Genomic DNA, 284601 nt, shown 5'->3' with positions numbered 1-284601 from the left:
TTCAAGAAGGTAAGAAAATGCCCAGCAAGATAACACACAAAGAAATCCACGCTGAAGGATAATAACCTCCAGGGAACGCAAGACAAACCCTGAAAACATCAAGAGAGGAGACAAAGCCATGCAAGTAGCAGCAACAACACGTTCAAATACCGGTGGATTTCTCATGAGGAAGCTGGGAGGCCAAAAGGAAGTGGAACATTTTTCAAGCACTGAAGAAAACAACTGTCAACTCAGAATTCTCTATTAAAATTCACATAGGATTTTTCTATGAAAATATACATAGGAATCAAAGCATTTTCAGATAATAGAAAACAAAGATAATTTATCATGGGCAGATCTACTCTAAAAGAATGGCCAAAAAATTGGGGTTACAAGTAAAAAATTTCAGTCATAGGAATCTGAGAAAATTCATTACCAGCTGTGAGAGGCAAAATAATATCCTCCCAAAGATGTTCACGTCCTAATCCATGGAATTCAGAAAAGGAGCTTGGCAGATGTAATTCAATTAAGATTCGATTAAGAAGGGGAGAGTGCACCAGCTTATCCAGGTGCACACAATACAGCTATCATATGGCCCTTTAAGGTGGAGACCCTCCCTTCGCTGTGGTCAGAGGGGGGTGCAACTTCAGGAGAATGGCACAGGGGCTGGTGTTGTGGCCAAGCAAGTCAAGTCGATGCTTATGATGTTGACATCCCAGGCTGGAGTGCTGGTTCCATTCCTGACTGTTTTCCTACCCAGCTTCCCATGAATGAGCCTGAAAAGGCAGCAGACGATGGCCCAAGTACCCTGCCACCAATGTGGGAGATCAGGATGGAGTTCCAGGCTTGGGCTGGCCTAGACTTGCCTGTTGTAGTCTTTTGGGGGAGTGAACCAATGGATGGAAGAGCTCTTTCTTTCTCTATCACTTTGCCTTTCAAATAGATATATCTTTAAAAAAGAGGAAAGCACAGAGCAGCACAATGATTTTTAAAATCAATTTATTTGAGAGGCAGAGAGAGACATAGAGAGGGGTCCCATCTGCTGGCTCATTCCACAAATACAATCACTCTGCCTCCCAGGGTCTGCTTTAGCAGGACACTGGAATCAGGAGCCATAGCTGAGAACTGAACTGACAGAGTTTACAGAAAGAGGAGGGAGGGAGAGAGAGAGAGAATCTTCTATCCACTGGTTCTCTCTCCAAATGGCTGCAATGCCTGAGTTTGGGCTGCTTTAAAGCCAGGAACCAAGTGCTTCATGTGGGTGGCAGGGGCCTCAGGATTTGGGCCATCTTCCACTGCTTTCCCAGGCACATTAGTGGAGAGCTGGATTGGAAGTGGAACAGCCAGAACATGAACCGGTGCCTGTATGGGAGCCAGCATCGCAGGTGGCAGCTTTACCCACTATGCCACAACACCAGCCCCCTTAACCAGAATATTAACTGCTAGGCTGAATACCTTCCCCAAGAATGGTGGTTTGCTCCCCAAATAGCCAGGATGGCTGGGCCATCCCAGAGCCAGGAGCCTGAAACTCCATCTGTGTCTCCCACGTGCATGGTAGGCCCAAATACTTGGGGCATCTTCTGTTGCTTTCCCAGCCTCATTAGGAGGGAGCTGGGTGGGAAGCAGAGCAGCTGGGACTCAAACCAGCCCTTTGATGTGGGATACTGGTGTTACAGGTGTCCGCTTAACCCACTGTGCCACAATGCCGACCCCAGAGGAGGATTTTAAATGAGTTTTGTTCCTTGTTGGAATAGCACACACATTATAAAAACTTAATCCACAGTATCTGAGTTTTCACAGATCTTCAACTGCAGCTCCGTATTTTGTACACTTTCTGGCAGGTTCTGAGTTTTTGTTTTAGATGGAATAGCACAGGAAATCTTTCAACTTAGTGCTTTGGCTACTCATTTTCCTCAGAATGGTCATTACTTTGACTTATTTATCCTTCCCAAAAGCTGTCTGATGTGTGTGCTGCTGTTCTGAACAAGTGATTCTTGTTTCTTTTGTTTCTGGTGTAAGATGATATAATTTAATATAATCAATGCATAAACGATCAAATGTGGCTTCTTTGGATGTTTTTCAACGGCACCCTCCGGTATCAATTAACATGTTGGGAAAACCAGACATAGCTCCTGGTGCAGCCATAGTGCCTGCTGCCAATTGGTTTCACTCAAGTCCATTGACAATGTGTATTTCCTTGTGCTTTACAGGAAATTATTTTGGGGGATGGAGTTTATGGAGTGAGAGAGAGAGAGCAAGCACTAAGTCAGAAGATGACCCCAGCTTCAGGTGGAAAGCTCCCTTTGTGGGAGGAAATGCTTTCTGAGAAATTGACAAGTACCTCTGCATGTTGCCATTATGAAATCTGTACTCTTATGCAGATGGAAGATCTCTCTTTCTCTCTGCTTTTCAAATAAAATGAGAACAAAAATCAAGTTTAAAAAAGTTTGGAGACCTTCCCCTTTCGAAGGAGAATTGCTTTTTATTATATATGTAGTAGTGTATGTGTTTTGATATGCCACTGTTTGAACCTCCTTCTTGAAAGATTCTCAGATATGCTGATATTAGATGTTCAGTGTGTTAGAGACAAAGCAATCAGAAAAAATATAATTTTTTTCCTGGGGTAAGATCAAAATGCTAATTTTTGGTTTATTGTGTAAGGCTAAGAATATTTTTGTCTGAGTTTTTTTCTGTTCTTTACTGAAAACAGTTTAATATTCATTTGGCCAAGAAAAGGGGGAAAATGTGAGAACTCTCCTTGATAAGTATATTACTTCACATTGTGGCCTTTTAAGAGTTCTGAGAGGGGCTGGTGCTGTGGCGTAGTGGGTTAAGCCACCGTCTGCAATGCTGGCATCCCATATAGGCTCCAGTTTGAGTCTCAGAGCTTCACTTCTAATCCAGCTTCCTACTAATGTGCCTGGGAAAGCAGTGGAAGATGGCCCAAGAGCTTGGACCCCTGCACTCATGTGGGAGACCTAGATGAAGCTCCTGGCTTTGGCCTGGCCAGCTCTAGCTGTTATGGTCATCTAGGGAGTGAATGGAAGATCTCTCTTTCTGTCTCTCCCTCTGCCTCTCTGTAATGCTGCCTTTGAAATAATTAAAATCTTGGGCCAGCGCCACGGTTCACTAGGCTAATCCTCTGCCTGCGGCGCCGGCACCCTGGGTTCTAGTCCCGGTTGCTCCTCTTCCAGTCCAGCTCTCTGCTGTGGCCCTGGAAGGCAGTGGAGGATGGCCCAAGTGCTTGGGCCCTGCACCCGCATGGGAGACCAGGAGGAGGCAGATAAGTTGGCACCTTAGAAAGCCAAGAAGATGCCATCACAGCTGCATCCCAGGAAGAAGGAATTGTGCGTGAAGAAGTGATATGGAAGGGCACAATGTTCTAGAGAGAGAAGGTGTGAGCTGAAGGATTGTGATTTTCAGGAACTACATATTATGTGTTTCTATTTGCGTAGAGCATGGAGAACCAGAGTAGCAGGGAGAAAGGTCTTCCATCCGCTGGTTCACTCCATATTTGGCTGCAACGGGCCGGAGCTGCGGTGATCCAAAGCCAGGAGCCAGGAGCTTCTGGGTCTCCCACACGGGTGCAGGGACCCAAGGACCTGGGCCATCTTCTACTGCTTTCCCAGGCCATAGCAGAGAACTGGATGGGAAGTGGAGCTGCTGGAACTTGAATAGGCGCCCATATGGGATGCTGGCGCTTCAGATATGGAAGCAAGGAACCAGAGGATTTCAACTGTCATTTTTAGCAAGTGAGCTAACACAGACCAAGTTTAGTTTTTGCAGTGTGGACAACAGAAGGAAGAAGAGCAAAACTGATGGCTGGGAGCAAGTGTGGAGGTTGTACATCAGCAAGTAGGGAAGAGACAGTGGCATCTGAGATAAAGCTTCCTCCTCTCATCCTCTGTAAAGGGCTCTCTGTCTTCTCCCATTGCTCATCTTGGTTTACAGCTATAACTAAGATCTCTTAAGCACACAATTATACACACATATACTGGGTAGACATTGTTTTTGGTTTCATTAAGCCACATTCTTAAAACAAAAGCAGTTTCCATTATCCAAAACAGAAAATGAGGCAATAAGTGTTGCTGTTTTCTTGGGAGACAAGATGTAAAAGTATAATTTTAAGTTGATAAAGATTTGGACTCAATGAGGGAATTATCAGACTAGTAGGCCACTTGAAAGAAAACACCAGAGATGTATTTGTGTGTGTGTAGTGAAGTAATAAAAGCTCATATAAGATTGCTAATTAGAAAATTGGTCCTGCAGGGCTACTGCCATTACGTTTGGAACCATCTTGTCTACCAAACAAATCATTTGCAACTCACTGGTTGGTATGACTTTATCTTTTTTACAAGTCAGTGGTGACTACATATAGACTCTCTATGAATCAAGAGTAGATAGTAGGGGCTGGCACTGTGACATAGAAAGCTAAGCCTCTGCCTATGGCACCAGCATCCCATATGGGTGCCGGTTCAAGTCCCCGGCTGCTCCACGTCCAAAGCAGCTCTCTGTTATGGTCTGGGAAAGCAGTAGAGGATGGCCCAAGTCCTTGAGCCCCTGCACTTGTGTGGGAGACCGGGAAGAAGCTCCTGGCTCCTGGCTTTGGATCAGGGGAGCTCCAGTCATGGCTGTCATTTGGGGAGTGAATTAGTGGATGGAAGACCTCTCTGTCTCTGCCTCTCCTTTCTTTCTCAGTGTAACTCTTTCAAGTAAATAAATAAATCTTAAAAAAGAAGAAGAAGAAGAAGAAGAAGAAGAAGAAGAAGAAGAAGAAGAAGAAGAAGAAGAAGAAGAAGAAAGACAAAAATGTAATGAATATGGGAAAGCCCTCTGTTGTTCCCCCAACTTAATCTGTCAGAGAATTCATATGGAATGAGTGCACTGTCTGTGGAAAAGCCTTCCGTAAACACACACATCTTACCCAACATCCAGAAATTGATACTGAAGAGAAACCTTACATATGTCATGAATGTGGAAAAGCATCTGACTAGACATCAAATTTGCCAGATATGAATGAGTTCACACTGGAGAGAGGCCCACTAAATACAGCAATTGTGAGAAAGCATTTAGCAGTGACCCACATCTCACTGGGGACCTGAGGACCCATTCTGGAGGACATCCATACAAATGCAATGAATGTGGGAGAGCTTTCAGAAGTAATCTTCCATCTGCTGGTTTACTCCTCAATGGCCACAATGGCCAGAGCTGTGCTGATCTGAAGCCAGGAGTCAGGAGCTGCTTCCATGTCTCCCACACGGGTGCAGGGGTCCAAGCACTTGAGCCATCTTCTACTGCTTTCCCAGGCCACAGCAGAGAGCTGGATCAGAAGTGGAGCAGCCAGGATTCAAATTGGAGCCCATATGGGATGCCAGTACTGCAGGCCGTGGCTTTACCTGCTACACCACAGTGTTTTTTTTTTTTTTTTTAAAGATTTTAATTTTTTTTTCTTGACAGGCAGAGTTAGACAGTGAGAGAGAGAGCCGGAGAGAAAGGTCTTCCTTCCATTGGTTCACCCCCAAAATGGCCGCCACGGCCAGCGCGCTGCTGGGTGTTCCTCCTGTGTTTCTGGTCTCTGATGCACCCTGTGAACTAGCACTTCTCATACCAGATTGCAGCAATCCATTTGCATAGCTATCTCTCTTAGCTAAGGGCACTGTGCCTTTGCCATTATTTTACCACCAGCACTTAGCACCTGGCACATAGAACTTGCCCACAAGGACCTGCTGAACAATACTGGGTGTGGACAAGGAATATACATGGGAACCAGTCACCAGAATAAAAAAAAAAAAATTCAGCATTAAGCCGAGGAGTTCAAATAATTATAAGGTCAAGATGTCAGGCATAGCATACATATGATTTCTCATAGTACTCAGAATGATAGAGAGCAACACACAAATTTGCGATAGAAGAGTAAGAAGTGAGTGGGGAGTCAGCAGATGTTAGCAAGGGAGAGAAGTGTTGTAGGCAGAGGCATAGCCTCAGAGAAGCGCTTTGTATATGAGAATTGATGAGGATGGCTTATTATTTTTTTAAAGATTATTTATTTATTTATTTGAGATTACAGTTACAGACAGAAAAAGGTCTTCCGTTTGCTGGTTCACTCCCCCAAATGACCGCAATGGCCAGAGCTGAGCCAATCCGATCTGAAGCCAGGAGTCAGGAGCTTCTTCCCTGTTTCCCACGTGGGCGCAGGGGCCCAAGGACTTAGGCTATCTTCTACTGCTTTCCCAGGCCATGGCAGAGAGCTGGATTGGAAGAGGAGCAGCCAGGACTAGAACCAGTGCCCATATGCTGGCGCCCATATGGGATGCCGGCACTGCAGGTGGAGAATTAACCTAGTGCGCCACAGCACCAGCCTTTATTATTTTTTTGGATGTTGTTGAATGTATTTGAGAGGCAGAAGAGCACAGAGCTCTCATCCACTGGTTCACTCCTAAAATGCCCACAGGAGCCAGGAACACAATCCAGGTAACCCTAAGTTTTGGCAGGGACCCAACTCTTGGAGCCATCACTATTGCCTCTTAGGGTGCTGGTGATAAAATCATGGTAAGATACATTTTTGAGAAGCATCAGGAGGAGATGGAGCTAGCAATGGAACTCAGGCCCTCCAATGTGGACAGTGGGTGTCTCAGTCCCTAGGCTAAATACCCACTCCCCACAATGCTTTTAAAAAGTCAAGGATGGCTATCTTCCACTAATATGATGTGTGGTGAGTGGGAGACAACCTCTTCTGCAGAAAGCTGCAAAGGAGACTGTATTTTCTGGACTTCATTAGAAAAGTTTGGATGGACCGCCGGCGCTGTGACTCACTAGGTTAATCCTCCGCCTTGCGGCGCCAGAACACCGGGTTCTAGTCCCAGTCAGGGCACCGGATTCTGTCCCGGTTGCCCCTCTTCCAGGCCAGCTCTCTGCTGTGGCCAGGGAGTGCAGTGGAGGATGGCCCAAGTACTTGGGCCCTGCACCCCTTGGGAGACCAGGATAAGTACCTGGCTCCTGCCATTGGATTAGTGCAGTGCACCGGCTGCAGTGCGCCAGCCGCGGCGGCCATTGGAGGGTGAACCAACGGCAAAGGAAGACCTTTCTCTCTGTCTCTCTCTCTCACTGTCCACTCTGCCTGTCAAAAAAAAAAAAAAAATGTTTGGATGGGAGCAAGTGGTCTGTTTTGGAGAATACATTCTAAGTAGAAGTGAAGGGTGTCAGTGCAAGGTCCCTTAGTTCTTGCCTTTCTATCCAGCATGGTGAAAGCTATACAAGTTGAGTATCCCTTAGCTGATGTCCTTGGGACCAGGAATGTTCTTGATTTTTAATTTCTTGGGATTTTGGCATATTTTCAAATATATAATCAGATATCTCGGGGTTAGGATCCAAGTCTAAAAAATTCATTCGTATTTCACCTACACCTTATACACATAACTAAAAGGTAATTTTGTACAATGCTTTTAGTGTGTCTGTGTTGGACAAGTCACATGAGCTCAGATATGGAGTTTTCCTGTTGGTGCTTAACATTGTTTTGATTTCCAGATTAGAGTTCTAATCTGTATCTGAGACAGTGGCTATTTCAACAGAGTGTTGTGGGGCAGTAGGTTAAGCTGTGGCCTGCAACGTTGGCATCCAATATGAGTGCCAGTTCAGTTTCTGGCTACTCCATTTGCCATCAGTTCTCTGCTAACATGCCTGAGAGAGCAGCACAGCATGACCAAGTGTTTGGACCCTTGAGCACATATGGGAGACCTTGAAGAAACTGCTGTCTCTAGGCTATGGCCTGGCTCCACTATTGTGGTCATTTGGGAAATGAAACAGCAGATGGAAGACCTCTCTCTCTCTGCAACTTGCCCTTCAAATAAATATGTGTAAAAAGAATAGGATTGATCTAGCAATGCCTGAATCTGGTTTTACAAGGTGAAGTATGCACATTTGATTTAGAGTAACTCAATCTAAGGGCTGATTATCTGGTTTATGGATGAACAGGTTAAAAAAAAAAAGAGGTTACATAGTGAAAAATGTAAATGATTCAGTGAAAACATCTGATTTTTTAGGGCATTAACTGAAACAATACAGTAACCCATAGATGCCACATTGGATGTATTATCAACTACAGGGGAATACTCTTCTCTCTGACCAGTAAAATTTATGGTGAGGGAGAGCTCAGATGGCTCTGGGCCCCAACATTGCCCATTTTAGGCCAAGAATAAGTATAAGAAGGGAAGAGAGAACATGGGAACATATAGCTTCTAACTTGAATCCTGTTCTAGTATTTTATTTTTTAAAGATTATTTATTTGCAAGTCAGAATTATAGAGAGAGAGGAGAGGGAGAGGGAGAGGGAGAGGGAGAGGGAGAGGAAGAGGGAGAGGAGGAGGAAGAGGAGGAGAGAGAGAGAGAGAGAGAGAGAGAGAGAGAGAGAGTCTTCCATCCGATGGTTCACTCCCCAATTGGCCGCAACGGCCAGAGCTGCGCCGATCCAAAGCCAGGAGCCAGGAGCCTCCTCTGGGTCTCCCACATGGGTGCAGGGCCCCAAGGACTTGGGCCATCTTCTACTGCTTTCCCAGGCCATAGCAGAGAGTTGGATCAGAAGTAGAGCAGCCAGGTTTGGAACTGGCATCCATATGGGATGCTACTGCGCTGGCCCCCTGTTCTAGTATTTTAAAAAGTTAGGATTTATCTAAGAAATAAAAACTATGAGTATCTTTTAAGATGACTGAACAATTACCAGCAGATTTGAATGTTTGATTATTCTTAATCATTTTATACCTGTGTGCTGTTAAATTGCTTTCCTCCAAACCACATATATTTCAAACTTCAGTGTTTTTTTTTTTTTTTTTTTTTTTTTTTTTTACAGGCAGAGTGGACAGTGAAAGAGCGAGAGACAGAGAGAAAGGTCTTCCTTTGCTGTTGGTTCACCCTCCAATGGCTGCCACGGTGGCCGGCGCGCTGCGCTGATCTGATGGCAGGAGCCAGGTACTTATCCTGGTCTCCCATGGGGTACAGGGCCCAAGCACTTTGGTCATCCTCCACTGCACTCCCTGACCACAGCAGAGAGCTGGCCTGGAAGAGGGGCAACCGGGACAGAATCCGGATCCGGCGCCCCGACTGGGACTACAACCCGGTGTTCTGGCGCCGCAAGGCAGAGGATTAGCCTAGTGAGCTGTGGCGCCGGCCCACTCAGTGTTTTAAAACCTATTTTGCCTGGTTTTACTGCCTTACTTTTACTGTTGCCCATTGCCCCTGCAAAGGGAATAGTGGCTGTGCTTGGCCTGAGATTCAGTACTACATGATAGAAACCACCCTCCTCTCCTCCTCAACTTACAGGTATGTAGGCTCCCAAGGGCATCTCCACCCCATCTTCCAGATGAACAATTAGGACTGTGATTGGCTTCCTGGATACGGAGATAATTTATGTTGGTCCTTCTTTACATCATAACAGATTCTATATTAGGTGAACTTAAAAGCAATTTACAAAAGTTCCTGATAATATATGTATATATACAAACAACATCTTTATTGACAATGGGACAGTAAAAACAAATTGCTTATAGGTAACCAAAAACATTTGAAACGCACAACATTAAAACTTTCAACATTTACGCTGGAGTACAAACACGCAGTCAAGTTTAACATCAGGTGTAACGAGGACAAATACTGAAAACAAAGGGCCAGATTTCCCAGTAAAATTACCAGTGGAGTTAAGCCCCTTCACGTGAAATTACAAACTTGTTTCTGGAGCCAGCAAATAGCTCCTGTTTAAGTCAGACCCACAAGGAAAAAAGCATGCTCCAGGAGATCTCAAGGAGGCTGTGCAGGGAACAGCACCAGAAAAGAAGCAAGAGCAGGAAGAAGTAAAGCTTCAACTCTGTGACAGGCCAGGGAGCAGGACGGTCATGGTCCTTAATAGGTTAAAAAAAAAAAAAAAAGGTGTGGAGAACACAATGATTCTCAACTTCCATGGGCTGATTCTTAGCCACATCATTTTACACACACACACACACACACACACAGGCTTCAAAAAGCTTTGGGGAAATCTGAATTATGAAAATATATTATGCATGGGTTTTGAAAAAATTTTTGCACCAAAATAAACGTACTTTTAATTCCACTGACTTTCTGAGGCACTCTTGTATACAAGTGTACACAAGCACACACACACACTCTGATGCTTAACTGCTTCATTCAGGAATAAATGTAGACAGTGAAGGGGGAATTGGGAGTACCTGCTCACATAAGTGGAAGGGGGCTCCTCATGCTGCTGTGCCAGATCCTTTAGATGCACCATCTTATTTAATCCTCATGACAACCTCATGAGAAAGGGATGATTTATTTCCATTTTACAAATAAAGAAACTGAGACTCAGAATAAGTAGCCTCCCAAGGGCACACAATTGCTAACTGGGGGTGGTAGATTTTAAGCTCAACTTTCAAACACCCACGTTGGGCGTTCTTATTTTGTTAATTTAAATGTGGTCCCCAAATGAATTTCTTTTCACTGAACCATATGGCATATTTAAAACATTTTCACAGCTTCCATTCTCTCCACAATATATAGTAACATCCTGAGTTAGGAATATTTTGATGCATTTCCCATCACTTTTATTTTCCTTTCACACAAACTCACATGGTTCTTCTTATTATTAGTTATTGTTATTAGTTTATTGCTAAGATTTGAGAAGCCACGGGAAGCTCTACTTGGGAGATGCTTTCTGTCACCAAGAGCAGCTGCAGGCGGGCCCCTAAGTCATTGGTTTGTTCCTGAGGTCCAGCCATGTGTCGGCCGGGCTGTCTGTGCCCCTCTCTCCGTACCCCAGCTGCTCCTGGCCGCTACAACCACTTCCTGAAGCCCCATACAGTGCACAAAAAGCAGCATTTGTGCAAAATAATAACAATAATAAATCTTAACAATAAACTAGAGGGACAGGGCTACTGTTATGGAGTAGTAACAACTCAGTGTTCATCTGCATTGCTCTGCTTACCAGTCTGGTACATGGAGGTAACTTCAATGGCTTTAGTCCCTAATGAAGGATTACTTCACCATCACTACAACTTCTCCAATTTCTCTGACTGGTTTATCTGTCTCTACCTCACTTCTTGTAGCTTAGGAGTAGCATTTTCTGTAGAGCCAGATACTAAATATTTTAGGGACATACAATCTGCTGTTGACTGAATGTCCAAAATCCATACCCTGAAACCCAGTCATTACCTATGTGATGGTCTTTGTAGGTGGGGTCCTTGTGAATGAGATTAGTGTCCTTATAAGATGGGCCCCATTCTACCTAGTGAGGACACAGTGCAAGGGTGCCTTCTATCAACCAGGAAGTAGGCCTTCATCAGACCCCAAATCTGCCAATGCTTTGATCTTGGGACCTCTCAACTTCCAGAACTATGAGAACTAAGTCTTGGCTGCTTATAAGCTACCCAGTTTATATTTTGTTAAAGCAGTCAGAAGATACGATTTCTGTTGCAGCTACTCGATTTTGCCACTGCAAGGAAAGGCAACCAAAGACAACATGTAAATGAATGTGTAGCTGAGTTTCAATAAAATTTTTTTAGAGAAATGGACTGTAGGCCCAAGTTGATCTATGGGTCTGGGCTACAGTTATCTGCTCAAAACTATTAATATTGAAACTTAAGGTGGTGAAAGAGTTCCTTTTCCTATATTGTGATGAGTCAGCCATTATCCTACCCAAACCCTTCAGACCCAAGTCTTCTCCCCCAACTCAATCTCCTTCAATGTTTTTTGTTGTTGTTCATTCTACAATCTCTTTGTGAAAAGCCCTTTTATTCTCATTTCCTATGATTTCCATCATCGCTGGATTTATGTTCCATGCATCCGTAATGATAGTGCTCTTCACTATCCTTACTTCTTTAAACTATCTCCCTACTTTTCTTCAATCATAAAATTAAGTTCTACTAAGAGGGAACTGTAGGTAACTGGGATAATGTGGAAGGGACAAGAGTACAGACTAACTGATAACTGATCATGAAGGATAGGAGTCAGGAGAGAAGAAAGTAGAAATCTGTATTTTTCTATCATTTTACATAATTTTCTTTATACAGAACATATATATAATAAAAATGGCATTTACATAGTGTTTTACTATTTATTTGAACTTTTGCTTTTGTGTTTCCAACCCCACCAATGGTCTTGGTCACCCTTGTAACTTATGCTAACATATCACTGTGATTTCATGCCTTGTCCATCTTTAGAACTCTGGGATAAAGACCAACCAAAACATGGAGAACAACAATAACAACAACAGGGTAAACATTAAGGACAGAGAAAATGCTTTTTCAGCGCTTATGTCAAGTGAGTTGCTGCAGGACTGTCCTGTGACTATTTTCCATACCTGACAGGAATGTATGAGCTGCTGTCTCACAGCTGCTTCAGTCCTTCTTGACTGGAACCTTAAATATAACAACACATTGATCCAATCCACCAGCTTTCCAAACCCTCAATAGCCATGGGGTCTTTTCTCAAAGTGACACAGCACAACTTACAGAACACTAACTAACATGGAGAAACGATGTTTCCTGGATACTTGTGGACATTAGAAGACCCAGGATTTATTCAATGCCAAGGATAAACAAAGATCAACACTTAAGGTTCTGACCAACTCTATTTCAGGCTAACTCCAGGAAAAAGTGGAAAACGAAGGTAGATTTCTATAGACAGGGACAACAGTATCTCAATCTATAATCAATATAACTCATATGTCCATTAACTCAGAACCTGCTGTAAATACTTTGTTTATGTTCATAAAAGTAGATAGCAGCTTTTGGGAGATAGGAAGGAAATCCAAAACAACTTTCAACTCTTAGCTTATTTAGCTTTTTTTGATAATAGAAATTACATTCTCTGGAGAAATGATACCACCTGTATATCTGGATCTCTATTTTGGATTCAAAGATTAATAACTTTGTGAACTCTTCATAATAAGGATCTAATATAAGCTATCAACCTAACCTATCGAATAAGAATTTCCTTTCCAAAGTGAGAAACTACAATAGGGCTCTGATATGACCAGGAGAGGGGAAAACAATTTCACAATTTATAATGCTACCTTTTCTGGGATTGCATGAATTTCCTTGGATGGGTATTTGAGAGGTTGAAGATTAAAATTTTGAGATCTCTGGACAGAAGTTTTAATAAGCAAATCAATGGACATAAGGACCATCCTGTCTGTGGCTCAAAACTACGTATTATGCGAGTGAAATTAGAAGCTTATATAAAATTAGTCCTCAAGTGCATACAATGGCTTTACATCTAAACACTCAGGTACTTAACACAGTTATAAACCCAACTTACATTATTTCACATTCAGGGATGTTTCAGGGTTGTTCTTCAGTGTGAATTCTTTGATGTCTGATGAGGGATGAACTACACTTAAAGCTTTTCCCACATTCATTACATCTAAAGGGCTTCTCTCCAGTATGAGTTCTCTGGTGTTGAATAAGAGCTGATGAATGAATGAAGGCTTTTCCACACTCACTACATTTGTAGGGTTTCTTTCCAATATGAATTCTTTGATGTTTAGCAAAATTTGAGCTCCGACTAAAGGTTTTCCCACATTCACTACACTCATAGGGTTTCTCTCCAGTATGAATTCTCTGATGCTGAACAAGATGTGTGCTTTGACTAAAAGTTTTTCCACATTCACTACATTCATATGGCTTTTCCCCGGTATGAACCCTCTGGTGCTTAGTAAGGGATGAACAGTGGCTAAAGGCTTTCCCACATTCTTGACATTTATAGGGTTTCTCTCCAGTATGAGTTCTTTGATGTTTAATGAGTGCTGATGAATGAATGAACGCTTTATCACATTCATTACACTCGTAGGGCTTAACTCCAGTATGAATCAACTGATGTTGCACAAGATGTGTACTTCGGTTAAAACCCTTCCCACATTCACTGCATTCATAAGGTCTTTCTCCAATGTGAATTCTCTGATGAATTGCAAGGGACGAGCTTTCTGTGAAGGTTTTCTTGCATTCGTTGCACTCAAAGAGAATTCTAGTATGAGTTCTCTGATGCTTCGTTAAATTAGCTCTGTGGCTAAAAGACTTCCCACATTCACTGCAGGTATAAGGTTTCTCTCCAGTGTGGACTCTCTGGTGTCGAATAAGTACTGAATGGTAAGTGAAGAGTTCACCACAATCATTGCACTTATGAGGCTTTTTCTCTTTAAAAGTTCTCTGCTTTTTCATTAAGTTTGACTTCTGTTTCAATCTTTTATCAAGTGTATGAAAGGAATAGGACCCTTTGGGAACTCTGTCTTGAGTGGTTAGAACAGACTTCTGACTGTAGTTCTCCCAGTAAACGTCATGTTCATGATCTCTTTCTTCGGGTAATGAATTCATGTGGGTGAACATTTCTCTCAAGTGTCTCTCCTGACTTCCTTGCTGATTCTCTAACCAACTATCACATTCAAGAGCTGTTTCCAAGCCATTATTCTTTGTCAGTCTCTCTATTATTGCAACCTGGCAGGAATCTTCTTTGGAAAAATCTTGCACTGAAGTTGAATCCTTGCTCTTGGGTCTTGTCTCCACGTCTGAAAGACATTGGAAATGCAAATTCCCTTCGTTTTCTGTGCTCAAAGAAAGGCAATTCTGTAATAGGTAAAAGTTAATGAAGGTGAAAGGCATGCCTTCACGGAGTAAGTGGATCTGACTCATTAGATGATTTGTAAAGAGAAGCAAATGGAGGGAAACAAATATTCAGTATATGCAGAGAAAATTAGTATACTCCATCCAGGAGAATCCCAAGAGGGAAAAGACATCCAAAAATATAGGAAAATGCGAGTTATATATGAAGCAATATATCTGTTTATGAGAAGACTGAGTACATCAGGTCAGAATGGAAGAAATAACTTTTTATACAACACACATTGCTGCAATAAATATCCAAGCAATTATCTCAGTATATAGTTATGACTTCTAAGTTCTCAGTCTTCTAATCTTGCCACATCCAAATATACAACCCACTGCCAGTTTAATCTTCCTAACAATGCTTTTCTACGATGCCCCTCATCAGAAACCTTCTAGAGTCTCCCAAAGTAATCTCTAAGTAAAAAAGAGTATAAATGAGCATGCACGGTTTGCTTTTGGTGTAGGAAAAAAGGGAAGGGTAGCAAGAGTCTTCAAAAAGTTCATAGAAAATGGCCGGCGCCGCGGCTCACTAGGCTAATCCTCCGCCTTGCGGTGCCGGCACACCAGGTTCTAGTTCCAGTCGGGGTGCTGGATTCTGTCCTGGTTGCTCCTCTTCCAGGCCAGCTCTCTGCTGTGGCCCAGGAAGGCAGTGGAGGATGGCCCAAGTGCTTGGGCCCTGCACCCCATGGGAGACCAGGAAAAGCACCTGGCTCCTGCCATCGGATCAGCACGGTGCGCTGGCCGCAGTGCGCCCTCCATGGCGGCCATTGGAGGGTGAACCAATGGCAAAGGAAGACCTTTCTCTCTGTCTCACTGTCCACTCTGCCTGTCAAAAAAAAAAAAAAAAAAAAAGTTCATAGAAAATGCATGTCATGAAAAAACCACACAGGGTTTTCAAATCCTGCCACACCAAAAATAAACATCTTTTAATTCCATTTTCCACAATATTTGATGTACCCTGTGTATACAGTATTTGGTTATATTTTCAAAAGCCAAAGGTGGCATGAAAAACTAATGAAAATGATTGCTTATGGAGAAAATATCAGAACATAAGCAAGAGGGCAGGAATGAGCTAAACTTTTCTAAATACCTTTAATATAAATATACTGCAGTTTTGGAATCTAATAAGCTTTTATAAAGACAAAATAAACTGTGGTTCAAAGGAACAAATATATTAGTGAAATAGAAGAGCAAATTCAGAAGCAAATTCAAGTATATGTAACAATTAAGGATAATATGAAGGTGGTATTTCAGTTAGTGAACAAAAGGTTTGTCTTTTATTTATTTATTTATTTATTTTTGACAGGCAGAGTGGACAGTGAGAGAGAGAGAGACATAGAGAAAGGTCTTCCTTTGTTGTTGGTTCACCCTCCAATGGCTGCCGTGGCTGGCAAGCTGCGGCTGGCGCACCATGCTGATCCAAAGGCAGGAGCCAGGTGCTTCTCCTGGTCTCCCAAGGGGTGCAGGGCCCAAGCACTTGGGCCATCCTCCACTGCACTCCCGGGCCACAGCAGAGAGCTGGCCTGGAAGAGGGGCAACCGGGACAGAATCCGGCGCCCCAACCGGGACTAGAACCCGGTGTGCCGGCGCCGCAAGGCGGAGGATTAGCCTATTGAGCCGTGGCGCCAGCCAAAAGGTTTGTCTTTCTAACAAATGGTGCCATGACAACTCAACACTAGAAGAAAATTAAGTTAGATTTAGTTATATCTCTCCCTTTATTACACCCAAATAAATTCTATTCACCCATTTATCTACTATTTATTGATTTTATTCGATAGTACTCATATCTAATGAATATACACCATGTGCTACATACACTGTTAGTCCCTGGGAAAACCACATATAGTTCCTATGCACATGAGGGGGAGAGAATTTAATCTAACATTCACAAATACAAAACTGTACTTGTTAAAAGCACTGAGGTACTGAGGAGTCAAAGGGACATGATGCTATGAAGATAGAATAAGAGGAATACGAGGGAGACACTTCTCTGAAGGAAGTACATCACTGAGCTGAACCAAAGGAGCTGGAGCTGGGGTTTGGGATGAGTGTTTGAATTAATAGGTACACAAGTGGGCTGGTGCTGTGGTGTAGCAGGTAAAGCTGCTCCCTGCAGTGCCGGCATCCCACATGGATGCTAGTTTGAGTCCTGGCTGCTCCACTTCCAATCCAGGTCTTGCTATGGCCTGGGAAAGCAGTAGAAGATGGCCCAAGTCTTTGGGCCCCTGAACCCGTGTGGGAGACTCATAAGAAGCTCCTGTCTCCTGGCTTCAGATTGGTACAGCTCTGGCCATTGTGGCCATCTGGGGAGTGAAGCAGCGGATGGAAGCCCTCTCTCTGCCTCTCTATAACTCTGCCTTTCAAACAAATAAAATAAATCTTTTAAAAAAAAATAGGTACACAAGCACTGATGTGAGTGTTGCAGGTGGAGGGAAGGAAATGTAGGAAAGCCCTGTGGGGAGGGGGCAGTCAGGAAAGCACAGTGCAAAGATGGGCTTTGCAACCAGAACATATGACTCTGAATCCCAGCTCTGCCTTGTATGGGGGCAGCAGGGACATAAGCATTTGAGCCATCACCTGCTGCCTCCCAGGATCCCCTCTAGCAGGAAGCTGGGATTAGGAGCACAGCCAGGATCTGAATCCAGACTCTCTGATATGGGAGGCAGGTGTCTTAACTACTAGGCCAATGGCTGTCCTTGTACCTAATCTTTAATCAACTAACTCCTACTCAGTTTGGGAGTCTTATAGCAGAACAGTCATAATTATATCTGAGAAGGATTATAAATATAAAACACTTCTCTCTTTTCCAACTATCTAGGTAATACTGGATTTTCTTCATACACTTGAACTAGAAGAGCATATAACAGATGCTGGCACTGTGGCACAATGGGTTAGGATGCAGCCTGGGATGCCAGCATATCCTATCTGAGTGCTGGTTAGGATCCCAGTTGCTCGGCTTCCAATCCAGCTCCCGGCTAATGTGCCTGGGAAAGCAGTGGAGGATGGTTCAAGTACTTGGGCCCCTGACACCCAAGTGGGAAACTCCCAGCTTCTGGTTTCAGCCTGGACTAGCTACAGCCATTGTGACCATCTGTGCAGTTAAAGCAGCAGATGGAAGATCTCCCTCTCCCTCTCCTCCTTCAAATAAATAAATCTTTAAAAAAACAAACAAAAAACAACCCCAACAAATCATAAAAAAACTGTATTCAGAAGCAACTATGAGAATAATTATCTTTGATGAAGCCATATCTTGGAGAGATTTGCAGAAATGTGAAGAAAAAAAAAAAATCCTGTATGGGTATTGGTTTGAGTCCCGGCCACTCCACTTCTGATCCAGCTCCCTGCTAATGAGCCTGTGAAAGCAGCAGAGGATGGCCCAAGTCCTTGGGCCTCTGTACTCACATGGGAGACCTAGAAGAAGCTCCAGGCTCCTGGCTTTGGCCTGGTCCAGCCCCAGTCATTATGGACATTTGGGAAGTAAACTAGCGGATGTAAGACCTCTCTCTTTCTCTGTAACTCTGCCTTCCAATAAAATAAATCTTTTAAAAAAAGTCAAGAATACTACAAAAACCCACCACTCTTTTAGGTAACATATTTTTGTTCATGAAATCTTCATAAAAATTATATTGCAGTAGAGGGCAATGGGTTTATAATTATTTTAAAATTAATAGCTTACTTTTGCTCAGTCTTAGTTTTTTTTTTTTAATATTTCCTCCTTTTTTTGATTTATTTATTTACTTGAGAGGCATAACTACAGACAGAGAGAGGGAGAAACAGAGAGAGCGAGTTACCTTCCATTCACTGGTTCACTCCCCAAATGTCTGCAATGGCTGGAGCTGGGCCAGGCTGAAGCCAGGAGCCAGAAGTTACATCCTCGTCACCCATGTGGGTGCAGGGGCCCAAGCAGTTGGGCCATAGCACAGAGCTGGATCAGAAGTAGAGCAGCTGGGACTAGACCAGTGGCCATATGAGATGCAGGCACCGCAGGTGAATGCTTAATCTACTGTGCCACAAAGCTGGCCCCTCAGTTATAATTTCTAATGTGGTAAATATTGGTAGATATCACCTGTATATACAAAAGTTCTTTACAGTCTTCAATAATTTTTAGTTACATGAGTCTTTGGATGCGAAAACATTCAAGAACTGCTATGACATAGCCCAGAGAAGGAGGGAAAACAGGTGAGATAAAAATGTCGAAGTGAAGCCGGTGCTGTGGCTCACTAGGCTAATCCTGCACCTGCAGCGCTGGCACCCCAGGTTCCAGTCCTGGTTGGGGCGCCGGGTACTAGTCCCGGTTGTTTCTCTTCCAGTCCAGCTCTCTGTTGTGGCCTGGGAGGGCAGTGGAGGATGGCCCAAGTGCTTGGGTTCCTGCACCCGCATGGGAGACCAGGAGGAAGCACCTGGCTCCTGGCTTTAGATTGGCACAGCGCCAGCCGTGGAGGCCATTAGGGGAGTGAACCAACAGAAGGAAGACCTTTCTTTCTGTCTCTCTCACTAACTCTGCCTGTCAAAAATAAATAAATAAATAAATAAATAAAAAATTTAAAAAAAAGTTGAAGTGAGTAAAAGCCAGAGTTTTACAAGATTTTGTCAGCCTCAAGGATTTTGGTCATTAAGCCAACGGGTGTGAGAATCATTGAAGTGTTTGAAGCAAAGGGATAACTTGATTTGAGTTGATTTTGAAAACATCACTCTCAGTATGATGTAGAGAATGGAGTGCATGGGGCAAAGGCAGAATTGGGGAGATTTATCATAACCATTCAGGCAAACAACAGGCATGTGGGTGTTAACAGTGCATGAGTATTTGCTAATTACAGTAAAATGTAATTAAGTAAATGTGTTCATGCATAAAGGAGAGGAGGAAATGTAAAAACTGTCCACAGAGTTCTGGCATGTACAATTTGATAAGGCAGGGAGTTATCAGTGAGACAACTACTGGAAAAGGATCCTGTTTGCATGGGGAATTTGGGCATATTTCAGGCATTCAGTTTTAAGTACATTTTGCTGAGATGTCTTTGACATAGCAAATAAAGACATCAAATAGTTATACTGTGCAGGTGTTCAGAACAGGCTCTGAGGAGAGGCCTAGGATGGAAATAGCAATTTGGAACTCATCTGGATAGATGACAGTGGGTTGTGGGAATGATGAGACGACTAAGGGGAAGGCAGAAGCTACAGGTAGACGACCTGTTGGCCAAGTCTGACTGCTATGTTGTGTTTGGCCCATACTGTTTATGCAAATTAAAAACAATTAGTTGCCAACATTTAAAAATAGGGAGATTTTACAAAGTAATCTAAATTTTGATCGTCTCTTGAAAATTACCATAGAAGGATACTCCATGTCAACAACCAGTGAGGGCAGGAGTTGGCAACAATCACCTGCTACCTACTTTTCTAAATAAAGCTTTATTGGAACATAGTCATACCCATTTTTTTTTTTTTTTTTTTTTTTGACAGGCAGAGTGGACAGTGAGAGAGAGAGACAGAGAGAAAGGTCTTCCTTTGCCGTTGGTTCACCCTCCAATGGCCGCCGCGGCCGGCGCGCTGCGGCCGGCGCACCGCACCGATCCGATGGCAGGAGCCAGGAGCCAGGTGCTTTTCCTGGTCTCCCATGGGGTGCAGGGCCCAAGCACTTGGGCCATCCTCCACTGCACTCCTGGGCCACAGCAGAGGGCTGGCCTGGAAGAGGGGCAACCGGGACAGAATCCGGCGCCCCGACCGGGACTAGAACCCGGTGTGCCGGCGCCGCTAGGCAGAGGATTAGCCTAGTGAGCCGCGGCGCCGGCCATATCCATTTATTTTTATACATTGTTGAAGCTGCTTTCACACGATCATGGTGGGTTGAATGGTTGTGAAGACCACATGTCCCATGAAATTCACTGTTTGCCATCCAGCCCTTTATATCAAAGTCTGCCTGCCCTTGAGTGACAGTGAGTTGAGTGAAGGCTTTTACTTTCAGTTGAGGCATGTATTCTAGCTTCCAGCACCCACCCAGCTCGCTTCACTTAGTAATATTACGTGACAGCCATCTAAGCACTCAAGTTTACAGCTATTTATACAGAGGAGAGGAAATTAAAATCAAAGTTTGAACAATTCAAACATTTAACTGCTCTAAACAGAAGGCTAAGAGGATGTTCCCAGAGGAGTAAGAGGTGACTCCAAATGGATGAAGGATTTCAAGGAAAAATCAGAGGCCAAATAAACCAGAAAACAGAGGCAAATATTTATGTAATTTGGGGTTGAGAAAGGACTTCTTAATTGGTACTCAAAAGGCAGGTACCAAAATGCACAGTGGAACTGAAAGGCAAAATTTAGAAAAGAACATTTGTAACATAAGAAAAGGAAGATACCTCCTGTGGTTCTTACAGATCATTAAGAAATTCTACAAAAAAGGGTGTTGAGTAGGCAATACAAAACTGACAGGACCACAGGAGAAACCGGCATAGCTACACTCACAGGGAAAGACCTTAAAACTTTCTCAGTATTCAAAAGAACAAGAAGATAATAATAATAATAATAATAATAATAATAATAATATTCAAGATCGACTTTCAGTAAGAGAAACAGACACTATTTAGCATAGTAATTAAAACATTGATAGTACTGGGTACAGACAGATAAGTATGCCAGACAGCCTAGACAGAACTCCAAGCATATAGAGAAACTGGGTTTCCCAAAGAATTATCATTACAAATCAGTAACAAAAGATTATTAAATAAGTGATGCTGATTGTTGGCATAAGCATGTAAAAAGATAAAATCAGTTCCCTATTTCATACCATATACAAAAATACACACCTCAAAAACAAAATTTGAAAAATTTAAATACAGATTATCATTCTGAAATTGAGATAAGAAAAAATTCATAGAAAGCAAATGAGTAGTTTGCTTTAAATAAATAAATGTGGTATTAAAATATAGAATTCTATATGCTAACATCATAAAATAAAATCAGCTAAAGATCAGAGGGGTCAATATTTTATGACTTATTTGTAATGCTAGCTCTGTCATGTACTAACAGAAAGAATGTCAATAAATCTCATATGGTAACCTAAAGAACTAAGAACTCCAACAGATCAAGAGAAAGATGTGAATAGCTCAATTTTTAAAAAGGTGCAAAGTATCAGGTAATTCACAAGAGATACCTGAATAAGCAATAAATATGAAAATCTCAAACTCACTATATTTATCACAGAAATGCAATTTAAAAAACATGAAATCGGGGCCAGTGCTGTGGTATAGAGGGTAAAACTGCCGCCTGCAGTACTGGCATCCCATATGGGCACTGGTTCGAGTCCCGGCTGCTCCACTTCCGATCCAGCTCTCCCCTATGGCCTGGGAAAGCAGTGGAGGATGGCCTAAGTGCTTGGGCCCCAGCACCCATGCGGGAGACCTGGAAGAAGCTCCTGGCTTCAGATCACTGCAGCTCTGCCCCATTACAGCCAAATACGGAGTCAACCAGAGGATTGAAGACCTTTCTCTCTCTCTCTCACTGTCTTTAATTCTACCTCTCAAGTAAACATATATATATATATATATACACACACACGTGTGTATATATATATATAAAAATATGAATATGGAATAGCATTTTACACCACTCAGACTGATGAAAATAAGAAGTCTGAAAACATTAATTATTGGCCAGGATGGCAGCAGGTGCTTTGCATCCCTAATAAAGCTAAACCTGTGACACATTAAGTCTCAGTAATTCCCCTTCCAGTTACCCATCCTAAACCAACTCTCAACATGAATATATAAGGAGCCAATAAATGGATGATCATTGCAACTCTGTTACTAATAGCAAAGAAATAAAAATAAACTGCTGAGTTTATTTATATAGTAGGCTTACTCCATATCAGTTAAAATAAACAAATATGATTCTTATGTATTAAACCATAGCTTAATACAAAAAGACAATATGAAGTTAAAAAAGATAACAGAAGGAAAAAATAACAAAGTATATATCTATTGTTTTATGTACACACATATCTGTATATGTGTGTATACATACATACGCATGCAAACAGGGAAGTGATTCATATCAATTTCAAGATATAGTGTTATTTCTAGTAGAGGAAGAGAATGAAAGGTTTTAACTGAGTCTGTAATATTTTTTATTTCTTAAGTAAAAGATATCACACACTCATAAGAATGGCTCAAATGAAGACAGACAGTTAGGTGTTGATAAACATGTGGAACAAATAGAACTGACAAACTGTGCTGGTGGGTATCTAGAATGATGATGCTACAAACCTCTTTGGTGTTACCTACTAAAAATGAACACACACCTACCCCATCGCTTAATAATTCTAATTGTATATATCCAATAGGACCGCATGTATGTGTTCACCACGACATGTAAAGAATATACATAGCAGCAATGTTAGCCCCAAACTGGAAACTATTCAAATTCCTGCCTTCAGGAGAATGGATAAATGGTATACTGACATAATGGAAGCATGTACAACAATGAGAATGAGGGAAACACAATGATATGCACAAGCTAATGTTCTGCAAAGGAAGCAGACACAAGAATATATACAATGTGGTTTCATTTATGTGAGGCTCAAGAGCAGTCAAAATTAGTCTATGGTGTGACTGGTTAGCATCAGGTGACCCTTGGGAAAAGAGAGGTAATGCAAGGAGGGGCCCGGAGGGGTGCTGCCGAGTTGTTTTCCTGATCTGGCACTGAGTACGTGGATATCTTTAGTTTGTGAAAATTAAGACTGGACAGTTAAGATGCAGTCATCATGCTTTTATGCATTTTATATTGCAAAGAAAGAGGCAAATGAGGCAAAATATTACCACATATTTAATCTTGGTGATGGATACACGCCTATTACTTTCTTTTCTGGACTTCTGTATGTATTTGAAATGATTTAGAATTTAAAAGATTTTAAAAAATAAAGGCACGGTACACTCCTAATACTTTTCCTTGGGCAGTGAAAATGCCACTTCTTCACTGTCCTGCTGGGCTGTCATGTCTGAAGACGCCCAGCGCCAACTCACCTGGATAGCTGCTACTGGGCACTTTTCTCTCAAGCGTCAACGGCTCTTTTCCATTCTCCACATCGTAGCTCTCAGGTTTGGAAATGGGGAGCCCTATTCATAAAAAAAAAAAAAAAAAGGAAAGAAAGAAGAAATGGGTCTTAGCTACTTGTGGTATGCATAGTTTCCACCCCCTGATCTACAAAGAAGACAAGTTATTACACAAAGATCTGCAGTAAATGGACTGGTGAGAAGTAGCTAAATGGATTTGTACAGACGAATCGTTCACCAGTCAAAAGATGAGAATGTCTTTTAATTGTGTCAGGAAATTCCAGAGAGATATTACATATTAGTCCTAATCTTAGGGAAGAAAACGGAAAAAGTGGGACCTCATGGCAGCAGGACCAAACTGTGACTGCAGTAATTAGAGGTTTTGTCTGGTTTTTCCTTCCCTCTTTCTTCAGGTAGTAGTAGAAGTTTCTGATGGGATTTGTTAATGTGAGGTTTGGGAGGGGCTTATCTGGATACAAACATGCATACACGTTTGCATACACACACACACACACACACACACACACAGAGGCAAAGGATCCAGAAGAGGCCAGAGTGTCCTTGGCTTTTCTAGCTCCAGTGCTGGGCCTGTGACCCTATTTGCAGGCATTTTTCTGTTTTCGCTGAGCTCTCTAACGGGAAGAATACCCTAGCCCTGGGGCTGCCTATGGCCATCTCTGCCATGTGGGGAGATGTACAAATAAAGCTGAGTGAAGCCCAGCCGACTGCCTGAAAATAAACAGAAGAAATCCTTATGATACATTTGATTCCTTGAACCAAGGTGTGGATTCTGTTTCTGTCACTTGAATCCCGACTCAGAGCAAGCACACACATTTTCCAAGAACCTAAAGCAGAAACAGAATTTTCTGAACGTTCCAAAGAATGGACACTTTGTTAAGCTGTTTTTACTTTTAATAAAGTGACGACATCCCCCTGAGCGGGTTTCAAGTCAGAGAGCGAGTCTGTGCTTACACAGCGAGACCAGGTTCCTGTAGTTCTCCAGCATCACCGCCCTTTGTGTAGGGTCCAGCTTCCCCCACTCTTCCGGCGTGAAGTCCATGGCCACGTCCTTGAATGTCACTGTTGTCTGGGACACAAAGCACACTTTTGGTCACTTTCATGTGACAGCCTCTTAGTCATCCCCCACTTTCTGCTGGCCATGGAACAAAGACACTCAATAAGGAAAGAAGCTGTGACAAATGACAGGCCTCTTAATAGTATTAAGATTACAAATCTATGGGCCGGCGCTGTGGCAGTGGGTTAAAGCCCCAGCCTACAGCCCCAGCATCCCATATGGGCGCTGGTTCAAGTACCGACTGCTCCACTTCCGATTGAGCTCTCTGCTGGGAAAGCAGTAGAAGATGGCCCAAGTCCTTGGGCTCCTACACCCACATGGGAGACCTGGAAGAAGCTCCTGGCTCCTGATCGGTGCAGCTCCAGCTGTTGCAGCCATTTGGGAAGTGAACAGTGAACCAGGAGATGGAAGACCTCTCTCTGTGTCTCTCCTTCTCTCTGTAACTCCGTCTTTCAAATAAGTAAAAATAAATCTTTATTAAAAAAAAAAATTACAAGTCTAAAGTCACTGTGCTAGATTCAATTGGAGCCAAAAGCAATAAGACCATGGTTTTTCCACTGAAAGACTACATTGTTTTTTCCTGGAGAATAAAGTTGTTTTTTTTTTTTTTTTTGACAGGCAGAGTGGACAGTGAGGAGAGAAAGGTCTTCCTTTTGCCGTTGGTTCACCCTCCAATGGCCGCCACGGCCGGAGCCAGGTGCTTCTCCTGGTCTCCCATGGGGTGCAGGGCCCAAGCACCTGGGCCATCCTCCACTGCACTCCCGGGCCACAGCAGAGAGCTGGCCTGGAAGAGGGGCAACCGGGACAGAATCCGGCGCCCCGACAGGGACTAGAACCCGGTGTGCCGGCACCGCTAGGTGGAGGATTAGCCTAGTGAGCCCTGGCGCCGGCCGAGAATAAAGTATTAAAACAGGAATCAGGAGTGCACGTTCCAGGTAACAGTTGAGCTGCTGGCTGGGATGCTTGCACTCCCTGTCACAGTGCCTCCGTGCAAGTCCTGGCTCTGTCCCCAGCTCTAGCTCCCTGTTAATGCACACCCTGGGGGGCAGCAGATGACAGCTCAGGTGGTTGGATCCCTGCCACCCATGCCGGAGACCTGGACTGAGCTCTTGGCTTAGGCCTGGTTCAGGGTAAACCACTGGATGGGAGCTCTCAGTCTCCAAAACAAAAGTGAGGAAAAACAAAACAAAAACCAAACAACCAAAAAAACCCCACCACGATGTAGTTTGGTAAAGTAAACAAGATAAGCAGAGGGGGGAATAAGGCATGTTTGCATGATTCCTGTGAATCCTCAATGAAAGACTGAAGATGAATTCTAAGGCAACCAGAAGGTGAACTTGTGCATGGAGACGTCATGGAAGGCAGAGACTGGCAACAAGCACCAAATTCCGCGAAGCAGAGAATTCAAGGGGAAAAGCAGTAAACTGGAAAACGACTGCAATAAAATCGGGGCAAAACTAGAAGTCAGACATGTTTATGTATCAAATACTGTGAGACTGCATTTCTCTAAGACAAAAATTATAAAACTATATAGAGTTAAGAGGCGTATCAGTATCAAACAGGCCCCTTTAAGTAAAGCCATAAAGCATGGAAGTATTATTCCAAGGTTGGTGGAATAAACATATACCAAATGTTAAAACTGGAGAGAAAACACCTTCTAGTTAAATGTTCATGAAGCGTTTGCAAAAAGTAATAATGTAAACTTCAATAAACTCCAAAACAGAACTAGAACAATGATTGATAACTAAAAAAACAAAAATGAAATATAAATAATGAAACAAAAACGCAGAAACTATACTGAGTGAATTTCAGAGCTTTAAACACTGCCATTTATTAAAGAATTGCATGAACAAATAAGCTAAGCATACAAATTGAATTAGAAAAAGAACAACAAACTAAGGAAACAGAGAAAGCAGAAATTTCAAAAACAGAAAAATAAGACAGCTGGGAATTCTGAATAAGGTCCACAGGTTATAGTATCATACCAATGTTAATGTCTTGATCTTGGACAAAGAGAATAATATAAAATAAAATGTTATTTTTTGAAAATCTGGATGAGTATAAAAGAAATCTTTGTACTATTTGCAGCATTTCTTTTGCCTAAAATTATTTCAGAGTAAAATTTACAAAAATGGGAATAATCTGTGATTTAATTTTTAAAAATTCATCCTTTGAAAATAAAACAATACATAAAATCACTAAAAAGAAAAGATAAGGAAAAGTTGATCTGGATCTTGGAATCTATACATACATGATTAAACCAACACTCAGTAGAATTAACTGTTGGACAAATAGAAAAAAATCAGAACAACAAAAACGTAAACTACTGCTTAAAAGCAGGAAAAATACCAAAGGAAAAACAAAGAAAGCATAGGAAACAGAAATATAAAAACCACTTGGCAGGGCCAGTGCTGTGGTGTAGTAGGGAAAGCTGCCGCCTGCGGTGCTGGCATCCCGTATGAGCGCTGGTTTGAATCCCAGCCGTTCCACTTCCAATCCTGCTCTCTGCTGTGGCCTGGAAAGCAGTAGAAGATGGCCCAAGTGCTTGAACCCCTGCACCCACGTGGGAGATCTAGAAGAAGCTCCTGGCTCCTGGCTTCAGATTGGCTCAGCTCTGGCCCCTGGGGCCATCTGGGGAGTGAACCAGCAGATGGAAGATTGATCTCTCTCTCTCTCTCTCTGTAACTCTGCCTTTCAAATAAATAAATCTTAAAAGTCATTTGGCAAGAAGAATTTGAAACATATATATTAAATGTGAATGAGTAAATTTCCTTATTAAAAGGCTTTTTTGTTGTTGTTTTCTAAAAAGCTGTATCCTGTTTACATAATAGGCCACTCAAACAAAATATTATTGCTAAGGCTGGAGACTAGAAAGGAAATGGAAGGAAAATACAATACAATAGATGTCTACAGTAGTGCAAGCTCAAGCAAAAGTATGGGAAAATATACATCAGTAGGGAGAGGTGAGAAAGTAATATTACCTTTACATTTCTAGTCTGTGCTGTTCTTTTTGTTAAATAGGCTAGAAAATCTTGTAAGATAAAAAATAGCCTAGTCAAATTCCAACAAGAAAAAGACTTGCAAAAACAGAGGTATTTTTAATTTCTCTAACAGTTTTCAACCATCCTGATGCTACAACAATCTTGAATCCAGTATCGCAGGGTTGGAATGGATGAAGTAATCACCCTCCCTCTACTACCTGAACCCCGACATTCCCTCTAGCCCCTATCCCTGGCCACTTTCACTGAGTAGGTATAGTCTGGGTAGCACTGACTCTTGGGTGAGATGTGTTTGTAGGGTATGTGTAAGTCTATTCCACACAGAGTTCCACTTAGAGTTGACCAGTAACTGGTTCAGATACGGGCAAATTAACTTGATAGAATTAATCTCAGCACTTCTGCCAGAATTTCTAGGAAAGAAGCTGCCTCCTTTCTCTGGCCCTCAACATGGGAAGATGTAAGTCAGCCTAAACCTGTTTGTAGCCAGTGCTGGAGGAAAAGTGTGCTTGAGAGCAAAACCCACGGAGGAAAAGAAAGCTTTGTGAAATGAAGAGAACAGGTTTTAATGTTATTTCCTGGGCCCCACATCTGGCCAGACCTCAATTTTTCAATAACATTTTAGTCAATAAATACCCCTCTTTGCTTAAGCCAGTTTTTTTTTCATCAGCTCCAACTGACTAATGAAGTCTTCAAGACTAATGTAAGGTGGCTAAGAAGCCAATGGAAGACAGCAAGTATATAAAGAACCTGCAAAGTCACCTGTATACACACTGCCAGTGTCTAATAATTACTGTGTATGCCTTGGATCACAGTAGCCAAGAGAAAGGCGGAGGAATCTTTGGGTTGTGGTACTCCACACACAACGTGGACAGCTTTCTTTCTCCTCCCCGGCTCCTTCAAATAAAACTTTTCAAGACGTATAAACTTGAAAGACAAACACAATGATCAGCCATATGGTGACTACCACCTAAATTCAGCAATTTAAAAAAATATATATTTATTTGAAAGGCAGAACAGAGAGAAAGAGAGGGAGGATGAGGGAGTGGAGGGGAGAGAGAGTGAGAGAGATCGATCTTCCATTCACTGGTTAACTCCTGAAATGGCCACAACAGTCAATGCTGGGTGGCAGTGGCCCAAGCACCACCAGCAGGAAGCTGGAATGGAGTGGAGCAGCTAGGACTCAAACCAGCACTCTGATATGTGATGCTCAAGTCAGAAGCGGAAGCTTAACCCACTGTGTCATAATGTTAGCCCCAACAATTCTTAATATTGGCTATTCTGGCCCTTTTGGGGGGGAAGGGCAACAACTTAAAAGTTGCAGACACACTGCCTCAGCATTCTTTATCTTGGAGGTCTGAATTCTGATTGTGACCATTGGATTCTCCATAGGCCTTTCTTTTAACTATCTGGACACTTCTTTTAAAATCACATCAACATTTAAGGTGCTTTCCTAAATCCCTTCAAAGACATATATGTGTTGTTTCCCTATAGAGAAACAAGTTTTAAGTGACATGTACCACATTATCTGCAAAATAGTTTCCCACATGACCAAACAGAAATCAGCACAGCAGGTAGAAAGAGGAAAATACCACTTATTTGTCTGCCAAACAATAAATATGGATGGAGAAGAAAGATACTATGGGGGGGCCGGCGCTGTGGCGTAGTGGGTAAAGCTGCCGCCTACAGTGCCAGTATCCCATATGGGCGCCGGTTCAAGACCCAGCTGCTCCAATTCTGATCCAGCTCTCTACTATGGCCTGGGAAAGCAGTGGAAGATGGACCAAGTCCTTGGGCCCCTTGTGGGAGACCCAGAAGAAGCTCCTGGCTCCAGATCGGCACAACTCTGGCCATTACAGCCAACTGGGGAGTGAACCAGCAGATGGAAGACCTCCCTCTTCCTCTCTCTCTCTCTCTCTGCCTCCCCTTCTCTCTCTGTGTAACTCTGGCATTCAAGTAAATAAATAAATCTTAAAAAAAAAAAAGGTACTCTGGGTAAGTAGGAAACATTTTCTACTGAGCCCTTTGTAATCTCTTAGAACTCAGCTCTCTAAAACAGCTCCAGTGGACAAAGAAACTCCGTCTCACAAAGGAATGCACCTGTACTTTGGGAAGGTGGGATTTCCACAATCATTAGCGCTCACACTCACCTGGGATCTGGCCGTGAGGCGCAGAGCTGCCACTTCGCCGCCTTCTGCACTCTTTTCTTGGGAAAGGGGAGACTCCTGGAACGACAGAGCTAAGGGCAAGAAAGGAGTAATGATGGGGCCTCAGCTGCTCTTGTCCTGAGAACTGCAAGTCTAAACATGCTGCTTCCACACAAACTGTGCTCCCTACAAACACTGAGACTGAGGGGAGCCCAAGTCAACCCACTGCCTCGCAAGACCATGGCACGTGTCCATGAATATTGCTACTTGGGGTTTATATCTGAACACATTCTAGAAGGTGGCACTCTAATCCAGAAATTAGAACACATCAGTCCCTTTTGTTGGAGAAGTGGGCTCCATGGCCCTCCAAACTTATTCCACATGCCTATTTAAAACGGAGACTGCTGGAGCCCGCGCTGTGGCACAGCAGGTAAAGCCGCCACCTGCAGTGCCGGCATCCCAGTTGGACACCAGTTTGAGTCCTGGCTACTCCACTTCCGATCCAGCTCTCTGCTATGGCCTGGGAAAGCAGCAGAAGATGGCCTAAGCCCAAGGGCTCCTGCACCCGCATGGGAGACCTGGAAGAAGCTCCTGGCTCCTGGCTCCAGATCGGTGCAGCTCTGGCCATTGCAGCTACCTGGGGGGGTGAACCAGCAGATGGAAGACCTCTCTCTCTCTCTCTGCCTTTCAAAGAAATTAATCTTAAAAAACTAAATAAAATGTAGGCTGCTGAACCCCACCTCAAGTTAACTTTCACTGGTTGAGCCCGGGGTGCAATCTAGAAGTTTCTCAAGTATGAGAGAAGGAAGAGAAATCCCACATAGAGATCACAAACCAAATTTCAAGTGACCATTGGTCTAGCAGAATTGGAAGTCACTGACCAACTTCCACGTCTGTTTTCTTGTACGTTCAATGACAAAATTCACTTCTCTTGTATGTTCAATGACAAAATTCTCTGTACTGAAATCATAGGGTAATTGTACGGATAAAGCGGGTAGCAGGTGTGGGGCTCTGTTTTTTGCCAAGCGCAAACCTGAATTCTCAGACCACTGGCTGGAGATCATTGGGACAATAATTTGGGAGGAAAAACGTGAGAAAAAGTAATTGAGGACACTGTGCTCACGCCTCTGAGCCTAGCATTTTGCTGTTTTTGGTGGTTCTGAAGGGTCTACCAGCACCCTGTGGCTCCATCCCAAGCCCTGCATACTCCAAAGAGCCCATGCATCCCCAAGGCGATGGCGACCGCCAAGCAGGGATCTCCCCGAGGCAACCGTTTTCCCTTCCAGAGTAGAATCCCGCCCTTCCACACGCTCACCTCGGCAGCAATCCTACCTCTTCTCTCGGGCATTTCGGCCAACTCTGTCTCCATGACCACCGCCTCCTCCATGCCCCGAAGATGCTGCGCTTCTCCCCAGCTCAGGACTGGGCAGGCAGAGCAGTCAGAAGCCCTCGGGGGTCTCGCGGTCGTCCTTGCTGCCTTCCCGCGGGGGGATCTGCAGAAAGGTCACGGTCAGGTCTGGACGGCGTCTGGCTCACGGTGGAGCTTGCCTCGCTCCCACCGAGCGGGAGCCTGGAAACCCGGGGGCGGCACCCTGAGGCTGGGTCCCTACCCTGTGCAGCTGTCCTGGGGGTGCGAGTGGGGGCCCGAGATGATGCTGGGGCCGTCCCCGGGGCACAAGGAGCGTGCACAAGCCCGGCTCCGCTCCGGGCGCTGGCCCCAGACCCGCGCCTGCCCCGTGTCCGCGGCTCTGCCCGCCCCGCCCGTCGCGCACCGGTGTCCCAGAGGGGAGGGCTTCCAGCTCGTGGTCAGTCCCTCCAGCCCCCTTGCACAAACGCAGACTCTAGCTCGGACTCCTCACGGGACGATCCCCGGGCCCACCACCCAGCCCGCACACCCAACTCACCTCCCATCCCGGGCCTGACAAAGGCTACGAACTTCTTGGGCCAGCTCGGAGTCGCGCATGCGTAAGAGACAGAGGAGCGAGGCTGGCGGGCCTTTTCCCGCTCAGAACTACAGTTCCCAGCAGCCCCCGCGCCCCGCCAGCCTGCTTCTCCGCAGGTGGGAGCGCGCGTGGCGCGGTTGGGAGACTCCGAGGTGCCAGCAGGGTCCTTCCCTCTCGCGAGAGTTCTGGCGGCGTGTCTTGTGTGTGATAACTGAGTCGCGGAGGGAGCGAACACGCAGAGACGTGGGCTTGTGCTTGGGCTTTGTCTACCCGTGTGCTCATAGCGCGGCACTTAGAACTGCTGAGTTCAAACCAGGTTAATGTGCTGTTAGGCATGTTGGAGTATTTGGCTTTTATCCGTGCCTTTGCCCTCCTCAAGCTCATCCTTTGCCTTCAAACAACGTGAACGATTGTATGTTCCTAGGAACAGGGTGTTGGTTGCGGACTCCGTCCGATGTTCTTGCATCCGTAGGCTGCCTGTAATACTTAAAATTCACCTGTGTGAGATGAGTTGGAAATATTGAACCATTAAAAAATAAATGTTCAAGCAATAGCCTCTTTGGAGGCATACCAATTAGCTTCAATCGATCAGAAACGTTTGTTCTTGCTAGGGAGTGTACTCTGATTCAACCCCCTCAAACTCAGCACGTCTACACTTGTCCCTTCTCGGGGAATGATACTGCTGCCCACACCAGCTGCACAACCCAGAACTGGAATATTCTCGTCTTCTCCCTCACTGGCTATTTTTTTTTAAACACCGAGTCCTATTTATTATATGACTTAAATAACCCTCCAATTTGTCCACCTCTGTTTCCACTAGCGTTCCCTTGGTTGGGGGCCCCACCATTTCTTTAGGAATACAAACATAAGCTTCCTAAATGGATTCCTTAAGTCAAGTGTTCTCTCCCACCAATCTGTTCTCCATTCCTTTTGGGTAGTGACCATTCTAAAGTCAGAATGTGATGGCGCTTTACTGCTTAAAACCCTTCAGTGACTTTCAAAAATTTCGAAGAAAGGTGGTTTCCAGATCCCACAGAGGGGACTGTGACTTGCGTTTCACAAGCCTCCTGGGAAGCCAGGTCCTTGTGTGGTCCCTTCCCCTTCAGTGTGGTTGGGATGTGATGCGCTTCCAACCAGTGGAATACAACAAAAGCTGACACAGAGTCCAATGCTTGTCTTGCTAGGAGACTCTTCTCTTCCTGGCTTTGATGGAGTTGTGTGGTGATGTTGTAGAGGTCCACATGACAAGCAACTGGGGATGGCCTCCAGCTAAGGTGAGCAAGAACCCAAAACCCTCGGTTCCAGAGACTGCAAGGACCTGAAGAACCCTTTCTCCAGCCCACGCGGTTGAGGTAGAGCATTCTTTTCCTCTTCCCATGAGAACCCAGTCCTGCCTGACGCCTTGATACAGCAGGCTGCAGAGGACCCAGGTGGGCCATGCCCTGACCCTCACCCACAGAAACTCTGAGATACTAAGTGTGTACTCTTATTGTTATGTGTAGTATTATTATGCAGAAAAACAGAAATAACACAGCATTCGAACACAAACCGCTGTCTTCTTTCCCAAAAAAAACGGTAGCCACAATGGAAGATTCCTAGATGCCACAGGGGTTTTGTGGGGAGGTGCTACAGGCAGAGGGGGTGCATTTTAGGGTTTTATTGTGCTGCTTCCTGTCTACTTCTCACATTACTTTGGGTAAATCTTTGCCCACTTTTCCCTATTGCAAGGGATAGTTTGGAGCTGGGCTGGGAGAGGGGTAGTTATCAACAGATATAAGCAGACTCACCTCAAAGGGTTTTATTTACATTCCTCTGACCACACACACACAAATACACTGTGAGACAGATGATTACTGTACAAAGAGGTGGAAATAGGTTTTCTGAGGGCCAGGGTCCCCTGGTTGAAAGAAAATGGTAGACAGAGTGTGGTCTCACCCAATTGGAAAACCACAGACTCTCTGCTTTAGGATACACATAGCACAGCTTCCTGGCAATACTGACCCTGGGAGGCAGCAGGGTGATGGCTCAAGTAATTGGGTTCCTGCCTCCCACATGGGAAACGTGGATTGTGTTCCCTGCTGCTGGCTTCCCTCCCACCCCCCTCCCTTGGGTGTTGCAAGCATTTGAGGAGTGATCCAGCATTTAAAATCTCTCTCTAAAATCAGCAAATGAGTCATTTCAAAAATAAAGAAAAGTAACAGAGCTGGCACTGTGGCATAGTGGGTAAAGCACCGCCTGAAGTGCTGACATCCCATATGGGTGCTGGTTCAAGTCCCAGCTGCTCTACTTTTGATCCAGCTCTCTGCTATGGCCTAGGAAAGCAGTAGAAGATGGCCCAAGTCTTTGGGCTTCTGCACCCACATGGGAGAACCAGAAGAAGCTCCTGGCTCCTGACTTAGGATCGGCACAGCTCCAGCCATTGCAGCCAACTGGGGAGTGAACCAGCAGATGGAAGACCTCTCTCTCTCTGTATACCTCTCTTTCTTTCTCTGTGAAACTGGCTTTCAAATAAATAAATAAATTTTTTTAAATAAGTTAAGGACCTTACATTGATAATGTGCATAAAGTCAAATAAGAAAAGTATGAAGATACCACACATGATAGTGAAATCTAACTATGAAAAAAAAAAAAAAGAAAAATTCCAAGACAGAACACAGATCATGTACAAAACAGAAACTTGCAATTTTTTGAAAAAGAAATTGAATCTCTAGTGTCAAAAATGGTGTTTGACACTTTGTGGGCCCTCTACAAGGAATAATTGGAAAACATATCTGATTTGTCAATATCAGCGCCAACTACAAGGAAAAAAGGTAATGATACTTTAAAATTGTCAAAGAAAATATTTTGAATGCAGAGTTTTATATAGTTTTTACTTAAGGATCATGCAAATGAGGCAAAATAAAGATAATCTTATGTTAAAATACCTTGGAAACACTACTGAAAGAAGTATGAGGGGATTTCAGATAATTCATGGAAAAAATGGAATTAAAAGATAATGCAAAGGGCAATTAGGGGAATTAAAGGCATCCGAATTGGAAAGACAGTCAGAATATCTATGTTTGCAGGTGACATGATTTTACATATGAAAAAATAACTAAATACTCTATCCAAAAGCTGTGAGAACTGAGAGACCACTAAAGTTGCAGGGTACAAAATCAACATACAAACAGCACTAGCACTTTAAAAAACATATTTATTTATTTATTTAAAAGGCAAAGGGGTGTAGGACCCCAAAAGCGGTGTCCTCTTGTGACGACCCCAGAAACACAGACTCCAGACCAGACGATGCAATAGAGCAGGAGGTAATTTTATTTCATTTGCGCAAATGGGCCCCCTACTGCTGCAAGCAGCAAGCAAGTGAGAGGAGCCCCGAGCAGCTATCTCACACAGCTTTTAAGGGGCAAAACCACAAAATTAACATACCATAGGGTGGCGTAAGTTTATTGGGTAACTACAATGGGAGGAGGTCGTCGAGGAGGAGGAGAGAACAGAAACCGGGGCTACGTGCCCTACGTGTCTAAGCTTGGACAAGGGGAGGTTGTCCTTGAAGAGCAGAAAGGGATGGCTACGTGCCCTACGTGCCTCACAGTTTCTTTGTTAAGCTTGAACAAGCACAGGGGAGGGGGCTTAGGTGCATACCAGGATGCTCTGTCGCCCTTATCTCTGGGTAGTAGCCCTTATCTCTGGGTAGTAGCTATCTGCTTTCTCTGTGAACTTAGTTTACTCCCCATTTCCCAGGACTGTTTTATTAAGGCCATTTTTTTATGGTGGCTCTTGGCTCCTTTCATTCCCCCATTTTCTCTTTGAACTAATTTTAATCCTAAAATTGTGTGCCGTTAATGAGGGGTTTCAATACGGTCACTGGTGGCCAGGTCTTGATACTGTTGCGTGAGGACTAATGCCAATGATCAGCAAGCCAGGCCTTAGCATGTGGGCCCATGGCCAGCCATGGGTCCCCACAGGGGCAGACAGAGAGGGAGAGAGAGAGATCTTTCCTCTGCTGGTTCACTCTCCAAATTCCACACCAGCTCCAGCTGGGCCAGGCTGAAGCCAGGAGCCAGGAACTCCATCCAGGTGTCCCACATGGGTGGCAGGAACAACACTGGGGCCATCATCTGCTGCCTCCATGGTGCATTCGCAGGAAGGTGGATTGGAAGTAGAGTCAGGACTTGATCCCAAGCTCTTTAATGTAGGAGATAGGTGTTCCAAGTGACAGCTTAACCTCCTGTGCCACAATGCCTACCCTACAGTAGCATTTTTATACACCAATAATGATATTTATTGAAAGGATGTCCAAGAAGCAATTTCATTCACAATAGCTACAAAACTCCAGAATATTTAGGAACACATTTAACCAAAGTGAAAGAGCTCTACAATGAAAATTGTAAAACACCGATGAAAGAAAGAATCAAGGACACAAGAAATGGAAACATTTTCTGTGTTCATGGATTGAAAGGATTAACATTTAAAAAAAAAGATTTATTTATTTATTTATTTATTTATTTGAAAGGCAGAGTTACAGAGAGGCAGAGGCAGAGGAGAGAGAGAGAGAGAGGTCTTTCATCCACTGGTTCACTCCCCAGATGGCCACAATGGACGGAGCTGCGTTGATCCAAAGCCAGGAGCCAGGCGCTTCTTCCAGGTCACCCACGCGGGTACAGGGGCCCAAGGACTTGGACCATCTTCTACTGCTTTCCCAGGCCATAGCAGAGAGCTGGATTGGAAGTGGAGTAGGTGGGACTCGAACCAGTGCCCATATGGGATGTCAGGACTACAGGTGGCAGCTTTACCTGCTACACCAAAGCGCTGGTCCCAAAGTCTAACAAAAAATATTTATGCTGCCTAAAGTGATTTACAGATTCAATGCAATCCCCATAAATATACCAATGATATTATTTACAGAACTGGGAAAACAATCCTAAAATGCATGTGGAACCACAGAAGCAATCCTAAGCGAAAAGCAAGCAAGTCAGAGGCATCATAATACCTGAATTCAAAGCAAACTACAGAGCTATAGTAATTAAAGCAGCATGGTACTGGCATAAAGACTGATGCCCAGGGGCCAGTTAAGCTGTCACCTCCTATATTGGAGGGTCAGTTTGAGTGCCACTGCCCCACTCCTGATCTAGTTCCCTGCTAATGGGCCTGGGGAAGCTGCAGAAGATGGGCCAAGTACTTGGATCTCTGCACCCATGTGGGAGACAAGAATGCATTCCTGGTTCCTGGCTTCGACCTGGCCCAGCTTTGGCCATTGCAACCATTTGGGGAGTGAACAGCAGATGGAAGAACTCTCTCTCTGTCTGTCTCTCCTTCTCTTTCTCTCTGTGTCTCCCTCTCTGTAATTCTGCTTTTCAAATCAATAAATAAATCTTAAAAACAAAAGCTAACCCAGAGATTAATGGAACAGAATAGAAAACTCAGAAATTAATCTTTGCATGTACAGCCAACTGATTTTTTTGGTAAAAGCACCAAGAACATATAATAGGGAAAAGATAGTCTTTTGAATAAATGATGCTGGCAAAACTAGATATACATAAGTATAGAAAAATTAAATTAGAACCCTACCTCTCACCATATATACATCAGTTCAAGCTGGACCAAAGATCTAAATGTAAGGCCTAATGAAAGTGCTAGGAGAAGGCCGGCGCCGCAGCTCACTAGGCTAATCCTCCACCTGCGGTGCTGGCGCACTGGGTTCTAGTCCCGGTCGGGGCGCTGGATTCTGTCCCGGTTGCCCCTCTTCCAGGCCAGCTCTCTGCTGTGGCCAGGGAGTGCAGTGGAGGATGGCCCAAGTGCTTGGGCCCTGCACCCCATAGGAGACCAGGAGAAGCACCTGGCTCCTGCCCTCGGATCAGCACAGTGCGCCGGCTGCAGCGTGCAGGCCTCGGCGGCCATTGGAGGGTGAACCAACGGCAAAGGAAGACCTTTCTCTCTGTCTCTCTCTCTCACTGTCCACTCTGCCTGTCAAAAAAAAAAAAAAAAAAAAAAAAAAAAAAAAGAAAGAAATATAAATGGGGGCCAGTGCTCTGGCATAGCAGGTAAAGCCGCCACCTGCAGTGCCAGCATCCCCTATGGGCGCTGGTTCGAGTCCCAGCTGCTCCACTTCTGATCCAGCCCTCTGCTATGCCTGGGAAAGCAGTAGAAGATGGCCCAAGTCCTTGGGCCCCTGCACCCATGTGGGAGACCCAGAAGAAAATCCTGGCTTCTGCCTTCGGATTGGCCCAGCTTTAGCCGTTGCGCCATTTGGGGAGTGAGCCAGCGGATGGAAGACCTCTCTCTCTCTCTCTGCCTCTCTGTAACTCTGCCCTTCAAAAAAAAAAAAAAAATCTTAAAACAAAACAAAACAAAAACACAATGGGATATCATTTTACATCTGTCAGAATTTATGGAGAATGGAGAAAGGGAACTGTTATACACTGTTGGTGGACATGAAAATTAGTGCAGTCACTGTGGAAAATAGTGTGGCAATCCCTTAAAAAACTAGAAACTGTTGCTTAGTAGGTAAAGCTGCCGCCTGCTGTGCTGGCATCCCATATGGGTGCTGGTTAGAGTCCTGGCTGATCCTCTTCCGATCCAGCTCTCTGCTATGGCCTGGGAAAGCAGTAGAAGATGGTCCAACTCCTTGGGCCCCTCTACCCATATGGGAGACCTGGAAGAAACTCCTGGCTCCAGGCTTTGGATCTGCCTAGCTCCGGCTGTTGTGGCCATTTGGGGAGTAAACCAGTGAATGGAAAACCTCTCTCTCTCTTTGCCTCTCTGTAACTCTGTTTTTCAAATAAATAAATAAATCTTTTATAAGAGAAAAAAAAAACTAGAAACAGAACTGCCTTATGATCCGGGTATCTCACTTCTGTGAATATATCTGAAATACATGAAATGATTGTATCAAAGAGATACCTGCTCCACCATGTCCACTGCAGCACTATTCATCAGAGGTCTATCATCAGATGAAAGGCCTGAGAAAATCTGTGAGAGAGATATATATACATATACATATTATATATATATACACACACATATGTGATATATACATACACAGTCTGTGATTATACACACACATACCATGGAATATTATTTAGCCATAAAAGAATGACATTCTGTAATTTAAAAGCAAAAGGAATGGAACTAGAGCATAGGATGTTAAACAAGTACTATGTATTCTGCCTCATATGTGAAAGCTAAAAGGAACTTAATCTGAACACAGAATAGCGTTTGCTAGAGGCTGGGATTGGTGGAGGGGGCGGGTGTAGAGGGAATTTGTTATTTCTATTTCCAGTGTACTGTGCAGGAAGGAACAGAGAGAAACAATTGTGTGTGTTCTTGTTGGGGACCCCTTGCAAGACATACTTATACAAGGGATGATCGATCAAAAAGATTTAATGACAGAGATAAGTCAGTAATTGTGGTAGGGAAGTTTTACATACTCCTCAGAGAAACTGATATATCAAGTAGATCAAAGGCAGGAAAGCTTTAATAACAGGATTTAAATTTTAATAACAGGATAAATGTTTTAATAACAAGATTAAGATTATCCAGGTAATAGATCTACATGCAACCTTACAGGCAACATAGAATAAATATTATTTTTAGTGTATGTGCAATAGGCACAAAAATTGACTATGTGCTAAAACATAGAAGATACCTAATAAATTTAAAATATTGATATCAAATATCTGTCTCTATATATTATAGGCTATTGAAACACAAGGCAAGCCAGATACATAACTTAAAAAGTTTAAGGATTAAAAATGTTTGATAGAGAGAGAGAGAAAGAAAGAGAACTCTCATATTCTGGTTTACTCCTCAAATGCCTGCAGTGGCTGGGACTGGGCTGGGCTGAAGTCGAAAATTGGGAACTCAATACAGGTCTCCCACACGTGCAGCAGGAACACAATTATTTGAGCCATCATCATTGCCTCCCTGGGTCTGCATTAATTTATTTAATTTTGCTTTGAGAGAGAAAGGAAAAGAGAGAAAAAAAGAAGAAAGGAAAAAGGAAGGAAGGAAGGAAGGAAGGAAGGAAGGAAGGAAGGAAGGAAGGAAGGAAGGAAGGAAGGAAAAGAATCTTCTATCTGCTGGCTCACTTCCCAGACTGGACCAAACCAAAGCCAGGATCCCTGAACTCCATCCTCATGAGCAAACATCTGCTGCCTCCCAGAATGAACTGAAATTGGAAGTTGATTGGAAGTGGAGGCAGAACTCAGAACCAGGCACCCCAGTATGGGATGCAGACATCTCAAGTGGTGTGGTGTCTTAACTGCTATGCCAAACACCCGCCTCCGTTTTTAAATATTTTAGCAGCTATATTTAAAAAATTTTAAAGTTGTGAAAAAATTACATATATTTATTTAAGCCAATTTTTTAAACTTGTAATTAATACAACCTTAACGAGATACTTCATAATTTTTGCATATCTTCAAAATCATTTTATGCTTTTTTTAAAATTAAGAATAAATTATTCGAGAGGCTCAGAGAGAAATGGCTCTCCCATCTGTTGGTTCATTCCCCAAATGCCCACGACAGTCAGGGCTGGGCTGGGTGGGAGCCAGGAGCTGGGAATGCGATTCAGGTCTCCCATGTGTGTCCCTGCCCAGAGACCCAGATCAGTCGGACTACATTTCCCAGGAGCCTCTCCGCGCACTTCCGCTTCCGGAATCTTTGAATGGGCGCGCTCTGAGCGCCTCCAATCGGTAACCTCAGGAGGTGTGTGTCCAGTAGGGGATTAGCAGATTTGAAGGCCTGGTATCGCCCGCCCTGGGTCTCTGCCTAGTCTCTCAGATCTGACCGTGATCCCCTCTGCTGAAGCTGAGTTGGCCACCATCTGGCGTGGCCACCTTGACCCCCGACCCTGACCCTAGGAGTGTGCCTCTGGGTTGTGTGTGTGCGCCTCACAGCGCCGTGTGTGCTTTCAAGCCTGAGAACCTCTGGGTGTTTTTGCTCTGGTAAAGAGCTGAGGGCCCGCAGTGCCTGAAGCACTTGGGTGGAGGGTGCAGCAGGTGCCCAAGGCGCCCAGTGCTTGGGTCAGGTCAGAGAGAACGCGGGCTGGCCCGTGTGTCCGCACAGCCTGCGGTGGAACTGTGCCCCAGGCTGACATGGGTAACGTGGGAGGGGGTGGATGTGAGCGATGCCTTCCTTAATCACTGTTTAGACAAAGTCCTATCGCTCCGAGATGTGACCGTAAGGCAAGTTAATGAACACCGTGCCTTATCTATAAAACGAAGTTTGTGGTGCCTTGCCTTATCTGTAAAAATCTATGTTCCTTATCTGTAAAGTGAAGTTTATTGGACCTGCTTTTTCATTGTGGTCACAAGAATCATGTGGGATTTTGATATGAAAGAGATGACACGGGGCCACTCACGAAGTAAGGGCTCAGTCACTGGTACCCAATCATTAATGGTAGGCATCCATATCCCCCGTTGTACATGAAGAATAACTGGAACCCAGGAAGGAAAACGAACCTGTTCTGGGTCATCCAGCCCACTGGCACTTAGTAGAGGCTAGAATTCAGGTGCCCTTCCTCCCAACGCTACAGTTGTGTGTATGTAAGACATGTAAGAAGAGTATCTTTACCATTGTTTGTTCATGGATCTTGACCTGTGCAGGCTCCTGGGGTAGAGGTATTGAGGCTTGCCTGTGTGTAGGGCTTCTGAAGACTTGACTTTAGCCTCCACGAAGCCTCCTTCATGACCTTATGAGTAGAGTTCCAGAGAATAAAAAAAAAAAAAAAAAGAAAGAAAGAAAGAAAGAAAGAAAGAAAATACAATGACAAAAGAAATTCAAAGCAGAACCTCTTGCCAGAGTTCCAGTTGCTGGGAAGAGACAGGAAGGACTTGGGAGAGGTTGCTATACACAAATGGTGACGCAAAAGCTGTGCTAATGGAGGACTGAGTCCGCAGATTTCATAACAGGGGTAAGAAGCACGAGAGAGAGAGCGAGAGCGAGAGCAAGAGAGAGAGGATTCTGCCATTAAGCCCGGGGCCTACATTCTGCACACTTAGCCTCATTCATGTTTTTCTTCACAGCCGTTTTAAGATGTGTGTGGGCATCTCTGAGACCTTGGGCAAGCTGTCAGTTCCCTCATCTGTAAAAAGTGATTTGTGGAAAACTCCTGGCCCCGTGGTAAGTGCTCGATAAGTAGTAGTAGTGCTTTTGCTCTGAAAGTTTTACTTGAAGCTCTGAGAACATAAGATGTTTCCCTCTCCACTCTCTTCCCCTTGTGCTAGCTGTCTCTCTGAATGAGCAGGGAGGGGGCAAGTCAGCCCCCTTGGAAGGAGAGAAGGAAATGGGCACGGAGAAGCTGATGGTTTGATTTGGTGTGAGGGCACACGGGAGACTGGTCCGTTGAGCTTTCTCTGAACTCAAATGTAAAGCTGCGGCTGGCATTTGCAGCATCATGGCCCTGTTGTCCTGTTCTGGTTAAAAATATTTCTCCCTGGCCTTCTTTCAGGACCCTCTTTAAAGTTTCCTCTTTATTAACGGATGACCTGGGTTAGAAGGGACTTCCATAGTCTATATTTAATTTCTCTGGATTTTCCATAATCCTACTCTCAACCCCTCTGATTTCCCAAGGCCCTGGAATTTATCTGTTTTTATCTCTACCTTATCCCCAACAGATTACCAGTGGTGAGTGAAGAGAGGAGGTGAGAATTTTATGGTGAAGTGTAGATTTGGGAATATGACCACAATATTTATTTATTTATTTATTTTATTATTATTATTATTTTGACAGGCAGAGTGGACAGTGAGAGAGAGAGACAGAGAGAAAGGTCTTCCTTTTTGCCGTTGGTTCACCCTCCAATGGCCGCTGCAGCCGGCGCACCGCGCTGATCCGAAGGCAGGAGCCAGGTGCTTCTCCTGGTCTCCCAAGGGGTGCAGGGCCCAAGCATTTGGGCCATCCTCCACTGCACTCCCGGGCCACAGCAGAGAGCTGGACTGGAAGAGGGGCAACCGGGACAGAATCCGGCGCCCCTACCGGGACTAGAACCCGGTGTGCCAGCACTGCAGGCGGAGGATTAGCCTACCGCGGCCACAATATTGATTTAAAACAAAGTGTAGAAAGAAAGCACTATAAAATCTTGGTTAGTGTTGGTGTGAAGAGCATATTGAGAATAACAAACTGAAAATGAAATGATCTTTATTGAGTGTTCTGTACCAGGTACTAGTTTGGGCCCTTCCTTTACATTAATACACAATGCTTCAAGTTAGGTACCATTTTTTTTTTTTTTAAATAAAGAAACTGAAGCACAAGAAAAAAAAAACTTGCCTGTGGTCATTCAGAGCCAGGATTAAAATGTAGACAGAGAGACTGCAGAGCCGGTGTTCCAGTGGGAAGGAATTATACGGGGCATGGATTTTTTTTTTTTTTAAACTATGTGGTCCAGAATTGTATATAATGTCTGAGAGTTAGAAATATCTATCTTTCCCCCCAAATACACAAGGGACCATTAAGTTTTGGTTTTTGGAGATTGGGGAGAGAGAGGACTAAAGAAATGCTAAACTGTAGAGTATTGGGAAAATGCAGAATTATGCATGGAATAAAACAGCATGTAACCCTAGTACCCAGAGAGAAGCTCAAAGAAATGCTCAAAATTTATGTGATCAGTGGTTTTCTCCTCGTGGGCAAAACGTCAGAGTGAGGAAGTAGTCATGAGCAGAGGTTGCTTCTGATGCGCATGGAGTCAGACAAAGGACACTGGGTAGTCACAATACTTTGGGTCTGCTGTTTGCTGGGTACCCTGTAGGTGCTTAGGATGTAGGGGTAAATGGATGACACACTGCAACTTAGTGGTTTGTGTGTGTGTGTGAGAGAGAGATGGAATAGACTTAATATTGTATCTTAGTGTGTTTTCTGTTGCCCTAACAGAACACCATAGACTCTCTAATTTATAATGAACAGAAATTTATTTGGATCTTGAGGTTGGGAAGTTCAAGGGCATGGCATCTACTCAGCATCTGGTGAGGGTCTTCTCGTGGTGGAAGGCCTAAAGGCAAGAGAGTACGCAAGACAGACAGAAGATGGGGGCCAAATTTATCCTTTTGTCAGGAGCCTACTCTCTAAATAACTCACTCCTATGATAACAGCATTAATCCATTTCCTGAGGGCAGAGTCTCAAAGGACCTTCAGGCCACAGCAGGTAGCCAGAGACTTCTGTGAGCCCAGAATGGTTACCATGGTGGCTAAAGGTCTCTGACTTGGATGAGCACTGCTGCCTGTTCGCCTCTGTGACTCTTTTTCTTATTCTGTAAAGTGGGCAATTTCTCCATTTATGAATAAGGGAGTTGAGGCTAGAGGTCTTTCAGCTTTTCTCCATCCCTAACACTGAGTATTTCTTTCTTTTTTTTTTTTCTTTTTTCTTAAATCATAGGGAAGCTCATTCTCAGAGCAGTGGCTTATGTGGATCTTGAACCCAGTTAATGGTCTGAGGTTATCTTTCAGCCTACGCCAGCCATGATCAAAGGCAGATTTTGTCATAAATATCTGGTTTTAATATGTTAGGTCTGAGATAAATAAACAAGATTCTTTTATAATGCATTCCTCCCAACTTTGCTGCCTAGGGACCACGCCTGTTCCCAAGAAAGTATGGCTGTTTGTTGCCAGGCGACAAAGTCCCAGGGGAGCTGGGGGTTCCCCTCTTTGAGATCTCATTTTAATTCCTGAAGTAAATAGATTTCTGTCTTGTAGCATGAAGCTTTTCAGCCCCCTTAACAGCAGCAGTTTGAGAAGATAGAATCAAGTGTGTGGGATGGACTGCCAACAAGAGGGTGTTTTGGTGTTTCGCAGTTGTGTGAAAGTAGCAGGAGGGTCAGAAGACTTGGCAGCCTCTTTAGCACATCGCTGGGGAGGATGCCTCACAGAACACGGTTGGATAAGACTCCAGCTTCTGTTTGTTCACTGGGGACATTTGGTGCAGAGATGAAAAGGCACACGGGACATTTCTTGCTTCCATCTGTTTAGAATCCTTTGGGGGAGGAAAAACATGCATAAATCTATGTGTAACACATCAGCAAAATTGCTGAAGTCCTGTTCAACAATGGAGTGCTATAGGGGAAATGCTGTATGTATGAATTCAGAGGAGAGTGAACAGGTGTTTCTGGCAGAGAGATTTGGGAAGGCTTGATTTATTCAATTAGTATTGTTGAGTCCCTTCAAACAGCTCCCAGTGAAAAGTTAGTGAAAGCAGTGAGACTTGGAGTGGGACTTGCAGGATGATTTGATTTTTAAGAAGAAAAATTTATAGAAAGTCAGTGACACAAATGACTTAGACTCGAGGAGAGAGACTGCATCCTTTGATACAAGGAAAAAAAAAAGTACATGGAAATCAGGGGTACTATTCCACAGAAACGTAAAAGGCTTCTGATCATTTGCCTTCAGTCTGTTATGTGCTAAGAATCATGTTCAAGTACCTTCCTATACAGAATTCCTTAACTTTCTACAATGCTTAGATCCTTACTTGCCACATCTTCTTCGTAACTTAATTGAGATAACCTAATGCCAGTTGAGCAAAAGGCTTGGGTGGGAAGGCCACATCCTTAATCTATACCACTCCTGCCCCCCCTTTTTTTCAGGGCCATGTTTCTTTATTTAGCTTAATTTTTTTTTTTTTTTGACAGGCAGAGTGGACAGTGAGAGAGAGAGACAGAGAGAAAGGTTTTCCTTTGCCGTTGGTTCACCCTCCAATGGCCGCCGCGGCTGGTGCGCTGTGGCCGGCACACCGCGCTGATCCGATGGCAGGAGCCAGGTGCTTCTCCTGGTCTCCCATGGGGTGCAGGGCCCAAGCACCTGGGCCATCCTCCACTGCACTCCCTGGCCACAGTGGAGAGCTGGCCTGGAAGAGGGGCAACCGGGACAGAATCCGGCGCCCTGACCGGGACTAGAACCCGGTGTGCCGGCGCCGCAAGGCGGAGGATTAGTCTAGTGAGCCGCGGCGCCGGCCTAGCTTAAATATTTTAATGTGCCTTTTTTTTCTGCAAAACCTTGTTTCCTACTCTTTGAGATGTAGAAAATTAGTTTTCCCAACCATGTGAATTGCAAAATTCTTGAATCCTGTATCCTATCTTATTTTGGCTTGAAAACTGCCAAGTTCTTTCCTGAGCTCAACTTTTTTTTTTATTTAAAGATTTATTTACTTATTTGAAAGGCAGAGTTACAGAGGTAGAGACAAAGAGAGAGAGAGAGAGAGAGAGAGAGAGAGAGAGAGAGAGAGAGAGAAAGGTCTTCCATCCGCTGGTTCACTCCCCAATTGGCTGCAACTGCTGGAGCTCTGCGGATCCAAAGCCAGGAGCCAGGAGCTTCTTCTGGGTCTCCCATGTGTGTATAGGGGCCTAAGGAGTTGGGCCATCTTCCATTGCTTTCCCAGGCCATAGCAGAGAGCTGGATAGGAAGAAGAGCAGCTGGGACTCGAACCGTCATCCATATGGGATGCTGGCATTACAGGCAGTGGCTTTGCCCACTATGCCATAGCCCCTCAACTTCTTCTTTACCAAGCGTATCCAGGAGCATACTATACAAACTGACATTCTAGACTTTTTCAACCTATTTACCTAAAGCCATTAGATTCAGTGAACCCTCATGTCTACTGTTATGGTTACTAATTATTTTTGCCTGTGTGTAGCAAGAATCAATATCTATCCAGCCTTAAATATCCATTTCCTTGAAACCTGTCAAAGTCAATGCCATCCATATATTTTACATGACACTTATGATACCTCCTACTTTAAGATGCTAATTTCTGAATTGGTTAGAATTGCTGTAACCAATGTGTAGAAATGTATAGTGGCCCTCGCTCAACAAAAGTATATTTCTTGGTCTTGTAACAATATGGATAGTAGGATAGCAGGGGGGGGGCTATTCAAGGACTTGAGCTGTCTGAAGCTTTAGCATTTTTATCACATGACTTCCAAAGGGGTCATGTCTATGCCAGCCAGCCAGATGGAGAAACTGACATGGAGGAATAGATGTGAGTCAAGCCTGAAGTAGGGCACATCAGTCTGCTTTTATTCCATTGGCTATAAAGCAGTCACATGGCCACATCTACTATCAAGGAACTAGGGGAATGTTCATATACCTAGAAACGAGAGGAGGAAGTGTATTTTGGTGAATAGTTGGCAGTCTTCAACAGTCTCTTTGAATACTTATATTTTTAGAACTATTTTGTTGTCATATATGGTTATTTCTTTAACTCTTTGCCCATATTTCTAATACTTTCCTTTATAAATGAGTTCAAGATATACAACTACTACCAAGTTAAATTGCTATCAGATACAATTATGTCAAAAGGGTTATATACATTTTACGATTCTTTGATATACAAGTCAATGAAATCTTGCCTTTGATACTGTGGTTAGACCCATTTCCTCTTCATCTTATCAATCTCCTCTAATTCCTCCTCATTCAATCTTTTCTTCAAAACCTCCTGCAGGCATTTCAGGGCTTTGTGTCATTTGAGGATGTGGCTGAGTTACAGAGAAAGGGAGAGAGATTTCCCATCTGCTCGTTCACTCCCCAAATGGCTGCAATGGCTAGGGCTGGACCAGGCCAAATCCAGGAACCTAGAACTCCATCTGGGTCTCCCATGTGGGTGGCAGTGGCCCAGGCACTCGGGTAATCTGCTGCTTTCCCAGGTGCCTTAGCAGGGAGCTGGACTGGAAGTGAAACAGCTGGGACTCAAACAGCTGCTCATATGGGATGCCAGCATCACAGGTGGCTGTTTAAACCACTGTCCCATAGTGGTGTCACCAAATCTATTTCTCATGCTACTTGAGTAGAAAATATTCAATTGTTTTTGACAATTAGCTATGCTCTCTAAAATGCAACAGAGTAGACTCATATTGGGGTGCTTCTTTGTCTTTTGAACTTAAAAAAATCACATCCTACATTTTTTTATTTTTGGACAGGCAGAGTTAGACAGCAAGAGAGAGAGACAGGGAGAAAGGTCTTCCTTTTTCCATTGGTTTACCCCCCAAATGGCCGCTACGGCCAGTGCACTACGCTGATCAGAAGCCAAGAGCCAGGGGTTTCCTCCTGGTCTCCCATGCGGGTGCAGGGCCCAAGGACCTGGGCCATCCTCCACTGCACTCCCGGGCCACAGCAGAGAGCTGGCCTGGAAGAGGAGCAACCGGGACAGAATCCGGCGCCCCAACCGGGACTAGAACCCGGTGTGCCGGTGCCGCAGGCGGAGGATTAGCCTAGTGAGCCGCGGCGCTGGCCTCATCCTACTTTTCTTACTTGAGTAGGATTTCTATTTTCTAAACCTGATATTGTCTCCCATTTGGAACAAGCACTAAACCCACAAATGCAAATACAGGAGAGAGAGGTGCTAAGAAGCAGCTATACATGTAAGTGAGAAAAAAGTAGATCCCATCCTTTGAAATATGAGTTAGAGGTTCTCTAACTCTCTAAGCCTGCGAAGAATGTTGGAATTCCCTGTCGACCTTGACCGTATCAGAGTCCTCTTACCTTAGCTCTGTATTTCTTCACAGATTCAATCCAGATATCAATTTGAGCTTGGTACCCAGGAATTTCATTCTGTTTAGTAGCCAGAGTTTCTCCTTCATTTACTTTATCCTCTTCATAGCTTGTTTTTGCTACCCCCAAATTATGAAGAGAATGAAAGAATTTGAAGAATTTTAAGGATGTGAAATTGTTCATAATTTGCTGATTAGATGTGAGGTGAGGGGGTAACACATAAAATTATTTCTTGGGTTTCCGGTGAGGATGTGTAGGTGGATAGAAGTTCTTTTCCCTGAGATGGAAAACACGGGAGAAGTAACAGGTTTGGGAGAAGGAAGATGAACCAGTGTGTCCTAAGCTGGAAGTGACCATAGCAGATCTAAACCAATGGTTCTCAACCAAGGGTGTTTGTGCTCCCAGGGGGACATTTGATAATCTCTGAAGGCTAGGAGGTGTTATGGGAATCTAGTGGATAGACACCATGTATGCAAATACACATCACACAGTGCCCAAGGCTGCCCCCCACAGCCGCATTGTCAGTAGTGCTGCACTTGAGAAACTGGTGTAAGTGGAGACGTCTGGAGGGTAGATAGGAATAAGAAGGATATGTTAAGTGGATCTTAGTGAAAGAAAGAGAGCGTCACTGACGGTAGGATTTGTGAATCATCTGAGAACAGACGGTAATGGAAGCCGTAAGAGGAGCCCAGATCTTCAAAGAGCATGGAAAGACTTTCAAGAGAGCCTAGGACCCCCGTGAGCATAAACATTCAAATATCTTCTAAAAAAGTTAAATGCATGTACACTCGTGTAGTATTTCAAGTGTAAATACACAGGATAAAAACTGGTGGCAAAAATAACAAAATAGCAATAATTTTAATAATAGGCTGTGGCAATTAGGGTGTGTTATATAACTTTTTTTTAAAGATTATTTATTTGAAAGTCAAAGTTACACAGAGAGAGGAGAGGCAGAGAGAGAGAAAGAGAGGTCGGTTGGTCTTCCATCCGATGTTGACTCCTCAATTGGCCGCAATGGCCGGAGCTGTGCCGATCCGAAGCCAGGAGTCAGGAGCTTCTTCCAGGTCTCCCACACGGGTGCAGGGGCCCAAGGACTTGGACCATCTTCTGTTGCTGTCCCAGGCCATAGCAGAGAGCTGGATCAGAAGTGAAGCAGCCGGGTCTTGAACCGGTGCCCATATGGGATGCCAGCACATCAGGCCAGGGCATTAACCCACTGTGCCACAGCACTGGCCCCAATGTGTTATATAACTTTTTAAAATTTTTCTCAATAGAAGTAAAGGAAAAGGAATCCAAAAGGCATACTCAAAGTGGACAGAGTAAGGAAGAGAATCAGATTGGATTAATTTCTGGAACCAATAGTAGAGAGCATGTTAAGGAGCGAAAGGGCTTGTAGTTGTTATATACTAGAGAGGAAAAGTACAAGACTGGAAAATATCCATTAGACCTAATGTTAATGGCCTGTTCCCTCTTTTTGGTCAGCTTAATAGTGAATTATCACCCTGGTACCACTTCTGTTTACTTGTCATTACCTTTTAACTTTTACTTTCCTACATTATATACATAAGGTTATCAAATCCCCATACTAAGATTACTTGCAAAATAATTCTGAAAATAGTTCTCAACTTACAGTGACATATGGCTTATTTGTTTTATCCATAAGATTGAAAGAGTACTTACAAGATCCCCAATGTACAAAGCCCTACTTCACATCAATAAAAAGTCACGTGTGATTTGTCTATATTAAAGCTGACCTAGTATTCATAGGCGTCCTGATTCCCAATCCACTGAAAATTCCTATCACTTCCTGAACTTTGGCCCTCTTTAAGTCTTTGGGGTGTGGGTATTTGTGTGTGGGTTGGTATGTGTGTTTTTGTGAAACTCAAAAAAATGTGGAGCCTGAACAAACTCTTCATCAAATGGATAGCACACACAGTAGCAAAGGAAATTACAAAAAAAGGTTTTCTTTTTTTAAAGATTTATTTATTTATTTGAAAGTCAGAGTTACACAGAGAGAGGAGAGGCAGAGAGAGAGGTCTTCTATCCGATGGCTCACTCCCCAATTGGCCGCAATGGCCGGAGCTGTGCCGATCCGAAGCCAGGAGCCAGGAGCTTCTTCCAGGTCTCCCACGCGGGTTCAGGGGCCCAAGGACTTGGGCCATCTTCTACTGCTTTCCCAGGCCATAGCAGAGAGCTGGATCAGAAGAGGAGCAGCTGGGACTAGAACTGGCACGCCCATATGGGATGCCGGCACTTCAGGCCAGGGTGTTAACCTGCTGCGACACAGTGCCAGCTCCCAAAAAAGGTTTTCTTGGGTTAAATAGAAATCTTGGCAGTAATTACAGAATTTCTGGAGGATTGTACCAGTGGGAGTGGAAGATGCAGGCCTTAAAGGATGACCTTAGTTTGGATGAACTATAGACAAAGGGGATGAAGAAGTAGTTTCAAAAACAAGAAAAGATTCTAGAGATTCAGAAGCTAGGGTTACTTGCATCACTATGTATGGTAATGACCATTCCCCAACTGAGATCTCCCTAATACCTTGCTTTATAACATTCATCATGCTTGAAATGATTTGATTAACACCTGTCTTCTCAATAGACTGCAAATTTCAAAAGAGCAGGCGCCGTATCTGTTTTGTTCACCACTGAATCTTAGTGAATAGCACGATGCTTAGTCCATGATAGGAACTCAATAAATTACTTCTTGACTGATTGGCTTACATTTTTGACTAATGATATTTATAGAATGATTACTGCATTGTCACTGTAGCCTTGTCCTCCTTCTAGCAGGAAAAGTTTATACTTTTTTTTCCCAAGACTTGGAAAACCAGAAAGTCAAAACCAAACAAAGTATTTTTTGAAGAAGAATCACATTGTGAGATAGATGTGGAGAGAAACACAATGGCTGTTACAAGGACCTCTAGTTTGAAAGAAGCCAGGGGATATGATAGTTACTCAGAGATCACACAGAAAACTCAAGAGAAAGAGACTTGGGAGACAAAAAAACTAATAGTTGTTAGAAAATAATTTCTTTTTTTTAAATATTTATTTTATTTATTTGAAAGACAGAGTTACAGAGAGGTAGCGATAGAGAGGTCTTCCATCCGCTGGTTCACTCCCCAATTGGCTGCAATGGCCGGAGCTGTGCCGATGCAAAGCCAGGAGCCAAGAGCTTCTTCCGGGTCTCCCATGTGGGTGCAGGGGCCCAAGGACTTGGACCATCTTATACTGCTTTCCTGGGCTACAGCAGAGAACTGGATCAGAAGAGGAGCAGCTGGGACTAGAACCAGCGTCCATATGGGATGCCAGCACTTCAGGCCAGGGCTTTAACCCGTTGCACCACAGCGCCGGCCCCAGAAAAGCATTTCTGTAGTAGATAGTAACTCAAAACCTGCTGAATTTGGCAGATATGTTAATCTGAAGTCAGGTTTAGTTATACAAGCAAGGTGTCCTAAAGAAGAGAGCCCTTATATGTGCAATGCTTAGAGGAGGAGCTTCCAAATGAATGCAAAATTAACAAGAAATCAGAAAGACAGCACACATGAGAAAGTTCTTCCACACAATGTGTGTGGTCAAATGTCCAACGATTACTCAATTAATGTTCAACATTGTATAATTCATACAGGAAAGAAAAATCTGGAATGTAATCAATATAAGTTGGCAATTGGTCATAGTGTTCACAACACTAGACATCAGAAAATCAATATTGGAGAGAAGTCTTTTGAAGGCAGAAAAGCCTCACACCATAGTAAATATCACCAAAGTGTTCTCAGCAAGGAAGAATATAATGTGCATAAAGGATCCACCATTTATTCAACATCAAATAATCTGTCATGGAGAGAAGCTACATGCATGTGGTGAATATCGAAAAGCTTTCAGTAATCATTTAGCCCTTTTGGTACATCAGAGAATTCATACCTACAAATTCATACCTACGAAAAACCCTACGAATGCCGTGACTGTGGCATTCATAGCTCATCTCTTATCCAACACCAGAGAATCCACACTGGAGAGAAACCCTATGAATGTAATGACTGTGGGAGAGCCTTCACTCACAACTCAGCCCGTATTGAGCATACGTTTACTCATACTGGAGAGAAACCCTGTGAAGACAGTAAATGCGGGAAAGCCTTCCTTCACTACTCTTCTCTTATTGTCCATCAGTTTATTCATGCCAGAGAGAAGCCCTATGAATGTGATGACTGTGGCAAGGTCCTCAGAGCTCACAGCTCTGTCAGCGTCAGAGAACTCGCACTGGAGAGAAGCCTTACGTCTGTACTGTCTGTGGGAAAGCCTTTACTGACGATCAGCTCTTACTTGACATCACAGAACTCAGGAGAAAAGCCCTACAAATGTAAAGAATGTGGTAAAGCCTTCAGTCAGAAGACATGTAAAAATCCACACTGGAGAGGAACCCTACAGCTGTAAAGATTGTGGGAAAGCCTTCAGACAGAGCTCCGCTCCTCCCTTTCCCAATGTCAAAGGCTTCCTACTAGAGAGAAACGTTTCCAATGTCCCCCCACGTGTGGGAAAGCCTTCCGTAGAAGTGCCATCTTAGTCAACACCGGAGGATCTACACTGGAGAGAAACGTAGGGGTCTAATGAATGGGGCAGTTTTTGGGTGTAGTTCAGCACTTTGGGGTCTAATGAATGTGGCAGAGTTTTTGGGTGTAGTTCAGCCCTCCTCAGGCATCAGAGATTTCACAGTGGAGAAGCACCCTGAGTATGTGGACAGATCCAATCAAGAATCTTCATTTTGTTAAATACCCAAGAATCCCACATTCATACGTTGTTATACTTGTGATGCTTTGAGATATGAAAATCTGCCTGTCTCCCATTTTCTCCTACAAAGTATTAGCTGCCAGAATATCATACATTCAAGTGAAGAAACAGATCTGAAATCTGGAATAGCCTAATAGGCTCTAAACATCATTCTATATGTATATATTTATTTTTATCTGCACCTAAAAATGCCCTGTGTCACCATATAGCAATCCCCCCCCCCCCACGAATCCCTCCCTAGTTTTCAGGAATAGGCCAATTTGTTCAGAATTGAGTTAATTGCCCCTCCTTGCATGGATGCAAATAGTGCCATTCCCAAACAAAATGGAGGAACTCATGGTTAATTATATATCTTATATCACCTTCGTGTAAATATTTGCTCTCACGTACAGTCATTCCTATCCCCAACACATACCATTCCTTTGGGCAGCTGCTTGCTTTACCTTGTTCTGGTTTGTGATCACCCCTCAGAGGAGGATGGCCCCCCCACTTCCCAATTAATACACTAGATTTCAAGACTTGATAATTCACACGAGAAAATTTGAAAGCAATTTTATTACTCATCCAAAGGAGTTCTAGGGATAACAGGATCCAGAATGACCAAGAGCAAAGAGTAGACTGGGCCTGCTTAGTGGCTGGGGCAGAGAGGGGATTACATCACCACGTGCAGGCTAAGGTGGCAAGAGCTCAGAGGATATACTTTCTCAGAAAATCTTTGTTCTCTTATCTCAAAACTGCTGTGTTCTCTGTTGGTGAAGAATCTATTTTGCTTTTTCTACCTCCCATTTCTTAGAATTTTTTTTTCTTTCTCTTCAAGGCTGAAATAAACACCCAGGAAAGTGACAGCCTTTCACAGTAACAACTGTCTCATGCATGCATGATGGAAGAGTTTGGAGGACTGAGCCATCAGTTCTAGAAAACATTTTAAAGGCAAAATAATTAGCTATGTGGATTTGTATCAAACTGTCATCAGATTAAATCACTTGCAGTTGGTCTGACAAAAATTTCTGTACATGGCTCTAAGAATTTCTTTTTTTTCTTTTTTTTTAAGATTTTTTATTTTATTTATTTGAAAGGCAGAGTTACAGAGAGAGGTAGAGATGGAGAGAGAGAATCCGCTGGTTCACTCTCCAGATGGTCGCAACGGCCGGAGCTGCACCAATCTGAAGCCAGGAACCAGGAGCCAGGAGTTTTTCTGGGTCTCCCACATGGGTGCAGGGGCCCAAGGACTTGGGCCATCTTCTACAGCTTTCTCAGGCCACCAGCAGGGAGCCGGATAGGAAGTGGAGCAGCTGGGACTTGAACTGGTGCCCATGTGGGATGCTGATGCTACAGGTGGAGGCTTAGTGCCAGCCACAGGGCCAGCCCTGGAGATAATTTTTGAAATAACTCTAAATTCTTAACTTTCATAAATTGAGATGGGTTAGGGGGAAGAGTCATCCATGAGTGTCTTCTCATTAGAAAGAGACCTCTTAAAATAATGTTTGTTAACAATTTTGGTAGCGGAGTCAGTCTGCTTAGAACATTTCTCTCCTGGAACTAGTTAGCTTCGGTGGAGAGAAATCTGCCCTTTCTTCAGTGGCCTCATCTGTGGTAACCATTTTTAGATCTAAAAACTCATGAAAAATGTCCTTGAACAAAAGCCCTGTCCTGGAATTGGCGGACTACATTGAGTTCGTAGATTTTACCTTAGTGAATTGGTTCAGTTCTGTTGTAGTCTAAGTATAAATTGGATCCTGAAATATTAGATTTCTAGGACATTTGGGAATGAAATATTTGAAATCAGGACGGTTCTAGAAGTTTTATGATTTTTGGACTTGTAGAGCCTATTTTGTCTTGTCTTGTTTACTCTGTAGCCTTAGTAGTGTGGTTATATGCATCAGCTTCTTGGATATTTCTAGTGGAATCTACTCTCCCTTGTTATACTGTAGACCACACTTGCCCTTCTTGACTATTGAGGTAAACTTGCATTAGAGCTTGACTACAAGATCCAGAGGCTCAGCTTGTCTATTTGTATCTTGGATTATTCTTCCTCAGTATTTTGGCTTGGCAAAACTGACTATATCAGAAGATATGCCAATTCATCATAGTAGGAAGTTTGCTAGGATATAGCCACATGGAGAAATTAAGAAGCACTTCGGTTAATCCAATACCTCTACTCTACTTCTACCCAAAATGAATTTCCCCAAATAAACCTGGGCTTGGGTATCGAGATAATTGCCTCAGTTTATAAGATATACCTAGGTTAATTCTCTTCTTTACTAAACATAACAAAGAAAAACTGCCAGGATTTCATCCTTATCCAAGAATTACAACTTGGGATGTAGGCATTCATATTACATGTCTTTCATTTTTGTGTATGAGGCAAGGCAGAATTCAGTGTATAGATGGCCTTTAAAAGAAAAACAAGGGGGCTGGCGCTATGGCGCAGCGGATTAATGCAGTGGCCTGAAGCGCCAGCATCCCATATGGGTGTCAGTTCTAGTCCCAGCTGCTCTTCTCCCGATCCAGCTCTCTGCTGTGGCCTGGGAAAGCAGTAGAAGATGGCCCAAATCCTTGGGCCCCTGTACCCACGTGAGAGACCTGGAAGAAGCTCCTGGCTCCTGGCTTCGGATCGGCGCAGCTCCAGCCTTTGCGGCCATCTTGGGGGTGAACCAGCAGATGGAAGACCTCTCTCTCTGTCTCTACCTCTCTTGTAACTCTGTATTTCAAATAAATAAAATTAATCTTAAAAAAAAAAAATAAAGCTTTCCCCAACCCCTTGCCAGGAGCTTTTCCTGACATAATAATAGCTAACATTTATAAAGCATTTATTATGTCTCAGATACTATTGCAGTCCTTTATATGCACCAGCTCATTAATTCTTTTTTTTTTTTTAAAGATTTTTATTTATTTATTTGATAGGTAGAGTTACAGACAGTGAGAGAGAGAGACAGAGAGAAAGGTCTTCCTTCCGTTGATTCACTCCCCAAATGGCTGTCACGGCTGGAGCTGTTCCGATCCGAAGCCAGGAGCCAGGTGCTTCTTCCTGGTCTTCCACATAGGTGCAGGGGCCCAAGGACTTGGGCCATCCTCCACTGCCTTCCCAGGCCACAGCAGAGAGCTGGACTGGAAGAGGCGCAACTGGGACTAGAACCCAGTGCCCATATGGGATGCCGGCGCCGCAGGCAGAGGATTAACTTAGTGTGCCATGGCGTCAGCCCCCAGCTCATTAATTCTTTACAATCCTCTTAAGTAGGTACTGTTACATTTTCTAGACAAGGAAACCAAGGCCCAGAGAGATTGTCACTGGCCTCCCTGTAAGCAACGTGCAGCTGAGATTTAAACCCAAACAGTCCATCTCAAGTCCTTGTTCTCAACCTTCTTGCTGCACTGCCGTTTTGCACATGGTGCATCTGTGTGCATGTGTGACCCCGTGACATGTGTTGAGTATTGTGTAGGCTCAAGTCTTTAGCGTCTGTTTATTCCAGAGGCATAAGGTCTTCAGTAGAGGCAGAAAGTATTTGAAAGTCACAGGTAACTTGGGGGATTGGTGGCCTTACCTCCAAAGCTTGTCTGAATACAGCTGTCGCAGGCACTGCCCTGTAACGCCTTGGTTCACTCTCGTCCTGGGCACACTTGCCTTTCCCTTCACAGCAGGCTCTTTGCATTTTAATTTGGCTACGAGGTACAAAGTTGTCCACCTTTTAGATGCTTGTGGAGGGTTTTTTTTTTATTCTTAGCTCAATTTCTTCCTGGACTCCGAAAAAGAGTCCCCATTGGTTATTTTTGCTTTAAAAAGGTGTTCTCGGGGCCAGCACTGTGATACAGTGGTAGTTAAAGCCCTGGCCTGTGATGACAGCATCCTATATGCATGCTGGTTCGAGTCCTGGCTGCTCCACTTCCGATCCAGCTCTCTGCTATGGCCTGGGAAAGCAGCAGAAGATGGCCCAAGTCCTTGGGCCCCTGCACCCATGTGGGAGACCTGGAAGAAACTCCTGGCTCCTGGCTTCGGATGGGAGCTCAACTCCGGCCCTTGAACGGCCATTTGGGGAGGGAACCAGCGGATGGAAAAATCTCTCTCTGTCTCTACCTCTCTATGTAACTCTGTCTTTCAAGTAAATAAAATGTCTTTTTTTTTTTTTTTAAAGTGTTCTCTGATTTTACTCCTAGGGAATATCCACGCATCCTTAGTTCCTGCACGTGTATTTCCGGCTTCCGTGTTGCTTCTCATCCCACAGTAACTTCTTGTCCTCTAATCCAGCGCCGACTTGAAAACCTTTACCTCTTAGCTGATGGAGGCATCGGAATGATAAGCTTTCTCCTGCCTCTTCTAGCCTCTTGGCCCAGCCCCTCTTTGAGATTGACTGTGATGGCAGGAGGAGCGACGCTCTGGAGTTGTCATGGAGACCATTTGGGGGCGGGATGAAGAAACGCTATCGCTGCTGATTGGCTAGACAGCCGCCCACCTGGCTATGCGCAGGCGCACTGCTTCCCGAGTGGAGCCCTTTGCAGCTCAGCTTGCCGCAGTGTGTGGTTCTATAATCCCGGGTTAGGCCCCCGGTGGTCGTCGACCCCGCGTTCAGACCCTGCCTCCCTCTCCGGAACCCCCGGGCGAGGAAGAGCGGAGGCGCCGCGGCTTCACAGCCTTGCGGCCTCTGGGTCCTGGGTGGGCTGAGCGGCCCAGGGCTGGGGGTAGGCGGGCGGGCTGGGCTGAGCTGCGGGGAAATGCGTTCCGAGGGCGAGACGAGAGGGACCGCCTGACCCAGTGACCCGATCGGCCACGGGACGCTGTGCTCTGTGAGGGAGCAGGGTGGCGGGAGCGAGCTGGCGTTTTGGCGCTCATGGCTTGCTGCTTGCTCAGGACGCCACGCGGGAGCCAGTCTTGAACCGATGTGTGGAAAATTCAGAGTGGTTCGGGCGCCTCCGGCCCAGGACCCCGGTCTCAGTACACAGGTGTGCTGTGCTCCAGAATGAGACACTTCTTGTCTCTCCGTCAAGACATTTCACCTCAAAAGATAAAAATGGGAATCTTTTCTTTTGTCCCTCTCCCCACCTTTTTTTTTTTTTTTTTAAAATTTTGGACAAATATATAGGCTGATTTTTTTTAAAATAGGCTAATTCTTTAAATGACATTAGGAATATTATGTAGCAGGAGAAAAATGTTTTCGGACAAGTATTTTTGGCATGAAAAATACTGCTACATATTTTAATCCTTAGGATGATGGTCTCTAAATTTTTTTTAAAGATTTATTTATTTTATTTGAAAGTCAAGAGTTAGAGAGACGAGAGGCAGGGTCTTCCATCTGCTGGTTCACTCCTCAATTGGCCATAACGGCCAGAGCTGTGCTGATTGGAAGCCAGGAGCCAGGAGCTTCTTCTGGGTCTCCCACAGGGGTACAGGGGCCCAAGGACTTGGGCCATCTTCTACTGATATCCCAGGCCATAGCAGAGAGCTGGATTGGAAGAGGAGCTGCCAGGACTCCAACCAGCACCTATATGGGATGCCGGCGCTTCAGGCCGGGGCGTTAACCCACTGTGCCATAGCGCCGGCCCCAAAGGTTTCTAAATTATATTTTAAGCCTTCCGTCTCACGATCATCTTTGTTGAATGAACTGAGCTGGTTTATCAAACCGTTAGGGGTCTTGTTACTGAAGCAGGATGTGTCAGTCCTTCCCTTGCCAAACCCAGAAGCCAAGGTCTTTTTGCACAGAGAAGCTTGATTGTCAGGCAGGAGCAGTGCTCAGATCTTAATGTTTGGGGATCCGGGAAGATTGTTTTTTATGAAATCGGGAAAGAGAAGTCGAGATGTGGAAGTCAGGATGTGGGCACACTAGGACAGTGCAATTTCTGGCTATTGGGGACCCCCAGGACCAGTTAAGGGTTAGTAGGAGGCGGCCTTGGGTCAGCTGATGTTATCTTTGGACCCCCCCCCCCCCTGCTTCCTAAAGCTGTCTGGCTCTTGTGTTTCTGCTCATTCTCCAGTTCTGGGTTTCCTGTGGGGACACAACTGTAGGTCTGACAGGTATCTGTAGGTCTTTGGGACTCAGCTGGTCAATTTCCATCTCATTGAAACCAATAGGGCTGGTGCTGTGGCAGAGGGGGTAAAGCTGCCGCCTGTGGTGCCAGCATCCCATATTGGCGTCGGTTCGGGTCTCTCTCTCTCTCTCTGCATCTCCTCTCTCTGTGTAACTCTTTCAAGTAAATAAATAAATCTTTAAAAAAAAAAAAACTGATTTAGACCAGCTGGGTGTTGAAATCTGTAAAACCAACTTAAAAAAATAGTGGTTTACTAACCAGCCCTTTATGGCTGGGACCTATTGTTAAAGAATAGGGTAGGGCCAGTTTTAGGGGAAAGAAGAAAACATCATGGGAGTGTTGTGAATTTCTGGGGTCTCAAGAGGAGACCTGGCTAAGGAGCCAACAACCTGGTTTCCCTTCTTTTTTTTTTTTTTTTTTTTGACAGGCAGAGTGGACAGTGAGAGAGAGAGACAGAGAGAAAGGTCTTCCTTTTGCCGTTGGTTCACCCTCCAATGGCCGCCGCTGCAGCCGGCGCACCGCGCTGATCCTGGCAGGAGCCAGGAGCCAGGTGCTTTTCCTGGTCTCCCATGGGGTGCAGGGCCCAAGGACCTGGGCCATCCTCCACTGCACTCCCTGGCCATAGCAGAGAGCTGGCCTGGAAGAGGGGCAACCGGGACAGAATCCGGCGCCCCAACCGGGACTAGAACCCGGTGTGCCGGCGCCGCAAGGTGGAGGATTAGCCTATTGAGCCACGGCGCCGGCTTGGTTTCCCTTCTAATAGAAACATGGAACTTGGTTTAAGGAATCCATTTCAAGAAGAGTGCTCACCATGACCTCCAAGACTAATGAAAGTCTGACATCACAGAACTTTGGGGAAAGTCACACTTACTGTCTTAGAAAATGGCCCTCATTGTTTCCTTCTTTCTTCTCCTGGGAGAGGAGATTGTGGAGGGAGAGGGAAATCCATGTGAGGATCATTGATAATGTATAAATTTGGGCTTAAATAGCCCTCTCACCATACACACACACACACAGTATTAGCATGGGCTTCCCCAAAGACATGGCGTGTTCGGTTGCCTGTTCAGGCAGAGGCAAGAGTTAAGTGCAAGTTAATTTGGAGGTAATCCGAGGAAGCTTGGTGAAGGAGTGGTGGAAGGGAGTTAATGAGCTGATGACCACCGCAGCTCAGTGTTTCCAGGACCCCCCGAGAGAGACTGCTCAGTATATCTCAGAATTGACCCTTTCCAATTATATTGGATTGCTTTCTTTTTATAAGTTTGGCTCTTTATACATTTTTCTAAAGATTTATTTTTATTTATTTGAAAGAGTTACAGAGAGATGGAAACAGAAAGAGATCATCCATCCACTGGTTCACTTCCCAAATGGCTGCAATCACCAGGTCTGGGGCAGGCCGAAGTCCGGAGCCAGGAGCTTCTTACGGGTCTCCCAAGAGGGTGCAGGGGCCCAAGGACTTGCATGATCCTCTACTGCTTTTCTAGGCACATTAGCAGGGAGCTGGATCAGAAATGGAGCAGCCAGGACTCAACCTAGCGCCCATATGGGTTGCCAATGCTGCAGGCCAAGGCTTTAACCTGCTGTGCCATAGCACCCGCCCCTCTTTATACATTTTGTTTACTAATCTTTGAAGTTTCTCCTTGGATATGAGGTGAATTTGGGATCACAATATTTTCTGAAATAGGTAGCCAATGGATCTAATAGCCTTTATTAGGTATTTCCTCCCTTTCTCACTGAATTGAATTGCATGAGTACATGGATTTTTGTTGTTGTTGTATATAATCTTACGTCAGTTCCACAGTGTTTTCTTTATTGTGAGAGCTGTGAAGATGGGCTGAATGTTAGGCTGTGGACTTTTTTTTTTCCAGACAGTGGAGTGAGGTGCCATCTGATGCCCTCTCTTTGTGCGTGGAGGAGGAGCCACAAACCCTGGCCACCACACTTAGGTCACAGCTAACCCGGAAAGGGGGCAGGATAGGCTGTGGACTTTTATGTGCAGAAGCCTAGTGATGGAGGAAGCATGGCCAGAGGCTGAGGAAGGAATTAGGCAAGAGGTGAATGGGCAATCGTGATGTAGTGTAGGTGAGGCTCAGATCATAACCAAGACCCTGCAGGCCAGTTGAAAATCTGTGTTTTTAATCTTAAAGCCTTGGAAGGATTTTAGCCAGATAAGTACCATGAGCAGATCTATGTTTTCAAAGCTTTCTTGAACCCCTGCTTCCAGCCGTGATGGAATAGTAGATACCAGGCTAACCCTCCACCAGAAGCTGCTGTGAAACACAATAAAACAAAGGAGACGACAGTTTCCAGGCAGTGCAGGACAGGCCACAAGGGCTAGATCTAGGGTCTGCTATTTTGCATCTTTCCTGGCACTTGGGGAGAGTGGGTCATGTAACGTGCTTCTGGCTGGTAGAACAAGGGTAATTATGCTATTTTGTATGACCTGAAGCCGAAAAGTAAGTAGCTTTAGAGTGAAACAGCTCCACAGTGTCGCTGAGGCGCTCTCCATCTTCTCTTCCACTACGCTCAGCCTAACGATTCGGTCCTTGCAAAAGAATGTCGCTGCATGGGGCCAGAACTGTGGCATAGCGGATGGGGCCACCGCCTGCAGTGCCCGCATCCCATGTGATCGTTGGTTCGAGTCCTGGCTGCTCCACTTTCGATCCAGCTCTCTGCTATCGCCTGAGAAAGCAGTGGAAGATGACCCAAGTCCTTGGGCCCCTGCGCCCTCGTGGGAGACCCGGAAGAAGCTCCTGGCTTCGGATAGGCACAGCTCCAGCTGTTGTGGCCAGTTGGGGATGGAAGATCTCTCTCTTTCCGCCCCTCCTCCTCTCTCTGTATAACTCTGACTTTCAAATAAATAAATAAATAAATCCTTAAAAAAAATGTTGCTGCAACACAGAGATACCCACCCAGCTAGGAAGATGGGAATCCAGAGACATCGTAAATATCTGTGGTCCTGGCAACTGTCTTTGTGGGCCAGCAGTGTCACATCTTGTACTCTGTGTCCTTCATGGTATCTAGCATTCAACATCTACTGAAAGTAGAATAAATACTTAACAAATGAATAGAAGGATCCTGTGTGGAAATGTTTTCCAAGTTATCTCATCAAACCAGACCCGGCTCTGGGACAAATGGATGCATTCCAGGGGGGCACTTGGGTGGCTACGAAACAGTTAAACCGAGGACAGATGTTTGAGGAACTAGAGGAAGTCCCAGTTATTGGGGAGTATTGTGTCCATTTCCTCCTCTCTCCTGGGGCAGAGCAGGGGTGGGAGTAGGGGGTGGGGCAGAGGGGGGAGCTCCTGAGAACACAGTAGAAGGGCGGACAAGGACAGCCCTGCTGTTTTACTGCGGCCAAGTCAAAAGAAGCTTTTACAAAACTTCAGTGAGGGGCCACTTCACTCTACACTGTGAGACAGAGATATCCAGGAGTGGCAAGAACAGTGCCCATACCATCCACCTGGGATGAGTCATTTCCTGGCTTTGCAGCAACAAGTATGCATTGAAATTCTGACTCCATCATATATAAAATGTATGTCTTTTGGTCCCTTACTTGATCTTATTTTTTTTTTAAGATTTATTTATTTGAAAGAGTTACACACACACACACACACACACACACACACACACAGAGGTCTTCCACCCACTGGTTTACTCCCCAATTGGTTGCAATGGCCAGAGCTAGGCCAATCCAAAGCCAGGAGCCAGGAGCTTCCTCCTGGTTGCCCGTGCGGATGCAGAGGCCCAAGGACTTGGGCCATCTTCTACTGCTTTCCCAGGAGCATTAACGGAGCTGGATTGGAAGTGGAGCAGCCGGGACCTGAACCAGTGCCCATGTGGGATGCCAGTACCAGGCAGAGACGTAACCTACCAAACCGTGGCGCCGGCTGCAACAGCTGACTCTTGCAGGAGTTATCAGAGTGCCACAGGAACAAACCCTAATCCCTACTGAGGGATGTCGCCAGTGACCCACCATCTCCCACCATCTCCCACCACCCCCACCTCTTAAATCTTCCGTTGTGGGAGTTGAGGGTGGGAAGGTGAGGACCAGGTACAGGTTGTTTTGAATTCAGAGAATAAATTGAACAAAGCTCACACTGGCAAGAAGTATAACAGCGAAGGCTTATTATAGGAAAAGAAAGTGCACCTCTCAGGAGAGTAGAAGCAGACCAACAATCAAAGTTCAGATTAAGGCTGAGACTCAAGGCCCCAAAGATAATTGGGGCTGTGATTTTATAGGATTTTGTCTTGGGTGAGGGGCCTTAGTACGTTTTGGAAGTCACCAGGCATGTAGGCCTCTTGGCCATTGTCATATCTATATTCAGCTTCTGATTGGAGGTTTTTCAAGTTTGCCATTTTTTTTCTCAGCTTCTTCAGGTAGTCTCTCTCTTTCCCTCCCTCCCCCCCTCCCCCCCCTCTTTTAAAAGATTTATTTTTATTTATTTGAAAGGCAGAGTTACAGAGAGGCAGAGGCAGAGAGAAAGAGAGAGAGAGAGGTCTTCCATCTGCTGGTTCACTACCCAGATGGCCATATAACTGCCGGAGCTGCAGTGATCCAAAGCCAGGAGCCAGGAGCTTCCTCTGGGTCTCCCATGTGGGTGCAGAGGCCCCAAGGACTTGAGCCATCTTCCACTGCTTTCCCAGGCTATAGCAGAAAGCTGGATCAGATGAAGCAGCCGGGCCTCGAACCGGCATCCATATGGGATGCCGGCACTGCAGGTGGCAACTTTATCTGCTATGCCACAGTGCCGGCCCCTCTTCTCTGTTTCTTGCCTCAGTGTGGAGGATAAGGACAGGGAGGCAGAGGTAGAGGAAAGGAGAAGCAGACTGAGACTATAGAGGGAGTTTTGGAATTTGCTTTTCTCAGCTTCCCTGGTTAACACTTCGCTGTCTTCTGCCTTGGTTCTATCATCTCTTAATACTGCACATGGCAAACCAAGCTTCCACACATGCAGCTTTGGGCAACACACATAAACTGTTTCAGCCACTATTTGCATTGTGCTAAGTACTCCAGCAATAGTTATACCAACAGCTTGCTTATCAAAAGGAAGGGCTGTGAATGAACATGGATGATATAAATCCACCTGCTCCACAACCCTGTGTGGTCCAGCGTCTTACATGGGCGCTGGTTCGAGTCCCAGCTGCTCCACTTCGGATCCAGCTCTCTGCTATGGCCTGGGAAAGCAATGGAGGATGGCCCAGGTCCTTGGGCCCCTTCACCTGCGTGGGAGACCCAGAAGAAGCTCCTGGCTTCGGATCAGCACAACTCCTGTCGTTGCAGCCAATTGGGGAGTGAACCAGCAGATGGAAGACCTCTCTCTCTCTATCTCTGCCTCTGCCTCTCTGTAACTCTCTCTTCCAAATAAATAAATTAATCTTTCAAAAAAAAAAAAAAAAACAGAGCAGAAAGGAAAATCATCCTCTGTACTTGACCATAAACAGTTCCTGGAGGGAGGGGCACTTTGTTGGCCTTAGAATAAAAAATATTTTTTCCTTCCTTTATTTGATGATCTGGGTCTGTTGCTACTCATTAAAAAAAAGGATTCCATAGGGTCCTTCTTTATAAATAAATATTGGGAAGGAGGAGTTTGGAGGGGCTGATTCCTTAAGGCTCTGAAGTCCCCTACTTTGCTACGGAATACAGAAGCCTGATCTGCCTGGCTGTGTGCCTTGCTGAGCTGCTCAACTGCCTCTTTTAACACCCCAGTGTGACAGTCCCACCCTGGCTGGGCTAGGCTGGCCCGAGAGAATTCTTTCGTTCTTGAAGGTGAAGTCAGGCTCCCTAGAACGTGTGATATCCCAGCAAACAGCAAGATCAGAGGTGCTCATTTAGCTGCTCCAGCTCCAGGAAACCAGACAAGCAATGATTGACTTAGGGCTTCTGGAGCCAGCTCCCCTTGGAAACCATCTTCTGTTCCTGGGCAAGAGAGAACATTTGTTACATGATTTAAAAGATTTATTTCCTTTGTTATATTTTAGGCATAAACTATTGGATAAACAGTTTATTATGTGTGATTCCTTTAGCATTTATTATAGCATAGTTCTTAGAGTTGTTACAGAGGTTGATATGGAGATTCAATAGCATTCAGAGCAAATGTTCTAACCATGTGCCATAAGCATCATGCCCTTCCATCTGGAATGTTTTTAGAAGATTTATCTATTGGCCGGCGCTGCGGCTCAATAGGCTAATCCTCCGCCTAGCGGCGCCAGCACACCAGGTTCTAGTCCTGGTTGGGGCGCCGGATTCTGTCCCGGTTGCCCCTCTTCCAGGCCAGCTCTCTGCTGTGGCCCGGGAGTGCAGTGGAGGATGGCCCAAGTGCTTGGGCCCTGCACCCCATGGGAGACCAGGAGAAGCACCTGGCTCCTGCCTACGGATCAGCGCAGTGCGCCAGCCACAGCACGCCAGCCACAGTGGCCATTGGAAGGTGAACCAACGGCAAAGGAAGACCTTTCTCTGTCTCTCTCTCTCACTGTCCACTCTGCCTGTCAAAAAAAAAAAAGATTTATTTATTTTCATTTGATGGAGCAGGGGAGGAGGGGAAGAGAGAGAAAGAGAGGGAGGGAGAGAGAGAGATCTTCTATCCACTGGTACCCTCCCCAAATGGCTGCTATGGTGGGAGTGGGTCCAGGCTGAAGTCAGGAGCCTAAAAATCTGTCTGGTTCTCCCATGTGGGTGTGGGAGCCCAGACTTTTGGGCCATCTTCTGCTGCTTCCCCAGGTGCATTATCAGAGAGCTGGATCGGAAGTGGAGCAGCTGGGACTTGATTGGGCACTCTGACATGGGACGCCAGCGTCACAGGCAGCAGCTTGGCAATCTATGCCACAATGTTAGCCCCTGCATCTGGAATTGATTAAGAATGATGGAAACATGTGGTCAAATTCCTGAGCTCTCCATTTCCAGGGCACTGCAGACTCCTCCGGTAGGTTCCTGGGTGGTCTTCCTGCTAATTCTGGTCCAGTGGGCTTGGGTGGAAAGAAGCAGTCAAGGTTATGCCTGGGCCCTATGGCCCTACCTCGCTGTCAAACAAAAGGGAACCTGGGAACAACGCTGGGCTAGACCCTGTGGCATCAGGAGGAAGTGATCCCTGTGCACCCCCTTACACAGCAGGTGCCTATAGCTGAAGTCACAATTGAACCTGGTTCTGGCCACGTTTTTCTTCATCCAGCATCAGACACCTGTTAGGCTCTGAGTTCAGTGGTGAGACAGGTCTTTCCATCTTTCTGTGGAGCTGGCAGTCTGTCTTGTCTTCTGCAGCAAGGTGTGTGTCCTCCTGTCTTTGTGAAGGATTGGCAAGGTCTGCCCCTACCCCCATACAGAGATGTTGGAGGCCTTGGGGACAGGGTGCAGTGTTTTTTTTTTTTTTTTTTTTTCAGGCAGAGTTAGACAATGATAGAGAGAGACGGAGAGAAAGGTCTTCCTTCTGCTGGTTCACTCCTCTAATGGCTGCCATGGCCAGTGCTATGCTGATCCGAAGCCAGGACCCGGGTGCTTCCTCCCAGTCTCCCATGTGGGTGCAGGGACCCAAGCACTTGGGCCATCCTCCACTGCTCTCCCGGGCCACAGCAGAGAGCTGGATTAGAAGAGGAACAACCAGGACAGAACCGGCACCCCAACCGGGACTAGAACCTGGGGTGCCGGTGCCGCAGGCGGAAGATTAGCCAAGTGAGCCATGGCGCTGGCCTCGGGGTGCAGTCTTGATGGTGTTCTGAGTTTAGCAACGATCCCCCTGAGTCTGTAGTGTCCCATTCTCCTCGCCTTCCTTTTCTATCAGTCATTAATTACGAAAGCAATCCAAGAGTCCATCATCAGATTTTCGAAGAAAAACCAGGGCTGGGGATCTGTTTGCTGTCAGTGAACCCGGGTCAGGAAGTCTAAGGGGCCCGTGCCACAAGGCAAACCTGGAAAATTTTGGGCTGCTTTCCAGAAGAGTGAGGCAGTTCCAGTCCAGTGGTTATCAAAGCTTGGGATTTCACCAGAAACATCACAAAGTGAGTTTGGAGGGCTGACTCAGATGTGACTCTTCCAGACAGCCCGCTCCTGCAGTATCACTATTACGTCATAAAAGGCGAGGCTTTCATTCCAGAAAAGGAGAAAGGTTATGATCTCTATAAAATGCAATCCTCTTAATCAAATCAGTGTCAAGACTAGTTTATTATGTAATTTTATTTTCCCCAGTCTGGGTGGACTGATTTTTTTTTTTCCTTCATTTCTGCAGTCTTATGAGGAAATGGTAACCTGTATTTGTGAGTCACAGCTCTGTGTGACTCGGCAGAGAGGAAAATAAAAAAAAAATCCAGAGAGGTTTTGAGAAGGCAACCTGAAGGCTCTTGGTGTAGGAGAAAAGCTTTGGGGAGCCTCTTCAGCCAGGAAATGCTAGGTCAAGTCTTTGGATTCAGAAAGTTCTTTTCCTGAGTTAATCTAGATTCTTTTTTTAAGATTTATTTATTTATTTATTTATTTATTTTTTTTTGAAACAGTTACAGAGAGAGAGGGGGGCATGCACACACAATCGCGTGTGCACACACACACACACACACACACAATCTCTTCTGTCTGCTAGTTCACTCCCCGGATTACCACAACGGCCAGCATTGGGCCAGGTTGAAGCCAGGGGCCAGGAGCTGCATCTGAGTTTCTCATGTAGGTGACAGGGGCCCAAACACTTGGGTCATGTTCTGTTGCTTTTCCCAGGCCATTAGCCAGGGAGCAACCGGGAGAGGAACTGGCTCTGATGCTGGCATCGCAGGCAGTGGCATTATCTACTATGCCTCAAAGTTGGCCTCTAATCTAGATTCTTTGGTGTGATGGCCTTAAACTTCTAAACCAGGAGGGGATCTGGTAGCATGCTTTTCTTTTAAAGGTCAACTAGAAAACAAAACAAACAAAAAAACAAATCAAGAGTCAGAGAGAGAGAGAGAGAGAGAGAGAGAGAAACACCCCCATCTTCTGGTTTACTCCCCAAATGCTTGCAATGGGACTGGGCCAGGCCAGGAACTCAATCCAGATCTCTCACATGGGTGGCAGAAATTTAATTACTTGAGCCAACACTGCTTGCTCTCGGGTCCACATGAGCAGCAAACAATAGTCAGGAGCCAGAGCTGGGTAAGGAACCCAGGCTCTCCACATAAGATGCTCAATGCCCACTCTGGCTTGTATGGGTTATATATGACTGTATTAGCCTTTTGTTACTGTAGCCAAATACCCAAAATGAGCTATCTGTGAAGGAAAGAGGTTTACTTAGGCTCACTGTTTTGGAGGTTCACAGTCGAACCTTTCATTGTGCATCTCTCTGGTGAGACCACAGGAGGGCAGTGGCAGAATGGGTGGAGAAGGAAGCTCACGTGGTGAACCAGGAGGCTGTGAGAGAGAACGATGGGCTAACTCATGCTTATGTGACAACCCTCTCTTGAGACCCCTCTTCCAATGGCACATCCCCAGTGACCTTCTGAACACCATAATTGGATCAAACCCCCATTTTCCTAGCACCACCAGCCCACAGCTTTGGAATTTAAACTTCTGCATGATAAGGCAGCAAAACCCCCTTCAAGCCATAGCCATCACGTTTATCAGCTGTGAGATTATTTGTCACAAATTCAACTGGGTGGAAGACTAATAGTTATTTGTGGCCGGCGCTGCAACTCAATAGGCTAATCCTCTGCCTGTGGCGTTGGCACACCGGGTTCTAGTCCCGGTCGGGGTGCCATTTTTTGTCCCGGTTGCCCCTCTTCCAGGCCAGCTCTCTGCTGTGGCCAGGGAGTGCAGTGAAGGATGGCCCAAGTGCTTGGGCCCTGCACCCGCATGGGAGGGAGACCAGGAGAAGCACCTGGCTCCTGGCTTCGGATCAGCACAGTGCACTGGCCGCAGTGCAGCACGGCCATTGGAGGGTGAACCAACGGCAAAAGGAAGACCTTTCTCTCTCTCTCTCTCTCTCTTTTTTTGACAGGCAGAGTGGACAGTGAGAGAGAGAGACAGAGAGAAAGGTCTTCCTTTGCCATTGGTTCACCCTCCAATGGCCGCCGCGGCCAGCGCGCTGTGGCCTGTGCACCGCGCTGATCCGATGGCAGGAGCCGGGTACTTCTCCTGGTCTCCCATGGGGTGCAGGACCCAAGCACTTGGGCCATCCTTCACTGCACTCCCCGGCCACAGCAGAGAGCTGGCCTGGAAGAGGGGCAACCGGGACAGAATCCAGTGCCCCGACCGGGACTAGAACCTGGTGTGCCGGCGCCGCAAGGCATAGGATTAGCCTAGTGAACCGCGATGCCGGCCTACCTTTCTCTCTGTCTCTGTCTCTCTCTCTCACTGTCCACTCTGCCTGTCAATAAATAAACAAATAAATAAATAAATATAAAAATAGTTATTTGTCTATCTATGTATCAATTACTTACCCCAAGTCTTTATTTTTTTTAACTTCAGGGCTTATTTATTGAATATTTTCCCCCAGAAACCTTCTATTTAAGGAATATAAGCTTCATATATTTATTTTTTTTAAAAAAGATTTATTTTATTTATTTGAAAGACAGAGTTACATTGAGAGGCAGAGACAGAGAGAAAGGTCTTCCATCTGGTTCACTTCTCAGATGGCTGCAACAGCTAGAGTTGTGCCGATCCGAAGCCAGGAGCCAGGAGCTTCCTCCAGGTCTCCCACGCGGGTGCAGGGGCCCAGGGACTTGTGCCATTTTCTACTTCTATCCCAGGCCATAGCAGAGAGCTGGATCAGAAGAGGAGCAGCCAGGACTCGAACTGGCACCCATATGGGATGCCGGCATTTCAGGCCAGGGCTTTAACCCGCTACGCCACATCGCCAGCCCCTCATATATTTCATAATTACAACTTTAGGAACATGGTGATTCTTCCCACTGTACCCGCCCTCCCACTCTCCTACCCCCTTCCTCCTCCCTCTCCTATTTCTACTCTTATTTTTTTTACTATGATCTATTTTGTTTTTATTTATTTATTTATTTGAAAGAGTTACAAAGAGAAGGAGAGACAGAGAGAGAGAGAGAGAGAGAGGTCTTCCATCCACTGGTTCACTCCCCAGTTGGCCACAATGCCCAGAGCTGCGCCGATATCGAAGCCAGGAGCCAGGAGCTAGGGCCGCCTTCTACTGCTTTTCCAGGCCATAGCAGAGAGCTGCATCGGAATTGGAACAACCAGGTCTCAAACTGGCACCCATATGGGATTCAGGCACTGCAGGCGCACAGCGCTAGCCCTTAAGATCTATTTTCAATTAACTTTATTTTTTTTTTTCATTTTTTTTTTATCTTTTATTTAATGAATATAAATTTCCAAAGTACGACTCATGGGTTACAATGGCTTCCCCCCCCATACCGTCCCTCCCACCAACAACCCTCCCCTTTCCCACTCCCTCTCCCCTTCCATTCACATCAAGATTCATTTTCGATTATCTTAATATACAGAAGATCAGCTTAGTATACCTTAAGTAAGTATTTCAACAGTTTGCTCCCACACAGAAACATAAAGTGAAAAATAATAGATGATTTTTTTAAAATGATGATGAAATCAGATCAGACCTATTGTCATGTTTAATCCCAGTGAGAGTCAAGTTGGGAATTGATAATTTCTTTCTTTTTTTTTTTTTTTTTTTTTTTTTTTACAGAAGATCAGTTTAGTGTACATTAAGTAAAGATTTCAGTCGTTTGCACCCCCATAGAAACACAAAGTGAAATATACTGTTTGAGTACTCGTTATAGCATTAAGCCTCAGTGTACAGCACGTTAAGGACCGAGATCCTACATGAGGAGTAAGTGCACAGTGACTCCTGTTGTTGACTTTACCAATTGACACTCCTGTTTATGGCATCAGTAATCTCCCTATGCACCAGTTATGAGTTTCCAAGGCTATGGAAGCCCCTTGAGTTCTCCGACTCTTATCTTGTTTAGACACGGTCATAGTCAAAGTGGAGGTTCTCTCCTCCCTTCAGAGAAAGGCACCTCCCTCTTTATTTTCAATTAACTTTATACACATATGATTAACTCTATGTTAAGTAAAGAGTTTAACAAATAGTATAAAAAAACTTTTTCTTGAAAGTTGAGACAAGGGCTGTTCAAAGTCATTGCTTCTCAAAATGTCAATTTCACTTCTACAGATTACCTTTATATGCTCTATTAGTTATCACAGGTCAAGGAGAACATATGATATTTGGACCTTTGGAATTGGCTTATTTCGCTAAGTATGATGCTTTCAGGTTTTTTTTTTTTTTTAATGTGTGTAGTATTCCATGGTGTACATATCCCATAATTTCTTTATCTAGTCTTCAGTTGACTGGCATTTGAGTTGATTCCATACCTTAGCTATCCTGAATTGAACTGCAATAAACATGGGGGTACAGATAACTCTTTCATATACAGTTTTCATTTCTCTTGGGTAAATTCCCAGTAGTGGGATGGCTGTGTCATATGGTAGGTCTATTTTCAGATTTCTGAGGTATCTCCATACTGTCTTCCATAGTGGCTGTACCAGTTTACATTCACACCAACAATGGATTAGGGTACCCTTTTTCTCACATCCTTGCCAGCATTTGTTGTTTGTTGATTTCTGTATGAAAGCTATTCTAACTGGGGCGAGGTGAAACCTCATTGTGGTTTTGATTTGCATTGCCCTGACAGCTGGTAATCCTGAGCATTTTTTCATGTGTCCGTTGGCCATTTGGACTTCCTTTTTTGAAAAATGTCTGTTTAAGTCTTTTGCCCATTTCTTTCTTTTTTTTTTTTTTTTTTTTTTTTTTGACAGGCTGAGTGGACAGTGAGAGAGAGACAGAGAGAAAGGTCTTTCTTTTGCTGTTGGTTCACCCTCCAATGGCCGCCGCGGCCGGCGCGCTGCGGCTAGCGCGCTGTGGCCAGTGCACCGCGCTGATCCGAAGCCAGGAGCCAGGTGCTTCTCCTGGTCTCCCATGGGGTGCAGGGCCCAAGCACATGGGCCATCCTCCACTGCACTCCCAGGCCACAGCAGAGAGCTGGCCTGGAAGAGGGGCAACCGGGACAGAATCCGGCGCCCCAACTGGGACTAGAACCCAGTGTGCCAGCGCTGCAAGGCAGAGGATTAGCCTAGTGAGCCGCGGCGCCGGCCTTTTGCCCATTTCTTAACTGGGTTGTTTGTTTTGTTGTTGTGGAGTTTCTTGATTTACCCAAGTCTTTCCATCAGTTCTGGAAAGGAATAGCAAATCACAGTTTGGCCTACAGTTCCTGGTGACAGGTTTGACTTAGGAAAAAAAAAAATCTAGGTGAAAATGTTTTGGTTTGGGGTTTGGAGAAGATGAGAGAGGCACTGTATTTCATGCAAGGCTGAATCCTTGGGGATAGATTAAGCTAGTGGTGTCCAGTTAACATCTGAGGAAATTGAAGCATTTGTCCCATGGGACATTTAAACAAATGGGTAATGAGTAGGGTGATAGAGGTTTCTGGTGAATAAAGAACCGAGGTGTGAGGACATGAATGAAACAGAAGGGCATTATTGGGGCCAGCGCTGTGGCATAGTGGGTTAAAGCCCTGGCCTGAAGCGCCGGCATCCCATATAAGTGCTGGTTCGAGACCCAGATGCTCCATTTCCTGTCCAGCTCTCTGCTATGACCTGGGAAACAGTAGAAGATGGCCCAAGTCCTTGGGCCCCTGCATCCATGTGGGAGACCAGGAAGAGGCTCCTGGTTTCGGATTGGCACAGCTCCAGCTGTTGCGGCCATCTGTGGAGTGAACCATTGGATGGAAGACCCTCCTCCCCCACCTCTCTGCCTCTCCTCTCTCTGAGTAACTGTGACTTTCAAATAAATAAATAAAGCTTAAAAAAAATAAGGGCATTATGGCTAGTAAAACAAGCCCATCACAGTGCTGGTTTGATCCAGTTCTCTGCTAGTGTGCATGGGAGGCAGTAGATGATAGCCCAAGTGCTTGGATCCCTGCCACCCATGTGAGACACCAGGATGGAGCTCCTGGCTTTGGCCTGGCCCAGTCCTGGCTATGCGGCCATTTAGGGGGATGAGCTAGCAGATGGAAGATCTCTCTCTTTCTCCCTTTCTCTCTCTTGCTCTTTCTTTCAAGTAAATAAATACATCTAAAGAAAAAAAATAGTTACAATGGTATGTTTTGTTATATGTGTATATGTGCATTTTACAATTAAAAGTCAAATGAAATCTAGGCATATCATAGGGTGGGTGGCAGGAGCGTTCGGAAAGAGAAATTCTGAGAATGAAAACAGAGTTGGGGATTGGAGGGGGTGGGGCTGTGTTACAGGAGCTTGGCTCTTCCATCACTAAAGTGAGTGACCCAGAGGCTGGTAGAAGATAGCCAGGTTGGAGGAGAGGGCAGTGTGAGCTGGGGTTGGGGGCTCTGGGTGTTTCCACAGGGTGTTGGGAGGACTCCCTTACCCCTAGTCTGGGCTCTGAGATATGGAGGAGGTGAGAAAAGGAACAGCCCCCGTTGGGAGTGGCAGGAGAACCAGTGTCTGTAGGGGACAGTCAAGTTTCAGATTAGGTGCAAGGCACAACAAAGCACCCAGGTAGAGACTAAGACCACCACGAGATGCTCCAGAGCCCTGGTTGCTGGTGGGTGGTGGTTGTGGAGTGCTTGTATCAGCAGGGAATTGGGTTGAAACTTGCCAAAGTACCCTCCTGTATCCTCCATCCAGGAGGCACGCCTTGGCGCTCCTTTCAAAGAGTCAGAAGCTACCCATCTCACCCTGGCCATGCCCAGCTCACCCCTGGCCACGCCCATCTCAGATCCCCTTAGGCATACCCACCTCACCCTGGCCCTGCCTGATGAGCTGAATTGTGTCCCTTCCACCTCTCAGCCTCCTGTGTTAAGGTCCTCACCTCCAACACCTCAGCATGTGACTGTACTTGGAGAGTCTTCTTTATTTTATTTTTTAAAGATGTATTTATTTATTTGGGAGGCAGAGTCACATATGGGGGGGGGGAGAGAGAGAGAGATCTTCCAACTGCTGGTTCACTCCCCAAAAGGCCACAACGGCCGGAGCTGGGCTGATCTGAAGCCAGGAGCCATGAGCTTTTTCCAGATCTCCCATGTGGGTGCAGGGGCCCAAGCACTGCTTTCCCAGGCCAGTAGCAGAGAGCTGGACCAGGAGAGGAGAAGCTGGGCATGAAACAGTGCCCAATAGGGGATGCTGGTGCTGCAGGCAGAGGCTTAGCCTACTATACCACAGCACTGGCCAGGAGACAGGGTCTCTAAACAGGCTAGTAAGGTGAAATGAGGTCTTTGGGGGGGTGCGCCTTAACCCAGTCTCGGGGGTGTTCATGTAAGAAGAGATTAGGATACTGACAGGTGCAGAGGGGAGCAAGTGTGAAGACTGCAGGAACAGCCACCTGCAGGCCAAGAAGGGGGAGCTCTCAGGAGAAAGCAGATTTTCAGCCTGCGGGAACAGTGAGAAAGTAAGTTTCTGCTGTCGAAACCAACCAGTCTGTGTTACTGAGTTCCGGCCGCTGGAACAAAGGAACCCCACTGAGTAGCCAGGGAAGGGCTGCCTCCTGGAATGCTCACGGGAAGCTCCATGCAGGGGAAGGTCAAGGCCAGAGGCAGGCATCCTGTGCACACCCACCTCTAGGAGACAGCACGGGACAAATAAATGGTTGCCCGGAGGCTGGAGCCCTGGCATCTTGGATCCCTTTGAAAGAGGGAAAATGAAACCTTTCACCTCGTGTCAGCCCACAGGGAGCCTCGCAGGCTCACAGCAGAGCTCAGGAATCTCCAGTTCTTTCTGGAGCAGCCACAGACGCACATGGGTGTCGGCGGCGCTGAGGGGCGGGGACCGGAGATCCCCAGAAGAGAAGTTTCAGGGGGTGGGTGGACCGGAGGAGGGGCCTGAGCCTGGGAGCCGGACTTCCTGAGCCGCCGTCGGTCCGGAGCGGGAGCGGTGCAGCCGCCTTGTCACTGCAGCTGGCTGCCGTCCCAGCCCTGTGCACGCTCGAAAGTCACTGGGCTTCCTTACGGAGGGAGGAAACAGTTAAGCTCCCGGGGCGGCTGCAGTCATCTGGGCGTGGTTCTCTTGGCAGACCTGAGCCGCACAGATCCCTGGTGCCAGAGGGGCAGAGGAAGGCGCTCGGGCAGCAGAGCCTCCCAGATGGCAGAGCTGGATCTGATGACTCCGGGGCCCCTGCCGGGGGCCACTGCTCACCCTCTGGTCCCCCTCAGCCCAGACTCTGGATCAGCCAGCCCCGTAGAAGAGGAGGATGCGGGCTGCCCGGAGGAGGTGGACAGCAGCCCTGGGGAGCAAGGGGCTCCTGGCAGCGAGAGCGGGGAGGGGATCCTGTGTGACTTCTGCCTTGGGGACCGTAGGGTGAGGGCGGTGAAGTCCTGCCTGACCTGCATGGTGAATTATTGTGAGGAGCACCTGCGGCCGCACCAGGAGAACAGCAAACTGCACAGCCACCAGCTGACCGAGCCGGCCAAGGACCGTGACCTGCACACTTGCCCTGCCCACCGCAGCCCGATAGTCGCCTTCTGCTGCCCGGATCAGCAGTGCATCTGCCAGGAGTGCAGCCAGGACCAGCACAGGGACCATGCCACCGTCTCCCTGGACGCAGCCCGCAGGGACAAGGAGGCGAGTGCTTTGGGGTCCGTCCACTGGGGAGAGGGTGGACGGAGATGGGGTCCCCAGCGGGAGGCCAGCCATGCTGCCGCTCCTGCGTCTGCTAATGTCACTTCTGCGTCCTGGCCTGTGGAACTATCTGTGACCCTAGGCTGTGGAAGCTGGTTAAAAGTGGGTCACTCTGGCCTCACCTCTGTCCCACTGTCCCTGTTGCGTCTGTCTCTCCTCCTGGTTGCCAGCTTCCTGCTGTTTTCCCGTGAAGTGCACACCGGAGCAGACATTCAGGAGAAAAGACAAAAGTTCTCCCTTCATCTCTCTTGATGCTAGAGATAAGTGATTCCAGAGCTTTTGAACAAGGCTAAGATGACACAGAACTTGAGACTCACCTCCAGGCGTAATGCCACGGACTGTTTAACTTAGGGAAAATAGAACTCCCCAGGTGTCAGGAGAGCCTGTGGTTTTCTTCCTAGCAGATAAGGAAATGGAGTCTAGAACAGCCAGCTTGTCTCTGCCCTTAAGCTGAGAGCCTCAAGGAGTCCTTGGGAATTCATGTGGCCACTCCCTGGCTTGGCACTTTGTGTTTTCCAGAGGGACCGGCTGCTGACATTTGTCCCACATTCCTTGTATTCTCTCTCTCTCTCTCTCTCTCTCTCTCTCTCTCTCTCTCTCTCTCACACACACACACACACACACACACACGGTAGCTTCCTGTGCACTCAGTCCTGCACTCCCCCGGCTCACTCACAGCAGCTGCTTGACAAATGGTCTGGGAAGAGGGGCTTCCTCTCCCGGGGCTGCCCGTGTATGCCTATCCCTGGATGCAGGTTCCAGCCGGTGCTGGTGGGAGTTGTTCTAGAAAGCTCTGTATTCCAGATGCCAGGGAGCCACGAGGTCTGGCCCAAGAAGCCACTTGGCTAACTGCTTCCCGCATTTCTGGTATGAGGGAGCGTCCCCGTCAGGAGAGCAGACAGGTCAGCAATAGGTCGGGGACAAAGCTCCACGTTGCCGAGGAAAGCAGCCGTCCTCGACCATGGCCGTGAGCAAGCTGCTTTCTGTGCATTTGCTCATCCAACCCTGGAATAACTTATAATCTCCACTATGCTTATCCAAGCTCACGCTGTCCACTGAATCACGGAGTGAGCCGTGGAAGTCTCTAGAAGAAAGATCTCCAAACTCCCAGTATCTAACTTCTTTGTTTTTTAACACCAGAGATATTAAGACAAATGCATTGCTATTCCCTTTTATCCACTTTGGGTGTCGTATCTGAATTTCGCATTTTTTAACTGCAAAAGGGATACACAAAGATGTTGAAAAACAGCCACAGAACAACACAATAATTTTTCCTAGGATAAGAGCATCTGCTGCCCACCCTGGCTCCCTGCATTTCCCTCCTCTCGTCAGGGGTGGGCGCTGTGGACACTTTCCTGGCTCCTTTCAGAAATGACCTGTGCTTGTGCCAATATAGACAAGGCGCGACTTTTAAACGGAGCGATTATCGTTCTGAGCAGGGGGAGCTGTGTGTGGAGCAGGCGCAGCACCCCAAACGCAGATGTCCTCGCAGACAGCTGTGCACCGTAAAGTAAGGACACCCGGGAGAGGGACTTGAGGGCAGCAGCAGGGTTGAGACGCAGCCACCAGCAGATACAGCGCCACAGCCCCGAAGCCCGCAGTCCCCAACCTCAGCTCAGGGATCAACCTAGTTCCGGAAGTGCAGCCACATCCCAGGGAGCGCCACCACATCTTAGGCGTCAAAACACTCCTTGCTAGGGGCCTGAGGGCCGAGCTGAGAAGGCACAGCACTGTTTTCAAAGTGTCATCAACAGAGCCAAGGCCCCGGAAGCCCTCGTTCCCTTCAACTAGCCCCTGCCTGCTGTGGTTTCTTGCTGAAGGTCACGTTGGAGCGTGTTAAGGGCTGATTATTCAGGTAGGCACGTTGTGTAGTGGGAACTGGACATGGCAAGGTCAGCCACAGGAGCACAAGGCAGCTGAGGCTCAGCTGAGTGCCACAGAGTGACTTACAAGTTATTTCTCAGCTCCCACGGTCTCCAGCCAGGCTGGGGACAAGACTCTGGGCTTCGAGAGGAGGCGGGTGTTCTTGATGATTTGTTCTACGCAGCTGACATCCCAGAATTCCTTACTGGGACCTGTTCAGCCCTTCCCCTGAGCCCAGCTCCTGAAGCCCCCTTTGGTCATTTTAAGTTTAATTTAATTTTAAAAAAGATTTATTTGCTTATTTGAAAGGCAGAGTTATGGTGGGGGGAGGTGGGAGCAGATTGAGAGAGAGAGAGAGAAAGAAAGCTTCCAATTACTGGTTCATTCCCCAAATGGCAGCAATGGTCATTGCAGGGCCAGGCCAAAGCTAGTAGCCAGGGGAATCATCTGGGTCTCCCGTGTGGGTGGCAGGGATCTAAGTACTCAGGCCGTCTTTTGCTGCTTTCCCATGCACGCTAGCAGGGAACTGGACCAGAAGTGGAGCAATAGACCACCCACCTTGGTCTCTTTTTTTTTTTTTTTTGACAGGCAGAGTGGACAGTGAGAGAGAAAGAAAGGTCTTCCTTTTCTGTTGGTTCACCCCCCAGTGGCTGCTGCGGCCGGCACACCGTGCTGAACCGGTGCCCCGATGCCAGTGCCGCAGGTGGAGGATTAGCCTATTGAGCCGTGGCGCCAGCCACCGCCTTGGTCTTAACAGCAGCTGGTCTGACCTGCAGCTGCTCACTCCTCCCACCTTCTCTGAATCCCAAAAAATGAGGTCTTGGGGGCCTGCACTGTGGTATACTAGGTAAAGTCACTGCTTGCAGCACTGGCATCCAATATGGGCAGTGGTTCGAGTCCCGGCTGCTCCACTTCTGATCCAGATCCCTGCTAATGTGCCTGGGAAAAAGCAGTAGAAGATGGCCCAAATCCTTGGGCCCCTGTACCCACATGGTAGACCCAGAAGACGCTCCTGGCTCCTGGCTTCAGATCGGCCCAGCTCCAACCATTGTGTCCATTTGTGGAGTGAACCAACAGATGGACGATTCTCTCACTCTCTCTGTTTCAAATAAATCTTTTAAACAAAAAATGAGATCTTGTACTCGTGGGGTGTGTATATTATGTGGTAAAATTTAGGCTCCCTCTGTGACCCCCTTTCCCGTTTGTTCTGACCCACGAAGTTCTTCATTATTGAGGGCTCAGTGCCTGCCCTCTGGGAGCCTCCCTGTAGTGAGGACACCAAGGCACGTACCCTGCTCCTTGGCAGTGTCCGAGAGCCGGGGTAGCACAATGGTCACGTGGTCAGAGGAGGGAGCTGTCCGTGGGAGTGGGGTCAGGACAAGGTTCTCAGAGAAGGGAAGACCTGAGCTGGCCTTGTTGAGGGTCTTTGGGAGGAGCACTTGTGCCAGCCTACCACCTTCAACCTCAGCGCTGGTTCCAGAACCAGACTTGGCACTGGCATCTGGAGTGGGCTGATCCAAACTGGATGCTGGCTGTGTGGACACTTTTTTTAAAATTTAGATCCAAGGGTATCTTTTCTTTTTTTTTTTTTTTTTTTTTTTTTTTGACAGGCAGAGTGGACAGTGAGAGAGAGAGACAGAGAGAGAAAGGTCTTCCTTTGCCGTTGGTTCACCCTCCAATGGCCGCCACGGCCGGCACACTGCGGCCAGTGCACCGCACTGATCCGAAGCCAGGAGCCAGGTGCTTCTCCTGGTCTCCCATGGGGTGCAGGGCCCAAGCACCTGGGCCATCCTCCACTGCACTCCCTGGCCACAGCAGAGAGCTGGCCTGGAAGAGGGGCAACCGGGACAGAATCCGGCGCCCCGACCGGGACTAGAACCTGGTGTGCCGGCGCCGCTAGGTGGAGGATTAGCTTAGTGAGCCGCGGCGCCGGCCCCAAGGGTATCCATTCTTGTCTGGGATACAGTTAGCCAGCATCACTCCCAGTCCCTTTGCTGGCGACCAAAAGGCACATCAGTGTGGCCACTCCGGGAAGGAAGTTCTTCCAGAAATTCAGAGGAATGCATATAGCTTTTTTTTTCTTTTTCTTAAATGCTTGATCAGACTTTAAGCATCTCAAGAGCAGGGAGTATGTGTCTTATTTGACCGGTCTGGCCAATTCATCAGGAACAGTGTCAGGGTGTGGGTGGAGCTGGATGCCACCAGCTCTCCAGGAGGGTTAACCTCTCGTGGTTGGAAATATATGACAACTGCGGGTGGATGGTTAGCCTAGCTGTTAAGGCTTCCGTGCCTCCCATCAGAGTACCTGGGACATACAATGAATATATATAATATATATATTATATATTAATATAGAATATATATTATGTCAATCGTATATAATATATAATATATATAATATAATATTATAATATATAATATATCTATAAAATATATTATATATATGATTGACATAATCTGGGATTTTCTTCTCTCTTCTCTTTCCCTCTGACCCCATGGCCACCAGATCTTAAGTGCCCCCTAAGTTCCGTAGTCAGGCAAAAGATCAGTTCTTTCAATGTATCCCTCAGCCTTACACCAGACAGTTAAATTGTAAGGAGAAGGGGCACAGAACAGAGAGGAGACAGGATAAGAACTCCAAGCCAAAACGAATTTATTCAGGGAAAGTAAATTCGCAGAGGTGGGTGACCGATGACCAACGTGCACACAGACCAACCATGTGGCAGAAGTGGGCTGGGGGTCTAGAGGGGTGAGGGATGGAGGTGAGTTTCTCCGTATAGGTTTTGCAAGTTTGGCGTCGGCTTATGTCCTTGTTCCATCATAAACGATCAGACAAGAGCATACAGGAGCTAGTGACAGATCTTTAGATCTGGACATTGTGCCTTGTACCCATTACTCATCGCCTTGTGGCCATGGATGGAACTCCCTGAGCCCCTCCCTGCAGGGCTGGCCACACTCATGGGCACCACAGTCCGTGCTCCAGGCGGGGCTCGCCCTGGCCTGAGATGTGTGTTGGACCAACATCGTGGGAAACCCGAAGCCAGAGGCGGAGGCAACCCCCTCATTTTCTAGGGACTGGAATAACCGGAGAGTCGGGTCTCCCAGGGCGGCTCCACTTTGTGTGGTCACTGGGAGTGCCTGCCTGGGGGTGACTCACTCCGAGAGGTCCCCATTCAGTGCTCAGGAGGCCTTCTCTCCTTTTATGGTCATTTGCAGACAGAAGAGAGGCTCCTCGCTGGGTACCCTGGGTGCCTCCTGACCATTTGTCCTGGGGCCAACCACTTTCTTTAACCTGTTATTGAGTCTACTTTCTTGGGGCCACATGAGTCCATTGGCAGGGCGTGTTCTGTGCCCTAGGCCACCTTGAAACAGACAGTTCATGTTTCTTCCTTCTCCCCAAGAGGCAGGGAAGCTGCATAAGATTCCAGCATGGCCAGCCCGTCCTTGTTGCTACTCCCTACCCCCAGGCATCTGATCTCAAGTCTCAGCAGTGAGAGGTCCCTGGGGTTCCCTCAGCTCCAAGGAAGCGACCTAGAGCCTGAGCAAGGGCTGTCTGCCTTCTGCAGGGTGTCCTGGTGAAGCGAGTCCCTTACCCACAGCTCCGTCCCTCCCTGGGGGCCTGGAATCCCGCCAGGCTTCAGCAGGACAGTGGCCAGAGAGTCTATGCCTTCTGAGGTCTCTTGGGGCGGAGTGACTCACATCTTTCAATGGAGACAGAAGCTATGCAGAGCAGGGAAAGCTGCTTCGTGTTATTTGGCTATCTCCTGCCCTTGGGTAAGAGGGCCGTGGACTTTGGAGCTGCCAAAGGTGAGGCTTCGTGCCTGGGCGCACTGCTCGGCAGAAGTGGTTTAGTGAGTCCTAGGAGGCAGGACTGAAGCAAGGTCAGGGCAGGGGGACCCAGGGTCCTCAGGCAGGCACTTGCCTTGGCGGGGAAGGTTGGCTGTACCAGACTCCAGGAGCTAACACAGAGTGCGAATGGGCAGAAGGCATGCAGCAAGAATAAAATAAGAACCAGGAGGGTGATGGCAGGTGCTGTCATTTATGGAGCACTTATGATGTGGTTAGTACTAACCACGGTCCCTTTTAACCTGCATCACCTCATCCAGTCCGCTACCTTACAGCCCCAGGAAGGAGGCACAGTATTCATTCCCATCTCTAATGTCTAAAGACATGCACTTGTGACATGCTAAGACATCCTTGTTTGTTCTCTGGCTCCATTTGTTGGCACACAGCTCTCAAAACCCTGGGAATCGAGCCGGCGCCGTGGCTCAATAGGCTAATCCTCCACCTTGCGGCGCCGGCACACTGGGTTCTAGTCCCGGTTGGGGCGCCGGATTCTGTCCCGGTTGCCCCTCTTCCAGGCCAGCTCTCTGCTATGGCCAGGGAGTGCAGTGGAGGATGGCCCAGGTGTTTGGGCCCTGCACCCCATGGGAGACCAGGAAAAGCACCTGGATCCTGGCTCCTGCCTTCAGATCAGCGCGGTGCGCCGGCTGCAGCGGCGGCCGTTGGAGGGTGAACCAACGGCAAAGGAAGACCTTTCTCTCTCTGTCTCTCTCTCTCACTGTCCACTCTGCCTGTCAAAAAAAAAAAAAAAAAAAAAAAAAAAAAAGGCAAAAACCCTGGGAATCTCTGAAGTGGTGCTCTCTTCTTCTGGACGCCAGTGACCTTGGGTTCCTGAATGGTGTCAGGATGGGGCTGGTGCCAGGGGGACCTCACCCTGGGGTGAGAGGCTTGGGATGTTCAGCCCCACCGCCAACCTCCAGGGAGGAGGACCTTCAGCTGCTCACCAGTGGACAATGGTGTGTAACCAACATAATGGGGCCTCCTTGGAGTCCCGAAGGATAGAGTGGAGGTTCCTGCAAGGAACCAGAGAGGGTACAGGAGCTCTGCAGCCCCTTCCCCAGGCATGCTCTGTGCATCTCTCCACTGCCCCATCCCCCCCGCTGCTACAGAGTCCTGTCCTCTCATAATAAACAGGTCAGTGAAGTCTTGAAAATATTTCCCTGTGCATAGTCACACCCAAGGAGGCGGTGGTGGGAACCTCCACTTTATACCTGGTTGGGGTCAGAGGCACAGGGTGACCCTTGGACTTGGGACTGGCCTCCGGAGTGGGGGAGGGCACAGTGTTATTGGATTTAGTCCAAAACGTTGAGATCACTTTTGACACCATCAACCTGGTGTCAGAAGTGAGTTGCATTGTAAGACACCTAGTTGGTATCAGAGAACTGCTTGGTGTGGAGAAAAAAAAGAAAACCTACACATTTTATCACAAAAGTATTCTATGTTGAGGTCTCAGTTACTGAGTATAGGGCCTGGGCTCCTGACCTATCTATCCACTCATGCACCCACTCATTCATCCATCAACCCACCCATGCACCCACCTGTCTATCTATCCATCCATCATCCATCCAGGTCTAACCCCATACTCATTGTTAGCCAGGTGCCCCAGGATCAACTCCATGGATGAGCTTTGTGACCTTGGACAAGTGGCTCTATTTTGCCATCTCACATAGGGTGATAATAAACTTTTTTATAGTAAGGATAGTATAATATTATTATAATTATAATATTTAAAATCTTTGTAAATACTATACTAAAATAATGACCAGCACTGGGTATATGATCACTACATTTTAGCTGACTCATGCTGAGTGTAGCCCCAGGAGGGAGCTGGCACACAGCCCACCCTTTGCACGTCTAGACTGGCCTCTGAGATCAGCTTCAGAGGTCAGACTCTCCTTTTCAGGAAAGAAGGGTGGGGACCTCCGGGTTGGGAAGTACCCTTGTCCTTGGGGACCTTCTGGGTGCAGTGGGCTCCTACTTCCTTAACTCTCTCTCCTTTCTGTTCTTAGGCTGAACTTCGGTGCACCCAGTTAGATCTGGAGCAGAAACTCAAGTTGAATGACAACGCCATTGCCAGACTTCAAGCCAACCACAAATCTGTTTTGGTAAGGCTGGTCCGGGGCACCTGTCAGGTGTTGGCACACCTGGCTATTTATCTGGGGTCATAGGACACAGCACTTCAGGCCTGGCTTCCATGTCCCTTGGGACTTCTCAGCAAGTGAGAACTGCAGGTGCAGTTGGCTACACCATGGGTAGCCTCACCTTGATGCCAGAATTTGCTATGAAATTAGTTTAAATTTCACAACTGGCAAGTGAGTTTTTTAAAAATTAATATAGAGTAGAACCCAGACTGGTTGTGTAATAATAATCTTTTATTTTTACATTTACATATGTATTCTTAGCCAGGATATGTATGTGTTTTGGAGGATATTTAGTATGTATTGGGGATGTTTTGTATGTTTGTGTGTGTGTGTGTTGGGTGTTATAATAATGTCTGGGAGTATTTAGTTAGAGCGTCAGGAAATATGCATAACCTTGGTTTCTTCTTGGGAAGGTGTTTTGCATGTTGAGTTTCAGCAGTCTGAAGTCATGAAAAAAAAAAAAAAAGAGTTGACAACTGCTGGATTAGTGGATGATATTTGATAAGGTTAATGTTGTGCCAGGCTGCTTAACTTTAGTCTTTCTGGTTTATGGCCACTTTCCAAATAAGCTCTAAAAAGGCTCAAGCAATTCCACACATGCTTCTCATTAGTGGCCAGAAAATAGCCACCATCTAGAGGAGTATGTAAAACACCTAGCCCATGGCAGTGAGTCTGCAGCATCATCTTTGTATACTGAGAAAGAATGACTCCATTCATCCACTCTCCTAGGAACCCATGTGCTCGCCTGCTCATCCATCTACTCACCCATGCACCTACCTTTCTATCCATGCATCCACCCATCCATCCCTCTATCCACTCACCTGTCCTTCCATCCATCCATGCAGATGGGATACCCATCCATCTGTATCTAATACTTATATCCATTTCATTCTATTTTCTATCTCCTTGGTGTTTACAACAAACTGGCTACTGAAAGCTGAAATTTCTTCCTTACCCACAATATCGGTTAAAGGATGAAAAAGAATTATCCCTGTAAAGCCTTCTAAACCTTCAGAGAGTGTTGGTCTCCCCCATCCAGATGACCTAAAGAACTGCATGGAATGTCATCCTTTCTCCAGCTCTTTAATATTCAGGCCCTTAGATCACTACTCAGCTCTCATAACGACATGGCGCCCGGGAGGGGTAGTTGTTATGGTGACTGCCATCCATGTACAAGGGATGTGAAGCTACAGAGAGATTATGAGACTTGTCTAGGGCCCTCTGGGTTGATGGAACAAGAGAGCCTAAGAATGCCGGTGCCTTGACCTAAGAATGACTCAGTACATCGACAGGCATGTGCACCATCCTCATATCTTTAGCTGCTTTGATGTGTTTACTGCCCCTCCTCTCTGTACTATTTGCGTGTCATAGCGTGCGCCTGAATGAAATCCTCTGCACATTCCATTTGTGTGCAAGAAAGAAGTAGCTCTCAGTGGGCAGGTTTAGGAATGACAGGTCACAGCAGAAGTCAGTCAATCGACCAGCTTCACTTGAGGCCTCCCTTCCTCCATCCTTCTTCAGGATGTCCTCAGTGTAGGGGGGAGGGATTTGATCCTACATTTTGTCTTTACGCTTGTGGTCTCATATCGCTACAGGAACCTACATGTAACTATAGAGAGCAGATGGGTCCTGATCCTTTCCCGTGACATCCTCATGTTCCCATGCTTGTTCTGTCCCTGTTCGCTGGGAGTGATCGGGAGTGGGCAGGGCAGGAAGCACCTGCTGGCCCGTGTGACTCATGGAGCTAGAAGGGAAGGAAGGGTGAGCCAGCCCGGGTGCCAGAATGCATCACTGAATCCGGAGCCCTGGTAAGACATGAGCAACAGTACTTGCCCCTGGGGTGACTATAACCCAAACTGGTCTGCCTTCTGAGACTGCTTTCTCCATCTTCTTCTTTCTTTTTTTCTTTCTTTCTTTTTTTTTTTTTTGGACAAGCAGAGTTAGACAGTGAGAGAGAGAGACAGAGAGAAAGGTCTTCCTTCCATTGGTTCACCCCCAAAATGGCCGCTACAGCCGATCCGAAGCCAGGAGCCAGGTGCTTCTTCCTGGTCTCCCATGAGGGTGCAGGGCCCGAGCACCTGGGCCATCCTCCACTGCACTCCCGGGCCACAGCAGAGAGCTGGCCTGGAAGAGGAGCAACCGAGACAGAATCCGGCACCCCAACTGGGTCTAGAACCCGGGACGCCGGCACCGCAGGCGGAGGATTAGCCTAGTTAGCTGAGGCGCCGGCCTCTCCATCTTTACTTCTTTGCCACATGGAAATACAACGACTTAAGCCCACTGAAGATGCATTGTCTCAGAATTGGCAGTATGTACAATGACAATTACTTCTTTGCAATTGGGAGATATAATTTTACATGTAGATTTCAATCCACTTGGTTGTTCTCTCAGCGTCTCTACAATGACAAGGAGGTGACACATGTAAACACCTGGTGCAGGAATTGCTGGCGAAGCTTGGTGTCTGTTTCATCTGGTTACCTGCTCAGCTGCAGGCTGAATATTTGGTCCAGGATGGGCGTAGGTGGTGTCCCTTACCTGGTACCCCCAGTGACCACGAGGCTGAGTTCTGTCAACCCCCTGGTTCTGGGAGGGCTTCATGTTAATGGCCTGAGTCCCAAGGTCCTTCTTGGAACTTTACCTGTGGGCTGAAAGCTCAGCTGAGCTACCCAGTTGCCCCTGGGGCTTGTCCCAAGTTGCCAGTGTCCCTTTGGGGAGGGTTGGGCCCTGCCTGCTGAGCTGCTGGACGGCAGCGTGTGGGATCCCCAGTCGCCAGCTTTTCCTTGAGGCAATGGAGAATGGTCCCCATTTCCATAGCTAAGAACTAGGGATCATTATGTTACTTAGCTTTTAGGGTTGCTAGGAGGTAACTGAGTAATGTTTAGAATAGTGCCAACTCTTATGTTGGTTGTTACAATGATTATTATATGATATCATTAAAAAGTGACTGTTCCTGGGATTGGCGTGGGGGTGCAGTGGGTTAAGCTGCTCCATATGGGTGCTGGTTCGAGTCCTGGCTGCTCCACTCCTGATCCAGCTCCTTGCTAATGCAACTGAGAAAGCAGTGGAAGGTGGCCCAAGTGTTTGAGCCCCTGCACACACATGGGAGACCTGGATGAAGCTCCTGACTCCTGGCTTTGGACTGGCCCAGCTCCAGCCACTGGGAGTGGCCATTTGGGGAGTGAACCAGTGGATGGAAGATGTCTCTCTGTCTCTCCCTCTCTCTCCATAACATCTGCCTTTCACATACATAGAATAATTTTTTTGCTTCCATCACGTTGGCCAGCGGCTAACGGGCTCTCGGCTTCCTCCCAGGTGTCAGTGTCAGAGGTAAAGGTCGTGGCGGAAGAGCAGTTCGGGGAGCTCCTCGCTGCTGTGAGGAAGGCCCAGGCCGACGTGATGCTGTTCTTGGAGGAGAAGGAGCAAGCAGCCCTGAACCAGGCCAACGGCATCAAGACCCACCTGGAGTTCAGGAGCGCGGAGATGGAGAAGAGCAGGCAGGAGCTGGAGAGGCTGGCGGCCATCGGCAACACAGTCCTGTTCCTGGAGGTAAGGGGGCCGGGCTGGGGCCGGGCTGGGGCTGGGTGGGGCGTCCACCCAGCTGACCGAGGAGCAGCTTGGCTCCACTGGGCCAGAGGCAGACCTGTGAATGGGACTGCTCTTCAATGAATGGGGCTCCCAGGAACAGTGAGAAACAGGTCTTGGTTCAACAGGGTTCAGGAACACGGGAGGGGGAGGGCAGCAGGGCCGCTCAGGTCAGGGAAGCTTGGAGCCAGACCCTGGAAGAGAAGTCAAGTTCAAGGTGCAGGATGTTCTAGGTAGAGGCAACAGCATGTGCAGAGACAGAGGCCTGAGGAAGCAAGGCACAGGGATGAAGCACAGGGTACTGGGTGTGTGGTGGTGGGAGATCAGGGTCTCTGGCTGTGGGGGATTTCAGCTGGGACAGATGAGGTATCTGAGGAGCCGTGCTGGCAGTGGTGTGAGGGCCACTGGAGCCAGGTCCACAGGGTGCCTCACCAGGCAGGGAGGGAACGGGAGGCTGGGGGGAAATGCCATCACCCTGGATCTTCCACTAAATAGCTGTGTCGTTTTTCGCAAGTCATGTAAGCTCTCTGCGTCTCAAATCCCTCCTTTATCAGGTTGACAGATTAGAGAGGATCACTGTCGAGGCTCCTTCCAGCTCTTGTATTCTGAAGAAGAGATCATCTTTCTTATTTGCAACATTGACACATTTCCTTTTAGTTTCCACAAACAAAAATGTTTACTGTGAAAAATCTTGGAAAAGACAGAATATGAAGACAAAAATCCATAATGCCAGCATCCAAAGACAACCATAGATAAGTTTTTAAAAAATATGTATTTTATTTATTTGAGAGAGAGAGTGACAGAGGAGAGGCAGAATTTTTGCACCAGAATAAACTTATGGTTTAAATTCCATTTTCCGTGAAATTGTTTAAGTACCCTCATATATATATATATATATATATATATATATATATATACATTCAATGGATAAAGTTGTGCTGCCTTTTGGGTAACTACAGGTTTTTCTTCTGGAGTTGTTGTGGGTTTTTTTCTCTACAAATTTTCTTTTTTAAAAAAGATTTCTTTAGTTACTTGAAAGGCAGAGTTACAGAGAGAAAGGGAGAGAGAGAGAGAGAGAGATTGTTCACCCGCTGTTTACGCCCCCATTCCCCCAGGTGACTGCAGCTGCAGGAGCCCAGGACTCCATCTAGGTCTCCCATGTGGGTGGAAGGGACTTCATTACTTAAGCCGTCTTCCACTGCCTTCCCAGGTTCATTCCCAGGCAGCTGGATTGGAAGCGGAGCAGTTGAGACTCCGATATGAGATGCTGGTGTCGTAGGGCCAGGGTTAGTCCACTGTGCCACAATGTCAGTCCTTCTTTTAAAAAAATTTTTTTAAGACTCATTTATTTACTGATTTATTTGGAAGGCAGAGTGACAGAGAGAGGGAGAGACAGAGACAGAAAAAGAGAGCAAGTGAGTGGGCGAGAGGGATCTTCCATCCACTGGTTCACTCCCCAAATGGCAGCAATGGCCAAGGCTGGGTCAAGCTGAAACCTAAGCCTGGAACTCCATCAGGTCTTCCACATGGGTGCAGGGAACCAGGCACTTGGGCCATCTTCTGTTTCCTCTTGAGGTGCATTAGCTGGGAGCTGGATCGGAAATGGAGCAGCTGGGACACGAACTGGCGCCCATATGGGATGCTGGCATGGCCAGCTGCTTAACCAGCTGCGCCCCAGTGCTGGCCCCTTTAGCTGTATTTTGATACCCATTATCTGCTGTGTCTCTAACCCTACTCTGAGAGGAGAGTTTAGGTCACTGGAATCTACAAAAATGCCTTCTCTGCTCTAAGACCCCGAGCCGGGCACTTTTCGGACATTTTCTGTGAATTACAAGTCACTCTCAGCTCTTTTCACACATGCTGCAAGTGTCCTGACGAGCAGAGCAGCCCACTGGAAGAAACACAGAAACCCAAGGCAGTTCTGCTGCTTCCTCTTCTGCAGGAGTACGGCAAGTTCAAGAGCACCGAAGACAACGCCTTCCCCAGCGTGTACATAGGGCTGAAGGATAAGCTCTCGGGCATCCGCAAGGTCATCACCGACTCCACTGTGCACTTGGTCCAGCTGCTGCAGAGCTACAAGGAGAAGCTCCAGGCGTTCGCCACGGAAGGTGAGGAGGCTGTGGGCTTTGGTAGGGGTGGTTGATGGCGAATGCGGGAGAGGATTGAGGAGGGAGGGAAACCCCGGGGGAAGCTCCGATTTTCAAAGCCTTGCTTCTGGTTAGGCCATACTAGCAACGAGCCCTTATCCTCATGGTTTGGTTTGACATCTGTGACTCAGAGAGAGTAGGACCGTCATGTTGTGCTATTGACTGGTCTTTCTGTGAGCAGCTTCTCAGGGTTGCTGATAGTTGTACATTTCAAGTGAACTCCAAATCAGCCTGGGATCTCTGCCAGCCCCTTCTGCCTCCGGATTGGACGTGCTTCTCTGAGATGTCCCCGGGCCCTGGCCCCTTCTTGCCCCAGGAAGCCCAAGGAAGGGTGGCGGAGTGGCGGTGGCAGGGTTGAGGGGTGGTGTTCCTACCCCCCAGGTTCCCCAGACCACCAGGGCGGGTGTGCATTCCCAACTCTCTGATTTTCCAGAGGAGTATGACATCAGAACTCAAGTGTCCGCCATCGTCCAGCGCCAGCATCGGACCTCCAAACCTGAGCCCAGCACCAGGGAACAGTTCCTCCTGTGTGAGTACTGAAGGGCTTCCCTGCTTGCTGATATCAGAGAAATGTTTTTGCTCAAGCAAGAGCCATCATGTCCTGTATGGTATCCAGGTTCTTGTAGCTACTTTTCTAGCCCCAGACGATCTACTTTTTAACAATTTAATTTAAAAAGCTTTCAGGTTCACATTCTGAAATGATGGAAAGCTTACAACCAATATAGACAAATATAGACAAAAATTGGCAAATATAGACAAAGGATTCCCATACACCTTTCATCCAGCCTTTCTAAATGTTAACGCTTCCCACAGTCACAACACATGGATCAAAACCTGGAAATTAACTTTGCGACAATGCTATCGCCCAATCTGTGGACTTGATTCTGGTTCCAGCAACTGTTCCTCCAATGCCATTCATTTTAGTCAACTAATCCTTGAGCTTCAGCTCCTAGGAGAGGAAAGATCACATCTGGGTAGTCAGGACTCATTTTCGTGACATACTTTTGGGACATGTCATTGAACACTACATATCCCTGTTTTCTGGGGAGACCACTGACTTGTTTTTAAAGACTTTATTTTTATTTATTTGAGAGGTAGATTTATAGACAGTGAGAGGGAGAGACAGAGAGAGAGGTCTTCCATCTGCTGGTTTACTCCCCAAATGGCCACAATGGCCAGAGCTGCGCCGATCTGAAGCCAGGAGCCAGGAGCTTCTTCCAGGTCTCCCACGTGGGTGCAGGGGCTCAAGCACTCAGACCATCTTCTACTGCTTTCCCAGGCCATAGCAGAGAGCTGGATCAGAAGAGGAGCAGCTGGGACTAGAACTGGTGCCCATAAGGGATGCTGGTATTGCAAGCAGAGAATTAACCTACTGTGCCACAGCACCGGCTCCAAGACCACTGACTGTTGAACTCTTGGGCCCGCTTGGTCTCTGGTTTTCACAGGGAGCAGATTCTTATCACTATCTGCTGGTCTTCCATGTTCCCATGTGGCCTCAGCACCTCCACTCTGGGTCAGTTCCCCAGTCTGTCTTTGTTTTTCTTGACCTTGATACTCTGAAGAGTCCTGGCCTGGGTACCAAATGGCTCATCCCGAAGTCTGGCTTGGCCAGAATCACATCACTCATTGTCCTATCATTAGGTGGTACTGATGTGGTCTGGTAGCATCTTTACAAGCATTTTATTTTCAATCAATTCTCCATTATAGAATCAACTCAGGGGGTCTTGTGTATGACACAGTGACTATAGTTAGTAACAATGTGTGGCATACTTGAAAACTGCTACAAGAGTAGTTTCTAAGTGTAGTCATAAAGAATGATATGTATGTGAAGCAATGCATGTCTTTCTTTTTTAAAGATTTATTTATTTATTTGAAAGGCAGAGTTCAGAGGCAGAGAGAGAGAGAGAGAGAGAGAGAAAGAGTCTTCCATCCACTGGCTCACTCCTCGGATGGCTGCAATGGCTGGAGCTGCACTGATCCAAAGCCAGGAGCCAGGAGCTTCTTCTGGGTCTCCCACGTGGATGCAGGGGCCCAAGGACTTGGGCCATCTTTAATGCTTTCCCAGGACATAGCAGAGAATCAGATCGGAAGTGGAGCAGCCAGGTCTCGAACCAGCGCCCATACGGGATGCCAGCACTGCAGATGATGGCTTTACCTGCTACACCACAGTGCCGGCCCCAAGCAATGCGTGTCTTAATTAGCTTGATTTAACCATTCCTCAATGTGTCTGAGGGCACTTCAAAAGGCTAGTGGACAAAATGGAATGAAAAGATAAGTTTATTTTGGTGTAAATATTTTTTGAGATCCACGGATAGTTTTTTTATAAGACCCATTTTCTGTGAACTTTTTGAAGACCTTTGTTACATCAAAGCATCATGTTGTACACTGCAAATAGATAATGGTTTTTATTTATCAATTAAAAATTACATTTAAAAAATTCTTTATTATAGTCAGCAACTCCATGAGGATTTAACACCTCATAGAGGAAGGATCGCATCTGGAGGTCGATGCTCATTTTTTTTAAAAGATTTTATTTATCTATTTATTTGAGAGGTAGAGTTACAGACAGTGAGAAGGAGAGACAGAGAGTTCTTTCATCCGCTGGTTTGCTCCCTGCTGGTTTATGGCTACAACAGCCGTAGCTGAGCAAATCTGAAGCCAGGATCCTGGAGCTTCCAGGTCTTCCAAGCAGGTGCAGGAGCCCAAGCAACTGGGCCATCTTCTACTGCTTTCCCAGGCAATAGCAGAGAGCTGGATAGGAAGAGGAGCAGCTGGGACTCGAACCAGTGCCCATATGGGATGCCAGTGCTGCAGGTGGAGGATTAACTTACTGCGCCACGGCGCCAGCCTCAATACCTTTTATTTTTAACATTCAAATAAAAATTAAACATATTATAGTTGATCTGCTTTTGCCTTATAAGTGTCCTTTTTTTTTTTTTTAAGATTTTACTTATTTATTTGAGAGGTAGAGTTACGGAGAGGCAGAGGCAGAAAGAGTGAGAGAGAGAGGTCTTTCATCTGCTGGTTCACTCCTAGAGGGCCTCAATGGCTGGAACTGAGCAATCCGAAGTCAGGAGACAGGAGCTTCATCCGGGTCTCCCACATGGGTGCAGGGCCCCAAACACTTGGGCCATCTTCCACTGCATTCCCAGGCCACAGAACAGAGCTGGATTGGAAGAAGAGTAGCCAGGACAGAACTAGCATCCATTTGGGATTCCAGCGCTGCAGGCAGAGGCTTAGCCCACTACACCACAGCACTGTCCCCCTCCTTAAGATTTATTATTTAAAGGAGAGAGAGAGCTCTTCCATCTGCTGGTTCACTCCCTAAATGGCCACAATAGCCAAGGCTGGGCCAGGCTGAAGCCAGGAGCTTGGAATTCCATCTGGGTCTCCCACATGTATGCAGGGGCCCTAGGACTTGGATCAACCTCCGCTGCTTTCCCAGGCACATTAGCAGGGAACTGGATCGGAAGTGGAGCAGCCAGGACTCAACCTGGTGCCCATATGGGTTGCTGGCGCTGCAGGTGGTGGCTTTACCTGGTGTACCAGGATGCCAGCCCTCAAGTATCTTTCTTACGTGTGATATTAACTTCTCTCTTTTGAGTATTATTATGGAGGATAACGTACATAACAGTATCTGTTGAATCATTGCTATTGTTACGGACAGTCAGTAAGGAGTTAATTGCACTGGTCCAGGTGGGATGTGGTGGTGGCTGAGATGGGGGTTGAGGAGGTGGCTAGAGAGAGGTGCATGCAGTCTACCACACTTGCTGCTGCCTGTTTGTGTTGGGGGAGGGATGGGCCTGAAGATGAAGGCAAAAGAAATATCAAAAATGACAGATTTGAGCAATTGGGTGCATGAAGGTAATATTATTCTTGGGCCTGGAGGAGAAAATGTTCAAGTATTTGAGAGCATACCTACTATTAGTTACAAATTTTTAGAGGAATGGATAAATAAAATATGAGTTTATGATATATGACCCTTGACAGCACTGGGAAGAATAGTAATTGGCTTTGTAGCTTTGGATCCATATTGGGGAGGGGAGGGGCTTTGAGATATTTTTTGTAATGGGACATGCATTTGGCCTAGTGGTTAAAATGCCTGTTAAGGTGTCTCATATTGGAGTACCTGGTGTTTGTCCTGGCTCCACTCCTCACTCCAGCTTCCTGCTACTGCACACCTTGGGAGGAAGCAGGTGATGACCCAAGTACGTGGTTTCCTGGCACCCACATGGGAGACCCAGAGTGAGTCCCAGTTCCTGGCTTTTGCCTGGCTCAGCCCCAGACATTGTGAACATCTGGGGAGTGAACCAGCGGATGGGAGCTCTGTCTATTTGTCTGCCTCTCCATTTTTAAAACAGTTCTTGGAAAATGGGATTTTTTTTTTTTTTTTTGACAGGCAGAGTGGACAGTGAGAGAGAGAGACAGAGAGAAAGGTCTTCCTTTGCCGTTGGTTCACCCTCCAATGGCCGCCGCTGCAGCCAGTGCACCGCGCTGATCCGATGGCAGGAGCCAGGAGCCAGGTGCTTTTCCTGGTCTCCCATGGGGTGCAGGGCCCAAGCACCTGGGCCATCCTCCACTGCACTCCCTGGCCATAGCAGAGAGCTGGCCTGGAAGAGGGGCAACCGGGACAGAATCCGGCGCCCTGACCGGGACTAGAACCCGGTGTGCCGGCGCCGCAAGGCAGAGGATTAGCCTATTGAGCCACGGCGCCGGCCGGAAAATGGGATTTTTTAAAGTTCTATTAAAACATAAGTTTATTTTGGTGCAGACATTTTTTTTTTGAAATCCATGCATTGCGTTTGCATGGTACAGATTTTCCATGAACTTGTTGAAGACCTTCTTCCTGCATGTTGAATGAATGAATGAGTAAGCGAATGTATTTCTTGATTCCATTCAGCAACGGAGGAAGGAAGTGGGGTGACTTGTGTGTTCACCCACCCTGGTTTAGGGGGAACCAGGCCCTATGGGAGACAGAACAGGGAGATGTCTGATTGCTCATGCATGCTGGGGAAGGGGCTGGGTTCAGAACTTCCTGTGTGAACCACTCTCCCTGCCTTCCGTGTCTGCCCAGATGCCTGTGACATCACCTTTGACCCGGACACCGCACACAGGTATCTCCGGCTGCAGGAAGACAACCGCAAGGTCGCCAACACGGCGCCCTGGGAACACCCCTACCCGGACCTCCCCAGCAGGTTCCTGCACTGGCGGCAGGTGCTGTCCCAGCAGAGCCTCTACCTGCGCAGGTACTATTTCGAGGTGGAGATCTCCGGGGCAGGCATCTACGTGGGGCTCACCTGCAAAGGCATTGACCGGCAAGGAGAGGCGCGCAACAGCTGCATTTCCGGAAACAACTTCTCCTGGAGCCTCCATTGGAACGGGAAGGGGTTCACAGCCTGGCACAGTGACACGGAGACCCCACTCAAAGCCGGCCCCTTCCGCAGGCTCGGGGTCTACGTGGACTTCCCAGGGGGGACCCTTTCCTTCTATGGTGTAGAACATGACGCCATGACTCGGATTCACAAATTTGACTGCAAGTTTTCCGAGCCGGTCTACGCTGCCTTCTGGCTTTCCAAGAAGGAAAACAGCATCCGGATTGTGGACCTGGGAGAGGAACCTGAGAAGCTGGCACCGTCCCCAGCAGGAACTGCTCCCTAGATGTCTGTTCCAGACCTTTCATGAACCACAACCATGGGGCAGCAGTTTGCATTTTAAGGGTGCCTGGAGCAGTGTAGCTGGCTTCAGAGAGTGTGTGGTTCTGTGAACAGGAGGTTCTTGGGCTGCTCACCTTGGCACCTTGGCAGCTCTGTTCTCTGTTTCTTTGCTGTAATCCTTAAATACTAGTCCCCCCTGTCATCCTCTAGCGATTTTCTGCCGTCTGCTCAGGTGAACATCATGCTGTGCCCAGAACTTGTGACCAGGAATCTAAAGAGGCCTAAAAAGTTTGCAGAGTAATCATAATCAGTTGCTAACTTGACTGTGCATTTTCTATGCTCCAGACACGGCCCTGAGCGCTTTGCGATGACCTCAGTCTTTGCAGCAGATCCATGGGGTGGATATCATTATATCCACTATATCATTCCCATCTAGCATTTGACAAAACTGTGGTCCCTGCAGGTCCAGGAGAGCTAGGAAGTTACTCAAGGTCACTCAAGGTCACTCTGGTCACTCAGCAGAACTGGGCTTCAAGTCCCAGTGGGTAGGCAATGAACTTTGATCAACCACATACCTGGTTAGATCGTGATCGTTGTGTACAAGGGAATTAACCACATGATGAACCACAAAGCAGAGATGTTGAATACCTTACACCCACCTCTTGCGGACTGCCTCGCACGCCTGGAGTCTGACCTGGCCATCCAGCCATGCACCGGCTGCGAGCTCACCACCTCCCACAGCAGCTCTTTCTGTTCTGGGCCAGCAAGGATTAGGAAAAACAACTTCATGGAGCCCAAGTGTTAGACTCTGTGACCTCTGGGAAGGGGGTCACGCTTTTCTCTTCCAAAGTCATCTGGCCCACGTGGACTTGTCTGATCTCATTCAGGGGACAGTCAATCAAGTGTCTGAGGCCAGCTCCCACGGCCCTGTCCCCTTCTCGGGAGGCATCGCTGTTTCCACACTGAACTTCACAAATCTCACTCCTTCCCCTTGCTCCTGAGCTCTTCTTCTTCTTCTTCTTTTTTTTTTTTTGGACAGGCAGAGTGGACAGTGAGAGAGAGAGACAGAGAGAAAGGTCTTCCTTTGCTGTTGGTTCACCCTCCAATGGCCGCCACCGCTGGCACACCACGCTGATCTGAAGCCAGGAGCCAGGTGCTTCTCCTGGTCTCCCATGGGGTACAGGGCCCAAGCACTTGGGCCATCCTCCACTGCACTCCCGAGCCACAGCAGAGAGCTGGCCTGGAAGAGGGGCAACCGGGACAGAATCCGGCACCCCGACCGGGACTAGAACCCGGTGTGCCGGTGCTGCAAGGCGGAGGATTAGCCTAATGAGCTGCGGCGCCGGCTGCTCCTGAGCTCTTTGACAAAGACGCTCACTAAGATTAATGGAGAACAGCCGTCAAACCCGGAAGCAGATAACAAACTGTCTTTAAGTGGGTTTCCAAGGACATAACCTGAAGTCCCTGGCAGGAGTCCCCAGAAATATCTGTCTAACTTCCAGGTCATTCTCCATGACCTGTGGGAAGGCAGATCTCTTCCTCTTTGGTCATCTGATAGGCTTATCTCAAGAGTGCATTACTTGAGCATTGTTTGTCTTGTTTCTGGTTCTCCCACGTGGGTGCAGGGGCCCAAGGACTTGGGCATCTTCTGCTACTTTCCCAGGCCAAAGCAGAGAGCTGGATCGGAAGTGGAGCAGCTGGGTCTTGAACCAGTGCCCATATGGGATGCCGGTGCTTCAGGCAAGAGCATGTGTCTCTCCAAGGTTTATACAGGAGGATTTAATGTCATTTTGATTGCTGCATGCCAGGGTAGTTTAGCTTCAGGATTCTGCATCCAGTCGATCGGCTCTCCTTCCCAGCCTGGTGATCACCCACAGAATCAAAAACCTTTTCTTCTTAAATCTTTTCTTTTTTTAAAGATTTATTTATTTATTTGAAAGGCAGAGTTAGAGAGAAAGAGAGAGAGGGAGAGAGAGACATAGAGAGATCTTCCATCTGCTGGTTTACTCCCCAGATGGCCACAATGGTCAAAGCTGGGCTGATCTGAGGCCAGGAGCCAGGAGTTTCTTCCAGGTCTCCCACATGGGTGGCAGGGGCTCAAACACTTGGACCATCTTCCGCTGCTTTCACAGGCACATTAGCAGGGAGCTGGATCAGAAGTGGAGCAGCTGGGACATGAACCAGCGCCCATGTGGGATGCCGGCACTGCCGGTGGCAGCTTTATCTGCTGTGCCACAGCTCTGGCCCCTTCTTAAATCTTAACTTTGTTGATATGGACTAGCCTAGGACCCAGCCCAGAGTCATGCAGCTCTCAGTCAATAGCTACTGAGTTCAGTTATCCACAAGCTATGCTTTATGGAACCATACAATATGGCAGCCTGCCCTTTGCAGGAAGGACTTTTTCAAAGGCAAAAATAAACATATTCTATATCTGAATTTGACCTTCTAGCCTAACAATGCTCTCAAGTGAGAAAACTGAGATCAACTCATCTTGCCTTATTTTTACTGAATGCGGGTTGTTTGTGATTTTCACTTTTATTTCTAAATGCTTACGAAATAATAATTTTAGGATTATCTTGTGGGTTAGTATCAAGTTGATTAGCTTGTTATTTCCAGAATCTACCTTCTTTTTCTTCTTCAAAAAACTATTTTCAAAGATTCCTGCCCAATTTGCAGTCACCTTGTTGAGATGTGACTTGGTTAGACAAGCATTGAGATTGAGTGCATGTAAAGGGACTGTTTAGGTGTGTCCTTAGGAGCCTTGAACTCCACTTCCCTGTTAGCCACTTTTGTCTATTACTTTTCAGGTTAAATACCTTTCTTCTTAATATAAAAGATAAATACCAGATGCAAATGGGCTGCTTTTGCTTTATTTCATGTGATAAACCTATAATTTTTCTTCTTCTTGGCCTGTATGCTAAAAATTGCCTAAAACAAACAACTAACAAATAAGGAAAGAAAAAAAAGAGAGCAAAGACCTATTATATATTTTTCTGGTATTTTCCCCAGGCTTTTGCGTGCGTCTCTTTTGTATTTACCCATCCTTAAAAAACAGCAAAACAATAAAAACCCAAACCCAAACTCATCAAGAGCTCATTTCCCTGCCAGATCACTTTGTTCCATTAGAACATTTGTGTCTGCAGAGGCAGAATGTAATTTTAGCCACTATGTAATTTATTTTTGTCTCAGTGTTTTGAAATTCAAGTGCACGCGGCATTCTCTTCCAGGAATCCGGCAATGAAATTCCCTCATTCTCCCAAGGTTCACGATGAAACGATGCGAGAGCAATATTGGCTCTCATCTCTTTGTCTCAGTCCACTTTATATTGCTATAACAGAATCCTACAGACTGGGTAAATTACCAAGGAGATACATCTATTTTTACAGTTCCAGGGGCTGGGGAATCCAAGGCTGAGGAGCCCCCGTCTGCCTTCTTCCTGCAACATCCTACGGAGGGAGGGCCAGAGAGCACATGACGGGTGGGGGGTGGGGAAACTCTGCAGCTGGAAGCCCTAAACCTCTTCTGATCAGCATTCATTTATCCATGAAGGAAGAATCCTCATGCCCTAAACACTTTCCATTAGTCCCCACCTCCCAAACTGTTCGGGATTAGGTTTTCCACACAGAGGGGTCAGGTTCAGACCATAGCACTCTTGGAGGGGGCCGGTGCTGTGGCGCAGCAGGTTAATGCCCTGGCCTGAAGCGCCGGCATCCCATATGGGCGCCGTTTGGAGACCTGGCTGCTTTACTTCCTATCCAGCTCTCTGCTGTAGCCTGGGAAAGCAGTAGAAGATGGCCTAAGTCCTTGGGCCCCTGCACCTGCATGGGAGACCTGGAAGAAGCTTCTGGCTCCTGGCTTCAGATCGGCGCAACTGCCCCCTTCCTGCCTCTCCTCTCTCTGTGTAACTCTAATGTTCAAATAAATAAATCTTAAAAAACAAAAACAAAAACAAAAAACCACTCGGACTTTTTGGAGTGATTGTCCTTCAATCTACATGGGACTTTTTTTTTTTTTTTAAGATTTATTTATTTACTTGAGAGGCAGGGTTACAGACAGAGAGGAAGATTCAGAGAGGTCTTCTATCTGCTGGCCAAATGGCCTTAGTAGCTGGAGCTAAGCTGATCTGAAGCCAGGAGCCAGGAGCTTCTTCTGGTCTCCCACATGGATGCAGGGGCCCAAGGACTTGGGCCATCTTCTACTGCTTTCCCAGGCCATAGCAGAGAGCTGGATTGGAAGTGGAGCAGCTGGGGCTTGAACTGGTGCCCATGTGAGATGGCAATGCTGCAGGAGGATGCTTAACCTACTACGCCACAGCGCTGGCCCCTCTACATGGCATTTCTAACACGTGAGGAGCTGTGCTAGGCCCACAATAGAATAAGCCAGAAGATAGCTAGTTGTGTCTTTTGATCATGAAAGGGTGATTTATTTATTTATAGGATAATATTATTTATTTGAAAGGCAGAGGGGGAGAGAGAGAGAGAGAGAGAGAAAGAATCGTTCTACTGGTTCACTCCTCAATTCTAAAATACCTGTAACAGCTGGGGCTGGGCCAGGGCGGAAGCCAGGAACCTCAAACTCAATCCAGGTCTCCCATGTGGGTGGCAGGGACCCGACTACTTGAGCCCTCATGTGCTGTCTCCCAGGGTGCTCATCAGCAGGACGCTGGAATGAGGAGTGCAGCTGGGACTTGGACCCAGGCACTCTGATATGAGATGTGTGCATTCCAAGTGTCGTGACTACTAGAACGAATATCCATCCCTTGCTGTAAGCTATTTTAAAAGGCACGATGAGCCCCTGATCTCTTTCTAGGGGTCGTAACTCTCAGCAGAAGGAAGCCTTCTGTTTGGGACTCCCCCAGGGGTCAGCAGTTTGTCTCTTACAGCTCCTGAATGTGTCAGGAGCCACAGCTGAAGGGTAAAGATTTCAGGAAACAGGTAAGGCTTTCATTTTCATGTCAGTTTTCTTTGAAAGACTACACACACACCCACACACACACACACTTCTTTACATGCATGTTAACATAAATATTGTAGTAGACATTGTTTGTCCAAGGCAGTCCTCCCAATGACAACAGGAGTTCCTGCCTATCTCTGGTTTTGCTTTTGAGATTTTTATGACCGAAAGTCAACCGTGGTCCAAACTGTGTCACATGATTACAAGAAGGAGGCAAGCACAGTATAGCAAGGTGTTTTGAGACCAAGAGAGGCCACAGTCACTTAACGTCTACTCCTAGTGTTACAATGGTTCTGTTTCACTATTAGATATTGCTGTATCTTACTGTGCCTACCTTATACATCACCCAAATACCTTTTCCCATACATAGGTATGTATAGGAAAAAATCACAGATGCAGGGTTCAATACTGTCTGAGGTTCCAGGCATCCTCTGAGGGTCTTGTAACGTATCCCCCCCAGGTAGGAGGGGACTATCATAATGATAATGATTGGAACTGGCATGTGGTATGGAGGGTTAAGCTGCTCCTTATGATCTTGGCATCACACATTGAAGTGTCTGTTGGAGTCCTGGCTACTTGGCTTCAGATGCAGCTCCGGGCAACCTGCCTGGGAAGGCGGCAGAAGATGGGTCAAGTGCTTGGGCTCCTGTACTCACATGGATGACTTGTATGGAGTTCCTGGCTTCTGGCTTTGGCCTGGCCCATACTGGCATTTGGGGCCATTTGGAAGAGTGAACCAGCAGATGGAAGATTCTCTCTCCTCTCTCTCTCTCTCTGCTTTTCAATTAAATAGATAAATCTTTTAAAAAATGATGATGATGATGATGCTAGGACAGTAGTCAGCGTATGTTGAGAGCTGTATATGTATCAGGAAATTTTGTAAGTGCCTTGCATATAGTATCTCAATTAATCACACAACTCTGATTTAGGAGCTATTATTATGTCCACTGTACAGATAAGGAAACTGATGCACAGAGGATTAAGAAAACTGCCTGTATCCTCACAGCCTTGCAGGCAGCGTGGCTGGGATCCGAAGCAAGGGTTCTGGCTCCAGACCCCAGGCTCCTTGCTGCTAAGCCAGACGACCTCCTGGGCACATTGGGGCATATGTCACTGTGGCTGGAAGCTGGCCACAGCATATTCTCAGCCGAGGGAAATTTTCTCCACCAGAGAGTGGCTTCCTGCAGAGATTTCTGGTTAGATTTCTGAAGCAATGCCATTTTTAAAATTTTTAAAAATTTCATTGTTACTGTGACGATTACTTCAGAAAAATGAATACCAACACATTCAGGATTATTGGGATGGCCGCCTTGTAACCGCAGTTTACGTCTAACTTATGTTCATGAACACTTGAAAGTCATGAAAAACAACAACTGCAGCTCAACGCCACGCTCCACATTATTTTATTTCCTTTCCAGAGGGCTCGTAGATTACTTCGACTCCACGCAGCTAAGTCTTGTTCTAGAAATGTGATGACCGGCTCTTTCAGTATATACAGCAACTGCCTCCCCTTTCCTCCGCAGTGCTCGGATTAGGAGATTTACGGTAAAGCCTTGTTTCCAAGGAGGTCGGGACAAAAAAAAAAAAAAAAAAAAAAAAAGCCAGACTTCTACCGGCAGTTAAGCTTTCCAACCATTCCAGCGATTTGTTCTCCGGGAGATGTTTATACCAGAAAAGGCTCAGCCGGGGGTATCTATCCGCTTCCCCTGTGCCTCGGGTCTTTGGTGGGGTTGCTAAATGGCCCAGGCTAAGATGAGCTGCTCCTCTCCGGATCATGGAAAACCTGGAATCAAGGCTCAAGAATGCCCCCTATTTCCGCTGTGAGAAGGGAAGCGACCTGGTCCCCGTGTGCCAGAAGTGCGAGACGTGCGTGCTGGCGTGGAAGATCTTTTCCACTAAAGAGTGGTTCCAGAGGATCAGCGAGACGTGGCAGAGGCGGTTCCTCGTCAGCATCCTGCAGCAGCTAAATCATCTGCACCTGCTCCACTATTTCCAGACCATCCTTCAGAGCACCCAGGGCAAGGACTTCGTCTACCACCGGGCCCGGATCTCGCGCAGCCGCAAGGAAGGGAAGGTCGTGAGGTCGTCCTTGAACCAGATGTTGGACAAGACAGTGGAGCAGAAGATGAAGGAGATATTGTACTGGTTTGGGAACAGCACGCACCGGACCAAGGCCAATTTCACCCTCTTGCTGCTGCAGATATGCAACCACAAACTGCTGCTCACTGCTGCCAATGTGATCCGAGTCCTGTTTGCCAGGGAGTGGAAGAGAGTTTCAGGTAATCAAGGACCAGGGCGCCCCCTAGAGACCAGAAAGCAAGACTTCAGGAGCCCGCGGGTGTGTAGACCAGCGTAGGTAGCCGAGGATTGTCCAGGGCACAGCACAGGGCTCTTTGAACTGGCACCCAACCTGTTTGCCCAAGGAGAGGTTGCTGAATGTGACTTCCTTCTAGAAGACTGTAAAATGATAGATGTACAAGGCAGAACAGAACCTTTGACTGTTGGGCATTTTAGTGAATTTCTGCACCCCTCCTGCCCAGAAATGGCTGGTCCCCCGCTTGTGGCTGGCTATGCAATGCTGGTGCCATTCCCAAAGTGGGGACTGCGCTGGGTTTGGCAGGAATCAGGTAAGGAAGAAGCTGCTGAGTCATTTTGTTCCTCAGCTGTCCTGCGTGGGAACCAGGCTAATACACATAGTCATCCCACCAAATTTCTTACCCATAAAATCAGACCTTGAAGTAGAGTTGATCCAACACTGGAGCTCAAGGGCAAAAATTAGTCCAAGGCAGTAGTTCCCAAGCTAAAGTCTGCATCAGGAGAACGGGTTAAACCGCAGATCTTTAGGCTCCAGCCTCAGGACTTCGGATTCTGCAGGTCTTAGGTGGGTCCCGAGATCCTGTATTACTTTCTTTTTAAAATATTTTAGTTTTTTACTTGAAAGGCTGAGAGAGAGAGAGAGCACTCCATGGAGGCGTGCTCAGAATTTGACGGCTTGAAGCTGGGCGATTCCTATCACGAATGAGACTTGAGTTGTGGTCAGATATGTAGGAGGTGGGGTTGTGGCACAGCTCGTTAAACCTCTTTTGGTGACACTGGCGTCCCACATCGGAGTGCCAGTTTGAATCCTGGCTACTCTGTTTGCAATCCAGCTCCCTGCTTATGTGCCTGGGAAGGCAGCAGAAGATGGCCTAGGTATTTGGGCTCTTGCCACCCATGTGAAGACCAGGATGCAGTTTACGGTTCCTGGCTTTGGCCTGGTCCTGATTTGCTCAGACCTAGATGTTACTGCTATTTGGAGAGTAAACCAGCAGATGGACGCTCTCTCTCTAGCTCTTGCCTCTCTCTCTCTGTTATTCTACCTTTCAAGTAAGTAAATCCTTTGAAAATAAAGAGTTAAAAAATGAAAAAAAAGGTATAGAAAATGGAATAAAAGCTACAATTATTTTGCTGGAAAACATCTTTAATATCCATGCATAGTTTTTTCATAATACACATTTCCCCTGAATGCTTTGAAGAATTTTTAAAGAAAGCTTTTATTTCATGAATACAAATTTCATAAGTACAGCTTTAGGAATATAGTGGTTCTTCCCCCCATACCCATCCTCCCACCCCTACTCCTGTTCCACCTCCTACTCCCTCTCCCATTGCATTGAAGAATTTTTTTTCAAAACTTTGAAACCCATTCATCCGAGAAGTCTTCAAAATATTCATGGAAAATGTGCATGATGAACAAATCCATGTACGGATTTCAATTTTGTTTGTATCAAAATAAACCAATCTTTTAATTCTGTTTTTTTTTTTTTTCCATGAACTTGTGGAAGGACCCTCGTGTATAGAACTCTCATACCTTTTCCATCGTAGGTGGGCTGCCAAACCTAACAGGGGGTTTTCTAAGATTTTTGCATGGAAACTTAGAGGAAACCCAGATCAACACAGACATAACTGCCTTGGTCCCTTTTGTGTATATTTCAAAGAAGCAAGGAAAATGGAAACCATTCCTCTCCCTTTCAATTTCACCCACACACCTGTCTCGGTCTTTTGTCCACCAGGGTTCGGTCCAGACTCTACTGATGTGCTTTTTTTCCCTGAGAAAGACTACAACTCCAAGTCTGAGACCTCACACGTCTACTGGGCTGCCAGACCCAGGCCTGTATCCTTCCCTTTGTCCAAAGCCTCAGGAAATCAACACACCCCCTCGGATAATACCGTAAAAGCACTGGACACTGGTACGTCAACTTTTAGCAAGAACGCTAACATAGGTTATCCTCAACTTAGATGATTTGACTAACAGGTTTTTTTTTTTAACTTTAGGCTGAGCGTGTCTGAATATAATCCCATCATCAGTCGAGGAGCGAATGGACTTAAGTTGGTTTCTGATTTTTTTTTTTGACTTACAATTGGTTTATCAGGGTACTAAGTTCATTCGTGACTTAGCAGTACTTTGGACGTAACAGTGGGTTTTCTGGAGAGATATAACCCCTTGTAAGTTAAGGAGCATCTGTCTATATAAGATTGGGAATTCCCAAGGGCTTTGGAGGGGCTGGCAGGGCCGCAGCACCTGGGGGTGGAGGATTTGGGGAATTAACATCCATTTAGCACCTACAATGTCAGGCTTTTTGATAGATATTTTCTCCTTCATTGACTCCTGAAGATTGACAACAGGAAGAACCAAGATTAAAATTGGTCAGTACGGCCCTAAAATCCATGTTTTAACATCTCTGCCATGGTGCCTCCAAGAGACACTGGAAAGAGGTAGAGATCTGAAGTCTCCCCGGTCCCAGGCCACAGTTCTGCCTCTATAGCCTTTATTTTTATTTATTTATTTATTTATTTTTGACAGGCAGAGTAGATAGAGAGAGAGAGACAGAGAGAAAGGTCTTCCTTTTGCCGTTGGTTCACCCTCCAATGGCCGCTGCGGCTGGCGTGCTGCGGCCGGCGCACCGCGCTGATCCGAAGGCAGGAGCCAGGTGCTTCTCCTGGTCTCCCATGGGGTGCAGGGCCCAAGCACTTGGGCCATCCTCCACTGCACTCCCTGGCCACAGCAGAGAACTGGCCTGGAAGAGGGGCAACCGGGACAGAATCTGGCACCCAGACCAGGACTAGAACCCGGTGTGCTGGCGCCGAAAGGCGGAGGATTAGCCTAGTGAGCCGCGGCGCCGGCCCCTCTATAGCCTTTAAGCTCTGGCAGGGTGGGCACCTTTAGGTTCAGCCTAGTGGTGTCTACTTTGACAGCACTGGATTCAGTCCCGAGGATGAGACTGAAGCATTTGGGGAATTTGGTCCCTGCCTTCAAGGCCCTCCTGAGTTTTTGAAGCAACAGATAGATGAAGGGTCATCAAAAAGTCCCTGGGAAATACTCATTATGAAAAAAGCTATGCACAGACTTCACAATTCTTTGCACCAAAAGTAACCTTATCTTTTAATTCTATTTTTCCCAGAGCTCAATGTATCACGACAAGAATGTCTTCTGAGAAACATGTCACTAGACAATTTTTTAAAATATTATTTATTTATTTAAAGTCAGAGTTACACAGAGAGAAGGTGAGGCAGAGAGAGAGAGAGAGAAAGAAAGAGAGAGAGAGAGAGAGAGGTGTCTTCCATCCTATGGTTCACTCCCCAATTGGCTGCAACGGGCGGAGTTGTGCCGATCCAAAGCCAGGAGCCAGGAGATTCTTCCGGGTCTCCCACTTGGGTGCAGGGGCCCAAGGACTTGGGCCATCTTCCACTGCTTTCCCAGGCCATAGCAGAGACTAGTGGAGCAGCTGGGACTCAAACTGGTGCCCATATGGGATGCCAGCACTGCAGGCACCAGCTATGCCACAGCACCATCCTAGACAATTTTGTTGTACTGTGAACAGCATGGAGTTGACTTACCCAAGCATGTGTAGCATAGCCTCCAACCCATTTAGGTGGATGGATGCCATTGTAGATGCAGTCCAACATTGACTAAAATGTTACACCATGCTTTTACTGCACACGGAGTGACCACAGAAAACACAAAGCATAGACTGTAAGCCACTTAGGGAAAATTTCAAATTCCCAAGATACAACAGTATGATAAATACCCACACGGTCATCATCCAGCTTCAACAGTTACCAATATTTTACTCATTCTCCCTTGAAAAATTTGTCTAGCATTCTTTCTTCCTGGAAATTCCGGACGATACCATTCCCTTTCAGACTTTGATGCTACTGAGCTGAAGAGTCTGAAAAGAACTTGTGTGACTGGCTCAGCAGTTTCCGCTTCTCATGGAGCAGAGGATGTGGACTGTGATGAGCTTTATTTTGGGGGCGAGCTTTGCACGAGGGCTGATTCTTGGCCTGGAGTGACGGCAGAGACCACTCAAATATGCACCCTTCTCTGGCTTCACTCTAGCGGGACCATGGAGGAGTTCGCTCCAGTGTATCTCGGAGATGAATAGGCTGTTTACTGGAAAAGCAAGCATATCCAAGCCAGGGTTCGACCCCTACAATCTGCTCATGAGCGTGGACGACATCAGAGACCTGTCTTCTGGGTGCAGCAAATACCGGGACTTTATCCGCTACTTGCCCATCCACCTTTCCAAGTACATTCTAAGTATGTGGGGGGATCGTAGGGGGCTTCTCAGAGACCTCTCATCTGGACCCAGTTCTGGGGTTTCCGGGTCCATCTGTATCTCCCTTCCCTCTCCCCCAGGAATGCTGGATAAAAATACCCTGAACAAGTGTGCCTCTGTGAGCCAGCACTGGGCCGCCATGGCTCAGCAGGTCAAGATGGAGTTGGCCATGCATACTTTCATTCAGAACCAGGTTGCCGTGTTGCAGGTACTTGCTGGCTGGGAGGGGAACATCGGGACACCAGCCTCATCCCCATGTTGGGGTTGACCTGAACCTGAACTTTTCCATCTCCCCGGTAGACCCCTGGCTGTCCTCCAGCTCCACATGTGGCCGTTGTACCTTCTTTGGCTTCTGCAATCACTTTTTTTATTTTTATTTATATATATATATTTTTTTTTGACAGGCAGAGTGGACAGTGAGAGAGACAGAGAGAAAGGGCTTCCTTTTTGCCGTTGGTTCACCCTCCAATGGCCGCCACGGCTGGTGCGCTGTGGCCGGCACACTGTGCTGATCCGAAGCCAGGAGCCAGGTGCTTCTCCTGGTCTCCCATGGGGTGCAGGGCCCAAGCACTTGGGCCATCTTCCACTGCACTCCTGGGCCACAGCAGAGAGCTGGCCTGGAAGAGGGGCAACCAGGACAGAATCCGGTGCCCCGACCGGGACTAGAACCCAGTGTGCCGGCGCCGCAAGGTGGAGGATTAGCCTAGTGAGCCGCGGTGCAGGCCAACAATCACTTTTAAATTCTTGGTCTGGACTGGACTTCCTGTGGATCCCCCTGTACTCTCCATTTGTCATTGCATCTAGCAGGGACAACGTGTATGTAAACCTCAAGGGCACAGCGTGGCAGAGTCTTTCCAACACTTCCTTCACACAGCGGGGAATTACATCCCCGCTCCCCCAGGATTTATATTACTATTTACACAATAAGAAAGACACAGAGCCGGCGCCGTGGCTCAATAGGCTAATCCTCCACCTTGCGGCGCCGGCACACCGGGTTCTAGTCCCGGTTGGGGCGCCGGATTCTGTCCCGGTTGCCCCTCTTCCAGGCCAGCTCTCTGCTATGGCCAGGGAGTGCAGTGGAGGATGGCCCAGGTGCTTGGGCCCTGCACCCCATGGGAGACCAGGAAAAGCACCTGGCTCCTGGCTCCTGCCAGGATCAGCGCGGTGCGCCGGCTGCAGCGGCGGCCATTGGAGGGTGAACCAACGGCAAAAGGAAGACCTTTCTCTCTCTGTCTCTCTCTCTCACTGTCCACTCTGCCTGTCAAAAAAAAAAAAAAAAAAAAAAAAAAAGACACAAATATGCCTCTGGGTCAGTCTGATAGGATACACAGAAGTTTACAAGGCCTCCACGTACATGTTTAGATTAAAATGCAATTTTCTCCCTAATAGTAATTATCTCAAACATTTTTACTTCTTGGTTGCTTGTTCTAAGGCTAACCCTACATCATAGAGTCCTGATGGCTTGGATTTTTTCCCCAGCAGAGCTAGCTGACAGGGCATGAGAAGAAGCAGGCATGGAGAGGCAGATTGTCATCTGGAATCTGCTGACCACCTTTTGCCGGTCTCCGGCCAGGCATTTGGTATCCATTATCCTCTGCATGCAATGTCTGCGTAATCAGCCAGGTCTTGGCCTGCCTTCCTCAGCCAGCGCCTATCTATCTTTCAGTTTTTGCCAAGAAATATTTTTTTTCCTTCTTCCGGGGGGAGTAGGAACAAAGAGTAGCCAATTTTCTGTCTATTTAAAACTAATTTAAAATTTTTCTTTAATATTGTCTATATTTTTCAAGTACGATATGAGGTTTTATTTTTTAAGATTTATTTATTTATTTGAAAGTCAGAATTACACAGAGAGAGAAGAGGCAGAGAGAGAGAGAGATCTTCTATTAGATGGTTCACTCCCCAACTGGCCACAAAGGCCAGAGCTGCACAGATCTGAAGCCAGGAGCCAGGAGCTTCTTCTGGGTCTCCCACTTGGATCATCTTCTACTGCTTTCCCAGGCCATAGCAGAGAGCTGGATCGGAAGTGGAGCTGCTGGGACTAGAACCAGTGCCCATATGGGATGCCAGTGCTTCAGGCCAGGGCGCTAACCTCCTGTGCCACAGTGCTGGCCCCGATATGAGGTTTTGAAAGTAAATACTTTGTGGGATGGCTAGTTAGATAACCAAAAAATGTATCACCTCACAGACTTCTCATTTTTGTGATGAGAACACTGACCATCCGCTCTTGACCCTTTTCAAAAATAGACTATATTGTCATTAACTATAGTCACCATGGTTACAACAGATCTCTTAAATTTGTGCCTCCTATCTGACTATAATTACATATCCTTTGACCAATATTCCCCCATCTTTCGCTCCCCACCCCAACTACCCCAGGAATCATCATTATACTCTCTACTTGTGTGAGCTCAATGTTTTTAGTTTCAGCATGTAAGTAAGATCATGCATTTTTGACTTCCTGTGCCTTGTTTATTTCAACATAATATCCTCCAGGAATACCCATATTGCAAATGATAGGACCTCCTTCTTTTTCAAGGCAGACTGGTGTTCTATTGTGTGTGCACATCACATTTTCTTGATCCGGTCACCCACAGACGGGCTCTTAGGCTGGGCACTGTGAATGATGCTGTGATGAACATGGGAGTGCAGGTATCCAAAAGTAGCATTTTCTGTCTTTTGTTTTTTTCCAGGGATCCTTCATGAGAGGAGTAGATCCTAATTACGCCAACAAACTGTCTATCCCAGTTCCTAAAATGGTAGAGGATGGCAAGCGCACGCAAACGAAAAATCCAAAATTGAAACTGAGGACAAAGGTGCGTCCCGGTGGGATCCAGGGCAAATTGCGGTGAAAGTCACATTTTTATGAGCCATTGGAAGCCTGAATTTCAGACTCAGCCTGCAAGGAAGGGCAGAGGATCCTAGCAAGGATTCCTTGTTCCCGAAAGGAGACCAGAAGTTCTTCCGTGTTGCTCTTCACTTGCAAGTCACTTCCGTTCCTTAAGTTTTGATTTCCTCATCCGGTAAATGAATAGATTGATTTCACTTCCTCTCACGGTTTTCCCTTCCTTCAAACCCCATGGCCATGTCCCCTGTCTTTGGCACTGGGTCATCCAGTGGAGAGTTCAGAGGCCAGGAGCGATGTCATCAGAGCTGGGATCCCGTAACCCCTGTCAGCCCACACATCTCATGCTACTCCAATCTGTTTCTCAGGAATGAGCACAACATGGCGGTAGGATCAGGGTTTGGAATGAATTCAACCTCCTCAGTTCTCATGGTCAGGTTCATTCTCTGGGATGCAAGAGGAGGCCTCCCCACCAATTTGGGGGCAATAACGACTGCATTTGAGCTCCATGCTATGCCTATCTAGGAATGGTTGTTATTCCTAAAATAATCAGATTCCTGCTCCCTTTTCCCTGTTCAAATTCCTTCTGTTTTGAAGTCTATGTAAACGGCTGAAAAGTGACACTTACTGAGGGGTGGTCTGACTGTGGCTTTCCATAAGGTAACTGTATGGGATAAAATTTGAATTTGAGGCTGGCGCCGCGGCTCACTAGGCTAATCCTCCGCCTTGTGGTGCCGGCACACCAGGTTCTAGTCCCAGTCGGGGTGCTGGAGTCTGTCCCGGTTGCTCCTCTTCCAGTCCAGCTCTCTGCTGTGGCCCAGGAAGGCAGTGGAGGATGGCCCAAGTGCTTGGGCCCCTGCACCCGCATGGGAGACCAGGAGAAGCACCTGGCTCCTGGCTTCGGATTGGCACAGTGCACCGGCCGTAGCGGCCATTTTGGGGGTGAACCAACGGAAGGAAGACCTTTCTCTCTGTTGCTCTTTCTCACTAACTCTGCCTGTCACAAACAAACAAACAAACAAAACAAAACAAAAAAAGACTGAAGCAGTGATGGGGTCTTCTAGAAAGGGTGAGGCTGGATTCTTCTGAGGGGTGATACTCACAGTAGGCGCTCTACTGAGTCCACACACTATGCCTGGCACTGTGCTAAGATCTTTGTATGCATCATCTACTTGATTTGACCACAGGCCAAGTAGATGTCATTGCTCCCCGTTTATGGATATGGAAATGAGGGCCATGGTCTTAGAAGACTCGCTCAGGTTCATTAGCAAAGCTGGGATTGAAACCAGGTCCTTTTCCTCCCAATGACTGCACCGCTCATAAAACTTAGGAGAGAAGCAAGAGCCAAGGGATTCTCACCTGCAAAGCCTCATTTAATTCCAGTGGGGGCTATGGGAAGCTGCCTGGACACTGGAGAGGAGGAAGACCGGCAGATCTTTCTGGGGAGAGAATTCTAGGTGGGCAGCACTCCTTGCTTAAAGATTAAGAAAGGGAGTGAGTGGAGGGCAGTGGTCTCTCCTGGGGGAAGAGTCGAAAGGCGTGGAGGAGACTTCAGAGATGTGTCCAGGAGGACTCTCAGATACAAAGGTGGTGCCCTGGTTTGCTCTGCCTTTATGCTAAGCCCAGGCTGGGCTTTCTCTCCTGCTAGTCTAGTGGGAGTGTGCCTTGCTGCTGTTCGAGGGTGGACTATGCTTGGGCAGACACCTAGGCCAGAGTTTAGCACGGCTGGAGTGCCTTAGCTGTGCAGAAGGTGTGTGAGGGGGCAAGGCGGGCATGGAGGGACCGTGGGAGGGAGTGAAGAAAGGAAAGAAGGGAGGAAGGATTGGGAAGCCAAGAAAAGCACCCCGATTGAGACGTGATAACACGTACTTCCCTGCCTCGAGTCCCAGACACCTCATCTGTAAAATGATGGGCACCCTTTGTGGGCAAATGGGCTGCTTTGTGAGGCAGCTGTGGGGATCAGTGACAACTGTGGATGCACAGGTGCACGACATTGTGGAAACTCAAGTGTGCAGAGTGTGTGGCAGTCATTTCTCGTGTGGCTGAAGTTCCTGTGAGCATGTTTTGTACCATCAGGTGCACGTCTATAAATGTGAAATCTCAGCTTCACTGAATCGGCTTGTCGAAGGCCACCTATGACCTTGTTCCATGAGCAGACCCTGGACAAGCTCATGTTCAAAGAGGCTGGGAGTGGGATTCAGCCTTGAAAATTCATGGAATCAGAGCACATGGGAAAAAGAGAGATGGGAGAAGAGCTAGGGCCTTTGACTCAATGTTTTCTAACTCAGGGATTACTTTGGTGCCTCGTCATTGGTCCTGTCCCATCACCACATGGCAGCAGCCACGCTCTTCAGAGAACCATCCTTGTATCTTTGCCAGGGGAGATTCTAGGGGGCATGCAGACCCTGATAAAGTTCCTACCATACTCTAACTCCGCAAATTCACTTGTTAGAATGACTACAACCTGTGGACTGCATACCAGAACCAAGAAACTCAGCAGATCCAGATGGAGGAGAGAAATGTGTTCTGCGGGACCTACAATATCCGCATTCTCTTTGACACGTAGGTATTGGGGTCACGATCTCCACCTTCAGGGGACTCATAAATTGTCCAACCCTTGTAGACATGGAAAGGTGGTCCTTGTCTCACCTCCAGCTCCATCCTCAAACTTGCATGAGATCTCATTTGGGCAATAGGTATTTGATTTTGCATCACTCAGGTAGTGGGCAGAAGACACTTCCCTTTTATAAATTTTGGGGTATACTAACCAAGTCATGTGCATGAGATCCTTTGTTGGAATACAAGGGCACTTCAAAATGCTCATGAAAAAATGGAATTGCAAGATAAGTTTATTTTGGTGTAAATTTTTTTGAAATCCATGCATACCTTTTTCAAAACATGCACTTTCCATGAATTTTTTTAAACCCATTGTATATACCCACTGAATATTGGTTAAGATGGGAAATGCAATATGTATAGGGCTTTATAGTTGTTCTTCTGACTTTTTAAAACAGATTTATTTATTTGAAAGGAAGAGTGACAGGGAGAGGAGAGAAAGAGACAGAGATCTTCCATCAGCTCTTTCCCTCCCAGATGGCTGCAACAGCCAAGCTTTAGTCTTATCAAAGCCAGGAGCTGGGACCTCCATCTGGGTTTCCTATATGGGTGGCAGGGACCCAAGTACTTGGACCATCTTCCACTACCTTCCCAGGAGCCTTAGCTGGGAGTTGAATTGGAAGTGGAGCAGCCAGGATTCAAACAAGAGCTCCTGTATGGGATGCTGGCACTGGAAGCAGCAGCTTAACCTGCTGTGCCACATCCCCGGCTCCTCATCTGAGCTCTTCCATGATAAAAGGTTTCCATGGCCAACCAAGTTTGGAAAACGCCACACATACTAGTCTCTCTCTTGGGAATTTAGCACACACAAGCAGATTAAGAAAATGTTTGTCCTCTATCTTTAGGCTTTAAATCCACCTGAAATGGAAGTTTGTTATGGTGTGAGATAGGGATCCACTGGGTCCAACTGAGACTGGACTTTGCCTTCTGTTGCCTCTCTGGTTGAAAGGCCCTGCATTTTCCTTTACACCAGCACTGTTGGTGAAAGTCACGATGCTAAGTTCCAGGAAGGACACTAACTCTTCTTTCGTGTTTAATTCTCCTTCTCTCCCCTGGCAACTCAGGTGGGACCAGAACAGAGTCATCCACTACTCTGGGGGAGATTTAGTTGTTGTGTCATCTAATCGGAAGATCCATCTTCTGGATATCGTACACATTAGAGAGGTACCCGTCGAGTTCCGAGGCCACGCCGGGAGCATTCGGTCTCTTTTCTTGTGTGAGGAGGAAAACTTTCTCCTGAGCGGCAGCTATGACCTAAGTATCAGGTAAGCAGCCGAAGGAGATCACGAACCCCACATGCACCTAGGGCCTACAGGCAGCTCCCTACCTTTCACAGCATAGTCTTTGCCTAATGGTCAACGCTGTCTTGGACATGTTTAAGATCCTCCCTACAGCACAGCCATGATGACTGGCCCCTGTGATGCCTTTTTAAAGTTTCACTTTGGCCGGCGCCGTGGCTCACTAGGCTAATCCTCCACCTTGCGGCGCCAGCACACCGGGTTCTAGTCCCGGTCGGGGCTCCGGATTCTGTCCTGGTTGCCCCCCTTCCAGGCCAGCTCTCTGCTGTGGCCCGGGAGGGCAGTGGAGGATGGCCCAAGTGCTTGGGCCCTGCACCCCGTGGGAGACCAGGATAAGTACCTGGCTCCTGCCTTTGGATCAGTGCAGTGCGCCGGCCGCGGCAGCCATTGGAGGGTGAACCAACGGCAAAAAGGAAGACCTTTCTCTCTGTCTCTTTTTCTCACTGTCCACTCTGCCTGTCAAAAAAAAAAAAAGTTTCACTTTACACTCATTATTTCCAGTTTTACCTGTCATCTTTAGGTCTGAAGTCTACCTAAGACTGAGTTTTGTTATGGCATGAAGTAGGAATCCAGTTCCTTCTCCTTCTTTCTTTTTTTTTTTTTTTTAAGATTTATTTTATTTGTTTGAAAGGCAGAGAGACACAGAGTGAGAGGAAGACAGGGAGAGGGGGATCTTCCATCTACCAGTTCACTCCCTAGATGGTCACAACAACCGGAGCTGAACCAGGCTGAAGCCAGGAGCCAGGGACTCCATCTGGGTCTCCCATGTGGGTGGCAGGTGTCCAAGCACTTGGACCATCATTTCTGCATCAGTAGGGAGCTGAACCAGAAACAGAACATCTAGGACTGACACCGGTGTTGTGATTTGGGATGCTGGAGTCACAAGTAGCAACTTAACCCACTGCACAACACTGGCCGCTTCTCTTGGTTCCTACCTTGTGCATCCGCCTTATGTTTCCTTGAACATCCATGCTACCATCTAGTTGGGGGCTTCTAGGTCTGGGTACGCATTTTACTACTTGCTTCTCTAGCAATGGATACTTCGTCCCCTACGCATGATGTTGGCTGAACATCTTCCTATTCGTCTCTGATTACAGAGACTAAGATATTCTCTAGGGATATGCTCCCAGGAGTGGGCTGGCTGAGGCACAGGTTAGGCAGCGCCTAACCTAACTAACAAGTCCAGAATGACCCACAGGTCTGCACTGTCACCCAGCAGGTCTCCTGTGTCTGCGTCCAGACCTCATCCAGCTTTCCCATTTCTGCCAGATGAATACGTGCACAATCATTTCTGTTGCTCTGTTGCTCCTTACCTGCACCGTTATCTTCTTTTGTAATGTTTCTTTTTTTAAAGATTTATTTATTTATTTGAAAATCACAGTTACTCAGAGAGAGAAGGAGAGGCAGAGAGAGAGAGAGAGAGAGAGAGAGGTCTTCCATCCTCTGGTTCACTCCCCAATTGGACACAATGATCAGAGCTGTGCCAATCTGAAGCCAGGAGCCAGAGCTTCTTCCAAGTCTCCCATGTAGGTGCAGGGGCCCAAGGACTTGGGCCATCTTCTGCTGCTTTCCCAGGCCATAGCAGAGAGCTGGATCAGAAGTGGGGCAGCCGGGACTCGAACCGGTGCCCATATGGGATGCCGGTACTGCAGGCGGCAGCTTTACCTGCTACGGCACAGCGCTGGCCCCACAGTTATATTCTTTTGTAAACTGCCCACTGCGTCCTCTGTCAAGTTTTCTACCCAGACCACTCAGTTTTCTTATCTATTTGCAGTTCCTTGCATTTCCTTACAGATGTTGGTCCCTTGTCAGTTTTAAAATATCATCTCTCACTCTTCCATCTGTTAACTTTGTCCATGATTGAGCCAGAATTTTTACTACTGACTTAAGAAACTCGATGGTTGATCAGACTGGTTCCCCCCGCCCCCCGCCAAACTCACATCTTCTTATTTCAAAGTCACAGAAATCCTTTCCAATGTTTTCTTCTATTGGCTTTACAGTTTTACCTTTTGCATTCAGTTCTCAATCCACTTGGAGTTCAACTTTGTATGTCATGTTAGTTAGGGTCTCCATTTTATCTGTTTACTTTCCAATAAAGTGAGCAGTTTTCCCACTCCATAGCAGCTCGCCGTGTCTCCCACCGCTTTGGGTAATCCCCTGACAATTTCCTATATGTGCACGAGCATGTCTGAGCTCTCTATTCTGGTCCATTGATCTGTTTCTGGTCCATTTTCTGTTCTTGCATCAAAGCCATTTTAAAATTTTTTTAGAAGGCCGGCGCCGTGGCTCAATAGGCTAATCCTCCACCTTGCGGCGCCGGCACACCGGGTTCTAGTCCCGGTCGGGGCACCGGATTCTGTCCCGGTTGCCCCTCTTCCAGGCCAGCTCTCTGCTATGGCCAGGGAGTGCAGTGGAGGATGGCCCAGGTGCTTGGGCCCTGCACCCCATGGGAGACCAGGAAAAGCACCTGGATCCTGGCTCCTGCCATCGGATCAGCGCGGTGCGCCGGCTGCAGCGGCGGCCATTGGAGGGTGAACCAACGGCAAAGGAAGACCTTTCTCTCTCTGTCTCTCTCTCTCACTGTCCACTCTGCCTGTCAAAAATAAAAAAAAATAAAAAAAAATTTTTTTTAGAATACTTATTTATTTATTTTGAAAGTCAGAGTTACAGAAAGAGGGAGAGACAGAGAGAGATCTTCCATCTACTGGTTCACTACCCAGATGGACACAACAGCTAGTGCTGGGCCAGGCTGAAGCCAGGATCCAGGAACTTCTTCCAGGTTTCCCATGTAGGTAGCAGAGGCCCAGGTACCTGGGCCATCATTGTTGCTTTCCCAGGCCATTAGCAGGGAGCTGGATTGGAAGTGGAGCAACCTATAAAATTTGCAATACTATTGCTATTATTAATGACATCTTACTTTTCTTTCTATTTTCAATTTGGTTGTTCCTGGTATAGAGAAATGTTACTGATTATTGTAATTTGATCTTGTATCCAGCAACCTTGCAAACCTTGTCTCAGTAGTTTTAAAATATTGGATGCTGGGGTCCATGCTGTGGTGTAGTGGGTGAAGCTGCCACCTGCAGTGCCAGCATCCCATATGGGCGCTATTTCGAGACCTGGCTGCTCCACTTCTGATCCAGCTCTCTGCTATGGCTTGGGAAGGCAGCAGAAGATGGCCCAAGTGCTTGGGCCCCTGCACCCGTGTGGGAGACCCAGAAGAAGCTCCTGGCTCCTGCCTTTGGATCGGCACAGCTCCAGCTGTTGTGTCCAATAGGGGAGTGAACCAGAGGATGGAAGACCTCTCTCTCTCTCTCTCTTCCTCTCCTTCTCTATGTAACTCTCACTTTCAAATAAATAAATAAATCTTTAAAAAAACCTTGGATGTTGATTTGGTTTTTCTGTGTAGATGGTCTCATTAACTGCAAATAATGGCAATCTGCCTTCTTTTCTAATGCCTTTACTGCTGTCTCTTTTTTCCTTATATATTTGCCTAGGCTTTCCTGGGCCCTGGTAACCAGTAGTGGAAAGAGTGGGCATGCTTATCTCACTTCCCTTGAAGAGAATTCAGCTGTGGTTTCTCTGTTAAGCATAATAGCTTGTTGTTATCACTTTGGTTTATGGGTTTTATTAAGTCAAAGAAGGTTCTTCTATTCCTATTTTTCTTTTTCTTTTTTTTTTTCATACCATACATTTTTATTGTCATGTTTGGGATATGGCAACTAAGGCAGTTAAACAGGAGAGCAGCCCCGGTTCCTCAAAATGTCAAACACAAGAAAAAGAAAAATGACAAAAGGAAAATAACAAATGGGAAGCATGAGTTTTCCAAATCAAATGAGTTAAGAGTCTGGGTGAAAAGACCTTGACTTGTTCAGTCTCTTCAACAACAAACACTGTTTTTCTTTTTTAAGATTTACTCATTCATTTTGAAAAACAGATGGGTTGGGGAGAGAGATTCCATCTGCAGGTTTACTCCTCAAATGGCTCAAATGGCTAGAGCTGAGCCAGGCCAAAACCAGGAACCAGGAACTCCATCTGGGTCTCCAACATGGGTGCAGGGGCCCAAGCACTTGAACCATCTTCTGCTGCCTTCTCAGGTGCACTGGCAGGGAGTTGGATGGGACTTGGAGCAGCCAGGACTCAAACTGGCACTGCTATGTAGGATGCTGGTGTTGTATATACACAGGAGAGCATTTACTAATCATTTATTATGTGCCAAGCCTCATGATGACTCTACAAGTACTGTTATTATACCCAATTTGCAGATGAAGAAACTGAGGCACAGAGTAGTTCAGTAAGTTATCCAGGATTGCACAGCTAGAAAGTGATGGGACTGGACCTCTAGAAGCTGGTTCTAGAATCTCATTAGCGCACCACTGTATTTTGCCATGTCAAAAGACCCAGGCAAGCTCAAGTGGAAGTCTGTGTTAATGACTTGAGACATGGCAGGCATGTTTTCTTACTGAAAAACAGCACGGCTCATGTGTGCTCCCATGCGCCCCTTAGCTAGGTTGTAGATGCACGTAAAGTATTTCCCATCTAAGTGACTGTTGTCACTCATTTGAGAACCAGCTCAGCCACTGAATCGGAGCCATGGATTCTAAGCCTGGTGGTCATCCAAGGGGGTGACCAGGGTCATCAGGGGCCCTTCCCCCTAAAACCAACTGATACATGCCAGGCGTTGTCTACGTGCTGGGTATTGTTCTACTACTACGTGCATTAGTGCAGGCCTTCTCTGCTTCAGCACCACTGACCGACTTGTGGGGCTGGCAGGGTCTTCATCATGGGGGCTGACCCGGGTGTTGTAGGAGGTGCAGCAGCCCCCTTGGGCTCTGTGCACTTCCTTCCTCACCTATGATCACCAAAAAAGTCTCCAGACATTTCCAAAAGGCCTCCGGGGGTAGAAGTCACCCTTAGTTTACAATTGTTATATTGAATTCCACTCTAAAATCCCTATGAGGTAGCTCTTGTTACCATCATTCCCATTTTCTCAGGAGGCAATGAAGCTTACACAGGAATTAAGTAACTCTCCCAAAATTACACCAAACAGATGTTGCAACTGAGATCCAAACCCAGGTCTCTGACTCTGAGTTTAGCCATGAAACTGCTGCCTTCCAGCTACCTACTGACCTAATGGGCCTCCGTGTAGAATAATCTGCAAGTCCCTTGTAAAATCTCAAAAAACTTTTTTATTTTATTTTATTTTTTGCCTGATTCCTGCAGATACTGGGATCTGAAAAGTGGGGCTTGCCTCCGAATCTTCAATGGCCACCAGGGGACAGTCACGTGCATGGATTTATTCAAGAACAAGCTCGTGTCTGGGGCAAAAGATTGCCAGGTGAAAGGTGAGAGAAAGCAATGCCTTAGATTTTCAAGGAAGTTTCTCCAAATCCGCGGGTTACCAAAATACTTGTGTCTACAGTTACAGGCAATCATTTATTCTTCACACATCCATCCATCCATCCATCCATCCATATATCAATCTAGCCCATCAACAACTATTTGTTGAATACTTGCAATATGTTAGTTAGACACTGTGTTAGATGTTAAAGAGAAAAAAATATGATATGGTCATTTAGATGTGTTTTTAAAAAAATTTTCACTAGGCTCTTAGTCTCCTAATGGAAGCAGATATATTAATATATAATGGGGGACACAATAAGTCCCTGTGAGGACAGCTACCATTTACTGAGCACCCATCATGGGATAGAAACTGGGCCAGGTGCTTTACTATCACTTTAATTCTCCCACGAATCCCATGAGGTGGATATGGATGCGAAATCCAGAACCCAGAGAGCAAAACAACTGGCCCTCAATCAGAGATGTTGAATGGTGGAGGGGATTTGAACCCACAGCTGGTTGGCTCTCAGTCATGGGTCCTAACTGTAGGCAGAGTTCTAAGGAACCACAGAACTAAAAGTCCATTAGGGGAAGCTCCATGTAGAAGTGTGGTCTTGAGATTGGGTAGTTTCACAGGCAGGGTGTCCCAGAGGAGAGAACAGCAAAGACAAATGATTGCAGTAGGAAGTGTAGTCGGGGAATTTCTCACTGTGTGAAGTGGCTGGACTGCAGCGTGTGGTGTTGGCACTAAGGCAGGTGTGTGTGTGTGTGTGTGTGTGTGTGTGTGTGTGTGTCTGGGGCCATTTGGGATCATGGCACTAAACTAGACTTCACCCTGTGGGACACAGAAAAGCCATCAGTGCATTTGAGGGTGGGAATGGACACAATGGAGTGTGTATTTTCCAAAGATGACTCTAATGAGAGTTGGGAAGAGGATTTGGAGACCGGGTGACCCATGTGGGGAAAAGGGGACAAAGTAAGACACTACTCAGTCTAGAGAACTGTCATGATGTCTCCTGAATTCAAGCAAACAAACAAGCGTGGAGAACATCAGAGAGATGTGACTTAACGTTTGATGGCCCAGACGGAAGGAGAATTGGCAGAACTTAGCCACCAGCTGGATGGGAAAAGCGAGGAAGATAGGGGAGAAGATAGTTAGACCAGTGGTTGGTTTTTATTTTTTTTTAATATTTATTTTATTTATTTGAAAGGGTTACAGAGCGAGGTAGAGCGAGAGCAAGAGAGAGAGAGAGAGAGAGAGAGTCTTCCATCCGCTGGTTTACTCCCCAGATGGTCGCGATGGCCAGAGCTGAGCTGATCTGAAGCCAGAAGCCAGGCTTCTTCCAGGTCTCCCACGTCGGTGCAGGGGCCCAAGGACTTGGGCCATCTTTCACTGCTTTCCCAGACCATAGCAGAGAGCTGGATGGGAAGTGGAGCAGCCAGAACTTGAACTAGAGCCCATATGGGATGCCAGTGCTGCAGGCTACGGCTTTAACCTGCTGCACTACAGCGCTGACCCCAGACCAGGGGTTGGTTTTTAAAATGCTGGCCACTGGGTGTATGGAAATCCCATATTGGAAATAGAGTCTACAGGGAAAGAGCGGGGTAGGGCAAAGAATGGGGGAGGAAGTCACAGGTTCGATTCTGGACATGCTGAGTGTGGTAGACAAGATACTGGTCAAAGATGATCCCATGTTAATGCTTGGAACCCGTGACTGTGCTACTGTGTCTGGCAAAGGAACCCTTGCAGATGCAATCAAGGACCTTAAAATGGAGAGATTATCCTGGATTCGTGGGGTGGGGCCACTGTCATGGGCACACTGAGCCCTTACAAACAAAGAAATGCTCCTGGCTGGGAGCAAAGGGAGCTGCGACCATGGAAGAACGGTCAGAGAGATGCAGCATTGCTGGCTCTGGAGGTGGAGGAAGCCACGGAAAGTGTGTGGCCTGCAGAAGCCTACCCAGAGGGCGAGGAAATGGATTCCTGCAGAGCGTCCGTCGTCCGTGGAGGAGCCCATCCCAGCCGACACCTTGATGCGTGACATCTTGGACTTCTGCAGGAGAATTGGCTCCTGCTGTTTTTAGCTACTCAGCTTTAGGGGTTTGTTTTAGCAGCTGTAGGAAGCTGGCGTGTGTGGCTGACATTCCTGAAGACACTCAGGAGGCAGATGCGGGTGTGCACATACCAGACTGGGGCTCTGCACCTGCGGATTTGGTACTTATTGATCTGGTTCCAGGACATGCCCCCCCAAGCCCCTCAGATGCTAAATCCTCCAATGCTCTAGTCTTTGAACATAAAATGGCATAGTATTTAAAAATTTTTTTTTGTTTATTCATTTGAAAAGCGGAGTGACAGAGAGGGAGAGGGGAGAGGAGAGAGGGAAGAAGGGAGAGAGGAGAGGGGAGAGGGAAGAGGGGAGAGGGGAGAGGGAGAGATATCTTCCATCTGTTGGTTCATGCCCCAAAAGACCTCAACAGCAAGGTTTGGACCAGGCTGAAGCCAGGAGCCAAGAACTTCATCCAGGTCTCCCATACAGGTGGCAGGGGCCCAAGTACTTGAGCCATCATCTATTACTCTCCAAGGTGCTTTAGCAGGGAGCTGGATCAGAAGCAGAGGGGCAGGGACTTGAACCAGCATCTGATAGGTGTTCCCCACAATGCTGACTCTGCAGAATACTTACATATAACCTATGCACACCCTCCTGTGTACTTTAAACCATCTTAATTACTCATAAGACCTAATGCATGTAAATAGTTGTTATACTGTGTTGTTCAGAGAGTAATGACAAGGAAAAAAGTCTACGTGTTAAGAACAGGTGCAATTAAAAAAAAAAAGGTATTTTCAATTTAGGGTTGGTTGAATTGCATGCAGAAGGTCTGACTTATGATGAAAGGTAGAAGCCCCAGCTGTGGATGAGAGTTCTTCAGCAAAGCAGGGAAAAGTGAACAGAGAACAGAAGCAAGGGACCTGGATCGCACAGCACGTTAGAGGCTGCAGGAGGGAAAGGTGTGGGAAAAGGACAGTGGAGTGGGCTTACAAATGCAAAGGCTCAGAACTAGGGGAGGAATCTTGCTCCTCCCTGCCCATCTTCCTCCACTTGACCCAGTATGCCATTGCCAGGATTGCTTTGAGGAGTGCACCAGAAGTGGGGAGGGGGACTGTCCAGGTGAGGGTTTGAAGACAGAAGGGAGCCCAGGCTAGGAGAGTCTTAGGGACTCCATGGGGCCAGGACTGGGAAGAGAGGATTTTGCTTCAGGTGTAAAATTTAAGGGAGTACCAAACCAAAACCCCCAACACCAACTTAGTGGTAAAGAAACTTCCATCTAGGGGCTGGCGCTGTGGCATAGTGGGCTAAGCCTCCGCCTGCAGTCCCGGCATCCCTTATGAGTGCCAGTTTGTGTCCCAGCCACTCCTCTTCCAATCCAGCTCTCTACTATGGCCTGGGAAAGCAGTGGAAGATGGCTCAAGTGCTTTGCACCCCTGTGGGAGACCCAGAAGAAGCTCCTGGCTCCTGGCTTTGGATCAGTCCAGCTCCGGCCATTGCGGCCATTTGGGATGTGAATCAGTGGATAGAAGACCTCTTTCTGTGTCTTTCCATCTCTCTGTCTGTAACTCTGCCTCTCAAATAAATAAATAAATTTAAAAAAAATAATAGTACCTGTCTTTTGAAGGTGAGTTAATACCTGTCAAGCACTTTGAATGTTACTGTTAGTGCTATGTGTCAGTGATGGCCATTGTTCTGTTTGTTTTATGGCCTGCGGGAAAAGGTATTTTGGGGGTTGACGAAGCTGACTTCAATGTCTTCATCTCTGAATTTGTGATGCCCACCTATCTACTCTCCTCCCCACCCAACACCTGTGGTACCCAGGCTGCCGCTCTCACACGAGCTGTGCTGAGCAGCATCAACCCCACCCTGGCCATGACAATTCCCCCATAAGATCCAAAATTCAGATTCAGAAGTCCTGAAACATCTAAGTGAGGATAGGCAGCTTTCTTCTCCTTCGAGCACAGATGGTACGGATCAGAGAGACAACAGCGGGGAGGGGTGGTGACATGAAGCACGTGTCATGATTTGCGTGAAATCTACCCAGTAGCAAGCATTTTGCAAACGTGAAGAGTAGGCTTCTTGGAGGTGAACTGTCTAGCACTTGGACTCCAAGGCTAAGTTCCAGGGTCATGGCCAAAACCTTCTGTATTGTCAGTTCTCCCCAGGGGCCCATGGTCAGGGGTCAGGGAGCACTGCGTTGGAAGTACCTGAAGCTGCTACCAGGCCTGGTGCAGGCCTTCTGGGGTCTGGCTAGATGGGCTCAGTGGGTCTTTGCTCCTGTAATGGGGAGTACAATTCCACTGAAAACCTCCTCCATTCTCCCTGTCCCCTTCAGAATGGGATGTAGACACAGGAAAGTGCCTGAGGACATATAAACACAAAGACCCCATCTTGGCCATCAGGATCAATGACACCTACATCGTGAGCAGCTGCGAGCGAGGGCTAGTCAAAGTGTGGCATGTTGACACGGCCCAGCTGGTAAAGGTGAGAGGGCAGTGGGCTGGAAGTGGGGAGGGTGGGGTGGTGCTGGTGGGGACTAGACCATCCCACAGCAGTTGGCTGAAGCAGGGAAGGCTCCATGGTGGGGGAGTGGTGTCATTCTGGCCCAGTATAGGGGTCTACTGCCCACATCATAACCCACGCTGCCATGGGGTTGGTGGAAGAAGGCTTAGCTTGGCTTACGTGGGCCTTTTAACAGTAGCAGAGTATGTTGACTGCTTCTAGATTATTCTACCTTGACTCTGGCATGTGTTGAGTGTGTGAACATAGCACCCTGCCCCCAAGAAGGAAACACTGGGGGATGCATCAATGAGCAAACATTTTCCCCTCCTTATTCTCTAATGAAGTAAGAACACCAGCTGTCTTGGAAGTGACTTGGAGGAGCCTTAGCCCACTTTCTGTTGTTGTAACAGAATACCTGACATCTGATAACTTATAAAGAAATGAAGCTTACTTGGCTCGGTTCTGGAAGCTGGACAGTCCCAGAGCACGGTGCCAGCATGTGCTTGTATGTGGTGAAGGCCCTCTGGCTGGGCCATGACATGGCGAGAGAATCAGATGGGGAGAGGGAGCCAGCGAGCCCGAGAGAGCTAACTTTGATAACAAGACCGTTCCATGAATCTCTGAGTGGATTGATCTGTGATCATGGTTCATTCATGGAGGCAGAGCACTGCCGACCCAACCACCTCCCAAAGATGCCGCCTCAAAATATCATTAACGTTTGACTCGGAGGATTGAGTCTCCAACAGCGTCAACTCTGGGGCACACACTTAATCCACAGCCGGCGTTCACAAAGCATGTTCTTGCCGCACTTGAAAGCCCTGGTCTGAGTGGGTGGTAGTGAGAAAGCATTTTGTGCCAGGAACACAGATCACTGTGAGAAGGGCTGGCCTGGCTTCCCACCAATCTTGAGACTGCTGTAGAACCAGCATTTGCAGGCACAGGGATGGCCCTGGTGCCCTCCATCCAGGTCAAGTCCTGGCAAGGAGCTGGGTTGGAGTAGTTTATCCTTTTGATAGCAGGGACAGTGGCAGCTGGTCCTCCTGGGTTCTCTGGGTAGATAGGGCCTGCCCCAGCCACAGATCCAGCAAGAATAAGGCCTCTCTGATTTCCTTCTTCCTTAAATAGGGGGAGAACAAGAGGAGAGGGAGAGGGAGAGGGAGAGGGAGGGGGAGGGGGAGGGGGAGGGGGAGGGGAGGGGGAGGGGGAGGGAGAGGGGGAGGGGGAGGGAGAGGGAGAGGGGGAGGGGGAGGGAGAGGGAGAGGGAGAGGGAGAGCAGGGACTCCACTGGCCTTGAAGAGCAGGAGAGGAGTCAGCTCAGGGACAGACCAAGTGATGGAATCAAGAACTGGCAGAGAGTGGCTTTGGGGTTCACCTACAGAAGCCTCTAGCCTTGACTCCTTGTAGGAGTCAGTCTGAGTTGCAGAGGGGCTGAGAACAGCGGCATTGTTTTCTTGCAGACTCTCATAGGCCATGAGGGAGCCGTGAAGTGCGTGTTCTTTGACCAGTGGCATCTCGTCTCGGGAGGCAGCGATGGCCTGGTCATGGCCTGGAGCATGGTGGGGAAGTATGAGCGGTGCCTGATGGCCTTCAAGCATCCAAAGTAGGTGTTGGTGATGCCAAGTCCACCAATGCGGCATGGCCACCTTCCACCGCCAGAGCTTAGACGGCCACCTTTGCCACATCTGTCCCTTCTGCTGCCTGCTGACCCCATGTTCTCTCTGCCCCTTTCTCATTTCATCCATCTGTTACCCACATTCTGCCTCCCCCATCTCCTCTGTTTGGCCATTCTCCTCTTCTATCCTCTCTTGATTCTCTTGAGAAATAACCACATTAGATTTGAGGGCCAGTGTTGTGCAGCCAGTTAAACGGTGGCTTGTGACGCCGGCATCCCACGTGAGTGCCGGTTCGAGTCCTGGCTGCTCTGCTCCCAATCTAGCTCCCTGCTAATGTGCATAGGATAGCAGCAGAAGATGGCCCAAGTGCTTGGGCCCCTGCCACTCATGTGGGAGACTTGGATGGAGTTCCTGGCTCCTGGATTTGGCTGGGCTCAATCCTGGCTGTTGCAGCCATTTGGGAAGTGAATCAGTGGATGGAAGATCTCTCTCTCTCTCTCTCTCTCTCTCTCTGTCTGTCTTTCCCTCTCTTTCACACTATCACTCAGCCTTTCAAATAAAGGAAATAAATCTTTAAATGGACTTAGAAAAGTTACTGAAATCTTACACCTAAGCTACCCATGATAAAGTCATCTCTCTTACTTATCAGACTTACAAAACATCTCAAATAATACCAATTCCAGTAAACTTAAAATTATTGGGATTGGTCTTTATCTTAGGAAGCTAGTGCTCAGAGAAGCTTAAAATGGTCCAAAGGGTTTAAAAATAAAAATAATGAAAAAAATAATAAAAATCATGAAGAGCTTTTGTTTTTTTAAAGGAGCCTATACTTCCAAGTCTGTGGGTCAAATTCGATTCCAGGATAGCAAATGGACTTCATTTTACAGGGCAGTTCAAATTTAGTGGTGGTGGCTGCTTGGCGGCAATGAAGTATTCTGAGGTCACAAAGGGGCTTGTTTGGAAAGGGCATTGTGGTCAGTTAATGGTTCTGCCATGGTCACGGATATCCTAGGCTGCTCCAGTGCAGTCTTAGGCAATTCCAACAATGCTTCTTCCCTTGAGTGTGTTACAATTAAATGCTAATCTTGATTGATTAAAAGAACAAGTGCATTTTCCAGGGGACTTATCTGAGGATACTGGTTTTGTAAGTTATGGCCATAGATTTCCTTATAACCTCATGGGAAGCTTTTAAAAATTTATTTGAAAGGCAGAGAGAGAGAGAGAGAGAGAGAGAGAGATATCTTCCATCAATGGGATCATTCCCCACCTGCCCACAACAGTCAGGGCTAGATCATGCTGAAGCCAGGAACCAGGGCCTTCAACCAGGTCTCCTATGTGGGTGGCAAGAACTTAAGTGCCATATGCCATCACCTGCTGCCTGCCAGGTACATTAGCAGGAAGTTGGATTGGAGGCACAGAGTAGCTGAGACTCAAACCAGCACTCTTATATGGGATGTGTGTCCCAAGGGGTCGCTTAACTCATTGTGCCACAAGTCCCATCCCCCTCATAGGAGGCTTTTCTGCAGGCACACTGGTCTTGAAGGAGGATATGTGAATACTGTTTATATTTGGCATGTGACTGCCTTATTGATAGGTGACAGAGGCCCAAGCACTTGGGCCATTGTCCTCTGCTTTACAGGCTCATCAGCAGGGAGTTGGATTAGAAGTAGGGCAGTCGGGACTTGAACTGATGCTTATATGGGATGCCGGCATTGTAGGCCTTGGCTTAACCCACCACACCACAGCTGTCAGCCCCCGGTCTAAGTTACATAAAGAGGAAAACTCTTCTACCACAGAACCTCTGTCTCAGAGTTGGGGTACCCAATAAGCCAACTAACTTAATGCTTAGGGTAGCAAGGTTATTGTATTTCTATCTCGGAAAAAAAAATAGAATGTTGTTGGACTTTTCAAATGTCTGTTAGGACCTGGAAAAGTCTTCATCTGGCCCTAGGATCTGACAGAGGCTAAAGCCTAATGGTATGGCATGGATGTCATCCTTTTAACCAACTGTAGCAATGACCACCCTCTGAAGGCATGAGCACTCGCCTTCCCAACAAATACATATTGAATACACACTATGCCCTAGGTGCTGTGTGAGGTGCTGGGCATGCGATGACAAATAAGATGTGAGTTGTGCCCAAGAGAATGTGACAGTATACCTGAAGGTTGTGTATGAGCGTGGGTGGGAGGAGATAGAGATAAGTCATGGTTTTTATGGAGTGTGGAGCTCATGAACTAGACTGTAGATGGACTTTTTCTTAGTCTGTTTTCTGTTGTTGTAATGAAATACCTGAAGCTGAGTAATCTGTCAAGTGGTTTATTTAGCTCACAGTTTTGGAGGCTGAAAGTCTATGATCAAGCAGTCTCATCTGGTGGGCCTCTGGTGAGGACCCCCTGGCTGCATCACAACATGGTGGAGAAATGGAAAGGGAACTAAGTGTCTGAAGAAGGGGCCAAGTGCATGGGGGTGGCCTTGCTTTGTAAGAACTCATGCATGCAGGAACTAACTGGAGTCCTATGGAAACTACATGAACTGCAGTGATCTAACTACCTACTACTAGCCCCCCCCCCTTTCTTCTTCTTCTTCCTCTCCCTCCTCTTCCTCTTCTTCTTCTCCTTTTTAAGATTTATTCATTTATTTGAAAGGCAAAGTTGCAGAGAGAGGAAGAGATACAGAGAGAGGTATTTCATCCAATGGCCATAATGGTCAAAGCTTGGCCAGCCTGAAACCAGGAACCTGGAACTCCATCTGGGTCTCCCATATGGGTTGCAGGGGTCTAAGTACTTGGGCCATCATCTGCTGCTTTCCCAGGCACATCAGCATGGAGCTAGATTGGAAGTTTAGCAGCCAGAACTCCAATAGGAACCCATATGGAATGCCATTACCACATGTATTGGCTTCATTTGCTACACCACAATGCTGGCCCTGGGCGCCACTTCTTAATGGCCACCACCTACTCAACACTGCCTCACAAGGGACTGAGCTTCTAGCACAAGAACTCAACAGCATATCCAAACCATAGCAGACTTGATTGGATGAGGAAGGCAGGATCATTATACTGGCTTTGCAGATAGAATCTAACAAATTGGTAGCATCAAATTCAGTTTTTCAGTGTCATGAAGAGGAATAGGGGTAATTACACTTTTCTGAATTGAGCACAGGGAGATGTTGCTGGAGGCTCCTACCTGGGGACACTCATAAATGTCACCCCTGGCCACAGTTCTGCTGGAAGCTGTAAAGTTTGTTCGTTTACTTAGATAATGAAAGCACTAATCTAATAACAAAAAGAAACTGTCCAAATGTTATGTTTTTGCTTTATGTAAAGATAACTCTTTCCTCCTTAATTTATTTTTTACATGATTTTTAAGAGAAATCAAAACATTAAATAAACTTCAGCAAGATTTGTAGAAGCAAACAGCCAGGAATCAAACTGCAAGAGAGAAACATGATCATCTATACATTGTGCCTCTGTGACCAAATTGCAGGAGAAGTAAATACAGAACAGGAAGAGATGTCTTGAGCGTAGGTGGCTTACATTCAGGATTATTAAACAATGGCAAACCCCACTTCAAGGATAGCTATGGCCCTGGCACCCAACCACGCACAAAACACCCCAAACCACCAAGAAACCCAAGGCAGAAGGCGGGCACTCCCTGTCACTCTGTTCTCTTCCAGGGAGGTGCTCCACGTGTCTCTCCTCTACCTCCGAGTCATCAGTGCCTGTGCGGATGGCAAGATCCGCATTTATAACTTCCTCAACGGGAACTGTCTGAAGGTGATCAAAGCCAATGGCAGAGGTGATCCTGTGCTGTCCTTCTTTATTCAGGGCAACAGGTGGGTGGTAGGTGTGGAGGTCAGAACCGTGAGCAATTCTGTTTGGATGACTTTTTTTCCCTCCCCTCCCGGACAGCAGTCTTGGATTTGCTGGCGAGAGGAGAGAGTGTGCAGTGCTTCCCACTGTTTAGAAGTAACGATCTTGTGGGGAACCAATTGAGCTTTACACAACACTTAGCAATCAGAGTTCATTTTGATTCTTAACCTGTTCTAGGTGTTAGGGGAAATTATCCAGTGGTGCACCATAGCTCTTCTAGGAGAGCCATAGTTTGGATAATATGCAGCCACTGCTTGCTCATTGCTCATGCGTCCAGCTGCCTGGGAGTTCCATAAGCTGTCTCTGATGCCCACTGCTGATGCAGAGACTTAGAGGAGGGTGGGGAACCGCAGTAGCTGGGGGTGCTGTTGGGGAGAGTTGAGCAGGTGAGTTTATAGAAACCTGTACCATGACTGATCTCATTGCATGAAGGTCCTCAAGAAGGTCATGGAAAATGCATATTATAAAAAACTGTGCATGGACTTCAAATTGTTTTTGCACCAAAAAAAAAAAAAAAACCTTATAATTACATTTTCCAGGACTTTTTTTTTTTTGGAAATACTCTTGTATATAGAATTGTGCTTGTTATATAGGAACAGGTTCAGGGTGATGTTATGTGGAAATAAGCAAAGAGCATTAACTAATAAATTCTACCTTGGGCTCTCTGGAGACCATTTAATTTTCATGAACTGTATTGCCTTCCTTTAAATGAAACCTCATTAATACTATTTAACATCTAAAAAGAAAAAGGGTGTGGCTGGTAATAAGCTTGATAAAATAAAAGATTTCAGCTATGAAGCAGTAATACTGTAAAACAAAATCCACTCTGATCTTTTCTCATTCATACAATCCAGAGAATGATGATTTCCTTTTGGTTTCGATAAAAATGTCTGAAAGAAATTTCTGATTGGAATGGTCCCCCTAAATTCCACTCTGGCATTTCCAGCCCAACTAAGTCACTTTTCTGGAGAATGTATGCTCACAGCTAAGGTCCTACCATTGTAGCCTTTTGGAGCAGAAAGGAACATGAATCTTTTTTTTTTTTTTTTTTTTTGACAGGCAGATTTAGACAGAGAGAGAGAGAGAGAGAGAAAGGTCTTCCTTTTGTTGGTTCACCCCCCAAATGGCTGCTATGGCTAGCGCACTGCGTCAATCCGAAGGCGGGAGCCAGGTGCTTCCTCCTGGTCTCCCATACAGTTACAGGGCCCAAGCACTTGGGCCATCCTACACTGCCTTCCTGGGCCACAGCAGAGAGCTGGACTGGAAGAGGAGCAACTGGGACAGAATCCAGTGCCCCAACTGGGACTAGAACCCGGGGTGCCAGCACTGCAGGCGGAGGATTAGCCTAGTGAGCCGCAGCACCAGCTAGGAACATGAATCTTATAAATGACAGCAATGTGGAAGCAGTGGATGCTAGGAGGCAGTGCTAGGGGAGCAAGAGGGCAAGTGCAGGAAGTTTGTCTACTTGGGCATAAAAGTGGGATTAGAGAATATAGAAATCATCCTGTTCTGTAAAGTTCAGAGGTTCTGCCTACGTCTAGGTTATGTCCAGAGCCAGTGTAGCGACAGCATGAAGCAGTGTGGGTTCTTTGTGTGTGTGGGGTCAGTGGAGAAGGGGCGGTCTCCCCAGTAGAGAGTTTTCCTCATTCCCATCACACCAATAGAATCATTGGGTTTGGAAGCTGTGCTTTCAAAATAGGGAGTGATTTTCAAGACATCTGCATGCAGAGTCCCTAAGCTTCTACCTTGGGAACCTCAGGTACTTGAAACTCACTCCAGGAACAGAAATTCATTTGAAAGTATTTTAACTTGAGAAGCAGAACCATCAGAAGCCATGTATCACATTTATGTTTACTTGTTTATTTTTTTAAAAAGAAAACAGTTACAAAGCTAATGGCCCCTGCCGCATGGCTTGATACCCACCTGTCTGACCCTCTGACACCTGGCCCTAGCCTGTTTGTGTGGTCATTACCTGGGCATGGCCTGAGGCTTGGCCAGGACAGTAACTGCCCTGCCTCCGTTGGTGGCCTCCACACTCCTTTTGTGGGCAATCTTGTTGTTTTGGTTTCCAGGATGTTGATCAACACAGAGAGCAATATTCTCATGTTCCAGTTTGAGCCTGTAAAGTGGCAGTACTCCACGGAAAGAAGTAAGTCGAAGAAGAATAAGGACAGAGAGGAAGACAAGGAAGACAACGGTCTCATGGACGCCCTGTCCAAGTCAAGCACTCAGGTTCACAGCCTGCGGGAGTCTGCGTCCAGTAAACAAACCGTGGCCCAGGACACTCTACTGAATAAGCCCCACAAGTCCCGTGTCCTTATGAAGGCAAACAAGGTATCTTCAGGTAAAGGAGCTAAACTTTTTCCAATAGCTAAAGGGAGATTTTCAAGACCTAGATTAGAAAACTTATTAGAACCTTTGTACAGAATATAAGACTGGTCTTCATACTTGCCATTAAAACAAACAGAACAAGCTACCCATACCTGCTTACCCCTCAAATCCAAACATATATGAGGGTATCTTCACATATTATGAAAAAACTATGTATGATTTCAAAAATTTTTTGCACCAAAATTTATCTTTTTATTCCATTTTCTACAAACTCTTTGAAGACTCCCTGCATTATATAACTGATTCCTCAGGACTGAAGACAAAAAGTTACTATAAGCAGAATAATGTTTTGTGCAGAATGCATTATCTTTAGGCCTCTGAGAGACAATATATGCACCTGGAAAATATCAGTTACAAAGCAAGTGTCTGTGTGTGTGTAAGTGGGCATGCAGGCATAGCCTATACCATTTATATGACGTCCAAAGAACAAATTATATGTAGCAAGGCCTCTTCCTTTTTTATGTTTTAACTTGCCCTATATTTGTGAAGTTGGGTCCACAGATCTATAGAGAATACCAATAGATCATTCCCAAGCATGTCACACTACAAGTGGCGGGTTGTCCCTGGAGGAGAGGGAACCAAGAGTTTTCGGTAATGCTTCATGCTTGATGATCAGTGGGAGAAGAGGATGAGAGAGGGGATTCAGGATGTAATCTAGGTCTTAGACTGTAGATGACCACTTAGTTTCCAGCACAATTATCAAAATGATGATATTTTTGCCTGAAATCCAGCTAAATTATCAGTCACATAACTACTGATTATAGAACCAGGATGCCCCTCCCCATTATTTAGACTTTGTTGAATTATGTAATGACTGTCATTTCTTTCTCATTCTTAATTCAGTCACATTAGCAGAGGAACGTCAAGGTCAAAGAAAGTCAAAATCACCCAGAAAAGATGTCAAGAAGAGAGCTTATCCTGTTAACAAGGAAGCAAGTGTCCACGATGGTGGGCAGGAGACTGTGGAGGCAAAATCCGTGGCTGGAGATAAGATGAATGGTGATGCTTTATTCTGAATTAGTGGCAAGATCCAACCTGTGCTCCCTCCTATTTTTCCTTCCCCTCCTCTCCATTTTGTTTTGCTTCTCAGTAGGCTGATATTCTTGCTTATTTTTGAGAATTCAGAATGAATAGACTGCCTGACTTCTAAGAACAACTGGTTTTGTTGTCTGCTTTCTGCCTTAAGAATCTTTCTAAGATTTGAGTTTCCAGTCTTGGGCTCCCAGCCTGCCATTTGGCCTCCTCCTCACTTCCTGGGCTGTTGAGCCAGCAGTATGACTACGGGGACAGCAGAAGGGAGAAGAGGGACTTGGGGCTGGTTTCAGAGAGACTTTAGGGGGTTCCATAAGGGAGGAGAGAATGTTTGAGGTGGGTGCTATGTATGTGAGATGAGATAAAGGAGAGAAAGATCCAGGGCTTTTGAGACATGTTGCTGAACATCATGCCAGGACTGTCTCTTTGCTATTCTTAAAGGACACTGATAAAAATTGTAAATACCTTTCAAATATTTTTTGACTAGTATACTTGTGTTTCTTTGAAACAAACTCCTTACAGACTGGTTTCAAGGTGAGGGAAAAACAGTCACTGTTTTTTGTATGAGGGCCATCCCAACACTGGGCATCCTTGTGTATACCCATGTCTGTGTATCTGTGCAGGTACGCGTGCAGGGCACAGTCCTAGGACTGAGATAAAGAGAACTGCATTTAAAAACTAGAAAGATGGCCGGTGCCGTGGCTCACGGCGGCCATTGGAGGGTCAACCAACGGCAAAAGGAAGACCTTTCTCTCTGTCTCTCTCTCTCACTGTCCACTCTGCCTGTAAAAAAATAAAAAAATAAAAATAAAATAAAATGTAAACAAGATTGAAAAAATAAAATCTCCTTTACTACCAATCTTAGGTCCTCTTATCAAGAAAAACAAAACAAAACAAAACAAAACAAAAAAAAAAAAAAAAAGAAAGATATCCACAGGGTTGTCCTTAAAAATGCTATTGATTTTCATTCTCACTAATGATGTAGGAGAGTTTTCGCCCCACCAATGCAAACTCTAAGTGTTGTTCATCATTTCGTACCTACTTATATGATAAGTACAAGTGGTGTTTGCATTTCTTTAAGGTTGGTCATTAACAAACTGAAAATGGCCAAGCACATAATGAAAAAAATCCATACTATAGAATATTATTTCATAGCTAAACTTGTGTAATGATGAGACATATATTGACTTGGAAAGAGAGCCACAATATGAGGCTATTTCAAAAAGTTCATGGGGAAATGGAATTAGAAGATAAGCTTATTGGGGTGCAAAAAATGGAAATCCATGAAGTTTTTACATAGTACACATTTTTCATGAACTTTTAAAAGTTATTTACTTATTTGAGAGGCAGAGAGAGGGGGAAGAGAGAGAGAGAGGGAATGAGAGAGAGAAAGGAAGAAAGACACACAGAGAAAGATCAATACATACATATATAGAGAGAGCTCCCATCTATTGGTTCGCTCCCTAAATGCCAGCAACATTCTGGGCTGGGCTGGGCTGGGCTGAAGCCAGAAGCTGGAAACTCAATCTGGGTTTCCTTTGTGGGTGGCAGGAACCCAGTCACCTGAACCATCACCGCTGCCTCCTAAGGTCTGCCTTTATAGGAAGATGAGGTGGGAGGAGAGCCAGGTATTAAACCCAGGCATTCGGATATGGGACACAGGTGTCTTAATTGGTGTCTCAACCACTAGACCAAACACCTGCCCTGGGGGTTTCCATGAGCTTTTGAAGGTCGGTCCCTCTTAGGCTAGGATGTCCCCCCACCCCCCACCCCCCACCGTGCGTGCGCGCACAAACACACACACACACACACACACTGGGGCTGGCACTGTCACACAGTGGTTAAACCAATGCTGTGATGCCAGCATCCCATATTGGAACTCTGTTTTGATTCCCAGCTACTCTCAGCTTGTGATCCAGCTCCCTGCTAATGTGCCAGGAAAGACCACAGATGATGGCCCGAGTGCTTGTGCCTTGCCACTGACATAGGAGAACCAGATGGAGTTCTTGGCTCTTGGCTTTGTCCTAGCCTAGCCCTGGTTGTTGTGGTCATTTGGGGAGTAGTTGAAAAAATCTCTCTTGTTTTCTCTCTCTCTTTAATGTTCTGCCTTTCAAATAAATACATCTTAAAGATTTTTTTTTGCACCAATAAAAAATATTTTTCCCTGTGAACTTTCTGAAGGCCCTTTGGATGTTATGTGAAAAAGGGACAAGTTTGTGCACAATGAGCTCATCACAACCCCTTTTTTATAAATGGAAAACATTCTGTGTTTTATGGGTTTGAAATGAGAGACGGCTCTGACATCTAAATTGCACCTAATTTTTATATGTTATAATAAAATATAGTTTAAAAAAGTGAAAGGAAAAAATTTGAAGTTTCATTCCACCCTCGTGTGTTAAAACACAAGCATCTTTGAATAAGATGCTTTTATTTGCTGGTGTGGCTTGGTGTAGAAACAGGAGTGGGGAATGTCCAGTCCACGGGCCATATAACGCTTGAGAAATCATTTGGTCTGGCCCTACCAAGGCAACTGCAGGCAGGACTCGGAATTCAATAAACCTACAGCAGGCTCATTTTTAAGTTGATACTTTTGTATTGCCCATGACGGACATCATAAATATCCCAGGGGCCCTTGGCAGAGAACAGTTCCCCATCCCTGGTGTAGAGGGTTACCTGGCAGTCAATGAGGCAAATGACACCTACTTTTCATGACTCAGAAGACGGTAGTGCTTCTCATGTCTCTGTGAGTTGCAGGAACTGAAAAGCCCACATGGAAGAGAGAGAACAGATTGGCTCATTTGCAGAGATGTGTTTGTTAACTTCATGCTCTCAGGCACCTGGGAGGTCTTAATCCTAAAGCAGGGAGCCTTTCACTCTTGTCAGTGGCTTTTGGACCTGCTGCTCCTGTTCAAAACATTTGGGTGACTCTAACTTTAGGAAGTTCCTTTTAGTCATGTGGTTGATATTTTTGCGTTACCCAGTGGGTGACATATTCTTCGAAGGCACATTTGGTTTTGAGAAACAGCCAGGATCATTTGGAGTGAAATCCAATTACTGAGGTGGAGATCAAACTTCGTGATACTGTTGTTGAAAACGATAGCTATGTCACTAAAAATCAGGAGCTGTTTTGTGTCAGCCATAAATGAGATGTGAAGGTCATTCCCACAGGGACATTTCAGAAATGTGTAGAGCCCTGGAATCACAAGTGTCACCTTCAAAATATGCAAGTCCAGAGACTAATGCACATTTGCGACAAGTACTAGCATATTCATTAAAAAACTTGTCTTGTTAAATAATTTTTCTGGTATCATCATTTCTGATATCATCTTGCTACTGCTCACCCTGTAGCAAGCCCATTGGACCACTAAGACCCCAGTGTGGCTTCATCTTCATGCCAGTGTACTTAATATTTTTCAAAGAATGCTGACTTTTTGTTTCCTTTTTTTTTTTTTTTTTTTTTTTTTTTGCAGAAGCAGATGATGTGCAGAAAGTACCAGAGCAAGGCCAAGTGACAACTCCTGTAGAACCAACCTATCTCCAGAAGAACAAGCCCTGGAAAACCCCCATGTCGCCTGATCGGTTCCTCCTGACTGTCAATGCTTTGCAGCAAGCCCACAGTTCCGGGAAATTTGCTTACCCCCACAGGCCCCAAACGCAAGTCATTGATGCCTGGGGACCTTCCATTCCATACCCAAGGAAGGTCCTGAATTTCAAAGGGAAATCAATCCAACATGCAGTAGATCAGCTGAGAGCCAGCAATCCTCCCATGGACGTGCAACAAACCAACATTCCCCTGGAGATCCAGAAGCTGCAGCCCAACTTGAAACGATCTTTGCACAGCCCCCGGGTCCAGTCCACCATCCCCCAGCCCATGATTATCCGCTCCAAACTCTCCAGCAGCTCCCGGCACGAAGGTCAAGCGACCAGTTCAACTGCAGGGCCAGCGAGCAGCGTGGGCCCCCTGAGCAGTAGGCAGGTTTATAAACCGAGCAGCATGGTAGCGCCTCAAGTGGGCACGGCCACCCTGTCCCTCAAGAAAGAACGGCCTCGCCTGTGCATGACCCTTGATCCCCTTAGGATGAACACTGAGTTTATGCTGTTGACCGTGAAGGAGGAGGAAGAGTACAAGGAAGCCAAGATGAAGGAGTATCAGACTTATGAGTCCATTGGAGTGGTTGACCTGGGAAAAGCCAGCAGAGCTGCGTGGATCAGGAAGATCAAAGGCCTGCCCATTGATAATTTCATAAAAGCAGGCAAAATCGCAGCCCCTGAACTTGGACACAACATATTTATCTAAACCAGCCTTGGGAAATGACAGTGTCTTACAATAAACAGAAGGTCAAGTGGATTGGTTTTCTGTGTGTGTGTGTGTGTGTGTGTGACTGTTCCCTGCAGTTAGTTAACCTGGGAACCTTTTGTTATCTTCTTATAAACCAAAAGGTTGATCTTCTCAAAGTAAGAAAACAAAAGGAGCCTGGGAGAGATTGGCATCTGTATTTCCACTGGGAACCATTCAGGGAGACTCAGGGAAGCCCGTTTCATTCGTGGGGGATGGGGAAGCATCCGCTGGAAAGTAAGATACCACTCACCGCTACCATGCAGTGCTATCAGTTCTTCCAGCAAACGAAGGGATGCGGCTGCTTCAGGATCAGGCCTTGCAGTCTCCTGGTATTTTGGCATCGAAGCCTAATGAAGCTCACTAAGTTGTTAAGAGCCTAAAAGGGGAGCCCTCAAAGGACCTGGCCTATTGCTTTGGAGAAATGCTTTTTGCATTTCTTCTTCTCAGGGCTAACTTGTGTGGGAGAGAATTAAATGCATTCATCTTCTCTACAAAGGAGGCTACTAGTATTTTTTTTAAAAAAAGATTTTATTTATTTATTTGAGAGGTAGAGTTACAGACAGTGAGAGGGAGAGACAGAGAGAAAGGTCTTCCTTCCGCTGGGTCACTCCCCCAATTGGCTGCAATGGCCAGAGCTGTGCCGATCTGAAGCCAGGAGCCAGGTGCTTTTTCCTGATCTCCCATGTGGCTGCGGACTTGGACCATCTTCTACTGCTTTCCCAGGCCACAGCAGAGACTGGACTGGAAGTGGAGCAGCCAGGACTAGAACCCTGCACCCATATGGGATGCTGGCGCCGCAAGTGGAGGATTAACCTACTGCGCCACGGCGCCAGCTCCAAGGCTACTAATATTGCATGGGGTGAAGTCTACTTACACCTTTGGGAGGTGGAGTCAGGGACAAGGCAGGTAACTTCGAGGAGTACATGGGGGAGGAACGAGGAGTACATGGGGGAGGAACGAGGACTAGGGCCCATGGGGCGACAGCTCAGGACCCACACTAAGTAGAGCGCTCCTATTCAGTAGCTTTGCGTGGTCAGATTACTCCCTTCTTCAAGAAATGCCAGAAGTTCCCATTTTCCTGTGAAGTGCCCCACATTTTAAAGGATGGTACACGGCTTCAAACAGAACGCACGAGGAAAGCCAAAACAACAAAGCGACAAGTCCACAAAATCAGATGAGGCCGAGGCAGGCAGGATGTAGGGGCTCTCTGTCCACCTGCCCTCACAAGGCAAAGGCCTGGCCAAGCTTTCTCTTCTTGGACATGCCCAACCCCCACCCCTTAGGATGTGACGTTTAAAACAGCACAGGCACCTAACCGTGGGAAGTTTGTAATTTGCATGCGAAGAATTCCTCGAACTAAGGAAATGTGCATTATCCCATGGGCCTTTCGACAGCAGCCTGGCAGATGGTTTGTTTTTTGTTTTGTTTTGCATTTTTTTTTTTTTTAATCATCACAGTTTCCAAGATGAACAAAAGCTTTAGTTTTTAGGTCCTTCCTCCAGGCAAGAAAACACACATCACGGGCTGGGCTTGCACTTAATGTCTAAGGGTGACCATTATCACCCGCACTCGATGTTTGAGAACAGTACCTGGAGGTTCGTTCTAAGAGCCTAATTGGTCATACAGGGCAGGGGCTGACCCCCACACTCCAGGGGCTCAACACCTATGAGCAATGCCTGTTTCCTGCAGCCCAAAGTTTTCTTTTTCCCATCCTAACACCCTCCGCTGCTTCCTCTAGAGTCCTCCTGCCTTGCTCTGAACAACTTTTTTGCTCCTTTGCGAACTATAGAAATGATCCCTGAAAGTATAGTCTTTAACTTTTTTGCTCCTTTGCAAGAGCGCCTTTGCTAACAAACCACGAAGCTCTCCCAGCCTGTTTTCGCAATTACCTGGCCTAGACTCCGCCCCCGTCGGCCCGCCCATCTCGCCCCGCCCTGCAATCTCCCCGCCCAATCCCCGCCCACGTACTGCCCCCTTTAAAAGCCCCGCCCTGGCGCTCCCCAGCCGGGGCGTTGCGCTCCTCTCGCAACGCACCTCCAGCCGGAAGTGTCCTTGTATATCGGCCCCCTCCGAGCCAGTGGGGACGGGTTTGTGTCAGTTCCGGCCCGGACCCGGCGCCTGACGCGCTGACGTGGCTCCCGGAAGTGGGGCCGGCGCTGCCTCGCCATGTTGTCACAGGTGAGGGGCTGTGGGCGCCGGGAGAGGGCAGCGGCATGTGAGGGCTGGACTTGGCGAGGTCCGTGGGGGCGCGAGTGGAGCGTACCGGGGCCGTGGTTTCCGCGTCTTCCCCCTGCCGCCTCCGCCAGAGCTCAGGGAGGAGCGGGGTGGACCGGCGGGAGTAGGGGGCCATGGACAGTCGTTCGGCGAGGGCGTCTGGACGCCCTGAGGCCTCAGGCGTCGTTAAGCGGTGTCGGCCTGGGCCTGTTCAGAAGCCCATGGTCCGCAGACGCCGGGCGCTGTCTGCTGTGAGGTTGCGGGGTGGCGGCGTGGGCGTTAGTGCGCGGGTGCGGATAACCGGGGGCGGCCCATCGACCATCTCCGGCCCCCTCCGGGTCTGACCCTGGGGTGGGGTGTGCGCTGAGGTCCAGTACGACGGCGAGACCCTGCCGGAGCGGGATAATGAGTAATTGAATCGCCTTTAAAACAGTTGCTGTTTATAGTCCACTTTGCTTTAATTCTTTGTGTGTGCGTGTGTTTTCGTGTCACACGATATTCACCGAGGGATCACCCTGTCCCAGCAGTGCTCCAGGCTCAGGAATCGGGTCGTGAACACTAGGGACAGACGGGTTCCCCGAGGTCAGGGGCTGGTCCTAGGTAGGACATAACGAGTTGTAGAGGGGCTGGGGTGATGGATGATAAGTTAGCCAAACCAAAGACATTTCCATCCATCACGTACTTGTTGTGCTCTGGTTTCCGTCCCCTCTTAAGTCAGAATATAAATATACTTTGCTTTTTTTTTCCCCCCATGTGAAAAAATGAAAACTCCCGCCTGCCCTTTGATCTGTCACCCACTCTCTGTTCCTGGAAAGACTCGTCTGTACTTGTTCTTTTTTTTTTTTTTTTTTTTTTTTTTTAAACAGGCAGAGTGGACAGTGAGAGAGAGAGAGAGAGACAGAGAGAAAGGTCTTCCTTTTGCCGTTGGTTCACCCTCCAATGGCCGCCGCGGCCGCTGCACTGCGCTGATCCAATGGCAGGAGCCAGGTGCTTCTCCTGGTCTCCCACGGGGTGCAGGGCCCAAGCACTTGGGCCATCCTCCACTGCCCTCCCGGGCCACAGCAGAGAGCTGGCCTGGAAGAGGGGCAACCGGGACAGAATCCAGTGCCCTGACCGGGACTAGAACCCCGTGTGCTGGTACCGCTAGGCAGAGGATTAGCCTATTGAGCCGTGGCGCCGGCCTGTACTTGTTCTTAAGTGTGGTATTCTTCTCCGCCATCCAAGTCAGAATTTCCCTTCTCCTGCCTTACTAAAACTGCCCTTACTGAGGTCACTGTGGACCTGCTAAAAAGAGAGTGGTCACTTCGGTTTGCAGCATTGGATGTAGTTCTTGGGATCCTTCTCCTGGGATTCCAGGGCACCACTCTCCTGTGTCACCCCCCACTCCGTGCCACTCGTGCTTATTTGGTCTCCCCTTTCGGACCTCTGCATATCCGAGTGCCCAGAGTCTGGCATTGGCATCTTTATCCTGTTAGTTGTTGAGGACAAAAACCTCTTTCTTGACTCCTGTTCTCTTACCCCAGAGTCAAGTCAGCAAATCCTGTCAGCCTGGCCTTAAAAGCTGGTCTGAATCTCCACCTTGCACCGCCTCCACTGCATCCACTGTGGACCAGGCTGTTGTTTCCAGGCTCCATTATTGGAGCAGCCCCCTAACCACTCCCCTGATTTTGTGCCTTGGTCTCTCCCCTCCCTGCCCACCATAGTTTTAATGCAATGACTAGACTTGTCTTTTGAGTCAGAACATGTCAATCCTTTGTTCACAGTGTACTTATGGTTCTCACTCTCAAAGTTTTTGAAAAGAAAACAAAATGAAACAAAACAACAAAAAAACACCCACTTTTATTAACATTTTAAGTTTAGTATGTCCAAAACCAAACTCCTGATACTGCTCTGATACCGGTTGTGCCCGTGGTCTTCCTCTTCTTAATAAACACAACTATGAGAGTACAGAGTTGTTTGTCTCCTTTTTCTTAGTGCTTGTACCCTTACAACAGTGCCTGGCAGTTAGTAGGCATTCAGTGTTTATTGAATATGGAGAAGATTCCAGTCTTTTATGAAAGATCAGAGTAAGAGAGAAGAGTGTTCCTAGGTAGAAGAACCACAAGTCTAAAGGCCCAGTGGGCACATGTTGAATCAAAAAGGTGGTTGGTCCAGGGGCTTAGTTACTATATGAAAGTTTCCTATTGTTTTTGTAGCAAATTACTATAAACTTTGTAGCTTAGAACAAACTTACCCTCTTATAATTCTGATGGTTTGAAGTTCAAAATGAATGTCAAATGTCAAGGATTGAAATCAAGGTGTGGGCAGTTTTGTTCCTTCTGGAGGCACCAGCAGGAGAATCTTGTCTTTTCTAGCTTCTGGAGGCTGCCTGCATTCCTTGGCTCATCGTCCCTCTCTCTGTCCTCCAAGCCATCAGCATAGCCTATTCATGTCTCTCTTTCATCTCTGCTTTCCTGTTTTCATCATCTTCGCTGACTCTGAGCCTCCTGTGTCCCTCTCCAAGGATCACTGTGATGCAGTCAGTGGGCCCACCTGGATAAAACAGGAAACTCCCTAGGTCAAGACCCTTAAATGAATCACTTCTGCAAAAATTCCTGTCTGCCAATGAGTTTACATATTCCCAGGTTCTGGGAATCAGAAGCTGGCTATTTTAACAGGGTTGAGAAGGAAGTGTTATTCAGTTTTGAAAGGAGACTGGCCTGATGGTTGGCCTTGGAGGTCGGTGGGGGCTGGCTCATGATAGGTCGTGGTAAGGAGTCTGATTTTCAGTCACAGTACTGTGAGTGTTAAGTAGGCGAATGATGTGGCCTGATGTGCAAAGGTGTCCTTAGACAGTTGGGGGTCAAGAGCAGCCGGCCACAGGGCTTATTCAAACATAGCCTGGTACAGTGGATCTCACTATCGGCTGTGCGTTTTGATCATCTGGCAGCTTTAGAACATTCAGCAATTGTATCTGAACCTCTGAGGGGGTGGGGTCCAGGTCGTGTTTTTTGTCTCTCCCCCCAAGTATTCCAATGTGTAGGTAAGGTTGCGAACCACTGGTCTCAGTTCTGAATGTGTGCTACCGTTCCCAGCCTTAGCTGCTATTCTGCTTCTCTTGCCCTTTACTTACTCTGAGTGCTGCTTGGTTATTTCATTTTCGTCGGTTTGTAGGCCACTGTCTGTGCCTTTGAAAGTATACTTAGCTGAGTTGAGTGAGCAGGAGGCCTGCATCAAGGCCTAACTGATGACACTCCTACAGAGCCCTCTGGCAGAAAGGAGTCTCTCCCTGTCCCCCGTTGTGTTTGCATTTGCATTTGCGTTTGCGTTTGTATTTCTCCTGGCTCTCCAGTGACAGTCTGTGGTGTATTATAGGTAATTGCCTCCTTTGTTTACTCACTCATACCTTCAGCAGACCCTGTAGCACTAGACCAGGGCTCCGTTAGCCGGTAGGACTTGGCACAGTGCAGACAGGCCTGTTCCCCAGTGGCTTAAAATCTAAGTGGGGGTGGGAGTTGGGGACAGATTTGCAATAAGAATGCCCCGTGGTAACTGTTCAGATGCAGAGTTGTCCAGGTGCTGTGGGGATGGCGCAGTTTCTCAGCTGTGTCCGTATCTGATCTGGTGTGTGTCCGAAGGGGAAGGAGGAGCAGAGAAAGCGCAGGAGAGGCATGAAGGTGGGCGAGACCAGGTAGTAACAGCGTTGCTGCAGGGCTGCGCAGGGAAGTATCAGGAGTATGCGGTGTGGATCAGATCACGCCATCACCCATGCTGTATGTGAAGGAGTTGACTTTATTCTGTTCATGGAGGGACACATTTGACAGAATTGAGGAGGGGAGTAGCATGATATGATTTTCATGTTGGGAAGAGTGCTTTGAGTAACACAGAGGAGAGGCTGGAGTAGACTGGGAGTGAGACTGGTGGGTGGTACCGGGAGTAGGTTTGTTGTGGTTGAGGCTGAAAGGAATTACAGTGATTTGAGGTGTGAGCCCTTAGGAGCCTCTGGGTGGAAAAGGGAGGAATGCTGTGGGAAGGTAGAAGATAGATAGAAGGGGAGATACAAAATCAGTTTTCTTTCTTTCTTTCTTTTTTTTTTTTTTTTTTAAGATTTATTTATTTGCAAGGCAGAGTTAGAGATACCTTGGGTCCACTGGTTCACTCTCCAAATGGCTGCAATGGCCAGGGCTGGGCCATGCTGAAGCCAGGACCCTGGAACTCCATCTGGGTCTCCAACGTGAGTGACAGGGGCCATCTTCTGCTGCCTTCTCAGGCGCCTTAACAGGGAGTTGGATTTGAAATGGAACGGCCAGCACTCCCAACCGGCCCTCATATGGGATGCTGGCATCACAGGTGGTGGCTTATCTTACTGTGCCACAATGCTGGCCCCAGATCAGGATTATAAATCTTCTTTGAGTAATAAGAGGCACTTGGAAATGCTTACATGCTGTTTAGAAGATTTGAAAGTACAAAAAATATAAATAAAAGGAAAACAAGTCCCGAGGAGGCATGAAAAGAAGGAATTCTGAGCACAAATCATTAATTTAGTCTTGGACAAGAAAAGAGAGTGTGAGAAGGAGTCAGGGAAGCCAGGATGCAGTCAGATGGTCTGTGAAGGAGCAAAAACACTGAGTCTATCCCTGAGAGCCTCAGCTTTCTCTGAGTGCAGCTGAAAATTAGGTGTCAGCTCGTAGGAGCAGGTTCTGCACCAGTGTTCTTAGAGGCCTGAGCTACCCAGGGGTAGGGATGGACACATTCCCATGTTGGCTTCTTGCCAGGTGTTGGGATGCACCTGTCCTTTCCCTAGGTTGTGAATTTCTTTTTTTAAGATTTATTTGAAAGGCAGAGTTGGGTGGGGGGAGATATCTTCCATCCACTGGTTCACTCCCCAAATGGTCAGAGCTGGGCCGGTCTGAAGCCAGGAGCTTCTTCCTGTTCTCCCACATAGGTACAGGGGCCCATCTTCTGCTGCTTTCCCAGGAGCATTAGCAAGGAGCTGGATTGGAAGTAGAGCAGCTGGGACTTGAACCGGCGCCCATTTGGGATGCTGGTGCCACAGGCGGCAGCTTTACCCATTATGCCACAGTGCCGGCCCTGAGGTTGTGATTTCTTGATGGCTGTGACTGTTGTAATTTTGCCTTCCATCTTGATCAATGTGCATATTTGCATGTAGGGAGCATGTAAATACTGCCTTTAATTTTGCTTCATGAATATTTAATTTTCCTACTAGGACAGTAATGATGACACTGAGGATGTTTCCCTGTTCGATACGGAAGAGGAGACAGTTAGTAGACCAAGAAAATCCAAAATCAGGTATGTGGATAAGTTATGAGAGTTGTGTTAGTATTCAGTGATGCCCTGTCCATAGATTAGTATCAGCTGATGGGACTCAAGGCCGAGTGATTTGGAGTTGCTTGTGAATATTCTATGCTGCTAGTTTGGTATTTGGTGTGAGACAAAATGAGCTTCAGTTTTTCTTGGGAATAATTGACAAATGGGATTTTATTCAATACTGAGTTTTCAAATCATCAAATCTGGTTATTTAAATACCTGTGCTTTTAATTCTATGCTAGCTACTGTTTTCCAAGAATGATCTTTCTTGGTGTGCTTTCTATAGATAATGTTACATTTTGACTTATTGTGCAGATTTCAGATTCTTCTATAAAAAAATAACATGAAAATGTGAAATGTACTTCTATTCCAAATTTAGTTCTCTGAAGAAATTTTCTTAAAGAAATCAAAATCTATTTGAGCCTCAAATATCATACTAAATGAAAGGTGCCAGTCACAAAGACCACATATAGTATGATTTTATTTATAGGAAATGTCCAGAGTAGACAAAAATGTATGTGACAGAAAATAGCTTAGTTGTTGCCTAGGGTTGAAGGAGTTGAAGGTAAATGGGGAATGATTGCTAATGGGTACAGAGTGTCATTTGGGGTGATCAAACGTTGTAAAGTAGTGGCTAATTAGTGATTGAACACTTCTGTGAATATACTAAAAACCATTAAATTGTACACTTTAAATGATAAATTATTTGGTATATGAATTGTATCTTAACAAAGCTGTTAAAAACCAAAAATACTCTACCTGATGGTGACTTTGCTTTAATGCCTGAAGTGATTTTTAACTTTCCAAATTATTTTGGCATGATTTGAAAAAGGATTCAAATCATAAGACTGTAGTTTTCCTTATTTTTGCAAACTAGGTGCTCGTTATATATTTTGTGAAAATTTATATTCAATGTGATATTTTTTAAAGGGAATGGGTTTATTGGGGGAAACAATGTGATGTTGTGTTTACATAATGAATTTTCTGTGATAACAGGGCCTAGTTAAATAATGGGACTTAAGAGAGGTAGGCTGCTTCTTGCTCAGGTCATCTCTTTTGTTTTGGCAGATTCTTCATGGTTATGCCATGGCTAGCACATTTTTCATCTACATCTGCTGATACCTGTAGTAAAATGTAATTGCATTTCTTTTATTTTGTTTTGGTTTTCAGACATCCAGTGGCATCATTTTTCCATTTGTTCTTTCGAGTCAGTGCAATTGTAGTCTATCTTCTCTGTGAATTGCTCAGCAGCAGCTTTATTGCCTGTATGGTGACCATTATCTTGTTGTTGTCATGTGACTTTTGGGCAGTGAAGGTAGGTTTTGTTGTTTTTATTTTAAAATTGTATTTACTATGAGATTGAATGATGTATATACAGAAAAATATGAGACAGGATTTTGGATTGGTGTTAATTTTAATTGATCTTGTTATATCAGGCCTCATATAGGTTAAACTGCTGGAATTGTCAGAGCACATGCAGGTTATTACAGAACTGAGTTACCCTGCTATATGTCAGCCTACATCAGCTTTGCAATCAAACACACACAAACACACACAAATGTGACCAGCAGGCATAGACTGTACACATTGCTTCCAATCCCTTCAGCTGGTTTTGCTTTAGGGTCACTTCTAGGTGTGCCTTGTATAGTTTCCAGATTCTGCCCAGTATAGTTGTCCATAAATGCCTAAGAAGTATCCACCTTTTGCAAAGGCTCCTATGGGTGTACTAGGGCAATATTTCTCTACCAGGGCAAAGTTGTTCCCCATGGAACATTTGTCAATGTCTGAAAACATTTTTCATTGTCATACCTAGGGGCAGGGGTGAGTGTGATCTAGTGTGTAGAGACCTGATGTGCTACTGAACAACTTAAGATGCACAGGATGGCCTCTACAACGAAGTACTATCTGGTACAAAATGTCAGTTTTGTACCAGATGTACCAGAGGTGGGGCCAGCGCCATGGCTCACTTGGCTAATCCTCTGCCTGCGGTGCCGGCATCCCATATGGGCACCAGGTTCTAGTCCCGGCTGCTCCTCTTCCAGTCCAGCTCTCTGCTGTGGCCCAGGAGGGCAGTGGAGGATAGCCCAAGTGCTTGGGCACCTGCATCTGCGTGGGAGACCGGGAGGAAGCACCTGGCTCCTGGCTTCGGATCAGCGTAGCTCCGTCTGTAGAGGCCATTTGGAGGGTGAACCAACAGAAGGAAGACCTTTCTTTTTCTCTCTCACTGTCTAACTCTATCTGTCAAAAAAAAAAAAAAAAAAGTTATGTCAAGATTGAGGAACCCTGCTGTAGGGGAGAGAAAGGAGTGAAAGCAATGGTGTCAAACTCAAAAGTGATGGATAGAGATGAATGGATGCCCAGATAGGTAGGCAAATGTGTGTTAAGTTACCATAATAAAATACTAAATGTAGACCTTAGGTGGTACATGTTTATGTATTTACTCTAAAATTTAACTTTCCTATGTGTTTGAAAATTTTTCTAGTAAAAAGTGATGGGGGAAAAAAAATCAAAGGCTAATTTTAGGATTTCAGAGACCTGTGTACTGATTCAAGGACCAGTAAGATGTTTAAAGTCTGTTGACCTGCCCCAACCTAGCCATTTTTAGACCTATTAACTAAAAACATCAGAAGTTGTTTGTTAAGTGGTGGCTAGTTTTCATAGGCTACATAATACTGCGAAGGAAGATCTCAAAGGTCTGTTCTCTTTTGCTTTCTTTTCCTTTTTAGAAGATTTATTTATTTATTTATTTATTTGAAAAGCAGAGTTAGAGAGATTATCCTTCATCTGCTGGTTCACTCCCCAAATGGCCACAGTGGCCAGGATGTGATCAGGCTGAAGCCAGGAGCCAAGAACTCCATCCTGGTCTCCCACATGGGTGGCAGGGGCCCAAGTATTTGGGCCATCTGCTGCTGCTTTCCCAGGCACATTAGTAGGGAGCTGGATCGGAAGTAGTGCAGCCGGGACTCAAAGCAGTGCTCATATGGGATGCTGGCATCGTAGGTGGCTTAACCTGCCTCACCACAATGCCAGCCCATAGGTCTGTTTTCTTAAGACTTCTTTTGTACACTCTCTTTGGTTTGTGTTTCTTTAAATTTCTTCTGTGGCTTTTTGCTCTAGAGTGTATTTGCATCCATGTTTCTTTTTGTTATCAAATTTCTGCTCAGCCAAATAAAACATGGCCTTCAATCAGTTTTCCTCGTAATTTTTGAACTCTTAAAATTAAATCCTTCTGTGCTTGGGGTTTTTGAAAATGTGACCAAAATAGTATATTTTCTGATAAGATTTAAAAAGGCTTAAAAAGTTGTCACTCATTTATCCTTGTCAAAATTAATTACAGTTATCCAATTAAGCAATTAAGACCTGAAGCAAAATTAAGAAATTGAATGGAGAAATTATTAAATCCATTTGGGAACACATGTAGCAGGGTTCTAAAACTAGTAGATTGGAAATGTGTCATAATTTTGATGTAGTTGTCAAAAGAGATATAATTATTTTAAAAAATAAAAATAATCTTCATCCAATTTCCTGATATTAATGAAGACCAAGAAGAGGTGAACACAGAAAATATTTTAAGAGTATGTTTAAATATGATTGTATAGGGTTTTATTTTGTTCCTCATTTTGACAAATAGAGTGAAAGTTAAATAGTTTTAAAAATTTAATGAAAGTTATTAATAAAATTTAAAACATGTTCTGTATCTTGTTCAGCACTGGAGAAGATAGGAGCAACTGAAATACTTCCTGTGGCCAAAGAAGGAGGACAAAGTAAATCTCAGAACTTAACTGTTACAGCACCCGTGTACTAGGTGACCGAAGTAATAGCAAATTTGTTATGACAGTAAATGGAATTTGATTAAGCTCTCTTTTAAAGACAAGAATTTGAAGACTGGGTCAGAAATCAGAGCCCAAGGGACTGGCATTGTGGCACAGAAGGTTAAGCTGCCACTTGCTATGTGGGCGTCCTATGTTAGAGTGCTGGTGCCCAGCTGCTTTACTTCCAATTCAGCTTCCTGTTGATATGTTTGGGAAGGCAGAGAATGATGGCCTAATTCTTTGGGTTCCTGCCACTCATGTTGGAGACCAACATGGAGTTCTGGGAGTTGTGGGCATTCGGGGAGTGAACCATGGGATGGAAGATCTCTCTGTCCCTGCCACTCTCTCTCCTATCTGTGTCTCTGCCTTTCAAAGAAATAAAATATATCTTTAAAAAAAAAGTCCAGGCAAAAAGAACTAACTAAAATATTGACATTTATAAAAATAAAAGAAGGCAAAGATAACATCAAACCAATTCAGACAAAAAGAAACTTGGTATTATTATCAGATGAAAGAGAAAACAGGGTAAGAAAACACTAAATGGAACCCCCAAAAAAGGTCATTTTATGAATCACAGTGACTTTCATTTGTAGAATAAAATTATATCAAAATGTATATAGTGAAGAACATAAAATACTAGGGAAAGATGGAGGCAACATTGTGTTAGTAGCCTAACAAACCATTGTCTTTGATAGATAAAGCAACAAAGAATAAATAAGGTCTGTATGATCTGAAAGAAATAATTAACAAGGTCAATTTAAAAGCACTATTTGGAACTTTGTATGTACAGAGATATGCCTGTGGATCATTAACAAAAATTAACTGAACATTACTGAAGAAAATCCAAATAAATTGTAAAAAACATTTACATTTTATAGTCTAAATTAGTATATAGAAATTAATAAAAATAGTTGTCAACATTAGCCTTAAAAAAGCCAACTTGCTAAATATCTTGGTGTAAAAGGAACCAAAAACTGTAAAGATAGATTGTTTATAGCTTAATGACAATGTCAAACTCTGGCATGAATGTAGAAGAAAAACAATAATAGACTGCAGGCTTTTGATATTTGACAAGAAAATAAAAGTCTGGACTGCTCAGATTTGAAAGTTTCAAAAACAATAAACCTAAGAGGAATTAGGACAAATAAACCATGAAGACAAATGCAGAAAGAGAACTGGGGCGTGGGGACATGGAAGGGTCTGGGATTGGAGCTGTTCTTGTCACCTTTGCCAGCTTTTCTCTTCCACTTGGCCTTTCACTCTTAGCATTTCTAGGATAGAGTTTTGGTCTTTAAGGCCACCCCCTTCCTTTTCCTTCTGTGTTCCTTTCCTAGGCAGTGCCATCTCTGCTTCTGATTTCTGTTGCTGATCTGTAAGCTGCGTTGGTTCTCAGATCCAGATCTCTAATCCAAGTTTGTCCTCACAGCTACTTCTCCATCTGTTTTAACATTTTTATGTGACTGTCTTGAAGGCACCTCAAATTAAGGATATATAAAATACTACTTGTTATCTTCCATTCCCAAAATGCTCCTTTTTCCATAGGTGTTCCCTTCTGTAGGTCCTAGAAGCGTTATATTTTTACTTGAGCAAACCAGAAATGTGTGTGTTGTCTCTTTCCTACTCCATATCCAGTTAGTTACCAAGTCTCTTTTAAGTCCATGGGTTTCACTTTCTTCCTTGGGAGAGTCTATACCTACTGCTCTGTCTGAAATGCTCTTCACACTTGCATATCATGTTAATGTAAGGATTTCTAATCCTTTTTGTGCCACAGACCTCTTTTATAGTCTCATGAAGCCATGAATACTGTTTTCAAATATACAAGAAAATAATAAGGCCTCAAAGAAAGTCATTTATATTGAAATACAGACAGTTCCCATATCCGTTGGTCTGGAAGCCAGGGAGTCAACCAGTCACAGATTGAAAATATTTGGGGGAAAAATTGTGCATCTGTACTAAACATGTATAGACTTTTCTTTCTTGTTAGCAGTCTGTAAATAATATGGTAGAAAAGTATTTACCCAGCACATTGTTTGAATATATTAGGTATTATAAGTAATCTAAGATGGGGCCGGCGCCACGGCTCACTAGGCTAATCCTCCACCTCGCAGCGCTGGCACACCGGGTTCTAGTCCCAGTAGGGGTGCCGGATTCTGTCCTGGTTGCCCCTCTTCCAGGCCAGCTCTCTGCTGTGGCCCGGGAGTGCAGTGGAGGATGGCCCAAGTCCTTGGGCCCTGCACCCCATGGGAGACCAGGAGAAGCACCTGGCTCCTGCCATCGGATCAGCATGATGCGCCGGCCGCAGTGCGCCAGCCGTGGCAGCCATTGGAGGGTGAACCAACGGCAAAAGGAAGACCTTTCTCTCTGTCTCTCTCTCTCTCTCACTGTCCACTCTGCCTGTCAAAAAAAAAAAAAAAAAAAAAAAAGTAAGATGATTTAAAGTATTTGGGAGGATGTGTAGGTCATGTGTAATTATGTGCCATTTTCTATAAGGGACCTGAGCCTTATTTTGCATATTTTGATATCTGCAGGAGATCCTAGAACTGCTGCCCCAGTGATACCTGGAACAACTATGAGTATATAATTAAAAAATATTAAAAAGATAAATTTCTGACTTAGCATATGTATTTCTTTATGAATGTATTAATAGTAAGATCTACAGGGGCCAGTGCTGTGGCTCACTTGGTTAATCCTCCTCCTGTGGTGCCAGCATCCCATATATATGGCACCAGGTTCTAGTCCCAGTTGCTCCTCTTCCAGTCCAGCTCTCTGCTGTGGCCCGGGAGGGCAGTGGAGGATGGCCTAAGTGCTTGGGCCCCTGCACCGGCATGGGAGACCAGGAGGAAGCACCTGGCTCTTGACTTTGGATCAGCGTAGCTCCAGCTGTAGCGGCCATTTTGGAGAGTGAACCAACGGAAGGAAGACCTTTCTCTCTGTCTCTCTCTCTTTCTCTCTCTTTAACTCTCTCTCTCTCTCTCTGTCTCACTGTCTAACTCTATCTGTCAAACAAAAAAATAGTAAGATCTACAATAGACCTAGTAAATTTCAAGACAGTGATAAGCATAACAATATTTTGAGAAATCTGCAGCAAATATAGTACAAAATGAAAATTATCTGTGGTTTTTATTGTGACAAAGTTTTGAGTACTGTTAATTCTACCCACATTCATGGTTTGTCATCTACTTTCATTATGTAATGATATGCCAGATTTTAGCCAGAGGTTAATGAAAATAAAGATAAAATTTCCTCCCCACTTGAATTCGCAGAATCCCTGAATCTGTTAGTGGATACCAATAATGAAACACACCCTGTATTATTGATTCCTGAAATTCCTTTAAGTTTCATGCCAAAATGTTGATTTTTCGGGGAGTTGGCCACATTTCCACATTGTACTCAAAGCATCCTGTACTTCTCCCTCACAACACTTGTTGCAGTTAGTGATGGTGCATTTGTATGTTGGTGGCCTCATATCTTCCCCCGACACTTGAAGCTCCTTAAGGACAAAGGTGGTACCTCTTAGTTACCACTTTAGTCCCAGTGTTTAATAGTTGAGTATATATACATTAGGAAGGCTACCGAAGTTATTTGTTACTTTAATAAGAAAACAGCTTGGTATATTTAAAGGATTGAATAAAGGCCAGTGGCTGTTTTCATTTTTAGGTATATACAGCTGCAAAATGTAGGTAGCTACAGTCAGGATATATGGGAAAAGGTAGGCCACTATAGCCAAAGATCAAGGGACTTAGGAAATTAGGAATTGGAGAAAGTGTGAGAGAAAGGAGGGGAGTAATGTTTATGGGCACTTTATGGGCACACTTGTTGCTTACCCTGTCACTTGCTCCCCCTACTGGACCTACTATTGACGTTTTATTTAATCTTTTAGTCAGGCCTGATGTATAGCTGTCTTTGTTAACTGGGTATTATGTTAGAGGTAGAGATTCTTGTTGGGAAATGTAACATTAAGATGTGACGTTGCGTATGGGTCTTTTAAATGTGTATTATTTTTCCCAGAATGTCACAGGTAGACTGATGGTAGGCTTACGTTGGTGGAATCATATTGATGAAGATGGAAAGAGCCATTGGGTGTTTGAGTCCAGGAAGGTAAGCTGATATTTTTCCTATTGAATAGTGTCCTTTGATAAGTTATGTGTAGATTACGTTTCATTATTTAAGAATATTCAGGTCTAAAAACATTACCTCAAGTCACTTGCCATGTCAGTAATAAACCAAATGGCCTTCTAAATCTTGATTTTTTTTTTTTTTTTTTGGTTCTAGTTCAGAGCAGAAACAAAGCAAAAGTGAGCACAGGACAGAATTCTGTGAGAGATGATGTTAGAGTATGCCAAGCTGCAGATAAAAGCACTTTCTGATGGCCTCAACTTTGTTGTCTTTGCTGGGCATCTCCATGGATCCCTCTGTGTCTAGCAGATAACTGCTGCTAGTACCTCGTTCTCTCTTTGTTCCCATGGCCGTCTTCCACTTGTGTGTGGAGAAAAGGAGAAGGATTGCAACTGGATAGAAAATGTGGAGCTGATCAATCATTCTTTAACCCTGTGCCTTCAGGAGTTCTGTGGAAGCCTTGGTTTGGGTTGGCGAGGCACTCGAGAGTAAACGCCCTGTTTCCCTGTGGAAATCTGTGTGGGAAGCAGAGGGCAGAACTTTTGGAGACAACCCCAGTTATGTTGCTGCCCTTCTGACTGGAAGGGCCTTGACAAGTGATAGTTCTCAGAAAGCAGTTTTGTACTCAGTGAGCCTGCAGTCCTTTATATTATGCAGTCTACTTTGTTAGCAACTCACTACCCCTGTAAGTTCCTGAGTGTTACAAAGACATTTTGGTTGTTGTCCAGAATCTCTTGATTGCTGGACCTTTCTTTGGACCTTGACTTGACCTTTATTCCCCAAGATGACTGTATAACCTTGATTTTTTTGATTCTCACTCAAAAAAGTATCATTCCACCCTTCCTTATGAATAAACAGTGCTGGTGCAAGAATTTAGTACAATCCTGTCAGGATCACTGTTCTGTCTTGGATCCTGATGAACTGTGTGTTCTGCCCTAAAATTGCAAAATTCTTGGGTTGAAACAAAGTACATTAAATATTTCCTTGAAATTATAATAGTAGAGGAATTAACTCTGTGTGTGTGTGTGTGTGTGTGTCTGTTTGTGTGTTTAAGTGTTCTGAATTGGGACTGGCGTTGTCTGTATTAATTGAATTGAAAGAAATATACTTTTATTTAAAATGTTTTATTTATTCAAAGCTATTTACTGGTACACATCTCAGTGATGATTGAAATTACTTTCTTGTTTTGTTTTGTAGACATCCTCTGAAGAAAATAAAACTGTTTCGGAAGCTGAATCCAGAATCTTTTGGTTAGGACTTATTGCCTGTCCAGTGCTATGGGTGATATTTGCCTTCAGTGCTCTCTTCTCCTTCAGAGTCAAATGGCTGGTGAGCGTCATTGTGGAACTTTTGAATAATCCATTAAAATGTCTGATGGAAAATCCTAACAAGTAACCATCTGTGCCTTTAACATGGAGGACCTATCTTGAGTAGGCAGCTTCATCATGTATTACCCAAGTTGTTTCCCAACTCCACTTTTTCCTAAGTGCCAGCAACAGATGGGGCTGTACCAGGCTGAAGACAGTCACTGGGAACTCAGCCCAGGTCTCCCATGTGGGTGACACCCTCAACTACTGGAGCCATCACCTCTTGCTTTCCAGGGTGTGCATTAGTAGGAAGCTAGATTGGGAGAGCAGAGCCAGGACTTGAACCAAGGCAAGCTGATAGGGAAAGTAGGCGTCCCAAGTGGTGGATTAACTGCTGTGTCAAACACTGCCACGTTTATTGGGTGATATTTTCAGAAAGAACATCTAGGTTTATTCTTCTGATCCTTTCATGTTTAAGATGAGCCTGTTCTAATCCTTCGCCTTGCGGCGCCAGCACACCGGGTTCTAGTCCCAGTCAGGGCACCGGATTCTGTCCCAGTCGCCCCTCTTCCAGGCCAGCTCTCTGCTGTGGCCCGGGAGTGCAGTGGAGGATGGCCCAAGTGCTTGGGCCCTGAACCCCATGGGAGACCAGGAGAAGCACCTGGCTCCTGCCATCGGATCAGCGCGGTGCGCCGGCCGCAGCGCGCCAGCCGTGGCGGCCATTGGAGGGTGAACCAACGGCAAAAGGAAGACCTTTCTCTCTGTCTCTCTCTCTCACTGTCCACTCTGCCTGTCAAAAACAAAACAAAACAAAACAAAACAAAAAAAAGATGAGCCTGTTAAGGCCGATGCTGCGGCTCACTAGGCTAATCCTCCGCCTGCAGCGCCGGCACCCTGGATTCTAGTCCCGGTTGGGGCACCGGATTCTGTCCCGGTTGCCCCTCTTCCAGTCCAGCTCTCTGCTGTGGCCTGGGAGTGCAGTGGAGGATGGCCCAAGTCCCTGGGCTCTGCACCCCATGGGAGACCAGGAGAAGCACCTGGCTCCTGGCTCCTGCCATCGGATCAGCGCGGTGCGCCAGCCGCGGTGGCCATTGGAGGGTGAACCAACGGCAAAGGAAGACCTTTCTCTCTCTCTCTCTCTCACTGTCCACTTTGCCTGTCAAAAAAAAAAAAAAAAAAAAAAAAAAAAGAAAAAAAAAAGATGAGCCTGTTGAATGACTTGGCTAGGTTGCTCCCAACCATTACTTACTGAGTTTTTTAGAAAAATTTGAGTCCAGGTATGTTTAACCTCCATGTAAGTAAGTATCCTCTGGCGTCTGCTTCTGAGATGTTGGAGATGATGGTGGTGGGAATTTTTTTATTTTTATTATTTATTTTTTTATTTTTTGACAGGCAGAGTGGACAGTGAGAGAGAGAGACAGAGAGAAAGGTCTTCCTTTGCCGTTGGTTCACCCTCCAATGGCCGCCGCGGCCGGCGCGCTGCGGCCGGCGCACCGCGCTGATCCGATGGCAGGAGCCAGGAGCCAGGTGCTTTTCCTGGTCTCCCATGGGGTGCAGGGCCCAAGCACCTGGGCCATCCTCCACTGCATTCCCTGGCCCCAGCAGAGGGCTGGCCTGGAAGATGGGCAACTGGGACAGAATCTGGCGCCCCGACCGGGACTAGAACCCGGTGTGCCGGCGCCGCTAGGCGGAGGATTAGCCTAGTGAGCCGCGGCACCGGCTGGTGGTGGGAATTATTAGTGAGACGTAACCTTCGAGCTTTGAAGAATTAGGAGCTGTGCAGGGCTGCCCCAAACCACCTTAACTACCGGTCCTTTTTGATGTGTGTTGCTACTTGTTTCTTTGCCTTTTTTTGTTGTTGTTGTTTAAGCCTATTGCTGTCTGCATCTTAAGGAGAGGTGTTGGGTATCTTTGTATCTGACTACTACATCCTCTTAAGTCAGAAGTCTATTTGTTTTAGCTTAGTACATTTTAAAATTTGTTGCCATTTAGTAAAATTGTTGCCTCAGCAGGACCCATGCTCAGTCTGAATTCAGGAACCTTCTGGCATGCTGGTATACACATACCCAGGAGTATTCCAGTTTGAGAAGCCTAGGAAGTTAAGTGAGATTTATTTAGATAAAAAGGTAGTTTTATGTTTACCTAGATAACTAGTAGCCTTGTATAACACTTAGATTTTTATTTCCATCAAACATGCATTTAGAGCAGAATATACCAGTTCAGCTTCTTTTATTAGGAATTTGAACCCACTCCTTATTTATTTATTTATTTATTTTTTCTGACAGGCAGAGTGGACAGTGAGAGAGAGAGACAGAGAGAAAGGTCTTCCTTTTGCCATTGGTTCACCCTCCAATGGCTGCCGCGGCCAGCGCGCTGTGGCCGGCGCGCTGTGGCCAGCGCACCATGCTGGAAGGCAGGAGCCAGGTGCTTATCCTGGTCTCCCATGGGGTGCAGGGCCCAAGCACTTGGGCCATCCTCCACTGCACTCCCTGGTCACAGCAGAGAGCTGGCCTGGAAGAGGGGCAACCGGGACAGAATCTGGCGCCCCGACCGGGACTAGAACCCGGTGTGCTGGCGCCACAAGGTGGAGGATTAGCCTAGTGAGCCATGGCGCCAGCCCCCACTCCTTATTTAAACATTTAAATCTTCTTACCTTAAAATCATCTTACCTTTAAATCAGCTGTACTACTCATAAGGAGGCAAGGAGAATGAATCTGGATTGAAAAAAAGACCTTCTGTTTAGGAGCTTTGCTTTTTACCTGTGTAAACGGTTTCTGGATAATCTGTTTCATAGTAGGAGGATTGATGAGCTGTTTGCTGTAGAATGAAGGTTGGTGAACTATAATGTGTAGGCCATATCCCACCCAACATCTGTATTTGTAAATTTTTAAAAAAATTTTATATATTTTTTGAAAGAGTTAGAGTAAGAAGGAGAGAGGGGGAGAGAGAGAAAGAAAGGGAGGGAGGGAGGGAGTGAGAGAGAGAGCATGCAAGGGCTTCCATCTGCAGATGGAAATGCTGTAATGTCTTGGGCCAAGCCAGGCCGAAGCCAGGAGTCGGGACCTCTTCCAGGTCTCCTATGTGGGTGGCAGGGGTCCAAGCACTTGAGCTATCTTCCACTACTTTTCCCAGGTCATTAGCAGGGAACTGAATTGGAAGTAGAGCATCTAGGACTAGAACCAATGTCCTATGGGATGGAATGCCGGTGTTGCAGGTGGTGGCTTTACTTGCTACACCACAACACTGGCCCCCTGTGTTTGTAAATTTTTATTGGAGCACAACCTTGGGCACTGAGGGACTTGGGCTTGTTCTGGCTAACTAAGGGGTCTCACTGGCAATGTTGTGCTTTTCAGAGTTTCCTTGCATTCTTTGTCATGACAATCTGCTTGTCTCGTTTCTGGCATAGAGAAAGGTCAATTTTAGGTCATTAACGGTGATTCTTTTTCTCCTGTTCCAGGCAGTGGTTATCATGGGTGTGGTGCTGCAAGGTGCCAACTTGTATGGTTACATCAGGTGTAAAGTGGGCAGCAGAAAGAATTTAACCAACATGGCAACTTCGTATCTTGGAAAGCAATTTTTAAGACAAGTAAGTGTTTTCTGAATGTGATCAGGGACTAATGCAGTGAGTTAATTCTTGTAGCGTTTAGCTTTCATGAAATACTTATTTTTTAAGTCCTTGGATTGTATATTTATTTGAGAAGCAGAGAGGCAGATATCCTCTGGCTTACTCTCCAAATGTCCACAACACCTCGGGCTGGGCCAGATTGAAGGCAGAAGTCAGGAACTCAATCCAGGTCTTTTCTTAAAAGTTTTTGAAAGAGAGTGAGAGCAAGAAAGAGAGAGACAGAGAGAACTGTCATCTGATTGTTCACTCCCCAAATGTTTACAGTGACCTGGACTGGACCAGGCCAAAGGTAGGAGCTGGGAACTGAATTCAGGTTTCCCAGGTGCAGGTGGGATTTGATTACTTGAACCTTTACCTACTGTTTCCTGGGTGCACATTAGCAGCAAGCTGGAACTGGGAGTGGAGCTGGGATTTTTAACCCAGGCACTCTGATATGGAATGCATGTATCTTAACATAGGCTAAATGCCTGCCTCATGACGTGTTTCTTAGCAGTTTTTTTTTTTAAAAGGCATATAGTTATTTAAATATGATGTGATGATACAGATGTTTTAATGATTCTCTGGAGGCTTTTAGGACATTCTGAAAATGTATTATACCTATCCTAAAATTATCTCAAAATCAGGAGAAATAAGCTGTCATTGATAATAATTTATCTTTAAAAATTACCTTAAGTTCAGTAGGTTTCTGTTAATGTCATGGTGGCTTTAAGTGGCTGTTCTTGAAGAAAATATGTTGGGTGCTTTTTAGGGTTTATAGCAAGAACAAGTAGAATAAGACCAGGTATTAGTCTGTTTTCTGTTGCCATAACAAAAGAAGTTGGGTAATTTGTAAAGAAAAGAGGTTTAGTTAGCTTATAGTTTAGAGCTCTTGGAGGTCAAAGAGCATGGCACTGGTCCCTGATTGGTTCTGCTGAGAGCCTCCTGGTGGATGGCCTCCCGGCGGTGGAAGCAGGTATGGACGAGTCGCAGGATGAGCTAGGAAGCCAGAGGGCTTCAGGGCTCAGGCTTATTATTTTCCTAACAACTCATTCTCAGGGGAACCACTCATTCAGTGAGCCCAGCGTTAGTCCTTTCTGCGGGCTTTACCCCCAGTGACCTAATTACCTCCTACTAGGCCCCACATCTTAGTGCCACCACCTCTCAGCATCACCACACTGGGGTGATGTGAACTCTGGGGAGACAAACCGCATCCAAACCACAGCCGACCATATCATTGAAGGTTGTACTTTGATTTTCCCTCCTAGAACATAAAAGGTTTACTACAGTTCTCCCAGATGAGATTTTAAATCAGAGTTTTCAGAGGGTAAGCAGTAGTCATAGGTGAAAAAAAAAATTTGATTACATTTCTTGGGAACATTGACTAGGTCATGTGAGTAACACCTCACATTTGTTTAGTGCGGTAGATTGGGCAGGTGGTGTTACAAAGGACAGTGATTCTTGGAACATGCACAGAACCACCTAGTGGGCACAAGGTTGCTGGGCTGCACTGGCTGAGATTTATTCTAGTGGATCTCATTATTTGCTAAGAAGTTTCTAGGTGGTGCTGATGCCGCTGGGCCGAGGTTTGCACTTAGATTCAGCTGCTGTGGTCTGGATGTGTGATTGAGCTCTCAGCTCATGCAGGTCTGTAAACCCCCAAGTCAGAAGTTAATGGCACTAACAGAGTGGAGACTTGGATCCAGTTATAACATTTCAGAGGTGGACCTGGAGGGGAGGTCTTTAGGTCACTGGGGGCATGCCCTCAGAAGGTGGTTCTCATGAGAGGCTTGGTTATAAAGCCAAGCTGGGCACAGCCACCCTATCTGCTTCCTGATTTGCTGTGTCATCTTCCTCTGCATGGACTCTGTCACTGGCTCCCACCACCCATGCTAGCCAGTGGGGCTGCCTAATCTTGGACATGGACCTCTAAATAAACTTTTTTCTCTCTTTCTTTTAAAAAAGACTTATTTATTTGAAAGGCAAAGTGGCAGAGCAGGAGAGACAAATCTTCCATCTACTGGTTTGCTCCCCAAATGCCTGCAACGGTGAGGATTAGGCCAATGCCAGGATGCAGTGTCCTCTGTAGGTGGCAGGAACCCAAGCCTTTGGGCCATCTGGTGCGTCCTTCATCCTAGGCACAATAGCTGGAAGCTGGATCAGAAACATGGAGTAGCTGGGACTCAAACCAGGCTCTGAGTGGGATGTGGGCATCCCAAGTGGTGGCTTAGCCCACTGCACCAGAATGCCTACCCCCTAAACCTTTTCTCTTTATAAAGCTAGTTTCTTCAGGTATTTCGTTGTAGTAATGAAAAACTAAGTAGCTAAAGCCCTCAGAGATTAAGTGACCTACTCAAGAATATACAGTAGGTGGTACAAAGATAGAGCTTGATCACAACCCTCTGTTTCTATTCTAATGTATAGTTGCTTTTAAAGAAGATAAGAGAGAAAACGAGTGTTCTTGTAGGAACATGATCTCATCCTGAAGAATTTTTGCATGGTGGCCAGTATAACTGCTGTGGTCCACCTTGGGAGAATTTTCATGAACGTGCTTATTGGGTTTCTTAGATTTACAGTGTTTCTGAAGGTGGGAGGGACGTTGAAAGAGGTCCGCGTCTTACCTGGTGCCTCATGATGCTCTGCTCATCTGGGACAAGCTGGGAGTCTGGGTGGCTGGTGATGGCTGAGCGTTTCCTTCTCCAGCACGTCCTCTTTGTAGCGTGATTGGGGCATTGCATGTAAGGTGCTGCAGTAGCTGGCTCTGCTTACAGACAGGGCATGTGCTCTGGGCCTGGTGCTTTCTCATCTGTGGGGTGTGCAGTGAAACAACTTGGAAGACTGAGGAGTATTTTTTCTTTTCCCTGTTTTGCAGAACGCTGGAGGTGATCAGACTACCTGAGTAGAGAGAAAGCTTGTGTGTTTCTCTTACATTGGGGAGCAACTGAAGAGACTCTTGACTGAGCCTTTTAGCACTCAGTCCATGTTGCAAAGAGGAGTGTTGGGTTTGTTTTTCCACTTAAAACTTTATTTGAAAAGAAGGAGTTTTCATCTTCAGTTTTTATTTTCTTTCTAGCAGTTGGGGCTAGACAGTATGGTGTCACTAGAAACACTGTCAGCATTTGTTTTATGGTATATGTACGTAGTCATGTAATTCCAGTGTGTCCCAAATTAGTGAAGGGTTTGTGTCCATTCATGTAACAGAAACCTTTGCATTTTGATCTGTAGAATGTGGGTGGATGTTTTTAGTCTGTCTCAAAGCTCTGTGTGTTTATATATTATTTCTAGATTATTTTCAGAAGTAAGTTTTGATTCCATGGTAAGAGTGGGCACTTTGGCTTGTGTATAAGTAATGTATAATTGTTAGTTTCTAGTATGTATTTCATAGTGAATTTTCTTATCTTAGACATAATACAAGCAAATAAAAACAAAATATGGGCTAGTGGTGTTAAACTAGTTAACTAGCTTGTGTTTTATTTGTAACAAGTCACTTACTTGTAAGGCCTGATGAATATAAATGGGATTGTCACAGTGCATGTGTGAGGGATGCCCGGAGGTTGCTGCTGTTCTATTTTATGGAGAGGAAAGCCAGAGTCCACTTTGGAATTTCCCAGACGCTCTTCAGTGGTCTAGGGCTGATAAAATCTGTCTTTTACCACTAAAGAGTATTATTCTTATGTCATAATGAGAATACTCATTTAAATACTGGGCATAATAAATGCCTAAAAGACATTTTATTTTATTAATCTATTTTTTTTTCTTGCTACCATGGGGATATTGTAAATCATGCATTTGTATTAATGGTACTTCTTAAAACAATATATTTAAATTAAACCAAACTGTTCTACAAACTGTTGTAGGCATCTGTAAATTCTGTTGTAGGTACTGTAAACTTTATTGGAGTCTTTAGTCACCAGATTATGTTGTGAATGTGTTTGTATATTGGTAAACATTTTTAAAGATATTTTGTTTAATTGAGTGTCTTGATTAGAGTCATGGCTTTGAAAGTACATAACTTTATGTTTGTATAAAACTGTACTGTTGGGGTTGGAGTTGTGGCACAGTGGGTTAAGCCACTGGCTGCAACACTGGTATCCCATATCAGAGCACAAGTTTGAGACCCTGCTGCTCTGCTTCCAGTCCAGCTCCCTACAAATGCAGCGGGGGATGGCCCAAGTACCTGGACTGCTGCCAGCCGTGTGGCAGATCCAGACAAAGTTCTAGGCTTCTGGCTTCAGCATAGACCAGTCCTGACCGTAGTGGCCATTTGGGGAGTGAACCATCAGATGGAAGATCTCTTTCTCTCTCTGTCTTCCTCTTTCTCTGAAACTCTGCTTTTAAAATAAATTATGAAAACAAGTAAACAAACATCTGTTTTTAAGGTATTTTACCCTCATGACAAATACGTTGATCCCTTAGATCTGGTGTAGGGAAGGCAAGAGCCATTGAATACTTTAACCTCATCTGTGGGTGGGCCATACACGATTATCAGCCTGTACAGGTTTATTGAATTTCGAGTCTCCCTTTTGTTGCCTTGGCAGGGCCAGACGGATGATTTCACCAGCCTTAAACATCCTTAGACCAGCGTCCCCCATCCCTTTGATAATGGAACTTCAGGGTTATTGGGTGAGTTGCTGAAGGAAACACAGATTACAGGATTACCTGTAAGAAAAAAAAAACAAGAAATGTTACTGGTTTTAGAGGAAGTATTTGTCTCTAAGTGTCTTTTCCTTTTGAGGAGTTGTAATTTAAAGTAGATTACCGTTTTCCTTATATTGAGCTATTATTCTGTCTGGTGAGAGAAGTTAATGCCACACTGAGGACACATTTTTATTTATGTGAACGATCGAAATCTTTCAGGTTGAGAGTCTAATGGAATGTATTGGTATAGTTTTTGACGTAACTGTTTGAATCTGCAGTGCTAAGCCAAATTGCAATTATGAAACAGTGTGTGGCAGAATCTACCACTTGCCCCTGTTTTCATTTTCACCTTCTACAGCATTTCCCACTGGGACATGACAACCTGGAATAAAGATAACTTTCTCTGGATTGCATCATGTGTGGCCACGTGGCTAAGTTCTGACTGAAGTTGTTCCTGGAAGTTGACTTCCAGGAAGTCAACCGAAAAGGAAGGGGCATCCCCATCCCCTGCCCTTGTGAGAGAGGAAGAAACTTCTATTTTTTAAAAGGAGATTTATTTATTTATTTAAAAGAGTTACAGAGAGAGAAGGAGAGACAGAGAGAGGGAGCTTTCATCTGTTGGTTCACTCCCCAAATGGCTGCAATGGTCAGGGCCAGGCCAGGCTGAAGCCAGAGGCTTCATCAGGGTCTCCCTCCTGAGTGGTAGGGGTGTAAGCACTTGGGTCACCTTCTGCTGCTTTCCCAGGTGCATTAGCAAGAAGCTGGATCAGAAGTGGAGAAGCCAGGACTTGAACCAGTGCTCACAGCCAGTGTCATGGACTGTACCACAATGCCAGCCCCATGAGCTTGTGTTTTATGTTGTTCTGGCTTTTCACTGGGTCATAGCCTAACTGAATACTTGCCCATACAATGCATTTTTATCATCACCCATACTTGTTTCCATTAGTACAGTGTTTGAGATGTAATAATTTACTAAATATGTATTTGCCTTTTTCTTAGTACTATAATTAAGTGAATGTTAGGGGAGATAATGAATCACTCTATTTCAGATCTGTTGCCACTGGCTTTGGAAAATGAAATCTGCCACATTTACTTTAATTATCTCACCATGACTGACAGGTTTATTTGGGGGAGAGAGAGTAGAAAGTTATCTTTCCTTTATAGCCCCTAAAGTATCTTCTTTCACCCCCATCTCTGAATAAATAAGGGTGTGTGTAGAGGTAAAGGCACATTAATTCTTTTTTTATAGAAAACTTTTATTTAATAAATATAAATTTGGAAAGTACAACTATTGGATTATAGTGGTTCTTTCTCCTTAACCACCCTCCCACCCGCAAACCATCCCATCTCCTACTCCCTCTCCCATCCCATTCTTTATTAAGATTCATTTTTAATTATCTTTATATACAGAAGATCAACTGTTTACTAAGTAAAGATTTCAACAGTTTGCACCCACACAGACACACAAAGTATAAAGTACTGTTTGAAGGCTAGTTTTACCATTGATTCTCACAGTACAACAAATTAAGGACAGAGATCCTACATGGAGAGCAAGTGCACAGTGACTCCTGTTGTTGATTTAACAATTGACACTTACTTATGATGTCAGTAATCACCCGAGGCTCTTGTCATGAGCTTCCAAGGCTATGGAAGCCTCTTGAGTTCACAAACTCCAACATTATTTAGACAAGGCCATAGTCAAAGTGGAAGTTCTCTCCTCCCTTCAGAGAAAGGTACCTCCTTCTTTGATGGCCTGTTCTTTCCACTGGGATCTCACACACAGAGATCTTTCATGTAGGTCATTTTTTGCCACAGTGTCTTGGCTTTCCATGCCTGAGAAACTCCCATGGGCTTTTTAGCCAGATCTGAATGAAAGGCACATTAATTCTGTGGTATAGGTACTGTGGTCCTTTTAAACCTGTGCAGCTCTGAGAGCTTATTAAAGTTCTTTTACGGGTCCAGCATTGTGCAGCAGGCCCCCCGCCACCTACTTGGGAGACCCAGATGGAGTTGAGGCTCCTGGATTACGCCTGGCCCTGCTCTAGCCCTTTGGGGGAGTAAACAGAGGATGGGAGATCTCTGTCTCTCTCTTTGTGTGTGTGTCTCTCCATCTCTTGCTCTGCTTTTCAAATAAATAATCTTTAAAAAGAAAGTTATGTAGTATCTCATTTGATTCTCTTCATAACTTTAAGAAGGAGGAAGGACCCTTGTGTGCGTTTAACTGTGTATTTTAGCAGTAAGTCAACAGTTAATATATAACGTTGGCAAACCAAAAACGCTGCAGGCATTACAGGTTTGTTATTTAATAGTAGGGAGTAACTACACCAAATACAAAGAGAGACGCAGCCAGCGATGTTTGCTTCTGGGAGGCAGAACCGAGAGTGGGATGTGACTGCTTCACTAGAGAGGCCCTTCCTTCCAGTACTGCTTGATTTTTTTCACCGTGGGTGTTTTTGATTCTTTATTTAACCATAGCCGGAAAAAATCAGAACTGAGATTACACATATTCCTGGCACCATGGCTTCTTAAGGAAATGATGTTTTCCTTTCCTATTAAGAATGACAATAAACAGGTTTTCAGGAGTGCTTCCTGCTTCTCACAGAGTGAGATATGATTTAGGTGTCAGTTTTACAGGAAAAGTCTATTTCACACACTATTTTAGAATGTATCCTCAAAGCCCCAGACTCTGGTTCCTTTCTCTGATTAAGGTCTGCCAACAGGCTCCGGAGGATCTGGCCGAGCGGCTGATTCTGGAAGCCCCAATCCTGCTTCCACTGGAGCAGTAATGGTTGCAGACTTCAATACTTCACTTTTAATAATGGATATGAGAAATGGCAGAAGATCAGCAAGGAATTGGGGAAGTCAGCAGCTCTGTAAATGAACTAGATCGGTGGCATCTATAGAACACTACATCCAACGGGGGCAGAATACACATTTTATCCAATGCATATCCAAATGCATAAGGTACGTTCTGCAAAATAGACTATATATTAGTCTAAAACAAGCGCTCATACATTTAAGAGGATTAAAGTCATACAAGTATGTTCTCTGAGTTCAGTGGAATTAAATTTGAAACCAACAGAAAGGAATTGTGAGAATTCACAGATGTGTGGAAACTAAGCAGTGCACTGATAATTAATCAGAGGGTCAAAGAAGAAATCACAAGGAAGTTAGAAACATTGATAAATGAAAATGAAAACATACCAAAACTTAAGGAATGCAGCTATTAACAGTGTTTACAGAGAAATTTATAGTTGTTAACACCTATAAATAAAAAATAGGAGAGGTCTCACATCAGTAATCTTAGCATTTTCTTTAGAAGCTAGGAAAATAAGACAAAAATAAACCAAAGTAAGCAGAAGAAAGGAAATAATAAAGATTAGAAAGGAAATCAAAGAAAGGTTAAAAAAAATTCAGAGAAAGTCAATGAAACCAAACATTGGTTCTTTGAAAGGATCAATAAAGTTGACAAACCTTTAGGTGAAAACAAGTAAGACTAAAATTACTAAAATCAGGAGTGAAGGGGGCTTCACTGTGGATATTCCTGAAAAAGCAATCCTCACTGTCTTTTCGTCGAGTGAATGATGATCTCAATAGACTGCAACATTTTACACCTATTTTGGGTGTTAACATTCTGTTGTGTAGCATTGGAACATTACGTAGTCCCTGAAAAGTGCTTTCCAGGAATTGTTTCATCCTGACGTTCTCAGAACCCAGCAGCTGTTATATTTAGCAAAACGTAATCGTGAGGAACTGGTGTTTGACTCAGGCAGAAGTGGGTCGCACATCCAGTTCTGTTTCTGGTTTTGGCTTTCAGCAAGTCGCATGCCTCAGTTTCTCAGATGAAGCAATAAGACGAAATTAAAAAATATGAATTATGTACCCAGCTAAGGGGGGAGGAATTCGTGAAGATGAAATGAGATAATTCACATAACATGTTCAGCATAGTCCCAAACCGATGGAGAGCTTGGGCTCAGAAGCAGTCCCTTATTCAGAAAGGAATATTCAAGTTACTTAGCTAAAGGTAGAATGGTCAGGAACTCTAACCCTAGTTGAATGGCTACTCTTTAATTTAACCCAGTATAAGATGTGGTGAATCCAGGTGGAGCAAAGCAATCAGTTGTGGGAGAGATTGCTGATTTTATTTTTACTTTTCATTCTGCTTAGAGTAAGTTGTAGATCATAAGATTATGATCTAGTAACTTGCTGTAGTGCTCTTTTAAATTTTATTTTGTATTGCAAACACATGATGCAAGGCTTTTCAGATGCTTGCAGAGATCCCGTGATGGTATGGATCAGTCTTCATTTTTTTTTTTTTGTTTTAGTTGGATAAACAAATTTATTTGTAAATTTAGTCAACATACATAATTGACCTAAAAACTTCAATAGAAGGATACATTTAAAACCTACTTGGAAGGCCATCTCTGTAAAAAGTGATTTTCCTAGGACAGGACAGTAACCAGATGTAACCTAGCCAGACACCATCTTAACTGGCAGAGATCCAATAAGCTGGAGCTGTGTGCTCCTCCTCCACAGCAAATTTACACTCAGGGTTCTAATATAAACTCCACAAGGGAAAAAAGAATGTCCACATTGCTTCCGCTCAGTAGAGGGGGAAAAAAACTAGTTCTGAGACCAACCTCAACACAGTGAAAAGCTGCACTAACTAGCTCAGAATATTAGTAACAGGTGATGCTGATGTGAATAACTTGTATTTTAGTCTAGAGCCTTCTAAAGAAAATCCCCCAGTTAGCGTTTGCATTATCAGCCAGAGGGTTAGTTAACACGTGGTAGGATGAGGACTTATGCAAGGTATAATGCACAAAGCATTTTATTGTGGAAACAAGTACAGTCTAGTTAGGAGAGAGCCAGCTGGACTCTAAATTACACACGCCTTAATGACAAGACTCACCGCCCCTTGTGAATGTAAAACATTTAATTTAAAAATGTTGACACTACAGCATATAAAATGGCTATTATAAAAGTACATGGTATATTCTATAGCTACCAGGTTAACTTTTCTTATTTTCCTTTAAAGAAACTAAGTTATACTGTGGTTAAGACTTGTGCATATTCACCCTTGAAAAAGCCTGTGTTTTATCACAGTGATGTACATTCAGACTTAACAGCCCCAGTTGTTAAACACCCTGGATCAAGTCATAACCAGCTTTTTTTTTTTTTTTTTTTTTTAAAGAGATTTATTTAATTGAAAGGCAGAGTTACAGAGAGGCAGAGGGTGGGGGGTGGGGGAGAGAGAGAGAGATGTCTTCCATTTGCTGGTTTACTCCCCAAATAGCCACAACGGGTGGAGCTGTGCTAATCCGAAGGTAGGAGCCTGGAGCTTCCTTAGGGTCTCCAATGTGGGTGCAGAGGTCCAAGGACTTGGGCCATCTTCTGCTTTCCCAGGCCATAGCAGAGAGCTGGATTGGAAGTGGAGAGCCAGGACTTGAACCGCCAGACGTATGCGATGCCGGCACTGCAGGTGGTGGCCTCACCTGCTATGCCACAGCGCCGGCCCTGATAACCAGTTTTATTGCAAAAAGGACCCTGTGCACTTTTATTTATCAATTCTGTTACCTTAATAGCTACCCACCAAGTCATTAACATACAGAAACGTACATCATGAGAAGCAAGGAATATCACCCATCCCCTCTACTTATTAGCAACTTGTTAGTCCTTAGCAACCCATTCATCCTGAGTGAAAGACGGACTGACTTAAGTACAAGTGCAACATATTATAAACAATTTCTTATAAAAAAAAGGTCACAAATTATGGCCAATTGGGGAGTGAACCATCAGATGGAAGATTCTCTCTCTCTCTCTGCCTCTCCTCTCTCTGTGTAACTCTGACTTTCGAATAAATAAACAAATCTTTAAAAAAAAAAAAAGGTCACAAATTAAACCACAGTATTTTACAGAATTTACTACAAAACATCATAAAACTGCCTCCACTTAATCTCCCTCTCCGTGTTCGGGGAGCCAACTGGATATCTTTAGGCCCGATGGTGACTCTCTTCCCTTGGATGGTACACACATTAGTGTCTTCAGACAAACCCACCAGGTGCGCTTCGCTAGCCTCTGGCTGCACTCTGAAACCTCCAGGCGGCCTCGCAGTCCTGGGCGATCTCCCTCACCAGCCTTCCCAAAGGCAGCTTCTGGGTGAGAAATTCGGTCGATTTCTGGTAGACTGGTATCTCGGATATCTTGAAGCGCCATGGTCCAGGGCGTGTAGCGATGCGGCTTCTTCACCCCGCCGGTAGAGGGAGCGCTTTTCCTGGCAGCTTTCTTGGCCAGCTGTTTGCAGGGGGCCACTTCTTCCCATCAGTGGACTTGCTCGCAGTTTTGCTAACACCGAAGCTTCAGGTCACTCCTCCGACTGCCATGTCTCTTCCTAGAAACAGCTGCAGTAGCCAAGGAAAGAAACGACACTCTCCTGACCAACGACCAAACCGCTCTGCGCTCCAGTCTGCATATTTTTAAACACTTCTTGGATGTCTCTTTTCTCTGCACACTCCAGTTCCCTCTGTACGCATGTAACCTGCACAGAGTCCACTAGGTGGCAGTACACCAACATATGATGTAAATGAAACAGTTGCTTACTGTGTTACCACTGCCTTGGTTTAATAGGAAATGATGGTTTTCCTGGAAAATTCCAATTCAAGTAGCAAGTTAAGGCTAAGTCCATGTCTCCTGTTGTGCAGCTAACTAAAAACAGCGCTGAGGAGTGAAGAGATGCTGAATGCATAAGTCCAGTAATAAAAAAAGCACTCACTTGGATAAGTACAGTCAAGTACCTACTGTGTACCAGATAATAAGGTAGGTACGGGAGACACGAAGAGGCGTGAAATGTGTCTGCCTTCTAGATCTTACCAGAGCCCCCCACTGAACAAGTGAGAAGACTGAGAGGGGGGTGGTAGCTTTCCCAGGGTCACCTAAGTAGAGAGAGGTGAAGCCAAGATCTTTTTTGTCGGTGGTCAGCAGGAAGACGATGAGCTTGAATTTAGGATATGTTAAGTTTGAAGCCAACAGGTCACAGTAAAGTGGCAGAATGTGGCGGGAACCTGGGGCTGAACCTTGGGCCTGGGCTATGGCTGTACATTTAGGAGGCGTCTCTGTAGAGTTGAAAATGCAACAACCTGTGGGTTGTCTATGGCAAATATGTCTGCTAGAGAACAAACAGCTCAAGTGTGATTGCGAGGGACCAAGGTGACACCCAGCAGAGGGGTCAGGGCACACGCATACCGGAAACACACAGACCTGAATTTAAATCCTGGTTTTGTGCTTAACATTACGTGTGTGTGTGTGTGTGTCTCCTTGGGCCAGTGGTTTACAATTACCGGGAGAATCAGAACAAGTAGGAAGTGTGTAAGTACACACAGACACAGACGCATAGATTTGTTTCAAGCACGTGGCTTATGTGACTCTGGGAGCCACCAAGGCCAAAATCTGTAGAAGAGATCCACAGACTGGACTTGGACAGGAGCTGATGTTGTAGTCTCAAGGCCAACTTTCTCCCTTAGGGGAAGTCTCAGTTTTACTTTTAATGTCTCCAGCTGATTAGGTGAAGCATACTTACACTCTCAAGAATAAGTTTTTTTTCCTATTTAAACAGATTGTAGATGTTAACCACATCAACAGAGAACCTTTATGGCAACACCTGGATTAGTGTTGGGCTTGAATCACTGGGTACTTTAGCAACTACAGTCTGGCCAAGTGACACAGAACATTAGCCATTGCACTCCTCCAGCTGTCTGTAAACATGATGGCAGCAGGCAGCTAATCTTTCTCAAGTTCACTGTTAAGATTCTTGGCACATAGCCCAGTGCTGGGCACTCCACAAACATGGATTGAACAGCCTACTTGCACGTGAACATCTGCATCCTGTCTGCAACCCTACCTGGGCCAGGTACAGGCTTTTAGGGTGTTCCACTCCCATGGTACTTTCTTCGGGGGCTCCTTGGATGCAGTGGCAGGGGGAACTTGGTATCAAAGCAGGAGGCGGATACACTCCTTCCTTGGATATTCAGTTTGGCCAACTTGGATAGTTTTTCTTCTCAGAATATGAAGCAACTGGTGGTCATTGCTAGCTGGACTGTGACCACCAAGGCCCCAGGGGCCATCCTCCAGGACAATGTACATATGTCGTTTCTGCACATCGGGTCCCAGCTCCTGATGTTCCCAGGATGAAGGCATTATGGCTTTCAGGCAGCAGAACCTCCTGAAGTTGGAGCAAGAATGTGTGACTGTGGTCCATGGGACATCGATAGCCCCTGTGTGTGTCCCTCTCAGTCCCCGTGGCCCCTTCTGAGACGGTACAGAAAAGACAGGTGGTGGATGTACCCGAAGGGCGGAAGCATCTACCAAAAGCTGACCTGGGAGTTATTAGTCAACCGTTTGTCACTGTATTGAAATACCTGACACAGGCTGCTTACAAAGAAGAAGAGGTTTATGTAGCTCACTGTTTTGGAGGCTCAAAGCATTGCGTCTGCATCAGCCCCATTCTGGGGAGGGGTTCTCCCTCTAGGCTGTGTCACATCACAGTTGCTGGCAACAGCAGGAACAACTGCGGGAGCAAACGGTCACGCCTTGCACTAGGAGGCAGAGCGAGCTTGGGTGGGGCCTGGTTCAGACTGTTATAACCATCCTATCATTCGAACTACCAAGAGGCCACGTGAGAGCTGCCTTAGACTCTCCTGAAAGCAGCACACCAGCAAGACCGGAGGACTTCCCACCAGGCCCCACCTCTTACAAGGTCCCACCAGCTCCCAGTGCCACCACCCTGAGGACTTAAACCTCCAACACCTGGACCCTGCAGGGACACCTGAACCGTATTCAGACTGTAGTGGGGAGTCTTCTTGAGTATCTGATTTTGAACCTCCATCGACATCAGAGAATGGCATCACCTCCTACCGCATGAGGATCTTAACACATGTTGGAGCAGGAGCTCAACTTTTCCTCTCTCCTCCCTCTGCGATCACAGCACACTGACTACTGGAATACCGTGTTTCACTCCCATGCTTAGCTTTTATCTACACAAATAGCCCAGCAACAGCCGAGCATGCCTGTGTGAACCACTGCACCTAGGACAGAGCTGGGCCTGTGGCAGGTGCTTGAAGACTGTTTAATAACAGGAAAAATTGATGTTAGGAGTCGGGAGTTGAGGGAGGCATAGTACTACTCATGGTGATTCATAGAACTTTGAAGCTTGTTTGGCAGAGACATAAAACAAACCAGAGGAGCATACAGGAAGGAGAGGCTAATTTTCATAAAGTCTTTTCCAATTCCAGGAACCGAAGAGGGAAGAGAGTTAAGTCAAGAGAGTTACTTGTGGAAAGGCATGGAGAGTAGGGCGTGCACCTGTGCATATGTACATGCATACACACACACACACACACACACACCTCCCTGTGCCACAACCACAGGAAGCACCTACCTGTTTCACCACATGTTCCAGGCTTTTTCAGCATTGTTTTGTAGTGTGTCTGTGTGAGAAACAGCCTCACCCATCCACTCAAAGGATGGACTCAGACTCAAAGTGCAGTAAAAACAGGACTTTATTAAAGATCTTGCAAGCTGGATGCTTGGTGGGTCCACACTCCTGGGGTGGTTGACAGCAAGCTATTTATTTCCTGGCTTGCAGATCCCTCCCCTGGTTTCTCATTGGCTGAGTAACTACAGGGTTGTAATTTTCCCAGCCTTTGCCTCAGCCGTTTTGGCCACTAACATCCTGTTTGCCTAAGAACTTAAAGGTGCATGTAACCTAGCTGTTAGGCTAGCTAGTTGTCTGCTCACAGCTGAAATGAACCCAATGTTTACTTCTCACATAGGTGATATCTTTGAAATATTTTAGATATGTTTCTGTTTGTCTATGACATAATGTCTTCTTCCAGTTTTTTAGCTTTGTTTAGGTGTCCATATATATTTAATTTTATAATAATGTACATTTGAATTAGTCAAATTGACTAGACTTTTTAAATTTTTATTTAACCTTTTTTTTAAAAAAATTATTTTTATGGCAGGCAGAGAAAGACACATACTCAAATGCACACACGCACACACACACAAATAAGAGATATTCCATCTGCTGGTTCACTTTTCACATGCCTGCAACAGCTGGAGCCGGGAGAACCAGGAGCCAGGAACTCAGTCTGGGTCCCCCACATGAGTGGCAGGGTCCCAAGTGTTTGAGCCATCACCTGCTACCAACCAGAGTGCATATCAGCAAGAAACTGGACTTGCAAGTGAAACTGGACTTGCAATTTAAACTGGGACTTGAACCCAGGCATTCTGGAATGGGTTGTAGACATCCCAAGTGGTATCTTCACTGCTGTGCCAAATGCCCATCCGTATATTTGTGTTTATTTTATAGGCAGATAGATAGAAAAAGACATCTATTTATTGATCCACACCTATAGAGATCTATCTATGTATGTATCTATCTTATCTATCTATCGAGAGAAGGCTGCCATCTGCTAAAGCTGGGAGCTGGAAACCCAAGCCATGTCCCACACATGAGTGGCGATTTCTTGAGCTGTCACTGCTGCCTCCCAGAGTCCTCACTGGCAGGAAGCTGGAGGCGAGTGTGGAACCCAGGCACTCCAGTATGGGAGGTGGATAATCTTCATTACATCTTCGATGGCTGGGCTTGTCAGTATTCGTTTAAAACCTGCCTTCTTTACGTAATATGGCTACTCATATTTTCTTTTAAAGTTATAAAAATGTTAATTTTAGTATTTATCCTTTTAAAAATTTCTTTTGATGTATGATGTGAGGTAGGGATCTCATTTTTCTCTTTCCCCATCGAGATAGCCAGTTGTGTCAGCACTGTGTACTGAATGACCCAGATTTTTCTCTTTGATTCACAGAGCGATTCTGTCAAATACCAAGTTCCAAGTGTGCACAGTTCTATTTATTTATTTATTTAGAGGAGTTCTTTGTATATTCCGAATGGCAATCCTTTGCCATTGTGTGTGTTTCAAATATCTTGCCTCAGTTTGAATTCCTAAAGAAGAGAAATAGTTTGCTTCTATTCAAGTTACTAGTCTCTTACAGTTTCACCTTTTTATGTCACGCTTAGGAATCTCTTAGTCTAAGCAGATAAAGATATCCTCCTATAGCTCCTAAACCTTTTATAACTTGTGTCTTTACACCTGCATGAACTGATTTGTTTTGGTAGACTATGAGGTGGAAACTGTAGAAAAGTATAATATTTGCTCATAGCTCTTTCTTTTCTCCTTGACCTTACCATGCTTTTTTTTTTTTTTTTTTTGACAGGCAGAGTTAGAAAGTGAGAGAGAGAGAGAGAGAGAGAGAGAGAGAGAAAGGTCTTCCTTCCGTTGGTTCACTCCCCAAATGGCCACCACGGCCGGCACTGCGCTGATACGAGCCAGGAGCCAGGTGCTTCCCTCTGGTCTCTCATGCGGGTGCAGGTTTCCAAGCACTTGGGCCATCCTCCACTGCCTTCCCAGGCCACAGCAGAGAGCTGGACTGGAAGGGGAGCATCCGGGACAGAATCCGGTGCCCCAACCAGGACTAGAACCCGGGGTGCCGGCACCGCAGACGGAGGATGAGCCAAGTGAGCCGTGGTGCCAGCCCTTACCATGATGTTTTTTTTTTTTTTTTAAATATTTATTTATTTGAGAATCAGAATTAGAGAAGGAGAGGCAGAGAGAGAGAGAGAGAGAGAGAACCATCCAATGGTTCACTCCCCAGATGGCCGCAGTGGCTGGAGCTGCAATGATCTGAAACCAGGAGCCAGGAGCTTCTTCTGGGTCTCCCATGTGGGTGCAAGGTCTAAGGACTTGGGCCATCTTCCACTGCCTTCCCAGGCCACAGCAGAGAGCTGAGTTTGAAGTGGAACAGGCGGGACTCGAACTGGCGCCCATATAGGATGCCAGCACTGCAGGTGGTGGCTTTACCTGCTACGCCACAGCGCCGGCCCCAAACCATGATTCTTTTTGAGCAGCATATTCTTTGCTTCTCCACCGTCTTTGAACTTAGCAGTGTGACTTGCGTGGGTGAGTAGAACATGAGCACAAGGTGTGGCTTGACTTGCCCAGTGCTATTTCTTACCTGCAGTGTGAGGAGAGCATGCCTCAGGCAGCCAGGGCTCCCCCAACCTGGCTCAGAGAGTGAGAGACAGGTGGAACGGACCTGAATGGGACCTGCAGCATGCCTCTGTGGACTGACAGCCTTGGGCGTGAGGAATGATGATTCGGGAGGATGTTTGTTACACAGCATTCCTGCAGCAACACAGCTGACTAATGACCTGATTTCTGGCGTTATTTTCCATAAGGCCAACCAATGATAACAGTGCCCTTCATTTCTAGACTGCCCGCCAACGCTCCTTTTCAGAAATTAAGTTTCTGTATTTGTGTGGATCTGTTGCTTGGCCCTCCTTTCACTTCTGTTTCTTTATTTGACTATCCCTGTGCCAATACTACACTAACTTAATTAATACAGATTTATAATAATAACTAATTTTGTAAAGGTCACCCATCAATGTGAATATTCTTCTTTAGAGTATTATGGAACTTTTTGCATTCTTTTATAAAAATTTTATTACCAATTTGTTAAGTACTAGAAATATCTCTTGGAATTCTGATTATAACTCCATTGAAATGATATCAAGGAGACTGGGTGCTGTGGCGTAGTGGGTAAAGCCACTGGCCACAGCACTGGCATCCTATATGGGTGCCAGTTCGAGTCCCAGCTACTCTACTCCTGATCCAGCCCTCTGCTATGGCCTGGGAAAACAGTAGGACATGGCCCAAGTCCTTGGGCCCCTGTACCCACGTGGGAGACCCAGAGGAAGCTCCTGGCTCCTGGCTTTGGCCTGGCCCAATCCCAGCCCTTGTGGCCATCAGGGGAGTGAACCAGCAGATGGAAGACACCTCTCTCTCTCTCTCTCTCTCTCTCTGCCTCTGCCTCTGCCTCTCTGTAACTCTGCCTTTCAAATAAATAAATAAATCTTTAAAACAAATGATATCAGTTCGGAGAATCCTTATCTTTCCTATATTGATTCTTCTGACCCATGAGTATTGTGTATCTCTTCATTCCTTGATTTCTTTTAATAGTTTTTATTTTTTTTCATAGAATCTGTTTCTGTCTTTGTTAGCTTTGTTGACAGGTACTTTTTATTTTTTGTTGCTATCATAAATGGTATCTTTTATAACCCCATTTATTTATTTACTTGAAAGACAGGGTTACAGAGAGAGGAGGAGAGGCAGAGAGAGAGAGAGAAGAGAGAGACATATTCTCTCCACTGGTTTACTTCCCAAGTGGTTACACTAGGTAGGGCTGGGCCAGGACAAAGCCAGGAGCCAGGAGCTTCATCTGGGTCTCCCACATGTGTAAAAGGGCCCAAGCCATCTTCCGTTGCTTTTTCCAGGCCATTAATAGGCTGCTGGATGAGAAGTGGAGCAGCCAGGACACGAATGGGCACCCACCTGAAATGTCAGCATCGCAGGCATCAGCTTTACCCCCTATAGTCTAAATGTTCATTTCAATTGTGTATACTTTAAGATTTTTGGGTAGATCCTTTGGGATTTTTACTCAATCATGTTAACTGCACATAAAAAAATTTGTTTCTTCATTTCCAATCTTTACCCTATTTGTTTATCTATGCCATACCACACTGGGTAGGAATACCAGTAATGTTGTCACAACAAACACCTGTGCTTGTTTCCAGCATTTGAGGGAGTGCTTACAATATCATTCATTTACTTATTTTTAAAGATTTAAAAAATTTCAAAAAATATTCATTTATTTTTATGTTCTTGAAAGCGCAGGTGAGCAGGGGGAGATACCTCCCATTTGTTGGTTCACTCTCTAATTGCCCACAACAGCCAGGAGCCAGGAATTTCACTGAGAGTCTCCCATATAGGTGTCAGGTGCCCAAGCCATTGAGCCATCTTCTACTGCTTCCCAGGATGCCTGAGCAGGAAGCTGGATCAGAAACTGAGTAGCCAGGACTTGAACTCTTAAATAGGGTGCAGGCATCCCAAGCGACAGCATAGGGCCCTTGCCACAATGACTGCCCCCATACTGTCATATTTAATTACAAAATGTTACAACAATCCCTTTCACAATGCTGTGGGGACCTCCACTTCCAGCCACAATGTGGTAACAGGAACTGGACTTAACCTCCCACTAGAAGCAACTAGAAGGCTGGACAAGGTACATAAAGTAGCTTTTTCAGGCCTTGGACAATAGGCAGCGCACAGTTGTGATTCCTGGGAAAAGGGAAATGAGTGAAGTGAGCCCTGTACTCGCCTGGCTTTCTGCCTGGAAGCAGATTCTGACAAGAGGCTCCTGGAGGAGGAGCCCAGACAGAGCCTGGCTGCCTTTCGGAGCGGAGGAGATGAGAGATGGTCAAAGAGGGGACCCGGGACAGGTGAGGTGATCTGAGACCGGGGCACCTGGCACCACACTTGGAAGCTCTGGGAGCAGGGAGCCACGTCAGAACTCCGGAGATGAGGAAGACAGCTGAGCGGGGATGTTTGTGTTCTGCATGGCCCTGGAATTTTGGAATTCATACGGTTGGATGGGAACTAGAGGAAGAGGATTTGGTGAAGTGCGAGGAAGCACTTTCTAGAAATCGTGGTTGATCCCGGGCTGGAGTGGGCTGTTCAGCGGGGCTGATTGGAGAGACTGAGCCGTCGTGCAGGTGGTTGTCCAGGGAGTTCCTGCAGTTAGTGAGGGACTGAGCTGAGCGACATCTGGGGTTCCTTCCATTCTTAAAATGTTATATAGCTTAGTTTTATTTTTTTTAAAAAATTATTTAGTTGAAAGGCAGAGTGTTAGATAGAGGTAGAAAGACATAGAAAGAGAAATCTCTCATCTGCTGGTTCTCTCTCCAGATGACTGCAACAGTCAGGGCTGGGCCAGGCCAAAGCCAGGAGCCAGGAAGTCCATCCGGATCTCCCATGTGGGTGGCAGGGACTCAAGGAGTTGGGCCATCATCTGCTGCCGAGGTGTATTGGCAGGGAGCTGGATTGGAATCAGAACAGGCACTTGAACTGGCACTCTGATACGGGATGGGGGCGGGTGTAGCGAGCAGCAGCTTAACCTGCTGCACCACAGAGCCCCTCCCCCCTTAGCTTAGTTTGACCTACAAAAGACAGCTGACACCAAGTGATTACAATTTCATAGCATGTTGAGAAAACTAAGAGTCCCTGAAAAAAGCGTAGGTAGGGGTTTTGAAATGGAGTAGTTGTACACATCATTGGTCTTTATGTTTCTGCTTGGTTTCTCACCTGTGTGTACCTCTGTGAGACCATGGCTCCTACGTGTTTTTGTGTCTACCCCCCTGTTTGTAATACACCAGTTATAGGTGGATACCAGGGGCTTCTTTAATAGCTGAATGAATGCACCATGACTTGGCCTGAAGGTGGACAGAAAACATGCGTCCCGTGTGCTACTCTCCTTTCTGTGCCCCCAGCAGACCTCACTACTCAACCACGGGCCCAGTCTGAGCTAAACTGTTTGGAACACACTGACTCTAGACAGTCCGCTCTAATTAATCAGAATTACTGCTGACAGTATCTAGCCCTTCGCCGTTCTGGGGCTGAAAGGATGCCTGGGGTTCCCTAAGGTGTGGTGACAATTTGTCCCGGTCACAATCTATGTCCTTAGCCAGCAGCTGCTGGGGATCCCAGCTGTCACCTGCTTTCCAGAGGCAGGAGCTATGTGGGCATTAGCGACAGCTTGTCTGAGTGCCAAGGGGGCTCTCTGGGGCCACTGAATGCTAGGGATGCCTCTGGACCATGCAGCTTGTATGTGATGTTGGGCCAGTGCTTGGGGTTGGTCCGTGATCACGTCTCAGACTCCTCATGTTCGAGTCAGTTCTGATGCTGTACTGGTCCCACTTTCTGACTCTCAGGGCTTGTGGGGTCTCCTGGGAGAGCCCGGGGGTTGTCTTCAGCCTCATCTATGGGGCTGTAGAAAGAGAATGGGCGTAGGACTTGGCTCTGGTTCACATTCTGTCTCTGCCACTCACCATCGTGCAGCTGTCTGCATGTTAACTTCACCTGACCTGGCTTCTTCCTCTTTAAGGTGGGGAGGGAAATGCCCAGCCTCAAATCATTGTTTAGAGATGTACGGAGACAGCCTAGGTAACGTGGCAGGTGCATAGAGGGTATGAAAAATGACCGGCGCTTCTGTGGCGTTGACTGTGTGCCGTGTGCTGCTCTAAGTCCTCCACAGACACAGTCGTGCATCGCTTAACCACAGGGTATGCTCTGAGAGGTGTGTTGTGAGGCGACTCCACCGTTGTTTTTACATCACACAACGCGCTTGCGCAGACTGAGATGGCTATCACATCACCAGGCTGTGGTATAATCTTGTGGGACCACAACCACCGTGACACAGGGCATGGCTGTAATTTAACTCACGCAGTGTTCACAACAGCTCTGTGAGGCGGGCACTTTGAGTGTCACCTTATTTGATAGGATGAGGATGGGATAATTCGGCTCAGGGAAGGTCACACAGCTAACGTGTGGTGGAGACAAGAGTCAGACCCAGGAGGTCTGGCCCAGAGCCTTGCTTATCTTAATTACTGTACTCTTGGAGGTTGGTCCTGTTTCTGTACGGGACAATCAACACAGATTTATTGACCATCTGCTCCCTGCAAGAAACTGTGTTTTGGGGCCGGCGCCATGGCACACTTGGTTAATCCTCCGCCTGCGGTGCCGGCATCCCATATTGGCATGGGCTTCTAGTCTCGGTTGCTCCTCTTCCAATCCAGTTATCTGCTGTGGCCCGGGAGGGCAGTAGAGGATGGCGCAAGTGCTTGGGCCCCTGCACCTGCGTGGGAAACCAGGAAGAAGTGCGTGGCTCCTGCCGGCTGTAGTGGCCATTTAGGGGATGAACCAACGGAAGGGAGACCTTTCTCTCTGTCTCTCTCTCTCACTGTCTAACTCTGCCTGTCAAATAAATAAATAAATCAAAAGAAACTGTGTTGGGTGCTGGAAGGTTGCACATGTGCTCATTTGAATAAGGCACACTTAGGAATAAAAGTGTGGGGCTGTGGAGTTGGGTGGGACACAGTCCCAGGCCATAGAAAGCTTATGATCCAAGGGGAGGCGACCACGAGGAGAAAGAGATAGAGATCCAAACAGTGCACAGGAAGGCGTATCCCCTGGAAATGCCTGGCACACATAGATGATTAAACAGGCACTGTCATTTTTCAGGCAGCCTCTTCTGGGTTGGCTTGGCGAGAACTGGCTCACCTGGGCTCTCTTGGTGCTTGAAACAGATACAGCCGGGTTCCTGAGCTCACCCATTTGGGGAGAAATGCTGAGCCTATGCTTTTGCTGGGCAGGTGAGCAGGGTCTTCTAGTCCTGATGTAGCCATGGCCTTGTCCTGAGTTCTATGCTCATATGGTCTGCTTCATACCACATTTGGGTGGGGGGTCTGGCCATTACTTCAAACTCAATGCTTTTGTTTTTGGCTCAAACTCATTGTCTCATTGCCAACTGTTATGGCCTGAATTGTGGCCCCTCCTCAAATGTATGTGTTGAGATCCTGACACCCCCCCCCCCCCCGATATAACTGTGTTTGGAGATGGGACCTTTTAAACAAACAGTGAGGGTATAATGTCATCGGGGTGGGCCCTCCTCGAATCTGGCTGTTGTCCCTTTAAGAAGAAGAGATCGGGAACAGACACCTGCTTGGCAGACAAAGGGTCCTGAGAAGACAATGAGAAACCAGCCCTGCCAGCACCTTGACCCCTGGCTGCCAGCCCCCACACCCTGTGTGACACCTGCCTGCTGCTCAGGCCCCTGGTGGTGGTGTTTGTTATGACGGCCCAAGAAAGCGAACACTCTGATCGTGTTCCCTCTCATACTCTGTTACAAATCCCTTGGGCTTCCTTCACAACCATCACCTATATTTCTGCTCTGTTCTCTCTCTCACCTCCCCGCTGCACACTGCTCTAGGCGGCTTTCGGCCTCAATGTGCCTGGACTCATCTCGCTCCTATTCCCCCATCCGCCCAGGAGACCTTAAGAGTAAGGGAGGATGGGTCAGTGCTATGGAAAATGGCCCAAGTCCTTGGGCTCCTGCACCCACGTGGGAGACCCAGAGGAAGCTCCTGGTCCTGGCTTGGGATCGGCACAGCTCTGGCCGTTGCAGCCATCTGCGGCGTGAACCAGCAGATGGAAGCCCTTTCTCTCTGTGTGTCCCTCTCTCTGTAACTCTATTTCAAATAAATAAAATAAATATTTAACAAGAAAAAAGAAAGAGTAAGGGAGGAGCCTGAGGAGAGCTGGGTGTAGGATCGTTACACTCTCAGCTGCTTGTCGTGGTGTGACACTTGTCTTCTGTGACCCAGCTTTTCTAGATCGAAGCTCTGCACGAGTGAGCACAACTGGTAGAAGAACTCGTATTCTCACTCTTCTCTCACTCCTGAGCGCTTTGGCGGCATTTCAGTGTACGAATCTTTACAGCTCAGTTTTCATTGCTCGTGTCTCAGCCTCCCGACATGGCCCTTGGGCTTCCTGTTGGAGCATGCATGGTGAACTCCCCAGCAGTGCTTGGCCTTGTGCCTCTTCTTGTCTTGGGTCAGATCTCTGGGAGCAGACCCTGAGCTGAGGATTCTTGTGAAATGATGCCTTTGGTGCTAGGAAGGTAAGTGGAGTCGGTGGAGAAGCAGGGTAGGAGGAGGTATAATTTCAGGCTAAGTCCTGTGGATGTAACCTCAGCTTGATTCTTTATGGATACTCTGAGATGTAAGTTATGCAGTTGTAAATTTTTTTAATATTTTATTTTGTTATTTACTTGAAAGGCAGAGTTATAGATAGAGGAGGAAAGAGAGAGAGAGAGAGAGAGAGAGAGAGAGAGAAAGAAAAAGAAAGATCTTCCATCCAGTGGTTCACTGCAAATAGCCACAATGGTTGGGGCTGCGCCAGGGTGAAGCCAGGAGCTGGAGCTTCTTTTGGGTCTCCCACATGGTTGCAGAGGTCCAAGCACTTGGGCCACTTTTTTTTTTAAATTTATTTGAAAGAGTTAGAGAGAGAGAGACAGAGAGAAAGAGAAAGAGATAGAGAGAGGTCTTCCATCTACTGGTTCACTCCCCAGTTGGCCGCAATGGCCGGAGCTGCGCTGATCTGAAGCCAGGAGCCAGGAGCCAGGAGCCAGGGGCTTCCTCTGGGTCACCCACGCTGGTGCAGGGTCCCAAAGACTTGGGCCATCTCCACTGCTTTCCAAGGCCATGGCAGAGAACTGGATTGGAAGTGGAGCAGCCAAGACTCGAACTGGCATCCATATGGGATGCTGGCACTGCAGGCAGTAGCTTTACCCGCTACACCACAGCGCAGTCCCTCCTGGGCCTTCTTCTACTGGTTTCCCAGGCACGTTACCAGGGAGCTGGATTGGAAGTAGAGCAGCTGGATCTTGAACTGGTGCCTGTATGGGATGCTGGCATCAAAGGGGGAGGCTTACCTGCTATCCCACAGCACTAGCCCTTGCTGTAAGTGGGCAAAGAGACAGAAACCAGACAAAGAGAGGGGGAGGAGAAAGATGGACTGAGAGAGCCGTTACCCCAGAAGTCTGCAATGGCAAGGGCCGAGGCAGGCTGAAGTCAGGGGCTTGGAACTGAATCTAAGTCTCATGTGGTGGCAGGAACCCAATCAGTTGAGTCATCACCTGCTGCCTTCCAGGGTGTGCATTAGCAGGAAGTTGGAGTCTGGAGCCAAAATTGGCAATCGAACCCAGATATCCCACTGTGGGACGAAGGCATCTTAACCATTAGGCTAAATGCCTACTCCCCTGAGAAGTTTTGAGTTTGTGGGAATAAAGGGGCTCACAGCCATCAATCATTGCATCAGGACCATGCCTACTGTGGAAACTTCCAGGCACCCTGTCGTCTTGTGCAAAGTGCTTCCTGTGGTCCCAGGGCAGCCCTGAGAAGCAGAGTTTGCAGTTAGGGGCTGTTGGGAGCCAAAAGTACATAGATAGGCAGGGAAGGATGCATCTGAACAGTAAAAGGGATTTGTGGGTATCTGGGTGTGACATTGGCAGTTGGGGGATTGTTTTCCCAGTACAGATGGATACCAAGGTCCATGGATGCCCAAATCCCTTTTACAAAATGGCATAGTATTTGCACATAACCTGTGCACAGCCTCTTGTGTTCTTATAATAGCTAATGGAATGCCTACACATCATTTCATTCATGTGGAATCAGCACAGTACTTGGCACATGGCAAATTCAAGTCATGTGGTTTGGAACATTCTGGAATTTTTTTTTTTTTTTTTGACCCGAAGTTGAGTGAATCCTTGAATGTGGAACTGGTGGATATGGAGAGCCGACTGTGTATCTGCAATTCGATCTGTGTGGGAGGGGTTCAGTGTTGGGGGTCCCCTTGCTCAGTGTGCTCTTGTGTTCTCTGTAGATTTCTGTTTCCTGGGAGTAGCCCTTGTAACAGGAGAGTCTCCTGTGCTGGGCAGAGTGGACTCTTTCTAACTCAACAGGATTCTGTGTTTGATCATCGTTAGTGTCGTACAGCTCTTGCTTTTACCACCACTTGCCTGCGTTTGGCTGTGTCATGTCGATGCCACCTCCTCTGTCACCCTGCCCTGTGGCATTTGGAATTCTTTCTTTCCAGCTTTTCCTTTTCCTTCGTGTTCTCTTTTGTCTGTTACATGTAGCTTAGCCTTTTTTGTCACTGGGAAATGTTAGGGAGCATACACACTTTTATTAAGAAAGGAACTGTGTCCCCTTGTCTGCAGGGTCCACGTTTCAAGAGTCCCAGTGGGTGCTTGAAACCTTGATAGTCTTGGGCCCTATGTGTACTGTTCTCCCCACCCCCCACACACTCATACTTACCTATGATAAAGATTACCCTACAAATCGGGTACAGTAAGAGATGAACAACAGCAGCCAATAATAAAATAGAGCAAGTATAAAGAAGTCATGTGAATGCGGGCACTCTCCCTGTCTCTCAGAACATCTTACTGTAACATACTCACCCTTACTCCACTGTCAGGCTGTGGCTCCCTGTGAGCAAATGAAGCCTCGGAGAGCAAAACTGCAGAAAGAGGGGACTACTGTATACAAACAGTTAAATGTGTGGCATGGGATGGAGAAGAGTGATGAATTTTACGTTACATGTTACAGAAATCTCAAGATTAACTTTCTTATAAATTCTTTAAAGATTTATTTATTTGAAAGGCAGAGTTAAAGAGAGGCAGAGGAAGAGAGAGAGAGAGAGAGAGAGAGAGAGGGAGAGAGAGGTCTTCTATCTGCTGGTTCACTCCCAAGATGGCTGCAACGGCCGGAGCTGTGCTGATCTGAAGCCAGGAACCAGGAGCTTCTTCTGGGTCTCCCACATGGGAGCAGGGGCCTAAGGACTTGGACCATCCTCTGCTGCTTTCCTAGGCCATAGGAGAGAGCTGGATCAGAAATGCAGCAGCTGGATCTGGAACCAGCGCCCATATAGAATGCTGGCACTGCAGGCGGTGGCTTTACCTGCTATGCCACAGCGCTGGCCCCTCAAGATAACTTTTAAAGAGCAAGTAGGCATATGATTACAGGCATTCAATTCTTTTTATTTTAAGGTTTATTTATTTGGAAGGCAGAGTAACAGAAGGAGGGAGGGAAGGAAGGAGGGAGGGAGGGAGAGAGAGAGAATATGAATGAGAATCTTCTATCTGCTGGTTCATTCCCCAAATGGCCACAATGGCTGTGACAGGGCAAAGACAAAGCTAGGAACCCAGCTCTCCACTGGATCTCCCACATGGTGTCTCCCACATGGTGGCAGGGGCCCAAGGACTTGGGCCATCTTAGGCTTCCTTCTCAGGCACATCAGCAGGGAGCTGCATCAGAAGCAGAGCAGCCAGGCAAGGCCCACCCCTACAGGCAGTTCTTTCAAAGTGTCCCTTTAGATTTGCCATGTATGTGTCAGTACTTACATCAGGGATATGATTCTCTTGTGAACACAGAATTTCTGTTTGCTGTGAAAACCATGCCTAGCTGAAATATAGAAGAAACACCTCTGTCCTTTCATGTGGGTGAAAAGCCCAGGTTTGGAGTCAGACCCACCTGGAGTTGAGTCTTCTCTCCTTGTTTACTGGTTCCATCCATCATTGGATAAGCACTCTGTGGTCTAAGCCCCGGTTTCTGTTTTGTAAAATGTGGACAACAGTAGTCATCATTGTGATATCCTCATAGCCTCATCACCCTCTGTAGACTCCCCTAGTCTTTCCTACCCTCTGGGCCGTCTGCGTCCCTGACCACCGTCTCTCCTGACAGTCAAACCAGCACAGCAAGGGTTGTTAACAAGTAGTCTAATGAGTGGGCCAAGAACAGGATGCCTGTATTCAAGTTCATGACTTTCTGGCTGTGTTAACCTCAAGGCCAGGCTTGAGGAACAGTGACAGGAGATTGGAGTCAGAAGTCCCAACTGTTAGTACTTGCTAAGCTGCTGGGACACAGATGGTTAACTCCCCACCTGCTAAAATTGGGCATGAGCAAAATGACCCTGAGGATAACACTGTGGTATTGCATTGCCCAAGATCCCGCCAGCCTGACTGTGACGTTGACCGCACCTTGCCAGGGATGTCCTAAGCTGATAACACCACACACTGTACTTTGTTGACTCCGACAAATACCTGCTGAGGAGGCGTTTTGCTGCTCCAGGCCCACTTTATTGCAGTGGATTTATGTCTCTACACATCTGCATGGACCACTCCCAACAAACAGCATAAATGCCCAGGAACTCACTTCAGCCTCCCCTATCCGCTCTGCAGTCTTGGGCTGCCCAGCCTTTTGAGCCCTTGGCGTTCAATTCTGCATCTGAGCCTAGAAACCCCTCTGCACTTAATTCCAGCAGTGAGCATCTAAATAGAGAAGAGATAACTGTTTTGAAGAAGAAATACTCAATTGTTTTCACATAGAAAGTTTTTTAGAGCATAGTTGAAAATTCAGTGCACTCTTGGGATATTTTTAGGCTCTTGAGAATGTTCCAGATTGCTGACTCAGTAAGCCCAGTCTTAAAAAAAATGCATGTTTTTGAACACCACAATGTCACATTGTCTAAGTGCCTTGCCATTTGGGTCTGACCGTAGATTCTGAGGCCTGCCTTGGAAACTAAGGACTCTTCGCCGCCTTTCGGAGCATCGGACACCCCGTTCCGCACTCAGATCTGATGAGAGGGCGAGTTCCTAGCATAGCACAGAGAAAAGGGGGGCCCGCAGCCGTGCGCGGAAGAACAGAGAGTGACTGTGTGTTGGCCGTCAGGGCAGAAAGGGCTTTTGAGCTAGCTGAGATTTAGCCTCCTGCCTTTGCAGACATGAGGGCTCAGGGTAGGGAGAGGGCTTTGGCCTGAGGTCCCAACACAGCCTGTGTATGCCAGCAGGGAGGATTCTGTGGGGTGGATAGATTGCCCCCTTTTCGGTTTGCTGTAGCCCCTACCAGGGCGCACCTTTCCATGATTCAGTTAGGTTTGGTTTGGTAACAGGGTTGGTTTGCTTGAAACACAGTGGCTTGGGCTGGCATTGTGGTGTATTAAACAGCTGTTTAGGATGCTGGTATCCCGTATTGGAGCCCCAGTTTGAGTATGGCTGCTCTGCTTCTGATTCAGTTCCCTGTTAAGGCTCCTGGGATAGCCCAAAGTACTTGGGCCCCTGCCACCCATATGGGAGACCCAGATGGAGTTACAGATTCCTTGCTTTGTCCTGGCCTGGTCCTGGCCATTGTTACCATAAATGAATCCGCAGATAGAAGATTTCTCTCTCTCTCTCTCTCTCTCTCTCTCTCTCTTTCTGTCACTCTGCCTTTCAAATAAATACAAATAAATCTTTTAATAATTTTTTAAAAATTGAAAGAAACATGATGGCTGCTTTAGGAGTTTGTGAGCAGGGGGTATAACTTGATTTTTCTTAATCTGAACTTTAACATTAATAAAAGTATATCAGTGATCTTCTGTGGGTCCTTTAAAATTTATGTAGATATGCAGGTGGTCCAAGACGTCGGGTGGTTTGACTTAGGGTGTTTTGTCATTACAGTTGTGTGAGAGCACACCCACACAGTCATCCTGTTTCTCACTGGTCACTTCCCACCACTAAACATGGCAGGGGCTTCAGGGCGTCGTCATGGGGACGAGCATTCGTGAATTCCTCCAGAGCCTGACTCTTCTTAGAGCAGACCCCTTTGGATCCCAGGGTCACATGGAGACAGACAGAATCCGGGCTTGCCAGATAGACTTTGGAGCTCAGGGTTTCCAGCTGCCCAAGGGAGAACATCAGCATGTGTATGGAGCTGGACTCACAGAAGGAAACTCTAGTAAGGATTTGAGAAATGGGACCCATCACCCCCCCCACCCACCCAGGGTACAACGTCTCCCCCAGGCTTTTCCTAACACCATCCCCTTCACAACATCACAGCAACGCAGGTCCCAAGAACAATAAGAGAGCAAGCTTCCTGGGTTTGTGTTTCCTGGCTCTCCCAACTGCTCCTTGTAAATATTTATTTATGTTTATTTGAAGGGCAGAGAAAAAGATAGACAGGCTGATGGGGGGCGGGACCAGGTTGAAGCCAGCAGCATCAGCATCACCTGGTAAGGTATTAGAGATACAAATGATACTATTCCTCCAGACTGGCCAAACCAGCACCTGTGGGGATGAGGCCCAGCAGGCTGTATTTCAACACATGGCCCAGGGAGGTTTTGAGAACTGCGGTTCTAAGTAACCACTATTTAAGCCACGATCTCCAATCCTTGAGTTTTTTTCTGGCACTTCTGTTATTTAAATCTGATATTTAACAATAAAGATATCATATAACTTGACATATTGAAAGTAATATACTATAGTATCTATAGTTAAATATCATACTAGATATTGACAGTATCTAGTATTTTTCTGAAGAATCACAAAATACTATTGAAAGAAGAAATGAGTATAATAATGGTTTTCTTGAGCCATTAAGTGAGGTCAAATGAAACCCATTCTGATTTGGAGACTGCAACAATTTCCGATTAGAACAGAGAAATGGGGAAACAGGACAATCACAAAAGCGGCTGTTCTCCAGTGTATTAACTGTGCAGAGAGCTAAAGTTGTAGGACTCCTGGAAACCCTATGAATACTTTATATTTCTTAATGATTCGAATTCCCCAGGGCCTCAAACCAATTCCTTTGGGTTTCTGGAAATTGTGGACACTTTCAGAATGTTGCTTTTTAAGTGAGTTATCATTTTCTACCTTCTCCAAAGGCTGTTGGAGGGGGGCAGTTGATGCCATTAAGATCAGGAACTCTGTGTCTATTATGGTTTTACGTTGGAGTGGAATAGGATCCTTGCTGTCAACAGCACTGAGCACTTTCAGATCTGCTCTGCTCTTACTGCCTGTGTTAACCTCTCACACTTGTCTGGTCCTGTGGTTTTCAAAGATCTTGGACATTTGGTCTTGTATTTGTCTTCATAAAGCATCTCAAATGTAGACCAGGTACCTGTGACTTCCTTAGCTATGAAATACCAGAAGTGGCTTGTGTGAGCTCCCATGTCTTGTGGGTGGCTGCTTCTCCATTTATCTTTTTTAAAATAGAAAGGGCCAAGAATACTGGTTTTGCATTTAAAAAAGGTTTATTTATTTGCATGTGCTTGAGAGAGAGAGAGAGACAGACAGACAGACAGAATTTAAGAAATATCAGCCGGCACCACGGCTCACTAGGCTAATCCTCCATCTGCGGCGCCGGCACACCAGGTTCTAGTCCTGGTCAGGGCGCCGGATTGTGTCCCGGTTGCCCCTCTTCCAGGCTAGCTCTCTGCTGTGGCCAGGGAGTGCAGTGGAGGATGGCCCAAGTGCTTGGGTGCCTGCACCCGCATGGGAGACCAGGAGAAGCACCTGGCTCCTGGCTTTGGGTCAGTGTGGTATGCTGGCCTCAGCGGCCACTGGGGGGTAAACCAGCAGAAAAGGAAGACCTTTCTCTCTGTCTTCTCTCTCTTACTGTCCACTCTTCCTGTCCAAAAAAAAAAAAAAAAAAAAAAAAAATAAAAAAAGAGAAATATCTTCCATCTGCTGGTTCACTCTCCTAATGCCCACAACAGCCACAGCTGGGCCAAGCTGAAGTTGGGAGCCTTCAGGTCTATCTGGGTTTCTCACATGGGTAGCAGGAACACATGTACTTGGCCCATCACCTGATGTCTCCTAGGGTGCATGTTAGCAGGAAGCTGGGTTGGAAGCAGAGGTGGGATTCAAACCTCGGCACTATGATATGGGATACTGGCATCGCAAGCAGTGACTTAATCCACTGTGCTACAAAACACATCTCCTGGTTTTGCCTTTTTAAAGAAAACACATGAATACTTATATAAGCCCTGGAACATTATTAGAATGTGGTAAATGGTAGTTACTATTATCTCGTTGTCTCCTCTAGCATGGGGGATCCCAGAGGAGTCTGATTTTCAATGACAGGCCATCACAGAGTTGGGACTGTAACCAGATGATGGTGCCCTGAGCCTCACCTTTCCTGAACCCCGAGGAAGTGAGTGGCAGGTATACCTGTCACCTGAGCTCAAGGTGTTAATCTCTCCAGTCTCACCATTATCTTCTTCCAGCCCTAGTTCTTGGCTGCTTCCTGCCCCTGCCTTGGAATTCTATGCTAGATCCTCAAATAAAGCAAGCAAAAATACTTATGCAACATTTACTTCAAACAAAACATGATTCTAGGGGCCAGTGTTGTGATGTAACAGGTAAAGCCACCGCCTGTAGTGCTGGCATCCCATATGGGTTCTGGTTCAAGTCCCAGCTGTCCCACTTCTGATCCAGCTCCCTGCTAATATGCCTGAGAAGCAACGGGATATGGCCCAAATACTGGGTCCGTTTACCCACGTGGGAGACCCAGATGAAGCTCCTGGCTTTGGCCTGGCCCAGTCTTGGCTGTTGTGGCCATTTGGAGAGTGAACCAGTGGATGAAAGATCTCTCTATCTTTCCCTCTCTCTCTCTGTAATGCTACCTTTCAAATAAATAAATGAATCTTAGAAAAGAAAAGAAAAAAAAAAGAAAAGAAAACCCATGATTCTAGACATTGGGTGATACAGATACAAAGCCAAATTGGGGCCGGCGCCGCGGCTCACTAGGCTAATCCTCCGCCTTGCGGCGCCGGCACACTGGGTTCTAGTCCCGGTTGGGGCCCCGGATTCTGTCCGGTTGCCCCTCTTCCAGTCCAGCTCTCTGCTGTGGCCAGGGAGTGCAGTGGAGGATGGCCCAAGTGCTTGGGCCCTGCACCCCATGGGAGACCAGGAGAAGCACCTGGCTCCTGCCATCGGATCAGCACGGTGCGCCGGCCGTGGCAGCCATTGGAGGGTGAACCAACGGCAAAGGAAGACCTTTCTCTCTGTCTCTCTCTCTCACTGTCCACTCTGCCTGTCCAAATTGGGCATGACATGTTACCCATTCCAAGGAGCACTTTTGTTTTTGCTTTGTAAAATTCAGTGTCTCTGAGGTCCAGGTATGCCTTCCAATCTGTAAAGGTGCATTTGCAACCATGGCACCTTAGGTTTGTTGAAATGTAGTCATTTCTCCTCTGAAGCACTGGCAGTCTTTCTCTCCAAGGTGAGAGTCAGAGAGAGAGGACGATAGGTAAAGAACCAGCCACTGTCCAGGACAGAGCACAGTAAGTGCTCAGTGATAGTATGAAGGGAGCAAGGGAAGGAGTGCAGCTGTCCTCCATCTCGGGGTTCCACCTGCAGCACTTGGCAACCCACATGGGTGCCGGTTTGAGTCCTGGCTGCTCCACTTCTGACCCAGCTCTGTGCTATGGCCTGGGAAAGCAATAAAAAATGGCCCAAGTCCTTGGGCCCCTGCACCCACATGGGAGACCTGGAAGAAGCTCCTGGCTCCTGGCTTCGGATCGGCACAGCTCTGGCTATTGCGACCAATTGGGGAGTGAACCAGCGGATGGAAGACCTCTCTCTCTCTCTCTCTCTCTCTCTCTCTCTCTCTCTCTGCCTCTTCTTCTTTCTGTGTGTCATTCTGACTTTCAAATGAATAAGTAAGTCTTTAAAACAAAACAAAACAAGCCTGTGTCCATACCAAACATGTGGCAGCATTTGTTGGGGTGCATTATTCCCTAACCCGTACAGTAAAACAGACCACTTACATGACGTTTCTGCTTCATTAAGTATTCTAAGTGATCTAGAGAGGAGCTGAGGTGTGGGTAGGTTCCATGCAAATATCCCACTGTTTCATAGAAGGGACTTGAGCGTCCACGGATTTTGGTGCCCATGGTGGATTCTAGAACTAATCCCCTGTGAATACTGAGAGTTGACTATGCTTCCTTCTAACCTGCAGCATCAGAGGATTCTCTTGGAGGAGAGAGGACCTGAACTAGATCTTGAAGGTGGGATTTTTGATAGAAGAAAAAGGTGGAAGGGCATTTCAAACCCCCCATCCTCTAGGGATCAGTAAAAGCAAAGACCAAGAGAACTTGTGAAGGCCCCTAATTGGAAGGATGGGCATGGCTACAGTCAGAGCTGAGCATCAGTGGCTCTTGCTAGCTTTCAGAGATCCTCCCTCCCTCCCTCCCTCCCTCCCTTTCTTCCTCCCTCCCTCCCTCCCTTCCTTCCTTCCTCCCTCCCTCCCTCCTTTCTTTCCTTCTTTCCTTCTTCCCTCCCTCCCTCCCCTTCTCTCTCTCCCTTCTTTCTTTCGTGATTTATTTATTTATTTATTTGGAACTCAGAGAGAAGGAGGGAGAAATACAGACACACACACACACACACACACACAGACACACAGACACACAGACACACACACTTTTTCCATCTGCTGGTTCACTCCCATAAGGTCTGCAGCAGCCAGGTCTCAGGCCAAAGCCAGTAGCTTGGACTCCATCCAGATCTCCCACGTGGGCGGCAGGGACCCAAGCATTTGGGCCATCTCATGCTTCTTTCCCAGGCCTATTATTAGCAAGGAGCTGCGTTGGAATAGAAGCAGCCGGGACTCACCATTGCTCGGCCGATATATGCTGCTGGTGTTGTAGGCAATGGCTTAGCCTACTGCACCAGAACGCAGGCCCCAATTCAATGCATTTTCAACTTACAATGGGTTTATTGGATAATACCTTATTAGGCGTCAAAGAGCAGCTGTAGTTGTAACCAGCAGCTGCCTCTTACCTCCCAAGGGCATCCCTGCAACCTGGGCTGTATCAGCTGCCCTGCCCATCCCCCCTGCCCCATGACCTCCCCACAGACTAGCAGCTAGAGGGTTAATGCTAGTCAGTTGTAAGCCTCCAGGTCCCTCCTTCCCTCCAGTGGGTTGGTTGGGGCCAGGTCTTCTGCTAGATGTTGTGATCATCACCTTGGCTGAGCTCTGGGGGCTGATAAAGTAGGAAAACCCATCTGAAGCCAGGTCTGAGAATGATGGACTGGTGCTGTGGACCAGGATCCGGGTCTGAGAATGATGGACTGGTGCTGTGGACCAGGATCTGGGTCTGAGAATGACAGACAGGTGCTGTGGGCCAGGATCCCGGATGCCAAATCTTTAAGATCGTGCCCCTCTGAGTTTGCTCCTGCATCCCCAGTAGCTGTGTATTTATTTATAAATGTAAATAGGTACTACTGTACTATGATGCTCAATCTAAAAACCTGCTGAAAACTAGAAGTTCAAAATGAGATGAAAACAAACAGAAATCTTAAGTTAGAGCATTTTCTGTCCATTGCACAGCGACTCAGGCAGCCTCCTTTCCTGGGCGAGGGGAACTCACTTGCTGGGACCCTGTTGAGAAAATAGCAGAGCTGTAGCTGGGCAGTGAATTTCCCTGTCATTCCGGAAAGATGCAAGAGGAATGCAGGGAGGAAGTGGCTGATACCCACTTTACAGGTTAAAAAAAAACCACAAAATAGAAGCACAGAGGGATAAGCCACTTGCCCAAGTCATATAGGGAGGAAGTAGCAGAGTTGGAGCTTGGCTGTAAAACACACGACCAATAAGTAGACCCAGAAATCTTTCCAAGTATTACACGCATACCTTCTCCCGTACCATTTGTAAGTTATTCCTGGGTCATTTTACTGGTCCCAAAGCAACATTGCATAATGGAAACACTTGACTCAACACAGTGGTAGTGTCTTGGGCGAGTGAGAAGCGACCAGGAAGCCACAGGGAAGGAGAATGAAGGCCTAAGAAAGCCTTCTCAAAAGAGGCGAGGGTGGGACCTTCAGTCCTCCATGAAAACAGGCTGGGAGCTCCTGGCCGGGTTGGAGCAGAGCATGCTGGCAACTCAGGACATGTGTGTGTGCTGCTGCCTGCTTGGTCCACTGTGGGCAGGGCAGCTCTGTGGGGTCCGAGTGCAGATCCATGAAGTATCTCCATTGCTCCAGAGGTCTTTTTAGAAATGGAAAAGAGAATCTTCCATCTTTTGGTTCAGTCACAAAATGGCCACAACAGCCAGAATTGGGCCAATCTGGAGCCAGGAGCCAGGAGCCAGGAGCTTCTTCCAGGTCTCCCACGTGGGTGCAGGGGCCCAAGGACTTGGGCCATCTTCTACTGCTTTCCCAGGCCACAGCAGAGAGCTGGATTGGACGTAGAGCTGTTGGGACTTGAACTGGCGCCCATACGGGATGCCGGCGCTGCAGGCGGCAGCTTTACCCGCTACGCCACAGCGCTGCCCCAAGTGGTTCTATTTTGATACCCACTTTACAGATTAAAAAAAAAAAATAGAAGTACAAAGGGATAAGCGACTTGCCCAAGTCATATAGGGAGGAAGTAGCAGAGTTGGAGTTTGAACCCAGTCTTGCTCTGGATGTGGTGGTCCCAACCACTAGGCTTCACTGCCCAACACTGGTAAGAGAATTGACAGCTATCCCATGTCCTCATAGGTCCAGCAAACTCCCACCTCCACCTAAAAGCGCATCCACAGTCAGGTGCCTTGGTCCAAAAATTTCTAGGCATTTTGGAAAAGATGCAGAGACCAAATAAATAAATTGACAAAGGGATATTTCCTTTTATCTAATTGGACTTGTTTAATTTAAATGTTAAAGGTGGAAGGCTGTGGCTCCATGTCTGTCTCTACTACCATTGCCTCTTTAGTGCTAAGAAGGGGTATGCATTGGGTGTTGTTATTGTATGGGTGTGGTTTGTCCCCCAAGGGTTTATGTGTTCAAAGCATGGTCCTCAGTGTGGTTGTGTTGACGTGGGGGACCTTTAAGAGGTGGAGCCTAGTAGGAGGTCCTAAGAGTGGCATCCTGACTGGTCATGTGACCTTTAAGAGGTGGAGCTAAGTGCGAGGTCCGAAGACTGACTTCCTGTCCGGCCACAGTGCTCTTTCCTTCTCACACATCCTCCCCCCACTGTGATGCCTCTGTCTGTTATGGTTAAGGGGGCTCTCGCCAGAGCCTTGCTATGTTACCTGGACATTGTACTTCCAAATCAAATAAATGAGTCAAATAAGTCTCTCTCTTTTTTTTCAGAAGTGCCCAGCTTCAGGTATTTCATGACAGTAGCAAACATGGACTAATACTGAAATACTAATACTTGGGTCATCACCTGCTACCTCCCAGGCGCATTAGCAGGGAGCTGAGTCAGAAGCAGGGCAGCCAGGACTTGAACTGGCACTTGTATGGGATGCGGGCATTGCAGGTGACGCCTTAACCCGCTACGCCACAATGCTGGCCCCATTGCTTATTCTTAACTGCCTTGTTTCCACTCCTTTCCATTTTCCTTATTGGATTTCACCAAACCATAGTCTTACAAATAAACTTCTCCTGGCTTCCTTTGGATGCCATCACACTGGATGTGAAAAATCTCCACTCTTCAAAGGATTTAACCTTAGGAGCAATCCAGCTGGGCTCCAGACTGTAGTTAAAAAAAAGAAGAAAAATGTTGACGTAGAGCATCAGGAGGTGACCGTAAGTGCTCTGTATGTCTTCAGTTCCCTGTAGGGGCTGAAGGCTGTGCTTGATGAACTCTGGCCTCCAGGACTTTTTCATCAATGAACTGCCTCTGGAGCTTGCTCCAGGAAAACCTCCGTCTGGCCCCGCCCCGTCCCCAGATCCTCCTCCCCTTTGTTACACTCCCAGATGCTGTCGACAGGTGGCGCCAGCCGGCCTCGCTCTCCTCTGTGGCCCCATCGGAGGGGCGGGGTGGGGCGGGGCGAGGCCCAGAGTCTGAAGAAGGCCTGAGCCAGGGTCAAGATCTCTGGCATCTGGAATGCATTAAAAACAACCCACAAATCTGAATCTCAAAGGAGGGAGTGAGAGAGGGAGAGAGAGAGAGAGGAGAGAGGGGAGAGAGAGGAAAGAGAGAGAGGAAGAGGGCTAGGCTAGGGGCAGAGGGCTGGGAAGGGGATGCATGGGCCCAGGGTCACCACTGACAAGGGGCGGGGGGTCCGTGATTGGGGTCATTGCAGACCTGGCCCCGGGGAGGAGTGGAGCCACGAGCTAGAGGTCCATGGATGGCGGGCCCGGGATCCTTGGAGTCTCTTTTCCGGGCAGGGTGGCCCCTCCTAGGCGGGGACAGAGAGGGAAGGGGTGGAGGCCTGCAGCTTCCTCCTCTGCCTGGAGCTGGGTCACTTTCCCCAAGTGACAAACCCTTGCCTCTGCAGGTCGTGACTGATGGGCCAGGGGCTGCCCAGGTCAAGTTCCAGACATTATGTGTGTGTGTGTGTGTGTGTGTGTGTGTGTGTGTGTGTGACAGCCTCCCCTCCACCCGCATTTGAGTTCAGAGTTTATTTGTTTTTTTCTGGGTCTTCATGATGAAATAGTGGTTTTAAAGGTTCCCCCATGTCACTCCTTAGCACCCAGGAGCTGGGGGACAATGACCAAGCACCACGGTGGGTGCGATCGGAGGTCACTCTCCCCCCACCCTCACCCCCAGGAAGGACACAGAACATCTCCTTCTCTGGGCTGTGCCACAGCGTTTGGGTTTGGGGAGTGAGGTGTGTTCTTGTCCTTCTCCTATGGCTGGAAGAAGCTATCGTGGAATAAAAAGGAAGAGGATCTGAGCCGGCCTGTTTGTAATAGCTCTGCTCGCCGTGTGTGTGTGTGTGTGTGTGTGTGTGTGTGTGTGTGACACCTGTTCTCATATCACGCTACCACTTTCCACCTAAACCACCCATTTCCGCCTCAGTCCCCCTACAGCTGGCTGCCCTGCTGTGCACGCCCTCATCATTCCCTGTTGCTCCTGTGTCTGGGTGGGAATGTGAGGAAGAAGCAGCTCAGAGCTGCGAGGCTGAGCTCCCAGGCCCGGCTACGTCCAGCACTACAGTTTGCATGTAGTTTGTTTCTCAAAGGTTCCTGTATCAGAAGCAGGGTCCCCAGTGTGAGGCGCTGGAACCGTGAAGAGTTGGGACCTAGGGGGAGGCAGTTTTGTAACTGGGGATGGCGGTGGCAGGGGTGGTGGTGGGGAACATTGTCTGTAGAAGGAATTAATGCTGGTATTGTGGAGTGAGTTAGCTCTCGTGCTATGAAAGAGCAAGACTGGTCTCTGGTATCCTGCCTTGCATGCACCTGCCACTGTGATGACATACACCTGAACTTGGACTTGCAGCCTCTGAACCTGGAAGAGGAATAAGCCTCTTTTCCTTGTCCGCACCCAGCCTCAGCCGTGCAATTGTGGCAACAGAACCTGGACTCATGCACTGGCCGACGGCAATAAAACCCTTTTCTGTCCAACTGATTGGTCATCGGGCTCCCTGTGGCAGGGACATAATATAGCTGGCCCCACAAATTTGATGTTCCCCTGCTTCTTCGGTGATGTACTGAGTGAAATAGAAACTGTTATTGACGGACCCTCCAGTCCGTTTGAGGTTAGGGAGGTGGGTGCTGTGAACACGTAATTAAACTCCAGGCAGTGGGAATGAACTTCAAGAGGGATGGAGGACAAAGGAGGAAAGGATCTAGTGGTTCTTGTGAACCCCAAGTTGACAAGAGATATGGGGATGGGACAGTGGTGGACAGGACACAACGCGGAGTAAACCTGACATCCTGCACCTTCTCACTGTTGTTGCAGATGAGCAACATCAGTCCAAGAAACCCAAAAGGAACTTGCATTCGAGGCAAAACATGTGACCAGCTCCTGAGTGGAAGAAATTGTGTCGTTTGTGTCCTTGGCATCTCCTACAAGGCTTCCCAGTGAATAACTGTACATATCTTTAAGACTTAATGTGATATTTTCTTTTCTTTTCTTTTTTTTTTTTTTTGACAGAGTGGACAGTGAGAGAGACAGAGAAAGGTCTTCCTTTGCCGTTGGTTCACCCTCCAATGGCCACCATGGCCGGTGCACTGCGCTGATCCGAAGCCAGGAGCCAGGTGCTTCTCCTGGTCTCCCATGTGGGTGCAGGGCCCAAGCACTTGGGCCATCCTCCACGGCACTCCCTGGCCACAGCAGAGAGCTGGCCTGGAAGAGGGGCAACCGGGACAGAATCCGATGCCCCGACCGGGACTAGAACCCAGTGTGCCAGCGCCGCTAGGTGGAGGATTAGGCTATTGAGCTGCGGCGCCGGCCATGTGATGTTTTCACACACGATGATTTTTCAACAAATTCTTATGGAAAGAGGGAAGGAGTAAGTTCCAGAAGGAAAAACAATCTTTCAAGTTCCCAAGAGGCCAAACGACAAGAGGCTGCTGTGGTCACTGGCACATGGTCAGCCCTCACACGGCACACAGTCTCTGTGGGTTCTGCCTTTGCAGATTCAACCAGTCAGGGGTAGAAAATGTTCGGAAAAAAAAATCTGTACTAAACATATTCAGCAGCTTTTCTTCCTTGTCATTATTCCCTGAACAATACAATAGGACGACTATTTATATAGCATTTACGTTGGATGTAAATAATCTAGAGATGCTTAGATTAAACCACGTGGGAAGATGTTATATGTGAATTCTGCACCATTTTATGGACCTGTGCACCTGCAGATTTTGGTATTTTTGGTGTGTGGGGGATCCTGCAATGGATCCACCATAGATGCTGAGGGCCGACTACATACATTGAATAGTGTGCATTGCCCAGTCTCCCAAGACTGGTCTCCTCCCGTCCTCTCTTTGTTTTCTTCCCACCTATCCTACCTCTCCTTGGCTGATGTAACTTTGCTTTCTTCCTGATGAGGCAGAGCGAGACATAAATGGTGGGGATTTGGAGTCAGGTGATTCTCAGGTTTCACACCCAGCTCAGCCACTGATTCTGTGTGACCACATCTGCTGACCACATCACTCGTATTCTTTATGCTGCACTTTTCCTCATCTGTGCAACGAGGGCAGGGAGCAGGCTCTCCCGGGACAGCTGTGAGGGTTACTGGAGCTTGGCAAAGTGTTCCGGAGTTGGCTGCTGGCTTTCCGTCATGCAGTGCAGGACGAACACTCTGCCCATTTGAACCGTGTCCGAAGCAAATTGGGTTCCTACGTGGATTGGCAATTAGAATCAATCAATGGAGCAGCAGAGAAGGCACACATCTCTCTCCTTCTGGGAGCTGGGAGATGCACTGGATCCCTGAACAAGAGGTAGGCTGCTGTGGAAGAGTTTTTATCAAGAGGAGATGGAAGCTACCAGAGCAGAGGAGCTCGATGGAAGGGCTCGTGTGGCCTTTGTGAAGTCCTCAGCCATCCTGGCGCTGGCTGGATAGCAGACCCTGTGGGTGTCTGAGTATCAGTTACAGCCGTGCGCATCCCCAGAGGAAGAGTCATCCCCAGGCATTTTTTTTTTTAAACTTTGATTTAATTCTTTATATTTACTTTAGCAGCAGGAGATAGACAGAGAGATCTCCCAGTCTGCTGGTTCACTTCCCAAATGCTCGCAATGGCTGGAGCTGGGCCAGGCTGAAGTCAGGAGCAGGAACTCAAACCAGGTCTCCCACATGGGTGGCAGGGACCCAACCACCCGCGTGCTCACCTGCTGCCTCCAGGGTCTGCACTAGCAGGGAGCTGGGAGTGGGAATGGAGCTGGGGATCAAACCCAGACACCAAGTGGGAGCTGGGCATCCTAACTGCTCGGCCAGGTGCCTCCCTCTATCTCCCTTAAAAGAGGACTCACCAGGGCGAGGTGGAGAGGCACAGCACTGCTCAGAAGTTACCGTGGGGGCTCGAGTCGTCCTGTTTCCAAACTCACTTTGCTGTCAGGAAACCAGAGCAGAGTGGCAGAATGACTTGCCCGCGATCAGTCAGTGATGGCAGAGGCACCCTGTGGATGTGTGACCCGATGGGTCTGTTCCTTGGCCACACGCACACACACACACACACACACACACCCTGAGCACATTGAAAGGGGGCCTAAGCCAGTGCTGTCCAGCCTCATGGCTTAGAGCAGTCTGTGAAGATGCTGGTTGACTGCACGGGATCCAGCCCTGCAGGTTTCTCTGGGTGAATCAGGTCCCTCCCACGTGGAGACCATTCAAGGGCGGATGCCCCAGAAGACACCCAGAGAGCGGGGGCCTTGGAAAGTGCCCCCCAGGGACTGACACGTGGGCTCAGGGGAACAGCTGAGCTTGACCTGGGGATGCACCAAGCGAGAGTTCTGGGTTTGGGGCAGGCCATGGCCGCTGCTGTGGGTGGGATATGGGTCCAGTGTGTGTCTCCCAAAGGTTCAGATGCTGGAATGTTGTCCCTAGTGTGGGGTATTGAGGTAGTGGGATCTTTTAAAACTTTTTAAAAATGTATTGAGAGAAAGGAGGTGGCTCCTATCTGTTGGTTCATTCCCCAAATGCCTGCAGTGGTGGGGGATGGGCTGGGTTGGAGTCAGGAGCTGGGAACTCAACCCAGGCCTTCCACTTGAGTGACAAGAACCCAACTACTTGAACCATCACCACTGCCTCAACACTGGTCAACACTGGTGGGAAACTGGAATTGGGAGCCAGAGTTGGGGGTTGAACCCAGATATTCCAGTATGGGACATAGCTGTTTTAGCCTGTGTCCTATGTGCTAGGGTGAATGCCCATCCCAGAGGTAGTGGGAAGGAAACTTAGGCCACCAGGAACTCCACCCTCAGGAGTGGACTGATGCCAGTCTCTTGAAGCGGTCTGGATCTCACAGTCATGAGTTAGTTCCTCTGCAAATGGGTTGCTGTAAAAAGAGTGAGCCCCTGAGCCCTTGGGCAGCAGGTGTGACCATTCTGTATGTCCACCACCATGGTGCTGTCCATCGTGAGACCCTCGGCAGAGCCAACCAGATGCAGGGACCATGTTGTTGAAGCCCTAGAGCTGTGTCCTAAATGACCTCTTTCCTCTTTTTTAAAGATTAATTCATTTGTTTGAAAGGCAGAGTGACAGAAAGAGGGAGAGAGGCACAGAGAGAGAGGTCTTTTTCTGTCTGCTGGTTCACTCACCAAATGGTGGCAACAGCCAGGGCTGGGCTAGGCCAACGCCAGGAGCCTGGAACTCCATCCGTGTCTCCCACATGGGTGGCAGGGGCACCGGCACTTGGCCCATCCTCCGCTGCTTTCCCAGGTGCATCAGCAGGGAGTTGGATCTGAAGTGGAGCAGCTGGGACTCAAAACGGCACCCACATGGGATGCTGGCATTGCTGCTGACAGAGGCTTAACTCACTATGCCACTGCACAGGCCTGGAAGCTGGGGAGTGGACCAGCAGATGGAAGACCTGTTTCTTTCTCTTTCTCTGTTTCTCCCTCTCTCTCTGTCATTCTACCATTCAAATCAATCAATCAATCTTAAAAAATTTTTTTAGACTACCCAGCAACACAAAATAGATTAACACAGCTGTTACTCTCAGCTTGGTCAAGGAGAGGCACTGGGCCCTGTGACTCCTCTGCACGGTGACATGGCCTGACTCTGCAAACCCACCACTGCTTCCTTCACCTCTGTTACCCCGGCCCTCAGCCTTCTGTCCTTGTCTCACTGCCTTGGCCCCCCTGATCTCTGTACCGCCCCCCACCCCTGCACCCCTTCCCTTCCCAGCCCCTCAGCCCCAGGCCTTTTCTCTCCTGCCCTCTCTTTACCAGGCCTAGGAAGCTTGCACAGAGCTGCCAGTTCATTTCCCCTCTGGGGTCAACCCCGGGTAGTGGCTGACAGCACAGAGTCTGGTGCCAGTGCTGAGGTCAGATCTCGTCTCCGCTGCTGTGGGGCTAGGGCAGCCTAGGCCATCTCTCTGGGCTTCAGTTTCCTCCTAGGAAAAGTGGGGCTAGTAATCACATCCACCTCAGTGGGTTGTTTCTGGGATTAAATGTGTTAATGCATGGACCAAGGGTAAGTAAGGACGCAGTAATATTTACTATTATTTGATTATTTTTTGAGAGACAGAGACGGATGGAGAGAGTGTGCAGGCTTCATCTACTGATTCACTCTCCAAATGCCTGCAATGCATGCTCCCCTCACCCCCCAAATGGGGGCCAAAGCAGGAAGCCAGCAATGCAATCCAGCTCTCCTGTGTGGATGCCAGGAATCCAGGCAATTGAGCCAGCACTGCTGCCTCCCAGGGTTTGCATAACGGAATCCTAGATTCAGGACCAGAGCCGGGAATTGAACTCAAGTACTTTGATATAGGATGTGGGTGTCTTAACTAGTAGCTTTAAAAAACAAGATTTATTTAATTTATTTGAAAGGCAGAGTGACAGAGAGAGGAGAGACACGGAGAAAAAGAGATCTTCACCCTCTTCATTCACTCCCCAAATGCCTGCAAAGGCTGGGCCGGACCAGGCTGAAGCCAGGAGCCTAGAATTCCATCCAGGTCTCCCATGTGGAGGGCAGAGGCCAAGTACTTGAGCCATCATGTGCTGCTTTCCCGGGCTCATTAGCATGGAGCTGTATCAGAAGTGGAGCAGCTGGAACTCAAACCGGTGCTCACATGGGATGCCAGCTTCCTAGGCGAGAGCTTAACCTGCTGTGCCACAGTGCCAGCCTCCGTAATCAAATGCCACCCTGGTATTAGCGATTACCCTCAACATCTCTGTTTACCCCTCATCTGGGTGTCTGCAAGCAGCGCTGTTCTGTGGGAGAGGGAATGAAGGGCTGAGCCCTCCAGGTCAGCGGTTTCCCAGTGGGGAAGATGTACCCCACAGGGGGCTCAGAAACTTTTCGGGATCTGAATTTCTGTGTCAGAGTTTGTTATATTCACCAACCTTCATTGCCTTTCCCAGACCAGGTACAAGCTGGGCTGGGTTTCCCAGCCTCTCTTGCAGCTCGGTGAGCCCACACAGTTGCATCTGAGCCAGAAGAATTAGAGCAGCTAGGATACCACCATGCTGCCCCTCCCTAGATGTACTTCTCCAATCCCTAGGCTCCCTGTCTTCTACTTCCCCTGGTTGAATGGAGAAGATTCCTAGACCCTAGAGGAGGGAAGAGCCACGAGATGGGAGGCACCCTCAAGTGGATACAGGGACAAAGCCCTCTCCATGAACCCCAACATGAGCAAGGAAAGGACCTCACTCAGTCAAGCCACTGAAATGTGGGGACTCTAATTGTATATTCCCCAAATACATGGTAATCAGCCTGCACTGGTTGTTAACTTCTATTTACAGTTTGTTTTTTAATGTTCATCCTTTATAATGTTCTATCTTTTGGTGTACATGTTTCAGTATAGCAGTATACATCTGTGGTTTAGTGCTCAAACTTCTTAGTGACGTGTGACCAGAACATTCAGGAACCTCTGCTGCTGGCTATTGGAACCCGACTCGGTTCCTCGTTCAGGGCCCGGGCCCACTGGACTGGAGCCCTTTGCCAGCTTCCCACCTCCCAGTAGTAAAAATCATGAGAAAACTGCAGTGTTTTACTTCCTTGCCGTGTCCTGCTGTTGTCCTGGAGAGACACAGTATTGGAAAAAACAAATAATAACAATACTCCCCCCTCCTTTGAGACTAATAGTAGTAATGGATACATGTGGTCTGTGCTAGGAGTCACAAGATCAGAGTTTTGTTCCCAGTTGTAACTAAATTAGTGACAACGGGCAGGACCTGTCATCCCTGGGTATCCTCATCCACAGAATGAAGCCGCTAGACTGGATAATTTTGGAAGCACTTCTCAGCTAACATTTGATGAGCTCTGTAGTCTGTTGGTGTATGTGGGTGTGTGCTTAATTCTGGAGTAAGCTTTAAAGCCTGGCTTTGAAAATGATCACGATGGTGCACTTAGGGCCTCTCCCCCTCGCCAGAGGGAAAGACTCGCTCTGCCTATAGCTACCACTTGATGAGATTAACTTGCTGCTCTCTGGGAGTTCACATCTGTATTGATATTTCAAGACATCACTTGTCTGAAACTGCTCGCTTTCCTCTACCTGGAGTCATCCGTGGCTTCCTCCAAACCTGAGCTTCTCCTCGTCTCTGCTTCCCGGTTCCTGGCCTTCACCCTGACTTCTCTAAAGGACACTGGTGTTTCTGTAGACCCCAACGCCCAAGCAGTCTGTTCCAAGGACATGTTCTAAATTACAGATGTTTGTTCTCAATGCTCTACAGATGTCTCGGGCCAGAGCCCTTCTGGCGTGATCATGGAGCATGTTTGTATGGTAGTTAGGGTGAGAGCCAAGGCAAGAACAGCAGTCCCCAGGGCTTGATTTTTAACCGTCTGATGTTGGCATCTCAAGGGTAAGTATTTCCTCTCTCAAGCCTTGTTTCATCTTCAGGGAAAAAAAAAATCCACATCTTCCCAGGGGCCTCTATGGCTACTCAAGGTGAAGCGTATACCCGGGGACCTCATTTTTAAGCCTTGTACTTGGCTTTGCGAGCCAGGGAGCTTTGTTTATTATACTCATTACATTACTGCTATCATCCTGGGAATCTCAATTCTGAGGTTCAGTTTCACCTGCCTGATAATAGGATGCATAACCTCACCAATCAAGACTATTCTCTTAGTCACTTCAAGAATTTTATTTATTTTTTCTGCTTAAATTCCAGTATGGAATGCTGCCACCTCCCAGTGTCTTCTAAGGGAGGTATTTGAGTTCACACACCCATTCTCTGACAGTAGGGTGGTGGTGAGAGGCAGCAGTGGTGGCAGTGTGACAGGTCAGCATTGCTACCCTCAGTATGTCCTTATCCCTATCTGGTCTCAAGTCATGTAGTCCTCATTGCACCTGCTTTGGTGTCCTGGCCCTTGGACTTCAGGTATTCTGGCTCTCAGTCCCATGCTTGCTCCCTTCTTTACCACGTGGGAGAATAGGCATGGGGCTGCTCCTCTAACCTAGGCATGAACAGGCCTCTATGAAGTCACCTGTTGCTCTGTCACCTGGGCACCCCATGCGTGAATTCTTAAGCCACTGCCCTGGTGGCCACTTTGCCAATAGGGGATGGAAATCTTCTTACCTAAGAGAATGAAACTGTGTTTGATATGGAGGAGAAAAAGATGAAAGAGAAGCCAAGGAGCTGTTAAAAATAAATTTAGGCACACTAAAGTTTTTGGAAAAAATAATTTGCTTCAGATTTTTAAAAAGTTATTATTTAATGGGGAAAGAGACAGTGCTCCTATCTGCTGGTTCACTACCCAAATGTTTGCAGTGGAGCTTGGAACTCAATCTGTGTCTCCCACACTGGGAGCAAGAACCCAATAGTTGAGCCATCACCACTGCCAGCCAGGATCCACATTAACAGGAAGCTGGAGTCGGTAGAGCCTGGTACTCAACCCAGCTACACTGATGGGGCCTGCAGACATGTTAACCTCTAGGCCAAATGCCTGCCCTGTGCACTGAAGCTTTAACGAATTTGTTTGAAAATTCAGCATGAATTCATGAATTGGGCAACAACAGACCACAAGGGGTTCAGTGCTCCACTGAGGGGCCCAGAGAGAGAATGCTTTGTAAGGTGCTCCAGGAGGCAAGACAAAGAAAACATTTGATTGGCTCAAGTGGAAAGTCCCCAGTTCGACGTTGGTTGGTGGTTTCTGCTTGGTTGAGCTTACGTGTCATTTTACTGTTTACACGGAGCTGGGTTTTGGTTTGCTTTCATAGGGATGCAAGGTGTTGGAGCCATCTCAACCTAGTAGTCCCCCAGATAATTATTTTTAACAGAGTTAAGCTTTCTTAGAAGGCCCACTGGGGCCTCTTAGAAGGTTAATCCAAAGCAAGGGGTTGCGGGTTGATGAAAGGGCCTCCAGGTGGGTTTGGAAACCCAACAGTAGGGAGCAGTTGGGCTATGTTTGCCTTCTGTGACCTTGGCTCACTCTTGGTCTCCACTCCTTCGCAGTATGAATGTAGCTTTTGCCTTGAAAAAAATTCATCTTCAAAATATCGTTGAGCTACATTGCCTGCAGGAAGCTCCTTGAAACCTCGAGAAGGGGCTTTCTTGACGTAATTTTTGTCAAGGAAAAACATTTTTAATGGAAGTAATCCTTTCAACACCTCAAGGAAGATCTCTCTACACCCTCAGGGCCTATGTTCTTCAGAGCAGAAAAGAAGAATCTAGAAACAGTTTCCTTTCATCACCAAGACAAGCCCAGAAGATGAACTTGCAGTGGCCGTAGCTGGCCATATTTGTGGTTTTCACAATTGACTTGAACACTGGGTCATTTGCTGGCCTGTTCTCTGCCAATCAAGCAAGTTGAAGGCTCAAAGATCTGGATCATTGTCACACAGCACATGGAGGTGAAGATACTTCACGGGCTCATGAATCAGAAAATAATCAGGATCTTAGCATACCATCTTGTCCTCTATAGTGTGGACTTCTAAGAAAAGACAGAGAAAAACATTCTTTAAGTCTTTCCTCTGTCTCTCCTCCCCCTGCCCCCTCCCCATGTAGCTGATTCACATTCTGCACAGAAGTGGTTTAGATCAAGTTTCTCAACGTTAGCCCTGTTGACACTTCCGGTCAGAGAATTCTTCATGGTAGGGGGATGTCTTTTGCACTGGAGGATCTTAGCAGCTTCTTTGGCTTCTAGACACACACACACACACACACACACACACACATGCAGCAGTCCCCTGTTGCTCTCACTTCCTGGTTGTCACAACCAAAAGTACTTCCAGGTATTGCCAACGGTCTCAGTGCGGGCAGAACTGACTCTGGGTGAGAATCGTTAGGTGGAATGCAGCTGAGAGTACCAGTAATTACAAGCAGCTCTGATATTATGTTGGCCAGCAGTATCATCTGATACAGGAATTTAGGTTTTGATAAATTAGAATAAAAGCACTTATTTTTATTCTAAGCCCAATACTTTTCAACATTTTTGTTTGTCATTTTATAGCATCATTGAAACAGTGTAAGTTAAACAGCTTGTTTAGGTATAAGAATGATGCACTTTTCTTTTCATCTCTTCAACTCTACTGACAAATTTTTTTCTTGGAAAGAATGATTGTGCACTTACTTTAGAAAAATAATTGATATTCCAAAGGTGATTTACCAGTTTCTTAACTTACAGTCCACTGTACATTACAGTGGGTCATTTTTCCAATGAAATTCAATCAAAAGATACAAATTGTTATAATTCCTATTTGTATGTTTCTTTCTTTTTTAAAAAAGATTTATTTATTTATTTGAAAGTCAGAGTTACAAAGAGAGAGAAGGAGAGGCAGAGAGAGTGAGGTCCTTCATCCACTGGGTAACTCCCCAGTTGGGTGCAACAGGTGGAACTGTGCTGATCTGAAGCTAAGAGCCAGGAGCTTCTTCTGGCTCTCCTACATGGATGCAGGGTCCCAAGCACTTGGGCCATCTTTTACTGCTCTTAGGCCATAGCAGGGAGCTGGATTGGAAGTGGAGCAGCTGGGACTCAAACCGGTGCCCATATGGGGCGCTGGCACTACAGGCGGCGGCTCCACCCACTACGCCACAGTGCCGGCCCCTGTATGTTTCTCTTTTGGGGGTGCTGTGTGTATGGACTTAGTTTAAATAGTTAATAGTCACAGAACATAAATTTCTGGTCTATATTCCCACCAGGATTATGCTTATAGTAATGATTATTGTTATTCTTATATGTAGTATATGTTTCTTATTTTGTTTATTATGTTATTCCAAGTACACTGATGTCACTGTTCTCATCACTATTTTTATTCTACAATGCGTTGTTTTAGAGCCCTTGATTTACTTTGTGATTAGGGGCTATACCATGAGATAATAGTAAATAGCAACAGCAAAGAAATCCGAACAATATAAGCAGTCACAAACCAGCAATGAGAAAATGGTTGAGGTAAACCTACCCAACGAGTGTTAGCCAGAGTGAGCAATCTCATGCAGTCATGTACCTTGTACCGGACTTCAGGTTTAACATTTAGCTTATACCAACTGCTAGGCACCTACTCTGTTTTTTAGCCTTTCAAATGTGAGAAATCTAATGAATAACTGGTTTTATTACATTTTCCACTGATAAAGGTGTCCTGGAACTGCTGGAATAGACTGCCGTAGACTGTGGGATAAACAACAGACATTTATTTCTCATAGTTTTGGGGGCTGGAAAACCAAAAATCTAGTATCCAGTGAGGGCCCTCTTCCTGGCTTTTAGATGAGAGAGAGGTGGGAGAGAGAGGGGGAGAGAGGGAGAGAGAAGGGGAGAGAGAGGGAGAGAGGGGGAGAGAAAGGGAGAGAGAAGGGGAGAGAGAGGGAAATAGGGGAAGAGAGAGAGAGAGACTGAGTTGCTCTCATCTCCTTATCCGCCCCCCCCCCCTTTTTTTTTGACAGGCAGAGTGGACAGTGAGAGAGAGAGACAGAGAGAAAGGTCTTCCTTTTCCATTGGTTCACCCCCAATGGCCGCTGCGGCTGGTGCACCGCGCCGATCCGAAGCCAGGAGCCAGGTGCTTCTCCTGGTCTCCCATGCGGGTGCAGGGCCCAGGCACTTGGGCCATCCTCCACTGCACTCATTCTCTTATAAAGGCACTAATCCCATTCATCAGGCTCCAACATTATGGACTAATTACCTCCCAAAGGCCCTACCTCCAAACACTAGGATTGGTGGCTCTCAACACCCATTTCAAGAAAGGCTGAGCTAGAGTCATGAGTATTAAGGACTGAGAAGGACGGTGCTCCCCACGCCTTGTGGGGGCTGGAGCTGACAAGCTCCCTGAGGGCAGGGGGAGGTTTTCAGATTCCTGTGACTCTCCCTCGTCCCCCGGCACAGGGCTCTGGCCGGAATCATACAGAGCTCTTGCAATGAAAGGATGAGACGATGCTGCCCTTTCCACTCTGGATGCCCGTGCAGCCGGAGCATCGCTTTCACCAAAGGGTGAAGCCCACAGCCGGAATGCAGACAGACAGGTCCACAATGGCCAAGCCCTGTGGGCTTTAGCTGCACAAAGACTGGTGCTCCCAGGGTGCAGCACAGCTCAGCAGCGGGAGCTGGCCCCTGCCGTGGCCCTGGCAACCGTGCCGGGGCAGTCTCTGGACCCCGTGGCTGGCTCTCTGGTGTCCGGGAGGGCACATGGCTGTCGTCCCCAGTCAGCAGCTGTCTCTCTTCCAGATGATTGGCTTCCAGCCCCAAATCAGACTCAGGTTGGGGAAGGGGAGGAAAGGTCCCCAGAAGCATACCTGTCCTTGTTTCTCTCAGCCCGCGGCGTGCTGTCAAGTCAGCCCAGGGCTCAGAATGCATTCATGCCAACTTCTCTTCGGGGGTTCTGGGGTCCATGGTGGGGTGCTTGAGCACTGTTGCCCACACAGTGATCTTCATGGAGGAAGTGGGATTGTGCTCTGTGGTTTTTCTCTTATTTACTTGGGTGGTTCTTGGGGGAAATGGGTATGTGCAAAATCGAACTTCGTCTCATTCAAGAACTATTGCTATCATCTCCAGTGTTGGAAAAGTCTTGCAGAAGGGCATAGAGTGTTGGTTAGGAGGAGGTTAGGAGGTTAGCATGGTGATGATGATGATTGCCTACTTACTATTGCCCGTCTGTCTACTCTCATTCATCCCTTATGGTTCTACCAGCATCCCCATCCTAAAATGGAAGACACCGAGAGCTGGGAGACGGAGTAGCCCAAAGCCATGGGCTGTTAAAGTCCAGGTGCCAGGCACTACTCCTGGCTACGGGATTGTGGTCTCCCTATTTGGAAAATGAAGCAGAGTTGGTGAGCATTGTGGCAGGGCAGGTTGGGCTGCTGCTTGGGATGCCCATATCCCATTTTGGAATCCTGGTTTGAATGCCAGATACTCCACGTCTGATCTGACTCCCTGTTAATCAGCCTGGGAAACAGCAGATGATGGCTCAAGTACTTGGTTTCCCTACCACCATGTGGGCGATCTGGCTGGAATTCCTGGCTCCTGACTTCAGCCTGGCCAGGTTGCAGCAGCCGGGTGACTGTTGTGGCCATTTAGGGTGTGGACCAGCAGGTAGAAGATCTCTCAATCTCTCTCTCTCATTCTCCCTCTGCCTTTCAAATAAATAAATAAATCTCCAAAAAAAAAAAAAGAATGCTGGATCAGTTGGCTTCCAGTGATGTTTTGCTCCAGCAAATGTTCCCTTGTATCATAATCTCTGAGACCAAGCAGCGCGTGACGCGGGATCTTCTTTGTGTGCTTCGTCCCTTCCGCCAGCCTTTTCCAGCACTTTCTCCAACTCGAAGGGGAGTAGCTCTCGCTTGACTTACTGCTATTTTTGCCTCTAGCAGAAACCTGCTGAGATGCTTCACTTCTAAGGAATGAATGAATGATAATACAGTTTGACGCCCCCTTTATCTGCATTCTCTGTATCCATAGATGCAACCAAACACAGCCAGAAAATGTCAGGGAATGCACAATTGTATCTGTACTGAACATATACACAGGCTTTTTGTCTTATCACTATTTCCTAAACATTATTGTATAACAGTTATTTACATTTTATTGGTATTATAAATTATCTAGAGATGATTTAAGGTATAGGAAAGGATGTACGCAGGTTATATGCAGTTATTGTGTCCTGTTTTATGTGTATTTGTTTTCATCTACTTGAAAGGCAGAGAGAGAGAGAGAGAGAGAGAAAGAGAGACAGATCTTCCATCCTCTGCTTCACTCCCCAAATGCCCTCAATGGTTAGGACTGTGCCAGACTGAAGCCAGGAGCCTGGAACTCCATCTGGGTCTCCCAGACAGATGGCAGGGGCCCACGCAGTTGAGCTATCACTTGAATTATCACCTCCCAGGATGCACAGTAGCAGGAAGCTGGATTGGAGGCAGAGGAGCTGGGCTTCAAACCTGTGCTCTGATTGGAATATGAGCGTCGCAAGTGGCTTCTTAACCCGCAGTACCACAGTGCTTGTCTCGGGATACTATGCCATTGTATGTAAGGGGCTTGATCCTATGTGGCTTTTGGTATCTGAGTTCTGGACCCAATCCCACATGGATACCAAGGGCTGACTCTAACTGTAAGTACTTCTGTTCTATCTAATGGCACGTGCCAGCCAGCAGGCAGCAGCAAATGTAGTAATTTGCAGGAAACATCAAAGTTGTTCTACAAATCTGTTTCCTCAGCATTGTGCCATCCTACCCCCGTTTCCACTGAGATGTATGAAGAAGCTAAGATTCAGAGAGGGCCTTGGCCGTGATTGTTAGTTGTTGGTAGACCTGGACCGGCATTCAGTCCTCAGATCCTCCATCCAGAAATCACACAGAGGGGATGAGTAACATGAAGTCTTGCTCCTACCCTGGAATGTTCAGATTCCTGGCACAGGACAATGCAAGGGGCTTGGAACATTCCAGAGGAAACAAAAGTGAGATGAGCAAAGAGACAAAGAGCTGGGAATACCAGGCTCCATGTGCCCGGGTAAGGGTGGCCACCGGAAACTGCCCAGGGGAGGTGGCTGCCCAGGTCAAATGACACCAACAGGAAATGCAAACTCCCAGGCCCCCCCCCCCCGCCCCTCCCGGGCTTGGGGGGAAGTCTTGGCCATCCGTGCTCAGGCCTCTATGCTTCGAGGGAGAGTCGGCCTAACGTGACTCAGACTTCCTGAGAAGCCTCCTTATCTCGGCCAGCACAGGCATCTGCCTTCCCTTGCCCCAAATGTCACCCATGCAGGGCCGCTCCCTCCCCTGTCAGATCAATGGGCCTTTCACTGCTCCCCAGGGTGGGTCCTAGGAACGGCCCCATGACGAAGGCTCAGATGACTGTCCCTCTAGGATTTCTGTTTGTTTCCCTGTCCTCCTCCCTCTGCTCAGAAGCTCCTGACAGTCCAGGAAGGACTGACTAATTCTTCCCAGGACTCCTTGCCTGCAGCAGGAATGGAGCCATCATTACAACAACCATATTTTCCCAGCTAAATCGGGACAGCGGGCCTGGATAAAGAGAGGGTGACTGATGGGGCAGGAGGACCAAATATTTTAAATTGACCTTACTGTGGGGGATTGGAGGTGGGTGGATATTCGGCCTAGCAGTTAAGACGCTGCTTGTGTTGTCCATATCCTACACTGGGAGTCTGAGTTTAAGTCCCAGCTCCACTTCCGATTCCAGCTTCCTGCTAATGCACATCGTGGGAGGCAGCATGTACTGTATCCCCACCACCCACATGGGAGAGCTGGATTAACTTCTCTGCTCCTGACTTAGGCCTGGCTCAGCTCTAGCTATTGTGGGCATTTGGGCAGTGAACCAGCAGATGGGAGATTTCTCTGTCTGTTTCTGTCTTTGTCTCTCTCTCTCTTGCTTCTCACAGAAGTAAGAGTAACATAAATACAAACTGAAAAGAAATCCGCCTTGTGAGTGGGTTCTGTAGATATCATTTGTCCATAGGAAGCTGTTTTAGAGTGGGTACAAATCACATTCAAGCTCTCTCTGATCTGAGCCACCAACATTCTACCCAGATAGAAGCTTCCTCTATGCACACCTCCCGCAAGACCATCTTGGAAGTGACTAGTGAGGCAGATGAACAATCCCATATGATTTTTGCCTGTTGAGGGTGGTGGGGACCATGGAGCTTTACTGTATCGGATGGCCCTCCATGGTCATTGGAAGGGATGCATGGTTACTAGAATGTTCTACAAGAACCATCTCAGAACATTTATACCCCCCAAAAATTCATTATAAATTAACCTTTAGTCTTAGCCCTGTCAGAGGTCTTCTAGGCTCCTTCCACTTTAGAATGGAGGAAGCAGAGCCTTCGAAGAGCGCAGCGATCAGCTCATCTCTTGATGTCAGAGCTGTTGTTAGAACTCGAGGGTCAGCTTCCTGTCTCCCGCTCCAGTGCTTTTCCCTGCCATTCTCTCTGCCTCTCACGGAACAGACTTTTAAAAATTTTCTAAACGGTTCCTTTGCTCACCTACACGTTAGTAGGAGATGGGTGGACCCAATGTAACACCAATATGGCCAGACCAGCTGAACTCCAAAAGCTAGGTCCTCTGATTTCAAAACAGCCTTCTGAAAAAGATTTCAAAGATAAAGATGGAGAACAGCTGAGGAAAAGACATCAAGGATGCTCATCCTTCAGTGGCCAGAGCCTTTCCAGGGTGGTGGTTTTATATTTCCCTGCAAAGGTTTATGTGCTGGCTACTTGGTCTCCAAGTGTGGAGGTTTTGATAGGTGGTGAGGTCCAGGAGAAGGTGGGGGCATAACTTAACACCAAGGGGTTAACACGTTAGCGGTGGTCGTGGGTTACATCTGGCACTGGCTTGGTTTCTGTGAGAGCCGGGTGTGGTCAGGTGAGTGTGGATTTCTTGTTTGCTCTCTGGCTGTCTTCCCTTCATGCCATGCGACTTCTGTCCTTCGCAGTGCCCCCGCCATCTACCATGAGGCCGTCAGCGGGAGCTGATGCAAGGGTTGTGCTTTTGCACCTGCAGGGCCCTGAGCTAGCTAGACCTCTGCTGTGTGATTAGCAACAAGAAAATGAGCTAAGTCACCTGTGTCCATAGGCGGAGATGCTGAGAAGGGGGAGCTGAAGGAGGCACGCCTGGGGTTCCTCTCCAGCCCACTTGCTGGGCTTTGCGCCCTAAGCGGGGAGGCTCACCTGCTTCCAAAAGAGAGTTTTGCAGGAGCGTCAGCACTCCTGGAGCCCCGCTCCACACCAAGCCTGCAGGAAGCCCACACAGAAGGCAACGTTGCTGCTGTCACGGGGCTCACAGTTGGGTGCTGGAGACAGACATCCTCACAGCTGGTTCCGGCGCCAGCAACCACCGCGATGAGAGCTTCCATCAGGTAGAGTTCTACAGAAAAGCAGGAGAATGAGATGCTACAGCAGCCAATCGGGGAAGGTGTCACGGGTTGGGCGCCAGAAAGGTTGGGTTCTGAAGCAAGGGTGGGGTTTCTTCAGGCAGAGAAAGGGACAGAATTCCAGAAGCTCGAGCTGGGGAGAGAGGAGATGCTTCGGAACTGCCAGGAGTCCTGTCTGACTAGGGTGGTACCCCCAAAACTTGTTCCGTGGAACTCTAGTCCTCGGAGATGAGCCACCCTAGAAGGGATCTTGGGTCAATCCATCAGGCAAGGTTGCCACTATGCAGCCTTCTTAGAGCTCCACAACGCACAAAGCTAAGGCCCTTAGCAAAACAAACAAACAAGACAAAGCCTGCACAACCACGTTAAAGCACGGGGATCCCCCCTGCTTCTGTTTTGGAAAATGTCTACTTTCATCCTGGGGAGCCAGAGCTCCAAAGGACTTGTTTTGGTCCAGGGCAGGGGGCACAGAAGGGGATGGAGATCTTTGGTTTTGGAAAAACTAAAGCCTGATAAGGAGTTTCGGGTTTCACCTTGTAGACAGTGAGGAGCAGTAGCAGGATTCCTTTCCCTTTTATATGACATTTTTCCTGACTGTATAAGTAATGCATATTCATTGTAGAATTGAGGCCGGTGTTGTGGTGCAGCAGCTTAAGCTACTGCTTGCAATGCTAGCATCTCATATGAGTGCCAGTTTGAGTTCTGGCTGCTCCACTTCTGATCCAACTCTGTGCTAATGTACTTGGGAAAGCAGTGGAAGATGACCCAAATACTTGGGCCCCTGCATGCACGTGGGAGACCCAGATGGCGTTCCAGGCTCTGGCTTCAGCCTGGCCCAGCTCTGACTGTTGCAGCTATTTGGGGAGTGAACCAGTGGATGGAAGATCCCTCTCTCTCTGTCTCTTCATCTCTATTTCTGTAACTCTGCTTTTCAAGCAAATTTTTTTTTTAAGAAAATTTGCAGGGAAAAAAAAATCCCTCAATAACCCCGGAATAAAAATCTGTAGTTACCAAAAGGCAACACAACTTTATCCATTGAATATATATGAGGGATCTTCAAAATATATATAGGTACTTAAAAATTCCATGGCAATGGAATTAAAACATGTTTATTAAAATTCTAAATCTGTGCATAGCTTTTGCAGAATGCATATTTCCATGAACTTTTTGAAGATCCCTCATGTGTATGGATTTCAACTTTTTTTTTTTTTGCTCTGAAATAAACTTATCTTTTAATTCCAATTTTCTGAAGCAACTTCATATTTGCTGAGTGCCCTCTGGGTGCTGGCCCTTATTCTAGGCTCTGTGGATTCAGCAATGACCACAACTAAAGAAAATTCCCATCCTCATGAGACTTAGCCTTCTAGTTGGGAACACAGGCAATGGGCGGAATGCAAAATCAAATGGTGGTGTAAATAGTGAGATGGATAATGGGGAGACACAAAGAGAGAAAGTGGGAAGGGGCATACACAGGCACTGTGGGCAAGTGTGGGCTGCCAGGAAGGTGTCTCGGCAAGGTGACAGCGTGACCGAGAGACGTGAAGTGGTGAAACATGCAGAGCCCTGGAGGGCAGAGGACTGAGTCTGGGGTGTATACACCTGGTGTCCAGCAAGGGGGCTGTGTGTCTGGGGCGGGGGACTGAATCTAGAGTGTATACACCTGGTGTCCAGCAAGGGGGCTGTGGTGTCTGGGGCGGGGGGACTGAGTCTGGGTGTATACACCTGGTGTCCAGCAAGGGGGCTGTGGTGTCTGGGGCGGGGAGAGTGAGTCTGGGGTGTATATACCTGGTGTCCAGCAAGGGGGCTGTGTGTCTGGGGCGGGGGGACTGAATCTAGAGTGTATACACCTGGTGTCCAGCAAGGGGGCTGTGTGTCTGGGGCGGGGGACTGAATCTAGAGTGTATACACCTGGTGTCCAGCAAGGGGACTGTGGTGTCTGGGGCGGGGGGACTGAGTCTGGGTGTATACACCTGGTGTCCAGCAAGGGGGCTGTGGTGTCTGGGGCGGGGAGAGTGAGTCTGGGGTGTATACACCTGGTGTCCAGCAAGGGGGCTGTGTGTCTGGGGCGGGGGGAGTGAGTCTGGGGTGTATACACCTGGTGTCCAGCAAGGGGACTGTGGTGTCTGGGGCGGGGGGACTGAGTCTGGGGTGTATATACCTGGTGTCCAGCAAGGGGGCTGTGGTGTCTGTGGTGGGGGGAGTGAGTCTGGGGTGTATACACCTGGTGTCCAGCAAGGGGGCTGTGTGTCTGGGGCGGGGGGAGTGAGTCTGGGGTGTATACAACTGGTGTCCAACAAGGGGGCTGTGGTGTCTGGGGCGGAGGGACTGAGTCTGGGGTGTATACACCTGGTGTCCAGCAAGGGGGCTGTGTGTCTGTGGCGGGGGGAGTGAGTCTGGGGTGTATACACCTGGTGTCCAGCAAGGGAGCTGTGGTGTCTGGGGTGGGCGGACTGAGTCTGGGGTGTATACACCTGGTGTCCAGCAAGGGAGCTGTGGTGTCTGGGGTGGGCGGACTGAGTCTGGGGTGTATACACCTGGTGTCCAGCAAGGGGGCTGTGGTGTCTGTGGCGGGGGGAGTGAGTCTGGGGTGTATACACCTGGTGTCCAGCAAGGGGGCTGTGTGTCTGGGGCGGGGGGAGTGAGTCTGGGGTGTATACACCTGGTGTCCAGCAAGGGGGCTGTGGTATCTGTGGTGGGGGGAGTGAGTCTGGGGTGTATACACCTGGTGTCCAGCAAGGGGGCTGTGGTGTCTGGGGTGGGGGGACTGAGTCTGGGGTATATACACCTGGTGTCCAGCAAGGGGGCTGTGGTGGCTTGGGCCAGGGGAGCGATGGGGGAGAGTAGGGAGAATCAAGTCTAGAGACTAGAGACAGAACATGGGCAGGAAAGAGGGGCCTGAGATGATGACATGAGATGGGGAGCCACGGCAGGTTTAGACAGCAGAATGGCGATATTATCTCTGTGGCACGCAAGGCTCCCATGCAACAGGTACCACTCAGTGGTTTTCAGGATATTCATAGAGTTGGGCAGCCATTGTGAACATGGCATTGTGCACACTCTGTCCCTATTGCAGTCACTTCGTATTCCTCCCTCCCCTCCCCATGACAGCCTTTCTGCAGATTTACCTATTCTTGGCATAGTATGTCAGTGGGGTCCGTGATACAGGGGTCTGTTATGATTGGCTTCTTTCGCGTAGGGTAATGTCTTGAAGGCTTGTAGCAGGTGTCTGCACTTCAGCTGTGTTCCATGGTATGGAGTGCCCCATCTGAGCTGTTTCCCTGGCAGGGTTTGTGCAGAGGAGCGATGGTATCTGACTTTGGTGGGATCACTATGGGCACTGAGTAGAGAATGGACAGGAGGGGGCAAGGGTGGATCGGGGAGACCACTCAGGAGGCTGTTGAAATGTGGCTTCGGATGAGTTTTGCACCTGGTGGCAGCAGTGGAGGTGGCGAGGAGTGGGATGTTGGAACACCCTGGGGCACCACATGCACCTACAGGGTGACTGCATGTGACTTACGGTTTTAAGTATCTTCTTGCAGTGGGCAGAACGTTTGCGTCTGCCCCTGTGTTGAAATCCTAATGCCCATATGGGATGCCGGCGCCACAGGTGGAGGATTAACCAAGTGAGCCACAGCGCCAGCTCCTCATTGACTCATTGACTGTGTCCCTCCCTCCCTCCCTCCCTCCCTCCCTTCCTTCTCTCTTTCTCTCCTTTTTTAAAGATTTATTTATTTGAAAGGCACAGTTACAGAGAGGCTAAGGCAGAGAGAGAGAGAGAGAGAGAGAGAGAGAGAGAGAGGTCTTCTATCCACTGGCTTGTTCCCCAAATGGCTGCAACAGTTGGAGTTGGGCCAATCTGAAGCCAGGAGCCTAGAGCTTCTTCCAGGTCTTCCCATGCGGGTGCAGGGGCCCAAGCACTTGGGCCATTTTCCACTGCTATCCCAGGCCATAGCAGAGAGCTGAATCGGAAGTGGAGCAGCCGGGACTCGAACTGGCACCCATATGGGATGCTGGCACTGCAGGTGGCAGCTTTACCTGTTACGCCACAGCGCTGGCCTCTTGACCATACCTTTAGCACCCTATGAGGATTTATACTTTATGCATGTATTTCATTAACCATTTCCTCTTGCTCAGATATAAGCTCCTTGAGAGTAGATCTCCTGGCTTCGTTCACAACAACCAATATGGTGCCTGGCACATAATAATCCCTCGTGAGATGTGAATGAATCTGCATATGAATACTTATATAAATGCCTCCACACAGCCTACTTGATAGTTAATGCGTTTATTCAGTAAATGTTGATTAAACACATGCTCAACAGGAAGTGCTGGATTAAATCCTGGGATGTAACTGGATCCCCACTGCTTTCAAGAAGAGGAGTTGGCATGAATAACATGGGAGATTTGTCCTTCAAGGAGATTCATGAAAACCTCAGGACTTAACTCTTCAGTGAGTAAAGATTTTTGTTTAACTTTTATTTAATGAATATAAATTTCCAAAGTACAGCTTATGGATTACAATGGCTTCCCCCCCCCCCACATAACTTCCCTCCCACCCGCAACCCTCCCCTCTCCTGCTCCCTCTCCCCTCCATTCACATCAAGATTCATTTTCATTTCTCTTATATACAGAAGATCAGTTTAGTATATATTAAGTAAAGATTTCAACAGTTTGCACCCACATAGAAACACAAAGTGAAATATACTGTTTGAGTACTAGTTATAACATTAAATCACAATGTACAGCACATTAAGAACAGAGATCCTGCATGGGGAGTAAGTGCACAGTGACTCCTGTTGTTGACTTAACAAATTGACACTCTTGTTTATGGTATCAGTAATCTCCCTAGGCTCCAGTCATGAGTTGCCAAGGCTATGGAAGCCTTTTGAGTTCACCGACTCTTATCATATTTAGACAAGGTCATAGTCAAAGTGGAAGTTCTCTCCTCCCTTCAGAGAAAGGTACCTCCTTCTTTGATGGCCCGTTCTTTCCACTGGGATCTCACACACAGAGATCTTTCATGTAGGTCATTTTTTTTTCCAGAGTGTCTGGCTTTCCATGGGCTTTTCAACAGAATCAGCATGCCTTAAGGGCTGATTCTGAGGCCAGAGTGCTGTTTAGACATTCGTCATTCTATGAGTCTGCTGTGTATCCTGCTTCCCATGTTGGATCGTTCTCTCCCTTTTTTGTTCTATCAGTTAGTATTAGCAGACACTACTCTTGTTTATGTGATCCCTTTGACTCTTAGTCCTATCATTATGATCAATTGTGAACTGAAATTGATCACTTGGACTAGTGAGATGGCAATGGTACATGCCACCTTGATGGGATTGAATTGGAATCCCCTGGTATGTTTCTAACTCTACCGTTTGGGGCAAGTCAGCTTGAGCATGTCCCAAATTGTACATCCCTTCCCTCTCTATTCCCACTCTTATATTTAACAGGGATCACTTTTCAGTTAAGTTTCAACACTTAAGAACAGTGAGTAAAGATTAAACTTCTTGCTGCAGCCTTCAGGGCCCTGGATAGAGTGGCTCGAGTCCTGGTCTCGCTTTGCTCCAGCTATATTCAGCTTCTTTGGGCCCTGGAGCTCACTCTGCTCCTTCCTGTCTTGGGACTTTTGCCGGATGGCCACTGGTTTGAGTCCTGGCTGCTCTACTTCCAATCCAGCTCCCTCCTAGTGAACCTGGGAAAGCAGTGGAGGATGGCCCAAGTGCTTGGGCCCCTGCACCCATGTGGGAGACCTAGAGGAGGCTTCTGGCTCCTGGCTTTGAATTGGCCTAGCTCTGGCCTTTGCAGCCATTTGGGGAGTGAACCAGTAGATGGAAGACCTCGCTCTCTCTGTCTCTCCCTCTCTTGTTTTCTATAACTCTGCCTTTTGAATAATAATGAATCTCTCTTTTTTTAAAAGAAAAAGAAAAGCCACAGACTGGGAGAAAATATTGGCCAAAATATATATCTAATAAAGGATTTTGGCACCGTGGTTCATTTGGCTAATCCTCCGCCTGCGGTGCTGGCACCCTGGGTTCTAGTCCCATTTGGGGTGCCGGTTCTGTCCCCGTTGCTCCTCTTCCAGTCCAGCTCTTTGCTGTGGCCTGGGAAGGCAGCGGAGGATGACCCAAGTGCTTGGGCCCTGCACCTGCATAGGAGACCGGGAGGAAGCCCCTGGCTCCTGGCTTCAGATCAACGCAGTGCCGGCTGTGGCAGCCATTAGGAGAGTGAACCAACGGAAGGAAGACCTTTCTCTCTGTCTCTCTCTCACTGTCTATAACTCCCTCTCTGTCTCTCTCTCTCTCTCACTAACTCTGCCTGGCAAAAGAAAAAAAAAAAAAGGACTTTATCCATTTTATTTAAGGAAGTCTTGAAACTGAAAAATAAGTGAACAACTAGGCCAATTAAAAGTCAACAAAATAACAGACACCCCAGCAAATGAGATATACCGGAGGCAGATGTGTATATAGAAAGATTCCCTTGCATCATGTGTCGTCAAGAATTACCGACGGAAATCACAATGAATGGCCACCACACACCTATTAGAATGGCTAACATTGAAAACACCGACAGCATCACGCACTTGTGTGAGGATGGTGAGGAGCAACAGGAACCTCGCTCCTTTCTGTGGGAACGAAATAATAGTACAGCTATTTTAGAAGACGGTTTGGCAGTTTCTTCCATAAATAGTAATATTCTGGGGCTGGCACTGTGGCGCAGTGGGTTAAAGCCCAGCCTGCAGTGCCGACATCCCATATAGGTGCCAGTTCAAGTCCTAGTTGCTCCACTTGGCCTGGGAAAGCGGTAGAAGATGGCCCAAGTTCTTGAGCCCCTGCACCAGCATGGGAGACCTGGAAGAAGATCCAGGCTCCTGGCTTCAGGTTAGCTCAGCTCTGGTCATTTGGGGAATGAACCAGCAGAATGGTTGACCTCTCTCTCTGGATCTACCTCTCTCTGTAACTCTGTCTTTCAAATAAATAAAATAATCTTTAAAAATATTTAAAAAATAATATCCTTGGGGCCGATGCTGTGGTGCAGCGGGTTAATGCCCTGGCCTGAAGCACCAGCATCTTATATGGGCACTGGTTCTGGTCCTGGCTGCTCCATTTCTGATCCAGCTCTCTGCTATGGCCTGGGAAAGCAATAGAAGATGGCCCAACTCTTTGGGCCCTGCACCCATGTGGGAGACTCAGAAGAAGCTCCTGGCTCTTGGCTTCAGATTGGTGCAGCTCTGGCTGTTGTGGCCAATTGGGGAGTGAACCATCGGATGGAAGACCTCTCTCTCTCTCTGCCTCTCCTCTCTCTATGTAACTCTGACTTGCAAATAAATAAATAAATCTTTAAAAAAATAATAGTCTTACAGCAAAGTTAGCAATATTTATTGTTATTATTGCTTGACACATGGCTGGGTGGGTTGAAAACTTATGTCCACATAAAACTCTGTATATAAATGTTCATGGTAGCTGTATTCATAATTGTCCATGATGGAAGCAGTAGGTGAGTGGATAAAATGTTGGTCTATGCAAACAATGGAATATTATTGAGCAATAAAAAGCAATGAGCTATTAAGCCATAAAAAGACATAGAAGAATCATAAATGCATATTGCTAAATGAACGACAGTCTGAGAAGCCCACTACTTGTATGACTCCAACTCTGTGACATTCTGAAAACTGCACAATTATAGAGACTTGCAAAAGGAATGGGGGCGGGAAGGGGGAGGGACAAACAGGTGCACAGTGCATTTTCAGGGCAGTGACACAGATCTGCATGCCCCTGCACTGGTGGACATGTGACTCTATGCATTTGTCCAAACCCATAGAATTGTACAACAGAGTACACTATGTAAACTATGGACCTTGGTTTACAACACTGTGTCAATATTGACTCACCAATTGTAAAAAAACAAACAAACAAAAAAGAAAAAAAATTGAGCTATATTAACGGAAGATGTTAACAATGGAGAGTGGTGGAGATGAAGTGTGTGAGAACCCTCTGTATTTCTCAATTGTTTTCTAGAAAACTAAAACTTCTACAAAGTAGTCTATTGATTTTTTTAAAGAATTATTTTATTTATTTTGAAAGAGGAGTTACAGGGAGAAGTAGAGCCAGAGAGAGAGGTCTTCCATTCCTCTGGTTTACTCCCCAAATGACCGTAACAGTCAGAGCTGAGCTGATCCGAAGCTAGGAGCCAGGAGCTTCCTTCAGGTCTCCCATGTGGGAGCAGGGGCCCAAGGAGTTGGGTCATCTTCTACTGCTTTCCCAGGCCATAGCAGAGAATTGGATCAGAAGAGGAGCAGCTGGGACATGAACTGGTGCCCATATGGGATGCCAGCACTGCAGCCTGGGGCTTTAACCTGCTGTGCCACAGTACCAGTCCCAAAGTAGTCTATTGATTAAAGCAAAGTCAGGGGCTGCGCTGTGGTGTAGTGGGTAAAGCCGCTGCCTGCAGTGCCGGCATCCCATAGGGGTACTGGTTCAAGCCTCGGCTGCTCCTCTTCCAATCCAGCTCTCTGCTATGGCCTGGGAAAGCAGTAGAAGATGGCCCAAGTGCTTGGACCCCTGCACCCATGTGGGATATCTGGAGGAAGCTCCAGGCTCCTGGCTTCGGATTGGCACAGCTCTAGCCATTGCAGCCATCTAGGGAGTGAATCAGCAGATGGAAGACCTCTCTCTCTCTCTCTCTCTCTCTCTCTCTCTGCCTCTGCCTCTCTCTAACTCTGCCTTTCAAATAAATAAATCTTTAAAAAAGTAAATAAAGCAAAATCAAACTCACCAACTAACTTCTCCTCCAAAACTTCTCTTTTTCCCATCTGCTCTACCTCAGTCAATGGTTCCACCACACATCCAGTTATGCAAGCCAGAAATCCAGGAGCTGATCTCGATGCTTTCCTCACACTCGGCTTTGCATCTAGATAATCAGCAAGATCTGCCACCTGACCTCCTCAGCCATGCCGGGAGGCTTCCTTTCTCCATCGCCTTCACCACTGTCCTGGTTCATCAGTTACCCATGGACTACTAAAGCATCTTCAGTGGTCTACCTGCTTCTGCCCTTGACCATCTTTCTCCATCCCTCACCCTCTGTGGCTTCAAAACACAAGCCTGGATGTCTTATTCATCGCTTAAAACCTTGGATGCCTTCCTCTTGCTCTTAGCATGAAGACAAAGCTTCTTCATGTGGCTTCTCTTCATGGTCTTCTCTGCCATCTTTTTCAAGTTCATTTCCCACCAAACCCCCTTGTGTATTCTTGTTCACTGCTGATCTTTGTACATTCTGTTCCTTCTCCTGGAAGTGCTCTTATGTTTTCTTTTCATCTGATACCTCCTACTCAATCCTTTAAATTTCACTGGAATGATCACTCCCTGGGAGCTCTTCTCTGACCTCCTTGTTTGGGTCAAATCTCTACATTTCGATTCCCACGCAACTGGAAATCACTGGACATCACTGAGATTGATTGGCGCAAGTCTGTAAGCTACACAAACTGTAGGCAAGGACAGGCCATATCAGGAGGAGGGAATACTTAGGTCTCTTTTTGCTTACTGTTTCTCATGCCTGGATACAGTGTTCAGAAAAGGGCTTCTTGATGAATTAATAAATCGAGGAATAAAAAGTCATTGATGATTTTGAAGGTGGTGAATCTGCATCGAGCCTTCTCCTAGGGCCACCAGCTTTGCCCTTGGTTGAAGGCACAAGGGCTGGCCATTTGCTCAGACAGCAGGGACCTGTTTTAGTGATTGAGGATTTCAGAGGGAGCTGCGGGTGCTGTTATTTTAGAAGGCTCCTTTTCCCGAAAGCTCACAGCCCAGTCGCAAGGAGTCACTCCATCCGTGATCTCATCCAGGGAGGGACATTTTGGATTTGGATGCATTTGGCTGCTGAAGAATCCTGATTGCAAAATCCAATGACTTCATGCTCTTTTTTCCTCCTTAGAATAAGCACAGCTCTCTTCTTGCTGGGGCAGCCTGCTGCAGACTTTCACGAAGAAGCAGAAAAATAGTAATTAAGAGGCAGCCAGTTTTAACTCCGTGAAAGGACTATTGTCACAGGGTTCTTACGTGGTCATTTTTAATTGGTTTTCCATGTGCTTGTTAAAAAAAAAAGTGCTGCATCACTAGGTAGCAGATTCTCCTGTGTGAATAAAGTTATTATAGCCTTCCTGGAGCTTAGAGATTCACCTGCCTGTTTATTTACTGAAATCCCATCCCATAGAGCATTTGGGAATCTTAGAAATCCCCTACCTACACTGCTGTGGGCTTAGCTGGGATTCAGTTGGAAGGGCCACTAGTTCTCATTTCCATTCCTTGATTCATGCAACAAACCTTCAGCGCCCACAAGACAGCAGGCGTTGAACTGGTCAGTGGTTTTCTGGGCCTTCAGTGCCTCTCGCTGGAGTATAAGCTTCCAAGAGGGCAGAAATCTTTGTCCATCTTGCTCTTGGGTGAATCTAGAACAATGTCTTGCATGCAGTTGTACTTGTGGGCTGGATGTGTGACTCCCTCATGTGAAAATGGGTTCCAGATACCTTCCTGTGTTTGGCCAGCCTGGCATTCATTATACACTTCCCCTCTTGTTTGGTAACAGAACTCTGCTTTCCATGGGGGTGAAAAAAAAAATCTTTGTCCCGCTCTCAGACTCTGTGGAGTCAGTGGAGCCAGCCCCACCCCTAAGTTCAAATCATTAAGACTTGGTTCCAGGTCTTTTGGCAACTCCTGGGAAGAGAAGCTTCCCCCCACCCAGCCCCCACCCCCGGCTGCCCCAAAGGGCAGGAATCTGGAAGATTGCAAATCTGGGGTTCCCGGGGCCGCTGTGTAGTGAGCTGTGTAGTGAGTGACAGCCTTCCTGGGAGTGGAGCCCAGACGGAGGGAAGGAGAACTTGGAGGAGTTTGGATAACCCGGAGCCCTAATGACATTGCTTTCTGTGCGTTCTGTGGCATCTCTCTGCATTCATTTCCTAGAGCTGCTGTAACCAAGGCCACAAGCTCAGTGTCCAACACAACAGCAATTTATTATTATTACCTCTGAGTAAAAGTTCAAGATCAAGGTGACGGCAGAGTTTGTTCCAGCTGAGGACTGTTCTAGACCTCTTTCCCAGTTCTGGGATTTTTCTGGTGTCTTTGGTGTTCCCTGGCTTGGAGATGCATCACCCCAATCTCTGCATTCATCTTTGCCTGCTGTTCCCTGTGTACATGCCATTCGGTCCAGTTCCCCCCACCCTGTTTATAAGGATACCAGTCATGTTAGATTAGGACCCATTTAAAAAATTATTTACTATTTATTTTCATTTTATTTGAAAAGCAGACAGAGAGAGAGAGAGAGAGAGAGAGAGAGAAAGAGATCTTCCATCTGTTGGTCCACTTCTCAGTTGCCTGCAACAGCTAGGGCTGGGCCAGGCTGAAGGCAGGAGCCAGGAGCTCCGTTCAGGTCCTCCACACGGGCGTCAGGGACTCAGGTACCTGAACCATCACGTGCTGCCTCTCAGGGTGTGCACTGACTAGCAGGAAACTGGGTCAGAAGCCCATCGCCTTTGTGAAGACCCTGTGTGCAGATATGGTCACATAGACAGGTATTGGAGCTAGGACTTCAATGTCTTTGTAGGGGACACAGTTCACCTTATAGCGCTCACTCTGGCAACTGAATAATGTTTCAGTTTCCATACAGCAAATCCTATACTTGCTATATGTAAATATAAATATATATATAAAAATAGCAAAGGTAGAACAAAGAATAGGAATTTCCATTTCTTTCCATATGGTTTTTTCATGCAATTTTGGGGGAGGACACAAGAAACAAAAGAAACTAGATTTGAGGGGAAAAAGGCAGTGTTGTATATTTCCTATCAAATATATATACACACATGCATATGTGTGTATATGATTCTATCTTTGTGATTCTATCAGTATATCATTTATCTACCTATTGCCTATTAGTCGATTGATCCAATCTGTATATATCAAAGTATTTATCTATCATCCATATACATATTATCTATCATCTTCAAAACGTTCATGGAAAATATGTATTACGAAAACTATCTAGGGTTTTAAAAATGTTTGGCATCCAGATAAGCTCGTCTTTTATTTCCATTTCCATGAACTTTTTGAAATATCTATCATCTATATCAATTGTATCTGTTTTCATCATCATCATCTATCCATCTATCTTATTATCATTTATCTACCTACTGTCTCTCTTCCTCTCATCTCTCTGTCATCTCCACCCTGATGGCAAATGTTTCACAGTCCCTATGCTTTTCTCCCTCATGTGAAAACGTTTAACCTCAGTACCATTGGTTTCCTCTTCCAGCCTCAAAGGAATTCTCACTGACCTGGTGCTGTTAAAATCCTCCCCCCCTCCACCCCAGGCTGACAGCTCCCCAGCCCAGCAGCTTTAGCTGTGAGTAGGGAGGGGCACAAGCTGGGGCTGGGCTGTCCCAGCCTGGGAGCAGACACTGCTGACTGATGGCTTTCCTGTAATCCATGCCCCAGGTGCTAAAGGGATGAATGGAAATCTATTCTTTCTTGTTTCATTGGTTCCTTAGCGAGGTATCAAAAGAGTAGCCAACCTCTCTTCCATGTCAGACACTGTTTTAGGTGTGAGGACACACGGTGAGCTAGCAAACCACAGACATGGGTGCTATGGGGCTTACACTCCTACTTCATCCTGGGAAAGCCAGTCCCTTGGTTTTTCAGGTTTCGCTCTTGTGTTGACCTTGGGCTGGTGAAACCGATGCTCCCAGCCTGGCCTAGGTAATTTCTGCCCGTATCAGGACATGTCCAGCCTGGGCACCTGCAAAGCAGGCCATCTTCCAGGGTCCAGCTCTGCACGCCCCCTGCTTGGCTGTGGGCTGCTAGCCTTCCGCAGAGGCAGCCTTTTCTGAGGTTTGTCTCCCATACTGGGGTCAGACGCAAGGCTCAGTAACAAGTCTTGAGTCTTTTATCTTCAGTCGCTGTGGTTCCTACACCCTTGATTATTTAACCTATTTCCATTGCTTTATGTATTTCTAACCAGCACAAGACTGTGACAGCCTGGATAGCTTTATGGCAGGCAGCAGCGGTTAAAGAAACAATCTCAATCATTAAACGCAGTGCCTTTGTATAACTAAATAGCATAGAGACACAAAGACTAAAGGTTTATTGGTTCACGGTTCTGGGAGGTCTCAGAACATGGCACCAACATCAGGTGAGGTCGCCCCATGCTGGGGCGCAGCATGGCGGGTGCATCACAATGGTGGGACAGAGCAAGCCTGCTACCTGGGACCTGTCTTCCTCTTCCTGTCCAGGTGCCAGGGCCCATCCTGGGAACCCCACCCTCATCTAATCCTAAATACTTCCCCCAGGCCCTGCCTCCAAATGCATTAACAGATGAGTGCGGGGACTCGTTTGCCAACACATGAATTGTGGGGTTTTGAGCAGGTCCAGGCTTAGGACTGCTGAGAGCCAAGGTCCCCCCAGAGCAGCTGTTGTGCTTGGGAGCTGCCGCCACATTGCATGTCCCAGCAGCCTTAACTGAAGATGTTGCAAGAAAATGCTCACCCACTGCTGAATGAAAATTTAGCCAAGAATGATGCCAGTGATGCGTGTTACCTTAGGGGGTTGGCAAAAACACGTCAGAAACTAGGGATTGATTCCAAGCCGGGTTCTGCCCCCCTATTGCTGTGAGTCTGAGCAAATTAAACCCCCCTCTCCCACCTTTGTTTGTGCCCCAGGATCTTAATCTGTGAAATGGGAAGGCGAGAGTGCCAGTCTCACAGAGTTGATGTGAGTGACGGAGTCTGTGCTCCTGAGGTGTTCAGAACAGGGCCCGGCATGTGGCATGTTTTCAGTGGATGTTAGCTTTTGTTATAAATGCCCCCTTTGGAAACAAAATTATGAAGAACTACGAGAATGGCTTTTGGCTGGGGTGGGTAGATAGTAGGTCATGTAGGAATTATGAGATTTATTGATTGTTTTACTTATTTGGAAATTTCAAATAACATTAAAGGAAAGAATTATACTTTAATTTTTTTCTTTTTTTGTAAAGATTTATTTGTTTATTTGAAAGTCAGAGTTACACAGAGAGAGAAGGAGAGGCAGAGGCAGAGAGAGAGAGGTCTTCCATCCACTGGTTCACTCCCAAGATGGCTGCAATGGCCAGAGCTGCACTGATCCAAAGCCAGGAGCCAGGAGCCAGGAGCTTCCTCCCTGTCTTCCCATGCAGGTGCAGGGGCCCAAGGACTTGGGCCATCTTCTACTGCTTTCCCAGCCTATAGCAGAGAGCTGGGTGAGAAGTGGAGTAGCCGGGACTCGAACCAGCACTCATATGGAATGCAGGCAGGCAGTAGCTTTACCTGCTGCGCCACAGCGCTGGCCCCTGTTTTTTTTTTTTTTTTTTTCCCAAAAAATGTCGTTAAAAAAGGTTGCAAAATTCTGTCCTATTGCCCAATAGCATTGGGTTTTTACTCTGTGCGTTATTAACTCTTACTTTGTGTAGTAGTGAGTCTGTTCTGTGTCATTCATGTTTGGAGTGGAAATAGAGCTGGTATTTACACTACATCAAGGCTCATCCTCTTATAAATGAGAAGCTAATAGCAAAACTGTTAGGGCCAGCGTTGTGGCACAGCAGGTTAAGCCACAGCTTGCAGCACCGGCATCATGCATCAGAGGGCCGGTTTGAGTCCTGGGTGCTCCACTTCCTACCCAGCTCCCTGCTAATGCATCTGGGAGGGCAGTGGAAGATGTCTCAAGCCTCTTACACCCACGTGGAGGAACCAGATGGAATTCAGGGCACTCAGTCCTTGCCTTTGCTGCTGTTTGGGGAGTGAACCAGCCGATGGAGGCTCTCTCTGTAACTTCATCTCGCAAATAAATAATAAATCTTTTTTAAAAGATTTACTTATTTATTTGAAAGTCAGAATTGCACAGAGAGAGGAAAAGGCAGAGAGAGAGAGAGAGAGACAGACAGACAGACAGAGAGACAGGACTCCCATCCAATGGTTTACTCCCCAGTTGGCCACATCGGAGTTGCGCTGATCTATAGCCAGGAGCCAGGAGCTTCTTTTGGGTCTCCCACGTGGGTGCAGGGGCCCAAGGACTTGGGCCATCTTCCACTGCTATCCCAGGCCATAGCAGAGAGTGAGATTGGAAGTGGAGCAGCCGGGTCTCAAACTGGTGACCATATGGAATGCCAGCGCTTCAGGCCAGGGCATTAACCCACTGCACCACAGTGCCAGCCCCTGAATAATAAATCTTAAAAAATAATCTTAAAAAACAATAACCACTTTCAGGAGAGGTTTTCAACAAGTTCATGGAAAATGCATATTGAAAGAACTATGGCCAGCGCCGCGGCTCATTAGGCTAATCCTCCGCCTTGCGGTGCCAGAACACCGGGTTCTAGTCTTGGTCAGGGCGCTGGATTCTGTCCCGGTTGCCCCTCTTCCAGGCCAGCTCTCTGCTGTGGCCAGGGAGTGCAGTGGAGGATGGCCCAAGTGCTTGGGCCCCACACCCCATGGGAGACCAGGAGAAGTACCTGGCTCCTGCCATCGGATCAGCATGGTGCACTGGCCGCAGCGCGCTGGCCGTGGCGGCCATTGGAGGGTGAACCAACGGCAAAAGGAAGACCTTTCTCTCTGTCTCTGTCTCTCACTGTCCACTCTGCCTGTCAAAAAAACAAACAAACAAAAAAAACTATGCATGGATTTTGAAACAATCTGCACCAAAACAGACTTATCTTTTAATTTCATCTTCCACACACCTTTTGAGGTCTCCTTGTCTGTGCATGGCCCTTGAACACTTCATGGACATCTCCAAAATGATTCTTTCTTTTGATACTCAGAGTGTCCCTGCAAGAGGACCCGGGCAGATGTCACGAGGACCTTTTGGAATGAAGACATTGAATGCCAAGAGGAAGAATGAAACCCTCTGCAGGATCACAGGTAACAAAAGCCAGAATCTTTTAAATCTTTTCTCCTATGCTATGAATGCTTGGTACTGGAATAACTCACTGCTTGAGGGCTCACTGGTGTTCACTGGCTGTTGGGAGAGATCTCTAGGAAGAGGTTATGAGGTAGGGGGTCAGTAGGTCAGGAGGTGAGACTTGCCTGTGGGGACAAGTACAGGCATTCCCCCATCCTTTAAGCTTGCTCTGGAAAGGAAAGTGAGAAGTAGCGCTCTTGTCTTCCTATGGAAAAAATATCAGCTTCTGGCGTTGGTCCATCTTTAAGGAATTTCACCAGGAAGTAGCGATTAACCAACATACAAGACTTTGATGTGTGTATAGGGCCTGTTGGAGTCCCAGGTCACCTTAGCATTCCTGGAATTGTGGAAAGCAGAAAGGAGAAAAGAAGGTTCCAGACTGACTTGAGTGTTCTTGACACTTGCACTGAAACAGGATCCTAAAAACGCAAGACCTCACGGTTGCACTGCATTAAATGAACTAAGGGGGTTTTAAAAATTAATAATCTAAATAGTACCTGGCCATGCACATCGCCAGCCCTTTATGGTGTGGATGGCAGGAACTAAAACACTTTAAAAAGCCATGGATCCCCTGGAACAACAAACAGGTGAACCACAGCAAGATGAGGATAAACGCAGGTCTGGGGAGCCCGGAAGAGGGGGCGATGAGCTTTGCCTGGCAGGGCGAGAGCAGATCTCCAGCGGTGAAGGTCGCCTCTTTCTTCACTTCCTGTCTCGCTCACATTCCTCCCACTGGACCCTGTCCAAGTCCTTAGCCCGGTATTGTCTGGTCTTAGAAGACAGGAAGACTGGCTCTGCTGGCTTCTGTGTGTGTGTGTTTTTTTTTCTTTACTAAAGTAATTTGGTTTCTTTGTGGTTTCTTAACAGCCCATCAGTGAGAAAGAAGAAGCCAGTGGGAATACATAGGAAATAAACTAATTAGTACTTTAAAAAAATAGCACCACCACTGCGGTATGGCTGTCGGAGGAGGCGTGTGAGAGGCGTGGTGGGAGAAGACAGGAATAAGTGGGGGCTGGGAGCTCTGCCTGTTACTGGCTGTGTAGGCAGTCAGGAGCCTGAGCAAATCCATGTATTTGAAGGGTGACTGCAGCAGGAGTGCGCAGGGAACTCTTCTGGAAGTAGATACCACGTGCTGTGGCCGTCTTGCAGTTTGAAAGTCCAGACTGATGGCATCGCCCACACCAAGAGGGGGTGCGGAGGTTTGCCGCATTCGTGATGAAGCTTTCTGTGGAGGAGCCAGGCCGAGCACCTAAGCTGGGTCAGAATGACCAGAGAGCGAGAAACGAGACTGGCTGGGTTTGTATTTATTTATTTGAGAAAGAGAAACAGGTGCAGACAGAGAGAGATAGAGACAAAGATAGATGATAGATAGATAGATAGATAGATAGATAGATAGATAGATAGATAGAGACATCAAGAGATTTCATCCTCTGGTTCACTTCCCAAATGCCCATAAGGAGTTGGGGCTGGGCTAGATTGAGTCTAGGAGTTGGGAGCTACATCCGGGTCTCCCACGTGAGAGTCATTGATGGCCTAGAGTGATTCGTCTTCTTGGCTCTTGGCTGTTGTGACTAGTGCTACAATGAACTTGGAAGTGTAGACTTTTTTTTTTTTTTTTTTTTTTGGTCCTGCCAATTATAACTCTCTTCAGGATATATGCTCAGCACTGAAATTTCTGGATCACAGAGCAGTTCTGGTTTTAGATTTTTGAGGAAGCTTCATACTGTTTTCTGTCATGGCTCTGCTCATTCACACTCTCGCCAACAGTGTACCAGGGTTCTCTTTTCTCCACGTCCTCCAGCATTCTGTATTTATTTGAAAGGCAAAGTGAGAGAGAGAGAGGGAGAGAGAGATCTTCCATCTGCTGGTTCACTTCCCAAAAAGCTACAACGGCCGGGGCTGAGCCAATCCGAAGCCAGAAGCCGAGAGGTTCTTCTGGGTCTCCCATGTGGGTGCAGGGGACCAAGCACTTGGGCCATCCTCCACTGCCTTCCCATGCATTAGCAGGGAGCTGCCTTAGATGTGGAGCAGCCGGATCTTGAATTGGCATCCATATGGGATGCAGTTGGTGGCTTTACCAGCCCTGCTTGGCCCATTTTTTAATGTTTCCACTACAAAAAAAATGATAAGTTGATGAGGTGGTAGATATGTGAATTAGCTTTATTGAATCTTTCAATAATGGGTACACAACTCAAAACATATGCCCAAGAGAACATACAATTTTTACTTGTCAATTAAAAATCAAATTTTAAAAAATCAAATGTACACAGAAATACAATGTTCTAAACTTTTTCCAGACCTACCAAACCAGCATTCCAGGAAATCTGTGTTGGTAACCAGCTCCCAAGTAATTTGGAAGTACTTTCCAGGGAGTGACATTTGGAAACACGGAGCTGTAGTAGCGAAAGAGAGAGAGAGAGAGAGGGAGAGAGAGAGAAACACTGGACATAAGTCCAACATACTTGTATAGGACATAGAGGAAAGCCTGCCTTTGAGTTTGCTCCTTTTGGGGATTGGGTGACATGGGGTTGGAAGGGTAGTTTATGGGTGTTGGAGAGGGAACAGAAGAACTTGCAGATCCCTCCAGAAAGCTGCATGCATGTGACTGTGAATCTGCACACATTTCTTCATGGGTGTCATGTGCCGTGTGCCCTCAGCCCTTGGAAGACCCTCCATGACTCACTTCACAACTCCAGTCTCAACACCCTGTATAACTCTAGTTCCTTCTGGGAGTGTGAAACTCCTGTTAATAGTTGCCGAGGAAAAACGGAATTAATTAGCTATGTGAATCTCTTGCAAAATAAATTATGTAATGTGTTCCAAAGAGAAAAGGAATCCCGAAGGGATTGCCTGGTATTCTTAATAACTGTATTTCAGCATTCTTTCTTGAGTTGACAGCTAGGGTAAAATCTGTCTGTGCTCCCCCTGGAAAGCATAAATTGAAGTAGGGGTTTTGATGGATTTCTAAGAGAAGTCACACTAGGGTGGGCATTAAGACGCCACTCGAGATACCTGCATCCCCTATTGAAGTGCCTGGGCTCCAATTTCAGCTTCTTGCTGATGCACACCTGGGGAGGCAGCAGGTGATGACTCAAGGTGTTGGGTTCCACATGAACCGCTCTAGTAATTGGGACCCTGCCATCTCTGTGGGGGACCCAGAAGGAATTCCTGGCTCCTGGGTTTGGCCTAGCCCAGGCCCAGCTGTTGTGGGCATTTGGAAAGTGAACCAGTGGTTGGGATATCTCTGTCTTTCGAATAAATAAATAAATAAATAATAAAGTAAAAAAAAAAAAAAAGTCGCAGGTATCCCCAGTTAGCCCATCCAGCTCCCTGCTAATGCACCCAGGAGGGCAGTGAACGATGGTCCAAGTACTTGGGTCCCTGCCACCCACGTGGGAGACCCAGGTGGAGTCCCTGACTCCTGGTCTCAGCCTGGCCCAAACCTGGCTGTTGCAGGCATTTGGGAAAGTGACACAGGGGAGGGAGCACTTGTATCCTTGGCTTGCTATTCTAGCCCACTCTCTTGAGTTTTCTGCCATTATAATCACTTAGTGAGTCTCATGGTTTGTTGACAGATCTTCTGTCCTCTTGGGTTGCTGGTCTGAGAAGGGAGAACACAAGGTGAAAGATAGGAAACAGATGCCTGCAACTATCCATCAGCTAGCTGTCTAGATGGCTGTCTCCCTAAGCTAGCTGCCTATTGTCCGTTACTTATTTATTGCATCTTTTTTTTTTTTTTTTTGACAGGCAGAGTGGACAGTGAGAGAGAGAGACAGAGAGAAAGGTCTTCCTTTGCCATTGGTTCACCCTCCAGTGGCCACCACGGCTGGCGCACCGCGCTGATCCAATGGCAGGAGCCAGGTGCTTTTCCTGGTCTCCCATGGGGTGCAGGGCCCAAGGACTTGGGCCATCCTCCACTGCACTCCCTGGCCACAGCAGAGAGCTGGCCTGGAAGAGGGGCAACCGGGACAGAATCCGGCGCCCCGACCGGGACTAGAACCTGGTGTTCTGGCGCCGCTAGGCGGAGGATTAGCCTAGTGAGCCGCGGCGCCAGCCGATTGCATCTTTAATACAAGCTCTTTTCATCTAACCTTCAGCATGTATTTGGAAAAAGATAATTCAGATTTTAAAACTGCTTTCTTGAGATATAATTCATATTCCACATAATTTCACTTCATTTGCCAGTTTAAATTGTGCAGTTCCATTGTTTTTAGTATATCTATGGAGTATTGCAACTATCACCCCAGTCAATTTTTAGGACATTTTCTTAAAATCATTTTTATTTACTTATTTTCACTTAATTTAAAAGGCAGAGAGGGGGGGAGAGAGGGAGAGGGGGAGAGAGAGAGAGAGAGAGAGAGAGAGAGAGAGAGAGACATCTTCCTTCCACTGGTTCACTGCCCAAATGCCCACAGCGCCCAGGGCTGGAGCTCAGAACGCCATGCAGGTCTCTCTCCAGGTTGGCAGGGCTCCAATTACTTGAGCCAAGAAGTCTGCGCCTCCCAGGGTGCACATCAGCAGGAAGCTGGAATGGAGGGCAGCACTGGGACTGGAAGCCAGCACTGTGATATGGGATATGGGCATCCCAAGCAGTGCTCTAAGCACCACGCCAGATGCCCACCCCTCTGCCATGCTGATCATCTGGATCCCCCAGGCCGTCACTGCGGCAGTGCAGGAGGGGACGGCACTAGGGCCCAGATGCCAGGACACCTGTCGCCTCTACCAGTCCCCTCCCCAGTGCTCCCGCCTCCCCTCAGCCATGAGCAGCCCTCCTTCCTCTCCATGGACCTGTGTCTCCTGGACGGCTCATGTAACTGGAATCCCGCCGTCTGGGTATGTGGTGACTGCCTGCTTTCGCTTGGCCTCGTATCTGCTACGTTTATCCACACAGTGGTTGTTTTCCGGGTGAGACACAATGAAAGTGGCTCGCTGTGGTACCTTTGTGGAAGCAGGGAGGGTGTTTTGCATTTTGTGGCAGCCTGAGTAAGTATTGCCGAATTAGTTTGACTCCACTTAAACCACGGTGCTAGAGGCATTGAGTCTCCACGTAGGACTAAGATCAAGCCTCGTCTTCTGAAAGACAGTTGCTGGTTAAGCAGGTCGATTCTTTTTTTTTTTTTTTTTTTAAGATTTATTTATTTATTTGTAAGTCAGAGTTACACAGAGAGAGAGAGAGAGAGAGAGAGAGAGAGAGAGATAAGTCTTCCATCCGATGGTTCACTCTCCAATTGGCCACAACAGCTATAGCTGTGCTGATCCGAAACCAGGAGCCAGGAGCTTCTTCCGGGTCTCCCACACGGGTGCAGGGGCCCAAGGACTTGGGCCATCTCCTACTGCTTTCCCAGGCCCTAGCAGAGAGCGGGATTGGAAGTGAAGCAGCTGGGTCTTGAACCGGCGCTCATATGGGATGCTGGCACTTCAGGCCAGGGCGTTTACCCACTGCGCCACAGCACCTGCCCCAAGCAGGTCGATTCTGAAGCCAGGCTGCCTGGGTTCAGATCCTAGCTCTGCCTGCCCACCTCATTGCTGATGAATGACCTGGAGTGAGCTCCTCAACCCCTCTGGGATGCAGTTTCCTCACCTAAGAAAGGGGGCTGAAAAACTGCACCTAATTTCTACTGAGGCTGTAGGACAGGAGAGATGTAAAGCTCTTGGCGTGTTGCCTGGCCTCTGATAAGCCCTCCATAAAGGCTGGCAAGCATTACCATTAATCAGTGAAAGAGCTGCAGTGCGATCAAAGGGCCCTGGGGCAGAGAAGGGACAGTCAGTCCTCCATGGGGCGGTGGCAGGGGAGGAGAGACCTTGGCCTGGCTTGCAGTCCCTGGAATGGAGATGCAGCCATGGTTCACAGTGGTGATCTGGGGCTGCCATCGCGTTTTAAGGACTGAACTTCAGGCCCTTTAGGCGGGCAGCACCACCCCTCCGTGAATTCAGCCGGTCTCTTGAGATGTTTACGTTGCCAGTCTCTTCCTGGAGGCCTTTGAGTTCCATGCCCTGCTGTGGGAGATGGCCTTTGACCTGGAACTGAAACATTGGTTCAGCATTAACCCGGCAGGGAGCCAAAGTGGGCAGGGTGGGGCAGTGGGATGTTTTATTTACTGCACATACCTTGAAGGCTACAGGATGATTGATGTCCCTCTTTCCCACATCTCCTTTTAAAAACTAGTCTTTCCATAATGAGTTCGTCCTACAGGTGAGTGGTACAGCCTTCCTACAAAGCTAAAAGCAAGCCTCCATCTTCCTTTTCCTGTTACAGCACCTGGGAAAGCAGCAGGAAATGGCCCAAGTACTTGAGCCCCTGCCGCCCACATAGGAGACCCAGATGGAGTTTTAGGCTCTTGGCTTTGGACTGGCCCAGCCCTGGCCATTGTGGCCATCTGAGGAGTGAACCAGCAGATGGAAGATCATTCTTTCTCTCTCTCTCTCTTTCCTTCTCTCTCTCTGTAGTTCTGCCTTTCAAATAAGTAAGAAAAAAATCTTTGAGAAAAAAAGAACAGTGCTACTGTGGATTACAATTTTTGAGTATTCCCAGTAACCCTTCCTTATCTATGGTTTGCTCTCTGTGGTTTCAGTCACCCACAGTCAGCCAACAATATTAAGTGGAAAGTCCCAGAAAGACACAATTCAGTTTTTTTTTTAAATATTGATTTATTTATTGAAAGTCAGAGTTACATAAAGAGAGGAAGAGACAGACAGAGAGAGCTCTTCCATCCACTGATTCACTCCCCAGATGGCCTCAACAGCTGGAGTTGGGTCAGGCCAAAGCCAGGAGTCAGGAGCTTCTTCTAGGTCTCTCATAGGTGCAGGCACCCAAGCATTTGGGCTATCTTCCACTACTTTTCCCAAGTGCATTAGCAGGGAGCTGGGTCGGAAGTGGAGCAGCCGAGTCTTGAACCGGTGCCCATAAGGGGTGCTGGCATTGCAGGTAGGGGCTTTACCGGCTATGCCCACAGTACTGACCCCCAATTCAGATGTTTTCTTTTCTTTCTTTCTTTCTTTCTTTCTTTTTTTTTTTTTTTTTGACAGGCAGAGTGGACAGAGAGAGAGACAGAGAGAAAGGTCTTCCTTTGCCGTTGGTTCACCCTCCAATGGCCGCCGCGGCCGGCGCACTGCGGCCGGCGCACCGTGCTGATCCAATGGCAGGAGCCAGGAGCCAGGTGCTTTTCCTGGTCTCCCATGGGGTGCAGGGCCCAAGTACTTGGGCCATCCTCCACTGCACTCCCTGGCCACAGCAGAGAGCTGGCCTGGAAGAGGGGCAACCGGGACAGAATCCGGCGCCCCGACCGGGACTAGAACCCGGTGTGCCGGCGCCGCAGGTGGAGGATTAGCCTAGTGAGCCGCGGCGCCGGCCTCAGATGTTTTCAATTGCACTCCGTTTGAGCAGTGTGATGAAATCTCGCACTGTCTTGCTCCTTCCCATCCAGGACCTGGATCGTCTGTGCAGGGTCTCCACGCAGCGCCCCACCAGCCCATTTGTCTCTTTTGTCTCTTGGTAGCTGTCTTTGTTAGTAGACAGAGTGCTGTGAACAGTGCTGAAAGTCTCGGAACCCCTGTTTTACTTTGCCATGGCTCCAACGTGTAAGAGCAGCAATGCTGGCGGTTTTACTGCAGCAGATTGTTATAACTATTCTAGTTTATTGTTAGTTATTGCTGTTAGTCTGATATGTGCTTAAATTATAAATTAAGCTTTATTATGGGTGTGTCTGTCTGTAGTGGAAAAATCTTAGTGTACGTAGAGTTTGGCACGACCTGAGGCTTCAGGTACTCTCTGGAGGTCTTGGAAAACATCTCCTGTGGATAGGGGGAGCTATTGAAAATCTGCAAGTTCGCTACAGAAGCTCCATAATTTTAGTTCCTTTTGAAGCTTGCAAGAATCGCACTTACTACTTGGAAAACACAGTGAATAAAGAAGGAAAAAATGCAACACCTGTCTTGCTTTTCAGTGGTTTTGCAGAATCAAAGTGTTGATGACAGGTGTCTGCCTATGGAAATATTCCAAGTGAAAAACGAAGAGAAAATGAGTGAACTACCTCACTGTCAGCTGCAGTCACCAACTATCAGGATGTCGGCAGCAGCTGCTGACGTCCCAGCAGGAGAGGCAGCCCTGAATCAGGCACCTCCCAGAACTTACAACACATCTATGGGAAAGCAAACTCGGGCCCCGTCAAGGCTCCAGATCCTATGGCCAAGTTATAGGGGGAACAGAGGAGCTTGCAAGAAGGTGTCATGGAGATGCGATCAGCACAGTTCAGCCTGTGGGAAGTGCAGCTCCTCTGCAGGTAGAGGAAGGGAGGGAGGGGGAACCTGGAAAGTGGAGACTGAAGAGGTTCGTCCACCAGTTGCAGCGCATGGAGTTCATCCGGCTCCTTTGATGTTTGCTGCAACCTCTCGTGGCCTTTATAGTACTCGGAGAATCCTTTGACCCTTGGCCAATTGCCACTTCTTTCTCGGCCTCCTGCTCGTCTTCCTGCATAGAACTGCCTCAGCCCAGGTCCTCTTCTTGTTCCAGGCCACAGGTCAGAGAGCAGCCAGTGAGCTGCCTGATTTGATTCTATGTCCTTCTTTGATTGACTCGACTGGGGGTACCAGGCCACTGGGGAGCCCTCTAGGAAGAGGTGATGTGTGATGGGTCTGATGCTTAACACCCTGAAAACTGGCATAGGGACCAAGAGGGAGAACTAACAAACTTCTGACCTGATACGTTTTTCTGTTTGGTTTTTCACACAAAATGTGAGTGTGCAGGTGTAGAGAGATGGAAGTGATACGGTATACATATGTGCAGGAGGATTGATTAGGGTACTGACTCACGTGATTATGACAACTGAGAAGTCCCAGGACAGGGCCTCTGCAGGCTGGAGACCCCAGGATGCCGACAGCATGGCCTAGTCCAAGTCCAAAGACCTCCAAACCAGAGAAGCTAAGGGTTTAACTCTCCATGGGAAGCCGAAAGTCCAGGTAATAGTTAGGCCAGTGCTGGTGTTAAGTCCTGGGGTTCCAAAGCCAGCAGGTCTGCAGTTCTGATGTCCAAGGTGGGAGTAAAGTGAATTGAGCATGTCCCAGATCATGGAGCAACAGACCAATCCACTTTCCATATTTATTCTTTCCAGGCGCCCCCGCCAGCTGGTGGTGCCTGTCCGTATTAAGACTGGGTCTCCTCACCTTGTCCTCTCAGACACACTTGGTGATCTCTGGAAACGTGCTCACAGACATGCCCAAAACAGTGGCCGGCCAGTTCTGTAGGCGTTCCTTACTGCAGTCAAATTGACACCTAGGGTGAGCCCTCACAGCAGGCCAGAGAGAGAATGCGCCTGGGCCTGTTTGCCCCGGGATCTGGGATGGGGAGAGGAAGAGCAGCTCCGGAGGAGAGCTGGGTGAGGGGTTCTGGGCAAGTCTGCCGTGGATTTCAGGTGGCCTCTCCTGTGGAATTGGTGTGTGGAGATGCCCGGGCATCCCCTTCTCAGTGGGCTGTGCAGGACCTCAGCCTGGGGTTCTTCTGCTTATGAACTGCATGTCCACGGGTGCTTGGTTTGAATGTTGGACACCTGTCTCCAAGGTCAGAGGCATGGTATTTGGAGGTGATGGGTCAAGGGATCAATGTGTTGTTAATCTGTTATGTGCTTAAATTATAAATTAAGCTTTATCATGGGGGTGTCTGTCTGTAGTGGAAAAATCTTAGTGTACGTAGAGTTTGCAACGACCTGAGGCTTCAGGTACTCTCTGGAGGTCTTGGAAAACATCTCCTGTGGATAAGGGGGAGCTATTGAAAATCTGTAAGTTCACTCCATAATTTTAGTTCCTTCTGAAACTTGCAAGAATCCCACTTACTACTTAGAAAAAAAACAGTGAATAAAGGAGGAAAAAAATGCAACACCTGTCTTGCTTTTCAGTAGTTTTGCAGAACCAAAGTGTTGATGACAGGTGTCTGCCTATGGAAATATTCCAGGTGAAAAACGAAGAGGAAGAGGTCCTCCCCTCCTCTCCCCTCCCCTCCCCTCCCCTCCCCTCTGTTCCCTCCCCTCCCCTCCCCTCCCCTTCCCTTCCCTTCCCTTCCCTTCCCTTCCCTTCCCTTCCCTTCCCTTCCCTTCCCTTCCCTTCCCTTCCCTTCCCTTCCCTTCCCTTCCCTTCCCTTCCCTTCCCTTTCCATTTGTTTATTTGAGAGAGTTACAGAGAGACAAAGGGAGAAACAGAGAGAAATGTCTTCCTTCTGTTGGTTCAACTCCCGAAATGGCCACAACAGCCAGAGCTGAGTCAATCTGGTCAGGAGCCAGGAGCTTCATCTGGGTCTCCCATGTGGGTGCAGGGGTCCAGGCACTTGGGCCATCAATGTATTGTTTTTAAAGGAATGGCTTTGCTGTGGAAGTGAGCCCTCTTGGGCACACTTGCTCCCTCTCAACACGTCATGTCCTGAGCCAGAAGGAAGGCCCTCACCAGATGCTGAGCGGATGCTGGTGCCATGTTCCTAGACTTCTCTGATTCCACAGCTTTGAGAGAAATAAGCTTCCTTTCCTTGTAAGCTACCTGGTCTTCCTTATCAACTACAGCAGCAAGAACCAGGCTAAGACACTGGGCAACTTAATTAATGTCTGTGTGCCTCAATTTCATCATTTTGTACAATCAGGATCTAGAATCGCGAAGCTTGCTCTGTAGGCTTTGTCCTGAAGATTTGGGACAGCAAATGAATCAGTCTGGGAAAAGAGTTGACTTCAGGGCCTGGCACAGGGCACAGAATGAAGGGCTGGGGTCAAGGTGGGTCTGCCTCTTGGGAGGCTGTAGGGAATGACAGTGAGGACGCATGCGAGGTGCGCCGAGGGGCTCTGGAAGGGTTGAGGTCCAGCCCCCTGAGTCCTGGGGGTGGTTAGCATCAGGCTCACACTGTGCACTTGCTTGGCTCACCCTTGCTCACAGGCCGTGGAAGCTGACGGTGAGTGTAGAGGCACGTCGTGCTGCCCTCAGAGGAGGGAAAGGTGCATTTCCCTAAAGCCAGCACCCTGAGGCCTGTGGGAGGAAAATTCCCCAGGTAAAGATTTTCATCAGACACATGGGGCTGGGGTACAGAGAGACACAGAGAGGGGACCAAGGAGAGGGAGGACGCTCAGCCCAGGTGACACAGGAGTTCCAGCGTGGAAGAGAAGTGTGGGGCTGCACCCACAGAGGAACTGGAGTCTGGAGAGAGAAGACCAAGGAAGGAAGGCATCTGTAGAAGAACAGCCATGGCAGAGGGTCTGTGCGAGGCTATGGCTTGGGCTCGCGGTGCTAAGGAAAGGTGGGCTCTTGTTGGAGACCCACTCGCTGTCCTACCATCACGTGGTAAAGCTGGGCCTGAAACACAGGTCTTCTGCCTTCCGAACCTGGACCTGGACTTTTTCCAGAATGTGCCTCTCTCTCAAGATTACAGAGAACTCCAAAGACGATGAGTCAATGGGAAATTGATGTTTTGAGGAAGATGAAGGACTTGCTTTGGATGCTGGGCACAAGGGTTAGATCCCTGGATGGACAGGTTGAGGGCTGGCATTAGAGGCACGGGGGAACGGGGGTGGGAGGAGAGGACCAAGAAGGCTGGAGAGACATTCCCAAGGACTTCCCAGTGGAGCTTGGTGACTGGGACACCTAGAGGACCAGGCCAGCCTGCCTCCTGGCTGCTGTCCCCAGCCGACAACTGCCCTTTTTTTTTTTTTTGACAGGTAGAGTGGACAGTGAGAGAGAGAGAGAGACAGAGAAAAAGGTCTTCCTTTGCCATTGGTTCACCCTCCAATGGCCGCTGCGGGCGGCACGCTGCAGCCGGCGCACTGCGCTGATCTAAAAGGCAGGAGCCAGGTGCTTCTCCTGGTCTCCCATGGGGTGCAGGGCCCAAGCACTTGGGCCATCCTCCACTGCACTCCCTGGCCACAGCAGAGAGCTGGCCTGGAAGAGGGACAACCGGGACAGAATCTGGCGCCCCGACCGGGACTAGAACCCGGTGTGCCAGCGCCACAGGTGGAGGATTAGCCTAGTGAGCCACGGCACCGGCCACAACTGCACTTAAATTGCCAGATGTCCCAGTCTGCTCTGCACTGGGTGCTCCTTGGACTTGGATAATCTTTCAGAGTTGGGGTCACAGGTAAGTAAGGTTTGAAGCTGTGCCTTCTCATCCATTGCCAACGACGGTCAAGTCAAGGGATTCCTGGCAAAGGAGGCTGAACCTGAACAGCCTATTGGTGGCCACGATTCCCTTCTCTTATCCAGAGTAGGTTGTATTTCAGAAGGATGCTAGGAGCGTAGAGAGACACAGCCTCAGGATCCTGTGCACATCTGTTGAACTGGAGCTCTGGGGTGGGGGTGGTACCCAGTGATCTGTGTCTACATGGGTCCTCCACGGGACTCTGGCACTGAGGAAGTAGATCACTGGCCTTGTCTGTCTCTCACTGGCCAGCTCTGCTAGAGTTACTGCCTGTGGAAATGAAATGATCCCAAGAATCTCCTTCATGCCCCTGTGATCTGAGCTGCCCCATAAGATCAGGCACACACAGTGCCTGGGCCAGGACCTGACACATCGTAGGTATTGACTCTGGGGTGGGGTACAGCAATGATGCCTCCCACATCTGAGTTTGAGGACACCCCCCTTTTAGAGTCAGCTGGCCTCACCAAGGAGGAAGAGAACAAAGGCATGGCAACTGCTGATGTCACAATGCCTCCATTTACCCCTGGGGCCTGGCTTCTGGACCATTCCAGGAGGGAGGTGAGGGGTTGGCTGACAGCAGCAAGCAGAGGATCCTGGGGCCAGTGGGATCGAGAGCACGAGAGATGGCTGGAGACAGAAAATAAGCACCGGGCAGGCAAGCCAAGGAAGATGGGGGAAGCACAGAACCCTCTCAGGTAACAGTGGCGGGGATCCTGTTTCCTCACCTTGGTACACCAGGCATTCTCAGAGAGAGAAAAGTCCAGGGGAAAGTCAAAGGCACACACCCAGATACCAGGAGGCCATGCGGTTTCATAGGAGGACCATCCTTCTGCTTATTCCAGAATTCCAAGAATCCTCAGGGGTCCCTACACCTGGGACTTGGTAAACATACTGATGTCCAGCCCCTGCCTCCCTCACTCCCCACCCCTGCCCTCCCCCTAATCCCTGAAATTCTGATTTACTTTGTCTGCAGAAGGCTCAGCCCTGGGTATGTTAACAGGTGATTCTACTGTGTAATTAGTGCTGACAACTCTACTTAAGCAACCAGCCAACCAAAGCACACACAAAAGTGTACCCAGGGAGACTTTGTCTACTTCCTGTTGTGGTGATGAAACAGCTGATGCTGGGTACTTTCTAAAGAAAAAGGGTTTATTTGGCTCCCCAAGACTGGGCGGCCCCATTGGCTCGCCCTCCCCATGAGGGTGCAGCACAACGTGGTGGGAGAATGCGCCAGAACGATCGCTGCATCGCAAGGTGAGAAAGGAAGGGAGAGGGCTCCAGGGGTCAAGCCTGCTCCTTTTATAACAACCCTCCAGTGACCCAGTCACCTCCCACTAGACTCCACCCGCTACAGGTTCCACAGCCTCCCAACGGCACCCCATGGAGGGTGGAGCTTCCAGCATATGCACCCTTGGGGGGGACACATCCAAACCATAGCTAGACCACAGCCCCGTGTTCCTTCCTGGGCAGTGGAGGTGAGGGTTGACACTACTGTGTCTCCCAAGGATGCATGAAGGAGTCTCATCATACTTCAGATCCAAGGATCGGCGCCTGCCTTTACTACTCACAGCCTGTAGGGGGCAGGCACTTGATCCAGTGGTTTACATGCCAGTGCCCCCATCTCTGAGTACCTGGGTTTGATATTCACCTCCGGCTTCCTGCCAGTGCAGACCCTGGAGGGAAGTGGTGATGCACAAGTCGTTGGGCTCCTGCCTCCTATGTGGGAGACCTGGATGGGGTTCCTGATTGCTGACTTCAGCCTGGCCCCAGCCCTGGCCATTGCAGGCATTTGAGGGTAGGAGCTCTTGCTGTCTGTCTCTCTTTCTCTCCTCTCTCTGTCTCTTTTTTTTCTGTGTCTCAAGTAAATAAATAAAATAAAATAAAACTTCCAGAGGCATAACTTACACCCAGAACACCCCCCCCCCCCCCCCCGCAGAATCAGGCTGATGTTGTCTTCATGGGACTTAACCTAAAGTTGTACCCCGTCCTACGCTGCTTCTCCCTCCCCCTTCCTTGACTGCATGCCATTTCAGGGATGACTTCTGAGTGCTTACTCCCCGGGCACTTGTGCAAGGCTCCCTCCCCAACTACAGAACATTCAGGCCACTCACTTAAGGCCTGGATGCACCCCTAGGTGGAGCAGTTCAGAATCCCCTTCACCCACTGTGCTGCCAACATAGGCCTGAGGTCCCTGTGGTAAGGACTGGGTGCAGGCCCCACCATGGGCAGCTCTGGGTGCCTCCTGTCTACCATTTTGGAAGGGGTTAGGTAGTGTGTGTATGTGTGTGTGTGTCTTTGTGGATGTGTCTCTGTGTTGGTGTGTATATCATGGTGTTTGTGAGTGTGTCTGTGTTGCTATGTGTATATGTTGTGGTGTTCGTGTGTGTGTATGCTGGTATGTGTGATGGTATATGTGTGTTGGTGTGTGTGTCTCTGTATGTTGTGTATGTGTCAGTGTGGTAGTGTGTTAGTGCAATTATGTCTTGGTGTATATGTTGGGGTATAGCTATGCATGTGCCTATATATTGATGTGTGTGTTGGGGTGTGTATTTCCATGAGTTAATGTGTGTGAGTGTGTGTGTGTTGAGGGTGTATTGGGGTGGTTGTATCTGTATATTGGTGTATGTGTTGGTATGTGTGTGTCTAAGCATGTTTGTATGTGTCAAGGTTCTGGTGTGTGCATGTGGTAGTATGTTGGCACATCCGGTTATGTCAGGGTGCTGGTGTGCGTGTGTGCATGTGTGTTGGGGTGTTGGGATGTGTGTCTGGGCACGTGTGTGCATGCATGTGCCTGTGCACGTTCCCACTCACGCTCCCTGGGGCCCTCTCCAGCCATGTCTTTCCTTCCAGTCTGCCCGCTGGCTTCTGCTCAGCACTGTCAGCAGCTCTGGGGATGGACGCAGGCTGCGGGGCCCTGGGGAGTGAGGCAAGAGCAGCAGCTGGTACGGCCGTTCCCTGGGGAATTTTGGCAGAGAAAAGGAGAAAAATAGAAGTAAGGGGAAGCTGGAGGTCAAGGGAAGAATGTTGTAAGGAGGGGAGACTTGGAAATGTCGTGAGGAGGGACATTTGAAAAGTGCAGAGGACAGGGTGGGGCCGACTGGGAGAGGCGTGAGGAGCCGGCGCCAGAGTGGGGGAACAGGACAAGAGAACGGACACTGGTCGCTGTTACTCAGCGTGCAGGCTGCTGGTGGCCCCAGCGTCTATGCTGTCACTCAGGAGTTAGCCCAGGAAGCAGACGCGAGAAGCAGGCTTTGGAAAGGCAGTGAGCACGCCCCTGAGGTTGGTGGGGCTGCCCAGGCTCATGTGTGTCATGTCCACTTCCTCATTTGACTTGGCCCAGAGGCTCTGTCCCTGACGGGCTCAGGATTCCGTTTCAGACAGGGACGCGTCAACCTCTCAAACCTGAAGTCTTGCCAGGCCCAGGGGCTTCCATCCCCTCCCCATACCCATCATCAAGGTCATCAACATTTCACCAGAGAAAATTGAGGCCAGCAGAGGTCGGTGACTTGCCCAAAGTCACACCGTCAGCAATCACCAGAACAAAGACTTGAACCCAGCCCCGTGTGCCACCAATGTTCAAGCCCTGGACTTCCATGACGTAGTCCTCCTCCATAGTCGTGGGTTCCTGGTATGCTGTTCATCCTCTGTTGCCTGCTTACTCTTCCAGTGTTGCTTTGCCTGCTCCTCCCCCCCCCCCCGCCCCCGCCTGCCTGACTTGGACCCTTAGCTCATCACACATTGGCCAACTAGTGCATTTCAGCTCAGAGTATTCATTCAATGCTGGCCCCTGGCCAGACCCCAGCTCTGGACCCAGAAGTTTCTGAGGCTTCCCCAGGGCCAGTTGTCCTCAGGCCACCCATACCTCTGACAATGGGACAGTTAGATAGGCAGGCAGGAGCAGGGACTCAGAAGGAGGTATGGAGAAGGAGATATTTAAATTGGAGTTGGCCAAGGCAGCATCTGATGGCTCCCAGTAAGTGGAATCCACTGCAGAGGTGGCATGTGGGGAGCAGTGTCCATGGGTCATAGACGTCAGAAGCAAAGGTTGGCCGAGCTGCAGCGAGTGCCTCGTGGAAACCAGACACCAGGAATGTGCAGCAGGTCAGGCCTGCTGCCTGGGAAATACTTGGCCTACATTGATTTTCAATTTCCATTATTTCTAAAATACATGTTGATTTTACCTTTTTTTTTTTCTTGAGGCTTTTTTGAACATGGGAAAGGGTGATTTTGACCTGGTTGTAGACGCTTGTTTTTGGCCTTAGAGAGATAGGGGCCAGCTTGCTAACTGCACCCTCAGGTTAGTGGCTGATGGCCAGGTCTGTCCTCCTCGGTGCATCTCTGGGCTCTGTCTTCTCTAGCTCATTGTTTCAGTCACACTCACAGGGAACCCAGCACCTCCCTCCCCCCACCCATCCCTTGTTTCTCATTTGTTTTCCATCACACCCGAGACCTTCTCCAGGCCACGCCATCTAAGGCTCCTGACTGATTCTAAAGAGACTTGCCCACTACTGCCCCTGCCCCGAGCCCCACCCCGACCCCGACCCCACCCCCACCCCCACCACGCACACATCTCACTGCTAACCCTTCAGCTGTGCTCTGACAGAGCCTGGGTCATGGACAAACGTCCAGCAATTCTAGGCAATCTTCTGTTTCCCCTCCTTGTAGCAATTCTTGTCCCATTTCCACCCCCTTCCACTCCCTTCTGCTCTGTCATCCCTTCACTTCAAAACATTCTTTTTAATGTTGAAACACAGTCAGCCTTCGTATCTGCAGGTTCTGCATGCCAAGATTCAACCGAACTCAGAAGATATTAAAAATAATTGGATCAGTTCTGAACACACAGAGACTTTTTCCTTGTCCTTATTTCCTAAATAATGCAGTATAGCATCTGTTGACACGGCATTAAGTGCTCTAAGTAATCTGGGGATGACTGACAGCATACAGGACGTGCACAGTTCGATGCCGTTGCTATGCCAGTTTATGTAAAGGACTTGAGGATTTGTGGATTTCGGGGTTCTTGCTGGAGGGCGGATGGAGACCTTTGAGCCATCTTGTGACTCTGCCATCTCCACCTCGATTTCCTTCCCTTCTGGGGAAACGGAGCGAGTGAAGTTGGGAGGTCTCACGGGCCAGACCTGTGAGTAGCAAGAACTCAGATACAGAGCTTGTCTCGGACGCAAGGTAGGGAGAAGAGTGTTGAGCGAGAGAGTTCTTGGCTGGGGTCCTTCTTTCTGGGAACAAATGGGTAATTAGGTCTGGAAGTGCACATCTTTGGTGGAAAACCATAGGTAGGTCTCTGTTGGGGGAAATCTTTCTGAAAATGAGAGCTGATGACGCAGCTCCCTGATGGGAATCATCCGGCAGTCACCGTGGTGTTCAGTGGGAATGCTCTAGGCGGAGGACACAAGTAGCACCTGGCTCCAGGAGGGGAGCCTTCATGGTCTGACTTCCACTTTGTTTACCATCTCGTTTCTTGCTACTGTGATTACACACACCTCTGTGATGTGATGGAAGCCTTTTGGAAGTCCCTTAGTCTGTTATGCTTTCCTTGCCCTTATTCAACCTGAGACTCGGAACTGGCAGTTGCATTGATCTCACTTTTGGCTAATCTTTGCTTTAGGCTTCACTTTAATCTTCAGCAATACTGAAATACATTTTAATTCCTCCAAGACTCTGGCTCCCTCTTCTCCTTCAGTGACCTGGATATCTCCCTCTCATATCAACTCAGCTGATATTTCTGTCAAAGCAAGTGGCCCTCAGATGGGCACTGAACTATATTCATGCTGGTCTGGGGCAAGGAAAATGCCCCAATTGACTTGTTCTGCAAGCATTGCTTCCTAAGCCACAGACACTGATCCTCACCTGGTAACTTGTTAGCATCCCCCACCCTCGGTCTACTGAATCAGAGGCCCTGGGTGTGGGCCTCAGCAATGCATGTGACTCTGGCCCTGAGGAAGTGGACCACTGGCCTCATCACCTCTGCCACTGTCTGGGTCTGCCCAGAGTACCTGTTTGTTGAACTGAAATGATCTCAAGTCATCTCTACCCCAGGGAGCCTTATTGACTTTCCTATGCAGGGTGAGAAATGACTCTTCTATGTCCTTATGATACCCGTGCCTTCTTCTGTCATGAACTCCCCATGCCAGGCTGCAACTGTGGGACAGTGACATCCCTATCGGTCAGGCTTCTGATGTCTTCTGCTCTCTCTCCCTGTGTCTGGTGCACAGCAGGTGCTCAGTAGCCATTTATATAGTTTTAAGTTTTAGGACATGAGTGGAGGAAAATCTAGGCAAATTATTTCCCCCAGTGGAACTTACATTCTAAGAGGGAAGGCAGAAAATAAATTATAGACAAACAAATGTACAATAATGGCTGATAGTGATGAGTTCTGCCATGATAATGAAATAAAATCATGTGATGGAAGTCCAAATGACCCGAAGCCAGCCATGGAGCAGTCTGCGGGCAAGAGCATTCTGGGTCGGGGGAAGGGCTGGAGATTGGGGGAGAGAGAGACAGAGAGAGAGAGAGAGAGAGACAGACAGAGAGAGAGAGAGGAGATATACAGCAGCAGCCATGGTAGGAGTGAGAATCTCATTTCAAGGGTTCTGGGGAGACCACTGGGGAGGGATATTTAGGTTGGGGAGGGTGCTATGCATACTGGCACATATTTTTAGAAAGATCACCGTGCTGCTGTGCATACAAAATAAATTATATGGGTGAAAGAGGCTGTGGGGATATCCAGGTATGTACAGGGGTGGCACCAGGCATGTGGTGTTTGATCATGTGCATCTTGGAACCAGTGGTCTACATCCAAATCCAGGCCCCACCACAAGAGGTGTATGGTTTTGAGCTAGGAGTGAACCTTCCTGTGCCTCAAGTTCACCCTCTGTAATAGTAGTACTTAACTCATGGTTTGTTGAGAATTCTAATCGCTTAATGCATGTGAAACACTGACACCTATGGGGTGAGTTATGGTTATTCTGTCATTGTTATTTGCAGTAGTAGTTGTGATGGTTGTGAAATGGAGAGGAAATGACAGTATCAGAGTATTTCTGCTGGTTGAGTTGACATGATTTGCTGGTAAGTTGGACCTTGAGGGTGAGGGAAAGAAGAGAGGAAGACTTCCTAGTATTTTGGTGCTGTTGGATGCAATGGGGACAGCCCAGAGAAGGAGCAGGTTTTGGTGAGTGGCTAGGGAGACAGGTGGCCAGAGCTCAGTTAGGACAGGGAAGGTCTGGCAGAGTTTGTCTACATGAGCCAGGTGCTCAGGGAAGAGCCCAGGGCAGGAGATGCACATCTGGGAGCTGGGTCTCTTGCTCACAGAAGAACGCCACTCAGTACACTCGGATCAATGAATGGATCCCTCAGGGCTCGGCAGTGGGTTCAGTGCTGCGCTGGCAGTGAGGCAGTGGTGAAACTCAGGCAGAGGTGGGTTGCCATGCCGCACATTCAGTGGTTTGTACCTTTGGCCCCTTCATAGACCCAAGTAGCTGTAGCTGGTGCACCTCAGTGTCCCAGCAGCCTCATCACTGAATTTTGGTGGCAAAGTAGTCAACTTGGTCAATTTTCTCTTGCTCTAATCAAACCCCCAAGACTAGGTAATTTATGAGAAATAGACATTTAACTGGCTCATGGTTCCAAAGCCTTGGCAGTCCGTGCTGGTGCCTGTATCAGCTCTGCGTCCAAGGAGGATGTTCTTGTTGTGTCAGAGAAGGCATCATATGGGGAGACAGAACCAACAGCTTTATGACAGGCCTACTCTCAAGAGAACCATTTAATCCATTCATTCACGTCCCAAGCAATCACCTGTTAAGTGTCCCACCTGGTCCCACCTCTCACGACCTTACCGTAGGATTCAGTTCTCAACGTGAGTTTTTGGTGATGACATTCAAGCCACAGCAGTAATCTTTGGACTCTCTCTGCATTGTCTTTTTTTTTTTTTTAATAAAATATCTTCATCTTAAGGGCATATGCGTTACTTCTTTGTGGCATGTGTTTACTTAAAGAATGTGGGGAGCAATCCGGACTGGACTGAGTTACTGGAATTAAGACTTATTCTATGCATCTGCTCTCCCACAATATGGCGCTGGGAGAGAAGTAAACAGCTTCCGCACAGCTGCCTCCAGTTCAACTAATAAACTGTAGGACTTGCTCCTGATTGGAGGAGAGCAGCGTACTCGGCGTGTGGGCAGCCGAGTTAGGATTGGCGGAGGAGGACTATAAAGGAGGAGAGAGACGGCATGCACCAGGAACATCTATGGGGAACATCTAAGGGAACCTGTGCAGCCCCCGAGAAGAACCGGCCGGCGGTGTGCCGCTCCCCTGCGGAAGTAGGGAATGTGGCCAGGGGGAACTGCCCTTCCACGGAGGTGGAAGGGATAGTAGCCAACCCGGGAAGAACCAGCAGCAAACCCGGGGAGGGCCGAGCAGACGAAAGAACAGCGCAGGGTTTAGTGTCGTTCCTCCACGAAGAGGGGGAGCGACAAAAGAATTATTTATTTATTTGAAAGAGTGTAGAGGGGGAATGAGAGAGAGAGAGAGAGAGAGAGAGAGAGAGAGAGATCTTTCATCTTCTGGTTCACTTTCCAGATGGCTGCAATGGCCAGGGCTGGGCCAGGCTGAAACCAGGAGCCAGGAGCTTCATCTGGGTCTCCCATATGGGTGTAAGGGGTCCAAGGACTTGGGCTATCGTTTGCTACTTTCCCAGGCATATCAGCAGGGAGCTGGATTGGAAGTGGAGCACCCGGGACTCGAACCTGCACCCATATGGGATGCCAGTACTGCAGGCAGTGGCTTTACCTGCTATGCCACAGCGCCGGCCCCTCTGCATGGTTGTTGAACCACTGCTAACTTACAGGTGTCCTCTGACATTCTGGCCATGAGACATCGTCCAGCAGTTTCTCACGAGGGGCATTTGGGCAGAATTTTAGGCAGAGGGATGCAGGGACAAAAATGTTCCTTCTGGGATCCATTTTACAGCTCTTGGGCCCAGCAAGACCTTTCTCTCTGGTCTCCAGAGCCAGAGGAAACGGAGTGGAGAAACGGAAGTCATTCAGTCGCAGTAAAGAGAAATGCCCGCCGGAGGCCACATCCCATGCTGCGTGCCCTCAGCTTTTGGTTGGATGGATTGCACCCTGGCCATGTGCACAGAGCTCCCTTTCTTCTCCTCCAGGAAAAGTGACTCTTTCACAGCCTGCTGGGAGGGAGGGGAATGGAAGGTCCCAAGGCAGCCTGAGCCCCTCTGCTTCCTCCACCGTGCACAAGTCCGGAGCCCATGCCCGGCCGTGGCATACAAGCAAAGTCCTGGAAGCAGAGAAAACAGCTGGCTCCTTCGCCAGAGGCTGCGGCCAGCGTTGCCCATGTTTCCATGGCGAGGGAGTAGCGCCCTGTGCTGACCTAAGCCTCGCCCCTGTGTCGCCAGAACACAGCCTGCAGAGCCCCGCCCGGCCCTCCAGGGCTGCAGCCCCAAAGCCGAGAGCTAGCGAGCGAGGGAGCGCTTAGCGGGGGCTTTTCTGGGAAGCTGCTGAGCTCAGACCCTGCTGGCCCCACATTCCTGCACGATGAGGGAGGGATTCCAGTGTTTACTCTGAACAGTGTTTTCCTGTGTCTGAATCGACTGGGTGTTAAATTCTTCCAGATTTCTGGCTCCACATCGTAACTCCACCAGGACAGAAACAGGTTGACGGCCACTGGCAGGGGAGCCAGAGCGGGAGTCGGGCCGGGCACCTTCTGCTTGTGGAATTTCCACCCAGCGGATGGCGTGGCGCCTGGGAGGGGTCGGTGGTGGTTGTGGTCTCGGTTTGCAGGGCTCTGCACTTGCGTCTTTCGCATTTCCCACCCTAGAGGGCAAAAGTTAGCTTCTTGTCCTTGTGCAAGGCAGCCGGGAATGAGAACAAGCGGAGTTTTGCAGTTCAGCGTTTGCTGTGTTCCCTCCATGAGGATCAACCCAGGAGGTGGCCTCATAAGGAATTTATTTGGTGGGAAGTTAGGAAACCTCAGTTGCATTCCAGGCTCCGGGGCCCCCGCGGTGCGGGGAGGGCTGGGGACACACGTGAGGTCAGAGCCGGAAGGGCGCCTGGCTGTGGTGGACCCCAACCCCTCTGTTCTCACCCAGGCGGAAACGGAGGTGCAGAGAGGCAAAGTGACCTGGGGACCTGTCGCTGGTGCAGTGGGTTAGACCTCAGCACTGCTTTGTAGGTCACCCGACTGTGGTGACCTGGGACCGTGCCAGCTCCAAGGAAGACGACCAGCCAGTCACACAGGGATACAGGGAACATGCCCATTTTTATGAAGTGTTGATAAGGTAATAACTTTCTTTTTTTTTTTTTTTAAATTTATTTAATGAGCATAAATTTCCAAAGTACAGCTTATGGACCACAATAGCCTCCTCCCCCCCACCCCGCCCGTGTCTTCCCTCCCATCCACAATGCTCCCCTCTCCCACTCCCTCTTCCCTTCCCGATAAGGTAATAACTTTCAACATACAAATGACTTTAGAGAAAGCCAAGGGGAATGGCTGACGATAAAGGTGATTGTTAGAGTCACTTGCACAGCAGGTGGCTTCTTCATCTTTGTGTCCTAGGTGCTCAGCAATTCAAGGAAAGCCCTCGTGGGACCCCGTAGATGACCTAGGCTCCAACGGGGTCTATGGAGAAACTCCAGCCTCTAGGCCGGTGGCTTTCAGCCTCTTAATCAGAGCAGCCCCGTCCAAGCAAGGCACAGACAAGGGTGGTGTTGAAATTCATACCATCTTTAAGCCTGCGCCGCGGCTCACTAGGCTAATCCTCCGCCTTGTGGCCCCGGCACACCGGGTTCTAGTCCCGGTTGGGGCGCCGGATTCTGTCCCAGTTGCCCCTCTTCCAGGCCAGCTCTCTGCTGTGGCCAGGGAGTACAGTGGAGGATGGCCCAAGTACTAGGGCCCTGCACCCCATAGGAGACCAGGATAAGTACTTGGCTCCTGCCATCGGATCAGCGCGGTGCGCCAGCCGCAGCGGCCATTGGAGGGTGAACCAATGGCAAAGAAGACCTTTCTTTCTGTCTCTCTCTCTCTCTCACTGTCCACTCTGCCTGTCCAAAAAAAAAAAAAAAAAAAAAATCCCATACCATCTTCGACCCTCATGCCGTAGGCCCTGGAAATTTTTCCTGATCAAGCTATGTGTGTGTGTCCACATGTGTGTGTCCGCACGTGTGTGTGTGTGTGTGTGCACACGCAAAGGTGTGAGTGCTTGCACTGACAAGCAAGACAGGGAGACTTGCTATACTCTTTCTGCACCTTTGGGTGCGTTTACATAGCAAGGTTGGGTAAGAGCTCCATAATAGGACTTGACTTGTTGGTCTCTCTGCTTTCACAAAGCCAATTTGATGCCAAGGGCATTCATTATTGCTTTGTCTTCCAAATAAGCCACCCAAATTCCAGCTCTCCATACCTTTCAAGTCTTGTGAGAAGCAAAATGCCCTCATGCCATCTCTGGGCCTCCCCTTACGTCTCATCCCTGCCCCAACCTGGACTTCTCTGGCCACATCACATCCATGCATCCCCCGTGGCTCCGAGGCCTGGCCAACATCGGCCTTATTGCAAGAGTCACTTCATTATTGTCTTATGTTCTGGAGCTTAGCAAGTTTACCTTCATGATTTTTTTTTCTTTTTGGTAGAAGTTGCATTGTCTCCTAGAGATGGGAGTGGAATAGAAATGGATGAATAATGCATTGAGATTTCCCCCACAGCTGCCAGAGGGCAAAACCCTCCTCTGTGTCAGTCTCATGGTGGGGCTTTCCCTTGGCATGCCTGGTGAGGGCCTTGTGTTGGTGATCTCTTCCTGTGTAAAAAAATTACTCCCAAACGTAGTCACTGAATATTTTTTATGCCGCCATGTCTTTGGGTCAGGAATCTACTGCCTGCCTTGGTCTCAGGGTCTGCCCATGGGGCTGCACTCATGGTTTTGGCTGAGGTTGTGGTCTCATCTGAAGGCTCAAGGGGAGGACGATCTATGTTCAAGTTCACTCGCTTGGTCCATGGCAAGATTGAGTTGTCCCAGGCTGGTGAACTGAGGGTCTCTGTTCTTTGCTGGCTGTTGACTGGAAATACTGCTTGGATCCCTGCCTCATGGGCTCTTCAGGGGCAGCTGGTATCCCTCAGAATGAATGAAAGAGAGACGGGGAGGGAGTGGGTGGTGGGGCTGGAGAGAGAGAAAGAATGATTACAATGGAAGCCAGAGTCTTGAAACGATCTCAGAAGTGAGTCCGTCCCTTGGACCATAGGAAGATTCTGTTTGTTAGAAGAGGAGGTCACTCTGAGTGGTGGCTCAGACATGAGGGGAGGAGATTTCACAAGGACATGAACTTCAGGAGCCAAGGTCCTTGGGAGCCATCTCCTGGGCTGCCTACCACAGGCCTCCTGTGACCAGTTGCTGCTGAGTCTTCGGGTCTGTTTCCTTGGGGGGCCCTGGGATGTTGATAAATGATGGGGTTGTGAGGGGCAGAGGAAAATGAGTTGCACGCTCACACTTGCTGGCATGGAATTCCAAAGACTTCTCAGGGATGAATAATTCTGAGTGTCTAAGCCAGTTACATAGAACCTCCACTTTCCCTTCCTACCCCACTGCCACTCCACGGACCACAGACAAACCCAAGACAGCATCCACACTCACCGTCCCCTCTCTGGGGTCTTTGCCGGTTCCTGGCTGACACGACCCTTCTGCTCTCTCTAGAGTTTATGCTCACCTTGCATGCCAGTGTCATTTAACTCTCCTGCTACCAAAATGAGCCCCAAGTCACAGACCAGAGAATGAAATGGACACAGATAGTTCATGGTTCCTGGTGTTCACCACTGAAGTTGACAGTCATAAAGCTCGTGAAATTCTTCCGCCTGTATTAATGGGATTGTCACAACATCCCATGGGACGGATGGCTCCCACCTTGGCTATAAGGAGTTGAGGTTCAGAAAGACGAAGGAACTTGCTGCAGAGTAGGCATACGGAGGTGAATCTGGATTTCAGAACCCCAAGTTCTGTGCTCCACCCTGCACCCCCTTTAACATTGCTTGCTTGCCTACGCACCTACCTCTCCAGATTGATTCTGGTAGGAATATGGCAAGACTCCTCGACCTGGTTGTGTGCATCAAGTCACTCCAGATTGCAGCTGGAGGGATCTGAGGTGGGAGATAGAACTCAGCCAGGGCAGGGAAGTCAAAGGCAGGAGGGGGTCACGGCAGGCATGGCTGGTGACTTTGGAGAGGTAAACACAGGTGTGTGCACATGTGTGTTTGTGGGCATGCTCATGCATGTATGTGTGACTTCTCGACTCCTTCTCATGCCCAGGGCTACATGGATGTCTTCCTTAGGACTGTGCATGTTTATGTGCAAGTGAACATGTATGTGGCTACAAGTAGACATTTGATGCCTCAGACCTGCCTGGGCTCAGGAGTGAGCTCTAGAGGTTGTCCTCTTGGTGAGAGGGTGATGTAAACAGGACTCTTGGGAAAAATTGGGAAGGTGGGATGGGCTTGGCGAGAGGTGGAGACAGCAGCATGTGGCAGGTGAAGGGTCCCCTGAACACATCTTCTAATCCCCTTTGCTCCAATCTCTTCCCTGCTCTTCATCCTGGTGGCTGGTTTTTGAGAGCATGTACTTGGTCATTAATTTTCCAGCCTAAATGTTGGTGCACACTGTTCTGGCACTATGGAAGACACCATCAGCCCGAATTTTCATGATGATAACATTCCAACAGATAGGCTCTTATCATGTGTCTAGGCCTGTGCTCAATGCTTATATGAATTATCTCATTAATTCCTCAAGAAAAGCTAAGAGGGGTTCTTATTGCCTCTGTTCTACGGGTGAGAACACTGAGACCAAGTTTAAGTATCTTGTTCCTGATCACACAGCTAAGTCATCTCCTGAACACATGCTTTTTAATTCTATGCCACATTTCACTCAAAACAATTGCTAATATGCAGCTTAACCACTCGGGGCAACTTTGGCTAATTCTCCAATCAGTTGCCTCCTTCATACATGGAAATATGCACAGAATAGTATTTCACAGACACAGCTGGACAGGAAGGAATGAGCTGACTTTCCTGCAATGCTACACACAGGTGATTCTCAAAAGCTAGACCTGGGCCATGCCGTGGCACAGCGGGTTAAGCTGTTGCTTGTGATTTCAGATATGAGCACTAGTTCGAGTCCCAGCTGCTCCACTTCCAATCCAGCTCCCTACTAAAGAGCCTGAGGAAAGCAGTAGATGATGGCCCAAGTGCTTGGGCCCCTGCACCCTCATGGGAGACCTGGATGAAGCTCCTGGTTCTTGGCTTCAGCCTGGCCCAACTCTGGCTGTTGCAGCCATTTGGGGAGTATGTCTTTCCCTCTATCTCTGTAATGCTGCCTTTAAAATAAATAAACAAATCTAAAAAAGAAAAAAAAAAAAGCCAAACCTTCACTGAGGAGAGGAGGGGCCACACAACACCCTGCACAAAGGGCCCATTCCCGGATTTTAAGGGCATTTGATCCATCCCCCTGCCCTGCCAAGGACACACATTGAAGTCCTTGTTGTTTAATTGCATTTCTGACTCAACAAAAACTTCTTTTGTCAGAACTTCAACATTTCTGGCATGTTACCCACACACACAGTTTCTATATGTGGATTGCAGTGGTTATGTTTTGTTGTATAGTGTCTGTGTGTGTGCCTAGAAAGATCCACTTGAAACGAATGACTACAGATTTCTCCCCACTTCCAGTGACCTCTAGGGAAAGGAGCAACTGAAATTTCCACTTCCACTCCCAGGCACCAATGCTGTATGGTTTTGGCTGTCCATTGCCCCCGAAGTCATTCATCCTAGTTATGTTCCGTTATATTTTTGGCAGTTTACCTTTCTCTTTCTATGTGTTTCAGAAACCTAGTAAAATGAATGACACCAAGGACTTGCAGGAGCTTCCAGCTGGGAGAAGTGAGCAAGAAAAGAGGTCATATCAAGGTAAGCCGGACCGTAGTCAGTCCTCACCCTGTGAGACAACCTGTGGGCCAGGAGTTGACTGGAATTTAAAGATCTTGCTTCTGAGACTTAAGAAATACAATTTAAGGAGAGAGAGAGAGAGAGAGAGAGAGAGAGAGAGAAATCCACACCAACCAACACACCAATATGCTAGATGGTCCTGAGAGATGGGGTGCAGATCAGATATTGGGAGCACAGAATGGGGACTCCTAATTCCACTTAGAGGTTGGGACCAGGATCCCAAAGCACAGGGGCCATTGGAGCCATCTTGGAAAGAGATACAGAGTGAGTAGAACGCGAGGGCCACATATACACGCGTGTGATCAATATGATGGAAGAAAACAGATGCATGTGAAAAGACAGTCGCACCCACCAACAGCATATGGAAGATGCCTCAAGTGTGGCAGTGTTTGACGGTGATGAGACCTGGCCATGCCTGCTGGGCGTGGAGGGAATAGAGCCCCATGGGGCCACGTGGGAATGGAAATGGAGGTTTGGAGGAAAAGTGGAAAAGTTGGAATTTGGTACAGTTAGGCCCCATGGGCTCTTTTCATGAAAGACAGGATGTCATTGCACCTTTGAACCATGCCTGAATCCCAGACGCCCGTGGTTCTGAATGCTCGAGTTGTTGCTCTTCACTGGGCACTGGCAACGTAGCAGGTGTTCTGTGTGTAGTATCTCACTCTTCTTTACAGACGTCCCACAGGAGAGGTGTGTCATTTCCATGCTGCAGATGGGGAAAATGTATGGCCTGGAGAGAGAGGGCAAGTGCTTTACCCCCTTAGAGGAGTAAGGTGAAGCACAAGGATTTGAACGCAGGCCTTTCCACTAGCCAATTTGCTTATCATACGTTTTTGATAATGTCTCATTGTTTGGCATTTGACCTCTAATAGTAGAGGTCAAGTCAGCTAGTCTGCTGATCTGTGCTTTCCACTGTGTTCTGTACAAGGGCGTGGCTACCAGATGAATGGACTTTCCATGATCCTTGGAGATTCAAGGGGAAGTTTCAGTGACATTCATTCATCTAATGGTTTTGGTCCCAGTGCCTGGGGAACCCACCCTCATGGAAATTTCTAGTTGGTTAAGAGAAACCATAAGAAATGCCAGGAGGTTTAGTGTCATGCAGAGAGATAAATTGGGAGAAGTGGTAATTACTGGTGGATGCAATGGGTAGAAAGGGAAAGGCTCCACTGAGGAGGTGACATTTTGGGTGAGTTCTGACTTATAGGAAGAAATATCCCACATGAAGATTTGGGTCAAGTGCATCCCGAGCAGAAGCTCGAGGTGTTTAAAGAAGAGAAGGAAGGTCAGTGTGGCCAGGTCCAGTGAGTGAAGGGGTGAGTGGCTCTGGCTAAGACTGGACAGGTTGACAGGGGCCAAGATCAAATAGAGTTTTGTAGGTCAAGATTAGGAACATTGACTGTATCCTAAATGAAGGGGAAGCCACTGGAGTTAGATAAGGAAAGGATTTAATTTTAAAGATCATCACCCTGGGTCTACTGCAGAGAAGGAATTATAGGGGGAAAGGCGAGGCCGGTTAGCAGCTGCTCAGCAGCCCCGTTAGTAGATGTTAATGTCTTGGACTAGGCTGGAGATGTAGAAAAGTTAAGTAATGGCAGGCTGTTGGGGAGGGTAACGGCCTGGATGTACTCAGTGAAGAAGCTGGAGGACTTTCGACAAACCTGAGATGTTTGAATTGGGCAATCTGGGCCGGCACCGCGGCTCAATAGGCTAATCCTCTGCCTGCGGCGCTGGCACACCGGGTTCTAGTCCTGGTCGGGGCGCCGGATTCTGTCCCGGTTGCCCCTCTTCCAGGCCAGCTCTCTGCTGTGGCCAGGGAGTGCAGTGGAGGATGGCCCAAGTGCTTGGGCCCTGCACCCCATGGGAGACCAGGAGAAGCACCTGGCTCCTGCCATCGGATCAGCGCAGCATGCCGGCCACAGCGCGCCGGCCGCAGCAGCCATTGGAGGGTGAACCAATGGAAAAGGAAGACCTTTCTCTTTGTCTCTCTCTCTCTCACTGTCCACTCTGCCTGTCAAAAAAATAAATAAAAATAAAAAAATAAAATAAAAAATGAATTGGGCAATCTGCTGAATGATGGAGCCTCATCCTGAGGTGGGAGAGACCAAGGGGAACATTTTAGGGAGTAAATCAAGAGTTTGAGCCGGGAGAAGCTTGGGATCTCTTTCCACATACAAATGCAGGTGTAGAGATGGCAGTTGGATTTGGGACAAAGTCAGCCTTAGAGTTAAGATTTGGCAAATGGATGGAAGGTAAGACCACAGAACTGGCCGATGTCACCTTGGGTGGATGTGGAGGCAAAGAAAAAGGGTCCAGAAGTCACCACCGGACACCACCAAGGATGTCAGTGAGTGATGTGGGAGGTTCCAAGAAGGAGAGAAGGAAAATGGTGTGAGAACGACAGTGGGACGACTTGTCTCTGGGTGCTGGGACCTGTGTGTGAGGAGGGGGACGGTGGCCAGGCTTTCCCCGGGCCGGGAGAGAGGGCGCGGCCTCAAGTGATGATCTGAGCCAGGGCGGTGTGGCTCTGCGTGGGGATGTCTTCCAGCTTCCTCTTCTTGTCTTCAGTTTCCGACTGTGAAAGCAATTTTATCCATTTGCTCAAGGCCCCAAGAAAATCCCATATGATTCTCCCAACATGGTACCTGTAACACAGTCATTTTTACCTTCCTCTGCCAGCACAAGACAGATTCCATCCTGGAAGGGTTGGGAAACAGTTGCCGGCATTGGTTGAGCTACACGCTGGTTTTTGGAGGACTTGCAGCAAATTAGAAGTGGGGAGAGAGACAAGAATTCAGGGCAAAGGCAACTGTACATGTGGAGGATAAAGGCACGAGTGTGGAGAGCATTAGGAATGGTGGGGCGCTTGGAGTGACAAGTGTATGTTTGTATGTGTGTGTTTGAGTGTAGGTGTGTGTGAGCATGGGTGCATGGGTGCATGGGCCTGCATGTACATGTTTGTATATGTGGGTATATGCACTATGAGTGCAAGTACATGTGTGTACACATGTGTATATGAGTATAGGTTTGTATTGTGATGTATGTATTTTTGTTTGTGCATGTATGCGAATGTGTGCACATGTGTATGCTTATGCATGTGTACATGGTTAGTGTGCACATGGACACATTTGTGCATATATGTATTTATATGTGCTCACACATATTTCTGAGCATGCATGTGCATGTATATGTTTGCATATGTTTGTGACTATGTGGATAGGTGTGTTTGCATATGTGTACATGCATGTGCAGGGGAGAGTATGTAGAGAGAGTATCATGGTGGTAGATGCTGAGATTGGGAAGTTTTCATGGGACTAGGGGACTAGATCTTGTTTTTTTTTTTTTTTTTAAATTATTTATTTGAAAGGCAGCATTAGAAAGAGAGGGAGAGACAGAGAAACGGAGAGATCCTCCATTCACTGATTCACTCCCCAGTGGCCACAATTGCTGGAGCTGAACCAGGCTGGAGCCAGGAGCCAGGAGCCAGGAGCTTTTTCCAGGTCTCCCATGGGAGTGGCAGAGCCTCAAGCACTTGGGCCATCCTCCACTGCTTTTCCCAGGCCATTAGCAGGGAGCTGGATCAGAAGTGGAACAGCTGGGACATGAGCTGGCACCCAGTTGGGATGCTGGTGCATCAGGCAGTGGCTTTTTACCTGCTACGCCACATCGCTGGCCCTAGGACTAGATCTTGAAGGGTTTTGTACCCTTGTACTAAGGGCTGTGCGTTCTATCTTCCTGGCAGTAGAAAAAGCGTGTGATGTGATCAGCTCTCACCCAGTTGGCTCTCTCTGCTTTGGGCATCATGCCTACTGTAGCACGCAGCACGTTACAGGCAGTCAGTAAACTTTGGTTGGTCACATGAGTGCTTATGTCTAGAAGTGATTATGCTTGTCCTTGCCCTATGGACGATGAACTGGAGGGAAATAAAACACGGGTAAGGAGACGTGTTTGGGGACCAGAGCCTGAATCCAGGGCATCAGAAGGGAGGAGGCACTGAGTTCCTGCTTTGAGGGTCAGGAATGACGGTGATAGTTTGGGCTGATATTGGATACTGCCATTGGCTTCGAAGAGGCTTAAATTTAATGGAAGGGGACAAACACTAAGAGGAACTTGCTTAGTAAGCAGTTGGAAACAGCAATCTAGTCTCAGACAAGAGGTGTGCCCTAGGAACATATTTTGATAATTATCAAGTTCCCAGTGGTACTGAAGGCATACACTGATAGTGTTTTGGTGGGGAAGTGATGAATTCCGACAAAACTTAAAGGAAAATTTTAGCACTTCAGATGCCAGAATAATCACTTACCATGGGACACCTAGGAGTTACTTAAGAGTGTCAATTTTCAGAAAGCTGCTTTGTGAGGAAAGCAAAGGGGATTGCTCTCATCAGCTCATACAGACAATGGATCCCACCTCCTACCCCCCTTATTCACTTGCTTTTCTGGGACTCATTTGTGCTGTTTCCAAGTCCATCTCCCTTGCACAATGCCAGGGAAACCATGCAAACATGTCTTTTCCAGTCTTACTTGCTTTCTAATAGGTAATGTGGGACAACACCAAGCAATTTCCTTTTCTGGAAAAAAGAAATAGCTTTGGCCAGAGCCGCGGCTCACTAGGCTAATCCTCCACCTTGCGGGGCTGGCACACCAGGTTCTAGTCCCGGTCGGGGCGCCGGATTCTGTCCCGGTTGCCCCTCTTCCAGGCCAGCCCTCTGCTGTGGCCAGGGAGTGCAGTGGAGGATGGCCCAAGTGCTTGGGCCCTGCACCCCATGGGAGACCAGGAGAAGCACCTGGCTCCTGCCATCGGATCAGCGCGGTGCGCCGGCCGTGGCGGCCATTGGAGGGTGAACCAACGGCAAAGGAAGACCTTTCTCTCTGTCTCTCTCTCTCTCACTATCCACTCTGCCTGTCAAAAAAAAATTGCTTTACTGAGATGTAATTAATATATAAAAGTCTTCACATGTTTAATGTTTACATTTTAATGAGCGTGGGTGTTTGCATACACGCCCATGATAGTGATCATTGCAATCAAAGTGATCAAAATATGTACCACCTCCAAGGTTTTCTTTGTGTGCCCTTTAAAAACTTGTGAGATCTGCCCTCACATTTTTAAGTGCACAATACTGTGCTCTTTTTTTTTTTTTAAGATTTATTTTTTATTTGAGAGGCAGAGTTACAGATAGAAGGAGGGAGAGAGAGAGAGAGGGGTCTTCCATCTGCTAGTTCACTCCCTAAATGGCCGTAATAGCTGGAGCTGGGCTGATCTGAAGCCAGGAGCCAGGAGCTTCCTCCAGGTCTCTCACATGGGTACAGGGGCCCAAGCACATGGGCCATGTTCCAGTGCTTTTCCAGGCCATCAGCAGTAGAGAGCTGTATCACAAGTGGAGCAGCTGGGTCTTGAACTGGTGCCCATATGGGATGCTGCTGCTGCAGGCAGAAGCTTTACCCGCTATGTCACAGTGCTGGCCCCTGTGCTCTTAACAAAATATTGTACAACAGCTCTCTAGAACTTACCAAGTTTGCATAACTGAATTTTTATACCCAGTGGGTGATCTCCCATCTTCTCCTCACTTATCAGCCTTGGCATCCACTGTTCTTTTTTTTTTTTTTTTTGTAATCCTGTTTTTGATGTAGCTGCTATGTGAGTTTGTGTGTAAAGGAGAGATTTTTTTTAAAAAAAGATTTATTTATTGAAAGAGTTACACAGTGAGAGGAGAGGCAGAGAGAGAGAGAGAGAGAGAGGTCTTCCATCTGCTGGTTCACTCCCTACATAGCCACAATGGCCAGAACTGCACTGATCTGAAGCCAAGAGCCAGCAGCTTCTTCTGGGTCTCCCACGTGGGTGCAGGGGCCCAACCATCCTCTACTGCTTTCCCAGGCCATAGCATGCAGCCATGTTCTATTCTCTGCTTCTGTGAGCTTTGACTACTTTAGGTACCACAAGTTAACTGGAATCAGATACCGTCCTTCGAGACTGCCTTATTTTACTTAGCGTGATGGCTTTGACAATTTCTTGATGACTCAGGACCTAGTGAAGAGCAGCTATGATTTTAATGGGAGACGATAATGCTGGAAGGGCCTGCTGTGGGAAGATAGGACACTGGCCATGTCGCCGTGCTTTTGTGGTAAATCGGTTTGCTTTCCGTGGTTCTTTGGTCTTCCCAGCAGTCACTCAGCATCTTGCCAATGAGACTTCAATTGGCTGGGGCGTTTTGTACCTAGACGTTTGGAGATGGTTCTTGGTGGCCTTCATGCAGCTCCTACAGCTCCTAAGCCTCGTGCCTTGAAAGTTTAGAGGATCTTTTCATCCATCCCAGTGCCATTTCCTTTGCCATCACACTGCGAGGCATCCAACCTTCACCTCTGTCTTCCTAAAGCATCACTGTGGCTGAGGTGCTTCTCAGGCCCGTCTCCTTGTCCACAGCAGATTCTAACTGCAGGGAGCTGATTCTGTTTGACTTCTTCTGTGACTGGAGGCATAGCTGCAGGGGTGGGGGTGGGGATGGAGGACTTTCTGGAGTCTGCCTCACTTTGGCGCCGGGAGCCAGCTCACACACAGCCTCCATCTTAGTTTCTGGCCTCATCGTTAGTACTGGACTGCTCTGCAGTGGATGGTAGACCTAGGAACGGGTGGATCAGAACCTTAGAGACTATGGGGGCAAACATCTTCCTTGCTCTTTGTCTGTGAAGACAAAGGAGTTGGAAGGGAGCGACGCTGGCAGTCCTGAGGTCTTTGGGGGACAAGAAACCACTGGCAGCCAACGTTCTCTGTGCTGTAGATGGTTATACACAGCAGTGGGGCATCAGTGGGTCCTTCTTTTTTTCTTAAGATGTATTTATTTGAAAGTCAGAGTTACACAGAGAGAGAAGGAGAGGCAGAGAGAGGGAGAGAGAGAGAGAAAGAGAGGTCTTCCATCAGCTGGTTCACTCCCCATTTGGCCGCAATGGCTGGAGCTGTGCTGATCTGAAGCCAGGAGCCAGGAGCTTCCTCTGGGTCTTCCCATGAGGGTGCAGGGGCCCAAGGACTTGGGCCATCTTACACTGGTTTCCCAGGCCATAGCAGAGAGCTGGATTGGAAATGGAGTAGCTGGGACTCGAACCGGCGCCCATCTGGGATGCCAGCACTGCAGGCGGCGGCTTTACCTGCTATGGGCTGGCCCCAAGTCCTTCCTCTTAAAATGACACTGCTCATCGCTTACAGTAGCTAAAATCGAAACACCTTACGGTCCCCAAATGGAGGCATGATTGAACATGGTTCATTCACGGGATGGACTGGTAAGCATTCTCTAAAATAATGATGAGGAATCTTGAACAAAATGAGAAGATACAGCCAGGAGGGTGGAGCAACAGTGAAAGATTCGAAAGAACATGTGCGTTCTGTGGCCATCACCCTGTAAGAACTGGGTGAGGTGACAGTTGTGTGCTGATGAGTGGGAGCTTATTTACAAGGCTTTCTATAATGCCGGTGCATCATTTCCACTTTGAAAACACACATAGCAGAATGTGGATGTGGAATTGTGTTAGGCGTTACGGATGACACATGGAGACACCTGGCCATCATCAGCGGGGTCCATGGCTTGGATTGCTCTCCCAGGGGTGGTAATGATTGCTTCGAGTTCTTCCTTGGAACCTTTTAGTCGCTGGGGTGGCCACGTGTGGAGGGGGTACCGGAAGGACTCTGCCGATGGGATGGAGCTTGTCTCTGCACAGCTTCGGAGTGAGCTCCCCTTTCTCCACCTGCTGGCTTCAGCAGCGCCGAGGATCCCTCCCCAAGCTTGCCTCTCTTTGCTTCATCCCCAAATGCTGCAACTTCCCAACTTCCCTTTGTCTAGTTTCTGTTTTGGAAGCAGCTCGAGAGCTCCTGTGATTGCCGGGTACGGGTGAAGAGCATTCATGACAAAGTACAAACTTAAATTTTCAGTTTGGCAATTTACTTTGCAGCTCAATCATGACAACCCACCCCAGACGAACTCAATGTTTTCGATTCCATCGTAATTGAGGGCCACCTATCTGTGACCCAAGACTTGGGTTCAAGTGTGGGATACAGGTGTTGCCTCCAATTCTGGCAAGAAGTAGGATAACCATGGGCTATTGAGGATAAGCTGTCAGTAGGTTGCTGGACTAATGGAATCCTTTTAGAAGGTGTCAGTGTGAGGGTTTTTTTTTTTTTTTTTTTTTTTTTTTGCTTCTGGGCAAAGTCTCAAATGCAAGGCTTCCTCTTCAAAACAAGCACTGGCCTGGATTTCCAGTGCTCTGGGCATTTCAAAGTGAGGTGGCCAGGCCCACTGCTTGAGTCCAGTCCCGGGAAATGCCGGGCTGTTCCCCGACGTGGTCTCTGGGTTCACACTGTCCCCATTGTTCCCGTGGAGCGGGACTTCCTGTTCCTGATTGATTAGGCATTGTGTGGCCGCACATTACCATGGTCCCCGTCGCTCCCGGGTCAGCTGTCAGGCCGAGAGAAGGCCTCTGAGAACAAATTGCCTACAGCTTTTATGCCTGGCTTCCTGACTTAGAGGTTGTAGGGCTGTTTCTTGTTGCCAGACTTTCCATATTTTTTCCCTACGTTTCTCGCCAATCGACAAGTGTACCCCAGAACGTCCCTAGAAAAGTTGACAAGCTTTCCTCTGATGATGCTTGAGTTTTAAATTCGGAACTTGAGCCACGGCTAATAGGCCTGTATGTATTTTGCGCTTAATGGGCCTTTATATTCCATCGTAAAATGGGAATTTAATATTTATGATGGGATATTCCTTGGGCAAACATAAAATTCAGATGAAATGGCCGCACCTGCTGGGTATGCAAGACCTAGTGCTTCCTCCTGAAGTGAGTGTGTAACGTGTTCATTCAGTCGATTCCATATTGCAGTTCCTGAGCAGAAAACACGCCGTTTGGAAACAGCCTGTATCGTCTGCATGCCGGGAGAAGAAAGTGGATCCTAAGCAGAGAAGCACATCACACAGGATTTGAAAACACTGCGGCTGGCACTGGAACCCTACCCGCTGCCCATTGTCCTTGTCCTTGAAATCCAGCACCACCGTTTCTCCCCCTCTTGAACTGAATTAGAAACTGGTGGACTGTCGTCCTCCGAGGCCTGTGAGTATCTTGAACCTCACCCTGCTTTGTGTCTCCAGCACCCAGCTCAGTGCCTGGCCCATGGGGATGCCCAGTGCCTGTCTGTAGAGTGGCTGATGGCACGGGTTCTGTGTGATGCACTTCTCTGCTCTTGTCTCTGCTGACATGAATTAGTCTCGTTTAGTTTATTGTCAGCATAGGAAGACAGCCTGGAGGACCCTTTGACAAAAATTGAGAAGGGCAGACCATAAAACAAGAGATGAGTGTGGGGAATCCACGGTGGGTTCTGGGCAAATGCAAGTCCTGCACCTAGTACATGTGTAGTGTTGGGAGTGCAATACAGATTTTTTTAAAGATTTATTTAAATGAGAGGCAGAGTTACAGACAGAGAGAGGGAGAGACAGAGGAAGAGAAGTCTTCCGTCCCTGGTTCACTCACCAAGTGGCTACAATGGCCAGATCTAGGCTGATCCAAAGCCAAGAGCCTGCAGCTCCATCCAGGTCTCCCATGTGGGTGCAGGGGGCACCGCAGGCAGAGGCTTAGACTACTATGCCATGGCAACGGCCCCGCAATACGGATTTGTTGAACGTGTGCACACAGGCCTCCATGCATGCACAGATGCTGCGTGGCCATGGAAACTTGAACTGTGCTCCAACTTTGGAAAATAAAGCACCCTCGACATACATGAAGAAGCATCACAGAAAATACATCAAGTGCGGAAGTACTATCCAGAGGCAACCCCACCTCTCCACCATGAGTGCCACATAAATCGGTTATAATCAATCAGTCAATCAATTGGTCAATTCTGACGGGACTGCCGCTGCCCCTCCCAGCTGTTGTGGGTGATCATGGCTCTCCTAGGAAGTGGCCTGGTCTATATTAGAAGGTACGGCCACCTAAGTGACCCATTGCGTGCAACTGACTTTTGAACCGCATTCTAATGAGCCCCTCTTCTTTGAGCGGGTGGGTTTGGTGAGGGCAGTGATGAAAAAGAGAAGGTGGCCAGCCCCATGTGGCTGCATGGGGAGAGGGGACACAGAACACCTCCTGTTTCCTGAAAGACAAACCTGTCCCTCCCCACCCTGGTCCCTATTATCTTAGCAATTCTAGGGTCCCCTAACCCCCCCCCCCCAGTTGCAGTGTCATGAAGGGCACATCCAATAACTATCCTGTGCGCACTCTCCACCTCTGGTTTAGGGTAGCAGAGGTGGGGCTGTGGCAAGAGTTTCCATAGCAGCCACCAGGTGGGGGTGGGGTGGTGGGAGGTGTTGGGTATCTGTTTGGTGCCTTCCCCAGGACTGAAGCGCAAGGAGTCCGAGAGAAGAGGCGCTGTAGGTCTCTTGCAAGATCATTTGGGATGGAGATGAGCGTGTAAGCCATTTACTGCACTCAGGGATGCCAGAGAGAGAGGCTTCCCCAGACACTTCGGGCTTTCCTGGCACTTTCCTTTCCGGCAGAAAATAAATGAGGAGCAGCCCCCGGGCAGGAAACGAAGCAGAGAGAAGGGGGAGAGGAAACGGAAGGGTGAGCAGGGTAAAATGCAGAGCTGAAATGAGGACCTGCATTAGGTTCCTGGTGGAGAAAATGGATTCTCCCTTGGGAGTCCCAGGAGACTCTTAGGGATGGCTCCCGGAGGGAGGCGAAAGATGAGATGTGTGTGGGATAAGAAGCCTGCAGGTTGGAGCAGTGAGGAGAAAGGCTACCCAGAGGCAGAAACGCAAATGCACTTAAAAGAAAAAACAGAAAAACAAACCCATGGAACATGGGATTGAAAGATGAGTTTGCCGGCACCACAGCTCACTTGGCTAATCTTCCACCTGTGGCACTGGCACCCCGGGTTCTAGTCCTGGTTGGGGCGCCGGATTCTGTCCCGTTTGTTCCTCTTCCAGTCCAGCTCTCTGCTGTGGCCCGGGAGTGCAGTGGAGGATGGCCCAAGTGCTTGGGCTCTGCACCCACATGGGAGACCAGGAGAAGCACCTGGCTCCTGGCTTCAGATCAGCGCTGTGCACCGGCCGCGGCGGCCATTGAAGGGTGAACCAACGGAAAGAAGACCTTTCTCTCTGTCTTTCTCTCTCACTGTCTATCTCTGCCTGTTAAAAAAAAAAAAAAGAGTTTATTTTGGTGCAAAAAAAAAAGTTTGGATTTCAGGCTTAGTTTTTTCATAAAACGCATTTTCCATGAACTTTCTGAAGACCCCTGGTAGGAGTAGTTTGCCCTGAAGCACTGGGGCCTGGTGTCAGCTCGTGCTTCAGAGTGTGGACAGTTCTGTGGGAGGCGAGGGCTGACTGCAGAGGAGATGATGACTGAAGTCCCGGCTGTACCCTGAGCAGGTGCATCCTCTGTCTGCTGACATCACAGCGTTCACACCTCCAGAACCAGGACACGGCTTCAGAATCTGCTAGTCCCACCAGATGCCATACCCAGCGAATGAATGAATGAATGAATGACTTCCTGCGGTGAAAGGCTGCTGCACACTCGGCCTTTCTTTTGGAGATTTATGGAGCAAGTTACCAATGATAGGCTCCTGGGAGTCCTGCTGTCAGGTTTTTGTTTTTGTTTTTGTTTTTTATATTTTATTTATTTATTTGAGAGGCAGAATTACAGACAGAGAGAAGGAGAAATCTTCCATCTGCTAGTTCACCTCCCCAAGTGGCCACAATGGACGGAGCTGGGCCAACCCAAAGCCAGGAGCCAGGAGCTTCTTCTGGGTCTCTCACATGGGTGCAGGGGGCCAAGCACTTGGGCCATCTTCTACTGCTTTCCCAGGCCATTAGCAGGGAGCTGGATTGGAAGATGAACAGCCGGGACTTGATCCGGTGCCCATATGGGATGCCGGTGTGAGAGGCGGAGGCTTACCCTTGAGTTTAACAGGACATGTGTTTCCAAGCCCAGCTGACTGAGGCCTGTCATGTTGCAGAGCCACTTTTATCATGTGAATGGAGACCCTGGGCTCACCAATCTTTATGGCTATTCGCTGTGGTCCCTACCATACCTTTTTTTTACCATACCTTACCTTTTTTTTTCTTTAAGCAACTCCTGTTAGCATCTTGAGCGAGTCTGGCTTTCTAGGGGACCCACTTTAGGAAATGCTGAATAAGGATTGCACCTTGCCCACCACGGCACTGCAAACAGCACCCCACACCCCACCCCCGCCCAGTGCCAGAGGCCAGCATGTCTGTGTGGGACTGACTGACTTGTTCCCAAGCTCTAATCCACCAATCCACCCTGAGATCCATAAAAAAAATCCTTTTACAAGATGGTTTCCTGAGATAAGGATGCAGCTTTCGGTCACAGACAGAGACGTGCAATCCTTAGCTTCGTGTGTGAATCCTGCCCCAGCCACAGCTTCCTTAGCTCAGTCCTGTAAGCCACTGCTTCTCCACCTTTGATCTAAGTCAGGTCTGATGATGGCAGGCGGGAGTGGTGCAAATGCTCCATGGTTCTTGAATGTGTTCCAGCCACTGAGATGCAATACTGAATTTTTTTTTCAATGAAATCCATGAGAAGTTACTAAAGGATTCTTTTTTTGTTTAAGATTGTTTATTTATTTATTTGTTTGTTTGTTTTTGAGAGGTAGAGCTACAGACAGACAGAGAGAGAGACAGGGAGAAAGGTCTTCTATCTGCTAGTTCACTTCCCAAATGAAGCCAGGAGCCAGGAGCTTCTTCCAGGTCTCCCATGCAGGTGCAGGGGCCCAAGGATTTGGGCCATCTTCTACTGCCTTCCCATGCCATAGCAGAGAGCTGGATGGGAAGAGGAGCATCTGGGACTCATATCAGTGCCCAAATGGGATGCCGGCACTGGAGGAGGGGGCTTAGCCTACCGTGCCACAGCACCGAGCCCAGTACTGAATATTTATAATGAGGGATTCTGGAATAAAAGTCTCTGCCTTAGAACTGCAAAGGGACTGGTCCCATAACCTATCTCCAAGTGGTCAATAATAATACGAGGGCATTTCAGAAAGTTTCTGGAAAATGGAATTAAAAGATAAATTTATTTTGATAAAAAAGTTTCAAAATTCATGTATACATTTTTCATAATATGCATTTTCTGTGAACTTTTTGAAGATCCTGTACATGTATGGATTTCTATTTTTTCTCATGAAAATAAACTTATTTTTAAATACTATTTTTTACACACTTCTTAAAAAATGTTTGAAAAGCAGAGTGACACACACAGACAGACCTTCCATCTGCTGGTTTACTACCCAAATGCCAGGAGCCTGGAACTTTGTCTGGGTCTCCCATATGGGTGTCAGGAGCCCAAGCACTCGAGCCACCACCTACTGCCTCCCAGAATGCATTAGCAGGGAGCTGAATGGCAAGTGGAGTAGCTGGGACTCGAACCAGCAGCACTCTGGTATGGGATGTAGGCTTCCCAAGTGGTGGCTTAACCTGCTGCACCACAGCACCTGCACTTACCCCGCCCCGACCCATCCCTACACAGACTAATTGACGTGCCTTCATACCTTACAAATCTTGGGTGTTTTTGGTTTAGATTCTAGAACAGCAGTCCCCAGATTTTGCTGTGTGTTCGAATCCCCTGGGAAGCTTTTGATTCTGATGCATGTTCTGCATCCTGTTCCAATCAAATGCTGGGAGCTGATCAGCATGCTTATGTTTTAGAAATCTCCAGTAATTCCAACAGCCAAAAAAATAAGGGGATAGCCTGAAATCCAAGTAACTGAGGTTCTGAGAGGTTAAGGGACATCTTTAGGGTCACACGGCTATGACAGGTCCCAGGTGAGTGTCCTGCCTCTGAATTAGCAAGGCCAAACCTCGCATATCGGACTAGATGCTGGATATGGTGGGTGGAGAGGTTGGCTGGAGGTGGGTTGAACATGGGCCTTTGTGTCCGTAGGAGAGACAAGAAAGCCACTTCAGTGTTAGCCTCCTGCCCCTCCCATCAATGCCGGTTCTGTGTGCAGACTGCTGGTTTGCATTTCATTTGGAGGGAGGCAAAATGGAACCTTTGTGCTGAAACTGAAGGGAATCAGGAAAGCCCACAGCTTGTCTTCAGACTTAATGTCAACTATTTGTCTCCTGCTATTTTCAAACGAACAAGGCCTCCCCAGGAGTTGCAGGCCAGTCTCAAGCACCCCCTCGCTTTTTTATGGTTTCCCAGTCTCTGCATCAGCAGGTATCAGAACAACCCACCATTCTGTAGAACTGTTCTATGAGCCCCCCCAGGGCTGCTGCAGGGGCCCAGGGAGACGCAGCACGAGGCGCTGACGTCACCCCAGCAGTTTTCCTAGAGTTCATGGAAAACGTGTAGTATGAGAAAAACTACGCGTGGATTTCAACGTACTTGCACCAATGTCCTTTAGTTCATTTTTCCACGAACTTTTTCACAAACTCTAGTGTGCTGGTTGGCGATTTGCTGGTAACTGGACTTCAAGCTCATTAACTAGAAGGTCAGAGGCTGGAAAGAAAGGAATGATCCATAATGCTCCACAAAGCACCAGCTCAGAAGGTATTCCCACCATGGGGCGGGATTGAGCAGTCCTGTCTTCCCTGTGGGGAGAAGTGAAATGTCTAAGAACTCTACAGGTACAGAAGCTCAGCTGAGTCGACTTTTCATCAGAGGCGGACGGGATTTTGAAGTCAGGCAGAGATGCGATCTTCAAAAAATACATATCATGGGAAAACTGTGCATGGATTTCAAAATTCTTTTGCACCAAAACAAACTTGCCTTTTCATACCATTTTTCTCAGACACCTTTTGAAGTAGTCTTATATAGTAAGTAACTTCCAATGGATGAGCTTAAATTCTGAGATCCTATGGTAGGACTTGGAGAACTAACGGGTTTTAACTTCCGCTTTTTTAATTACATGAAGCTTCTAGGTTAGGGGACTATTTCCCCAGCCTCAGAAAAATGATGCTATGAGTGCTTCTAAAAACACACCCTTTGTCACCGAAAGTCATGGCAGAACCCCTGTATGACCTGAATCAAAATAGGTTTGATAAAGACTAGTCTTTTAAAATATTTTGTAAAGAAAAATGAATGAATCTCTAGGGTGCTATTCTTAGGTATGTGATAATGAAATCCGGAAATCTGTGAATTTATACAACTTGTGGTGCTTAAGGCTGTTCTTGTCCATGACATGCACACTTGGCGTTCTGTAACAGTTCCTTGATTAGGAGAGAGAACCTAGGAAGTCGCTTATCTCAGGGGAGGGTCTCACACTTGAAAGTCAATCTCAGTGGAAAGAAAAGATTGAGACCATGGTCTGTTTAAGCCAGGGCTGCTCAGTGTGTGATCCACAGACCAACCGCATTGATGTAGCTCTAGAGTGACTTAGAGATGCAAAAATCTCAGGTCTCTAAAACAGACCTACTGAACAGAATATGTCAGGGTAGGGACCAGGTATCCGTGCATTCCAAGCTCTGCAGGTGCTTCTAGAATGAACTCACCTCCTCAAAGCTTTGTCCTAGACCAGTGTTTCTGGAAGTGTGATCTCCAGGCCAATAGCACCAGCATCCCAAGGGAACCTGGTAAAAACTGCCAGTGGCTCTTTATCACTGAGCATTAGTGAGTGATTGTGGAATGCCCTGTGTCTCTTTTAAATGTTCAAAAAGCTACAGAGATGGCAAAACTGAATATATGAAATAATGAGTTATTGGATAAAAGCTTGCATCTTAGAACTGGAAAGAACTGAAAACATCTTCATGTAGCTAACAGCACTGGCCACCGGGTCAGACACTCAGGAGGTGTTAAAAACAACCTGTGCTGGGGCTGGCACTGTGGCATAGCGGGTGAAGCCACCACCTGCAGTGCCGGCATCCCATGTGGGTGCCGGTTCGAGTCCTAACTGGTCCACTTCCGATCCAGCTCTCTGCTATGGCCTGGGAAAGCAGTGGGGGATAGCCCAAGTCCTCAGGCCCCTGCACCCGCATGGGAGACCTGGAAGAAGCTACTGGCTCCTGACTTTGGATCAGTGTAGCTCTGGCTGTTGTGGCCTGCTGGGGAGTGAACCAACGGATGGAAGACTCTCTCTGTCTCTCTCTCTGTGTAACTCCTTTTTTTTTTTTTTTTTTTTTTTTTTGACAGGCAGAGTGGACAGTGAGAGAGGCAGAGAGAAAGGTCTTCTTTTTCCATTGGTTCACCCCCAATGGCCGCTGCAGCTGGCATGCTGTGGCTGGCGCACAGCACTGATCTGATGGCAGGAGCCAGGTACTTATCCTGGTCTCCCATGGGGTACAGGGCCCAAGCACTTGGGCCATCCTCCACTGCACTCCCGGGCCGCAGCAGAGAGCTGGACTAGAAGAGGGGCAACTGGGACAGAATCCGGCGCCCCGACTGGGACTAGAACCCGGTGTGCTGGCGCCACAGGCGGAGGATTAGCCTAGTGAGCCACAGCGCCGGCAACTCTGACTTTTAAATAAATAAATCTTTAAAAAAAAAAGCACCTGTGCTTAAACAAGCCATCCTGGCGATGCACCTGCAAGTTTGAGAACCACAGAGCACCATTCTCTTTGAATCTCCTACCTGCATGGCCATTAAAGCTTCGTCCCTATTTCAACCTGCACTCAAAGCCTGGGCAGCTGCCCCTCTCTGCTACCCCCTCCCCCCAGTTCTAGGCTGACAAGTGCAGGTTGAAGGATGAGGTCTTGACCTATTTGCTGTAACATGACCACACCTGGGCTCCGGTGGAGGAGATGGCATGGTTTTGAAACAGGGACTTGTTCTCATCTCTCTCCGTGGACCACCATCCACACTGACCCCACATGTGCCCTGTTCTCACTTCTTCTGAGGTACAGACCAGAAAGCAGTGCACCGAGAGCTGGCATGAGTGTCACAGTTCTTTCTTTTTTTGAAGGATTTATTAATTTGAAAGGCAGAGTTACAGAGAAAGAGGGATAAACAGAGAGGGAAGAGAGATCTTCCATCCACTGGTTCACTCCCCACATGTCTGCTTAAGCACTTGGGCCATCTTCCGTTGCTTCTCCAGGCCCACTAGTGTGGAGCTACATCAGAGGCAGAGCACCCAGGACTTGAACCAGCACGCGTATGGGATCCCACTGTTGCAGGCAGTGGCTTAACCTGCTGCCCCACAGCACCGGCCTCATGCTTGAGATTCTTGAGCATGGCCTTGCCTGCAGGGCCTTCTGGGGCTCACCTGGCCTCCCTCCAGCTCCACGGAAGACGTGTCTTTGCCCTGGAGAGGGTGGAATCATCTCAGTCTTAGGGACTGTAGGACTTGGGGTCCCCAAGGTGGTTCCTAGACCCCTTCTTCTCCAGCAACTTGGAAGAGATGCTGGCTAACAAATGTATGTCCCCAAAGGTATCCTGACCTATGATCTGAAGAATTGCATAAAGTTAAAAGAGAAGACAGATATAAGAAAGCTGAAGACACAAGAAGGTAAGAGGGGTTGGGGAACTTCTCAGTGGGAGCTCTCCCGGTGGGAGGACTGGGGCTGGGAAGAGGCAGGGCTCTGGGGAGGGCCAGTCTTGTGGTGCAGGCAGAAAACACAGCGTGTGCAGGAGAGGCAGGAGGGAGTAGCTCCCTGTCAAAAGCAGAGTTCTAGTGAAGCTTGGCCTTGGCCTGAGTCGTGCAGATGATGTCACCTGCAAGATCTTCGCGTTTTGCATTTGCCTGGAGGAGACAGGAGGGAGAGTCAGGTCTGTGCTTGGAAGCTCTGATGCCCGTTTTCTGGTGAGAGGTGATGCCACACGTCTCCCCTTCCTCGGGCAGAATCACTCACGACTCTTGCAGGAGACGGAAGCCTTCTGCGGCACGTTCCTTACTGACAGATCTGCCTGCAGACGAACGCCAGCACCTCCTCGTCCGCAAAGCAGCCTGGGATGACTGTGTACAGCTGTCCCCCCTCACCTGCGAGGGACATGTTCCCGATTCCCGGTGTGCACGAAACCATGCCTAGTACTCAACCTTGTGTCCCACGGGTTTTCAAAAGGATAACAGAAAATGCAGATTGTGGAAAAAAAAAAAAACTATTCATGGGTTTAAAAATTCCTGCACCTAAATAAGCTAATCTTTTAATCCCATTTTCCATGAATCTTTGATTTTATTTCAAAATGACACAATGTTTTCCACAAATCTTTCAAAGTACTCTCATATACTGTGTTTTATTTTCTACACATACCTATGATAAAGTTTAGTTTATAAATTAGGCACAGTAAGAGATTAACAACAATAAATAATAAAATGGAACCGTTGTAGCAGTAGACGGTAATGCAAGGTATTTACAGCCTATAAATTGCTTGTTTCTGGAATTTTCCATTTAATACTCCAAATTTCCAAATTCATGGAAAGTGAAACTGTGGGTAAGGGGAAAAGGTGTAATGTGCAAATCCTCTGCCCCACTTATAAGACTTTTTAATGAAATTCACTCCTATTTACATAACCCAAGAAACAGACTTTGGGAACCTGTGCACTGCGGGGGGCAGGGTGAGGAGCAGCTGCAGGAGAGAAATCCGGAGCCTTGTTCACTGGACAGAATGAAGCTGCACGTGACGGAAGGGGGGACCCACCTGCTCATGACTTGGTATCTACAGAGGAACATGTCAATTAATGGTCGAATTTCTAGGAAAGCCCCAGAGCCCCAGACACCCAAAACGTCAGGTCATCGGCCACAGTGGAAAGCTTTTGGGGTGTTTGAGCCTATAAAACCCTCAGTTGTGAGTCAGCCTCAGTGTTGAGCGCTGTTACATGGGTCTAGTACTTACCTCATGGGTATAACCCGGATGAAATCAAACGCTGCAGACCAGGGGGTGTAGCTTGCTACATGTCATATGCTGCACTAAAAGCGGCACATACATTAAAATAAATGAGAGCTTTCCATAAATTAGCTCTAAGCCATTAGCAGTCTCTCTGAGGTTGGACTACTCCAGCCACTATCGTTACAGGCAAGGCCGCTGAGCTTTAGAAGGGTTAAGAAACTTGCGGAAGAAGCTTGGTCACGAAGCAACAGTATAGGAATCTGCAGCAGTCTAAATGGCCTGCCCATGCCCTCGAGCCCTAAGCTCTCCCGTTCCAAGCCCTCAAAATCCATTATAGTCAACCGCCCCTCGGCCAGCTGCTGGGTTCCCGTCTGTAGACTGCACTACTTGTGAGTGGAGAATATTAACATATTACATCCAAATGGAACACACACACACACACACACATACACACACAGGTTTGTTTTCCTCTCATTATTCCCTAAATACTGCAGAATAGCAACAATTGACAGTGTTGGGTATTGTAAGTCAGTATTTGGTATTGTTTTACAGTATCTGAGAGCATGTTTGTAGGTTATACACAAATATGAAGGTATTTCAGCAAGTTTGTGAAAAGTGGAATTAAAAGATAGGTTTAGATTTTGATGCAAAGACACTTTGAAACTCATGCAGATGTCAGGGGACCTTGAAAAAGTTCATGGAAAATGCATATTAGGATAAAATTCTGCATGGATTTCACACTTTTTGCATCAAAAACAAATTAATTTTTTTCTTAAAAATATTTATTTATTTGAGAGTCAGAGTTACAGAGAAAGAGAGAGGGAGAGACAGAGGGAGAGATCTTCCATTCATTGGTTCACTCCCCAAATGACCACAATGGCCGGAGCTGGGCCGATCTGAAGCCAGGAGCCGGGAGCTTCTTCCAGATCTCCCACGTGGGTGCAGGGGCCCAAGCACTTGGACCATCTTCCAGTGCTTTCTCAGACTCATTAGCAACGAGCTGGATCAGAAGTGGAGCAGCTGGGACTTAAACTGGTGCTCATATGGGATGCCAGCACTGCAGACATGGCTTAACCCTCTGTACCACAACAGCAGACCCCAAACTTACCTTTTATTTTTTAAAAAAAGATTTAATTATTTATTTGAAAGGCAGAGATAGAAAAAGAAGAGAAATCTTCCATCCACTGAATCACTACCCAAATGACAATGGCTAGGGCTGGGCCAGGCTGAAGCCAGGAGCCAGGAGCTTCATCTAAGTCTTCTACTTGGGTGCCGGCAGCCCAGGTACTTGTGCCGTGATCCGTTGCCTTCCCAGGCTCATTAGCAGGAAGCTGGGTTGGGAGTCTCAGTTCTACTGTCTGTTCCAGTTTCCTGCTAACGTGCACCCTCAGGGGCAGCAGGTGATGGCTCAAGTACTTGGGTCCCTGCCACTCACATGGGACATCTGGATTGAGTTCCTGGCTCCTGGCGTGGACCTGGCCCAGCTCTGGCTGTTGTAGGCATTTAGGGGATTAAACCAGTAGATGGAAAATCACTCTGTTTCTCTCTTTTTCATCTGTATTTCTGTTTTATAAATAAATACATACGTTCAAAGATTAAACACTTTGAAGTTGTACAAATATTTGCAGCATAGGCAGCCTGACTCCTGCTCTTATCATTCTGTTGCTCTTGGAAAGGCACAGAGGCAGAGACAGGCAGAGAGAAAGCTCTCCCATCCACTGGTTTACTTCCCAAGTGCCTGCAAACAGCCAGGGCTGGGTTGGAGTGAAGCCGGGAGCCCTGAACTCCATCCAGGCCTCTCACAGAGGTGGCAGAGGGAACCAATACTTGAGCCATCACCTGCCGCTTCCAGAGTGTGCATTAGCAGGAAGCTGGAGTGGAGAGTGGAGCCAGAACTAGAACCCAGGCACTCTGATATGGGACGCAGGTGTCCCAAGCAGTGGCGTAACTGCTGTTCCAGACACCTTCCTGTGCTGTTTGTTCTTTAATGGGTAGACTCCCCGAATCTTCCTGGTGTCTCCCAGCTTTGGCGTGGATTTCATTCCCGCTGAATACAAGGGGTGCCTTATGGTGGGACTTCAAAACGTGGTTCCAGGGGCCAGCGCTGTGGCATAGCAGGTGAAGCCGCTGCCTCCAGTGCTGGCGTCCCGTGTGGGTGCTGGTTCAAGTCCCAGCTGCTCCACTTCCTATCCAGCTCTCTGTGAATACACCTGGGAAAGCGATGGAAGATGGCTCAAGTGCTTGTCCCCTGCCACCCATGTGGGAGACCCAGAGGAAGCTCCTGGCTCCTGGCTTCAACCTAGCCCAGCTCTGGCTGTAGTGGCCCATCTGGGGGAGTGAACCAGCAGGTGGAAGACCTCTCTCTCTCTCTCTCTCTCTCTCTCTCTCTGCCTCTCCTTCTCTCTCTCTGTAACTCTGCCTTTCAAATAAATAAGTAAATAAATAAAGCCACATCAAAAACAGGGTTGCACTAGCCCCCAAGTCTTGGGAGAACGGAGCCATTGCCTATGCTGTGTCTCTACATTGCCTGCTCCTGTCTTTGCTGGTAGGACTCACAGCAAACATCGGACTCCCCCTGGAACTCGTTGACAAACATGACCCTTGGCCAGGGTATGTCACCTACACCTCCCCCGTGGTAAAAAGACTCATTGAGAAAAGCAAGACGAGAGAGCTGGAATGCGCGAATGCCTTCGAGGAAAGCCGCCGGGCAGCGAAGCCCAACAAGGCCTCCAGCATCGTGCAGCTGAAGAGGAGGAAGTCGTCGAAATCTTCCAGTGAAGCTGCCTTCCAGGATGTGCTGTCACAGGCCATGTTATCCGTGTGGGGCGCTTACTCCGTGTTGGCCGTGGGTCCCGCCATCAGCCCGGAGCCCACGTGCGACAGCCCTACCGCAACCCACAACAAGATCCTCTTCTCCCGCAGGCCGGTGATGAGGCTGCTCCCCTACAGCTCGCTGCTGGCCAGCAAGGAGAAACATGCCAACGTCTAGCCAGGAGCCCCCGCGGCCGTGCCCTCCCAGGAATGTTACAGCAATTAAGCTCCATGTGCCACACACGTCACCTTGTCCTTTGAATTGGAACTTGTGCCCTGTTCAGGCAGAGGCTGGCTCAGAGAAGCCACCTCCGGATGGGGGGGCCGCGGTAGGTGTGTGGGGGCCTCCCCTCCCACCCAGCTGTCTGTGCGGTGGGGTGTGGCAGTGTCATGTTTTAGTGTCGGCCATAGCGGCTGAGGAGCTAACCGCGTGCAGGTGTAGCAGTCCCCGTCCAGGCAGGAGATGAATCACACCAGTTATTTATTTATTTTTAGCAGAGATCCTTGAATGTAAGGGATTGTGGAGCAGGGGGCTGAAAAGGAGACCCCAGAGGTTTCCACAGAGGAAGCTGTGATGGCTCCTAGGCTGGGGGAACAAAGGGAAGAGGTGGCACTTAGTAAAAGTTAGCCGCTTGTAGAGGTGGCATCGTGGGGACACTGTGCCCCTGAACTCTGGGGTGGAGTCTCTGTAGGGATGGTATCCCCACTGTTTGGCTGGTGTCTCCAAGGCAGCACTCCTGAGGCTGGTCTTTGAGAGTGCTGGCCAAGCAGCAGCCTTGGTTCTCAGGGAGTCTGCTCTGCTGCCCTGCTTGGCACCTGAACCTCAGGCTATGAGGCTTTGACCTTGAAGGCTTGTAAGGTGGGGATCAAGACGGCCCTAGCAGAGAAAGGGAGGAGGTTTTCCCCTGGCCCCGTCCTTCTCGGAGCTTTGCCTTGTGGAGTAGAGTGTGGGGGGCTGGGCCCCAGCTGCTTTTCTCAGAAGACAGCTAGACTTGGTCTACCCATGCCCCTAGCTGGCGCCAAGGCAAGCAGTGCTGAATTATCCCCCATCTCCAAGCAGACAAGCTTCAGCTTCAGATACAGGGGATCTGTCATGATGAGCAAACCCCAGCTGGTTTCATGTTCACGGTCATGTTCGTGGGCATGGCTGACCCTACTTCAGGTGCTGTGTTTGCCCATGCAAGGCAGTTCACCCCCACCTGGCTTCTCGCACAGAGACGTAGAGGAATGTAATAGCCTCATCTGAAAAAGCAGAATTTGCCCTGTAATGCATTTTCTCCCTCCGAGAGTCTTGTGTCGCTATTCGGAGACGCCTACGTAGGCAGAAGCTGTGGGGAACTCTTCTCCGGCTCCCGGGTATTGGTGTTGGGACGACTGCACAAATCAGGAGCTCCGGATCCATTCTGGGGTTGCCAGCCCTTGGCCAGAGTGAGTTCTTAGAACAACACAGGAGGTTTCTAGTGAATTCCAGTGACTGTGTTTTGTGTCCCTGGAAAGTTTATAGCAAGAAGTAGGTGATAAATTCCACCAACAAGAAACTTTATCTCCTCTTCCCTTTATGGGTGTTTATGGTCAGGGTTTACATGGAGTATAGAATCTTACTGAGTATTAGCGTCTATAGGGATCTGGGATGATTTAGGATGTTTTCTTCCAATCCCTTCAAGGGCAGAATGGTGTGGATTGCACAACTTTTATTTTCCCATTTCTAGGCATTGAATCATTTTTAATCATCTTAAAAGTGTGTACCCTCTAAATTAAAATGATTGTCTTCTAGATCGCTTAGTTGGATGGATTTAATGCCCAGCCTGTTTTACTAACTCGAGTCATGGGGAAAGGACCCATTTGCATCTTGCATGGGGACAGGAGCTGCCTGCACCCTGCCACTGCACTCCCTAGGCAGCTTGAAGAGAGAGAACCTCTAATTCCACTGGAGAGGGGGGAATCCTGCCCAAGTCCAAGGTGGGATTCGCAGGTCTGGCCCGCAGGGGGACTTGACCAGCCATGCCTATGAACAGCAGGGCTGACAAGGCCTCTGGGAATCAGTTCTCCGAGGAAAGATACACCTGGGGAAGATCAGCTGGATTCCGCATGGAAGCCTGGTCACTGCGGGAGGAGGAGAGGCCTGGGGGGCCCCGTATCTCACGCTTACACGTCTCCTGCTCCAGACCTGCCTGAGCACCATGAGGGTGGGGAGTGGTGAGTCAGACTCTCACAGGCCCCTGGAAGGCCCTGGGGGCGGACCAAGGCCGAGTGGGGAGAGGTCTTCTCAACTTCACATTACCCACCCCCCACCCCCCCCCCCCCGCATGTGGACAAGAAATGGCTGCATCTGGCAGAGCCTAGTGTGTGCTTGGTGGGGCCAGCCTTGTTTGTGAGAAACCGAGAGACACCCTTGATGTCTGCAGGAATGGGCACGGGGTCCTTCCTGGGGCCTGGAGTCAGTCAGGAGCAGCAGGGCCTTGGAGCGAGTGGAATGTGTGGGTTATCCCTCAGGTAACCTCATCGGCCTGTTCCAGCTAGGGGTGGCCTGGGCTATCTCAGGTTACCCTGAGTATATTTATTTCCCTTGCATCTCCAAGAGGGGAGCTGGCATTCACTGGTGTTCCACAGCCCGAGGGGCCTCTTCTTATTTATCTCCTCTGCGTATGGAATTTTCTGCTTGGCAGGAGAGCAGTTTCCATCCGTCCCCCTGCTGCAAGCAGGAGGTTCCTGAAGCTACAGAATATGGATTTTGTTAGCCTGTCTGTGTTGCTCTGTAGCTAGGGCCCGGTCCCGACACATCCCGCGCAGCTGTTTCTGAGCAGATTCTTTGGCTCCCGGCGCACATTTGCAAATCCCGAGGCTGGTGCTTGAACGGTTGATGTTTAACTTCGGCAACATGACCGAGCCTGCTGGCCGCTGTCACTTTGGCACGGGGCTCGTGAGGACATCAAACAGTTCCACATTCTGCAGCCTTCCTGGCCACGGCAGGGAGCAAGTCTGGATGGAGCGAGGCCAGCTTGGAGGAGGTGACTCTGAGAACAGAGGTCTGGGCAAGCCAGATATTTGGGGGTGGCCTGGGAGCTTTGGGGAACAGCGAACAGAGAACAGCTGTGGACCTGATTAGCCGTGGGGTCTAGGCAAAATCATGTGGTCTGGCCCTGCCCAGGGAACTGCTGGGAGGACTTGAAGTTTGATAAATCTACAGCAGGCTCATTTTTAAGTTGATAATTTTGTGTGGTCCGTGAAAGATGCTATGATGATCCAAATGGCTTTTGGCACCAAAAAAAACCCCAAAAACAAACAAACAAACAAAACAAAAAACCTCCCCCTGCACCAAACAAACAAACAAAACAAAACAAAAAACCTCCCCCTGCACCCAACCCTGATTTAGAGCTACTTTGGAGTGAGACCATCACAGCTTAGTCAACAAATCCTGCATTTCGTTTCCTTGGCCCATGGTCCTCACACAGGGGACACAAATGCCTCCCTGTTTCCCACATCTCATTTTTTTAGGACCAAGGGAAATAATTGAGTACCCTGAGGGTAAGGATTTTGGTTCTTGGGCCTCAATGGAGGTCCCTAAGGGTACTAAGAAGCTGCATGAAGCAGGGGACACACACAGGACAGCGTTCAGCTCTCTGTGCTGTGATCTCAACCAGGAACCACTGGGGTGTCCATGCATGGACACATAGAGCTAGGAGTGGCCTGAGGCTTGAATCCAGGGACTTGGATGTCATGGGATGTGGGTGTCAAAAGTGCTGTCTTTACCACTGTGCTGGACACCTGCTCCTGAGATGTTCTTTTAAATGATCAATCCATACCTATGAGATGAGATTCCAAGGTGACCATTTTCCCCTTAGCCTTTTTGAGGGACGTGGTTTCGTAGACTTCACTTGTTCCGTCTCCATGCTTGAAGCATGTCGACAGGCCCTCAAAATACATGCCCTGAGTGCTTGCTTGTACCAGGCACTGTGCCAGCGGCCCGTCCGTGGCCACGGGAGACACAGCTGGGCTTACATTTCAGCGTTGGAGACATTAGACAAGGGTTCTGTCAAATGCCACTTGGGCTGTGCATTAGGCAGGGGCACAGGGCTCTGTGAGAGTGAATTTGCTTTAGGCTCATGACATGTTCTCTCAGTCTTCTGAAAAAGGGATTAGAGTTGGAGGCAGGATTAGTGTCAGGACAGCTGCTCATAAAAGGGAATGAGGTCATAGTGAATTTTGGGCCAAGTGGAATTTCAGCGAAGCCTGGTAAGTTTGTGAAACTCTGCAAAGCTGCCTTCAGTTTCAAACTTGGTCCCCAACACGCTTGTTTGTTTCTGTAGCACCATGGAGCTGTTGCTAGCTCAGGCTGGCTTGGGGTTAGGGCATCCCGCTCCACACTCCCGGTGACAGCACGGAGGAAGTGCCAAATGTTTGCACACACTGTTTATTCCAGGGCGCTCACTTCCTGCCTGCCTTTCTGTCCCGAGGGACTGGGCAGGGCAGCTACAAAGGAGACTCTGAGGGCCCTTTGCTGTGCTCTGCAGACCTTGGGCAAGGACCTGGGCCAGGCCTTAAGCATCCGGTTCCAAACCATTTGGGCTTTCCTGGGTCTTCAGTGCTGTCTTTGATTTCCTTTCTGGCCAGGCAACCCCTGCTCGATGCTTGCGTTCCCAGGATCTTGCAGAGCTCTCCGTAGACTGTAGCGCACTGCGACCTTGACACTGCCCTGACTCTATCTCCTTCCTTTTCTTTCCCTCCCTCCTCATTTCTTCCTTTATCATCTTCTTCCTTCCTCCTTGTGTGCCTCCCTCCTTCCCCTTCTTTCCTTATCTTTTGCTCTTCGTGGCTATTTTTTATAATTGCTAAATTAAATGATACTTGCTGCAAGTAACTTGAAGTTTAAGTAATCAAGATGACTCTGAGCCTCCAGTCTTTAGGAGAAGCATGCCTGAGTACTGAAGTACTAAGCTGAGTACTAAAGTACTAATCTGAATACTAAAGTACTCTCATACCTCCATCAAGAAGACAATAGGGAGTTTGCAAGTACTTCCTGGGAGGCTCTGAGGAATACTTGCCCTAGCCACCTGACCATCATCACAGCCACCTGTCACCCTGGCCACCTACCTCATCCCAGCCACCTGTCACCCTGGCCACCTACCTCATCCCAGAAGCAGCTACTTCCAGGTCCCAGAGCGTTGCTGTCTCACTTCACTCCAGCATAACCATTGGGTCCACTACACATTCCCAACGTCAGCTCTGCCTGAGGTGGAGCCATCCGCCAGTCTGCCTGGAGGGCTTGGGGATGGAAGGAGCACAAGAGAGTGAATCGCAGTTGCTTCCAGGAGTGGCTCCCGTGCGGAGGGGCACCACGTGAATTTGATTTCCATTCCCTGGGGAGGACCAGTCCTGCCTCCAGCACATGCATCTGCATGAACTCCGAATTCGGACTCCATTCCCCACTCACCCTGGAGACAGTGGGGCCACTCCCACCTTACGCTCCCCTGTTAATGACCTCCTCCTTGGTGGTTTTTTTTTTTTTTTTTTTTTTTTAACAGGCAGAGTGGACAGTGAGAGAGAGAGACAGAGAGAAAGGTCTTCCTTTGCCGTTGGTTCACCCTCCAATGGCTGCCGCGGCTGGCGCATCGCGCCGATCCAAAGGCAGGAGCCAGGTGCTTCTCCTGGTCTCCCATGGGGTGCAGGGCCCAAGCACTTGGGCCATCCTCCACTGCCTTCCCGGGCCACAGCAGAGAGCTGGCCTGGAAGAGGGGCAACCGGGATAGAATCCGGCTCCCCGACCGGGACTAGAACCTGGTGTGCCGGCGCCGCAAGGCAGAGGATTAGCCTATTGAGCTGCGGCGCCGGCCCTCCTCCTTGTTTTGATCACAGACAGACAGCACTGAGAATGCCAAGTTTCTTATTTATGAGATGTGGCTCAGCCGCCCTAGGCTGGAAGAGACAATCTCAACACTCAGCAGTCCACTCCTTGTTGCCTGACACGCTCCCTGTGGCTTATCAGGGACTTCAGATCCTCAAAACCGTTCAGCAGGGCAGGAGGCTTTTGTATGGTCCTCTTTAGGGTCCGGGTGCGAGAGTGTGGGGGCAGCTCCCGGACAGAACACAGAGCAGCTAGCTCCATCATCACCAGCACCGCCTCCACCATTATCTGTAACCCCATCCCTACCACCATCACCATTACCACCACTACGTTCACCACTAACACCATAGCCATCACCACTACGACTGTCGCTCCCCGTCTTCGTGGAGGAACGACACAGGACCCTGCGCTGTTCTTTCGACTGCTCGGCCCTTCCCGGGTTTGCTGCTGGTTCTTCCCGGGTTGGCTACCATCCCTTCCACCTCCGTGGAAGGGCGGTTCCCCCTGCCACATTCCTCACTTCTGCAGGGGAGCGGCACACCGCCGGCCGGCTCTCTCGGGGGCTGCACAGGTGTTCCCCTTATTTTTTTTTTATTTTTTTTATTTTTGATAGGCAGAGTGGACAGTGAGAGAGAGAGACAGAGAGAGAAAGGTCTTCCTTTGCCGTTGGTTCACCCTCCAATGGCCGCCGCTGCAGCCGGCGCACCGCGCTGATCCGATGGCAGGAGCCAGGATCCAGGTGCTTTTTCCTGGTCTCCCATGGGGTGCAGGGCCCAAGCACCTGGGCCATCCTCCACTGCACTCCCTGGCCATAGCAGAGAGCTGGCCTGGAAGAGGGGCAACCGGGACAGAATCCGGCGCCCCGACCGGGACTAGAACCCGGTGTGCCGGCGCCGCAAGGTGGAGGATTAGCCTATTGAGCCACGGCGCCGGCTCAAGGTGTTCCCCTTAGATGTTCCTGGTGCATGCCGTCTCTCTCCTCCTTTATAGTCCTCTTCCACCAATCCCAACTCTGCTGCCCACACGCCGAGTACGCTGCTCTCCTCCAATCAGGAGCAGGTCCCACAGTTTATTGGTTGAACTGGAGGCAGCTGTGTAGAAGCTGTTTCCCTTCTCAGCGCCATATTGTGGGAAAGCAGATGCATAGAATAAGTCTTAATTCCAGTAACTTAGTCTAGTCCGAGTTGCTCCCAGTTGCTCCCCACAACGACCATCCTCATGATGACCATCTGTAACACCCACACCTCCCCTCCACCACCATCGATGCCTCTGTCATCACCACCATCATCACCTCCACCTCTGACTCCCTCTGCAACTCCATCAGTAGCACCATCGCTATCACCATGACCGTCACCGTGGCAACCATCTCCAACACTCACACCTCCCCCTTCACCACCACCACTACCATCATCTCCACCTTTACCACCTCCATCTCCATCACCATCACTGTGCCCATCATCGCTGCAGCTGCCGTCACCTTCACCATCACCACAGCCATCATCACCATCCCCGCTAGCACCACGGAACAAGTGGGTGCAAAGGCAGCCTTTATTTGTGGAAAAAGTCTGATCTAGAGAAGGCTCGATGAAAGGCCTGTGGAAGACGTCACATCTCCATTGAACCCATGTGCTTTTAGTTTCCTGCAACACAGCCCCGTAGGCTCTTGAGAATCCCATGTGCACAGTGGCGGGGGTGGGGGTGCCCACTATGTTGCCCAAACATGATGATCAGAGAGCCTGGTGCTCCACGGCCCTTGATGCCTGAATCATGTTTCAAATCATGCAATAATGCAAGGGTGATGACGGCTTCACTCTTCTTCCTATGTTCTTCAGGTTCTCCCCTGTTGCCTTCTTATAGGATTCCTTGCATAATGGCACATGCTGAGCTCTGGACACTTCCGGAGTGATGGGAAAAGGGATTTCACATAAGCCACAATGAGACTGAAGCTCCTTGGAGTAATGTAACAATTCTGGCCTTTTAGGTAGAAATGGCTAAACAACTTTTTAAGAATCATTAGTTCCACAATGATTGGATCTTACAAATTCTATTTATTTTTCTTATCTCACATACCACTTCATGGATATCCTCACCATCAGCAGACAGAGAGCTCACTTGCTCCTTTACATAGCTGGTTAATGCCCCATGGTAATCAGTGCTTCCACCTTTGAATTATTGGATTTTTGCAAAGCTCAAGGGAGAGTTCTCGGATTCCTTCCTGCCTCAGCTGCCCTCTGACTTGGCTTGGTATAATCATGCCAGTCTTAGTTGATTCTGAACAAAATGCCATTGAGTGCATGGCTTATAAACTACAGAGTTTACTGCTCACAGTTCTGGAGGCTGGGAAGTCCAAGTTCAAGGTGCCAGCAGACCGGGTGTCTGGTGCAGTCTCACATCTTCCTTGTTGTCTTCAGATGGTGGAGTGGGCGAATGAGCTTCCATCAGTCTATTTGGTAAGAGCACTACTCCCTTTCACAAAGGCCCTGCCCTCATGTCTTGGTCATCCCCCCAAAGTCTCTACCTCTCTAGTGGGGGTTAGGTGTTTAGCATATAACTTCCGGAGAGACACAGACATGCAGACCAGAGTGGTATCTTCTGTTATATGGAATGTATGCCTTTTCAATGTGCTCACTTACCTGACTTACTGACCCTCTCAGCTGAGGAAGAGCCAAGCTGAGAGAACGTCCTAAGCCTACCCATTCCTCAATGCTTGCTCTGCACCAACCCCAAGTTGGCAGAGCTCAGAGCTCCTCCAACGAGGGCATGGTACAGCCGCCTACTCCTGGATGTTCACGCACAGCAAACAGCCAGGGAATTCTGGCCCAATTAGAACCAGAGCTT

General features: G+C 47.4%; 5 protein-coding genes and 1 pseudogene across 28 annotated transcripts; 5 read left to right on the top strand and 1 right to left on the bottom strand.

Annotated features, from left to right (window-relative positions):
* Positions 1-9459: 9459 nt before the first annotated feature.
* ZNF286A (zinc finger protein 286A) lies at positions 9460-31924 on the bottom strand. Of its 3 annotated transcripts, none has more exons than XM_089318432.1 (6): positions 31781-31924; positions 31209-31369; positions 29880-29968; positions 24631-24745; positions 23629-23721; positions 9460-14578 (listed from the first exon to the last, which is right to left on the bottom strand). In XM_089318432.1, exons 1-6 carry the CDS (start codon positions 31837-31839, stop codon positions 14418-14420), a joined length of 678 nt encoding a protein of 225 aa, XP_089174558.1. In that variant the 5' UTR covers positions 31840-31924; the 3' UTR covers positions 9460-14417. The 3 variants fall into 3 exon arrangements, with proteins under 3 accessions (XP_089174558.1, XP_089174556.1, XP_089174557.1); XM_089318430.1 differs by having other exon boundaries at positions 9460-14520; XM_089318431.1 differs by having other exon boundaries at positions 9460-14520; positions 31192-31369; positions 31781-31843.
* A 9210-nt stretch (positions 31925-41134) lies between these two features.
* On the top strand, positions 41135-53009 carry LOC149121257 (uncharacterized; annotated as a pseudogene).
* A 21794-nt stretch (positions 53010-74803) lies between these two features.
* TRIM16 (tripartite motif containing 16) lies at positions 74804-98025 on the top strand. Of its 2 annotated transcripts, XM_002718818.6 has the most exons (6): positions 74804-75653; positions 83426-83521; positions 86870-87103; positions 89082-89247; positions 89720-89815; positions 94361-98025. In XM_002718818.6, the coding sequence occupies exons 1-6, from the start codon at positions 75174-75176 to the stop codon at positions 94942-94944; spliced, it is 1656 nt and encodes a 551-aa protein (XP_002718864.3). In that variant the 5' UTR covers positions 74804-75173; the 3' UTR covers positions 94945-98025. The 2 variants fall into 2 exon arrangements, with proteins under 2 accessions (XP_002718864.3, XP_089174549.1); XM_089318423.1 differs by lacking the exons at positions 74804-75653; positions 83426-83521 and adding an exon at positions 85229-85365.
* A 3494-nt stretch (positions 98026-101519) lies between these two features.
* On the top strand, positions 101520-136388 carry FBXW10B (F-box and WD repeat domain containing 10B). Of its 5 annotated transcripts, none has more exons than XR_016224334.1 (14): positions 101520-102172; positions 103943-104119; positions 106270-106470; positions 106570-106697; positions 109180-109302; positions 111784-111893; positions 113012-113212; positions 118466-118587; positions 122966-123114; positions 124590-124732; positions 128422-128543; positions 130730-130961; positions 131852-132007; positions 135511-136388. XR_016224334.1 is itself a non-coding variant. In XM_008270697.5 (14 exons), the coding sequence occupies exons 1-14, from the start codon at positions 101668-101670 to the stop codon at positions 136335-136337; spliced, it is 3273 nt and encodes a 1090-aa protein (XP_008268919.3). In that variant the 5' UTR covers positions 101520-101667; the 3' UTR covers positions 136338-136388. The 5 variants fall into 5 exon arrangements, 3 of the variants coding, with proteins under 3 accessions (XP_008268919.3, XP_089174548.1, XP_089174547.1); XR_011383679.2 differs by having other exon boundaries at positions 128422-128580; XM_008270697.5 differs by having other exon boundaries at positions 128422-128580; positions 130690-130961.
* A 2095-nt stretch (positions 136389-138483) lies between these two features.
* TVP23C (trans-golgi network vesicle protein 23 homolog C) lies at positions 138484-215693 on the top strand. Of its 13 annotated transcripts, none has more exons than XM_089316643.1 (8): positions 138521-138557; positions 143800-143882; positions 145071-145215; positions 151721-151810; positions 153026-153157; positions 156593-156721; positions 161275-161359; positions 215583-215693. In XM_089316643.1, exons 1-7 carry the CDS (start codon positions 138546-138548, stop codon positions 161311-161313), a joined length of 630 nt encoding a protein of 209 aa, XP_089172769.1. In that variant the 5' UTR covers positions 138521-138545; the 3' UTR covers positions 161314-161359; positions 215583-215693. The 13 variants fall into 13 exon arrangements, with proteins under 13 accessions (NP_001268792.1, XP_089172769.1, XP_069916058.1 ...); XM_070059957.2 differs by lacking the exon at positions 215583-215693 and adding an exon at positions 147608-147664 and having other exon boundaries at positions 159609-162662; XM_089316650.1 differs by lacking the exon at positions 215583-215693 and adding an exon at positions 147608-147664 and having other exon boundaries at positions 150241-151810; positions 159609-162662.
* On the top strand, positions 161318-277696 carry CDRT4 (CMT1A duplicated region transcript 4). 5 transcript variants are annotated; one of them, XM_089318418.1, is made up of 5 exons: positions 161318-161359; positions 227062-227161; positions 254241-254322; positions 271714-271791; positions 275660-277696. In XM_089318418.1, the coding sequence occupies exons 2-5, from the start codon at positions 227123-227125 to the stop codon at positions 276097-276099; spliced, it is 639 nt and encodes a 212-aa protein (XP_089174544.1). In that variant the 5' UTR covers positions 161318-161359; positions 227062-227122; the 3' UTR covers positions 276100-277696. The 5 variants fall into 5 exon arrangements, 3 of the variants coding, with proteins under 3 accessions (XP_089174544.1, XP_017204413.3, XP_089174545.1); XM_017348924.4 differs by lacking the exon at positions 161318-161359 and adding an exon at positions 215582-215710; XM_089318419.1 differs by lacking the exons at positions 161318-161359; positions 227062-227161 and adding exons at positions 248804-249036; positions 249473-249661.
* The last annotated feature ends 6905 nt before the right edge of the window (positions 277697-284601 follow it).

The sequence above is a fragment of the Oryctolagus cuniculus genome, chromosome 17 (genome assembly GCF_051225735.1).
Source record: "Oryctolagus cuniculus isolate XC-2025 breed Fujian yellow rabbit chromosome 17, ASM5122573v1, whole genome shotgun sequence".
Classification (NCBI taxonomy): Eukaryota; Metazoa; Chordata; class Mammalia; order Lagomorpha; family Leporidae; genus Oryctolagus; species Oryctolagus cuniculus.
This window is presented reverse-complemented; position numbering and strand designations above follow the sequence as displayed.

Coding starts and splice junctions, on each gene's coding strand:
- ZNF286A (XM_089318430.1), bottom strand. CDS start 31,839: ATGCGCGACTCCGAGCTGGCCCAAGAAGTTCGTAGCCTTTGTCAGGCC. Junction 31,370..31,780: donor TGTCAGGCCCGGGATGGGAG/GTGAGTTGGGTG, acceptor ACCTTTCTGCAG/ATCCCCCCGCGGGAAGGCAG. Junction 14,521..23,628: donor GCCCAGTAGCAGCTATCCAG/GTGAGTTGGCGC, acceptor AATGTCTTTCAG/ACGTGGAGACAAGACCCAAG.
- TRIM16 (XM_002718818.6), top strand. CDS start 75,174: ATGGCAGAGCTGGATCTGATGACTCCGGGGCCCCTGCCGGGGGCCACT. Junction 83,522..86,869: donor CCAACCACAAATCTGTTTTG/GTAAGGCTGGTC, acceptor GCTTCCTCCCAG/GTGTCAGTGTCAGAGGTAAA. Junction 89,816..94,360: donor CAGGGAACAGTTCCTCCTGT/GTGAGTACTGAA, acceptor GTGTCTGCCCAG/ATGCCTGTGACATCACCTTT.
- FBXW10B (XM_008270697.5), top strand. CDS start 101,668: ATGGAAAACCTGGAATCAAGGCTCAAGAATGCCCCCTATTTCCGCTGT. Junction 102,173..103,942: donor GGAGTGGAAGAGAGTTTCAG/GTAATCAAGGAC, acceptor TTTGTCCACCAG/GGTTCGGTCCAGACTCTACT. Junction 109,303..111,783: donor AATTGAAACTGAGGACAAAG/GTGCGTCCCGGT, acceptor TTCACTTGTTAG/AATGACTACAACCTGTGGAC.
- TVP23C (XM_089316643.1), top strand. Junction 151,811..153,025: donor GGGTGTTTGAGTCCAGGAAG/GTAAGCTGATAT, acceptor TTTGTTTTGTAG/ACATCCTCTGAAGAAAATAA. Junction 156,722..161,274: donor GAAAGCAATTTTTAAGACAA/GTAAGTGTTTTC, acceptor TTGCCTTGGCAG/GGCCAGACGGATGATTTCAC.
- CDRT4 (XM_089318418.1), top strand. CDS start 227,123: ATGCCAAGAGGAAGAATGAAACCCTCTGCAGGATCACAG. Junction 254,323..271,713: donor AGAAAAGAGGTCATATCAAG/GTAAGCCGGACC, acceptor ATGTCCCCAAAG/GTATCCTGACCTATGATCTG. Junction 271,792..275,659: donor AAAGCTGAAGACACAAGAAG/GTAAGAGGGGTT, acceptor CTTTGCTGGTAG/GACTCACAGCAAACATCGGA.